The sequence below is a fragment of the Callospermophilus lateralis genome, chromosome 13 (assembly GCF_048772815.1).
Source record: "Callospermophilus lateralis isolate mCalLat2 chromosome 13, mCalLat2.hap1, whole genome shotgun sequence".
In the NCBI taxonomy this organism is placed as follows: Eukaryota; Metazoa; Chordata; class Mammalia; order Rodentia; family Sciuridae; genus Callospermophilus; species Callospermophilus lateralis.
This window is the reverse complement of record NC_135317.1, coordinates 41319712-41563504: the sequence shown is the minus strand read 5'-3', so window position 1 is coordinate 41563504 and position 243793 is coordinate 41319712. Positions and strand designations below refer to the sequence as shown.

General features: G+C 38.0%; 1 protein-coding gene and 1 long non-coding RNA gene across 2 annotated transcripts; one reads left to right on the top strand and one right to left on the bottom strand.

Moving 5' to 3' along the window:
* Positions 1-486: 486 nt before the first annotated feature.
* Fzd8 (frizzled class receptor 8) lies at positions 487-4522 on the bottom strand. The gene has a single exon (XM_076831459.1). It carries the CDS (start codon positions 3660-3662, stop codon positions 1572-1574), a length of 2091 nt encoding a protein of 696 aa, XP_076687574.1. The 5' UTR covers positions 3663-4522; the 3' UTR covers positions 487-1571.
* Positions 4523-4805: 283 nt separating this feature from the next.
* Positions 4806-230498, top strand: LOC143379602 (uncharacterized). The gene is made up of 3 exons (XR_013088488.1): positions 4806-4943; positions 222598-222712; positions 229810-230498. It is a non-coding gene; the product is annotated as an uncharacterized LOC143379602 (long non-coding RNA).
* Positions 230499-243793: the final 13295 nt, after the last annotated feature.

The window sequence follows — 243793 nt, the reverse complement described above, 5'->3', positions numbered from 1 at the left end:
GAGCCCGGCAGCAGGGAAAGAAACTTCAGACTATACAGCACATTTGGAGAGGAGAAAAGATCAAAGTTTTTCAAACTCAAAAGACCAAGTTCCCTACAGATTAACCCTATTCATTTAGCTCCTCTTAAAGGAATGATGTGCTGAGCCACTGGGCAGACAGGTAAAAAGTTCAACAATTGCCAAAGCATTCTTCTGCTAATTCAACAGCCTTCTGCTCAAATAAATTAGCTTAGTCTTGACAGAGGAACAATAGCTTTTTCTCTAGGAAAAGAAGCACATTTGGTATACACAAGCATGGAAGGTTATTAAGATGTTAACCCGTTAGTTTAATCCATTAAAGAGTGCCTGCTCCAGCACCAGATTGTCAAGTGACTTATGCTGAAATGAGTGATCTATGGTTTAAAATATTAACCTCCACACTTCAGCAGTATGTTCAAACCCTGGAAAACCAGGTGTTTTCAAAATCATCGACGCGAGATAAGGATGTGAAGTTTTGAAACCTTTAGTGATATTATACAAGATAAATAACAAGGCCTAAGTGGAAGTACTGCCTTTGCAAAAGTTCCATTTACATACACTAAGGTGAGTTGTAATCCATTGATCAGAAAAGAGGTACCAATGAAAACACTATCTTTGGGGAAGGTGCAAAAACTCACTTTTGATTTCAGTTCAACAATGATATTTACTTTGCTCACAGTTTAAGAACTAAAGGTTAACAGGTAATTTTCTCCATGCCTAAAGTCAGTGTACAGAATGGCAACCAGAAAATGTCCATTTTTCCCACGCGTCCTTAGTAAGCACTGTAAAGGTAACAGCTTAGAAGAGGCAGGGGGAGAGGGCAATGTTTAAATCATTTATCAAAAGTCATTTTATTGACAAAATAGAATACTTATATTTGTTCTTACAAGGGGTAGCCTCTAAACTTTTTACAAAAAATGTACACACTGTATATCTTTGGATATATACATATTTTACACATTTTTACAATTTAACAAATAATTATATAAATACATCCTCTAATGTAAGAAACCCGTATTTACTTGGGGTGTATAATTAAGACATTTCTTGTTTATTTAAGGCATTTGCCTGGTCATTAAGAATACCCAAACCGTGCAATCCCATTAGGTCGCAGTCATCCCTTCTCTAGGATATGTTAGGAGTAAGTTTATGTAGGCAAGTGGAGGGAGAAAAAGAGGTCCCTCAGGTGAAATGTGTAGATCTGACTTCAAGCTCAGCAAAGGGCAATCCACAGGGCTCCTATCTCAGGTTCTGGAAGTACTACAGAGTCCACCCTGCTCTGCCAAAGGAAATTAACGCCTGGCGGGAGGAGCTCCTGGAATATCAATGGAGGGAAGGGGGGTTGGGTCTGGGAGGCTTCAATGCCAGGTACTTTGTTCTAAGCGAGTCATTTAAGTCCCAGCTAATGGATACCATTAAGAGTTCATTATCATGCTAATAGCAATCAACACTGTGAAGGGGTGGGAACCTCAGCCCGTTAAGTGTCCCTTCACCACACTGGGTCTCCTTCCCCTCCCCCTTTCCGCCCCTTCTGGGCGCCCCCTCCCCTCTGCTCAGACCTGGGACAATGGCATCTGCTTTGGATAAGACACGGAGCTGGCCGTGCCAGACCGCCACGTCAGGCCGGTGCTGACGTCGCTGTAGAGGGAGCCCCCGCCGCCACCCGGCCCCCCGCCCCCGCCGGGTCCAGCGCTGCCACCGCCCCCTGGCCCGCTGCCGCCCCCTGCGGCCCCTGCGGCTGGACCCCCACCCACCGCGGCGCCCTTGCTGGCCCAGCAGCAACGGGTGCACAGGGCGCGCCAAGACTCCAGCGTCTTGCCTGACCAGACCCACACGCCAGAGGTAATGCCCACCACCAGGCACATGAAGTACTTGAGCATGAAGACTGCGTAGTCGGGCCTGCGCGCCTGGTCGGGCTGCAGGTCCCGCAAGCACGGGCAGTTGTGTGTGGCCTCCCAACGAGGGCGGTTGTGCTGCTCGTAGAAGAGGCAGGCGACCACGACGGCGGCGGGCACAGTGTAAAGCACGGTGAAGAGGCCCAGGCGGATCATGAGCTTCTCTAGCTTGTGCGTTTTGGTGGGGCCACCCTGCTGCTTGATGACCGAGCGGATGCGGAAAAGCGACACGAAGCCGGCCAGCAGAAACATAGTGCCAATAAAGAGGTAGATGACAAGAGGGGCCAGCACGAAGCCACGCAGATTATCGAGGCTCTGGTTGCCCACGTAGCAGATGCCTGCCACTGGGTCACCGTCCACCGAGCTGAGCGCCAGAACTGCAATGGACTTGACGCTGGGCACAAGCCAAGCGGCCAGGTGGAAGTACTGCGAGTAGCCGGCAATGGCTTCGTTGCCCCACTTCATGCCTGCCGCCAGGAACCACGTGAGCGACAGGATAACCCACCAGATGGAGCTGGCCATGCCGAAGAAGTAAACTAGCAGGAAGACTACGGTGCACAGCGCGGGGCCGGTAGTCTCATAACGCACGTGCTGCTCCACAGCGCCCAGCTCCTCGTACTCGCCGCGCCCGCCCGCGCCGCTCGCGCCCGCGCCTGCCGCGCCCGCGCTTGCTGCAGCCGCCGCGCCGCCAGCGCCCCCAGCGCCGCCAGCTCCAGGCGCGCCGCCGCTGCAAGCCACTTTCTCGTGACCCGCTACCAGGCGCACCAGGTAGCCTACCGACACGAAGAGGTAGCAGGCAGACAGGAAGATGATGGGCCGCTCTGGATACTTGAAGCGCTCCATGTCGATGAGGAAGGTGGAGACGGTAGCGAAAGTGGACACGAAGCAGAGCACTGACCACAGGCCGATCCAGAAGACGGTGAAGGCGCGCTCGTCCTGACTGAAGAAGGGATTGTGGCAGGGTAGCGCGCAGTTGGCGATCTGGCCTGTCTTGACGCGGTTGTACAGCGGGTGCCGCTCGCTGGACACGCTGACCATGGGCGCGCGGCACTGGCACCCGGGCTCGCAGGGAGCCGCGCCGCCACCAGGGGGCCGTGCCTTCCCGCCACCGCCTCCTCGGGCTGGGGGCGCCGCTGCGTCCCCTCCGCCACCGCCCCTGCCGCCGCCGCCGCGGTGCGGGGGCCTGGCCCCCGGCGGGCGGCCGTGGCCGCTGCCGGAGGGTGGCTGCTCTCCAGGAGGCGGCGGCGGCAGGCGGCGCGGCGGGTTGGGCGCGGCCGTGGTCAGGTCTGTGCGGTTATAGTCCATGCACAGCGTGTCGGGGTTGCCTTGCTCCGGCAGCCGGTCGCAGCGCATGCGGTCCGGCCAAGCGAAGCCGTACTGGCGCATGAGCGGCGCGCAGCCGGCCTTGGCGCGCTCGCAAACCGAGCGGCAGGGTGGCAGCGGCTTCTTGTAGTCCTCCAGGCAGATGGGCGTGTACATGCTGCACAGAAAGAACTTGAGGTCGGGGGAGCACTGGATCTCCACTAGCGGCCAGAACTGATGCACCTCAAGGCCCGCCTCGTCCTGCGTGTCGTGGTTGAACTGGTTGGGCATGTAGGTGTAGTTGTAGCCAATGCCTTTACACAACGGCACGGTGATCTCTTGGCACGCCAGCTCTTTGGCCGAGGCGGCTGCTGCGCCGCTTGAGCGCTGCAGCAGCGCCAAGGCGGCCAGCAGAGAGGTCACTTCCAACAGGTAACCCCACTCCATGCTGCGCGCCTCGGCCCTTTCCCTAGTCCTCCAGGCAGTGCGCGGAGGGTCCCAGGGGGATCCAAGCAATTGAGCCTGGTAAGGGGAGAGCGGGTGACCTGCGGGTCTTTTGCCTCTCCTTGGGGAGAAGAGGGGATTTGCCAATAATCTAGCTCCTGTCGGGGGCACCTCTGCAACGAAGCACTCGAAAGCCTGGGCAGAGGTCGTCCGCACCTCCTTTCCTCCACTCCAGGAGAGAAGGTGGCTGCAGTCGCGCGCCACAGTCCCAGAGGGTCTGTCCCTCTTACTCTGGGTCTCACTCAGCCCTCGCGGAGCAGGGTGGCGGGCCCTTGGTCCATCGTCCAGTACACTCTCGTTTCCTCTCCCGCTGGCCACTTCTCTGCTTGGCGCCTAGCAGCGGTGACTTTGTCGGGCACCTAGGGCGGCGGCGCAGCAAGTTTCCTTTCGGGCCGCGGTGCGCAGTCAAGATGGCTGGGCCAAGCTGCTCTCTGTGCCGGGTCAGCCCTCGCGGCCCCCTTTCGGCCCGCGAGGGCTCATGCCCGCCCCAAAGGCCGAGCCACCACTGTTGGAGTTCAGGACCCCGCACGCCCGAGGCCTTTGCGATCTTTCTCTGGCGTGAGTCCGTCAATCTGTACGCCGGGGACAGAAGGATCCGTCTCCAGGAAAAGTCCGCGTCGCTCTCTGGCCGCAGTCGGGTGAGATACAGGCAGTCTCCTTCTTGCTAGACACACAGAAGCAAATCCAGACTAGACGGAACCGACACCTGAGCGCCTCGGCCCGCGCCCAGCCGCCGCCTCCTCCGCAGGAGCAGCGCCCTTAGCCCAACTTCCCGGCTCCAGCCCCGCTAGCGCCGCGCGGCCGGCTCATGAATATTTATACAGCCTGGACTTGGTCTCCGCCCACCTCTAGGCTCACCAATCACCGGACGACAGGGCGGAGTCTACTCGCTCCCAAGGCTCAACCTTCCTTAAGGACGTCCGTAGTGTCCTGATGGCCATGTGGGCTTTCTGCAGATGTAGAGTTTTGATAACCTTGGGATTGACCGCAGAGAGGGAGCGTTTGTTACGAATGTCCCCATGGACCTCTGTGAGTCTGAGATCTTGGCCCTATTTCCCCGAGTTTGTGCTTGGGGACGGAGTTTTATTGTAGTGTGCGCCTCCCAGTGCTCTTTCAAATCGGTCAAGCCCCTGCCTGCTAAGTCTCCACGAATGGGGTGACCTGCTGGAGATGGGGCCCTGAGGCTCCCTTGAGAGCCATGGCAACTTCGAAATCGCGCAACAAGTGAGTGAGCAAGGATCTACCCAGACCTGGACCCTTAGGGAACCCTGGAAGGACGTAGTTCTTGGGGGTTCTCAGAGTGATGGGTTTTGAGCCTTGGAGATGTGGCAGGAGTGGAATGACCTCAGTTCATTCTAGATGGGGGGCTGAATTTGGGACAGCCTAGTGAGGTGCTCTGGAGTCGGGCTGCAAGCGCACAAGGGTCTCGCTGCACAGGTGCCCGTTTGGGACTCCCCTGTGGCTCAGCTGTTTCACTTCGGGAACCTCAGTTTCATTACATTAAAAGTGGGGTGACTATAGCATCTATCTCATAGGGTTTTTTGATAATTGGATGAGATAAAATACATAAACCATCTGGACGCAGTGTTTCCTTTACAAAAAGTAATTCCATTTCCTCTTTTAAAAATAAAATTACAACAAAAACTTATAAATAGAATAGACTGGAAACTGCTACCGGAATCTCTATTCTCTTCCTACTGTAGGACATATATTCATCTATCCGAAGTTCACGTGTTTTTGCCAGAACCTCCTTTTCTATTGCGGGAGGCGGGGCTGCGCCCTGGCGCGGAGGCGCGGACACGTATCGGTGATCTGCACCCAGCCCAGGCTGCTTTTAGCAGGCACTTGGGATGCGGCCAACCAGCGCTGGCCCAGCCAGCTCTCCACCTTAAGAAGGACGGGGAGAGGGGACGTGGGGGGGTGGGGGGAGCGGTGGCGAGGGGCTGGCGGCCTGGCAGGTTCATTTACGCTTGTTAGGACGTCCCAGGGGGTTGTCTTTCTCCTAGAATGGAGTGTTTATTTTTTAATTGATGTGCTGTTTCATTTAGCGCTTGTATGGAACTCATGCTGGGGCTGTAATTACTGTAATCTCGGGAACAAGCATTCAGTTAGCCAGGAGGGTGGCAAAATAGTTTCTCTCTCTTCCTCCCTCCCCTCCTCTCCTTCTCTCTCCTTATCCTCCTTTCTTCCTCCTCTCCTGTTCTCCTCCTTTCTTTCCTTTTTGTTTCAGGATTTTTGCTCTTTGTCAGATTTCATACCAAGAATAAGAAGAACTAGAGAACAAAAGTCGCCGAGGGCGTGGAGAAAGAGAAAAAAAATTAAAAGTACATTTGAGGACAGTAAAAAAACAATTAAAGGTACATTTGAGATTAGTTTAGGGATTTTTTTTGGGTGGTGGTTGTGGGGGGTTTGGAGTTGGCGGTCATCTGTTTACAAACAAGTTTTGTGCCCAAATAAAATTAAGTAGGAGCATTTGTATATCGCTTGAGCTAATGGAATCTAAGTCTTCCTCTTTCAGTTTTCTATGGCTTAGTTTAGCAACCTATTATGAACCACACTGTAAGTAGACCAGTGGAAGCACCTCCCCCGCCCCTTTCTGGCAAGTTCTGTGTTTTTTCCCTTCTAGGCAGATCCACCAGGTTATAGTTACACCCCACCTTCTTTTTCTTTTACTTAAAAAAAAAAAAAAAAAAAAAAAAAAAAAAAAACCTCTTTATACTAAAAGCAACACTTCTCACTTTAGTTTTGGTAAAACTACTCTATAGGAATCCGAAATTCAAAGCTTCAGAAATATTAGCTGATTCAGCAGAAAATGGATCACTAGAAAATGCGGACTCGACCTTTACTTTTTTTTTTTTTTTTAAACATCGATTCTTTACCTCCCTCTCCACACAGGAATTCCCATTTATGGTATGTTAAATGGAGAAAGTCACCTATAGCTTTAGTTTGTACCTTGTTCCCAGAGGGCCAATTTCCAGAACATTCATCTAGAGGTAATTCCTAGAGTTTAAGAGTTCCGATCTGATCTTAGTGGTGGAGGCAGAGGCCCTTATCCACGATCTTAGGCAGCTACATTGCTTGGACTGGGGGACCACAGAAGGGAGGAGCTAGTTTTCAAAAGCAACACAGATGGGGAAAACTTCCTTCAGCTTTTCTTCATCAGGGAAATGTCAAATATTGAAGTTTAGAATTACACTACATAAATTTACTAGAATTAGGTAAAAACAAACTGGCATTTGAAAATTGAAGCTGAAGATCGTTGATTTTGGCTCTTAATTGGCATTTGAATATTTTTCTTTTGAGACAAGATGAAAATTTTGATGATGTGGAATGTGGAAATTTTTGGTAAGTATTAGGCTTGAATAAAAAAAGCAGACAAAATTTTGGACTTTCAAAATTATAGGCTATTTGGAGGATACAACTGATTTGTGATATTAAAATCACTTATATAAGGTCACAAAATTACTTTTAATTGAAAAAATATAACATCTTAAATTTACTGTTGAATTAAACAGATACTTGACAGTCTTTCAGAGAGAAGACAGAGACTTATAAAGCCAGTTAGTTCATGAAAGGCAATGCTAGGTCAGATAAAAGAAACTAGGACCATTTATCTATGTTGCCAGCTAAATAATAGTATTTGTGAGTGTGTGTGTGTGTGTGTGTGTGTGTGTATAAAGCAGCTACATTTTAGGGAAGGGTAAATAGTTTTAGTAGTACATAAATAAATTAGTAAAGTTAAAGGAATTTCTGAACAGATGTATTGTTATTGAATACATAGTTTGGGTTAATCAGCTTTCCATTACTATAACAACTACCTGAGATAATAAACTTATAAAGAAAGTTTATTTTGATTCAAGTTTATTTTTAGTTTTTGAGGTTTCAGTCAATGGGCAATTGGCTCCATTGCTTTTAGGCCTGTGGTGAGGCAGCATGTCCTGGAAGTGCATGCTTGAGCAAAGTTAGTTACCTCACAACTGTAATGCAAATAGAGAAAAGACCTGGGTCCCCAAATCCCCTTTGAGGAGCCCCCTTCCCCAATGACCTGAAGAACTCCCTCTTAACTGTTCCACTACCTCCCAATAGCACCACATGCTGGGAACCAAGGTTTTAACACACTTTTAGGGACATTCTAGTTACAAACTACAACACAGTCAATGGCATGCATATCAATCAAAAGAAAGAAGGTTTTACCAAAAAATCAAGGGTCAAGTTAATAGAAGACTAATAAAATAGTATCTGTATGAAATGAAATTTCAGAAACTTTGGAGAAATTATGTTTCAGTGCATTATATTTAAAAATCCAACATGAGAGTTTTGATACTAGAGAGGGCCTAACTGCTGGGAGCCACAGCCAATTAATATGATGCATGGCATTTTTGATTGAAAGGTGATGCCAGCTAGCCATTGAGATGATATGATTATGTTAAAAATTACATTCATATGGATACCGGACTCCTGCTGCGGGACTCCTGGAGAGTTCCCATTGGTTGGGAAAGTGCAGTAGGAGGGAATTCCGGGGGAGGCGCTTGCGCTGGAGTTCCGGGAAGGAACCGGCAGAACGCCGCGTGGGTGGATCGGGAAGCTTCCCGGGCACGGACGTGGTGTTGGCGGTTTTTTCAAATAAAGTTTGTTCCTGTTTGAGTGGCTCGTGATCTTGTGCCCAGCCAGACAGCGGCACCTAACATATATTAATAAAATGGTTTGTGAAAGATTACACGAAGAACTATTTTGTAACTAATGAAATTTCTTAGGTGTTATATCAAACACCATTTTTTTTTTTTCCTTCTAAAAGCTCATTTTCTTTCAGGAAAATAATCAAGTATTATTATTGTTAGAGAATATACAACTCTATCAGGTAATATTGAGATATCTTGCCATTTAAAAAAAAAAATCTGTCTTTCAAAGGATTGTGTCTTCAGTTATCTAGTCCATAAACAGAAGTAAAGTTAGGAATGAATTGGTCTTATTTAAATCTCTACTAGAATTAACACAGTTGCTATAGTTTGGATCTAGAATATCCCTGAAAGGTCCATGTATTAAGGTTTGGTTCCCAGCCCCTGGAGGTAACAGAACCTTTAGGAGGTGGGGCTTAGTGGGAGTGAGTTAGGTCATTGGCTATGTCCCTTGGAAGGGAATATTGGGACCCTGTCCTCTCCTTTTCCTTTGCTTTCAAGCTGCTATGAGGTGAGTGGCTTTCCTCCACCGTGTACTCCCCACCACAATGTGCTGCCCCATAGTTTCTTTTCCACCAGGAAAAGGATCTCATCAAAAGGAAGTTCTCTTTGCTGTGTCTGAAAAACAGAGCAATGTTCAAATGGGTGGAGATAACTGAGGCAAACATGTGCCACAGGCTTGGAATCAGATGCCCACTTTGTGTGGCTGCCGTTTTGGAAAATGGAGACTTTACTCACTTTGTAATTTTATAATTATTCTAAAATGTGTTTTAAAACAAATACTGATTTTTTTCCCCCTCATTTACACTGGAATATTGGCCAGATGGTGAAATTCTTATGGGATGTATCATGCATTAGTTGGGAGCTTTTGAGAACAATAAAGACCTCCTAAATAAAACTAGTTAAGAAGGACATCTCACATTTCAATACATCTAATTGCAGGATTTTCACCACAGGTTCCTCAACAGTGTTATATTTCTAGGTTGGCTTACAGGCCCTTAGGTTCCCCTTTGGTTAATGGAACCAGTGCAGGAGGAATGATAGGACCTCAGCCTGTGAAACTCCCCTATTAGAAAAGGGGAGCCCGGAAGGCTTTCAACTAACTTCCTGATATAGCACAGTGTCTTATCTGTCTTATGGCTACACTTAGCTGCAAGAGAGGCTGTAAAATTGAAGATCTGGTGAGTGGCAAGTGATTTCGCGGGGGGGGGGGGCGGGGGTTCTGATAGCAAGAAAAGGAAAGAAAGAGGGGACAACCAACAATGTCAGCTGCACATTGCTATACGAAAGAAATTAGCTTTCAAGCATATGTCAGTTAGCATGCTTAGTCTTCCAGGATATTTTGTTCAGTATGATCTAGATTGAAGAAAACCTTGATATCTATATGTTTTTTCCTTTTGGAGTTTATACGGTACAGTTCACTGCATAGTTGGTGGGAAAGAAATTTTGCTGTTAACTATGAGTTTTACTTATAAGGTGTGAATACTTGGTAGTCTAGCTCCTGAGTTCCCTTTTGTTAAACTGTCCCCCTACCCTTCTATTAGAGACTTCACTAAACATCGACAATCCTAGAATTTTAGTTTATTTTTTCTTTCCAGTCCCATACCATGTAAAATTTTTGTTTTTGTTATTTTAACAATTAAATATAATGCAGGAGAAACTGTATTAAATCCTCTATCTGAAGTGCTTATGGCTATAAAGGAATCTTTATATAAAAGTAAATATTGATTCAGATAAGAGTTTACATCTGATATAAACAGATGTAAACAATGATCCGTTTTAAATGGTGGTCTGAACAATAATAATATTTTACTTCAGTAATACAAATAATAATTATTAGGGCACCAGGGACATAGAGGTGGCAAGGATGACAATGGAATTTCTTTCTGTTGTATGTTTATCTTTGACTAGATTCAGGTAAACAGGGGTAAATTTTTTTTTCTCCTAGAAGTGGCTACACTTGATTAATTTTTCCAATATTGCATGAGTCTTGCATATTTTTAGAAGCAAATTTACCTCATAGGGATAACCTTGTAGTTTAGTGTATAGAAGTATAACTTGTATCATAAAAACAATTTCTAAAGATAAAGTAAGAAAATTGATGCATTGAGGTGTTGAGTTTATTTAAATAATAATACAACATAATTATGAACTTATTCCACACTTTCTTACAACCCTGCTCAGTAGGATGTGCTTTGGAAAACACTAGTCTGGACTAACTTCAAAATATACTTTTAAGTGAAAAGAAAAAAATCAGGCTATAGAACTATTGAACTACATGGTATGGGTCCAATTACATTTATAAATATTCATAGAAAAAGACTAGAAAGAAATCCATCAAAATGGTACCCAATGATGTATTTGAGTGGATTAACTAGGAGTAAGTTTTCTTTTTAAAAATAATGATCTAGATTTTATACTAGGGAAAAATGATCTTGAAACAATCCTGGACTTAGTGAACTTCATGCCTATTATATGTTATTTTGTGTTTTTTTTCTCATTATATAGATAAAAATTATCAAAGGGCAAGAATCTGTCTTAGCTATCTCTTTCCATATAGATTGTCTATCATGTATGATCATGTGCTGTTTAGCTATCTGTGTCAACTGATTCAGGGATTGAATTATTATCTTTCCTTTTGGTTGGATTCTCTAATTCTAGTTCCCCTGAGTTGTTCTTCTGATTGAGAATCTGTGATTTTGAATGGGATGAGGAGATGGAAAAGAGGAAAAAAATTTTGCTTCTATAGTTGGGAGACTACAGGATTGTTGTGAGAAGTAGAACTCTTAGTAGTACCAGCCTTGAATACCCTTGGCACCTTGTCTGGTTTTGCCCTGGGCTGATTGGCCTATTGCCAATTACTTTGTCTCCATGGTATTTCATATTGACACACTAAACTATCACTTGAGAATTTTTTTTTTATTGGTTATGAGCAAAGTAAAAGTAACTGAAGAAGACTTGTGGTGGTATAGAGAAGATAGGCTTTGCATGGGGCACTCCTGTGGGAATGCAGCTCAGGTATTTGCTACTTAGATGGGCAGGTAACCTGCAACCTCTTGGATCTTTACTTACTCATACTTAAAGTGTGGAATGACAAATGGAAGAGTCCTTCATGGGTTGTGAGTTAGATGACATCAAAGTACAGTGCCTGGATTTTGACAGATGAATTTTACCCTTAATGTATACAGTGATAAGAATTGTATCTGTGGTTGCAAAAATTATGACTGGATGAAATCATCTTAATCTTTCCTCTCTTAATGGTAGGAAGTTCTCTTTTTACATCTCACTCATAAATTCACTATTTAATACAAACTTCTGATTATTATTGTTGCATAACAGAGGTTCCAAGACCTTTTTATTTGGCTTATACTTTGAGGGTCACGAGTTTAGGAAGGGCTTGGCTAGGCAGATCTTACTTGGTACTTCTTCTGCAGTTGTAATCAGCTGTCTACAGGACTGCAATCATTTGAAAGTTTGTTGGATGGAGCTGAACAACCAAGCTGGTATGCTCCTGTGGCTCTCCATTGATGCTGACTATCTACTCCAGTGCCTCCATGTAGCCTTTCTTAGCTTGGTTGCTTTAGAGTGGTTGGATTCCTGCATGGTGGGGCATCTCCCAGAGCCAGCCAGATGAAAACTGCATGATACTCAGATTCACACAACAGAAGTGTTTCAGCTGTACTCCGTCAGTTGAAGCCATCCAGATGTACTCTGATTCAAAGACAGGGGTATGGACCTACCTCAAAGTAAAAAGAATGGGGCTGTATTTTAAAATCACCATAGTGTTAGATGGATAACATGTAGCCCCTTTTACATGGAACATGGCCACAGATAGTCAGTTAGAATGCTACTGAAAAATATTAGGAAACAAGTAAGTGTTCTTTAAAGAGCTGGGAGCTGGGTGCAGTGGTGTACGCCTGTAATCCCAGAGGCTTGGGAGGCTGAGGCAGGAGGATTGCAAGTTCAAAGCCAGCCTCAGCAAAAGAGAGGCATTAAACAACTCAGCGAGACCCTGTCTCTAAATAAAATACAAAATAGGGCTGGGGATGTGGCTCAGTGTTTGAGTGCTCCTGGATTCAATCCCTGGAACACCCCCCACCAAAAAAAAAAAAAAAAAAAAAAGAGAGCTGGGAAAGGACTACACAGAGGGGTTGAAGACTGATCAGGAATGTGTGCTTGAGGAGAGAGGAGAAGTTTCAGGTACATGGACAGAGCAGTTAAAGATGAAATTCTTTTTGCATTTTCTATTCCTGAAACAGCAAGAATTTTCCTTGAACAGAAAGATTTGTATTTGTATCAAATTAGTTGATACAATTTGTAACTTTGAATAGTTACATTTTGAAATCTACAGAGTCCAATAAATGGTACAATGCTTTCTGCCTACAGTGATAGGAATCCAACTAAAGTGACATAGAGGATACTGACCTCACATTACCTGAGACCTGGAGGAGGGACGGCTGCCAAGCTGTTGATTCTGTGACTCCATGCAGTTTCAGGATCCAAGGTCTTTCCATCTTTTTCTCTGTCTTGTTGTGTTTGGTCAGTTTCCTTCATGGTTCCTAAGTGGTTACCGATTTGGGTTCATGGCTTCACCATGCCAATACCCAGAGGCAGAAAGAGGGATGTTCTTTTCCTTTGTGCCTCTGCCTCCCCCCGCACCCCCCTATACTATTAGCTGTATATAGACACAATACCTTTATTTATATTTATGTGATGCTGAAGATTGAACCCAATGCCCTCTACCACTGAACTACAACCCCAACCCTCCTTTTTGTCTCTTTTTAAGTGCCAGGAAGGCTTTCCTGGAACTGACTTGCCCTCATGTTTCATGGGTCAGAACTGGGTGACAAGCCCTGTTACTGAGCCCTGGCCCTGGGGGGAAGGAATCACTTAAGTAAAGTGGGGTTTACCATCAGGAAGAAGGTCAGTACACTGACCTTGAGCAGATAACCAAGGGTGTCTGCTCAAACCTCAAGGTTTGCTAAATCTTATGGCAGGAGAGAGTCCTTTTGGATCTAACTTCTGCTATTGAGGGTTAGGCTAGTAGTCTTGGAAAATTCTTGCACTCTTTTGTATGCTAATTATCAACAAAACTGAAATCCTTTCTCCTCCTCCTTTCCCTATAACTTCATGCAGGTGAGATCTATTAATAAGGCTCCAGCTGTTTATTTCACCAGAACAACATGTTTTGCTTAAGAGTATATTTCTGCTTTAGAAATTCAACTGTCTATAGGGCCTCCAGGCCAGGCCAGGCCAGGTTAGATGAAGACTGTGGATCAGAACAAGCTGGGTGGTTAGTGGTGTTTGTTCATGTTCCTGTCTCACCACAAACTCCCTACAGGGTAATTACCTTCCTAAACAGTCAGGAAGCAGAGCTATGAAGAATTGCCAGAGATGGAAATTTATTTCTCACCTGTGTGCTTTCTAGAACCTAATAGGACTGAGAAATAAAGAGCTTCCAGCCACCTGCAGAGAACATAGAGTCCAGGGGAACCATATGGGTGTTTGTCTGTGGATGGATCAAATTCCCTGCTGCTGTTGTTGCCCAAACCAACCAATTTCTAAAGAACTATGCCCATGTGAAAATGCTAAGGTTTATTTGCTCTTTATCTTTGCTGTAGCACTTTGTCTCTTTAGCCTATTTTACTTTCTGTATGTTATTCCTAGTTTTGGATTATTCTCTGTTTTCAGAAGGACATTGGTGGTACAATGGTTGAACATTCTGTTTCAAATTTGGTAGTTGCTTTTCTTCTGTAGATCCTTGTTTGGGAGACTTCTTTCTAATCAAGTTTTCCCTAAAAGGGGGTAGGAAAATGTGATTGCTGGACTTGTTCACCTGTTATATGAACCATGTAAGCTTTATGTAGGTCGCCTTTTACAATTAGGTATTTGCTGACATCCTTATTTGAGAGTTTTTGCCTCTGTGAACAACTGCCACTTGTGTGGACAATCTTTTCCTCAGATATGTTGGCTTTAGGATGTTCTGTTATTTTGGTACGAAAAGGAAAGGACTCATATTTTTACTTGTTACTCTGTCATTCCATTGACTATTAGTCATTTTGTTTTCTACTGGGATTCACATGGTCTTTGGATTCCTATTTCAAAAAACGTGTGTATCTCTATATTTACTGTGACATTATCTCTTCACTTTGTGATCTCTTTGGTCTTGTCCTCTAGTCTTACATAGAACGGAATGATTTGCCTTGTGTTTTGTCTGTCAAAAATCTAAAAAGATTCATTTTCCATTAGGATTCCATTAGAGTTTGGTTGCCTGGTGGTAATAAAATACCAAGGTTTCTGCTGGAAGGTAATCTATTGAAATGATATATCATGATTTTTTTTATTAGAGTAAAAAATGTAAGTTTAACTAAATCGAGTGAATCCTAACATATAATTCATAATTGCAGAATGATAAATGTGAGCCTTGTTCCTCAATCCCCCAAGTGAGCAATAAAAACTGTACTTAGAAAAATGTTCTAAGTTTGGATTCTATGCTAATAATTACTATAGGGAATAGACACTTTGCTTAAGAATAAGAGTGACCAGAATAAGGATGGAAAGTGGTTTGATCTGTGTTACATTGTTAATGTATTGGAGGATAGTGAGAGAGAGGATGGATAGGCAAGGTTGGAGTAGAATAATAATATTAGCTGCCATTTATAGCATGTGTTATTATTTGCCAAGCTCTGGGCTTGACACTGCCCCCCCCCTTTAAATATTATTTTGGATGATTCAACAACTAGTAAGAGTTAACCCAACACAAATTGGTTCATGCAAAATGAAAATTCTTATCTCACATAGCAAGAATTATAGAGGTAATGTAGATTCCTAGCTTAGTTGATAAAGATTTTCAAAAATATCCTGGAGGATTTAGATGCTGTCTGTTTCTCTGGCTTGCTACCCTCAGAGGTGTTGGTGGTAGTGATCTCAGGATTACAAGATGGCTATAGCATTCCAGGCATCTTCCCAGAAGTCTTCTGGAAGATTTCACTGGCTAAATTAGGCTGAATAGCCATCCCTAAGCCTTTCATTGGCAAGACAAGTGGGATTAGCAGAATAGGTTTAAAGACAACATGCATCTGGCTATAATATCTATGGAGGTGGAAAAGAGTTCATCTTTCTCAGAAGTACCTGGCCATGTGGAGGAGGGTGAATCCCTGAATGAAGTTTATGTTTATAAGAAAGGAAGAAAGGAAATGGAGATGGATGATAAATAGGCAACTGACGTTCTGCTACATGTCTACAAACACCTCTATCTCCAGCTCCATCTCTGTAATTTATACTGTTTAGGCCTCTTAGCAAATGTGTAAAATAAGTATAAAAATAGTGGTTTACAGATGAGGCTCATGTTACTATCATGTATTGTTTTTAAACAGTGCAACTCTTTCTTCCAAACAAAATCTTGCATGAAACTGTGATATACAAACACAAAATATCTATGTTTAAGTTCAGATTATTAAATGGACATTCAAATTATGAAATTAATTTTAGAAAACACAATGAAGCTATTTTGATGACCATAAAAATTTGAAAATATTAATTAGGGATGACTTTATGTCATCTTATGTACACCTGAATTTAGGAAAAAAAATCTATGCTGACCTATACCTTTCCTAACCACTGTTTCATAAGAAGTTTAGATAGGTGCACAGAAATGAAACAAGATGCTTTATGTGGGGGCTACACATAAATGCTGATCTGAAGGAATAATTGACGGTGTTTAGGGTTTTGAGGTGTTAGAATGGTGTACATAATTCAGGGGAGTGTCTCTTCTATATCTTTTATGGGAAGTATCCTTACTGGCATAGTACCCCTGGCTACTCCCCACCCCACCTCCGGATGCTCACTCAATCCTCCTACACCTTGTCTGTGAGTTTTGAAGGAGACTTTGAGGATGCCTCAGTCAGCCACTCTTGTTCCCTCTTTGACAGGCCCACCTCTCTCTAGCATTGCCAATGACCAAGGACAAGTCTGCTCAGTGCTAGCAGTCAGTATGAGGAAACACACTAGCCCATTAAAGAAGCCAAATTTTCTAATATTAGCTTTGCTGCTTCTAAAGATTTTTAAAACTTCTCTATCATCTATCTTATATTTTATTTTTCAACCATTTGTGATTTAGGGTATAATAAACTTTCTGTTTATTTATCCCTACCCTGCCACAGAGTATATATTTTTTTTATAAAAACAAAATTCTCCTTTCTCTAATAGACTTTGATGGGAAAGAAAAGGGGATCACGAGCTGGAATAAATTTCCACATATGCATGAGTTTGTCAGGATGAACCAACTACTATGTTTATAAAGCTCTAATAATAATGATTTTCAAATAAATATACTGTTAGCCGGGCGCCATGGCACATGCCTATAATCTCAGTGGTTAGAGACAGAAGGATCGATGAGTTCAAAGCCAGCCTCAGCAACGTAGCAAGATACTAAGTAACTCAGTGAGACCCTGTTTCTAAATAAAATACAAAATAGGGCTGGAGATGTGGCTCAGTGGTCAAGTGCCCCTGAGTTCAATCCCCAGTACCAAAAAAAACCTCCCCCCAAACTAAAACAAACCCAACAAAAAAGATATTGTTAAGAAAATTAAAATGTATACTACATATTTTGAGGAAATGTTTTTAAAATTACATAGCAAAATATGTGGAGTATAAAAAGAGTGCTCAATACTTAAAAGGAATAAAATAATGCAATTAAAAATTATATCCTAAAAGATTTTAAACAGAAAATAAATCAAATACATAAGTCATATTTAATGAATTAATATTTTGATATATTTGTCTCAAATCTGTCTTCTTTTAAATAAGTAAAACTTAACAAATATGAATTAAAATCTCATACCCCATCCCATTTTCTCTACAGAAGTATGTACTAATCTAAAGGTGGTGTGAATTGAACCCTTGGATCTTTTTGTACTTTTTATGCTTACATATATGCATATCTGTTTACATAACGTCTGCCTAGCAAGTGCGAGGCCCTGGGTTCGATCTTCAGCACAACATGAAAATAAATAAATAAAGGTATTATGTCCAACTATAACTAAAAAATAAATATTAAAAAAGGAGTTTGATTTTTTAAGGTGAAAGTTTAAAAAAAGAACAAAACTAAATGACATTATTTTGAATGGATTTTTAAGTATCTTATGATTGGTACAATAAATTCCCTTTTATAAATAACTTTATAAACTCAACATTTTATTTAATATTGTTCTGGTTAAAGATTTTATTTTATTTTAGTTTTATTGATTTTATTTTTTTAAATACACCACAGCGGAATGCATTACAATATTTATTATACATATAGAGTACAGTTTTTCATATCTTTGTATATAGAGTATCTTCATGCCAATTCATGCCTTTATACATGTACTTTGTTGTTTTTTTCTTCCCATTACAATTCTTATTACACATATAAGAGCACTCCACTGTATGAATTAGCCACACCTCGATTCGACCCTATGACTGAGTGGTAGTTTGGTGGATCCTCTGTTGTCACTGATACTGCTTGGTGATGCTGTGAAATCTTTGTGTATATCCCATTGAACGCGTGCTTGGGAGTTTCTCTAAAGTAGACATCCAGAGATGGAATGGATGATGTGTAGAGTATAGACAGACCATCAAATTCACCATCTATTGCTAAGTTACTCTTCATAGTGGCTGAACCAAGTTACATACCCTCTGAAGCCTACAGGACTTTCCGATTTCCTATCACCTCACCAGCCCTGGGGAGACTTGACCCTACTCGTCTAAAGAGTAAATGGAGGACTCTCGTTGTTTTAATCTGCAGTTCTGATGGCTAATGACAGTAAGCACATTTTACATGGTCTTGTACCTGTTGACTTACTTTCCCCTCAACTTTATTCTTCTTATTCTTTGTCCATTTTTTTTTTCCTCCTGTGTTTTACCTTTTTTTGTTTTGATTTTGGGACTTTCTGAGAATATCTTAAATGTTCATTCTTTTGCTTAGAAAATGTTTTCTGAGTCTATGGCTTTTAATTTTATTGTATCTTTGGTAAAAATAACTTTAGATTTTTAATCTACTCAAATTTATTAATCTTTTCCTTTAAATTTTTTGTCCTATTTAAGAAATTCTCCCTTAATATGTGGTGCAGTTATTCTGCTCTATTATTTCTAAAAGTTTTGAACTTTTCTGGTCATATTTAAGTTTTAATATGGAATTTATTTCGTGATTTGTGTGAAGTAGGTGTCTAATTTTATTTCTTCTCATGTGTGTCAGCAATTAGGGTACCCTGGGTATTGGATATTCCTTTTCTTCTCATGTGTAATGGAACCTTTACTACATACCCAAATTTTATAGGTACTTAAGTTTATTCCTAGGTTCTATTCATTTTCATTGGTTTATTTATAATTTCTGCCCTTATAACGCATATTTTGAATGCTAAGGTTTTGTAAGTCTTAGTTGCTCATGAAGGAACCTTGATCTTCCTCTTCAAAATTATGTTAGTTATTTTTATCCATTTCCTCCCAAGAATTTCAGGACCACTTTGTCACAAGATCTGTGCAAATTCTGTTGTATACATGGTTTGATTTCTCCATTATTTGTCTACTTTAATATTCTTTCTAAGAGATCTGCTTTTGGTTTTGTTGAATCTTTCTAATTTTATTATAGTTTTTTTTGAATCATGAATTATATGTTTTTAAATTCTAATTTTTATTGCACTTTGGTCAGAGAGCAGATTTTTTTTTTTTTTTATGCTGAAGATGCTTTTTGAGATTTAGCAGTTCAGTCCATTGAAAATTTTTGTAAATGTTTCACATGTGGCTGAAAGAATATGTTTCTCTGTATGTGCAGGCTCTATATAATAATAAAGTTATTATTATTATTGTTAAGAAGTGTAAATTAAAATCCCCAGATAAAATTGTAAGTTTCTAGGTTCTTTCCAGTAAATCTATTTTTGTTTCTTTATTTTGTTTGTTTTGAGATTATGTTACTATGTACATAAAGGTTCAAACTGCTGATTGTTGAATTGTTCCTCTCATCAGTAGGCAATGACTCTTTAACTCTCATAATTTCTCCCATCTCTTAATTTTGCTGATGGTTACATGTGGTTTTGTGATGTTATTGTTAGTACTTTCATATATTCCTCTATTCTTTTACTTTCAATTTTTCTATGTTTAAGGTGAGTCTCTGATTAATGAAATACAACTAGATTTTCAAAATAAAGTCTGAAAGTCTTTGTATTTCATTTAGATATTCTAGTTTCTTTATATTTACTATGATTAGCTTTATACTCTATGTCATCAAATCTAAAATACCATTGGCTGTATATACACCATCATTTTAAATAATATTAAATAAGAAAAAAATACCATCAAATAGTAATATAATGCTTTTCTGAACTCATTAAAAGGGACTTTTATAATTAAAAAAATCATATGTTGGTCCTATGCACATGTATAAGTGAAAAAAAAATCAACAGCTATTTTTAAAAATCATCACATTCACAAATCTTACTAAATTGCTTTTTGACTCTTGGTTTGTGCTTTTCCAGGCACCATCATTCTCCATATGTGCTAGAGCATTGATAATACAGAATTTCTCAGAAAAACAAAAGCCATTAGAATTTGCTCATAAGCTGACTTTGAAATTATGTGGAACAAACCTCTCTTTGAGTCCAGCTTTTGGGAATATGGTTCAACCTGTTTGATTCATGACCTTCCTGCTTCTCTCCACAACTGTTTGGTTCTTAGGAGTTAAAGTACTGTTCTATTTTAGAATTTATTTTTTTTTTCTGAGATGCCAACACCCATTATGCAAGTTCCGACTCTGGCACTTTTGATGTTCATGCCTGAATAGTTACTCACTGACATCTATGTCACAATTGCTGCATGGCTGCCAGAAAAATCGATCTATTATCAAAAAATATGAATTCTGATTTCAGAGATGTTAAAATGTGAACAAATGCGCACCTTAGAATTGATGACATATTTTCACACATATAAAAATATAAAGTTATTTTTATGTTTTCCCTTTGACATGTCCTTTTTTTCTGGGCTCTTTTCCCCCTTTTTTTCCTGTCCTTTATTAGATTGGTCAGTGTTTTTAGTCTCCTTTGTTGAACTGGCAGTTACACCCTATGATTTTGTTCTTTTTTTGGTAGAATTTAACATCCAGTATCTTGACAAAGTCTAGTCAATCTTAGGTACTTGTTTTTAATAACCCAAGTTATTGTTATTTTATGATCAATTCTTACTCTGATTTATTCATACCTCTAATAATATGTTTCCTTATATTTCACTTCTTCCTTCTGGATTCAGTTTTCTTCTTCCTGAGATGTACCATTTGTCATGAAAATGTCTGCTTTATGCCCTTACTTTTAATTGATAGCTAAAATGAATATAGACTTCTTGCCCTGAGGACAGGGGAAGAGGAAGACTACAGTTCTTGATAATGGGTGGGTAGTATAAGTTGAGTTCTAAACCTGCCCCTACCCTCAACTTTAAAAATAAGCTCATTATTACTGATTCTGTTCAGGTTAGGCCGGGATTTTCCTATTCCCCTTGCAATAGAGCCTTTCCTTGGCTCTGGTTTAGTCCCATGTCAGTCGCCCTTGAAATGTGCAGTGGGCCACTTTCTTCTCTCTACCCCTACTCACCCCTCTAACTTTCAGGCTCCTCCTTTATTGGCTGGCTGTTGGGAATTTATCTTCTGAGTTAAAATCTGCATAAAATTTTTATCTTGCATTTTTAGATCTTTAATGGATTCTAGAAATGCTTTTTTATTGGCCCATTCTGCCTCTCTATGGACTTTCTGAGAACACTGCATTTTTTCTTTCACAATGTATTTTGTAAATATTTAAAATAATTAAGTTTATATTAATATTCAAAACAGTTAAGACTATATTAAAAGTGAGATTCTAGTGTCTTTTTTTCCCCCCAACTTCTGGTTCATTGAAACCTTGGACATTGTAAAATATATTTTTTAAAGCGATATATTTACTCACCCAGAGTGAGTAAATCAGACTGAAGTCAGAGACCTCCTCTGAAGATTTGTCAGCTGTTCTCAGCTATACATCTGAGGTATCAAAAGTCCCTCCCCCTGGAGACTTTGGTTGTCACCTCCCCAAATAGCAGATATACTTGCCAGTGTTGTTTTTCTTCTTCCTCCTCCATCACCACCACCACCACTACTACTACTACTACTACTACTACTACTACTACTACTTACTACTACTACTGCTTCTTCCCATCTGCCTCCCCCTTTTTGGTACTAGGGATTGAACCCAGGGGTACTATACCATTGAGCCACATTCCCAGCTCCTTTTTATATTTTATTTAGAGACAGGGTCTCACTGAGTTGCTTAGTGCCTCACTAAGTTGCTGAGGCTGGCTTTGAACTCAAAACCCTCCAGTCTCAGCCTCTGGAGCCACTGGGATTACAGGTGTGTGCCGCTGCACCCAGCTGCCAATGTACTTCTTCAAGTTGCTGATTTGTAACTTCAGATTGGTTAGACAAAAAAAGAAACAAAAGTGGGTGGGGTAGGGATAAAAATGGTGGTCAGAGAAGTGCAGAGTAGCTAATCATCTAAAAAGAAGAGAGAACACCTTCTTGTATGTCTGTTGTCTGGTGGCATTTCTTTTTCTTCCACTTGAAAGGTAATTAATTACCTGATAATTTTTCTATACCACAATATTGAGGAGGTGAAAACTCTCATTGCCTGTTGGTATGACTATAAAAGGGTATAGCCAATTTGACTCTTTCTCTTAATTCATTAGCTTTTGCCATCTAATTAACCATTGTAAAACTGAGCATTTTAGAAATAGTAAACACTTATTACTTCTTACAGTTTTGTGAGTTGGCTGGGCACTTCTCTCTGGGCCTGCTCTGAGCTGGTTGGTCTAGGATGGCTTCACTCACTTGTCTGGGTATCTGGAAGGCTGCTTCATTTGGAAGGGGTTTCAGCTGCAATAACATTTTCCTCTGCTCCAAAGGAGCTCTTATGCTCCAGCAGGCTAGTCTGTTCTTCTTCACAGTGAAGAGCAGCAAGAGAAGGTAAACAATGCAGAAACACTCTACAAGTCTCTACTTGTGGTATGTTTCTTAATGTCCCATGGGCCAAAGAGGGCCAAAAATTTGCATTTCTTGGTGGAAGGAGAAGAAAGTCACATTATTAAGATTGTGCATGTAGGAATGGTGATAAATTCTTGGGCCATTATTGTGATCTACCATAACATAAAATAAAAACATTCTTTTTTATGTCAATGATAGTTGGTGACTTGCACATGTGACATATCATATATTAGATATATACAAGGCTTTTTATGTCAATCTCTTTTTACAATGGAAAACATTGGAAACCATTGTAATATTCACTAATGGAGGAATGGTAATGACAACAACAACAACAAAAATTCAGTGGTATTGAATACCAAAAAGCAAAGAGAATGCTATAGATTCATGTATGTGCCCCTAAAAAGACATTTTTAATATGAAAAAAGCCAGTAGCTGAACTATACAAGAGTCCCAATTCATACAAAAAGCTAAATTGCTATAAGTACATATACATTTTATCATATGCATATGAATAATAAAATGTTCAGAAGCATAAATACTATATTAATAGCAGTAACTACTTCTGGGGGGGGATTGAGTAATAGTCAATAGGAAACTTTGTTTAATTTTTTTTCTTTTACAAAAATGAATGCATTCATGTATTTATTTAAACATAAGTAACATTTTTAAAATGAAAAACTTTACGTGATTTTCATATATTGTGTATCAGTCTTATCATTCAAGTTACTTTTGTGCCACTTGGTTGGAGTTTCAAATTTAACAAACTAGATCCAAATAAGGGTAAACTTATAGCATTTATCTTAGTGATATGGTGCCCAAAGGGCCAATAGGCATAATTCCACAGTGTAGTATATAAAGTCGATCCACTGTCTGTAGGGACTGACTGGCCATTTAATTATTATTTGTCTGTCTATACTAACATCTTGTGGTTCTGTGGGAAAGGAATAATGCCAGACAAAATACCAAAGTTATCTCCTCAGCATGCCCATATAAGTTACAGAAAGAAGGGCAGCTTTGTTTCATTTTATTGAGCAATTAGAATAGAAACAGAAATGAAGAATGAAAACACAAAATTTCTAACTATACACTTAAGAAACCACTGAATACTAGTGATAATTATATGATATTATTTTCTCTTATTGATTACTTATACACGTGCCCAAATAGTATGTTTACATAATGTATTGATTTGTCATTTCAAAGGTAAAATTTACAACTGCTAAATACAAAGTTTCATGTAAAAACTTTGGCAATATGAAAATGTATTATTTCATGTATTGGCTTGCAGGCTTTAAAAATGTTTGTGTTCTCTCCTATTGTGTTTTAAAATGTATACACACACACATTTTTCTTATAACACATACGTACACACACACACACACACACACACACACACACACACACACGCACCATTATTCATTAGCTCTCTAAGGAGGACCAATTACCCAGGGATGAAGCAGGTGCGCATTGCTACTCTTTTACAATATGCCTCATGTCATCATTTCCATATATTTGGACAGACTGCCTCTCTCTGAGGAAAACTCTTAGTTTTTCAGTTTGATGTCATAAAACCAATGGTAGTAATGGGATACTGGCATACCTATAAATTATGAGATCTCTAAGTCTTTCTGTAGGATTCCATGAAATATGAATGGGAATGTGGGTGATTTCCATAAGCTTCTGGATTCAAGGGAGTTTATGTGGGATCCTGTTTAGGTTTTAGAGTATTGTGTGTCCTTTACAAGTGCCACCATACTAATTGGGTGAAATTGTGTTGCAACTGATGCATGTGTAAAAATCTTTGCTGTTAATATTTAAACTTTTTTTTTTTTCAAATTGGTATACAATGCAGTTCACCAGTTAAAATAGTTGGTTGAAAGTCAGAAAACTAGTAAATTATTTCACGAATTGTAAGATGACGATTACTTAGGGACAGCAGCAGAAAGCAAAGCATTTGGTCTGACAAAGAACATTATGGATGAGTGAAGTCAAGGAAGAATTTGTTAAAAATGTTTCCCACATGTCAGTGAAATATTAAAACATATAGCACTTTCTTTTTTAATAAACTCTTTTATTATTAAATATTTGGATGTGATAATGAGACTTTTATAAATGTTTATCTTTGAGTTCATTCAGTTTTCTTAAAAGTGAATGAGATTTATTATGTAGCCACATTGTTAGTGCAAATAAATGAACATAGTTTAATGTTTAAGTCCACTCTACCACTAAAAGTTTCAATTAATAGTGACATGTTAGTTTCTGAGAGGGTATTCATGCTAAAGGGGTGCAAATTTTCGTTCAGCAAAGATGATTTATCTGTTTGATTTTGGTAGACAATGGCCTCATATTTAGAAGCCTATTTCATCTGGTAATATGCTAAAAGAGCATAGATATACATGTGGGAAATATTGATTCTGACATCTCTGAACTCTTCATTATCTTATATACTGTATTATTGACACACAGCTATTTATGTGTGATAACTTGCAGCTCTAATTCTCCTCACTTCTATTTACCTCCTCCTGGGTTTATTTACATGCAGCATTGCTGCTAATTAGCTTGGGGAAGGGGGTGGAGATTTCCACACATGCTCTTGGTTGTGGCCCCATGAGGAGATGGTCCCATACCTGGGCAGAGCTTCGTCTTTCTCTCATTACCTGCAGCAAACAGAGCCAGCCCCATCAGTGACCAACTGCTGTGCTCACAGCTTCTAGTAAGGAATTGAGCAATTTGCCAAATTAATTTTCTCCCCTTCAAGGTAGTTCTCTGTAGGTAATGCCTATGTATGCACACTCTTCACTGGATGACTTCTTTAAAACATGCTTTCCAAGATGGAAAATTTGAAGATGAAAAAGGGCCATCTTTCCTGCCCCTCGTGACTGATTTTAATAGTTTATTAAAAACTGTGTTCCTGTGGTGACATCATCATGAAGATGCTTTTAAAGATCTTTGGCTAATTTTGAATTCATCAAAAAACTAGACACATTGATTTGTTTAACCTTGAAAGTTTTCATCTGGTTATCTAATTGTCACAAGAAAGACGGTAGGCTCTGAAAATGTCTTATTTATAGGTTTTTCCAGAAGAATCAGCCTGAGTGGCTGCCATATTCTCCTTTACCCTTGGAGTTCCTTGATGACTAGAGAGAGTCCCCATGGTTATAATATGGAAGCATTCCTCCTTAGTGTGTTCCCCTGGGACCCAACAGAAGTCATGGTGATGTTGTCTAGAAGTCAGTATGGAGAAGGTGAGACTCTGTGTCTCTGGAAACTCCCTGGGAAGGTTAATGCACTCTTGTTCTTGAGATCTTTCTAGGGCAGGCACAAACAATTTTGACTCAGACTTCCTTCCACATACAACATCAATAAATATGGAAATGAAGCCTTCAAATCTCACTTCTGATGAAACAATGTGCTGTCTAAATTCAGTTAATTGTAAGGTACTTAGTGTTGAAAGACAAAGATATGCTAATCTTATTAAAATATGCCTGGCTAAATTTAGCTATAAATTCCATTCAAGGACTCTTGCTTTATACATTGTTCCAAGTCAGAATGTCTGGAAAGAAAGCCACCCACTGTGCAGGATACAGACTTAGTAATTTGAAAAGGTGAAAAGTTTAATTATGAGTCTATCTTCTGGGGAAAAAGTAAAGGAAGGCTGAATTCTTAATTTTTTTGTTTGTTTAGATTAAACCAACTGAAGGGCTCTTTTACATTGTGTACATTTATATTACTCTGTCAGTAAGAAAAGCTTTTAAACATCTTCTCTTTTTCATTTGAATCAAAATTGTTTTTAATATATACAAGTGGGGAAAGAGCTTTAACTAAAGGTAGAGTTCAACACTGTTTAGACAGAATCAACCAATTTTTGATTTTCAGATAATTAAAGAGTGTAGCATTTTCAATATGTGGCTAATGGCCCAAGTGGAATTTAGACAGTAAGGGTTTTAATCCTGACTTTTTTTGCTTACAGTGTTATGTAATTTTGTATTCATTATGGAGCCTCTCAATACCTCATTTTCTTTTTATGTAATCTGGGGTAAAACAATGATGTATTTTAAAAAGAGCTTAAATTTTAATTCTTAAAAAATAAAATATCTGTTCTTTGTATAATATCTATAAAATTTATATGTAACATAAAAGTTAGATAAAATATAAATATATGTGTATTAATTTATATACACATGTACACACATATACACAACATCATATATAATCTAAACTCTAAGAGATAAACTCTATTCCATTTTGGTTAGATTTCAGATGCCCCTTAGCTACCTGTCTGTGCATATGTGCATATCTATGATCAAATACTAGCTTATAGAATACCTACTTTTTATGCAATCATAAAATTATACTGTATCCTCACATTATTAGATATTCTTCCATATCACAGTAACAATTTTATTTTTTGAAAATAAAAAGTCAACTTAGTGAGCCAGGAACACGTTGTTAGGCATTTGGTTTATTCCTTTTTTTGTTAATTATTGCAAACAATGCTACATTGAAAGTCTCTATGCATTCTATCCATAGTTTGACTTAAGTTGATTCTGATAATGTGTTTTAAAGAAATATGTGTATATCTAATTATGGATTAATGTTTATAGCATTATAATAGTATTTTCAATAAAACTTTGATTTGTGACAGTTTTTATTTTAAAATTATGTTAGTTTTAGATCTATTTAAAAGTATAATTCATCTACTTACATTGGTGGCTGTCCCTGTTGGGACCCCATTGATTTATGAATTAGTTGCAGAACTGGAAGTTAGAAGTCCTTGATAATGTCACATGTAGAAGTGGCTTCAGTTCTTACTGTTTTTCTAAATCTCTGTTATGGAAGAAAAAATTTTGCAATTAGACATATTGACTATTATTATGCCTGCCTCACTACTAACTAGTTGTGTGAGCTTAGACATTATTTATTTTCTTTAAATTTCAAGAGCTCATGAGAAAAATGGGCCTATAGTGTCCAACTGGAAAGAATGGAGACTCTAGTGAGCCCTTATTTGTAGAAGGGACAGAGGTGATAGTTCCTGTGCCTTGGCCAGTGCTTTGACATGCATCTGGTCTCCCAAAGTTCTTCATTCTCACTTATCTTTCCTGATCCAGTTCTCAGGCAATCCCTGATGATTCCACTTCTTTTTTTTTTTTTTAATTAATTTTTATTATAGGTTGTTCAAAACATTACATAGTTCTTGATATATCATATTTCACACTTTGATTCAAGTGGGATATGCGCTCCCATTTTTACCCCATATACAGATTGCAGAATCACATCATTTGCACAACAATTGATTTACATATTGCCATTCTGGTGTCTGTTGTATTCTGCTGCCTTTCCTATCCTCTACTATCCCCCCTCCCCCCTCCCCTCCCCTCTTCTCTCTCTACCCCCTCTACTGTAATTCATTTCTCCCCCTTATATTTTTCCTCCTTTCCCCTCACTTCCTCTTGTATGTAATTTTGTATACCCCTGAGGGTCTCCTTCCATTTACATGCAATTTCCCTTCTCTCTCCCTTTCCCTCCCACCTCTCATCCCTGTTTAATGTTAATCTTCTTCTCATGCTCTTTGTCCCTACTCTGTTCTTAGCTACTCTCCTTATATCAAAGAAGACATTTGGCATTTGTTTTTAAGGGATTGGCTGGCTTCACTTAGCATAATCTGCTCTAATGCCATCCATTTCCCTCCAAATTCTATGATTTTGTCATTTCTTAATGCAGAGTAATACTCCATTGTGTATAAATGCCACATTTTTTTTATCCATTCATCTATTGAAGGGCATCTAGGTTGGTTCCACAGTCTTGCTATTGTGAATTGTGCTGCTATGAACATGGATGTAGCAGTGTCCCTATAGTGTGCTCTTTTTAGGTCTTTAGGGAATAGACCGAGTAGGGGAATAGCTGGATCAAATGGTGGTTCCATTCCGAGCTTTCCAAGAAATCTCCATACTGCTTTCCAAATTGGCCGCACCAATTTGCAGTCCCACCAGCAATGTACAAGAGTACCCTTTTCCCCACATCCTCGCCAGCACTTGTTGCTGTTTGACTTCCTAATGGCTGCCAATCTTACTGGAGTGAGATGGTATCTTAGGGTGGTTTTGATTTGCATTTCTCTGACTGCTAGAGATGGTGAGCATTTTTTCATATACTTGTTGATTGATTGTATGTCCTCCTCTGAGAAATTTCTGTTCAGGTCCTTGGCCCATTTGTTGATTGGGTTATTCGTTATCTCATTGTCTAATTTTTTTAGTTCTTTGTATATTCTGGATATTAGGGCTCTGTCTGAAGTGTGAGGAGTAAAGATTTGTTCCCAGGATGTAGGCTCCCTATTTACCTCTCTTATTGTTTCTTTTGCTGAGAAAAAACTTTTTAGTTTGAGTAAGTCCCATTTGTTGATTCTAGTTATTAACTGTTGTGCTATGGGTGTCCTATTGAGGAATTTGGAGCCCGACCCCACAGTATGTAGATCATAGCCAACTTTTTCTTCTATCAGACGCCATGTCTCTGATTTGATATCAAGTTCCTTGATCCACTTTGAGTTAGCTTTTGTGCATGGCGAGAGAAAGGGATTCAGTTTCATTTTGTTGCAAATGGATTTCCAGTTTTCCCAACACCATTTGTTGAAGATGCTATCCTTCTTCCATTGCATGCTTTTAGCCCCTTTATCGAATATAAGATAGTTGTAGTTTTGTGGATTGATTTCTGTGTCCTCTATTCTGTACCATTGGTCCACCCGCCTGTTTTGGTACCAGTACCATGCTGTTTTTGTTACTATTGCTCTGTAGTATAGTTTGAAGTCTGGTATAGCTATACCGCCTGATTCACACTTCCTGCTTAGCATTGTTTTTGCTATTCTGGGTCTTTTATTTTTCCATATGAATTTCATGATTGCTTTCTCTATTTCTACAAGAAATGCCGTTGGGATTTTGATTGGCATTGCATTAAACCTATAGAGAACTTTTGGTAATATCGCCATTTTGATGATGTTACTTCTACCTATCCATGAACAGGGTATATTTTTCCATCTTCTAAGATCTTCTTCTATTTCTCTCTTTAGGGTTCTGTAGTTTTCATTGTATAAGTCTTTCACCTCTTTTGTTAGGTTGATTCCCAAGTATTTTATTTTTTTTGAGGATATTGTGAATGGGGTGGTTGTCCTCATTTCCATTTCAGAGGATTTGTCGCTGATATACAGGAATGCCTTTGATTTATGCGTGTTGATTTTATAGCCTGCCACTTTGCTGAATTCATTTATTAGCTCTAATAGTTTCTTTGTAGACCCTTTTGGGTCTGCTAGGTATAGAATCATGTCATCTGCAAATAGTGATAATTTGAGTTCTTCTTTTCCTATTTTTATGCCTTTAATTTCTTTCGTCTGTCTAATTGCTCTGGCCAGTGATTCGAGAACTATGTTGAACAGAAGTGGTGAGAGAGGGCATCCCTGTCTTGTTCCAGATTTTAGAGGGAATGCCTTCAGTTTTTCTCCATTCAGAATGATGCTAGCCTGAGGCTTGGCATAGATTGCTTTTACAATATTGAGGTATGTTCCTGTTATCCCTATTTTTTCTAGAGTTTTGAACATAAAGGGATGTTGTACTTTGTCGAATGCTTTTTCCGCATCTATCGAGATGATCATATGGTTCTTATTTTTAAGCCTATTGATGTGGTGAATAACATTTATTGATTTCCGTATATTGAACCAGCCTTGCATCCCAGGGATAAATCCTACCTGATCATGGTGCACAATTTTTTTGATATGTTTTTGTATCCGGTTCGCCAGAAGTTTATTGAGGATTTTTGCATCTAGGTTCATTAGAGATATTGGTCTGTAGTTTTCTTTCTTTGAAGTGTCTTTGTCTGGTTTAGGAATCAGGGTGATGTTGGCCTCATAGAATGAATTTGGTAGTTCTCCCTCTTTTTCTATTTCCTGAAATAGCTTGAAAAGTATTGGTATTAGTTCCTCTTTAAAGGTTTTGTAAAACTCTGCTGTATACCCATCCGGTCCTGGGCTTTTCTTAGTTGGTAGTCTTTTGATGGTATCTTCTATTTCCTCAATTGATATTGGTCTGTTTAGGTTGTCAATATCCTCCTGACTCAATCTGGGCAAATCATATGACTTAAGAAATTTATCGATGCCTTCACTATCTTCTATTTTATTGGAGTATAAGGATTCAAAATAGTTTCTGATAATCTTCTGTATTTCTGAAGTGTCTGTTGTGATATTGCCTTTTTCATCCCGTATGCTGGTAATTTGAGTTCTCTCTCTTCTTCTCTTCGTTAGCGTGGCTAAGGGTCTGTCGATTTTATTTATTTTTTCAAAGAACCAACTTTTAGTTTTGTCAATTTTTTCAATTGTTTCTTTCGTTTCGATTTCATTAATTTCAGCTCTGATTTTAATTATTTCTTGTCTTCTACTTCTTTTGCTGTTGTTTTGCTCTTCTTTTTCTAGGATTTTGAGTTGAAGTATTAGATCATTTATTTGTTGGTTTTTTCTTTTTCTAAGGAATGAACTCCAAGCAATAAATTTTCCCCTTATAACTGCTTTCAATGTGTCCCATAGATTCCGATATGTTGTGTCTGTGTTTTCATTTATCTCTAAGAATTTTTTAATTTCCTCCTTAATGTCTTCTATAACCCATTGATCATTCAGTAACCTATTGTTCATTCTCCAAGTGATGCATGATTTTTCCTTACTTCTTTTATCGTTAATTTTCAATTTCATTCCATTATGGTCAGATAAGATGCATGGTATTATCTCTACTCCTTTATATTGTCTAGGGGTTGCCCTGTGACATAATATATGATCTATTTTTGAGAAGGATCCATGTGCTGCTGAGAAAAAAGTGTAACTGCTTGATGTTGGGTGGTATATTCTATATATGTCAATTAAGTCTAGGTTATTAATTGTGTTATTGAGCTCTACAGTTTCCTTATTCAACTTTTGTTTGGAAGATCTGTCCAGTGGTGAGAGAGGTGTGTTGAAGTCTCCCATGATTATTGTATGGTGGTCTATTAGACTCTTGAACTTGAGAAGAGTTTGTTTGATGAACATAGCTGCACCATTGTTTGGGGCATATATATTTATGATTGTTATGTCTTGTTGGTGTATGGTTCCCTTAAGAAGTATGTAGTGTCCCTCTTCATCCCTTTTGATTAACTTTGGCTTGAAATCTATTTTATTTGATATGAGTATGGACACTCCTGCTTGTTTCCGAAGTCCATATGAGTGATATGATTTTTCCCAACCTTTCACCTTCAGTCTATGTATGTCTTTTCCTATCAAATGCGTCTCCTGAAGGCAGCATATTGTTGGGTCTTGTTTTGTGATCCATTCTACTAGCCTGTGTCTCTTAATTGGTGAGTTTAAGCCATTAACATTTAGGGTTATTATTGAGATATGGGTTGTTCTTCCAGCCATATTTGTTTATTTATGTTACTAAACATGGTTTGTTTTCCTCTTTGATTATTCCCCCCCCCTTTACTGTACTACCTCCCGCTGTTGGTTTTCATTGATATTATCCATTTCCTCTTCCTGTAATATTTTGCCAAGGATGTTTTGAAGAGATGGTTTTCTAGCTGCAAATTCTTTTAACTTTTGTTTATCATGGAAGGTTTTAATTTCATCTTCCATCCTGAAGCTTAATTTCGCGGGATACACAATTCTTGGTTGGAACCCCTTTTCTTTCAGTGTTTGAAATATGTTATTCCAGGATCTTCTAGCTTTGAGAGTCTGTGTTGAAAGATCAGCTGTTATCCTGATTGGTTTACCCCTAAATGTAATCTGCTTCCTTTCTCTTGTAGCTTTTAAAATTCTCTCCTTATTCTGTATGTTGGGCATCTTCATTATAATGTGTCTAGGTGTGGATCTCTTATGATTTTGCACATTCGGCGTCCTGTAGGCTTCTAGGATTTGGGATTCTGTCTCATTCTTCAAGTCTGGGAAGTTTTCTCGTATTATTTCGTTGAATAGATTGCTCATTCCTTTGGTATGGACCTCAGTACCTTCCTGTATCCCAATGACTCTTAAGTTTGGTCTCTTTATGTTATCCCATATTTCTTGAATGTTCTGCTCATGGTTTCTTAACAGCTTTGCTGAGCTGTCTATGTTCTTCTCCAGTTGAAATACTTTGTCTTCATTGTCTGATGTTCTATCTTCTAAGTGTTCTACTCTGCTGGTAGTATTCTCAATTGAGTTTTTAAGTTGGTTTATTGTTTCCTGCATTTCCAGGATTTCTGTTTGTTTGTTTTTTATAACCTCTATCTCCCTGTATAATTGATCTTTTGCTTCTTGGATTTGTTTATGTAATTGATTGTCAAAGTGGTCGAAGTGGTCTTTCATTGACTGATTTTGCTGTCTAATGTCTTCCTTGAGACTCCAGATCATCTGAAGCATGTATATCCTGAATTCTTTATCTGACATTCCATCTGCTGCAGAAATTACCTCTTCTAAAGTTGAGTTGACCTGCATTGCTTGTGGTCCTTTCTTTCCTTGTCTTTTCATATTGATCGCGTTTCTTTCTGCTTGGTGAAACTGTTGTGTTATTGATTTTTCCCCCTATATATTTATATTGCTCTTGTATAGCTGCAAAGTCTCCCTCGCAGGCTTTGGCGGTGGTTCTTCCCCTCCTCCAATTGAGGCAATGTGCCTACCACGCCGGGAGGCCGCTGTGCCTGTACTTTCGATGGGCCTGTTCTTTCGGTGGTCACAGGTCCGCCTACCTTGCAGGCGTGAGCAGTGGCTTTGCCCCTCCGCTGGCCACTAGGCCTGTTCTGTCTGTTGGTTGCAGGTCTGTCTACCTAAAAGGCGCTGGTGGCGGCTCTGCCCCTCCCCCAACTGGGGCGATGTATCTGGCGGGCCACTGGGCCTGTTTTGTCAGTGGTCACGGTTCCGCCTACCTTGCACGTGCGTGGAGCAGCTGTGTCCCTCCGAGAGTTGCTGGGCCTAACCTGCCAATGGGTGTCAAGTGCGCCTACCTTGCAGGCCCGGGGGTAGCTCTGCCGCTCCGCGGGTTGCTGGGCCTGATATGCTGGTGAGACGCAGGTTTGCCTACTTTGCAGGCGCCTTGCGGCTCTGCCCCTCCCCCAACCGGGGCGGGGCGATGTGTCTGGCCGTCCTCTGAGCCTGTTCTGTTGGTGGTCAGGGTACTGCCTACCTAGCAGGCTCATGGGGCAGCTGTGCCCCTCCGCAGTTTGTTGGGCCTGACCTGCTGGTGTGTGGCAAGTGCGCCTTCCTTGCAGGCCTGGGGGTGGCTCTGCCGCTCCGCGGTTGCTGGGCCTGATCTGTTGGTGAGTCGCAGGTCTGTGTAACTTGCAGGCGCCCGGCGGCTCTGCCCCTCCCCCAACTGGGGCAGGGCGATGTGTCTGGCCGGCCTCTGGGCCTGTTCTATCGGTAGTCAGGGTTCTGCCTACCTAGCAGGCTCGTGGGGCAGCTGTGCCCCTCCGCAGTTTGTTGGGTCTGACCTGCCGGTGGGTGGCAAGTGCCCCTACCTTGCAGGCCCGGGGGTGGCTCTGCCGCTCCGCGGTTGCTGGGTCTGATCAGCTGGTGATTCGCAGGTCTGCGTAACTTGCAGGCGCCCGGCGGCTCTGCCCCTCCCCCAACCTGAGCGATGTGTCTGGCAGTCCACTGGGCCTGTTTTGTCGGTGGTCACAGTTCTGCCTACCTTGCACACGCGTGGAGCAGCTGTTTCATTAGTGCCTGGGCACACTCTCCTTGTTTGCCTCCCTCAGGCCCTTAGTTTGTAGAGCTTGGGGCTGAGCACCCCCAGCAAACTTGCTTACCTTCTGGTAGCCACGCCCCCGTATCTGATGCAAGAGACCTCAGTTGTCAGCACCGGTGGGAGCTGTAGCCGTGAGTCCCATGCCAAGGCGAGTCGGTGCAAGAGACCTCAGTTGTCAGCACTGGTGGGAGCGGTAGCTGGGAGTCCCGCGTTGCGCGGTTCCCGCCGGCTCCTGTGCCAGCACCACCGCGGCTCCCACCGGCTCCCGCGCCGCTGCTGCGGCTCCCGCCGGTTCCGGCCGGCTCCCGTGCCGCTGCCCCGGCTGCCGCCGGCTCCCTCGCCAAAGCCGCGGCTCCCCGATTCCACTTCTTAAACCTCTCAGATCTCCATTCCTGTCAAAGTCCATTCCCACTGCCTTGCCCCATTTGTCACTTGACTGAGGACATTGTCACCATCTTAGCTTGTGACCAACTGAAGACAGCTCTGGAGATGTGGGCTTCACTGGTCCTCCTTCCTTGGAGTCTTGGGATTTTCTAGGCTCATGCACTTTGTGGGGCCTTTGTACTGCTTATCTCTGCCTGGAAGGTCCCCCTGTCCCCAAGTGACCCCTCCCTAATGAGCCTGAATTTTTTGTATTGGGCATTTTCTTGTCATTCAGCTTTTAGCTAGACATTACTTTCTTATAAAGACCTCCCTATAACTTGGGTGTCAGTTTTCCACATGTAAAATGGAATATAACTAATAGGATAGTTGGGAGCATCAAATGAGTCAAATATATGTCAAATATTTAGGAATTTCCTGGTAGAGAGAAAATTAAATTTAGGTATAATTACCACTTTCATTAACATCACATGCATGAACACCATTTTTGTCATCCTCAACACCATCATCACTCTATGATTATCACTACCATCATGATGATGATGTGATGGCACTGCTACCACTCTAACCACTACCAATAACAATCACACCATGACTATCATAGCCACTGCAAATGTCATACCCATCACCACCATCCATCACTATCCTAACCCTCCCTTTTATTAATATGTCCCTAGTTCCCACAATACCTGCCACATACAAGATACAACAAATATGTGTCAAATGTATAGACTTAATTGATTATAACTGCCACCTAACTGATATTCTCCATTCTCTCTTATCTCTCATCATACTTCATAGGACTACAAATCTGATCATGATTCTACTTCTTTTACAATTCAGTCCATTTGCCCCCCCACCACAAGTCAAGTCATGGTGTGATACACACAGCCCCTCATAATCTTCCTCCATATTCATTTTTCATTTTCCTTTTTCAAGTTTTTCTCTTTGTTTTTCTATTTGTAACAGAGAGCACACTTACTTACTTTGATGCAAAGTAAGCATTGATTGAATGAATAAAACATTCCATTACATTTCTTATGTGAGTTAAATACCATTAAACTAATGAGAGAGAAGCTTCTATGTCCCCAGGCTGCAGCTACATTCCCACTTACAGTTTATTATGGTTTGGATATGAGTTGTCCCCAAAAGCTCATATGTGAGATAATGCAAAACTGTTCAGAGGTGAAAATATCAGATTATGAGGGCTATAACTTAATCAGTGGATTAATCCATTTGAATGGATTACCTGGGTGGTAATTATAGGCAGGTAAGGTGTGGCTGGAGGAAGGAGGTCACTGGGGCCATGCCTTTGGGGTTCATACTTTATTTCTGGCATCCCTCTCTACTTCTCTCTCTCTCTCCTTCCTGACTGTCTTGAGTTGAGCACCTTTTCTCCACCATGCCCTTCTACCAGTGATGTTTCACCTCAACTCAAACCCAGAGCTAAGGAGTTGTCTGACCATGGACTGAACCTTTGAATTTGTGAGACAAAATAAACTTTTCCTTTTTCAAGTTTTTCTCTTTGTAACAGAGAACACACTAAGAGGCACATACTTTGATGCAGAATAAGCATTGATTGAATGAATAAAACATTCCATTACATTTCTTGTGTGATTTAGACACCATTAAACTAACGAGAGAGAAGAATATCTTTGGGAAAGAAACTGAAATAACAGTAGGTCTCTTAGTAAAAATTTGTTAAATAAAAAAGCATTATAATGTAGTATATGAGCCTGTACATAAAACATCTGTTAAAAACTAGTGATGGGGTGGGAACATAGTTCCTAAGTCCACTGGGTACAGCTCATGCACCATCAACTCAGTCCTGTCTCTTTCCAGCTGCTTCTGCACTGACCAGTTTTGTGCAGGCATACTCTGAGAGTGTAATCCCTCAGCATGTGACAAGTTCCTGTATCTACTTGTCTTGGAGCTTCTTTGGGTAGGATACTCAGCCGTGGAACTGACTCAACAATCAGGCATAAGCAATCAGGAAGTGTGTGTGTGTGTGTGTGTGTGTGTGTGTGTGTGTAGGGAGAGTTAATGTGGAAGTTGCTTTAGGGGCCACCCTTGACCAAAGGGGCAAAAAGCCAATGAATACATGTTTTTCTTCTTCCTCCCCCAGGCAGACAGTTCTGACGTGCATCTCAATGAGGCTCCTCAGAAGGTCCTGGCAGGATCTAGCACCAGTTGCCTGTAGCAGTGGCCAATTCAATTACACATCCCCACAGCGGCTGTCCCTTTGGCCTTGTTTCATCCTCCCTAATCCTTCCCTTCTGCACCCTGGGATCACTTCCCAATTAAACTACCTGCACACCAGCCTTTATCAAGGGCTCTGCTTTCAGGGACATCCAGGCTGACAAGGGCTGCTACAGTTTCAGGATTGAAACTATCAGGAGGTCTCACACATATTCTAGAAAGATACAGTTTTCAACAAGAATGAGATTCTTAAAGCTATGTAAAAATATTTTTTTTTTGGTCATAATGTGTTTATTTCTCTCCTTTTAAAGATCTGGAATAGATTTTTAAATAATGCCTATGGAAAATAGAATTATTTTCCTAGCTTTTGAGAGTACACTTAAATGCTTTATGGATCTGGTTAACTGCAGAGATCTGTTGTTGATATCTTTGTTTGGTTTTGCTAAATAATCATGCATCGATGCTCTTATTCTTGGGGTGACATTCTTTGGTTGTTTATTTAAGGAAAGTCTATGTTGACTCAAGTAATTGATTCTATTGTAAATCTTATGATTAAAGAGTTAATATTAATTCATTTATTCAATTTTCAATATGGTTGCATGTCCAGGCACCGCTTCAGTCCTATGAATTCATCCAAACCTTCAGTCCAGTTGATTCTTAGATGAAAGGCCCTGTCCCAGATGCTCAGGTTACAGTAGCTGTCAGGCATGACTTCTGCTCTTGGGGCACAGCCATGTAGAACCTCCATGTAATAAACAAGTGCCAGGAGGAGGAGGGTGGTTGACAAGGAGTGGCTGATTTTCCCGAGTAGAGAATGGGAGAGGAAGAAATTCTAAGAGGTTTCCCAGGGAAGGTAGCAGTCAGATATTTTCTTAAAAGATCAGTTGCTGTTTCTTCTCAGCAAAAGAAACAATTAATAATGTGAAGCAAGAGCCTACAGATTGGGAGAAAATCTTTACCACATGCACCCCTGATAAAACATTTATCTCTAGGATATATAAAGAACTCAAAAAACTTAACACCAAACACAAAACAAAACAAACAAACCCAAATAACCCTAATAGTAAATGGGCTAAGGAACTATACAGAAACTTCACAGAAGAAGAAATGCAATTGATCAACAAATATATGAAAAATTGTTCAACATCTCTAGCAATTAGAGAAATGCAAATCAAAACTACTCTAAGATTTCATCTCACCCCTGTCAGAATGGCAATCATCAAGAATACAGGCAACAATAAATGTTGGCAAGCATGTGGTGAAACGGTACACTCATACATTGCCGGTGGAACTGCAAATTGGTGCAACCACTATGGAAATCAGTATGGAGATTCCTCAGCAAATTGGGAATGGAACCACCATTTGACCCAGCTATCCCACTCCTTGGTTTATAACCAAAGGACTTAAAATCAGCATTCTATATTGATGCAGCCACATCAATGTTTATAGCAGCTCAATTCACAATAGTTAGACTACAGAACCAACCTAGGTGTCCCTCAATAGATGAATGAATAAAGAAAATGTGGTATATATACTCAATGGAATATTTCTCAGCTTTAAAGAGGAGTGAAATTATGGCATTTGCCAGTAAATGGTTGGAGTTGGAGAATATCTTGCTAGGCAAAATAAGCCAATCCCACAAAACCAAAGGCCGAATATTTTCGCTAATATGTGGATATTAATTCACAATAAGGCAGGGGCACTAGAGAAGAATAGCATTACCTTAGATTAGGTAGAGGGAAGTGATGGGAAGGGAGGAGAGGGGATGTGGGCATAGCAAAGAGAGTAGAATGAAACAGACATTATTACTGTATGTATATATGTGACTGCATGACCAATATGATTCTGCAACATGGACACTCAGAAAAATAAAATTATATCCCATCTATGTATGATATATCAAAGTGCATAAATGCATCTACTGTCATGTATAACCAATTTTAAAAATTTTTTAAAAATTTAAAAAAGATCAATAACTGTTGGTAGGGATGGTGAGTAGGGAGGTGCAGTCAAGAGACTGAAAGTAAAGCTCAGAAGCAGGAAGTCCTTGGTGCCAGGCTCAATGTCATAGCAGGAGGTAGATGTTGATGTGACTTGGATTTTATCCCACAAAATGGGTCCACTGAAGATGGCTCTGCAAGAAGGGGACTAGATAACAATGTGACTTATTGTGTCTGAGAACATAGTCAGGAGCCCAAAATGAGAGACTCTGATACCTCTAGTCAAGATTTTCTTTGGAGAGCATGCAGAAGAGACATTGCAAAGGAGGAGAGTTATCAGGGCCTTCCAGTTGGTCAAGAGCAATGAATCAGTCTGGTTTCTCAGTCTTGGGAAACACCTTGGTGTAACAATGCCTTACTGGGTATTGGCCCCTGGATGTAGGTGAGGAGAAGCTCCAACCTCATATATAAAATCTTTTACCAATTTTTATATCAGTTATGTCCTTGTTCATGTTCGATTGCCTGTTTCTAGGTTAACACCCTCCTCCTCCCTTCACACAACATGTGATGGTGTATAAGGACAAGAAGCGAGGGAAGGAAGTGACCTTATGGCTGTGACTTTTGCATGCATTTCAGGATTTCAGAGATGTTTTTCTTAAAGATCTCATTCAGTCATCCTGTTCTTTCTGTAACTTTAGCACAGAAAATTGCTAGGCCTAAGTGATTCTAACATCATGTTCTAATGTCTTTTTCTTGAGTTTTCTTAATGTCTAATTTTATGACAACAAGACAGCAACATACTTCTAGACACCATAGTATCAAATAAAGACTAGATAAAGGCAAATTATTATAAGTCAAAAAGAGAAGTAATATGTTTATTTCTACATATTCCTATACAGTTTCAGGAGATTCATACTGATCTTTTTTTGAAAACACTGTGTATGCATTTCTGAATACACTTTGAATTCTCTTTGGAAAAATATATTTTATCATAGGTTCATTGTAAGTGATCTTAAAGTGATTATACAGGGAAAATATTATAGTAATATGATATGTCAGAATCCAATAGTAATTTATAATTTTTTAATATTCATTAATATTCTACCAGTCCTGTGAAAAAGTAGAAATTTATGTAGTTAATATATACAGGTGTGTATGTGTCTGTGAGCTATATATGCAACACACATATACATACTGTTATGGTCTGCATATGAAGTATTGATAGAAAAGCTCATGTTATAAGGCAATTCAGAAAAGTTTAAAGGTGAAATGATTAGGTTATGAGAGCAGTAACCTCATCAGTGGATTAGTCCAGCAAATGAATTTATTAATGAATTAATCCATTAATGAATTATTCCATTTGCTGGATTAATAATTTGAACAGAGACCTGGGGAGGTGGCTAAGTAGTAGAGCACTTACCTAGCATGCTCAACCCTGGGTTCAATCCCCAGTACTATAAAATATGGAAAAAAAAGTTGAATGAATTAATGTGTAGTAACAGCAGGCAGATAGGGCATGGCTGAAGGAAGTAGGTCATGGGTTTGTGCCCTTGGACTATGTCTTGTCCCTGACTCCTTTCTTTTAATACTTCTATTTCCTGGCTGCCATGAGCTGAGTAGTTTCCTCTACCACACCCTCTACCATGATAGGCCTTACCTCAAGCCCAGAGCAATGGAGTCAGCCAACCATGAACTTTGTCTTCTGAAACGGAGTCCCAAATACATTTTTTTTCTCTAAGTTGTTCTGGTCAGATATTTGGTCACAGCAATTATGGGCAGACTAACACACATACCTGGATATATTTATATATATCTACTTTTATCTGTAGGTGTGTATATTTGTGTTTGTATAGAAAACAATATAACTAAACAAATGTACTGGTAACTTATTCAGTGGTTATCTGTAACTGTAAAGCAAGTAATAGTATAAAATAAGTTTGGATACTGTGATAAACCAACTGTCTAAATGATCCCAACTCTTTGCTCTTCCTTAAATTCACACCTTTGGCACTATGAATACGGCAGAAGTGACGTCATGACCCACTCCTAAACTGATGACTTGAAAAACTTTGTTCACTTCTTCTAGGTCTCCCAGTGCCCTGTCACTGCTGAGAGAACTAGCCAGGGCTAGTCTTTTGCAAGATGGGAAACCACAAGCAGGAGAACTGAACTTTCCCTGCTGACACCACCCTAGACAAATCAGTCACCAGTGGATCAACTCTCAGACTCACATGACCCAGCTGAGATCAGTCAAACCCAACAGAGTCACCTCGACAACTGATAGACTTGTGATCAGAAGACACATGCTTATGGTTGTAGGCCACTTATGTTCTGTAGTTGTTTACTATGCAGCATTATTGTGGTAATTGATAACTGAAAACATACACACACACATGTATTCAGATTTAACATTCTCATAAAACCAGGAGCAAAACACAGTAAATTGGAATGAATTTATTTATATGTAGCTACAGAATACAGAAGCCAATATTTTAATATGTTGGTCCAAGTAAACAACAACAAACAAAATTTGAAAAAGTTCCATTGTCATTTTCATGGATATCCTAAAACACAATTCATTGAATAATAATATCTAGCTTATAGGACAAAAATATTATTTAATTTAAATAGAAATTAGAATTTTTGTGACTATTGTAGCTATTTGAAAGAATAAAAATGTAAAAATATATAATGAAGGTTTTCTTCCTCCTCAAAATTTAAGGACTCATCATTTTCAAAGTGGTTTAATTCATTATCCTATGTGACTTTCTGAATCACTGGGATTCAGTATATTGGAAACAGGCATTCCAAACAGGCATTTAAAAGCCACTAGTATTTTAAAACACTCACGTATAGAGAAATGATGTATAATCTTCTATTACCAATACTGTAAAAATATTAGAATTCTGGTGCAGGTAGCATACATACAGGCAAGTAGCCCCACAACAGTTAAGGCAGGAAAAAAGTAATATAATAAAGAAAAGTAATACATTGTACAGGAAACTGAAAAAGAGTCATCAGAAATGCCGGAGGAGAGCCAGAAGAGACAGCCAAAGGAGGAGAAAATTCCTTGAAAAGAGTGGTTAATGGGGTTAAATGCTGTTAAAGGTTAGGATGATACTGGAAAATGTCAATTTGATTTGACAATATGCCATTGGTGATCTTTGCCAGAGTAGTTTAAATGGTGTTTGGTGGGGAAGATGTCAAGTTGCAGGAGATAAATGCAGTACATGTAGCATCTCTTTGAAGTTCTTGGCCATAAAAAAATGTTAAGAAATTGTCACACCTAGAAGGAGAATACAGGACCAACTATGTTTTACAAAATATTTTTTAAGATGAAAATATCTGGAGAATATTTAAAATTGACAGTGAAGGAATTGGGGGGAGGAGAGAGAGAGAGAGAGAGAGAGAGAGAGAAAGAGAGAGAGAGAGAGAGAATGTAGTAAAAATAAGGAGATGAGTGTATTCAAAGAAAAAGCATCTGTAGTTGTAAAGAGTGATTTACTTAGAAATGATTTGGTTATGAATTCAGTGTCGTCAGAGGAAGAGATTGTTGACAGATTTAGGAACTTTCATGGGTGTTGCCTGGGTTTTCCACATGGATATAAATATTTCACACACCACTGGATATAGAATTATATTTGGCAATATTTTTCTTTAAGAACACTTAAGATGTCATTCCATTGTCAAATAATATTTTTTTTCTTTGATATTCAGCAATTTGACTAGGAGGTGCATAGGTGCTTGTCTTTTTTTTTTTCTTTTGTTTAAATCTTGTTTGGGATTTCCTACTCTTTTTGAGGAGGGTTATCCATGAGTTTTGAAAGAATTCTGCCCAATATTTCTTCTATTCATTCTCTCTATCCTCTTCTTTTGTGACTCTAATTACATTTCTTAAAATATTATCCCAGAGTTATCTATGTTCTGTTCAGTTTTTTTTTCACTCTTTTTATCTATATTTCAATTTGGGTATTTTCAGTTGATTTGAATTTGAGTTCATGGATCATTTTTTCTACCTTGTCATTCTGACCACTAAATTCTTCATCTCCTGTGTTATAATTTTCAGTACAGGATTTTTATTTGCTTTTTTTTAGAGTTTACAATTATATGATGAAAATCTCTATCCATTCAGTTATTTGATCCATACTTTTTCTCCAAATTCTCTAATCTACTTCTAGTAACTATTTTCTAAAGCCTTTGTCTACTAATTCCAACATCAGGATCATTTGTGGATATACCTTTATTATTTGCTTTTTTTTCTTCTTTTGCTTATTGATCACTTTCCTTCTTTCCCCCACAACTTTTATGTTAAAATGTATGCATGACTTTTCTTTTTTTAATAAAAGAACAGTGGAGACTGAGCTAGACAATAGTTTTTGTTTTGCTTTGCTTTTCCTAGACACAGTATTCCATTTCCTCTGGAAGGCAACTGGGGTGAGGAAATAACCATTCAGATCCCACCTTAGGTCAAACTGAGTAGGAGACTGGTTGCAGCTTAAATCAGTTTTGTTAACCTGTGGTTTCATGTAAGATTATAGAGATCTCTCTTTACCCTTTAGCTTAACTCAAAATGTTCTGGCTGCCATACAGAACCTCATCCATTTGATATTTAAAGGACTTGACTGACAAGAAATAGGATTTCATCTTTAGTTAGTTTCCATTTTGCCTATAAATCAGTGGCATCAAGGACCTAGAACCTAATCACTGAGCAAAACTATGAAATCTCAGTACTATCCAGTTTTACCCCATGGCTACTTACTCAGCAATATTTCTGCAGGGTAGACTTGTTAGGCTAATGGACTTAAAGTTAAAGCCATACAGCAATATTTTTAGTCCATTGATAAACCTCAAATACAAAGAATGATCCCATAAGATTATGATGAAGCCAAATAATCCTATTACCTCATGATGTCATAGCCATCTTTTCATTTTATTTATTTGTTTTTATGGTACAGGGGATTGAACTCATTAGTACTTAGCCGCTGAGTCACATCCCCAGCCTCCCCCCGTTTTAATTTTGAATTTTGAGACAGGGTCTCGTTAAGTTGCTTAGGGCCTCACTAACTTGATAAAACTGGCTTCAAACTTATGAAATCTCTGACCTCAGCCTCCCGAATTGCTGGGATTACAGGGGTGCATACCTAGCTTGTTATAACCATCTTAAGATCCCAGCACAATGCATTACTTGTGTGTTTGTAGTGATGTTAGTGTATTGATGCACTTGTAGTATCATAAAAGTATAGCATATACCATTATGTACAGCACATAACATTTGATAATGACAACAAATGGCTGTTACTGGTTTAATGGTTATTATATTTTAAATTATTATTTTAGAGAATACTCCTTTTACTTATTAAAAACATTTACTATGAAACTGTATGCTGTGTTATACTGGCAGCAACCTCATACATCTTGTGTTTACTCTTCTTTTGGTGGCATCAAGAGGCCACACTGAGTGATTGTCCTAAACCTTCTAGATTTATATAAGAACATTATGGATGTACATACATCCACATAGTGAAATCACCTAAAGATGCATTTTTGAGAACATATGTCTGTCATGAAGCAACACATAGCTGTTTTGTTTTTGGTACTTGTGATAGTTAATTTTATTGTCAACTTGACTGGGCCATGGGGTGCCCATGTATTTGGTTAAATGTTATTTCTTATTGTGTCTGTGATAGTGTTTCTATATAAGATTAACATCTGAATTGATAGACTGAGTAAAGCATATTGTCCTGCCCAATTTGGGTGGTACTCATCTAATCCACTGAAGGGTAGAAGAGAACAGATAGGCTAAGAAAGAACTTTTCTCTGCCCGACTAGGACATTGGTCTTCTTCTGCCTTTGGATTTGGACTCAAACTGGACCTCATATCATTGGCTCTTGGTTCTCAATTGTTTGGTCTCAGACTGGAACTGTACTGTTGGCTGACCTGGGTATTCAACTGGTCATTTTGGGACTTCTTCATAGTTATATAAGCCAATTCCTAATAACAAATTATCTATGTATCTCTTTATCTCCTAATTAGTGACCATCATCTTCATGATCATCATTATCATCTATTTGCTCTTATTTTCTGGAAAACACTTATTTATAGAGGACTCTTGCAGAATTCAGTCTGTTATGCCAGCTCAACTGTTAGGTTTGACTTGCTTCCCCATACCACAGCAGTCTTTCTACTTATGGTAGTCCCTAATTTCTGTCTACTCACACCCAGTTGGTATGCAGTTGGCTTCAAATATGGAAGCAGCTGTTGAGCTTTGCTTATCTGTGAAGGTCTTGCTTCTTTTGAAATTTAGTTTATTTGCCTCCTTTGGAGCTGATCATTAAAAATGTGATTTTGGTTTACCTTTTTACTATAACAGGAGTGAAGGTATCCTTTGACCCCATACATCCTTCCTGAAAATAGAACTCCTCTGCATGGATATTGATGCTGTGGAGCCCCAGTGTAGAAGTTGGGATGGAAACAAAAACTTGAACCACTGCAAAGTCCCTAATAAATTAATGAGTATTTATCATATATGTGTTTGGGGTGGGGTGGTGCATGAAGTCTGCAATGGCTTTGGTCCTTAGATAGCAGATGGTTGTAAAGAAAAGAAATGGTGTGGTATAGCCAGGATCCATACACTCAAATGAGGAATGGACTGAGATACAGAAGATTGAGGATATAAGATAATTCATTTAAAATAAAATGAAGGGCCCTATTTATGCTGTGGCAACAGCTGGAAGGAAGGTCAGCAGAATTTGGAATGGGAGATAAGCTCAGAGCTACAGAGGAGAGTGGCAAGGCCAAGATTTGCTTGGAGAAAATATCTGACAGAAAGCTAAAATTATTTTCTGAGATTCTTGCAAATGATAGGTTATCAAAATTTATGGATTCGTGCTAGGGCTAGATGTACAAGGGCACTATCTTTAACCTCACCATTTGCATTGCTTTAATAGAGTCTCTTAAGCTTTTATGGAAAAGTTGTACTGAATTTTGTTACTTTATTAGTAATTGCAGGTTTCCCATGGTTTGTAAATAAAAGTAAGTTAAGATGTAAAGCAATAATATGTGTATTTCAGGCATAAAGATCTCATATTTTAATAGAAATATATGAATAATTGATAGAATAGGTTGATCACTAGATTTTGGCCACAAATCCCAGCTCCAGCATTTCCTGTATGACCTAGGGCTTATTCAGGACTTTCTGCTTCAATGTAAAAAAAATAAAAATAAAAATAAAATCCCTGTAAAATGGAACCACTATTCATATAGATTTGCAAAATGTATTAAATATTTGCAGATGTATGCCTGCTAAATAAAATAATACAAAACTATTTCTTCCTTCTTTCGTCTTTCTTGGCATAATTAATTTCTCTTAAATATAATCTTCCTCTTATACTTACAAAGAGATAGTGCTCAGAAAATACTTTTAGTTTGAACACAGATTACCTTAAAATGTAATTATTTACATTATAAAAAATTTATAATTATCATTCTTTTGCCTTAAACATTTTTTTCCCCCAGTGGATGTAATTACAGAGATGTAATTATATAGGTTGGAGGTGTAGCTCAGTGGTAAAGTGTGTGCTTGGAATGCACAAGGTCCTGAGTTCTATCCTCAGTACACACTCACACACACACACACACACAAAAAAAAAAAAATAACATACATTTTATGATGTATAAGAGCCATAAAGAGTGAACTGACATGAGAGAAAATTTGTCTTTAATAGTCTTTTATTTGGCTTAATGTACAGGGGAAAGATTTCCACATCATAAGTCAAACTTCTTGAAAACTTTGTAAGTTGGGAGAAAAGTTGCTACTCTTGAGGTTCCTAAAACACCAGCCATTTAAAAAAAAAGTAGCAGCTGCATTAAAAGTACAGCTGGAACAGGTATGGCCAAAGTAGGAGCTCATTGCCAATGTCAAAGAACTTGCAGCCACTTTATTAATAGTTTGTCCATGAAGGTGTCTCCATTTGTTTGAAGAGATGCAGAATTCAGCAGTTCTTAATTTTTTACCAAAATCACTTACTGGAAAAATTTAGACATCGTATTCCAGTGAATAATTGATGTAGGTAAGAGAAAAGTCTTTTGGGTAAGAAGAACTATTGGTGAAGAAAAATGAATAAATCAAAAAATTTTGTGTTGATTATCATTTTCCCAGGATGTCAGGTTTGGGAAATAAACATTCAAATTGTGAACTCCATGAAGATAGTGATATTTATTTTTCCCATTGCTTAACATAGCACGTGGCATATTGTCAGGATTCAACGAAAGCATTCAATAGAAACTGAATGCATTTTTTCAATCCTACACATTATGATAGATGCTTAAAGTAGATCTATACTTTCAAGTAAATCTTGCAATTATGTGCATATTACTTTTAATTTAGAAAGTAAATACAAAAAATTTTCCTTAATTTAAGACTTAGAACATATTTCTTTTCCCTAAAAATGGAATTGATGAATTTTATCAGTAAAATTAAATAGTCACAGTCATTTTTCAAACTAGATGACAAAATTAGAATAGATGAAAAATTGTAATAAGATTTAAATTTGATCTCATGAGTGTATCATCAAGTTTTGGCACTTGTTATTGCTTATAGATCATGTTGTATAGTATAGATTAAATTCAAATTGTTTAGCCTTGGTCTATAGTGTTAAATAAATACTTCATTTTGAACTTTGTAAATATTGCCACTGGAAAAAATAGCACTATTTACTTAACTATGACAAAAAAGTGGAGCTGCATATACTAAGTCTTTGCTTGTACAAACATAAACTGATGTGAATGATCAGGCAATGAACCCAATAAATTAGACCAAAACCACTTTGCACCTTTAATAAAGGATGGATTTAATTATGTGATAAAGGTAATAGTTCATTCTATGTCTTTGCATGTATAGACATAGTTAGATTGTGACAGAAGCAGGCTGAAAGCCACACTTAACCTATGCCTACAACCAGCTGTGGTACAAACCAGAGCATGCCTCTGGCTTACATGTTAATTCCAAAATTGTGCCTTTTCAGCCTTGATACCAACAATAATGACAACAGCTGGGTTTTTAAGAGCAAATTTGTGGTGTGAAGAATAAAGCTGACAGGTATCTTTGTTAAAAATAGTTCTATTCCAGCTTTGAAATAGGTGACAACATCTTGTTTAATCTTACACATTATTACAGAGTTCCTGGGTCTCCTCGGTTCCTAGATCCTTGCAAAGATAAGGTCTTAAGAGAAAGGATGACTGCACATTCTGATTCATGGTATACATCTAGAAGTTAATGTATCTTAAAATAATTTGAATGTACATTATAAATTGAGACAGATTCCAATTATAAAAATCATTATGATTGATGGTTCATTTTGATCATGACACAGTGAGGAATTTCTAGAATGTTGACTGTGATTTAATTCTCTTTTTAAACTAATGAACTTCATTTTTAGGGGCAGTTTGAGATTTATAGTGTAATTGAGTGGTAAATGCAGGGTTTTCACACACACACACACACACACACACACACACACACACACACATACTCTATCCTACCATATGCACAGCCTCTCCCACTTCTGGCATCTTGCAGCAGAGTAGTGTATTTGGCAAACCTGCATTGGCACATCATTATCATCCAAAATTTATAGTATACATTAAGGCTGATACTTGATGTTTTACATTCTACAGATCAAGACAGAAGTATTTTATATGATATATTTTATAGGAATAAGATACGTATTCACCATTATAATTTTGTAAACAGAGTAGTTTCACTGCCCTAAAACTCTGCTCTATCTATTCATCCTTTCTTCCCTCTATCCATGGTGGTCACTAACCCCCTTACTGTCTACATAGGGTTGCCTTTTCTAGAATGTCATATAATTGAAATCTTACAGTATTTGGCTTGTACAGATTGATTTCTTTCACTTACTTGGTAGTACATTTAAGTTTCCTCCACATTTTTTCAGAAATTACTTGCTCATTTCTTTTTTTTTTATTTTTTAGTTATCTTTTATTTTTATGTGGTGCTGAGTATTGAACCCAGTGCCTCAAGCGTGGTAGGTGAGCGTTCTACCTCTGAGCCGCAACCCCAGCCCGCTCATTTCTTTTTAGCAATGAATATATTTCATTGTCTGAATGAACCAGTTTATCTGTCCATTTGCCTACTGAAGTACAAACTTGTTGTTTCTGGTTTCAGCATGATTAAAAAAAAAAAAAAAAAGGTGCTATAAACATCTGTGGTCTGGTTTTTGTGTGGAATTAAGTTTCCAGTTCATGTGGGTAAATACCATGGAGTGTGATTGCTGGATTGCATAGTAAAAGTTTGTTTAGTTTTGTAAGGAACTGCCAAAATATCTTCCAAAGTGGCTGTACCATTTTAAATTCCCACCAGCAATGAATGAGAGTTCCTGTTGCTCCACATTCTCTTCAGCATTTGGTCTTGCCAGTGCTTTGTAGTTGACCATTCTAACAAGTGTTTAGTGGTAGCTCATTGTTTTGATTTGCAATTTCTAATGATGTAGGAAGGCTGAATATCTTTTTATATGTTTATTTGCTATGTGCATGTTTTCTTTGGTGAGGTGTCTTATTAGGTCTTTTACTCCTTTTTTATGACTGTTGAGTTTTAAGGGTTCTTTGTATATTTTGGATAACAGTACTTTATCAGATGTATCTTTTGCAAATATTTTCTCTCAGTTTTTGGCTTGGCTTCTTGTTCTCTTGAGATTATCCTTCACAGAGCAAAAGTTTTTAATTTTAATGAAGTCCAGCTTATCACTTTCTTCTTTGATGGGTTTGCCTTTTTTATTGTACTTAAAAAGTCTTCTTCATAATCACAAATCCTAAAATTATTTCCATCTTCTTTTCATATGGTTACAGATACATTTTGGAACATTTAAAAAAATATGAAGTATGATGGAATTGACTAATGATAGATGTGGAAATTAACTAATAAACTGAGGAGTCTGAGAAAGTGCCTGGTTAGTTTATGAGCATGTGTTGTAATGCTATCTGGTATGTTGTTCAGGAGGAACAAATTTTGTATGTTCCCTAGTAGTAGAATTGCTGACCTTGACTGGGAAGGAACTTCAAAAGAGTTAGTGTTTGCTCTTTATTTTTTAATTCCCCCCCCCTAATCTCACAAAAAATATGCCTGTTATCAAAAAGCTCTATGAAGCACAGAAATTAATAGGTTATTGTAGTTTGTTGCCATTTCTTCATGATAGCTGCTGTCAAATTGTATAAATTCCTTCAGATATTTTCTTATATGTTCTAATAATTATAACCGATTATTATTGATACATATTACATTATAAATATTTTTCTGGTACTAACTTTTTCCCCGATGATATCTCATATACAGTTTTGGTTAGTTTATGTAATTTCATTAAAATGTTTCATGGTTTACAAACTAAACAGTTTACTTGATCAATTGCTACTTGAATATCTGTGTTGTTTCTGACTTTTTTACTTTTAGAAAAAATGCTGAAAAGATCTTTGTGTTTCCAGAGAATTTCCTTAGTAAAATTTCTGTAAGTAGAATTGCTGATAAGGGGGAGGGCAGGCTAGGGAAAAATAGAGGTACTTTGGATTATGTAGAGGAGAGTGAAGAGAGGAGTGAAGAGGTAGGAAGGATAGTAGAATGAATTGGACATTATTACCCTATGTACATATATGATTACAGGACTGATGTGATTCTATATCATGTACAACCAGAAGAACAAGAAGTTATACTCCATTTATGTATGATGTATCAAAATGCATTCTACTGCCATGTATAACAATTCGAACAAATTAAGAAAAATCTGAAAAACAAAATTGTGCTACCTAATATAGTGGCTACCAGCCCCATGTGGCTGTGCAAATCAAACCTAAATTAGGTAAAACTGAATAATATATAAAAAAGAATAGGCATGTTTTCAATTTAATAGCTAGTGACAAATTACCTTCCCAAAAGCTACCAATTTGGCCAACCTTTTATCCTTTATCTTCTTAAATCAACTTGATGGGTAAAAATGCTTATTTATAAGCTTGATATACACATGAAATATAATATTAGTGAGATTGAGCATTTCTGATTTGCTTTAGTTAATTAGAACACAATATTTTAAGGATGCAATTTCTAGTTAAGTACTTTACTGTCTTGCTAGTTCAAACATGATTTTAGAGTTAACCTGTTTTTTTCTTTAATAAAAATTTAAAGAAGTCAGGTCAATTGACTCTTTAAAGTAACTAGATAAAGTGATGTATTTGGTTTTGTTCTGGATTTTAGCTGACACTGTTCTGTAAATGCCAGTAGCTAATGAGTGTAGCTGAAAATGTAACTTGATGAAACTTAGCTTATATAACACCTGACACAACATCTTGAAAGTTACAAAATTGATCATTCTGATGGTCTTGACAATATACTTCACATCTGGATAAAAAGTGAAAATTTATTTTGAAAATCTATAGACTACCAACTCCCCCCCCAGGGGAAAAAAAAAGATACTCAGATGTTTGTCTTCACAGTGTTTCATCATTCTCTTCAAAATTTATTTTCTTCTTTCAGTATCTCTGTGCCCCTAATTGCAGCACTTTCTATGTGCTTGATAGGAATATATATTGTTTTCTGTTCTCCTTGTTGAAAATCCTTTAAATATTCAGGTTAAGTTTAAGGTTACTTAAGATTATTACTTCCTATCCAAACTGAATAACTATTTACATAGAAAAGTTTGAGAGAAAATTGAGAAACTGTATTCTCTTAGCTAGCTTTTTTTTTTTTTTTTTTTTTTTTTTTTTTTTTTTTTTTTACCTTATTACATAGTTCTGGTATTGATAACATTGGCTGTTATTGTTTGAAAACTAATTGAATCTGGTAAAAGTCCCAGGGTATATAGGGCTCTAGATAAAAAGTGCTCTAGAGAGAGAAGAGAGCTTGTTCTTTCTCCCCTTTTGTGCTGTTATTCCAGTCCATTCACAACTGTGTCTTCCTTTCCTCTCTATATTTACAGTGTCATCTTCCTTCATGCCAGGTATATTTTTGGAGCAAGGAAACTGAAGTTGTCTATCAGTGGCCATGGGAGATTGACTCTAGGACTCTCAGCAGATACAAAAACCCATGGATGCTCAAATCTCTTATATAAAATGGCATGTTAAATACTATGTACATACATAGTAAATACTGTGTATAACCTATACATAACCTTTCATGTACTTTAAATCATCTCTGTCTAGATTACTCATGATACCTAGTACAAAGAAAATGTTACATAATTTGTTGGTACAGTAAATTGCTTGGAGACTAGAGGAAAAATACCTGTATATGATCAGTATAGTTACACTGTTAGTATCTATACTGAAATATGTATATTCAGAAAATATGGCTCTTTTCAGTCCACAGTTGGATGAACCAGAAAACATTGACCACAGAGGTACAGGAGCTGAGTGTATGAACTTTGGGCCACTTTCCTGTCTCCATGTCATTGCCTCCACCAACCACATCTATTCATTTAGGTACTAAAATAAACATTTTCCCACTCCTGGTATTTCCATAACAATGCCCAAACTCTTGGCTCTAAAGGCCTTCTCATCTCTTCTCATTGCCCAGTTAACCCATAGGCTTGGTTGGTCTTCCTTGTAAGGGGTCTTTGTTCCTCTACAACTCCAGAGGAAGTTCTCTCGCCCCTTAAACTCCTTTATAAGCTCGCCTACCACTGAAGCGTACCCTAATCAAGGGGACAGAGGAAGCTATAGGGTCCTGTCTTTTGTGTAAACGCTAACTCTGGGCCAAACCTCCCCTTATTGGTACTGAAACAACTTAGGATATTTGATTATTACCATTTCTTACCTATGTTTTTCACTTTAATGGCCTGTTTCTGTACTGATTCATCTGTTCCTAGCTTCATTTATCCTTAAGGTATTTATTAATCATCCACAAGGTATGTGAGACCCTGCTAAATGCCCTGGGGGTAGTGGGCCTTAGTGGAGGGGGGGGCAATATCTCATCTTTCCTCAGGAATTTGTAGTTTAAATGGATATTGAGGCTTATATTCACAGAAAAGTTGATAGTGCATGTGATTAAGTGACAAATGTTTGGTACAAGTTGGTACAAGCAATATGTGCCTTGAGATGTCAGAAGAAAGACAAATTTTCCTTGACAGGAGGATGGGTTGGGAGGTAGGTGTGTAAAGGAGCTGGCCTTGAAGTGTGGATAAGATTTGAGAGGCAGTGGAGGGTGAGAGAATTCCACAAGGGAAAGGAGATATGGTCAGTAAAAAACAGCCTTGAAGGGAACGGATGAGATGTGTGGAGGTACCCTCCTCTGAGAGCCCCAGCGATCAGTTGTTTAAGAAGTACCTGAATATCATTTGTAGCCCTCCTTTCTTTTTCTACAATAAGATTTTTTTTTTTTTTCAATGCTGGTGCTGGAACCTAAGGCCTCCAGGATGCCAATCAAGCACTCTGCCACCAATGGCAGGATTTTTAATGGAAGCACAGAGACAGAGATATTTTCTCTAGCCTTCTGATAAATGCTAAGAAATTGAACATGTATGCATATATGTACCTGAGCTTTCCTGTGGGCCTGCGGAGTTGTTTCAACCTCTGCCAATGCTATGCCTCTTCATGGGGGCCTGTCTGCTTTGTAAAGCATCCTGCCTACTCTCTTATAGTTGGAAGGCTTTCATTTATATGGATATGATATCTTCAGACATGAACCTGAAAAGGTGATATTCTTTCCACCCCTACCTCCATGCTAAATTAATATCCAAAGTACAGATCTGGTATTGAGGTTTGAAAAGGAGTCAGTCAGTTCACTTGGGATGTTGATCCTAATTTCTATTTATCTGTCTGTGTAACTAGCTATCTTCGCTATTTCTCTCTCAGTTTCTCTCTAACTCTCATCAATCTGCCACCTTTCTTTTCTTGCTCTGCCATCTTATCTCTCTATCCTCTGTCTATGCATATATGTATACATAAATTTGTTCTTATTTTTAGAAAAAAATTGGATTAAAATAGTATTTTTTTCAGATAGTTAAATAAAATTAATCTTAACAGAACAAGTCACCATCTACAAAAAAACCAAGATCAGCAAAAGAGTTTTGGAATAATTGCTATTTAAAGGGTCTTGGAGTTATATCCACACATTTTTTTTTTTTAAATTCTGTTTTTCAATGTGAAAAGTTTGGTACATGAAAAATTATTTCTTTTATCTTACTCATCAAAGAGTTAACCACTCTTTGGCCACTTGCAATTCTTCTGCAAATCTTGGTAAATAAGCCCTGAGTTCTAATGAACATCAAATTCCATAAGCTGAGGAACAGCAAGCAATATAAATAGAAGTTTTTCTTAAATTCGGCAAAATACCATATCTGTGGGAGGATACAATTAAAGGCATATTCCTGTAGTGATTTTCCACGGCAATACATGCTCCATTCAAGCCAAGGATTTGTTACTGGTTTTATATGTTATTTGCAACATTGAATTTGTTCATTCTGTTTCCTAAGTTTTTCGTACAACTACATAATACATGTTTTCTTGCATCCATCATCATTTCTCAGTGTAAGCCGAGTTCCCAAGTCCTTTGTCCATTCTTTCTCTTTTCCCCCTTACCTTCACCCCCAGGGCCTAATTATGAAACAACTTCAAATAAATACAAATTTTTTTTAAACAAAAAGCATTCTGCTTCCTGTGAACAATTGACTAGTTTTTCCCCCCTCTTTTCTCTTTGAGAGTTTTAATTCACTTGGAGTGCTGTGCAGTTGGCTAGGCCTGAGATTTCTGGGAGCTGTAATTGTGTCTCATTAATTCTTACAGTAATGTAGGGTAACTATAAGGAACATGCAATTAGTGGTTTGGTCAATGAACAGAGCAGTTAATCAGCAGACAAAGGACGGGGCTCAGGACCCATTAGGCTGAAAGGAAGTGTCAGGGCCATCCCAGGCGCCAGGAATGCACTTGGACATGCCTGCCTGCTGGACAGGCTCAGAAGACTGTGTTTGTCTTTTTGCTAAACCAGCTCTTTTTTTTCCCTTCCTTTTCTTTCTTTCTTTCTTTCTTTCTTTTTTTTTTAAATTGGTGTGGTATGTGTTTATTCAAACACTTGAGAGATTCCTGAGTATCCCGCAATAGTACACCATGCATTTTTCTCACCTCACATTGGCTGGCAGAGGCTTTTTCCCCCTACTGTGCAAATAAACCCCAAATACACAACAAGAAAGCAAAAACAAGCCAAAAACCAACCGACCGACCCTCAACAATAAAAAAAGAAGAAGAAAAGGACAATGCTGATTTACTGAAGTGAATTTGAGATAAAGGTCGTTGGGTGACCCTTCTGTCATCAGAAAATAAATGAATGTGAAGACAAATAACATTTAAATAGGCCTTTGTGTTGTCACTCAGTCATACCCTCCATATTCATCTCTATAAAGTGGACCTTTCTATTTCTGAATGGAGAAGTTTTAAGTGCATGCAAATGTATGCAGATAAGCATATGAGTTTTAAAATGTTGCAGGCCTTATAGCTACAAGTAACCTCAATTGTGTGATTTCTGTGAGAAAGTCTTACCAAATTACCTTGGAAATTCAAATGCAAAAGTTAACCCATAGAAACAAGGTTGCTTTCTCTGGACAATATGGATTGCAGTGCCCTTGCCTAGGAAAACCACATGAAGGTTATAGATGGAATCCTGTGAAATGTTGTAAAATGTGAAGTGGTGATTATACAAGAAAATGGACTTATCAATAATACATTGCCCTGGGGTAATTCTGAGCTCAAGCAAACAGTCCTTCAAATAGAATGACATCTCTACTCCTAAGTAAAGCATACATTTGGAACAAAGAAAGAATGATTACATTTACTTTTTAAAAATGAATCAGGCTTAATAATTAACTTATTTCCTGAGTCAAGTGCAGGCCTGAAAATAAAGGTAAAGGCTTTTTTTTTTTTTTTTTTTTTTCTTTCTCCAAATCTGTCTGCCGTCTTATCTTCTTGGAATTCACACTGGAAACAAAGAAATACTCAAAAAATGAATACTCTTAGGCATTATATTAGAGGTTCAGCTATTTTTGAATAATTAGCTTCATTTGTTAAATATTTGAAACATTTTCTACTCTGAGGTAAAGAAAAGCAGATGGAATATGAGAGCTACAAATGATAAGCATCTTTCAGAAGAATCCTTCTTATCAATTAATAAGGAGAAAGCCCACTCTATCTCCTTTTTCACTTAGATTTTCTTTTCCAAAGTTTTTTTTTTATTTTTTATTTTACTCAAAACATCAGAAAGTTTCCTATTTCCTTGAGTGATGGTGCTTTGTATTGTTTCAGAAATTGGAAGGCTCCTGTGACAGGAAGGCTGGCAGGGAGTTTTAACTAGTTGTGTACTGACTAACTAGTTGTGCATAACCAAGGAGAAAAACGTTAAGCCTTGGTTTCCTCATCTGTAAGATGAACAATTTTAGTGTAGGTGATTTTCAAATTTCCTTTGAACTGTGCTCTTCGGTGACTCTTTTGGACCAATAGTGAAACCCATTTCAACATTATTTAAATGTAGGATTTACAAGCTCTCACTGCTAACCTTGATTTGGGTTTGCTGCTGCTGTTGTGGGCTGACATCATTAGGGGCTGGCATGAGCATCAGATTTGCTGTGAGAGGGCTTTGTCTCTGATCATTTTGTCCTCATTGTCCTGATTTGTCTGATTGCCCAAAATCTACCTGTTTCTTAGAAAATAAGACTACTTAATCTTTCTGGAGATTGTTTTAATCCTTATTTTTTCTGATAGCTTATTGTCCTTCCAATTCCATCTCTGAGTGGTCTCTGCTATAATTTCAATTGTAAGGGTCCCCCAAAGGCTGACATGTTAAAAAGTCTTAGTCCCTGGCCCAAGGTGCTATTGGAGATGGTAGAAAGTTTAAAGGGTGGGACTTATGGGAGGTCCTTAGGTCACTGATAGCATGCCCTCAAATGGGATTGTGGGATCACAGTCATTTTCTGTTCCTTTCTCTTTTGCACCCAGCCATGAGGTGAATGGGCTGCTTCCTCTGCCATGTGTTCCTGCTATGATGTGCCCACATGCAATGGGGTCAACCATTCATGAATTAAAACCTCCAAAACTGTGAGCCAAAATAAACCTTTTCCCTTATTAGTTGATTACCTCAGGTATTTATTAAAGTAACAGAAAACTGACACATACAGTATCATAATCAACAAATTAACTTCAAAATCTTTTATAAAACTGATTCAAGTTTTTAGGCGCACATTGGTTTATTCAGCACTCCTCCTGTGGAATACATCTCAGAAAACATAAATATGTTAAATTTCCTTCTTTCTGTTTTTCTGGTACTAGAGCTTGAACTCAGGAACACTTGGCTACTAAGCCACATCCCCAGCCCAACTTTGTATTTTATTTAGAGACAAAGTCTCACTGAGTTGTTTAGCACCTGGTTTTTGCTGAGGCTGGCTTTGAAACTTGCAATCCTCCTATCTCAGCTTCCAGAGCCACTGGGATTATAATTAACATATTGACACTGTGCCTGGCAATATGTTAAATTTCATCAGGAATGGTTTGGTTTCATCTCATTGCCTTACTCTATACAAGAAAAGAGTTGTTCATATACATTTTGATCATATGCAAGTTACTCTCCTACCTTTCCTGGCTGGAATTCCGAGGCCTGATCCTGCTCAGCCCTTCTGGGGTTAATTATTTAGAAATCATTTCTTTTCACTAGATTGAAACTAAAAGTCTTTCCATTTTTTTTTTTTCCTGCCAAGATTGTCTTTAAGATCATGGTGACCTTTAAAAAAGACAACAGAAAAAGAAATCAGTAAATGATTAATATATTCGTTACTTCTTTACAGTGCAAGGTCAGAAACTCTCATGCCAACATGGACCAAGCAGATAATTTAGGAGTCAAGTGGGCCAGACTGAAAACTATGGAAAGTGGGACAGTGGAGTCCCCAAGAGAGTGCTAAAGAGAGTGGCTGTACTCAGGCTAGCTGGTATGGAATCTGGAATGTGGATTTACAAGTTATCATTGCTATCATCAACATTTCAGATTTTATAACGAAGCTGGAAATGTAGGTTTTATGTGAACTTTCCCAATTTTTAATTATCAGCTCATAAAAATCTATATACTGTCCTGGTCATGTCAACTATTTCTCATTGGGCTCCCAGGTGTTACCTTGACACCATGCAATAGCAGGAGCTGGAGCATTTCCTTTCATTAAGCAGTAGATGGGAAAACTGAACTGTCTAGAACCCCCATCCCCATTCTTTAAAATTCAGATGCCTAACACACATTTGAATCTGTCTTACTAACTAAATTACTTAATTTTATTGAACTCATGAGAAGTCCAAGCACTCCATAAAAATGCTTTCTCATATTTCAATGGGGTCTCCACTTTGCTGTGACTCCTATTGTGGTCACTTGAACTCGTAGCATGACCATACTAGATGACAGCAGGTTTGATTTTAGACTCCTAATTGATGACTATAAGCTCCATTCTCTTAGAACTTATTGCCTATTATATGCTAAGCACTGTCTAGAATATGGAAGAGTTATTTGATTCTTAGATGTCTCTTTTGAAATGAATCTGAGTGGCTTTTTTTTCCCCTTCCAGGGATGTATTATCTTAATATAGGTGCAGTGATTCAAATCTTCTGTTGTATTGTAAGTTCTAAAGAAAATGGTGTATGCAGATATCACTTCTTTTTGGTAATAAAACTTAAAGGAACACTGATTATATTATCTTTCTGCTGTGAGATTTTAGCTGGGGAAAGGAGGCAGAAATCTCTTTCTGACTTTCTCAGAAGATCATTCATTAGGTGTGTTCTTTCTATGATATTTTCAATCAACTGACATGAAAGTTACTAAATGAAAAAGAAGTGTATTTCTTAAAGATGATGCCTTTGATACTAATATAATAATATGTTTCTGGTTTGTGAAAAGAAGCATGTGTAGAATATGCTGGAGGTATCCGGAGAAGAGTTGTAGATCAGAGCACTCATTCTGGCTTAGTAGTTCATACCAGAGGTATGCCAAAAGTTCCCCATGCTGGAGTGGAGTCTGACATTTCAGTGGTCCTTCCTGAAAGACTTGGGGAATATATGACAAGCTCCCTAGGTGATTCTGAAACTGATGATAATAACAAACCCTGTACAAACTGTATTTCTTTTTTCCAATCAATACATCTTATAATAAAGTTTAAATTATAAATTAGGCACAGTTAAGAGATCAACATAATACTAATGAAATAATAGAACAAATATAACAATATACTGTAATAAAATTGCCTGCACCATTACTTTTATGCTTAGGGGCCATTAAATAAAATATTATTGAACACAAGCACTGTAATAACCTGGGAGTCAATCTGATAGCCAAGATGCCTACTAAGTTACTTATGGACAAGTGATACACATAGTGTAGATACACTAGATAAATGGGTGATTTATGTCTCCAGTGGAACAGAGTGGACAGCTCTAGATTTCATTATGCTACTCTGAATGGCATGCAATTTTAAACTTACAAATTATCTATTTCTGGAATTTTTCATTTAATATTTTTGGACCATGATTGTTTATATTATGGAAAGTGAAACCACGGCTAAGCCTGGGCTGGATTACTGTATCTGCAAAAATTGATAAAAAAGAATATTGTTGAAGAATACATTGTATAATTTTAACTTATTTTTTGAGGAAGACTTTTGGGATCTGCCACTCTGAAATAGGCTGGGAGACGCATAACTTCAGTGTTAGCTTGCTCCAGAAGAAGAAAGGAATTGATGGGTTTTGGAAGCTCAGATTTACAAGTGAAATTCAATCCTAGAACAGAGATATGCCAAGCCTTCCCCTGACTTTCCCTCTTATCTGCTGCCAATAGCATGGGTGTGTTTCAGGCTGGACTGTAAGTGGTGGAGGGTTACATACTCACATACTGTGTGGGGAGCTCAAGAGCTGAATCCTTATCTTTGGAGTACAGAGAAAGCTGCTACAATTTGTGTCCATCATCCTCCAAAGTGGCCTGAAGCCTGTCCCCTTCTCTCTTCTGCCCCACTGTGCCTCTTTTCCACTCCTTCCACTTGTCCTAAGATTCTTTGTAGGCCCCAGGTCTTCATCATGATGGTATGATTAATACTAGAAATTCATGAAACTTCTTTTTTAGTTCCTTGTGCAAGAATTTTTTTTTTTTTTTTTTTGGGAAAGGGCAAGCTAAATGAAAAAAAAAAGATCTTCAGTTTTAAAAATTGCTCAAATTGATTTTCTTATTTCTTTAATTCAGAGAGTTGGGTGGGTTAATGATATGCACTGCCCATAAAACATGCAAAGATAATGAGGATGTTTTAAAATTACATCTGAAATTATTAGGCCAATAAAGTGGTTAAATATCAGGTATTTTTTTTCCCTTTAATCCTCACACTGCCCTGTGATGTTCTCATCATTTGACTCACACAGAAAGCAAGATTTATGTTTGGCAAGTGGAAGAGCCTGGTACAAGTTCAAGGTCTCCTAGACTCCAAATCATATGCTTTTAACCTTCCCTGACAAAAGGCCTTACCCATGATCCTGACCATTCTCCAGTCTGCTGGATGATTCTCCTCAAGATAACACAGGAGTTATCTTCTATTGTAAAAGAACTACACTTTTATGAAATTGAAAATAAGTTAGATATTTGATTGTATGACTTCAAAGTAAGGGTAGAGATTTCCTTCCCAGTATGTCTAAGGGAGATCATTTCCCCTGAGGGCCTCAAAGGACTTACTGCTTTAGTTGACCAAGTGGTCACGCACTCGTCATGATCTAAAGTGGGTTGCCACTGGTCTCCTCCTGCTCCCCAAATAATTCCATCACCATGATCCTATATCATTAGCCATTTCTATCATAAGAAATTCATCCTTCTTGGATTAAAAATGGTCTCTAGATATCCCTTGATAATCTACAAGTGGTAGGAAAGTGATTGAAATAACACATTAAAATTTTAACCTGAATGATTTGATCATATTAGCAAAACTTTGAAATAATAGAAAATATGACAGTTATATTATAACTATATAAAAGTGTGTAACTGTGCCTAGAATATAGTAAACAATCACTGTTAGATCAGTGAAAACCAGGGGTGGGGGAAGGAAAGGTGGGAGGAATAGGAGGAGGGAGTTGACTTGGTGGTGGCTAGAGAGGAAACAGGACATCATAAAGGGACAGAGACGTGAAGAAAGGGAAGGTGAGACAGATCTGACCTGCCACGGAGGTGAATTCAGCCCTGTCTCCTAGTGTATGGGCCTCTTCTCTTTCATCATAGTGAAACCAGGCACAAATACTCCATTATTTGACTGCGGTAGGCACTTTCTGGTTCCATGGACTTAGAACACACAGTGATTTTCTTTAGTCATTTAAACTTACCCTTTTAAGTCAAGATGATTAAAATTCAAGGAAACTAAAGAAAGAAATACATGTGATTTACTAAAAACAAACAACTTGAAACTCCTTCCTGTGCAACACATGAAAGCCATAACCTAAATTCTGGAAAAAAAGCAACTACAATGGTCTATTCAGATGCTGTGATATTTATGTGCACCTCAAGAGGAGGATTATTTAGCTTCCTATATTTCCTGTTTCTAAATATTGTTCTATATTGAAAAACATGGTTGGAACAGGTAAGTTAAATGACACTGAAAACTTCCTTCCTATTTTACTATGATTAAGAACTACCATTCGCATCTGTGTTGTGGAGCTGCTATATAAATAGATCAAATATAGACAGACAAAGGCTCAATTTATACCCAAAAGACTTAAAATCAGCATATTACAGTGATGCAGCCACATCAATGTCTATAACAGTTAATTCACAATAGCTAAACTATGGAACCAACCTAAATGCCCTTCAACCGATGAATGGATAAAGAAAAGTGTGGTACATATCCACAAGGCAATATTAGTCAGCCTTAAAGAAGAATGAAATTAGGGAATTTGCAGGTAAATGGATAGAACTAGAGAATATCATGCTAATTGAAATAAGTCAATCCCAAAAAACCAAAGGCCAAATGTTTTCTCGGAAAAGCAGATGCTGATCCATATGGGGGGTGGGGTGGGTAGTGAAGAAGGAAGGAATTTTGGATTGGGCAGAGGGGAGTCAGTGGAGGGGTAGGGGGGTGGGGATGGGAAGGATGGTGGAATGAGACAGACATGATTACCCTATATATGTATGATTACACTACTGGAGTGATTCTGCACCATGTACAGCCAGAGGAATGAGAAGTTGTGCTCCATTTGTGTACAGTGTGTCAAAATACATTCTACTGTCATGTTTAATTAATTAGAACAATTTTAAAAATGTAAAATAAACTAATAATATTCACTAAATAAACAAAAAATAAAAAAATGTGCACCTGGAAAAGAGCCACAGCAAATATGAAGGGACCAAGAAGGAAGAATAGTTAGAAAAAACAAGGGTTCCAGACACATGGGACCTATGTACCTGGTTCTTTGCAAAATGAACTATGACAGTGTTAGACAAACAGTAGGTCAATGAACAGACTGATTTAAATAGAGCCAGTTTTTCCTATGCAGGATGAAGGCTCTGGTCCTGTTTGAACCCATTAAGTGTTCAAAGAGACCCTGGCTTTCCAGGGAGTCATGCACCTATTTGGAATCTTTGATGGGCTCCTGGGGACCTTGAAATGTTAGTACCATAGCCTTCTCCAATTCCCCTTTCAGGTGCAATGCTTTCTATTTGAAGTCTTCCTGGAAGTGAAGGGTGGGGAGACAAAGGAGTAAGGGCCGAACCTAACTTATTGATTCATCATGTAAGTTGGAATGGGTCTGAAGCCCTGCAGATTCATCTTCTTATTCCAGAAGGCTTTTAGTTGATTGCCACAAGAGGAACAAATATAAGATGGAAAGAAAGTGAAAGAGGAAGATGGGTCCCTTTCCAGTTAAGGAGCACACAGCCAGAGGATAAGACCAGGCAATTTAGGATCAAGGCAAAATTATATATGTCCATATCTTTACAATGCAATTCACATTTAGAATAAACATACATGCATCTATACTAAGGTGATAGGACTATGGGAGTAAGTTGGGAACAATTCAGGATTTGTTTCGGGATTCACAAAATTGCAAACTGGGAGTGAAACTCCCAATTTGGACCGATTACTAAATATTACTGAGAACTTTTGAAAGACAAGATGAAGGGTGCAGGCACATTTGTGGATAGGTGAAGGTTATTTTGCCATCTCAGGTACTGAGACAGTTTGCCTTCTCTGTGGTTCAGTTAGTGGCTAGAGTATTACGCATACCCAATACCTAATGAAACTTAGCATTATGGGTTTTACAAGTCTTCAGGATTCCTAAATCCGTGCTGGAATTGGGGACTTTCAAGAACCACTGTCCTAATAGAACAGGGAAAGAAAACTGATACAGCTCTGCATGCCTACTTTTCATTTTAATGAGTGGCTCTGAGAGACAAGAGAGCTGCTAAACAATTTATTTTTCAGATAATACCAGGAACTGACTGGAAATACATTCAGAAGGAAAACACAGTAATTAATTTGTCACTGAAACCTGAGGGGTCCAGCTCCACTTATAGGTGATAATGAATGTTTTGCATGTAATTAGCAAGAATAATTAGCACATTCCTGGTAACAAATAGACGGACTGGTCCTCTGCAAACAAAATTAATTGTTGTGCTAACAGAGGCAATTGTGTCTCTTTATTGTCTGATGATGTCCCTTATTTGCACTAATACCTACTTTAGACCTCTTTGGCTTTGTGCAGATAGGAAGGGGAATCTATAAAATTGTACCTCTTCCATCTGCTTCTCAGAAATTTCCAGACCACTGGGGGAATTGTTTGTCAAAACTTGTTAAACAATTTGTAATCTTTAACATGTGTTTTACTGTATTAGCAGATGAACAGTTCAAATCAACTTACTGGTTAAGCCAGGAAAGCTACCCTAATCAATCAAATGCTGACGTTTTCAACTCTGGGACTCTTCTTTTTGTAACCTTCCTTGGAAACGGAATATATAAAAACTAGAAAAGCAGAAGTGAGAAGGGAAAACTTCCTAAGTCATACTGATGCAAATTGAGTTTGTTTCTGGGGTCCTGGCCTTATAAAGTGAGTGTGGAAGCCTATTTGTGTTTGCAGTTTGCACTTTGTGCTGCCAGGAAGAAACATGGTAGCATTAATTTTATAGTCTTTTAAACTGTTTAAAACAGCACGCGAAATTTATACACATGCAGTTAGCTTCTTTCTCCCCCTTTTAAAATATGTTTTTAAAAAGATGTTTTTAGTTTTATGTTACGGAGTAGTTGCACATATTTATAGGGTACAGAGTGACATTTCAATATATAATGTGTAATGATCTGATGAAGGAAATTGGTGAATGGATCACATTAGACATATATCCTTTCTTTGTGTTTAGAACATTAAAATCCTCTCTATCAAAATATATTCTTTCGACTTCTTAGGCTTACAATATAGGAAAATAATTTCAATAAACCTGAACACTGTTGAAATCCTAAGGCTATTCGGAGAAGCTGATAATGCTGTATTTTAAAAAGGGCTCTCTACCACAGCCACATTCCTAAGGGTACTCACTAAATGATTATATGAGATGATCAGAATTTGATCATAGATGAAAATTTTCACATGCTAACCTGGCTTACTGTGAATGGGGTGATTGTTAAACCTCACTGTTGGCTTCCTATGGATGCTTCTTGCTTTTCCTTCTGGAAGCTCTCTGCTCTGGGGTTTCTCTGGCCCCATTTTCTCCTGGCTCTCCTCTCGTCTCTTTAAGCCCTTCTCATCTTGTGTCCCAGTGTCTTACGCCTTTCCCTTTGAGGCCCTTAGAGCCTGGGACCCTCAGAGGTTACATTTTTGGGTTCCTAGGTTGAACGGTGTCATAACTTGACTTCCCTTTCTGTTTCGGGTTTCTGACTCTTGGTTGGCTACTTCAATCCAGAAACATCACTTTCTTCTCAAGTACCTACACGTTTATCTAAATCAAAAGTGATTTTTCTGCCTCCAAGTTCCTATTTTTGTTCATGAAACCACCATTTTATCAGCTGTGGTGTTTGGAAATCTATGGGGTATCTTTCCTCTGATTCCAACCAATTTCTAAGTCACACCCTGTATTTTCTGCACAACTTGTCTTTGTTTCATTTCATCCTGTCTTTGGCTAGCCTACTTAAGCTCTCACTGGATAATCTCATGAGCCGCCTCCAAGATTTTTCTGTTGTTAGAAAATAAGTTGCTTATTGCTTCATGTGTTCATTTTGAATACCATAACTATATTTATCCTTCTAATGAACTATTTTGTATCATCGTCATTCACAGGCTCAGAAATATCCAGTGGACCCCTAAACTCCTTTGCTTATGTCCAGAATTCTCCACACATTTGGTCCTTGTATCTCCTGTGTGTAAATATGCTATAGTTAGACACACTGCTGAGACAGATTTTGCACATTTATGGATGAAGTCCCCAGGCTGCCACACCTTGCCTTCTTCCTTCCCTGTCTTGTCTGTCCACACTCCCACAGCTATGCCCAGTTTCCCTTCCTTGCAGAAGCTTCCCTGACCACTGCAGTAAAATTCTTATCTGAATGCTCCATTGTCTGGGTCTGATCACTCAGCCAGGAGTCAACATTGATTGCCCATTTTTGACTCTACCCTTTTTACATATTTCTTGTCTATTCAATTAAATTTCTCCAGGCAGGGGACTGTTCATGTTTTAAAGTTGCTGATAATAGTTTTGTATTCATCATGTCTTCCTTTCTTTCAAAACTAATTTTAACATTAACATTTTTCTTTAAGATTATTTTCTCTTTTAGGGGCTTAATCTTTTTTATATTTGCATCTTATTTTTATTTTTTGGGGGGGGGGTCTTGATCTTAGGCTCTGGGTCTTTTTTTTTTTTTTTTCTTTAGCTTTTCTGGATGTTGGGAGCTCTAGAACAAGAATTTGAACTTATGCAAGGGAATGAGCACTACTCCAAAGCTGTTGCTCCTTGGTTTCCAACAAGGCAGGAATCCTGCAGTAGAGAATAAATGACAGTTGCTTGTTTGCTGGAACATTTCATGGGATTGTGTCTGTGAAGAGTGAGGAGATGAAAAAGTGACCACAAATTAGAGAACACTCTAGTCTTTCCCTTCAGTTCACTAGCTGTGTGATTTGGGGAAAATGGCCTTGTCTCTCTGAGACTCGCTTTCTCACCTGTAAAATCCATTCATTCATTTATTCATCAAACAAGTATGCATTGAATTTCCCCTGGGTAATGCTCTGACCACCTAAATGTTTTCCCGTTGATGCTAAAATAATATTTTCATACTAATTTATATCATATTGTTCTAAAATTAGTTCTTTATCTATCTTACTTCTTGGATAGTAAATTCCTTAATGGAAAAGGCCACATCCAGTTACCCTAGTTTTTCTAGCACTTAGCAAAGTGCCTTTGAGTTGTGTTTTTTTGAATGAATGATCATGCAGAAAGGTTTAGGGATGGTTGTTTTCAAGTGATTAAGTATAGCCATAAAAGAACAATTATTTTCCTTTGACTCTCCATTTAGGAACATGAATTTTTGAACTCTTACTCTTGGGAAGTGAAATAAATATTTAGAGAATTTTTCTGCTTTGGTAAGTTGACCACTGACTTTAAACAGAATAGTAGTTGCCAATTTTCTGACTTTTCTTTTATGTAAAATTGTTCTATGAATATTACAATTAGGTTTGATTGATGTTGACTACTTCTTACGTATATGGCATTTGTATCCCTAGGATTCCTGTTAATCTAGTTGAAATGATCACACTCAGTTTTGGTGAAAATAGATTGAAATGAACTTTCTGTTCTTTAGCAATTGCTCAGGAGGAGAAAGACATTCTAAAAGGCAGAAAGTTGTGTAAACCATATTTTAACAAGGAGAAAGATTATCCTATCTACTTTTCATTGTAGACAAAACTGGTTTTAGTTGTCAATTGGGTCATTTGGGAATGAAAGTGACTTGCTTTCTAACACAGCTACAATTTACATTTTCTATCTCCTCACTTTTTTCAGGAGATATTGGGGAGCAAACCCAGGATGTGTCAGACAAGTGCTCCACCACTGAGCTGCATCCTCAGCACTATTGAAATTTTATTTTGAGACAAGGTTTCACTAAACTTGATGAGACTGTCCTTGGATTTAATAATCCTCCTGCCTTAGCCTCCTGAGTAGCTGGGCTTACAGGATTACTGCACCAGGCTTCCTCACATCCTTAATAACTGGGAGTGTGACATTGAAAAATTAATATGGAGACTTTGAGTCAAAAAATTCTTTTGAATTGTTTCCCTTTGGTGTTTAGTAAGAGTGAATAAATCAACATAATTTTCATCTTTTTTCCTAGAGAATAAGATGGGCTTCAAGTCAGTTTCCCACTGGACATTCAGGAAAATAAAATGAAATGTATGTGTGTGTGTGTGTGTGTGTGTGTGTGTGTGTGTGTGTGTAAGTGATAGGAATCATAAGTATTTTGAATACATACAACATACCAGAATTCAGCATTTTTATTGTCTTAGGTAGATCATAAGTTTAGGAATGCTTCTAGTTTGCCTTTTCAGTTACTATTTCTGAGTTACTTTCCCTCTTTATTTCCTACTTCCCCTTCTGATAAGTTGCATGTGTGTGTTATGGCACACCAAGAAAGTAGGTGTTAGTCATCTGGGGTGACAGGATGGTTCCTGGCTGCTGTGGGTTGGTAGAGAAAGCTAAGAGGCTGTTTTCTAACTAAGATTGTAAGCAAGTATAGTAGGAATCCGTTCCCCGTGTCCAGTAGAAATGGAAAATTGTATTTATGAACACTAACACACTATGGAATTTGGTCAGTTGAGAAGAGTGTATTAAGGGGTGTGTGAATTTTGCTTGTCAGAATTCTGAAACATTTTTAAATTGAAGGGTTTCTGAAAGTTATGAAATTAATTGGATTATTCTTAATCTGAGTATTATTTTGCTTTGTCACTTATATTTAGACATTGACTAAAAGAATATGGTGGCTGAATAGTAGATGGGGATTGGGTATAGTGTGTAAAGAATTCAGGAGGAGAATATACTTTAAGGATATCTGTGCTGTTCTTGGTGTTTGTTGATGCTTGTGAATGCTCCTTTAGATCTAAACAATTAGGTCTAAGATATCAGAAACACTAGTTAACTTAAATTTGAATCAGAGAAGCTGCTATCTTAATATTAAAATTCCTGTCCCAATAGAAAACTCTTCACAGCAAATTTTAGGTGTTTTTATTTTTGGTAAAAATATTTTAACTGCTGGTACCTCTGATTTCTCTAATGCACAGGTAATCTTTCATTCTTCCCTTCCAAGATATACACTAACATGTCTTCTCAGTATATGAACTCTTGGCTATCGTGAAAGGGGGCAAGTAAGCCAGGGGTGTTAAGTACACGGTCATGACTCATCCACCTTTGCCTCCCGTGACCCTCAGTATCTCCTCTTCCTCCAGCCCAAACAGTGTCTTGAACTCAACTTAGTAGTTTGACTTTCCCTGAACCAGAGCCATAAACTCATAGAGAGATTTTAAGGTTGAGTAATTATGTCTCCAGGTGTTTGACATTTAAACCTTGAAGCTGAAACAGGAGTCTGGTCTCTGTATCCATTTATGATAAATGTCCTTGAAATATTTCACTTAAATACTCAGCTGTAGTCAGTTTGCACTTCAACTGTGGACATCATTAGGAAATGGAAAAAAGGAGTCTTTCTTCATTAATAATTGGGAAGGCAGCCAGCCCCTGGAAGCAGAAAACCTTTCTTGTGAGCCAGAGTGGTCTGATTTCTTCCCCCGTTTCACTCTTCCCAGGTCAGTCAGAAACTGGGGAAACCTAGCAGTGGTTCCTTTCTTTGTTTAAGTTGTCCATGACGCTGATGGATGTTTGGCAACCCACTGTTTTAAAACATTTATATGCTGTCACAGTAGATAAGTTTTCAGGAGTAAATCTAGGTGAGGCTTAATATTCCAAAGGGGTACATTAAATCTCTTCAATCTTTGGATATAAGCATCTTCACAATAAACGAATGGATAATTCTATCAATTGCAGTGATTGACCTGAATAATTTGCAAGCAAGATTGAAATAAATACAGCAGCAGCAAAGTTGTTTGTATAGGCTGCTCATTTCCTTTGCTTTTGAAAACCTCAAGGGAAGGATTTACTCTTTGTTCCATCTGGAGAGTCTCCCTGGTTATTTAATTTCAAGTTTCCCAATAAACTGTAAAGTTCCTTTCTTTTTGACATACTAATATATGTTCTTTTGAGGGAGAAACATTTTACTACTTCAAAATGTCTTTTCCTACCTCAAAATTTATTCTCTATGTGTTTGGGACATGTGTGAACCACTGCTACATTTCTATGTGTCAAAAATGAGGCCTTGAGTGAGGGTGAATATGCACTCAGTTTAACCTGGCTGGCTACTTATGGGGACAAAACTGGAAGGAATACTGAATTTACACCAAAACAAGTTTAGATGAGAAATAGTAGGTCAGATACCGCAGAAGTCTAAAGCATTAACACTAAACTTTAAATTTCCTAGAGGTTGTAAGAATCCTGTGTACCCCTAAGGAAGTCTTTCTGATCTCATTGGTTCTGCATGTGAATTTGAATTCAATGACTAAACATTTAGACTGCTTATAATAGGTGGATACCATTTTGGACTTTAAAACAGTTTTAAAAGTCTCTGCTTATCACTTTGTAATGCATCCCAGAAGTTTTAATATGCACATCAGCAACTAACCTAGCACAGTGCCTTAGAGCTTAAGAGAACACTGTAACACCTAGTGCCAACATCTGTCTGAGAGCTCTGCACACTGGCTCATGATGACTCTTCCCACTGAGGTTCCTCCCTCTGGAGTAGTCCCAGGCTGTGACCCAGTTATTGACACCAGGTAAATGACAAACATATTTTCATTTGATTCATACAACAGTCCTGAGATAAATGGGGCAGAGACGAGGAAACCAGGCCCATTGTTCATTGCATGTGTAGCATGTGATGGACGAGAACTTGAATCCAGGTCTTCTGACTTCCAATGCAGGGTTCACTTCATGCCATCAGAACTGATGAGGAACTGTCCTCATTCATAGTTTAAATAGTTGGTTAAAAAAGCATCCAGCATGTTCCTTGAAAACCCCTGAGATTCAGTTAGCTATTTTGTTAACCATTCCCAGTTGACTATGTAGTTAAATCGCATAGACTACCTGACAGATGGAGGGCTGACCATGGGCCATATTCCAGGTGAATGTTTTCTATACTGGACTTGTTTGTTTTCCTAGGAAGTACATGTGATCATTGTCCTCATGTTGTAGATAAGGAAATGGAGAAACAGAAGGCTGAAATTACTTGACCAAATTTCCTGTTAGTAAGTGGCAGAGATTATGACTCAACCTGATCCTGGGCCTTCTGTTTCTGAATCGTAGGAGGCTTCATGCTTTCATCGACTATAGTGCAATGTGGTGCTGATTTCTACACTTTAATGCCTCACGAAATATATTCTTACCAGAAAATGAACAAATGAGTTTAATACTTTCTGAGGGGATCTGGACCTGCGTTGGAAGTTCTCCTTTAGGATGGCCCCAAACAAATAGCCAATACCTCCACCATCGATGCACAAATCTGGTCCCCAATCCCTCCTCCTTAAAGAAGATACACAGTGTAATTGTCTCCTCTAGACCTGAGGACAGCAACCAGTTTCTTTTCTGCTATCCACATCTGGTTGAAATAATGCCTTCTCGTGTTTCCTCTGTCGGCCCCGTCTTCACGCCCCTGGTCAGCTTGTTAGTCTTCTCTATATCTTCATTGATGACTTCCTACTCCTCTTAAAATTCAGAGACCAAAATTGGAGCAAATCATGTTCAGTGAGAGAACATGGTAACTCCCTGGGTCTTACTGGTGAAATAGGGGTGGTAGTCATGAAAGATTCTGTTTTTAACCACAAAATAGGATGACTTACATTAAATTCTGATTTCATTCTGTTTTTGTTGAGCCATTTTTCTTTTCATATAACAATTAAAGCTTATCAATTCTATACAAATTTCTTCTTCATTTTTTTTTTTTTTTTTTTTTTTTTTTTACAAAAGATGCAATCTCATATGCACATATGCTATTACTTAGTATGGAAATGTTAACATGAATTGCTTTCTTGAGTTAGCTGATTTCATAGGACTATACATTTGTCATCACACAAATGCACATGCACAACTCCAATACACTTATGTATGCACTCACAGACACATATACACAAAAACATACATGCACAACACAGATATGCACCCATATACAAACACACTCACACACATACACACCAATACACACACCAACACACAGATCCCCCATGTATGGTCACATGCGACTCTCATGTACCCCTCAACACATACACATGCACACACACACACACATACACAATTTGAAAAGTTTTCCCCCCTAAAGGTCCAGGGTAAATTATAGTAGAATTTGTAAGTAGCTTTGTTTTCTACTATGCCACAAAAGAAGTTGTGAAAAGTTGAACTATTTTAGATTAATAACCGAATTGGGAAAATAAAAGAAAAGACAAGGAATTGCTGCATATTGGCATAAAGCAGATAATTCAGAACATTGTACTGTCTTCTACAAGTGTTAGATGATTTTTGTGCCAAAGATTTTCTTCTCAAATTTAATAGTATTTGATGGCCTACATAGAAATATGTTTTTTATTATATAGCTATAGTTTAACCATGAACATAATACAATAATGCAATAGAACATTTTACTGTTGGTTTAGAGAGAGAATTTTATAGTTATTAAATTACAATCACTCTATTCTCAAGGTACATAAATGAATTCATTACTCAGGACAGATTCAAACATAGAATACTATTTGAATAATGTAAGCCCTTAAGAATATATTTAATTATTCCTAAAATGAATTTAACATTGATAGGGCTTGTTTTCATGATTCAAAAATTGGGAAGAGTGCAAGGAATATAAATATAGAATTGAAATGAAGCTAGATATTAAGTTATTTCTATGTGCAAATAATTATTTTTCTAGTAGGTAATTTTTTTGTATGTGTAGTCTTTGTGTACATATGGTGTGTGTATGCATGTATGTGGCACATGCTGTTCATGCTGTGCATGCATGCATGATGCCTGTGTATGCATGTATGGGTGCATGAATATGCTTGTGTGTCCTGTTTATGCATATGTGGGTGCGTGCATTGTGCCTGTGCATGCATGTGTGGGTGCATGCTTATGTTTGTGGGTGTGTGCATGTGCATGTGGGTTGTGAATCTAGCAACAATGAGAGTTTAGACATTTGCCTAGCAATGGGCTCTGTCTCTCTAGATCTTGTGGAATTTTGACACCATCTGAAACAGAAGCTTCATTGCCTGAGGGTTACTAATTGCACAGAACGTATTTTTTCTCTCTGGATTTCTCATGACATTGCTGGTGACACACATTATTATTGTCCAAACTCTGAAAAAGTGTTTTTAATGAGATGAATGCACATACAGCTGTTTTCAGATACAGATGTTTTCTCCTGGTAACTGTTGACTTCCAGTAAGACATCCTGGAGGGACAATAGAGGTGAAGAGGAAATGGGATACTAAGGAAGCAAGAGGCAGTCCCCAGCCAGCCCGCCTGAGTTCCACCCTAAAGTTAACTTCTCATCTTCATAGTGTGGTCTCTTAGGATTTGTGCATATTTTTCTATTTTCTGTTCTTTTTACTATTCTACTTTCCTCATTCTACCCCCAACTCTTCAATGGTTTCTGCAGGATAAAACCTGTTCAGGTCCCCAAGGCCACACTAATACTAGTTGCTCTGTGTCCATCTGCAAACCAAGCACTAAGGACTGTACATGTATTTTCTCATGCGATCCTCAAAATAATTCTGAGAAGTAGATACTATTATTATCTCAATTTTGTTGATGCGGAAAATAAAATTCTGGTGAAATATTTGCCCTATCTCACCTGGTTGTGTCTGCTGTCACTGTCACCTTTCCCTCTGCCTTGTCCTCTGCCCAGTTTTAGCAACTGTGTTAGTGATGCATATTTTAATTTCTAGTAAGGCAGGTTGAGTGCTCTTAATCCACACATCTGAAATACTCCAAAATTTAAACGTGTTGAAGTGCTGGCACAGTGCTACAAATGGAAAATTTTACACCTGATTTTATGTGATGAGTCAGAAAAATATTGTATAATATTACCTTCAGGTTATGTGTACAAGGTATATATGGAAAAAATGAGCTTTATGTTTAGATTTGGGTCTCATTTCCAAGATACCTAATGTGTATATGCATACATTCAAAAATTGGAAAACACTAAAATCTGAATTGTTTTTGGTCCCCAAAGTATTTCAAACTAGGGATATTCCACCTTCAGTCTATTGTTTTCCTCTGGATCTGGCTCCTCTGGCCATGATTAAATCTCATTTGTACAAAGAGATTGTGATCATCCCATGTCTCTTAACCAGTGAGTTTTATTTACCTTTGGATTTTTCTTATGACGTTTTATTTTGTTACTGCTTGTCCTGCTTTTATTCTGCTTCATACCCCCCCTGCTTATTTCTGTCCTTTGTATCCACAAAGGACAGTTTCATCTCTTACTATCATTTCATCTCTTACTATATGGAAATTCAATTTTATTTAAATTCTTGTTGGTTTCTTTTAAAATTATACTTATTTAATTAAAAAAAATCAATAACTTTCATACTTCTGGAAAAAATACAAATGCTTCTAACTGAACTCCCATCACGTCCTTCATGCTATTGCTGCCTGGTCTTTCAAATTCATCTTCTATTCTGCAAACCTCACACAGCAGATGCTATTTTTTTTTAATTGTTTGTATTTTGAATGGCTGTCGATTTTATTGCTCACATTTTTTCTTATAAACTAGACTTTCCTTCTGGAATCATTTTCTTTCTTCTTAAAGTTCTTCCACTACAGTTTTCAGGTGTTTTAAAATCTGAAAATGTTGGGCTGGGGCTCCAGTTCAGTGGCAGAGCACTTGCTTAGCATGTATGAGGCATTGGGTTCCATCCTTAGCATCACATAAAAATGAAGTAAATAAAATAAAGGCATGCTGTCCACATCTACAACTACAATTTTTTAAATCTAAAAATGTTTTGATTATCATTTTTATTCTTGAGTTTTGCTCAATTCCTAATTTTTCATTGACATGAAGCATCTCATCTTTTTGAAGATCTTCAACTCTTGCTTGTTTTCTATGACTGCTACTGAGAAATCTGCTGTCTCCGTGCTCTTTGGATGGTAATCTAGGTTTTCTCTTTGGGTGCTTCTAAGATCTTTCTCTCTTTTATTACTATCTCTCAAAATTGTTCCTCAACTTCATTATGAAAAATTATTATATTCTTTTTGTTTACCTGTGTTTCCTTTATTTGTAGATTCATGACTCTGATTCTGAAAAAATTTCAGCCATTACCACCTTAAATATTTTCTATACTCTATGAATTTACTCTCTTGCTAAGGTTCCAATGAGATGCATGTTAGTTTCTCATTCTTTCCTCCGTCTTTCATAATATCTCTTATTTTTCTTTTTCTCCTCTGTACTCTGAAGAATTTATTCAGATTTATTTTCCAGCTTTGCGAAGGCATCGACTTAACTTTCCAGGATGATTTTTCTCAGTTCTGTTTTCTCATTATCCTATTTGTGATTTCTATCTTGCATTTTAACCTCTGAGCTTCACTGGCATGTATGTATGTGTGAGGTTGAGAATGTTGAAATAAATGCAGCTGTTCTTACTTCAATATCCAGGCATGTGAATACTGGCCCAGATTTTCATCCTATGTAACTCTTTGGGAACTCTCCCAGGACATGATTCAGATGACTGACCTTAAACAACACCTCCCTGTTCATCCATCAATCATTCACAAATCCATCTGTTTCCGAGTGGGTTACTGCAATTGCACCAAAATACCTAGTATCCACGGTCTCAGGGGAAATGTGTTGCAATCCTCATCAGTGGCAATTTTTTTTAAGGAAATTTTAGGACAGAAAACAAGCCTTTCATAATAAGTTGTAAGTATTACTTCCATTATACCTCCTCATTATACCTCCATTATACCTCCTCAGCAAAGCCAGTGACAATGATTAAGACAATTTGGATTGCACGCTGTGGAAGAAGTCGTTTACCCAACAAGGAATTTTTTTTTTTAATGCAAAAGAAAAGGCTCTGAATTTCCCTTCTACTCATGTCTTGACCAGAAATGTGCTTTCTATAATTTTTCTTTGCCAAGTTGTTCTGCTTGCCTCAGGTTGCTGAGTTGTCAGATTGTTTCCTTCAGTTAGATTTGTGTATCTTCATTCAGCAGATAGATGCCTTTGGTTGGAGGTGTTGGACATGTGTGTGTGTAAGTTTGTGTGTGTGTTAGTGTGTTTGTGTGTGTATCAGTGTGTTTGTATTTTTAGGGACACCAAAGACACAGGACTCAATACTGAAAAAGATGTATCTTTTGTCTTCATCTTCACTTTTTGTAATTATGCCACTCCTGATTAGGATTACATTTTGAAAATTAAATACAGTCCTAATCATAGCATCAACAGCTCTCCTCAGGAGCACAAGAAATCACCATTTCTACAGGTCAGGGGAATCATTACTGACCTCTTTTTCTTCTTTCTCTTTAATTATGGGGAATTTCATCAATCTGGGTATTAGTTGGCAGTACCTCCTATAAGTCACTTTGTTGAAATCATTCACTTTTTGGGTTTTCTTTTTCTTTTCTTTTCGCAGTGCTGGGAATGGAGCCGAGGACCTTACCTATGTGGGGCAGAGACTTTACCTCTGAGCTACACCACAGTCTCCCCTAGTTTGTAATAACACTATCTCAACTGTTGATTTTCAAGTGTGCCTGAACCTAGGTGCTGCATTTCGCATTCTGTGTTGGCCTTCTTCGCTTGGATTTTTATTAGTCATTTCAAGTTCCACAAGTCCAAAGTAAAAATCATTATCTTCCTCTTCAAATGAATTTCTCTTCTTAATTTCTTCACTGCTTTCAGAAGTGCTGTCTTCCTTCTAGGTTCTCTTGTCAAGAGCTTTTCAGTCATTTAAAACCCTTATCTTCCTCCTATCCCCTCAGCTAGGAATGATTTATCCATCAAGTGCCAAGTTCAATGCCTAGGGCCTATGATAATTCTAGGAGCCTATGAATGCTTTAATTTCTTTTAAATAAGAAGAAAATTTCAGGTAAAAAATTCTCTTATAATATGAATATACTTATCTTTATACCAGTGCAGTAATAAAATGGACATATATTTTAAAATTTCTTTCTGCCCCTATGGAGGAAGGGGTCCATGACAGCAAAAGTGCCTGATTTTCTGTGACTAATCAGTCTTTGGGCCTTTTTGACTCTTCTGCTGAATGCACCCCTTTCCTCTTTATCTGTCTTCCTTGTGATCAGCCTTATCCAGTCTCTCATTGCATCACTTCTGAATACTTGCCAAGTGCTATGGGAGCTCTGTGCAATATAGGTGAGCAGGTCAGAGAGGGGAGAGGTCCTCTCTAAAAGCAAAAGGAATCCGACTCAAGATCTCACAGACAAGTAGGGAGACATTGCACTTGAGATGAGGAAAACTAGTGGTGGTTGTAATTGATAAACATGAGTCTTGATTTTGTTAACTTGTAACCATTTTAATATTTGCTGTATCTTCCTTGCAGTATGGTTGTGAGGAGAACAATGAGATAATGAAAAATTAATCATGTCCAGTCTTAAGTGCTGTAAAATGATAACAAGTTCTGCCTTCTTGGTGTTGAGTCTTGGGTCAAGAACACATCTACAGATTCCTTATCACTTCGTCAGATTCAAGCCCTGACTGGGACCAGACTTCCCTCATCTACTCAGTTTCTCACCATGTGCAGACCCCTCTGGCCTCAGGCCTCCTCCTTCACACCTCTGCTCACAGTATCCCTCGGTGCTTTTAATGACTGCTCCTCATTCCAAAATATATCGCTAACTAATTCTGTGTATATTTTCCAAATGACTCTTAAGGACACATTTTATGCTGCTTATTCCATAGACCCTGGAGCAGCACCTTGCATCTATTTTATATAATTGCTGGATTCCCATCTTTCCTATATTCTGTTTATCCAGCCACCGTACCTTCTCTTTCCCTTGGCCCTCTCCATTGCCCACTGATCTTTCACAGTTTCACTCAAGGCCTGAATTCTTCATAAAGCATTTCCACTGCAGGCCCCTGGGACTTCTTCCTTTGCTGAACTTCTGTTGCACTTCCTGAATAGTTTAGCACCTGGTCATACAGCCTGTGCCTTTCTAGAAGTGAAAGAAGAGATTGTGCTTAAACAAAAGCATTGTCCACATTGTAAAGGGATTAAAGACATTTTGGAGTGGGATATTTTGAGTCTAGTGTATATTTTGCATAACTGAAAATGACCACTGGGAGGTTATTTTCATTAAGATATGCAACGTAGAGAAAACCTAGGTATCCCCAAAGCAAATTAAAATAGCATTTTTGTTGTTGTTGTTGTTGTTGTTGCTGTTGTTTCGTGATCAGCAGTTCCAGATTTGAGAACTGTGAGGAAATTAAAATGGAAAAATTCAAGGTTCCAATCCAACCTCCACTAAATTAACTTCAGCACTATCTGGGGTGATATATGTGTGGTAACCCAACTCGGCTGCAGGAACTGGGACCCTGACACCTCCCTTTCCTGACTAATTTCTGTGATTAATTTTTGCATTTGTAACACAATACTTGGCTCTGTGCTATATAACAGGGACCCAAAGGTCTCAAAGCAGTTCAATTTCTGAAAAACTGAAGTAATGCATGAGTGACCTGTAGGTGCTGAATGGCTGTATGGGTTGAACGTGAGATGTTTCTGGATTCCTGAAAGTACAGGTCTGCTGTGTGAATTCATTTTGTGGTATAAGGGAAATATCTAATGACAGCAAATTGCTTATTTTGGAAGAATTTTGAACCTGGTTTTAACATTATGGGTAAAAACACATCACATCTGCTAAGTAAGAGCCAGACAAGGTATTGCTTTGCAGTCTGGGTCCCAGTGAGTTCCTGTGGCCCACCTCGAGCGGGAACTGAGGGCTGACTGGCAAGCCACACAGGATGAGCTTTCCTTGGAGCAGAATCCCGTGTGTTTCACAGTTAGCACTGGGACTGGAGACTTCAAAACAAGGAGGGGGTGTGAAAGAAAAAGAACCTCCTCGGGGAGGGGTGATGTGAAGGAGGTGCAATTGAAATAGAGTAATGTCTGACCACTGGGAGATTCTTTTCATTAAGATATGCAATGTAGAGAAAATGACATACTGCAATTTGGGGACACTTGAACATTTTCTGAAGCAAGGCAGGATGTTTATGTGTCAGTCTAGGGACACAGATATAACTCCTCTATCTATAAATACCTTTTAAAACAACCAATTTTCTTCTTTTCTAACCTTCTCTCTCTTTTTTCAGTCTCTCTGATCCATGCACATACCAGAAATCTAGAGAAATTTCTGCTAAATATTTGCCAATGGGCTTAGAATGAAACAGAACAAAACCTCTAGCAAAATCATGACACTTGTCCTGAGAGGACTGTGTGTAGCTGTGAGGATGCCCACCATAGCTGGCTGGTAGCTCCTGCTACTGAAAAGTTAATCTTGACATTCAGGGCCCAGGTGGTAATGGAAATGGGTGGATTGGACTTCAGATCATCTGATTCTTTGGCTTTTCCTGAAGTTTGTGAGCCACTAGTGTAGGTTCTCAACTGTTTTTAAGGTCCTCTTGCTTGATTCCAATGTAGCTGCCACATAAAACAGACCTGAACCTGGGGCCAGCCTTTGGGGATTCATCTATTTTTTGGCAGAGGGAGGATTCCAGCCGTGAATGCACCGTACTTAGCTCTGTAAGGTGACTCTTCTGCCAGGATTCACAGTAGAAGAGCTATCTTCTAAACCCTAGCAGAAGAAAAGAAAGAAAGTAAAACAAAGCTTGCTCTCCCTTGAGCAAAAACAATTTGTACTGACTCAAATTTCTTTTTTCTTCTTTGAAATCTGAGGCACAACCAAACTGTACTTATATTGAATAATACTCAAGGATGAGCATCTCCCTATCAATGGAAGTAATAAAAAAAATTAAAAAGTAATTTTTGAGCTGGGCGTGTTGACATGCACTGGTAATCCCAGGGACTCGGGAGGCTGAGGCAGGAAGATGGCAAGTTCAAAGCCACCTTCACTAGGTGAGTTCCTCACCAACTTTAGTGAAACCCTGTCTCAAAATTTAAAGGTCTGGGAATGTGGCTCAGTGATTTTTGCACCTGGATTCAAAAAAGAAAAAGGAAAGAAAATTAATTTTTGAGATAGATGCAATGATCTGAAAAAGAATTATTATAAGAAAAAAGAAATTCAACAGAGGTAGTAAAGTTGCTAGCTGAAGAGAATCAAAGCAGCTAGACAGAAAGCACACTTGAATTTTTGGAGAACAAAGAGGAAAAAGATAAAAGGATGAAAATATAAAAAAGAGGGTAATATTTAGGGATAGCATTTATCTGGCATGTAGTTTGTGTAAGAATAATAGTAATTCATTAATAGAACAGAAAGAACAGATTAACATAAATAAGAAAATATCAAACAAAATATTCTTTAAAATGTTTCATTATTTTATTTTATTTTTAAATTGACACATAAGATTGTACATATTGATTGGGTGCCATGTGATGTTTGGAACATATATACGTTGCATCCGTTCAAATCAGGATAAACTTGTCTATCTCTTCTAACATTTATCATTTCTTTCTAGTGGACACATTCCAAATCCTTTAAAAGAAAATATTCTTGACCTAAAGGAAGACTTCAATAAAAATGTTTAGGTTGGTGGTGTAGACTGTGTGCACAGCATAGGCAAGGCCCTGAATTCAATCCCCATTACCAAAGAATAAAAATTAAAATCTCTACCACCTGCACCTCAAATAGAGCATTAGTCTCCAAGATATATAAAGAACTCAAAAACGTAAAATCTAAGAAACCAAATAACCCAATCAACAATGGGCTGAAAAAGCACTTCACAGAAAAAGAAATATGATTTCTCAAAAAATATATGAAAAAATGTTCAACATCTCTGGCAATTAAAGAAATGCAAATTAAAGCTACACTGAGTGAGATTCCATGTCACTCCAGTCAGAATGGCAATTACTAAGAATACAAGGGGCTGGGGATGTGGCTCAAGTGGTTTCGTGCTCACCTGGCATGTGTGCAGCCCGGGTTCGATCCTCAGCACCACATACAAACAAAGGTGTTGTGTCCGCTGAAAACTGAAAAATAAATATTAAATTTTTTTTTTCTCTCTCTCTCTCAAAAAAAAAAAAAAAATCCCCCTGTTCCTCTGGACGGGCAGAATCACACATCTGGGATGGGAGTCCCCTATGTTTCTCCTTTGCTAGCAAAGCAATAAAACTTCTTAAAAAAAAAATACAAGTAACAATAAACGTTGACGAGGATGTGGGGGAAAAGGTATACTCACACATAGCTGGTGAAACTGCAAATCGGTGCAACCCTTATGGAAAGTGTTATGGAGATTCCCCAGAAAACTTAGAATGAAACCACCATTTGTCCCAGTTATCCCACTCCTTGGCTTATACCCAAAGACTTAAAATCAGCATACTGCAGTATTGCAGCCACATCAATATTTATAGCAGCTCAATTCACAATAGTTAAGCTATGGAATCAACCTAGGTACCCTTCAACCAATGAATGGATAAAGAAAATGTGGTATATATACCCAATGGAATATCACTCAGCCATAAAAAGAATGACTTTATGACTGTTGCTGGTAAATAGATGGTTCTGGAGAATATCATTCTAAATGAAATAAGCCAATCCCAGAAAACCAAAGGTTGAATGTTGAATCTCTGCTGTGTGGATGCTAACCCATAACAAGGGAGGGTAAGGAGGAGAAGTATAAGTTCATTGGATTAGACAAAGGGGAATGAAGGAAAGGGTGGGGGAATGGGAATAGGAAAGACAGTAGAATGAATCAGACGTAACTTTCCTATGTACAGATATGAATACGTGACCAGTGTAGCTTCACAGCATATTCAACCACAAGAATGGGATCAAAATTGTAATGGGTTTTAGTCCATGTTTAATATGTCAAAATACACCCTACTGTCATGTATATCTAAAAACAACAAATAGACCTTGAGAGCTTGTTTGGAGGTTCTAGCTCACTTGAATCTAATGTATGAAATATGATATGTCAAGAGCTTTGTAATGTTTTGAACAACCAATAAAAAAAATAAAAAAAAACTAATTTAAGTAAAATTAATGAAAAGAGGTCAGTTGCTAGAGATTCCACTGAAAACATTAAAGAAAAAGAAAAAAAAATGTGTACATGTTTAGGAAAGAAAGTCTTCAGAATAATCATACATGCTCCTTTAAAAATAGTAACCTTCAGTAGAGAACCTTGAAGGAAATGTAGAACCTGGGGGACAGAGACTACAGATTGTCTCTCAGGGTTTTGAAGTAATCCCCAGAGAGATGGAGGAAAGGATGAGTGTGTGTATGCAATAAACTTGATCAATTTAAAAATTACATACGAAGAGCAGTAAATATAAGAAGCTGGAGAATCTTGAGATAGGGTTTATTAATCTTCACTATAAAAATCATTTTGTGTAGAGTTGGTACCAAAGCACCCTTCAAGGAACAATATCCTCAAGGGCCAGGCTGACTAATTGTTTTGGATATAATTTCTATATTTATGAAGGGAGGGTATGACTTAAGTTGTTGGTGAGAGAGGTAAAAATTCTTGATGTTGATTTGCTTGAGAACTTTCTTAATAATTTTTTTTCATTTAATGTTGCCAAGTGAAACTGAATATTCCTTATGGATTCATAAGTACACAAGCCCAGGGCTCTTTTTAGCTCAGTAGATATTTCTTTAGGGCCAATCTACATGGTCAATCCAATCACCTATTAATTCATCAGTTACAAAATATCATTTTAGAATAACTAAGTGGGGCACAATGACTTATTCATTGTTGTGTTAATTGAGCGACTTAAACTGAAGGTGGAAGTGTATTATACAGAGTTTGTACTTCAGGGGTTTCCCTTCTTCCATGTTTTCTTGCCTTTCTCATTCTCAGTTTCCATTAATTTCTTCAACTCCATTTAATACTATTATTAATACTATTTTGATAGATGCAGAAAAAAAAACCAATCAGTAAACAGTAAATTTAGGGAGATGGCAATATATTTTTGATGGGAATTTGAAAAGGAATTCTAGTTATTCTAGTAAAAAACTGAAGTCTCCACATAATTACTGGTCTATTTATTAGTCCAGCATATTTTTTCGGGATTAGAGAAAGAAAGAAGGTTCATATTGCTCTTAATATTTAGTTTTTGTAAGTCTTGCATTTGTCAGCCTGTGATCTTATTTTTTTATTAGTTGTTCAAAACATTACAAAGCTCTTGACATATCATATTTTATACATTTGATTCAAGTGGGTTATGAACTCCCATTTTTACCCTGTATGATCTTAATGTAGATTTTTTTTCCCATTGGTTTTGAGTAATTGCTAAAGCAATTTAATATTGGACTAATTTTGCCAGAGTTTCTTTGCCTTGTTTTACATTTTCATAATTAAAAATGCAGAAAATGCCTAGACTTTACAGTGTTTATTGAAACAGGGACTATTTTTATTTTAATTCACAAAATAAAAATCCAACATTAACCTGATTTTGATTTATGTACATTCAGATGCTTTTTAAGTGAGAGATAAAGTGGAAAACGAAAGTAATGCTAAACTTATTAAGACATTGGAAGAAAATGTTAAAGAGGAAGCAGGAAGTTTGAAAAGGTCTTGATTGCGTTTCCATAAATATTTGTTCAGAAGATGCAGCAAATTCCAATATGCAAAAGCCATTACAGTAAACCTTTCCCTCTTTTTTCCTTTCCTAGGAGTTTTGCAGAATTTCTAACCACACTTTTCCCTTCTCCATTTACTATTACAAATTTGCATGTTGTGAGGCTACATGTTTAATAATTACATGGAAGTAGGAGAAAAAAAGCATTTATGCCATGGACTAGAGGTTTTGTGAAATTGTCAATGGAATTAGAAACACAATGGAATTAGTGTGTGAGTCCCATTACTACACCCCATAATTTCTAGAGGAAGTGGGCCAGACTTTGTGAATTCTTGTGTAAGCTGAGAATATGCTTCAGTTCATAAAATAAAAATGAAACTTGGTGCATATTTGCACTTATTTTGCTTGAAAGATCTGTACTGTTTTTTCAAAGGTAGATTTACTAAGTAAATTCCTGACAAGTGGACCAATAGTAAAACTTTACCTAGAGAGAGTAAACATCTTTTGAATAACTTCTCCAACTAGCCATGACCTATCTTATTCTTTTCTTCATTTAAAATCCACTGCTTTAATAAATATCCTAGAGAAGGCAACTGGGCATTTTCTCTGCCTGAGGAACATGTTCCCACAGTAAGTTTACTGCAGTGGGAAGACCTTTAGTCATAATTCTTATTTTTTTAAACATATTTTCTTTTCTTTTAAAATTTTTTTTAGTTGTAGTTGGACACAATACCTTTATTTATTTTTATGTAGTGCTGAGGATTGAACCCAGTGCCTCACACATGTGAGGCAGGCGCTCTACCAATGAGCTACAGCCCCAGCCCCTTAGTCATAATTCTTGCTCAGGCAATTCAGAATTCCTGGTTGAATTTTAAGAAAGTCACTGACTGTCTCTGGACCTTTGGTTCCTTATTTGAAAAATAGGACGTTGGAATGGAAATCTTGCATGGTCCTTTCTGGCATGCCATGATGACATATAATTTGAGTCTTTAAGTGAGATGATTATGGCGAATTTGGGGAGTTTCCATTATGGGGGTGAGTTGTTATATATAATTGCTTTTGCTCTTCTGGGGGACTTTTTCCTACAAATTAATTTCTTCATCTGCCAGTGTTCTTTAAAACAAAGCAAAAAAAAATTCTCTGCTTTCCCCTCAATAAATCTCTCTTGTCCTTAAAATTCTCAGAAATTAATACAACTATCACATTTTGAGTCAACCTTAGGAGAAATGTGTAAAATAGCTGAATAATGGCTAGTTTGTAAAAACATCTGTGCCTTGTTGATTTATTTTGTTGCTGAAGAGACAGTTTGTAGCAAAAAGTGGTAAGAGTCAGGATTTTGGCATAAGACCCATTTTGTAGACTCAGAAAAAAAGGTGTTTATGTCCAGTTCTGAATCTAACCTTCTGACTGAATGGATGAGAGAAAATGAAATTGACTTCAATTTATAAATTGTTTCATCTTTGAGGTTTGCCTGGGTCAGGACATCTTACTCTTGAGTAACTGCCTTCAACCTTGGTGTGCTCAATTTTTTCTCTTATGTCATTACCTAAACCCTGAAAACTCCACTTATTTCATAAAACGTTTTCCAACCAGCTGGAATAAAATTGGTACATTCTAATAGTCTCTCCCTTTCGACTCCCCTTCAACCTTCAGTTTTGATACAGGAATAGAATAAAAGAAGGAATAATATACTCATTTTGCTTTGAAGAAATTTCATTCATCCCAATCCTTCTGAAAGGTCAAAAACCATTCTTGTGCCTATTCGTTTTCAGAACATGGTCTCGCCAAAACTGAGGAAAATATTCTCCAGTTTTAATTTGATTTGCTTTTTAATTTTTTTTTTTTGGTTACTGTAGATGGACAGAATGCCTTTATTTTATTTGTTAATTTTTATGTGGTGTCAAGGATCAAACCCATTGCCTCATGTATGCTAGGTAAGCACTTTGCCACTGAACTACAGCCCCAGCCCTTAATTTGATCTTCAAAACATGTGTTCTCCAGAATGAGTTACCCAAATTCCACATTTTAGAATTATTTAATTTGAGTCAACATACATCCTAGAACATGAAGAAAAGATTTATTTATTTATTTATTTATTGGTTCTGGGGATTGAACTCAGGGACACTCAACCACTGAACCATGTTCTCATACCTATTTTGTATTTTTAATTTAGAGACAGGGTCTCACTGAGTTGCTTAGAGCGTTGCTTTTGCTGAGGCTGGCTTTGAACTTATGATCCTTCTGCCTCATCCTCCTGAGCTGCTGGGATTACAGGCGTGTGCCATCGTGCCCAGCGAAAGATTTATTTTGTTCATGCAATCATAGACTAGAAAATGCTGGGCAGGGTGTGAATAAATAACCATCTCAGATGATTGCTGTGTGGATGTGTTAAATGGGCCAGTGCTGCAAAAACTGGAGAACCAGCTTAAGTTTCCACCTTTGAGGAGGAAGCAAGTCTTCTCTATAAAATGATGTTAGCCATCCCATCCTGCTGGTCCCTACCAACTTTGCTCATTTCTTTGTCTCCTGCCTTACCACAGGGCAAAATCTGATTCTAAAAAGAACACAGACACATCAGAATTACATTTTCCTGTTCCAGAGACATCAGCTGCAGCAATATAGCCTTGTGATTAGAATTCTGCAAGTGTATTGGAGGAGAGCAGAGATTTGTGTAGAAATCCACACACAAAATGCAGCACATATGAGCATGCATGGGCGCATACACAGCCCAAAGTTGAGTAACAGGCTCCTTGAATCAAAAAGCAAATATTCCACAGAGACCATACGACATGAATCAGTCCTTGACTCCCCAAGAGAGATTTCACAGGCTCTTTTCTAAGGAAAGCTGGAGTCAGACGTCAAGACTCACTTTAAATTCTGGAAGGTACACTGGCTTTAATTGACATAGAATATACTACATGCTATCCAGATTTCTGAATATGAGTTAGTTATTCTCAACAAATTTTATTGTTCTCTCAAAAGTCCTTCTTAAATACCCGAGTATTAACTGCTGCCACAAATAACAAATAACAAGATTTAATAGTTTAACACACTACACATTTTTTTTTTATTCACCTAATGGTCCAGTGTAAGTGTTTGTGGTCAGCAGGGACATTCACACTACATGGTTATTTAGGGACCCAGCTCCTTCCATATGTCCATCTGTCCTGTGCTAAATTCTTTGCATTGACATACCAGATGGGAAAGCAATGTTATACTTGTGGTGTTCATTGTGGTTGCTCATCACCAAAGAGCCTCAGAAAAGAAATCTGAGCTAATCTGATTTGTTTTTGTAGTTGCCTGGTTTATAGAGGGCTTGTGAACCAATATGAAAAATGACACCTGATGGTAAGTCTGTTAGGGCATCTTTGGGAGGAAAGTTTTTGTAAGAGAGTTGCTCTTTCTTATTTTCTCTCACTGGACTATTGTGGCTGAATGGGGTGCCAGGAACTACTACAGTTAAAACTAATACTGAGCATAGAAAAATGGAGAAATGTAAAACAACCAGATTCTGGATGTTATTGTCAGGCTGCTAACTCTACCTGGAAGTTTCCTTACATTTGAATATCTTCTTCGAGAGTTAGCAAAAAATCTTTTTTTGTTCTAGCCATTTTGTGTCAGTTACTATTACTTACCATCAAAAGAATCCATACCAATAGGAACTTCTTTTTCATGATGATTCACAAAAAGTAAAATTTAATTGAATACTTGTTGTTTGCAATCACCAGATAAGCCTGGTATCATATAGTGGTGCAATTGTGAGGAAGGCAACATTTTTTCTTCTTAATGAATTTCGAGCACATTTTTGACAAGCAATATGTAATAAAAAGTTGCTGTAAATATTCATATTTTCAATATCTTTGGCACTATTTCCCATGAGCAACTATTTTATACATTCTAATCTCTGTATTCAGGCTTATCCTTTCCGTTTATTTTTGAGATTTTTTCCCCTATTTTGAATTATAAGAAAATACACACTAGAAATGGAGTGGAGATGAGTCAAGGCTTTTGCCAATTTTCACAATGTCATTTATCTGGAATAATTTGATATTTGCTCTTTATATGTAAAAAAAAAAAACACCCCCAAACCACAAAATGCTTGAGATTTACAACTCAAACAGATTGCATGTCCACTATGCATGAGAAATTGTTTCATTGTCTATTGAAGTAGCTGCTTAAACTGAAATGGTTTGTTTTTTTATTCACTTTTTTGCTGTGAAGGGGGTAAATTTGATATAATTCCATTTGTTCTCCTTCCTTACTTTGCTGGGAGACAATCAGAGACAGATTGGCAGTTTTTGAAAATGAACATATCTTGGAAATAGACATTTATTTGCCTCTGGAATTCCAATGCACATTGAAGTGACCCTAATAGGTAGCCTTCTTGGTTTAACTATTGGAGAACTAGGACAGTAGAACACCCCATTGCTCTTGTTATTTTTCTTTAGAAAACAATGTAAGGTGAGAAATGATTGTGTGGTTCTCTTAGATCTCAGTGAAAGGTCAGTTTTCAGAATGAATTTAGTTTTGACCTATTGCTATATGACCCACATTAGTCAATTTAATGATGATGGGGATATACATTGAGTTCATTAATCACTATTTGGAAAATTTCCAGGGTAAAAAATATAGTACTTATTATTAACCTATAAATTACCCTTTTATCATTTAGAGATCATTCAGAACATTATGACAAAGTTTACTCCATGATCATGATCTGCAGTAGGAATTTCCTTGCAGAACTCCAACCACCTGGTTGTTTGCAGGAGTTTCAGTAGTAGTTAGGGCACTTTGTTAGAGAAATGGTCAATTAATCTCAGTTGCAACAGTTTAGGTTAACCCATCACTGCAAACCACAATACAAGCTTTAACATGATGCAGATGTTACTGTGATTCTGGAAATGCACACATTCTTTTTTCTTTTCTTTTTTTTTTAATTTTTAAAAAATTTTTATTGTTGGTTGTTCAAAACATTACATAGTTCTTGACATATCATATTTCACACTTTGATTCAAGTGGGTTATGAACTCCCATTTTTACCCTGTATACAGATTGCAGCATTACATCGATTACACATCCACTGTTTTACATATTGCCATACTAGTGTCTGTTGTATTCTGCTGCCTTTCCTATCTTCTACTATCCCCCCTCCCCTCCCCTCCCCTCCCATCTTCTCTCTCTACCCCATCTACTGTAATTCATTTCTCCCCCTTGTTTTTTTTCCCCTTTCCCCTCACTTCCTCTTGTATGTAATTTTGTATAACCATGAGGGTCTCCTTCCATTTCCATGCAATTTCCCTTCTCTCTCCCTTTCCCTCCCACCTCTCGTCCCTGTTTAATGTTAATCTTCTTCTCATGCTCTTCCTCCCAACTCTGTTCTTAGTTACTCTCCTTATATCAAAGAAAACATTTGGCATTTGTTTTTTAGGGATTGGCTAGCTTCACTTAGCATAATCTGCTCTAATGCCATCCATTTCCCTGCAAATTCTATGATTTTGTCATTTTTTAATGCCGAGTAATATTCCATTGTGTGTAAATGCCACATTTTTTTTTTATCCATTCGTCTATTGAAGGGCATCTAGGTTGGTTCCACAGTCTTGCTATTGTGAATTGTGCTGCTATGAACATCGATGTAGCAGTGTCCCTGTAGCATGCTCTTTTTAGGTCTTTAGGGAATAGACCGAGAAGGGGAATAGCTGGGTCAAATGGTGGTTCCATTCCCAGCTTTCCAAGAAATCTCCATACTGCTTTCCAAATTGGCTGCACCAATTTGCAGTCCCACCAGCAATGTACAAGTGTACCCTTTTCCCCACATCCTCGCCAGCACTTGTTGCTGTTTGACTTCCTAATGGCTGCCAATCTTACTGGAGTGAGATGGTATCTTAGGGTGGTTTTGATTTGCATTTCTCTGACTGCTAGAGATGGTGAGCATTTTTTCATGTACTTGTTGATTGATTGATTGTCCTCCTCTGAGAAGTGTCTGTTCAAGTCCTTGGCCCATTTGTTGATTGGGTTATTTGTTTTCTTATTGTTTAACTTTTTGAGTTCTTTGTATACTCTGGATATTAGGGCTCAATCTGAAGTGTGAGGAGTAAAGATTTGTTCCCAGGATGTAGGCTCCCTATTTACCTTTCTTATTGTTTCTTTTGCTGAGAAAAAACTTTTTAGTTTGAGTAAGTCCCATTTGTTGATTCTAGTTATTAACTCTTGTGCTATGGGTAATGCACACATTCTTTATCCTGTGGTATTCCAGTTCATGGGTATAATTTCTGAATTTGGCAAAATATTAAAATGCTCATAGAATTTATTTTTAAAGAAATTCCCCCCCTTCTTCTATGTGTGTAAATAAATAATTGCCTCTTATTTCTGACTTTACCATTGATGCTTTTCTGGAGCCAAATATAAGTATAGTTCTTAAATTTTATCTGCTTTTTTTCACAGAATACTTATTAAACCCATCGGATTTCTTGAAGAGTAAAACTGGGCTATGCAGGATAGGGCCTATTTACTCATTCACTAAATAAATATTTATTGAGAACCCATTATGTTTCAGACACTCTGCTAAGTTCCACAAGTAGCAAAAGAAGGACACAAGTAGCAAAAGCAAGCATGGTCTGGGCCCATGGAACAGAGAGTTAGTTGGTGCTTAACAGGAAAAAAAAAGTGTTTTTGAAGAATATGAACCTAATTAACCATGATTTCCAGGAAAGCAGAATAAATAAATTTTTCTAATAGAAATTCAGTTAAGAGTAGAATAGATAGGCTGGTATCAGCTAGACCATCTCTGATTCATCTGTTCTTATCATATTATTTGGAAAAAGAAAACCCAAAAAACTATTGAGCAAATGTCATGTTATCTTCTGGGGATACAGGGGTGCACAAGACACAATCTTTGCATCTAGGATGATCACAGTTTAGATAGGACACAGATGAGTAGATTAGCCACTAAGATACTTTATGTTGAGAGCCGCAGTCAATGGCAGTAGCACAGGTGCAAGAGATTTGGAAAGGTGGGCAGCCTTGGTGGGGTCTTGTAAGAAGACATTTTGGAGAAAAGAATATTAACATTCAGAATGAGTTAGGGGAAACACCTTCTAGGCAGAGGAAATATCATGAGAAAGGCACAGAAAGGCATATGAATATTCTATGTTCGGTGAGTTTTAGAATTTTGCTAGAAGGGTGTCAGTAAAGGAAGGTCTGTATTCAGAAATTGTGAAATTTGAGGTTGAGAATGTAGCCTGATTGGAAATGAAGCCAGAACACAAAAGAACTTACATTCAATAATAGGAACTACTAATGGTTCCCCCAAATGAGGTCAGCAGTCATAAAAAGGTTTTTACACAGCAAAGCCATCCAAACATTTTTGGAAAGACACATATCTGAGATGCAGATCAGATTGAAGGATGGGATTGGAGGCAGGGAAACAAGAAAGAAGTTACCAGGAGAGAGATGTTCAGGTGTCAAAAGTGGAAGTGGGGTTGTTGTTGGTGCTACCGGCATCTGGTAAGTATAGGCAGGTTGCTATAACACACAGGGGAGCCTCCAACACCAAAGAATTCTGTGAGCCAGAATTTCAATAGTGATGGGGTTGAGAAACACTGTGTAATGTTCTGATAAATATACCCGAGGTTGGTCAGTTGACTGACTTGTACTTTGTCTTGAATACTTGGATATTATACAAACATAGAACTGACAAGTGGAGATGCTTTTGCTCTGTAGTGGAATTATACAGAACCCAAGGGACAGAGTGAATTTCAAGATCATTTAGTGGAATATTTATTTTTCAAATTCTCTCATCAAAAATGAATTCTTACATTCTCATGCAGAAGATGAAAGAATAAAGAAGGAGAGGTTACTGTTGCTGTTCCCAGCAGTTCCTGGGCCATCTTTTTGAAATCCTAAGATTGTGCTCAATATAGTTCAGAAAATACTCACCTAGGTTAACAGTTCCTTAGCCAACCTATAAGAAAAATGGAAACTTAGATTAGGTGATTTTTCTAGGATCATAGAGCTGTGAGGAGACAGAATCAAGGTCTTCCAGTTTAACTCTTTTCCAAAAGTGGGTAGAAAAATGATTAAACCACCTATTATTGGTTTATTTCTCATTTTACCAAACTATATCTAAAAGTTCTATTCATATACATCATAAAATTGTATATATATAAGTGTGTGTATATATATATATATATATATATATATACACACACACATACATATAGATAAGCAAACTCATACACTTATATATGTGTGTATATATATTAGCAAACTCATGTATATATGTACATGTATATATGTAATCACATATAGACATATATATGAATTTGCTAATATATACATAAATTATTAATTTGCTAATGTGCATATTATATATAATTTAAATGTATATAACTATATTATCTATATAGAATATTTTATACATAATGCATATCCACTTAATTTATATATTATATAATAACCATATATATGTTATATATAATAACCATGTATATTATGTACATATAATATATATGTTTTCTAGAGTTGACATGATAAAGTCAAGTCACCAAAGATTGGGTGGCTTAAATAAGAGAATTTTATTTTCTCACAGTTCTGGGGCTAGAACTGTGAGATTAAGTTGTCAGCAAGGCTGATTTCTTCTGAAGCTCTCTCTTTGACTTCTGTCAGCCAATTTCTCCTTGTTTTGTCACATGATCTTTCTCCACTGTATGGGCTCAATTTTTCTCTTATAAGGATGCCAGTCATATTAAATCAGGTCCTATGGGCTCATTTTAACTTAAAACTTCTTTTAAAACCTATCTCCAAATACAGTCACATTGTGAGGTACTGGGGATTAGGATATCAACATAATATTTTGGGGGACATAATTCAGCCCACAACAATATATGTCTATACATTTTGTGTTTATTGAAGAGTAGCCATTACTCCCCAAATCATGAGAAGCATGCTGCTGAAATGCTTCATTACATGAGACTTACTTTTACTTGTAAAATGGAAATACCATTCCAGACTCTTTTTATCTGGTTATTGTGAGACTATTGCACTGGAAAAAATTGTAAAATACCTAATATGGGGAAGTGCTCAAAGATACTCAATATGTTGTGAAATTCTTTGACAAAATTTTTTAAATAAATTTTGCACACTGGCAAGTCTGAATTATAATTATATGGCTTTACTGTTCCCACTAGGAGCACATTTGTGACAAAGTTGGGAGCTCCCCAAGTACTTTCTGCATGCTAGGAATATCGAAAGCTGACCCGAGGAAACAGAGGAAAGGGATTCAACGCTCATTAGTTTTTTGAATTTATCAGAAGTGTGAGCTTTGAGATTTTATGCCTGCCGCTTTCTGCCTTTAGAAACCTAGAGGAGCTTATGTTCAAACTCAATTTTTGAACTTTGGAGAATGGGTTTCTAGTCTTGTACTTGAATTGTGCAGTTGAGGACTTTCATGTAAAATATCTGTATTCCATTGTACAGTGTGGGGTCTTGTTCAAAGCAAGGGATGCCTCCTAACTTTGAGATGACGTGCACCTCTAGGTTGGGAAAATTCTCTACCCAGGAGAAAGAAAATTTGGTGGTATAACTTTATTTATGTCTTACAAGAAAGAAAGACTCTGTCAAGTTAAGACTTTGATCTAAACTGACAAAAATGACTTTTTATGAAACAATGACTTAAAGAGGAGGTTCTATCTCTAGAACTTTCTGTGTCTGTCTTCCCTGTCCTGTCTCTTGTTGGTGCACCCTCTTGTCTGGATTACTGTGAAAGCTCTCATCTCCCACTCATACAGCCAGCAGGGAGGTCTACCTAAATCATCCTCTCATCTTACTGCTCCTACTACTCCTCTTGGAAAACTTTGAATGACTTCCCATTCCGTACTCACCAAAGTTCATCTTTTCTGCTTGGTGTTCAAGTTTCTCTACTTGCTTTCTTGTTCAGTTTCTTACCTTCCTCACTCCTGAACCCTGAGTCTAACCCTGTTTCTTCTACACTTTTTCTACCTCCTTTTCTCTAATCCTCTGCTTAAGTCATCTTCTGTTGGTTGAATATCCTTGTTTCTGCCCTATAACTGTCAGATCCATTTCTTCAATTCTAATTCTTTTCTACCTCCACTGGAATCCTCCCCAGGTCACTTGAACATGGTGCAATTTTGTTATTTGCCATACATCTCACCGTTTGCCTCATATCTGAGCCTTCACTTATGTGCCAGTTTTTATCATTAGACCTAAAAGGGTGAACATGTGTCTCATTCATGGTTCAGAGTTTATTAACTCAACAAATATTAACCCAATTGAATATGTGGAACCTTCTTCACAAGGGATGAAAACTTATGCTATTTGTAAAGATAATTTATACTATGCTGTAAATGCCATTTCAGTTTGAACTTATACCTTTCCACCAGACCAGATGACTGGGATGGGAGTGAGCCATGGAGGTGTTAAAAGACAGTATTTCTTCTCAGGGGTGAGTATATTCCAGTTGAAGCTACCAAGTTTGTTACATATGATGGTAATGAATTGATAATATGACTTACTTCTAGTACTTGGTAGATTTTGATAGATGTTTGTTTAGGTTTGCAATCATAACAAACTAGAATTGGTGCGCTTTCAAACACAAGAGCTTATTTGGAAAAATCTTGAGCCAGTTGGAGATGCAGTGTTGTACTCCTACATCCACACTACCTGATGTGCCATGAATTCAGTGTAATTTCTACACACTGTTTCAGTATGAGTTGTTCTCATTGAATATCACTCTTCTTCATTATAATGTTTTTATGTGGAATTTGCCACATAAGAATTTCTCAGGATTTCAGGTTTGGCTTATTCATAGTGGGTGTGTGTGTGTGGGGGGGTAGAGTGTACGTAGACCACAGATACTATGTTTACCATGTCTTAGGATTTATTTCAGCTTTTGTCTTTTTTTCTAATGACTTTAATTTGATACCTTCAAAGAATACAATTTCTTACATATGTTTGGTGTTATTTCTCACTAAACTTCCTAGAATAGTCAAATTGATTTACTTTCTCTACTGCAAACATCCTAGTAAATTTTTCTTGTACCCTTCCCTCACCTATATGTCTCCATCCTCCTTTTATCTAAGTCTATTGTGCCTGTGTTATTTTCTTATCCCAATTTTGTTTAATCTTGTATTTTCTCTTTTTTGGTTTTTTCACTTCTGCAGTGGCTTATCCATCTTCAGTGTTTCTCCCTGAGAATCAACTTTTGCTTGTGTTGTTTCTCTTTATTTACTTCATCTTATTTTTAATTTATTTCCATATCTGTCTTTATTATTTTTCTCCATTTTATTCCTTCAGATTTGTCTGTGGTCTTTTTCAAGTTACATTTTTCCATAAATTTTTATGACTTTATTGTGTATACCATAAAATTCAGATTATATACACTGAAATGTATAATTAAGATTTCTTTGTTAAATTTATAGAGCTGTACAATCATCATTAAAATGTAGCTTTAGAACTTTTTCATTGCTCCCTCAATTTCCCTTGAGCCTGTTTCAGTTAGTTTTTGCTCCCATTCTACCTCCTACAAACATAGGGTAATGATTGATCTACTTTCTGTGTCTAGTAGATTTGCCTTTCTGAACATTGCTGATATATGAATCATATATGATTTTTTTAGTCTGTCTTCTTTCATTAAGCATGATGTTTTTGAGGTTTATCTATGCTGTCCCATGTATTTGTATTTTGTTCTTTTTGTTTGTTTGTTTTTTGGTACCAGGATTGAACTCAGGTGCACTTGACTACTGAGCCATATCGCCAGCCCCATTTTAAATTTTATTTAGAGACAGGTCTCAGTGAGTTGCTTAATACCTCACTTTTGCTGAGGCTGCCTTTGAACTTGTGATCCTCCTGCCTCAGCCTCCCAAACCTCTGGGATTATAGGTGTACACTAGTGTGCCTGGCTTGTTCTTTTTTTTTTTTTTTAATGCTGAGTGGTATTCCATTGTGTGAATAAAATAATATATTTTGTTTATTCATTAACTGGTTGATGGTCATTTGAATTGTCGTTAGCCTTTTAGATGTTAGGATTAATGCTACATTATCAATGTTGGTATATAAGTATTTCTGTAGACATGTTTTCCTGCCATACAGTTTTCCAAAGTGTCTATGCTATTGTGAATTCTCATCAGCAGTGGCTGAGTATTTCATTCTGTCTACTTCATCACCAACCCTTGATATCTTCTTTTTGAACAGTGTCATTCCATGGATGTGTTGTGGTACTCCCATTGTGGTCTTAATATGCATTTCCCTATTATTTAATGTTGTGGAACATCTTTTTATATGCTTATTAGTCATTTAACTTTTCTTTTTATATATTCAGTAGAAAGAATACTATATATATTCTAGATAAAAGTTTTTAAATCAGACACATTATTTGCAAATATTTTCCCCAGACTGTGGCATGTCTTTTCAATTACTTGTGTCTTTAGAAGCAAAACATTTTTAATTTTAATAAAGCCTAATTTAATTTTTTATTACTTGTGATTTTAGTGTTATATTTAAGAACTCTTTGCCTAACCCAGATTCACAAAGATTTCTCCTATATTTTCTTTAGATGGTTTCAATTGTTTAAACTCTTAATTTAGGTCTGGTATCAATTTGAGTTATTTTGTAATGGTGTCAAGTTCCTTTTTTCTTGTTTTACATAGATATTCAGTTGTCTTGGTACTGTCTGTTGAAAAGACTACAATTTCTTGATTGAATTATCCTGGAAACTTTGTCAAAAACCAATTGAACATAAATACAAAGGTTTATTTCTGAATTCTTAATTCTGTTCTATTGATCTTAACCTACTCTTAGTCTAACTTTAAACAGATCTAATGATCATAGTTTTATAGTAAATTTGGAAATTGGGTAGTATATATCCTTTAATTTGTTCATCTTCAAAACTATTCTGGCTCAAACTGTGGTATATATACACAATGTAACATTACTCAGCAATACAAGAGAATAGAATTATGGCATTTGCAGGTAAATGGATGGAGTTAGAGAATATCATGCTAAGTGAAGTAAGCCAATCCCAAAAAACCAAAGGCCAAATGTTGGATGCTAATCCATAATGGAGGAGGGGCATGGGATGAGTGGAGAAACTTTGGATGGGACAAAGGGGAGTGGGGAAGGCGTATGAGGATAGGAAACATGGTGGAATGAGGGAGACATCATTACCCTAGGTACCTAGGTATGATTGCATGAATCATGTGACCAGAGAAGTAAAAAGTTGTGCTCTATTTGGATACAATAAATCAAAGAACATTCTGCTGCCATGTGTAACTGTTTAGAACAAATAAATAAATAAAAATAAAAATAAATATTCTGGCTCTGTACATCCTGTGCATACCCCTCTACAATTAGAATCTGCATGTCAAAGTCTACAAAAAACACTACTGGACCTTTAACAGGGATTCCATTGACTCGATAGGTCAATTGCCCCTTATTTCTTCTTTTCTTCTAGAATTACTATAATAAATGTACTTGTACACCTAACTCCTATTGTTCTTTTATAATTTGATGACTTTTTTCCAGTTTTTTTCCATTGTTTATCAAATTGGATAATTTTTGTTGACCACAGTTATTTCATCTGAATCTCAAGTCTGCCACTGAATTCCTCAAATGAATATTTTATTTTCAGTTAATGTAGTTTTCAACTTTAGAATGTCCATTTGGTTCTTCTCAAAAATAATTTTTTGGTCTTTATTCAGGTAATTTATTTATTGAGTCCTTGTTGTCATACTTCCCTTTAATCTTTAAGCATGATTTCCTTTTAATTCTTTGAATTTATTTATAACAGGTGACTGTTACATCTTTGTCTACTAAATCCAACATCCAGGGATACTCAGTTTCTACTGACTATTTCTTTTCTTGAGAAACATTTCCTTATTTCTTTGTACTAACTTTTGTTTTTGTTGAATTCTGAACATTTAGATAATATATTGCTGAAACCCTAGACTTTGATTTTTTCTCTCCAAGGATTGTCTGCTTGTTATTAATTAATCTTTCCTGATTAAATCTGAGATTCTGTCTCCCCACAATGTGTGACTGATGGTGTCTCTGCTCAGTATTTTTTAAATTCTTATTTTTAAGCCTTGTTTCCTAGGGTTTATCCCATTGTCTGCCTATCTTAGAATTCAGTCAGAGATTAGTCAGAGGTTGTACTCAAATAAATAAGCCAGTAAGGCTTCTCTACTCTCTGCTTTATATGGGTCAGGGAAAATGTCAGACAGCCCATTTCAAGTCCATCCAGTGATTATTTCATTCCATTTTTCTTGCATCCTCTGCCCGTGCATGGGCTTTGTCAGTTAGGAATGAAAGTTGACCTGGAGCTCCTCTGGCCTCTGCTGCTCATGCACTAAGCCTTGGGGACAACTTGGGCTATGTGGAAGACTTTATGAAGTTCCTTATGGCTCTCACCTCCTAAACTTCCCTTTAAATTCCTGAATATTCTTCTGGTTTATTGCTTGCCTCCACCATGACTCTATCCTCAGGTTAACAGAACCACTGGGCCTCTCTATTTTCAAGGTTATATAATTTGCAGATCCTAGTACAAAATGAAATTAATAAAAATTATTATTTCTTTCATGTTGACTGATTTAGAAGCTATACTTTATATTATATTTTAATTTACCTTAAAAATATATCCTAACTCATACTTTTTCTAATGTGAATTTAAGTCATTCAGTATTTTTCTCCTGTTCCTGAACATGTGACTCTTAGCGTACTGTTCCATTAATACCACTCTATAACTCCTTTATGATTATTATCTACAATTTTGTTTTAATGAGTTTTTTTAATACAAAGAATTAAATCATTTTTTTGATTAAATTAACAAATATGCTGCTATTATTTGTTGTGCTTAACATAATTTCTTGTACCAATTCAATGTTTATTACATTAGTATTTAGAGATAAACTTTTTAAATGTTTGAAAATACCTCAATTTTTTTGTCCTTTCTTATGAGGGGTTGCTTGTTAATATCAATATCTAGTTATATCTCTTATAACTATAAATTCATATAATTCTAGATTGAGAAGTTCTTTATCTAGTTTCACTTACATCACTGTCTTTTGAAATCTATTGTTGATGTCTTATTACTTTTTCTCCACAAGTGATTTGCCCTTTCTCTCTAGGGTTTTTTTAGATTTCTTGTTAGTGATAATGTTTAACAAAATGTGTCTGTGTGTAGGTTTTGCTTACTTTATCTGTTGAGTACTTGGAATGAATTTTTGTAATTTGAGCACTCATTTCTGAAAAGTTGTGTTCTATCTCTCCTACATTACTGTTTTCCATTCCTTCCATTGTCTTTTCTGTCTTTTTTCTTATTACATTTTAGACATGTATTAGAACCACGGTTTTTGCCTGCTAGGAGATATTTCGCTAAGTCTGGAAACATTTTCGGTTCTGATAACTGGTGGACGCTACTGACTTTTGGAGTAAGAGGCCAGAGATGCTGACAAACATCCTATAGAACCTAAGACAGTCCTTTAACCAAAGGATTCTTTTGCCCAAAATGTCAACAGTGCCTGATTGATAAAATCGACTAAAAACACTTGCAAGCCTGAAGCTGATTTTCCATGTGCTTAAAAACTCTCTTTGTCCTGTGTTTCAGATGTGTTCCTCACACTGTGCTTTCCAGTTCTCTTGTTTAGTGTCTTGTTTTAGTTTTTACATTTATCCAGGTAAGGTTTCTTGATGAAGTTTACTTGATTAAATTTACTTCTAAAATTTTTGAAGGATTCTTTGTAAGTTATGATAATTGCCTCAGAACCCCATCTCCAAATTTCACCACGTTGAGGGTTAGGATTTTAATATATAAATTTCAGGGAAACACAAACATTTAGTTCATACCACCTCCATTAAAAAAATGTTTTATGACTATTTTATTTATTTATTTATTGCTTCTTAGTACTGGGATTGAAGCCACTGAGCTACATACATCCCCATTCCTTTTTATTTTTCATTTTGAGACAGGGTCTTACTAAGTTGGGGAGGATCAAAATTGCCCAGTTTGGCCTTAAACTTGGGATCTTCTTCTTCAGTTTCCTGAGTTGCTGGGATTACTGGAGTGTGCCATTGTTCCCAGCGTTATCTTGTTTGTATTGATTTTCCTATAATTTTCCAAATTCAGACTTTAAGGTTAATTTTAAATTTTAAAATTCAGGTTTAAATTTTTTTGTTACTCCTTTTTTTTTTTTAAAATCATTTTTGTTTTTGTTTTTGAAGTTTTCTTCCCTTGGGACCTCTGGGCTGCAGTCCAACTAGATTTTATAATGTTGTTTTGGGATTTCCCCTCCCAAATCACACTAATGATGATATTGGGTATGTTGTCCCTGGGCTAGAAGGTGGCTTGTTTAATTTTTTGGTCATTAGGTTCTGTAAACTTTCCTCCTTTTCTAAGCCTGCAGCTTATTAAACTCTATTTCTTTAGGGGATGTGTTCAGTACAGTTTTTTTTTTTTCTTTTTTCTTCCAGCACTGAGAACCACCCCATTTCTGGCTTCAAACCTAGTTCTGTTCAACCATGTGACGTACAGAATGTCTGGTTTTGTCTAACCCACAGGAACCAACCTCTGGCTACCATCTCTAGGCAGGCTTGTGGTTTTACTTAGACTTGCTGTTTTGTTTCCTTCTGTGAATATCTTTCTCCTGATTTTGAAACTGATTGCATCTCTTTCTTTTTACTTTCTGTCATGGTTTGGATGTGGTTTGTCTCTCCAAAGGTTCATGTGCTGGGATCTTGGTCCTCAGTGTGGAGATGTTGAGAGGTGGTGGAGTCTTCAGGAGGCAGAACTTAGTGGAAAGTAATTAGATCACTGGGGTTACTGCCCTTGGAAGGAGGACGATGGTTAGTTCCTATGAAAACAGTTGTTACCAGAACAGCAAGCTTGGCCCCTAAATCTCCTGGCTTCCTTTATCACCAAATAATCTCTTTTGTATATACTCCCACCATTGTGATGCCATCTACCATGAATCCTCACTGATGGGACCACCTGATCTTAGACTTTAACCCTTGTCTCTCTCTCTCTCTCTCTTTTTTTTTAATGAAGTACCCAGTTTCGGATATTTTGTTACAGCAATAGAAAATGGTTTAATACAATTTGATACAATTTGTTTGTGTTTGAAAGAGAGGATATTTCTAAGTGTGAATTCACCACATTGTTTTGGCCAGTGAACTTAAATTCAACTTCTAATTTCTGTTATTTCTTCCATTGATTGGAAATCAGTATTCGCAGAAGTACCAAGTGGCTTCTCATTATATCTCATTGGCTAGAACTGGTCACAGTGGATCTGGGGAAATAGGGAGTTTTAACTGGACACATTACTACTCTAATAAAAGTTATGAGTTTTATTAGTAAAGATGAAGGGAAAATAGATAATGGGTAGATAAATTGTGTGCCCAACTTCTAACACTTATTTTGTAGACAAGGACCCCTATGGAGGGATTTAAAAGGGTGTTTCCAGCTGAAAAGCATAAGAGGGACAGACTGTAGATAGGTGACACTGGGCAAGTCGACCAGTTAATGTTCTGATGCAGGAAACCAGGGAAAAGTGGTTCTGCACTAAGGCCACCGGCAATTAAGGCTAAGAGGTAAAGGTAATCATAAACTAGGAATAATTTCAATTTTATTTTACAATAATATTTTGATTAGTTTTTAAAAAATAAAAATCCCTTATCTTTTATCACTGGAGAAGAATTTGCAGTTAAATATTTTAAATCACAGTAGAAGGAATAGGTACAAGCCAGTGTCAGGTGTTAATATGACAAAAAGTTGTCTAGAGTTTTTCAATAGGATATGCTATATAAAGACTTAAGATACCTTGCAAATTGAGCTGATAATATTCCTTTTTGTAGGAATTTGCACTTCAAGTAACACCTATCAACTAATGTTTTTAAAAGAACCTTAGTGCTGTTCTAAAACTCACAATGAATGTCATGTAATAAAAGTGTTCTTATTTGGAGCAGTTAATTCTTCTTCAGATTCATATTATGAATAATGACAGATATGTTCTCTATATATGGCAGTTAAAAACACCATCACCCCAGCCCCAGAGTATGGATTTATGATATCCTTTTGACTAGATAAAGCTCAAATGTCTAGTTTGGGAGAGACTTCCAGAGGGTTATTGCTTCTGAGCTATCATTTGCAATTTCTTTCAGCTGTAGGTCAATGAAGAGTCATTTTTCTATTGACCACAAAACAAAGGAGTCAGATATTAACATGCTTGAGAACAATTGTAAGAAAAGCTAAATACTACCAATATTTCAAGAAGATAAATAATCACAGTCCTAGGATGTGAATAACACTTCCCAAGAACTTTTTTATTTGAGACATGAATATGTCTGCTTTGTTAGAATTTGTGAATTTTTTAATTTAAGACCATTAAGTTGTAGGCTCTACAAAATAGAAATACAGAGTCAAATTTAAAATTAAAGTATTACATTATAAGATTATAACTGGTACGAATAACTGAACCTCAGTAGAGTTGAACACAAAGGAGTTCATAGGCCAAAGAAAGAAAGCAAGTTTCATTGAATTTATGCTTTGGCTACATGGTCCTGAAATTCTCAGAGTTTCCCCTAGAGTCATTAGTGTTTTTAAAAAAAACAGATCATCTGGATGCCTGGCTGATATTTTTTACATCTTACTCATCTATTACTGTGTGTTCTTATTGGATTTATTTAACATAAACTGTGATTTTTAAGCAATGATGAAAGTTGTTTTAAATGTTATAATGAAAGTTTTGAGGCAAAATGCGAGCTTTATAATTTGTTCTTCAAACATTTTTTAGTTAATGGTAAGCATTTTCCCATTTGTATTATCATATAGAAAAAAGATCAATTGACCTGCTTAATTTTTTATAAGCAGAGTTTAAATGATATAGGTCAAAATCAGCAAAGATGTGACTTTCCTTAATACACTTCACTCTACCTTCATTTAACCTTATTTCTGTACTGAATGCCCTTTATCTCATAACATGAATATGTCTGCTTTGTTAGAATTTGTGTAGCTGCAGATTGAAAATGCAGTTTTCAGTGAGAAAGTTTTGGAATATACTATGGCACATGTAATTATTTTTCTTCCCAGAAAATAACAATCCAAAAAGGATGGTTTCACTTGATGAAGGGTTCTACAAAACAAAACTGCCATGCTGTCAAATTCAAGTAATTTTTTAAGAAACATAGGTTTCAAAATTTCAAAGTCAAATTGTGAGTACAGCTGCTGTGTATGATCCTTGATAGATAAAGCCTGTACAATAAGCAACTGCAGTGTTTCTCTTACAAAGTTATTGTGTTAACTTGTGGTTCAGATTATTGAAAGCATTAAAGTATTTGCATAATTCTGTGATCTAGCAGATGGGGAAGAATGTAGTTTTGATTGCCAGTATGCTGTAATTCCTTGAGTTCATATTTTTCTTATGGAGAAAGATGTATGAATTATGCATTTTTTTCCTTAAGAAAAGGAGGTTCTTGATGTCTATTTAGGCCAGTTTACTCACTTGAAACTGAGGCTCAGAGATAGCATTTGATTTATCCATAGTCACCAACCTGCTAGAATATCCTTTTAACTTGCCTGACCTACTAGATTCTGCAAAGGATAAAGTATTGTATGCAAAAAATACTGCAGTTGGGAATGTCTTCTAAATGTGTTCTGATGTTTATTGACAGGATTCTTATTAGATGTTATTTTTTCTGTTCACCATCCCCTTTCCCTCTCTTAACCTAAGTAATGTGGATTCAAGTTTTGGTGACCTTGCTATAGATGGCCTGAACACATTGGTTTGGCCAATTGGAATTTCATACTCATCTGAACACATGAGTGGTTTAGGAATAGGTAGTAACCTAGACTGGTCATTTAGAGCCTTCCCCAGACCTGTTGTTAGAACTACATAAAAACGCTAGTTTCTGTACTCTATCATTGCTAGCTATAAGTCAAAGACTTTTGATGACTATCTTAAGAGATTGATGTCAATACAGAAGAAACCAAAGCAAATTGAAAGACCATATCTTTACGACACTGTTTGAGCATCCAAACCGATTCTTCTGTTCCTGAAGCACAGTGTACCCCCTGGATGCTCCCCCAATTATATGAGCCAGTAAATTTTCTTTGTGCTGAAGCTAGTTGGAGTTAGTCTCTACTACTTATAGCATGAAGCATTCTAAGTTATATAGCATCCAGGAACACAAGAGTCTCAAACACATTTTGTTCGTGTATAATATTCAAGTGAATAACACTTACTGATTCTCAAAGAAAGAGTAAAGAAGGAGGCCTAAGGAATTTGGGTGGCTATCTTATATCACTTCAGAGGATGCTGTTTGTATGGAAGACAAGGCACCCCTGAATTTGTAAAGTGTCACAACTGGGAATTATTAGGGTAGGAGTGGGTACTTGTTAGGGTAGGAAGTGCTATTTTCTTTCCATCAGGAAATTTTGATAAGTTCCATCAATCCTGGGTTGAACTAGTATACCAGAAGTCATATGAGCACCAGGACAGGAGCCCTTTGAGTCTGGATGCTGGTGGAGAACAGGTGGCATGCTGCAGAGGTGAGGAGCAGGGCTGACCTTCTGGCCAGTGGCTCCTCACACTCCAGCTGTGTGAATGTGGACAAAGCCTTCATAGCTGGTGCCTGGTCACACCTTCTGTGAAATAGAGGTGATTAGGGAAATAGATGGTTCTATCTATTGTTAGAGCCACTGAGAATGAAATAAGATGATGCCTGGGAGGACTTAGAGGCAAGCATATGGTGAGTGTGCAGTAAATGAGCTGTTTTAGGACTTTTTTTTTTTTTTTTAACAGAAAGATTGAGGGCTATTTCTGTTTTTTATTAACCAAGTGTCCCAAGAATGTTGGCTAGAACAAAGAATTAGGCAGGGGACATTTAGAAAGCTCTGAATTTACAATTGTTATTTTTCAGAAGCAATTTTTAAAAAAAAAATAATTTTTAGATACCTTTGGACCCAGGTACTCTTGCAAGTTGCACAGAATCCCATTTGTGATGAATTATCAAGGGGAAGGTAGAGCCTAACCATTGAAAGAGAGAGTCTAATTTCTTAGAACCAAATTCGAAGGAACAACTGCTATAAACAGACCTACTTATTTAATACCTGCTTTCTGGCAGTCATCAGGTAAGAAGCCAAGCAGTAAAATTCAGGAATAGCTACGTGATACTACAGTGTTTCCTAATGGAGTAAGGAGGTCAAAGGAGAGCACAGACATGGTGCTGAAAGTCATTAGCAAGAAGCTGAGCTGCGCAGTGAATTCCGGCCCTTTGGGTGGGGGTGGGATTGGAGTTGAGAGAGCTGCGAGCTCATGCTCAGATGGGGAGGCCTGGAAGGCTGGAAGGAATCAGTTAGTCACTTTACGTCTCTTGCAAACATTTAAGAGCCTAGGCAAGTGCAAGAACTATTTATCATTCAAATTGAAGGAGATATTCCAGAGGGGTTACACTACTTTAGCTAGTCAATAAAAGAAGCAAAAATCTTTAAAAATATGGCCTCTGTTTTGTGAGGTCTGCAATCTGTCTCAGACTCTTAGTCTGGGTCTGGCATTTCCTCCTAGAATGGTCTCTTCTTTGGTGGAAATGATGGAAATTTTTCCAACAGATCCTTTGCCCAAAAAGAAATTTCTGCGGAGAGAGCACATAAGAATAACTTGATAGCTTACTGCTCCTGAATTATTAACTGGTACCTGGGTTTCCAAGTTGTCAGTGCACTGATTATTCTCCTTGAGGGGAGTTTTGGCTTTCCATATAGCTAGCAATTGTTACCCAGGGCAGGGAGACCGGAAATGGAAAGAACTAGAATGTATTCCTTTTGAAAAGAACCTTTTCTGGTATCTTGACAATTAAAAAATAAGCATCTGTTAAGAGGTAGTGATAGTCTGCCTGTGTTTTGCTCATTAATTAGTTTTCTTGCTGAAGGAAAGTGATTTATTATATATGTAATTAGGGATTTGATTTCACAGTATCCATAGTTGAAGTCTGAAGTTATTCATTTCAAATATTTGCATCTCCCTACACCCCAGACTGGTTAAAAACTAGTAGATTTATGTTTTTTCATTGGCTCAAAATGCTAATTGACTCACAAAAGGTATAGGCTTAAGCTGTTTGCAATGAGATATTCTGGATGCTGGTTTCTAATAAAAAGGAAGCCTATAGCTTTACATGTCTCTTCAAGCCCTGCATCAGACTGGCCTACTAGTTTTGATATGAGTATATTTGATTTTATACATCTTAGATCCTTTGAAGTCTAAAACAGGAAAACAGAGGCTGAGTCAGCTGAAACTTTTTCTACTCTGAACCAGGACTTCCTCAGGACCACCAGAATTTACAGAGCATTAAGATGGCTCCATCAATTAAGCAACATATTTTCACAGAAAGTATCAGGTCTGACCTAAGCACTATGAATATTACCAAAGAGTGTAGGAAAATAGTCCTGTTCTCTATAAAGTTATGATTTGGAAAAAGACCTATGAGCTTAGTGAGCTATGAGCACACCAAGGCAAGTTATGATAAGCATGGAGTCATTTTCTTATTTGTTGAGCAACTACTATGGGCAGTCCTCACAGCAAGCACAAAGGAGGTAACCCTCATCCTCAAAGTGTTTTGAATTTGGGTATACTTATATTAAAATATGGGTCTAGGCAGAATATCACAATATAAATTATAACATGGGGTGCCATATGCTTCATCCCTACTGAGCAGGACAGACTCAAAGCTACCAGAATTCCAGGCAGGAGACATTACTCTGAGCTAATGCTATTGGTGAAGATTTTCACTGGAAAGGCGGCAGTTGATATTGATTCTTTGAGTAATGCTGTAATGATGCAGAGAATATAGGCTCTGGAGAATCACGGGAGGGAAGACTTGAGGGTGAATAAGAACTCAGGAGTGCTAGCTTCAACCCCTTTACCTGCCTCTTTCTAGCATGATGTGATACAGACTAATAAGGCTGATATTCTTGGTGAGGCTGATGGAAAGCTGATGGATTCCAGATAATACCAGAGGGCAGGTGTTGTATGATTTAACAGGCCTCCGTTAGCCTATGACTGATTCAGTCATGTTTGGTCTATTGCGTAAAATGAGGATTAAGCTATTTAAAAATGTCTTAGCAAAAGAAGAGTTAGACAGGCAAATGTCTGACACAGTTGGTGGAAAATTTTATACTTGAAGTCATGTAAAAGGGACTTGTGTGGAGCAGCGACTGTGTTTTTCAAGTAATCAACAGGGGCCAATTATTGGTCTGTTTGGAAAGAGTTACCCAATGAGAATAGGAACCTTACCTAGGATGCACTGTCTGCCAACAGCAAAAGGAAAAATGACTGAGAGGAAGAAGGAATGGATTCCAGTGAAATAATATTGCTCTAGCAGGAAATCCATGTATTTTAAGTCAGATGATGCTGCCACAGCCTTGTGGCCTGTAACCTGGTGAGTAGGCAAACCCAGATTTTGAGACCTTAGTGATGGGAAATGTGTCCCTCAGCAATTAGGCAAGACCCCTGGAATCTGCATAACTCTGAAGATCCCAATGAGAGCTTCTTGTCCAGTCTATCAAAACACTGGCTTTCCCCAGGGCCTCAAACAAGCAAAAGAAAACTAATGTCCAGGGCTGGGGACATAGCTCAGTGGTAGAGGGCTTAACAAGGATGAGGTCCTGAATTCCATTCCTGACATCAAAACAAATAAGCAAACACAACAAAAAACCAACCGACCAAGCAAACAAACAGCCTCCCCCTCAAGTCCACCGAAATCCTTTCTTTTAGATTTAAACCTATTTTCCACCAGATGTGGTAATGCTCTTTGGAATGACTTTCTAGAAAGTTGTTTGCTCAAATAGGATCCATTTCCCTGTATGTGAGATAGTAACAGGAAAATGGAACCTCAAAACGTGGAATGGAATTGAATAATTGTCATCATCAAAAAGGATATTTATTGTATTGAGGTTTGACTTCTTTTGTTAATTAAAAGATTACATTTGTTGACAAGTTTTCTCTGCATGTAAAAAGACTAAAAAGTCAAAAGGAGAAAACAAAAACACGAGTGTCAGTTTGGATCAAACGTGTCCTCTGTCCCTCCCTGGTAATTCTTCCCCTGGAAGTTGGATGCAGAGACATAGAGGGAGAGAATTTAAAAACATCAGAATGTAAACTTTATTATAACTTGAACAATAAAAAGATTTCTCTAACAAAAAGAAGAACAAAAATCCAACAGCAACAACTCTCTCTCTCTCTCTCTCTCTCTCTCTCTCACACACACACACACACACACACACACACCCTTGAAGTATTGTCTCATGATCTGCCTTTTCTGTGATTCAGTAAGATCTGTCACCTCCATTTATTCTGACTCTGTTTTATTTTGTTACCCTGCTTCTGTCCTTCTGGTCTCTTGAATGACCTTTGCCGGGGAGGGGGCTCCTTTTTTGCCATTTCTTAGCCACCTCCTTCTTAATGTTGGTAGCATCTCACCAGCACCTCCTTCCTGAAGCGGTCTCCTCCTCACCAGGGGGCCACTCCACCGTCTTTCTATCCTTATGAATGATTCCATCATCCTTTTCTTTGTTTTTGCTAGTCTTCTCCCTTCTGCAGTCTTCCAATTTGTGAAAATCAAATGAGGCAATGTTTGTGACAGTGCAAAGATTAAACGGTTAACAAAATGAAAACTGTTACTAATGATTACAGAATTATTCAAATGAAAAGTATGTTGATAATATTCAAATATGTGTTTTGGGTCTTCTCAACAAAAAGTCAGTCTATATTTCAATGAACTACTCTCATCTGGTATCTTGCTTTTCCTTAGAGGAATCTCACGCCACACTGAACTGACCACATTCTTTTCAACTTAGTCTCTCATTTTGTCATATAAGTGGTCCCAAGATGACAGTGGAGTTGAGCTGAAGGTCACAATGGGTCTGAGTCAGTTGACAATCTTCAAAAGACCCTCACTGCCAACTAACATGGATAGCCTTTGTCTCTGTCATACCTACAGTCTTCCTAAAATTTTCATTTTCTGGGTTAATTTACTTGTTATTTTCTATTTTTGCAACCCTTGCATTAATTTTTATAATCAGATCACTATATTAGCTCTCTTTGTTCAAAATATCTAGTGTTTCCTATTTTCTAGATCGCTGACTAGGATTCCCTGCCTCTCCAGTCTCCTCAGGATGCTCTGAAATCTCTCCCTACAGATGGTCATTTGTCACCATCAGATTCCATAATTTCATCTACCAAATTCAACCATAGTTAGAAATGTTTCTCTGAAGTACAGATGGAAATTTGATATGGATCAAGATGACATTTCAGATTAATGGGGTAGAAATGGTATTAATAACTTTCTTAAGAAAGTTGACTCTCTACTTGGGGAAGAAAATTAGACCCCCCCCTTAATTCTCATTATCCACAAAGATATGTTTCAAGGAATCAAATAGTAGCACATATCTGTGTATTTTAAATGACACATAATAACTACATATTTATGAGCTACAGTGTGATAATTCAGTGTGTTTGTGCAATGTGTAATGATCAGATCAGGGTAACTAGCTTCTCCATAACCTCAAATGTTTGTTATTTCTTTGTGTTGGAAATCTTTAAATCCTCCTTTCTCATTATTTTGATATACATAATAAATGAAGCAAACTGTAGTCACTCTGCTGTGTTACAGAACTGAAATTTATTTATCCCAACAGGATTTTAGTACTCATCATCCAACCTCTCTCCATTCTTTCCCTGCTCCCCTTTCTAATCTTTTGTGACTATTATTCTACTCTCTAATTTTATGATTTCAACTCTTTTTTTTTTTAGCTTTCACATATAAGTGAGAATATATAGCATTTGAATTTATGTGACTGGGCTGTCTTTCTTAATGTGATGTCCTCCACTTCCATCCATAGTATTGCAAGTGATAAAAGAATTGAATTTTTTTTTTAATGGATGAACAATACTCCGTTGTGTATCTGTGCTCATTTTCTTTTCTTTTAACAGTTTTATTGGCATACATGATAGTGGGATTCATTATGCCATATTTGTACAGGCATATGACATGATTTGATCAATTTCATTATATACCACATTTTCCACCCATTTATCAATTGATGAACACCTAGATTAACTATGTCATCTATTGTAAATAGTGCTACAATAAACATGACAGTACTAATATTTCTTCCACATAATTTATTTTGGATATGTACCCAGTACTGGGATTATTGAATCATACGGTATTTCTATTTTTAGTTTTTTGAGAAACCTCCATACTTTTGCAAAATGGTGATGCTAATTTGTGCTCCTAAAACTGTGTGCCCTTATTCTCTTTTCTTTACATTCTTGGAAGCACATGTTATACTTGCTATTATTATTATTTGTTGTCCTTTTGATTACAGCCTTTCTGGAATGAGATGAGATCTCCTTGTGGTTTTGATTTGCATTTTCCTAATGATTGGTTATTTTGAGCATTTTTTCACATACCTATTGGTCATTTGTACATCTTCTGAAAAATGTATATTCAGATCATTTGCTCACATTGAAACTGGATTGTTTTGGGGCTGGGGTTGTGGCTCAGTGGTAGAGCACTTGTCTAGCACATGTGAGGCCCTGGATTTGATCCTCAGCACCACATAAAAATCAATAAATAAAATAAAGTTTAAAAAATGGATTTTTTGTTTCTGATATTCAGTTATTTGAATTCCTTGTGATTTGACTCTTAATTCCTGGCAGATGAATAATTTGCAAATATTTCCCTACATTCTTCTGGCTATCTCTTTATCCTACTGATTGTTTCCTTTGTTGTATGGAAGTTTCTTAGTTTAACACAACCCATTTGTCTATTTTTGCTCTTATTGCTTGGGCACAGTCTTTTCCAGAAAATCTTTGTTAATATTGATGTCGTGAAGGGTTTACCTTCAAGTGATTTCACAGTTTCAGTTCTTACATTTGGGTCTTTGGTCCATTTTGAGTAGATTATTTTTATGATGAAATAGGAGCATAGTTTTACCTTTGTGCGTGTAGTTTGACAGTGGTTTACTCTAGGGTTTGTGTGTCTGTGTGTGTGTGGAGGGGAGTGATGCTTGTGTGTAATATTTTTCATTTTAGAACTTTGTTAGCCTTTTTGAAAATTAAAGAGCTATAAGTGATCTTTTCTACTTTAAGTCTAATTCGATTTGGGGTTAAGTCAGGAGAGAGAGGCACACATGGAGGTTTAACATAAAATTTTAATAAAACAATGTCAAGAAATAAATAATGCCTGGTACAGTTGCTCCATACTCTAGCATTTCCTGACTCCCAGGAGCCCCAGTTAGCAGGTTAGGAGGGGTGTGCAGATAGAAGACCACTGGGCTAGCCAGGAGAGTTGGAGCTCTGCACTTTCACCTGTTGCAGGGCTACGTTCATCTCTACCATTAATTTTGCAAACATAATGCTTCCGTATTTTGTAGACTTATTGTAATCATAACTGGAATTAAAAATTTATTTAAATTACTTCATTCAAAATGATTTGGAGATGAAGGGGCTTCTCAGCAATGTTGTAGGGGTGGGCACATGTCGTGTGGTTCCACTTTAGAAACCAAGGAAGCCAAACTCTGATTTATAGGCACTAACATGTATTCCCAGGAAACATTCCTGGCCGATTCCTCTAATTGTTCAGCAACTCCTGAGGGACATCTGTCTGATTGTTCTTTGGCAGAGTCTGAATCTGCGCTTCAGTGCTTAAGATGCATGGAATCTAATTTTAATTGAGGATGATTCTATTCCCCCACCTTGATTTCAGCTCTTCCCACCTCTTCATGAACAACTGAGTACATTGAAATAAATGTTTACGCAATCAAGTTTGCCCCAATTGTTGTATGATTGTAAAACTGAGTTCCAGCTTTGTTGGCCCCCAGGTCTAATTGGACAAAATCATGTCATGGTTTGTTTCTCTTGACATTTCAGTCACTGATAAATGAACAATAGACTCTATTTAATATTAAGCTGGGATGTTTTAAAGATGTACACTTAATCTATGGGCAATGTTTCTGTGACAATGAAAATGACCAAGGCATGTATGTGACTAAAGGGAAACTCTATGAAATAAAACTACTTTAAGAAAGAAACAGTTCCAAACCTAGCACATGTTGAATGATATCACTAAAGTCAGGTCCTCAGCATAATGCCCATCTTATAATACTTACTCAATTAATGTGAGGGTCTGATATAGCAGTCTTACCAGTGAGGAGAAATGAACATGGAAAAATGGGTAATCAGTGTTAATCAGTCATCCCAAGAGATAAAATATAAAAAGGCATTTCTAATGAAATAAGTTTTACATTGTTTCCACATTTCTTCTAAGAATTTTACTCAACATCCTGGACAAGACTCAGCAGAGTTCTAGGTAGCATAGCATACAGCTAACACATGAGCTTTGGTTATTTTTTTGAACCTAAAATGCAAAGGTCATATCTATATGAGTACAAATTGTCAACAATTGTGCCAATGAACCCAATAAATGTGGACAGGTCATATGGCCATGCTGGTATCTGACAAGCTGCTGGATTTGGACTTGAATATACAGGAAAGACAGCTCAGAAATGTGAGGACCTGTTTCATGCCTGTTCAGTCATGGCTGGCTATAATTGAAACAAATAACTAAATGTTTGAAGAATATATTTTGCAAATCTATTGCTTTTAGTTCCTATGGCTTGTAGACCTATTGTTCTTTTAATTTCAAGATAGCAGTATATAAAATTATGCCAATAAAAGTTGGGACCTTAATCAAAACTAGAATTGCCTTTTTTTTCCTGCAGAATTTTATCATAAGGCAGAATATTTGCTTAATTTTCAAGAATTATTCCTAAATTTCAACCCACCTAGCAAATAGAAATAAACATTAGATTAAAAAATTTGCTTAGACTTAGAGAATCAAAGTTAGAATAAAAGCCAATGTTACCTTTCTTAATTAAAAATAATTTTTTTTTTTTTTTGCTAGTTTGGAAAGCTTTCTTGTCCAATGTGTCTATAGAGTATTAAGAATAATCTGAAACTTTTGCAGGTATTTCTTTCTTCCTGAGAGTGATGGTAGAAATTTAAGAACAGTTCTCGACCTAATTTAAGGTTGGAATGTATAAGGTGCCTTCTGTAATTGAGTGTCACTTAACAGAGTTATACATATCCCTCTTTAATTACCAGGACCAAAAGCCAAATGACTTAGCCCAGAATTCAGCTTGTAAAAAGCAGAAATGAGAAGTCATCTACCTAAGTCCTCATATTTAATAGGTAACATAGAAATACCATAGTCAGATACTTTAAAAGTCATCACTGACAATCAGGCGATTGGTATGAGATTGTAAGTTCACGTCTATGAAAAAAATATTTTTGTGATAGCTGACATAGGAATTTTTTATAATTTCATACATAGTCATATTTCACCAAATGGAAATCATAGGTGAAAATTCTGGTCCCTTTTAAAAGTCAAGAAAACTCCTGTAATTCCTAGTCTCACTGGTGGGCTGGAGAGGGAAAATACATAAACTGAAAAGTGCAAGATACAGACTTTTTAGTATTGAGGAAATAAGAATTAATAGGTATCCTATATTCTGTTTGGGATAGGGATATTTTCATTATATGGCCAAAACTTTGATTGATGAGCTTGTTAGGTAGGAAAAGAATTCTATGGAATATTAACGTTTCATTCGGAAAGTCTGTTTTCTGCCCCTCCATGCCCCCTACAATTTTGTGGCTAAGAAGAAAAGATAAATGCATGCAGAAGCAAGCATCACACATTACTCAGGTGATGTAGTAATATGAGTTACTGGAGGCATGCCTTTGAGGTATATATTTTGTCCTGTTGAGTGGCCTTCTCTCTCTCTGCCTCCTGGTGCCATGTCCTGATCCACTCTTGTCTGCCACACACTTCTGTCATGATGTTCTGCCTTATCACAGGCTCTAAGGAATGGACTTGCCTGTCTATGGACAACTGTGACCTCTGAAACTATGAGCCCCATAATAAACTCTTCCTCTTTAAAATCGTCCTTATCAGTTCTTTTGGTCATAGCAAACAAACAAACAAACAAACAAAAAACTCCCCAAAACAACAAAACAAAACAAACAACAACAACAACAACAAAAAAAAACAAAACAAAAAAGACACCTGACAGAAACAAGCTTTTTAAATTTTTTTTGGATTGGTGCAATACAATTAGACACAATAGTGGGATTTATTGTGACATATTTGACATGCATGTGCAATTTGATCAGCTCTTTCATTTCCCAGCACCTCCCTTCCTCCCTACCCCAGCTCTTCTTCCTTGACTTTACTGGTTGACCTTGCCTTCTATTTTCATGAGATTCTTCCCTTTTTATAAAAAGGAAAAACTTTAAATGAAATAATTCTCCTGTCACTCCTCACTTCATTTTCTAGTTCTTTTTGATAAAACTAGAATTCTAGATCCAGGTGATTTTTATTTAATTACATTTACTTCATATATATGGAGTGTCCATGTCACCTCATGGACGAGCCCCTCCCAAGGTCTCTATTAGCATGTTGGGGGTAGTGAAGCTGTGATTCTTCCATCTTAAGACATGGAGCCTTTTGGTCTGTGATTGATGTTCAGTAGCACACATTTCCCTTTCCTAAAGACAGATAATAATTTATAGAGATAGGATCTTTGAAAATATCTTAAAATTAGCTCAGAGAATTGTTTTCCGAAAGGCACCATATACAGGGCTTTCCTGCTAGTGGTAATGATGGTGTTTCATCGATCATCTAAAGCTGCTGTATGAGTCCCTTCTCATCCTCCTGTGCATATGTCACCACCGTCTGCTCTGGGCATGACGACTACATACCCAAAGAATGGGCAGATCCACTTCCATTTTTCATCAGTTCAGTTCAAATTGTGGGCGTGGTTCCCTCTTTCTCAAGCCACTTCTCCAAGTGTAGCAGGAACAATTCTTTCACTCCTTGTGCAGAGCAAGAACCAGAGGCACCAAGAACATTTTTTTTTCCAGAACATAGCTGGGTGTCACACTCTTTTCATTAATGCTTCCTGCTGTTTGTGAACTATGGCTGTGCAGGAGGAGCTCTTTCTTCAGCCTAGGAATATTTTCTTCTTAACTCTGGGTATTTCTTCTTTCTGTATTGATTGTTTATCTGGGAGTCCTTCCCTCTCCTAGCTGAGGAATGTGAGCCCTTCCTCTGGAATTTAAATTCTGAGCAGAGTGATAAAGAGTCTGACCAAGGCTGGAGTTCATTTTCTTCTGTGATTATGTCAGGGTGAGACTCTCCCACAATCCCCACTCCCCTGACCCCGGCAAGCATTCTGCTTCTGTCTCAGCCTCCATCTCTAGCCTTGCTTGGGCAACACAGTGTGCTCTGTGGATCCTGCCAACAGCTTTCCTTTGGGCTTAAGTTAACCAGAGCTGGTTCCAGGAAATGGAAGTACCAAAGAAACACAGCAGATGCACTTAAGCATAGGCAGACTCTCAGATCTGTCCTTCCTGTTTATTATTTTCACCTTTTCATTGTGTTTGTCTTGCACTTCAGTTTTTTTTAGTAGCTTCCTAAACTTGTGAATGTTAATGTCATACACTCATTATAATTGGTCCTGACATTTCTTATTAGTTCTACCTTCAGTCTTCTCTGCTCTGCCCGACTCCACATAGCAGCCACAGCAATTGGACTTCTTTCTGACCTTGTCATTCTCACGCCAACCTTCCTCCCAGGACCCATGGGCTATTTTCTCATCTTAAACTATTCTCTCCTTGCTTTTCGCTCTAGCACACTTTTGCTTCAACAGAATTTTGCCCAAACACCATCTCCCTTCAGAAGCCTGTCCTGGTACTTAGAGGAGAAAAACACTGTTATTTTTTTATTCTCCTTGTATTGAATCTTTTAGCCCTTGCTCTGTTTTTACTTGTAACTTGAATTAGAGTTCATTTCAGAATGTGTCTTTTCCAATGGACTGGGAGTTTCTTGAAGACTCACTCTGTGCTTTACTTATTTTGCATAACACTTATGAGTGTTTACTGGATGGATGGATGAATGAATGGATAGATAGACACCTTTCTCTGGAGTAGAGATAGACTTACTAAGCCTACTGCTGGATCCTGGCACATACTGAGTGCACTTAATTTATTTGTGTGACTCTTCTTTGCAGGAATTAGACAATGAGAATGATATGTTACCTTGTGGATGATTGTTGGCCCTAGACATCCTATTTCTGGCACCAAAATATTTGTTTTTCTTCTGATCTTGCCAAATACAAAAAAGCATTGATTCACTTCCTTATCCAAGCAATATTTGTGGAGATTAAATGTGCACAGCTTAGTGCTGGTCACTGTGTAAGACACAAAGATGAATTCGACACAGATAGGGTCCTGAAGGGGGACTAAGTAGAGTATATTGTAAACATCTACAAACTGGGTAAAAGTGCCACAAGAGAAATATATCTGAGACATATGAATTGATTGTTGGAATATAGTCTGTGTTTCAGTGCAAAGAGATGAGAAGGAGACAGTTTTGAAGTAATCATTTACATGAAATAAGTTTTAATTATTTTTTAAATGGTGAAGTCAATATTTCTGGACTTATAAGGGACCTGTTGGAGACTCTTTAATTCATGGTTTGAATTGATTTTGAGTTTCTCATGGAGGTCATTTACCTTGGAAGTTTGCATAAAGTCTGTAAGGTTCTCTTTGGATATGAAACCACTCCTATGAGGATCCAAGGAGATTTGATTTTGTTGACATTTTTGCCAAGTTTTCATGTTGAAAGGAGAACATTTTATTAAAACACTCTGAATTTTTATGTTCAGGCTTCCTCTCATGATTTTCACACAGAGGAAAGTTCTGATCCATGGAGAGGTGGTAGACACGTTGAAGATCCCAGGCCCAGACCATTTTTCATGCGAAGTACCTAGGACTCAATCAGCTGCAATCAGCTTTGAGTAGTATATATAGAATCTTCTGCAGTTGGTAGTGTTTAAGGACTCAGTACATACCAGTCGTCTCTGAGTAAATGCATAAGCAAACATTAACTGTTTTGAGGGTTCTTTTAGGAAACAAATTCCCTAGAACAATAGTTATGGCATAGAGCTGTGTGGAACCTTCAGAATATTCAGATGGGCAGAATGATGTCCTTCCTTGCTGGGTAGAATTACCAGCCAATTTGTAATCAGAAGGAACAGAACTTCTATCACCTAACTAGTGTGTTATATGCCATTATGTAAACATATGCTTCATAAATTGTCAGGATTCTCTTCATGGATCAAGTGTTCAGTAATTCTTAACAAGTTCTTTCATCATTCTGATAATATTCTGAGTTAAAGAATCCCTCACTCCATATATATATTTTCATTTATTCCTATCTATCATCTATCTATATATCTATCTATCTATCTATCATCTATCATTCTATTCTTCTATCATCTATCTATCTCTACAACTTTATCTGATCATTGCAATTGGTGTTGATGTGGGCAAAAGTAGATAAGTGGAATTCTGTTTGTATATGCTGTAGATTATTACATTGCTTTAGAATTCATAGACCTAAACTTAATAATTTATGTATAGACGTGTAATTTGTTTACTTATCCTCCATCCATTCACCTTACAAATTAGATAACTAGTACTTAGTGGGTATCTGCTGTAAGTAAAGAATTGTACTAAATAATTTTCTAGAAAGTAGAGAATTACATCAAAAAGAGCTCTCCCTATAAGAGTATTCTAATCTAATTGAGATATTAGGGTATAAATACAGAAAAATGTCAAACAAAAACACAAGAGGTACAAATAGCTGGAAGTGACAGTGAAAGATTTTCTCATTGTGTTATAGACATAGTGTTAAAGGAATCATGTCAAAGGGCCTTGGGGAAGGTCTTCTCTACACACCATTGGGACCAGCACAGGGTTAGGGAGGTGGGAATTGAATTAGCACGTGGAAGGGTTAGCAGGGTTTTCTATACCTCTATAGGAGGAGGGAAAGTCTCAAGGGAGGATTCATAGCTTGAGTCAAAGCCCAAAGACCCCAGAAAGTTTCCAGAGTCAAACTATCTGGGGTGATGCATAAGCCAGCTGGGCTGCTAGCTAGGGTTTGTAGAGTGGAGAGCTAGGAGGTGAGAATGGAGGATACTTTGGGTCCAGACTGGAGAAATATGATTAGATTACATCTCTTAAAGGCATATAGATAAAAAAAAATTACAATGAAAATTTTTCTTTAAACTGTATAATTATTAGTTTTAATTTTAACTCAGCAGGTTATCTTAGAATAATGGAAAAAACTAGTAAACCAGAAATTAGAGGTCTTGGAGTTCATTGCTATCAGTGTACCCATGGTAAGCCTCTACCCCCAGGCCTCAAATAAAATGCACATGTTGGAGTGGGTGGTCTCTGAGGTCCCATCCAGTCTTGAGGGCTTATTGCCTCTTTGTTTACTGCCAAAAAAATCCTGGGTGATATGGCTTCTTATCCCAGAAGTGAGTAATTTTTGGAAAGCAAATGATTAATAATTTGGAGAAATCAAAGTTACTGCTTCCTGCTTATTTTGATGTACAAAAAACAAGAAAGAGAAAGAAAGGATAAGAGAGAAATAAAGAAAAATAGGAAATAGGCAAGTGAGCCGAGAGAAGATAAAAACACATTTAAAAAGCATTCTACCAGTTACTAGTAAATTCTAACAAAAAGTACTCCTCAGGCTCCAATTTCCAATATCTGGCAAATATCAATCAAAGAAAGCATGTTGTTGAACATGTTTCCTGCCTTGAAGCAGAGTTGGTTGGGTGGTGATGAGGTCCCTCCACAGCAGCGAAGGAAACTTCGCGGAAGGAGGAATTAGGCAAGGCTCTGGTGAACTCTATGTTCCATGTTCTTTCCAGGACACGAACAAAAGAATCCAAGAATGAACATAATGAGTAGCTTACACTTTTCTTGAGTGGACAAGTCATTACTTTTTCCTAAGAAACAAAACAGAATTAAAGATATTTTAAGAAGAAAGGCTAAGCTATCTCAAACATGAAAAGGAGACCTGTTGGAAAGACAAAAGACCAGCCTTTTAATGGCTTAGTGAATGAGTAAATCACTGGAAGGTGTTATCAAATGGAATGTTCCAATACACATTTATAGTTGGAATATAGCATATCCAAACAGGTAATTTAAAAAAAATGTGTCTGAAGTCTGATGACCATGCAAGCTTGTCCATTTTCTGTGGAAGAATGTGAAGAATTGAGTGGTTTTCCCCATTATCTGTGAGATTTACAGCTATTTTCTTTCTTTTTGTATGGATAGAATTAATTTCTACCGTATATACCCTAGTTGGGCTCTATGGGATTTTGTGACTTCTACTTCTGGATTGTTTCCAAATGGCTTTATGGGATTAAGTGTTTGGATTTTTTTTTTTTTTATAATGAGCAGAATTCTGGCATTCTCATTTAAATAAAAATCTATGATTATCATTAATAGTAGTTTTTGTTTTGTTTTGCAGTTTTGTCCAAACAATAATAGCAAAAGCAGTTAGAAATAAAAAAAATCATGGAAACTCTCATACCATTAGGAGGTTATTAAACTTGGCAAGAATTCCTATATTCAAAATCTTGGTCTCGTTCCTTGGTCTTTGGATTACATTTTAGAAGAAGAGTGATTACATAAATTTTAATAAAATAAATGATGTTTGGCTACATCTTAACTTGTATTTCTTTGGGGAAAAGGCAAAACCTTGTGAACTGAAGATGGAGAAGCAAATTTCATTTTTAATTACTATTGTTTTGAATCTAAATTTTATTCACCAGAAAAGAATTCAAGTTTGGGGGAGCCCTGAGGCTTTCACAATTTTGAAAGACCCTCTTTAAAGTGAATATCAAGTTAAATCTGAAATGGAATGTTTATTTAGAATGAAAAAAATCACATCAAACCACACATTTATAAAAGCTTGGCAAATATCACAAACATTATAAATGCAGGAAACAACAATAACCTTTCCAAGGAATCCATGACATGCTGCTAAAGTACTATCTACCTGCATTTCCTTGATTTATAATTTTACACATTAGACGATTTGAAAAATTTTTCACAGACTAGCTTCTGCCTCCATCTGTTTCAAATGCTGTTTCTCTTTTTCTATCATTGAGCACCATGGGACTCATTATTCTAATAGTGAAACTTCTGACCCTTATATCATGATGCTAAATGAGTTGGCAGGGTGGATAGTAGGGTTATTCTGGAAGCCATTTCTACTGTGTGATGACTACCAATTACTGTATATAGAAGTGACTACAAACTGTATAAATATGTATATAAATATAAATATGTATAAATATGAAATGTACTCTCATCTCATCTCTGTAACCAGATTGCAAAAAAAGTCCAGGGCACTTGCAACTCTGTCCAATACTAAGTAGTGTGACAGAGCAGAAATTAGAGTGGAAAGATTGCAGTGGAAACTGATTGCAGTGAGCTGCACGAAAGCATGTGCCCTTACAAATGTACTGCTAGACCTTCTCTAGGAGCCTTAGAAGTGGCGGATTCAAATGATGTCAAGTCACTTCTGCTAACAGTGTTTGCTTTTCCTAATTACATTTTTTTTTTTTTTTGCATAAGTAATGTCAGTCTTCTTTTGGAAGGTCGTCTCTGTCTTCCTCTGTGTTGCCTCCCTCTCATCACTCATCAGCTACCTCAAGTGTTGGCTTTGTAGCTCACAGTATTTTTTTCTGTTTCCTTGCCTCCTTCAGATCCCAGCTCAATCCCGGGGACTTCTAGGGTGGCTCCTCCCTCACTTGAGTACAACCTCATGCACTCAGCATATTTGCTGCATGTTTTCTTAAACCTGAACAATCTCTGGAACTGCTCTTCTGATTTCTGTTATCTGACCATTTTCTTCCTTACCACTTTTACCCTTATAGTCTAGAACATTCCACGATCTTGAGCCCTTCCATGGCCTCAATCATTTCCACTGCAAACACTTTTAGGACCTTATTTCTCCTATTTAGCCTCTAGGTTGAATTCTCCTTCACAAGGTCAGGGATCAATCATTGCTTCACATTCTTCGCTGTTCCTTGCCAACTCCAGTTCCTTCATGCCCCTTTGGTCTATAAACAAGTTCGCATGTTGTCTACATTAATTAAAAACTCTTAAGTCTGACTCTCTCTCTAGACTTGGAAACAAAGACTTTCCTCTTACCACTCTAAACTGTATTTTGACTAAAATCTGAAATGGCCTCTTAATTGACAAATACCGTATTCACTGGATTTTTAAAATTATTAAATATAGAAGCTTTTTAAAAAATACAGATAATAATAGGATATACTTTCATGTGTTCAGTTACAAGATTAAAAAAAAATCTTTGTAATTTCCTGGAGATATTGAAAGTTTTTTGGTTGTTTATTTAGCAATAAAATATAAAGTTTATTTATTTAGCTATTATGAAGTTGACATTTATTTAATAGGCAGTGTTATTTTTTTGCATTTAAAAATTCACACAAATGGTAATAGATTGCATACCAAAAGAAAGTTCCATAATGAAGTATACAGTAAATTAATCTATAATTTGCTTTTCTTATTCAAATTAATGTTCCAAATGTTCATCTATATTTATACAACTTTATCTTGTTTTTTTAAAAAAAATTTCTCTAAAGTGATCTATTTTTTTGAAATACTATGATTTTATTCATCTTTTCTTCTAATGGCAGGTTGTTTCCAGTTGTCAGCATTTCAAGAAATGCTACATTCTAGTACATGCCTTTTCTGTGGAGATGGTAAAGTTGTGCTTTGTAACAGTTTTCACAAGTCATAGAATTTACCTAAAATGCCTTTTATTAGACATCATCAAATTGTCTCCAAAGTAATATATTGATTTATGCGACCACCAATAACATGACATTTCCATTTCCTCAAATGCTTGCCCAAACTTGGAATTTTAATACTTTTATTTTCTCAATATTATGGGTATGACTTGGTACCTTATTTCAGTTTGCAATTACCATGTTATTAGAGAGTTTGGCTCCTTTTTGCAAATTTGCTGTTTGCATTTTCAGATACTTTGTTATATGTAGGTTCTTTGTATTGATCTTTTATGCTTTAAGAATATGTCTTTCCACTTTTCTTTTTTAAAAAATTTGTATCGGCGATTGTCATTTGCATACATATGGAGCAAAGGGAGTTTTTCAAATCATGGGTTTATAAATCTGTCTTGGCTAGAAGTTCTGAATTGGTCTTCTATTTTTAATGGCTTTCAGCATAATACTTATTCACTATACAAAGTTTGGTAGTTTGAGAAAAGTGTCAAGAAAAATTGGCCATTGCTGGGGCAATCACTGGTAATGTTTTGACATATTTTCTACATGCCAATTTTAATTTTTAGTATATTTTTTCTCTATTTATCATGCATTTTTGCATTCTGTACTTTGGCTTAACCTAATGGACATGATTTTTCTTTCTGCTTTAATAAACATCTATTTTCATGAATTTTATCAGGGAGAGAAACTTTTTAAACATTTAAAAAATATTGTTAGATTTATTAAAATTTTGAAGGAAGGCATGTAGGAGGGTATGGTTCATTTTTATTAGCTCATTTTTTTTCTGTATGGGATAGTTCTACAAGTTTAAATGACCAGGCAGTCTAAGCTTCTCAATGTTTGGCTGTGTAACATTCTAAAAATCAAGAATGTTGTTTCAGAATGTGTTGTAGAGTGTGACTGTCACTTGCCCTCTTCCTGTAATTCACTTACTAAGAAAATTTGGCCGAATGTTAATTCCTTCCTTGAAAGACTCATACTAGCATCTGGGACACGGAGGTTATATTTAAAGCACTATATTGCCATTCAGAGTTTGAAACATATACTTTTAGAGTAAAAATATGCAAAGATATAAATCAAGAAAAATTTTAATTTGTATCTTTTGTTTTCCCAAACATGAAAACATCTCCACCTTTCCCTTCTCAAATCAAGCATTCTCAAACTTGTTAAGTTAAACTAGAATTGTTTTTTTTTTTTTTTTGAGTAAATGATTCAAACCATCTAAAATGCCAGCCTCTCTTTCAATAAGGAATGTCAGATATTATTCCATTTGAAAGATCGTCTTCAAGCTCTGAATGAATGGTCAGAGAATGTACCAGTAACAAAATCTTCTTTCAGCTGTTGGTCTCTTCTGTCAAGACATTTCATTAACTTGTCCCTGTGAGAAATTAGTTCACAAGTTTTTTTTTTTTTTTTTTTTTTCTGTTGACACATTCTTCTCTTGCCCTGAGAATGTGGATTTCAGCAATATGCTGAGCTTATTTTAGAGAGGTTTAAAAGTTTTCAGCAACTCCGTGCTTTTGGGACAAGTTTTATTGTTTGTTTTTAATTATAACCAAAATGAAGAAACTTAAGCAATTAATTGAAAACAGAAATATGATTTGAAGTCTATATTGCAGCTGTCCTGGTTAATCTTATCTGTAAATTCTTTGTTAATACCCTTTTCTTTTTTTTTTTTTAATTGGTTGTTCAAAACATTACAAAGCTCATGACGTTAATACCCTTTTCTATTATGACTTGAACTTTAGGGTTATTGCATAACTCTTCATTGGTTGGTTGGTTCTGCCGATCTAAGATGGAAAATCTTGGAAATAACATTAATGTATGGAATTATTCTCTCCATACCTGATCTTAGCTGCTGACAAACACCCTCACTGTGTGTCACTTAAATTTTAAGTGGAAATCAATAATCATGTTTCTGAAAAACTGCTCATTTTGACTCTTGGATGCATTTATGGAATTTCTAGGCTAAGTCTTATTTGGAACTCACTTTTCAGTGCAAATCTGTGATCACACATACACAAGACCTTTTGTAACTCTTTTAAAGAGTTCCTCTTCCTGCCTTCTAAATCCCTGTTGGATTTTTTGTTAATATGTGCTACTCATTTTCCCCAGGAAAACTCAGCCTTGGCGCTTGGTGACAGATCTGATTCTACATAATTGATGATGAGTATAAATTTCAGTTGCTTCTGTTCTTTGTAGTGAGAGCAGGGATGTAAGGTCAGATTGGTAGGGCCCAGACTCTAAGACTAAGAGCCTTTTGTGTTTTCTTAAGGTCTCAGGAAGTTTGAACAGTTTATTTAGTGTAGCATAGTTAAGACAAAATTAGATTGGTTTCTCTAAAACTAACGCATTCATGTCTAACACATTCTACCTTTTATAAAGCCATTCAACTGTCCCTGCTTCTGATAATGTTTTAAGGTTCTACAAAGAGAGGAATAGCTATATCTTTAAGTTTAAGACATTTTAACTAGCCATGGCCTTATTAACCTCTGACCTTTCTCAAGTTCATCAGGAAATAGAGTTTAGTACTCATTGCCTAATAGTAGGTTTGTGGTTATAATTACACATTACCAAAATTAAGTCTAGTAACAGGAAATGTGTGAGAACTAATCCGTAGATAAAAAAACAAACCTTTGACTTACCTACAATTTTATTGAAATTTCCCTCTTGACTCCATTTCCCTTTCAGTTAATTAAAAACTAGGGCTGCTCGTTAAGCTTCTGGGAGGCTGTGTTGGCAGCCACTTTGTGTATCCTCTATTCCATTTCTTCAGGGGACTGTCCCAAGTCTATGTGATCATGGGATGACTTTCTCAGGAATGCTTAGGGTAACCATGACTCATGCAGTTTACCCTAATTAGAACTTTCTAATTTAGTGATTTTTATCTAAATCATATTTGAAAGCACCACGTTGAGTCCATGAATGGAATTTGCAAAGGATTGAATCTGGGGGGCCTCTACCAATGAGCTACAGCCTCAGCTCTCTTTTTGCTTCTTATTTTGAGACAGGATCTTGCTCAGTTGCCTGGGGTGTCCTCAAATTTGCAATCCTCCTGCTTTAGCCTCCTCTGTAGCTCGAATTACAAGGATGTGCCACTGTGCCTAGCCAGGCTGCAAGTCAAGTCTTGATATAGCAGTTTACCTTGATGGTAGATAAGAGATAATAGAGCAAATGCTAAAATAAAAGCAAACTAATAAAAATGTGACTTACATTATTGAGGGATGAAAAAGAAAGATTTTTTTTTTCCTTACAAGAAATCTTACATAAGTCCTACAAGACATCCTTCTGCCCATGCTCTGCAATTTACAGAAGACTCAGGGCCATTAACTTTATGTCCTTGGTTTTTAACTTCTAGAATAGCAATATTAGAGCACTATGTAATGTTTTTCAGAATGTTTTGAGAGTAAGTCAAATAATAGTTTTTAAAAGCATTTCATGAATATAATAAAGTAAAGGAAATGGGTTTTTAAAATTCTAGGCTCTGGAATTATACTGATTTCATTTAAATCCTGTTTAGCAGAATATCTCCTGTTTATTAAATGTGAGCTCTTGGGTTACTTGCTTTAGTTTCCTTAACTCAGTTCTACTCTATAGAAATTGGTGGATCATATAACTGGTCCCCCCGCCCACACACACACACACATACAGCTGTGTTAAGGATTAAATTAGAGAATAAACTCAAAGCATTCAGAATGGAGTGTGAGAAGCAGCATCAGTCATACATCTGGTAGCTAGTTACGTTGATGATATGAATTACTGCATTGTCAATATGGATGGAGGCGTTGATATAAATAGTCTGAGAATCATGAGGAGCCATTTGTCAAGTGACAGCAGCAGGATTTGTATCACCTCTTTTGGCTACACAGTTCCCTTCTTCAACCAGGTCTGACCCTGACTGAGTGGAGAATTAGGGAAGGGCTGGATGCCACCCTCCTTTCAATTCCTTAACTCTATAGGCTCAGGTCTTTCTCACCAGGAAGCTCAATAACACTGAGCAAAACCTGCCTAATGGCAAGGCTGGCTGTGTCTTACCCCAGGCTGTCACTAGGCTGTCCCTGTGCTCCCTCATACTTCTTTCTCCCTCCTGACAATCTCTTTCCCCTCCCCAGGCCCAGCACCTATGCAGGTCACATTCCTGGCCAGCTCTCAGTCTCAGCTGGTTGTCAACCAAGGTGTTGGTTGATAACAAAGCTATGAACTGATAAGGCTTAATACCTTCAAGTGGTATTTTAAAAGACCAGGAAGCCTTCAAGAGCAAAAGAAATAGTAAAGTAACAACAGGCGTTAACTGTGTGTGTGTGTGTGTGTGTGTGTGTTGGGGAGATATTGCTAATTTGGGACTGGGAGACTTTGACCATCATGTCATTAGCATACCCCTACAGAGGCTAACTGTGTTACCAAGGTCACAGTGCAATAGTTTCTTACATCCAAATCTGAAACCGATGTCATTGAGAAACTAATTGAAGTTATGGTTTCTCCATTTTAGATTTAATACATTTTATTCTTAGCCTACAATGCCTCAGGACAAACATAATGAAAATACAATTAACTAAAATGTTAAAATATTGATGTGCCACATTCCCTGTGGCTGAATTAAAAAACTTCTCATTCTGTCCTCAGGAATATGATAGTCACAAAGAATAAAAAAGAAAAAATAACCTTTAAGAATAAACTGCTTGCCAAGTATTTCAAGGTGAGGATGCCCACGTTGGTAAATACAAGGAGGCACAGAGTTCACAGTACTTCCTGATCTGGAATTTCATTTTTTCTCTCTTACCATACATAAGACAAATTGGGCCAGAAAGGAAACTGCTGCCTGCTACAAGCTAAACCATGCTCAGGAGATTTGAAATCCAATAGTATTTCTGTACAAGTTAGTGGAAAATAAAACCCTCCAGGGAACTCTCTTACAAAGGACCTGTAAAGATTCGACTAATTTTGAATCAGGACAGTTGTTATTGAGTGCTGGGGAAAGTTTTGTTGGTTGCAGTGTGGCTGCAGGTAACTCTGAATAGAGTCTCATAAGTATGTGCTATATTGTCTTTCAAATATTTATAATTATGGTGATCTAAAGGTTGCAACTAACTCATAGTATTTTTAGGACTTTAATTTTAATTAATTTAATTAAAGAAAATTTAGATTCATAGCAGAATTTAGAGGAAGGTATAGAAATTTTCCATATACCCCTGCCTCTACACATGCATATCCCTCATCCCTTTTTAGAATAATATTTTTATTATGATTGATGAAACTAGATTGGCACACTATAATCACTCAACATCTATAGTTCATATGAGAGTTTATGTACTTATTTTCATAGTCTACAGAATATTTTCACAGCCCTAAAATTTTCCTGGGCTCTGCCTGTTTATCCATCCTACTCCTCAAACTCTGGAAGCCACTAACCTTTTGACTCTCTTTTTAGTTTTGCATTTCCAGAATCATACAGTGGTCAGCTTTTTCAGATGGGCTTCTTTTACTTATCAACAAGCATGTAAGTTTCATGCATATCTTTTCATGGATTGATAACTCATTTCTTTTTAGTTCAGAATAAATTATATTCTGTTGTCTGGGTACCTGCCATAGTTTGAAACTTCAGTGTCCCCCAAAGGCACATGTTTTAAAGACCTGTCCTCCAGAGCAGAGCTATTAAGAGATGGTAGAAGCTTTAAGAGCCTAGTGGGAGGTTTTAGGTAATCGAAGGTGTGCCATTCAAGGGGAGAGAGGGATCCCAGCACTTTCCTCTTTCTTATTTTGAATGCCTGCCATGAGGTAAACAGCTTTGCTCTGCCATATGCTCCCTGCCATGATATGCTGCCTTACCACAGGCCTCCCCCCCCCCACAAAAAAAAAACCAAAAAAAAAAAAAAAAAACCAAAACAAAACAAAAAATGGAACCAATTAAACATGGACTGAAACTGCTAAAAGTATGAGCCACACTAAACTTTTCTTTATAAGTCAATTATCTCAGGTATTTTGATATAGTAATGGAAAGGTGACTAACACAGCACCACAGTTTATTCACCAACTGAAGGACATATTAATTGCTCCTAAGTTTGGCAATTATGAAAAAAGCTGCTATAAACATTCATACATTCATATGCAGGCTTTATGAGAACATATTTTTCTAATTTAAGTAAGTACCAAGGAGTGAGATTGCTAGATGGCATGTTAAGGGTATGTTAGGTTTCCTAGGAAACTCTTCCAGAGTGGCTGTACCATTTTGCATTTCTGCCAGCAATAAACAAGAATTCCTATTGCCCCAAATCCTTGCCAGCATTTGCAGTTGTCAGTGTTCAGAATTTTGTCCATTCTAGCAAGTGAGAAGTGCTATCTCATTGTTTTAATTTGCATTCCCCAACTAATAGTATTATGAGGCATATTTTGAATAATGAAAGAAAAGTGACTCCCAAATCCTCTGCTACAATAGAAGGTCACTTTCTGTATTTACAAGAACTTTGTGAAGGTTTTCCCAAGCCCAATGGGAGCAGCAGAAGTAGTTTTGGGAGGATGTTTCCCAATCCAAAAGTAAAAGGGAGACTAAATAACTTTATTTAACATTCAATGTTCCTAAATAGTTGAATTAACATTTTTTGAAAGATATCTACTTTTAAAAACTGAAATACACAAAACACAGAAAGTATGTTATGAGTTGACAGGTGAACTGTGCATAGCTCTGCAAGTGAATTAAAAGGATGTTGTGCTACAAATAATTATTTATGATGGAAATAGAAAAGTAGAGATATGCATTTGCTATACCTCCCTAGAAACTTTAGAATGATTCTGTTGGTAGAAAAGCAACTTCTAGAAATGAATAGAATCTTCTCCAATGGCTCACACTTTACCTAGTCTGCAGCCAAATATAAAATGCTGGAGAGGTGTCCAAAGTCAGAGAAGGTGACATGCAGCAGGCCATTGATCAATGATCTTACCCAGTTTGCTAAAGAGGATGCTTCTGAAGGAGCAAGTGTTGACTAGAAAGTCAGCAGAACACAAATGGACTGCTGACATTTTCCCACCAATTTCCTTTACTAAGGTCAGTATAGAAACTGGGCCGCTAGTACCTGCTTTCTCACTGGATCTGGCCTGATCAGGAGCCCAAGCAACCCACTTCTCAAGCCTCCTGGGCATCCAGGAAGTTCTGGGAAATAATCATTTTGCAAATAAGCCACTTTAATAAAATGAAAATGCTTTCCATGAAATTTATTTAAGCATTTCAATATAACAACTTGATATATTGTTAGAGATAATTGGACTAAGAATCTGTCCTTTGCTACTCTTGGAACAATGTCAGTTTTGGTTATTGTAAAACAATACCATATATAATAAAATTATAAAGAGGAGAGGTTTATTTTGGCCCACAGTTTGGGAGTTGTCAGTCCTCAATTGGTTGACTCTTGCTTTTGGGCCTGTGGTAGGGCAGCACATCATGGTAGGGAATATGCAGTGGAGCAAAACTGCTCATTTCTTGGCTGGGATGGGAAAAAGAGAAAGGAAGAGGTTGGGGTTCCACACCCACAGTGATGTAAGGCCTGCTATGATTTAGATATGTGTGTCCCCCAAAAGCTCATGTGTGAGAGAATGCAAGAATTTTCAGAGATGAAATGATTAGATTATAAGAATCGTAACCTAATCAGTGGCTTAATCCACTGATCTGGATTAACTGGGTAGTAACTGTAGGCAAGTAGGGTGTAGCTGGAAGAGGTAGGTCAGTGGGGTGTGCCTCTGGAGTTTATAAGTGAACAGAGCCCTCTACGTCCTTGCTGCATGATTATAGTCACAAAATAAGGTCCTGAGCTGCTATCCTTAGCCACATCCTTCTGCTTCACACCAGCCCAGAGCTATGGAGTAGGCTGACCATGGACTGAACCTCGGACACTGTGAGCCAAAATAAACTTTTCCTCACTTAAAGGTTTTCTTGTCAGGTTTTTTGATCACAGTGATGCAAAAACGACAACTCAATCTCCCATCAGGCTCCTTTCAAAGGTTCTACCACCTCCCAATAGTGCCGTGGGCCGGGTACCAAGCTTCTAATACATAGGCTTTTGGTGGACACTCCAGATCCAAATTAGAAGGGACTCATATCCTCCTCTGTCTACACAGCTGTTATGTGGATGGAAGGAACGCCTACTACCCTGTCTAATGTTGCTCTTCCATCTTGGCTCTCATGGGATATTGAACATTGGTCTCAAGTTTATTCTTATTGTGAAATTTCCAATTCTTTTCAACTGAAGGCCAATTATAATATGCTTAATGTAAAAATTAGATGTCATATTGCAGTATGCCAGGTGTGGTCAGCATTCTTAGATTCAGCAGCTTCTTGATTTCAATAACTTTCTTTCTTTCAATGATTTTTTATTTAGCAGTGTTGTTGGAAAAATGTATGGCATACCTAAGGGAAGTTATATGATGACAAGAAATGTGCTCTTAAAAAAAGTGATTTTTATACCCAAGGAGATTTTCCACAGGGAGGAAATTTGTGGTATACTTTATTTAGTTCTGAGAGATTGATATTTCTGAAAGGTTCCCGATAAATGTTACCCTTCAGTCCTGCTGAGGATCAAGAGAATGTGAAAATTCAAACTAGGAGGGACCGACGGAGGCCAAAATATCAACTTAAAAACTATAAGTTTGGAAGATGTGGTTTGAGGTCTGACACCAAGAGGGCTTTTAGGTACTGAATCCAGATGCAGGGTGACATACCTCCTCACCCTGGACAGCATTGGCCAGGGCAGTTCTTCCTGGAGGGTGAGTGTATTAGCTTGCCAGGACTGCCATTGTAAAGAGCCACAAATTGGATGGTTTAATACAACAGAAATTTATTGTCTCAGTTCTGGAGGCTAAAAGCACAAGATCAATCTGCTGGCAAGGTCTTCTTTGCTCATTTTTTTCCCATTCAAAAAGAAAAGTAATGAATACCCAGTCATTTACCTCTAAAGTTAATCATCAATTAAATAGGAAAAAAAAAAAAAAAAAAACGAGCAAAGACTCAGAGAATGGAGTTCTGCCTTGCTGTACTTTGGATTTGAGATGATGCCCATGGGTTAAAGCTTTGGTCCACAGCCTGTGGCACTATTGCAGGTGGAGGAACCTTTAAGAGGTGGAGCCTACTGGGAGGAAGTTAGGTAATTGGGCACATGCCCTGGAAGGGGATGTTGGGACCACACCTCTTTTGGTCTCTTTGCTTCCTGGTCACCATGAAGTGCATAGATCTTCTCTGCCACATGCTCCTATCACGACATATGGTGTTGCAACAGGCCAGTGCATTGAAACCTCTGATATCATGAACAAAAACAAAGCTTTCCTTCTCTTAAGTCAATTGCCTCAGGTAGTTTGTTACAGTGACAGAAAGCTAATACACACCTCCTGAAAGAAAAATCAGGAGGGAGTAAGAATCATACCTCCTATAATGATCTGAATATTTTTATTCTCCCAACCAATTCATATATTGAAACCTAATCTCCAATGCAATAGTATTAAAAGATGGGATCTTTGGGAGGTGATTAAGTCAGGAGGACCCTGTCTTCAGGAATGGAATTGATGTTCTTATAAAAGAGGCTTGAGGGAGACTGCTGGCCCCTTCCACCATGTGAGGACACAGCACTACGGTGCTACCTATAAGGCACAAAGCCCTCACCAGATACCAAATATGCTAATGCCTTGAGCTTCTAGCTCCTAGAACTATGAACTAAAAAATTCTGTTGTTTATAAATTACCCAGTCCAAGGTAGTAGCCATCAGAATAGACTAAGACTAAATAAATTACCTCTCCTCATATCCATTTTAGTATTTGCTGAAACTTTCAACTTAACAAATATTAACAAAACCCATTTTCAAGCCATTGCCTTTGCTATGCACTTAAGAAGTATGTTTTCTTTCACGTGAAGATGCTTTGCATTTTGCGTTCCACTTGTATTCCTCAAGAAACAAGAGTGCGATTTCCCTGATCATCCCAGTATACATCTAGCAGAGGCTTCCAGTGGGCATTGCTTAGGTGGTCACAGCCCCATCACTGGGTCCATCACTGTATTGTGGGGAGTGGGATACTCTGGTCAGGCCTGGGTCATATGCTCACCAGAAAATGCAGAATCCGAGGGCTTGCACTTAGACAAAAGCTGCCCAAGGAATAGAATTGGGACCACAGAGAAACTTGCCACAGGTTTGTACAGTCTTATTTGGGAATTGTAGCATTTTCATTTGGAATTGTAGTGGTTTTAATTGGGGTAGGAAGCATTGTGGAAAAGTGTGGGGATATTTTTGCTTGTCTGTAAATGGGAGGCATAACAATCTTGTAGTGAGTAGGAGCCAGAGAATCTAGACATTGTGGAACATATGGAATAGTCCCACATGGCTAAAAGTTCTGTGTATTTGCATGATTTCAAGAGTTCCTTTTGATATTCTTATAGATGAAAACCCTTCTTCACCCTTCTGTAGGTCTCAATTTTATACATGAATGCAAATTCCATTTTGCACCATTTAATATGTATTGATTTTTCTAGAATTGCAACTTCTATGTAAATCCAAAAGGATTTTGTTGTTTTGAAGTGAGCTGAGAGTTGTTCATCATCTATGAAAATCAATTACCAATAGCAATGCCTGAATGGTGTTTGAGTTACCATCTTGGTATCCTGATATCAATCTGACTCAGAGGCGATCACTTTTCATGGTGATTTTATGATGGCTTGATTAAATGTGCAATATATTTGCATATTGAAACACATTTTGATAAGTGATTTTTTTAGTTTTCTTCTTTACCACAGTTAGGGAATCATATTGACTACATATATGTATAAAAGGTTATATTACCAATTAATTTTATTTCAGGATAATAAGGAGTATGTTATAAAGTATGTGTAACAAAAAGGAAGGGATTTGGTCTAAAATGAGAATCATTGATTTGTATTTCTCAGCTTAAATACACTACTTCCTCTAGAGAGTCTTCATTAATATCTCCCATTATGACCCCACCGGCCCACCATCTCTGTTAAAGGATATTATTGTTTTGTGTTTCCATGAGAGGTCCTATATATCTCCTTTGAGGTTCTTGCTTATTTTATGACCTATTTTCCTCAATAGAGTATGTGCTTCATGAGAGTAGAGACAATGGGTATCTTGTTCACCATTACAATACATGGTTTTAAAGCAATTTTGGATGAATAATAATAATAATAATAATAATAATAATAATAATAATGCCAGGTGCATGCTTATAATACCAGCAACTGGGGAGGTTGAGACAGGAGGAAATTTAAGGCCAGTCTCAACAACTTAATGAGCAATTTAGCATCTTAGTGAGACCCTGTATCAAAATAAAAATAAAAGGGCTGGGGATGTAGCTTAGGGGTAAAGCACCCTGGGTTCATCTCCAGAATCCACCCCAGCCAAAAAAAAAAAAAAAAAGAATGTTGAGTACATGACTTATTGAAAACCACCATGAATAAGCTTTTCTATTGTTTGTTTTGGGTTTCATCTTATCTTCACTCTAAGTCTAAATTCCCATTGACTAGTCCTTTGGGGCTTTACCTGGTTTCAACTCAGTCTCGTCTAGTGTCAGAAGTCATCCAAGAAGAGCCTTATGTTTCATCTCATTCTGACTCCCCTCTGCCATTTGGTCCTCCAATATCATATTTCTTCCTCTTAGAACCATCTTAATCAGGTCCCTAATGTACCTCTACTTAATAGTTTTTCATTCAGTTTTCTCTTATAAACATTTTAAAACATCATATCTCTCTTGAATTGTTCTGACCTCTAACCCTCTATCTTATGCTCCATCCTAATATTAGACATGAGAATCTGTTTGGAGGAGAGAGGTCTTGGGGTGGCAGTTTCCCACAGAATTTACCTTCATTATTTTGAGCTAAAGTCATATGTCTGATTAAAAAAAAAAGACTACATAATTTTTTTTATCACAGTTTAGTGATTTTCAGTGAAAGCAAGAGTCATGAAATCAATTGCATATGACCCATAAAATGTGCCTAGCAGCTTCAATTCTTCTTCAGAGCTCACAAGAAATGTTCTCCTGGGTTACTGAAGGAAGAATATTCATCTGTCCTGGGAACAGAAAGAGAGAAGACATTAATGTGAGGGGGATTTGAGTTTCCAATCTTTGACTTAAAGTCAAATTAAATGCAAATGTATTACTGAGAAGGGGCAATACTATGGAAATTATTATCTATTAATATTGAGGCATGGGTTTGTTTCCAAAATGAGATTTTTAGGCTTTAGGGCAGGAAGAATGAGACAAAGAAATTTTATATATATATATATATATATTTTTTTTTTTTTTTTTGTACAGGGGAATTGAATCTAAGTGCAGTTAACCACTGAGCCACATCCCTAGCCCTTTTTTTTTTTTTATTGTTGTTTGTTTTTGAGACAGAGTAAGTTGTTAACAGTTAATAGCTAAGCTATGTAGGGCCTCACTAAGTTGTTGAGGCTGGCTTTGAACTCACAATCTTCCTGCCTCAGCCTCCCAAGTCATGAGAACTGGTACATTTTGATGACCCAATATGATCTTGCCAGGGAGGGATGGAGCGGACAGGTGTCGTATCCTGGTAGGTTGGTAGGGGGCATCAAGAGAGCTGTGAGTAATACTCCATTGTGTATAAATGCCACATTTTTTTTTATCCATTCGTCTATTGAAGGGCATCTAGGTTGGTTCCACAGTCTTGTTATTGTGAATTGTGCTGCTATGAACATCGATGTAGCAGTGTCCCTGTAGCATGCTCTTTTTAGGTCTTTAGGGAATAGACCGAGAAGGGGAATAGCTGGGTCAAATGGTGGTTCCATTCCCAGCTTTCCAAGAAATCTCCATACTGCTTTCCAGATTGGCTGCACCAATTTGCAGTCCTACTAACAATGAACAAGTGTACCCTTTTCCCCACATCCTCGCCAGCACTTGTTGTTGTTTGACTTCCTAATGGCTGCCAATCTTACTGGAGTGAGATGGTATCTTAGGGTGGTTTTGATTTGCATTTCTCTGACTGCTAGAGATGGTGAGCATTTTTTCATGTACTTGTTGATTGATTGATTGTCCTCCTCTGAGAAGTGTCTGTTCAGGTCCTTGGCTCATTTGTTGATTGGGTTATTTGTTATCTTGTTGTCTAATTTTTTGAGTTCTTTGTATACTCTGGATATTAGGGCTCAATCTGAAGTGTGAGGAGTAAAGATTTGTTCCCAGGATGTAGGCTCCCTATTTACCTCTCTTATTGTTTCTTTTGCTGGGAAAAAACTTTTTAGTTTGAGTAAGTCCCATTTGTTGATTCTAGTTATTAACTCTTGTGCTATGGGAGTCCTATTGAGGAATTTGGAGCCCGACTAGTATGGCAATATATAAATCAATGGAAGTGTAACTGATTTGATTCTGCAATCTGTATACGGGGTAAAAATGGGAGTTCATAACCCACTTGAATCAAAGTGTGAAATATGATATATCAAGAACTATGTAATGTTTTGAACAACCAACAATAAAAAATAAATAAATAAATAAATAAATTCTTGAAAGTAAAAAAAAAAGAGAGCTGTGAGATGGAATCTTAAAGTAGTTTTGATTTGCATTTCTCTAATTGCTAGAGATGTTGAACACTTTTTCATATATTTGTTAACCAATTGTATTTCTTCTTCAGTGAAGTGTCTATTAGCCCATTTACTGATTGGGTTATTTTTTTGTTGTTGTTGTTTTGGTGTTAAGTTTTTTGAATTATTTATATATCCTAGGTATTAATGCTTTATCAGAAGTGCATGTGGTAAAGATTTTCTCCCAATCTGTAGGCACTCTCCTCATGTTATTAATTGTTTCCTTTGCTGAAAAGAAGCTTTTTAATTTGATTCCATCCCATTTATTGATTCTTGATTTTACTTCTCCTGTCAGAATAGCAATCATCAAGAATACAGGCAACAATAAATATTGGCAAGGGTATGGTGAAAAAGGTACACTAATATATTGCTGGTGAGACTGCAAATTGGTGCAACCACTATGGAAAGCAATATGAAGATTCCTAAGAAAACTGGGAATGGAACCACCATTTGACCCATCTATCCCACTCCTTGGTTTATACCCAAAGGACTTAAACTCAACACACTACAATGATACAGCCACATCAATGTTTATAGCAGCTCGATTCACAATAGCTAGACTATGGAACCAACCTAGGTGTCCTTCAATAGATGAATGGATAAAGAAAATGTGGTATATATACTAAGTGGAATATCACTCAGCTTTAAAGAAGAGTGAAATTATGGCATTTGCCAATAAATGGTTGGAGTTGGAGAATGTCAAGCTAAGTGAAGTAAGCCAGTCCCACAAAAAAACAAATGCCAATATGTGGATGCTAATTCACAATAAGGTAGAGGACACTAGGGAAGAATAGTGTTACCTTGGATTAGGTAGAGGGAAGTGATGGGGGGGAGGGGATGTGGGCATAGGAAAGAGAGTAGAATAAAACAGACATTATTACTGTATGTATATATGTGACTGCATGACCAATATGATTTGGCAACATGTACACTCCGAAAAATGAGAAATTATATCCTATCTATGTATGATATATCAAAGTGCGTAAATGCATTCTACTGTCATATATAACTAATTAAAACAAATTAAAAATTTTAAAAAAGAGCTGTGAGAACTGAAGATGAAGTGGCAAAAGGAAGGAAAGCAAGAGGAGAGAGGAGGAAAGGATTCCTAAATCAAATGTATCCTCTTTTAAAATCTATGACTGAAGAAACCCTGCTTGAAAAGATTATACGGTATTAACTGGGCATTTGTATGAATGAAGAATTCTTATGTGTTTGCAGAAAGAAGAGACAAGGATATGCAGTCTTTGTTTTAACTTACTTTTCCTGATCCTGATGGTTCGAGGTGGGACTGATCCTAATGCACTGGGATGCTTCATTTTGCAAAATAGTCAATAAAACCTTCTCAATAAAAGTTAATTTTTAAATTGCTTTCGGAGATATTGCTATTTAAGGAAATGTGGGAGTGAGTTGGATTTTGATAAAGTACATATTCTTCGGCTGTTTTATTGTTAAGTGAATAATCTTTTCACTGCTTCTGCTTTGTAAGTCTTAATTACCTTGCATCTGCTTTGCTCAGCGAACCTGCATCAGCTCCTATGGAGCACTGTGAACGTGCTGCGCGCAGTTAGCCCAAGTTCTAGTTGAGCAGGTCAGAGTCATCTGAATAGCTCTCGAATTTCTCCCACAATCTGAGGAAATTACTGCCTGGCCAAACAGGCAAGTGCAGTTGGCAGAATAAATAATTCCCCTTCTAAATCTGTCTGAATAAACATTTGTACAATGGCTGATCAAGGCCCTGTGTGTTAACTACCACGTCCAGCACTGACAATTTATATAACCTCTTCAGGAGGATTCTCCTGGCGAGTCTTTCATTTTCTTTGCAGTTCATGCTATGACATTTCCAGGAAGTGGTGTGTGTGTTTGTGAAGTTGAGCTGCATGCTTGCATCCAATCATGTTTATTTATGTGGATGCTCTCAGCACCAGGGTAACAGCAGGTCTGGCAGAAGGAGAGGAACTTTTCTGTTGAAGACACACCGCAGATGCTGTGACTTGAAAGAACCCCTTTGATTCTTTCTTTGTCTCAACATAGCCCAGAAAGAAGGTTTTTGGGAAAACAATAACTTGAAGAACACGGATAAAGTTAATCCTTAACTTGAGACCATTAAAGCCAGGAAATGGAGGTGAATTTTAAAGTCTTGTTGGCAGTTACTCTGTATTCATACTTGTAATTACTTTCCTTCCTCTCCTTCCTCTCCTTTCTTCCCACAAAGATGGTGCCAGTGGGGGAAGAGTTGAGAACAAGATTTAATATTGTGAGTTGAAATTTTTCTCTTTAAGGTAACCTTGCCACCAGGTTTCTTTGGGCATTGAATTCAAATCACTTTTGTTTGAAAAGTTCGGTTTTCTTTTTTGCAAGTTTTTTCCCCCCTGCATTGCTCCTTAACCCTTCCAGGTGTATTTAAATCTGGAAATCTCTTTCTCAAAGGAAGCTGACATGAATAGTGGGAAGGCTTCCACACAGAGAAAACCCTCAGCTCTAGCAAACCACTAATCACCATTCCCAGGCGAATGAACGGTGATTCAGTGTTCATTACAAAATGACTCATAAGCAATCATGACCATTTGGAGGGAAAAAGACAATTATCAATTTCACAGACCTGTATGTAATCGTGACTACCGTCAGGGACTCAGCAATTATCAATTACCCATTCCCTGATTAATTAAGGGCTTAGTCTTCCCACCCATATAATGTGAACAATAGGACAGTGTTCCAAGCTGCTTATTATGTTTCTTCGGGACAAAGACTAGAGTGAGCGGTAATGGAAACCCCAGGTCTATCGATCTAGATTTCTTGCGTCTCCAGCCAAACACAGTAGGCACAGTTCAGTATTAATAGATTCTCACATTTACTATAAACTGGGATAATGCACTTCTCCACAAAGCCAACATTTAACATAATTTGTCTTTTTGCCTCAAAATCATTGCCCTTTTAAAATATTTTTGCAAATAGTGAAAAAGGCAGTCTGCTGAGAGGGAGGGAATGCTTCCCCTAGTACCAAATCTCTTGGTACATAGGTTAACACCTTCATTTCCCTGCACCCTTCTCAAAAAGAAGCATTTCCTAGTGTTGAGGCTCTGGGTGGAGTAGGCGACACCTTGTAACTTTTTGCTTTGCCATTTCCAGACTCTCCATTCTCTCTTTTCCTCTCTTCTAGAACTCCTGGGTCAAACAACCATGCACAGCCTGTTCACTCTTGCAGTCATTCACCACCCCAGAGGTATTTCCCTGGCTCATGATGATCTGTCCAAACCAATGACTGCCCTGTTTCTTGGTGATTAAAATGTCTGTTCACATGAACTGTTTCTCAATTCTTTGACCTCTTGTCCAGAGATCTCATTCTGGACACCTCTTCCACCCTCATCTCTTAGCAATCCCCTGTACTATCTAGAGATTCTATACTGTCCATTTCAAACATCCCAGCCTCCTGCTACAGCTTTCTTTCTTTGTGGCTCACTTCCTTTACTACCCCTTCCTCAGCATTACTGTGGCTCAATAGCTTGCATACCCTATTGCCTTTCCACTCTCCCTCACCCCCTTATGTCCTTCTTCCCCTCCACATCCAGATGGGATTGGATTGGATTTCAGCTTCATTCTGTAACCAGTCTCCTCAATCACTCTTCATTGCTTTCCCCTTCTCTCCTCGTCCAACTTACCTTGAAAAATCTGAACACTGGTTAAATCATTTCCACTTAATTTGTACCTGCGTCACATAGCTAAAAGCGGCCAGAGAAAACCAGACGCCCAGGCCCATGACCTATCTAATAAACGACCATGAGTCTCCAGTAGGCCTTGAATGCATATGGTAATCAGACTACATTTCTCTCTTTAAATATTTTTTCAATTTTTTTCTTGACATACTAATTGTACATATATATGGATTATAGTGTAGAATTTCATTACATGCCTACAGTGTGTAATTGGATCATATTTCTCTGGTTCATTCGTCCTCTGAGCCCTTGTCTGTGACTCCTTTCCCTCTCTTCTTGCTTGTACCTTCTTCATTCACATTCTTCATTCTTGCTTCCTATTTAACTGAGAAAGCAAAGGTAACCACACACTTTCCTTACCTTGTCTGCTACCTCCTTGCATATGTCCCCCTACACTGTCCTTCCTCCTGTTGTGATTGTCTAAACCCCAGAGGAAGGAGGCAACAAGATACCTCAAAAATGCTAGACGGGACCAGGGAATGACACCTGATGAGCAGTACCCCAGCAAGGACAGTGAGATGGCCAGAACATGTGGATCTTAATGCCTCCATCTCCTGCTAAGAGGGAATACCTCTCATCCACTCAGACCCTACCCTGGAGAGTTAAGAGACTGAACATTGACCCAACGAGCTGGAGTTGTCTAAAGAGAAAACCCACAGCAGTGCTGAGAAGGAGTTGAATCTTGCATGGCTTAAAGACAAAATTTAGATGATATGAGATTGTATTTTTTTTTTTTTTTGGTATTGGGGATTGATATCAGGGGCACCCAACTACTGAGCCACATTCCCAGTCCTATTTTGTATTTTATTTAGAGACAGGGTCTCACTGAGTTGCTTAGCACCTTGTGTTTATTGAGGCTGGCTTTGGACTTGTGATCTTCCTGTTTTAGCCTCCCAAGTGACTGCGATTACAGGCATTGCTGCCGGCTCCAGGCAGATTGTATTATTTTTAATTAGAAAGTCCGTTTCCTCACCTGAGCAGGTGGAACTCATATGTTACAGAAAAAATGAGGGAGCTACACTTTCGTGCCCCATAATGAGTCACTTGGATCCACTCCTTACATCTCCTTTGGCACTACCTTGGATTAAACCCTTCTCAGCTCCTACTTAGGTCTCTGTGATGATGGCTACCTGTCCCCCTCTCTGGCCTCACCTACTCTAGATCACCTTGCATGGTGCTGTCAACCCTCTCCTGTGGAGAATGCAAATGTGAGTTTGCTACTTGCCTTAGACTCTTTATATCAGAAACCTGGTAGCTTATCATGATCAGAAACATATTTCTTACAGTTCTGGAGTCAGGGAAGTCCAAGATCAAGGTACTGGTAGAATCAGAGACTAGTGAATGTCTGCTTCCTCATAGATGGTGCCTTCACCGGGTCCTCCGTGGTGGAAGGGGCTATCTGGCATCTCTTATAAGGGTACAAATCCCATTTGTGTAGTCTCTGCCATAATGATTGAATGCTCTCTGAAGGCCCCACTCCTAATGCCTTCATGTGAGTGAAAAGGTTTCAACCTGTGAATCTGGGAGATCAAAGCATTCAGACTATAGCACCATTCCTTTGCTGACAATCCTGCAAAGTCTTCCCTTCATGTTTAGGATTAAGGGCCAAATCTCTCCAACAGCCTGCTTGGTTGGCCCTGCCTTACTCACTGTATTGCAGGGCATGTGTCACTTCAGGGGCACATACCTGTCAGTGCTTAAGCACATGTTCCAGCCCTTTGTTCCTGTCCCCATGGGGCTCCCTTCTTTGGAGCGACTCACCTCACTTGTTGGCCAGGTGAGCTCCTACTCACACGCAGGGTTGCCTCCAGGGGAAAGTCCTCATTAATAGCCTTGATGGAACTTATGTTTTCATTTTTAGACTATTGTACACTGCCTTTATGACATAGTGTACAGTGGTTTATTTGAGCCCTTATTTATATATCTTACATCCATGTCCCCCAAGGGCAGGGATCAGTCCTGACTCATTATGAACCCTCAGTGTCTAGCCTATAGTAAATGCTCAATGCATCTTTGTTGAAGGGAAAAAGAAAACAAATGAATCAATGATCTTTTGCTAGGTCTTAATTAGAGAGATATTAAGTGTAGCATTTTTTTTTTTTAAAAAAGTGCTCTTGGTAAACAAAAATGAAATGACAGCAATTGAAATGACATTATTAAATGAGTTATACCAAATTTACCCTCCCTTAATTATTAGCACTATATGCATAAGTCATCATTTCCCCCTCTAATTTTCAAGGTAGAACTTCCATACCAAAGGATTCTTATCCTTCTTAAAAAGTTGTTTTAAGAAATAGTAGAACATATAGACTACTTAATCAGGAATGTTGAAAACAATGCCAAAGATTTGAATAAAATGTTTTGCAGCACATTAATAAATTAACAAAAAGCAAGAAATCATCATTTAGACATTGGAATGTGCAGATCACCTTGGTTAAAAGAATAGTTTTCATTATTTTAGGCAGTGAGCTGTGACCCAGGAGTGTATTACCCATCCTGCTGTATTTAAAATTCTGTACTTTGCTCTGCTGTATGTTTCTCTTTTGCCTCTAGAAGCTTCCTCTGTTTTATGCTGTGTGGTGGTTGTACTGGGAAGATGAGTGTTCAGAGACACAGGCACTCGTAGCAGACAGTGGACTTTATTTATAGAAGGAGAATGCTTTTCCTCTCTAAACTGTAATAAAGTCCCTCTCCAATATATTCATCCCGATGTTATCTTATTTGCTTCATTGACTATAGAATACTTATACATATGCTCAAGTCTTATAAAAATTGAATTTAGCAGCAGCTATAAATAATTAAACTTATCTGAGCTGGGACTTGCCAGTATAAAGATGTTACAAATTCAAAGCCATAACAGGTATGGTGGAAGAAATGATTTATCATTGATAAGTTTAACAGCTACCCGCTTCAGGGTCTGCATTTCTACTTGTCTGGCTTGTTGCTGATTCCTGGAATCATTTGTGGCCACAGAGTCCCCATGGTATGGAACAGAGAGACAGAAGCCAGAGAAACAATTGCCGTGGTTTCTCATAACCTGATCTATGCATGTTCAGGTCATAGTGAGACTTTTCATCATTAACTCCAATTTATATTCTGGTAAGGTCCTACACCTGAGGAAATGCATCAATTCAGCATTAGTATTAGACAATGCCACGTTTATACCTGCAGGGAAAAGTGGGCCTCTCTTAGGAGTGTGGTTCCTGCTTGTAGCAGCAGGTGCACCTCTTATCTTTCCCACTTTAAACATGTAACCATTCATCATGAGATAAATTCACTTCAAAATGGGAACACGGTGGTTACCAGATCAGTCTCAAACTATTCACTTCTGTGACAGTGCTTAATTAGGACCTCAGCTCAGGATAAAAGCTCCTGATGATGTCTTTGTATATTCTCTGATAAATTTGATTACTGATTCTGCATGAGAATTCAAGTAAGGTACTATTCATAAAAGTAAAGATTAAATGGATAACAATGGGCTTGAAAATGAGATAAAATTATTACCAGAGAGAGGACGAGAGTGCTTTCTTCTCTTTCCTAGAGTGAGAAGGGTACTTGGATCCATCATGTGTGAGGCATGGAGCTGGTACAGCTGTCATCACAGTGAAGCCAACTTGAACATAACTAAAAGCATCAAGGGAATTGTGCTGATTAAGAATCTCAAGTCACAGATAAGATTAGTATTAAGGGAAGATGTCATGGGTGACCACAAGGCCAGTGGGCCTCTGCAAGGTAGATACTGTGGCAAATTACATAGCTTGTAAGTATGTAAACCGAGCAAAAAACTGCTTGCGAAGCATAATTTGATCAAAGGAAAGAATGAGGAGAGAGGAGAATGAGACAAGGAGGGTATAAGAACAGGCTTGTGAGGGAAGGGAAGGCTGACAATTTAAGCAAATCTGAAATACTACATCTCAATTTTATCTGGAGTCAGCTTATATAATGGCAACCAGGCATTGTCTGTGTGTTTCAGCGTGAAATTCCAGCTGAAAAATTCCACTTTTGCAAGAAGCTCTTCAAATGAGAGGCTTGTTCCATCAGGCCTGGAATACCAACGCTGAATGATGAATGATGACTCTCGAAGGGGCCTCTTATCAGAAGCCCTGTGGACACCCAGGCCTGCTTGATGACTAATCCATCCAGAACAGCTGGTATCCCCATTCTCTTTTTCAAAAATCTCCTGAGATGAAGGATCCAAAATATCATATCTCTTTTTACTGGTTGAACTCTCAGAGAGTAAGTTTTTTCCTACTTCAATTGACAGTTGTTCCTACTTTCTTATTCCTCTGTGAGCGAGGGGGCTATTCATCAGCACTGTCTTAAGAAAAACACTCTTATATTTGACATTATTAAAAAATTGTTGTGTAATTATATCTGAGCAATTCAATTCCTTTCACACGTTTCCTTTGAATTAAGAAAATTTATATTAAATGGAATGCAGAGTGTGTGGTAGTTGGATAACATTTAAACACATTCGTGCTCCTGTTCATCAAGTTAAAAGTGCCTACTATGTACAATTATAGCTGTTAATGGAAACACACCTTTTCGGAATCAGTCACTGGATAGTAGTGTGCTTTTGCACAAATTTCTCAATGGCTTTGGAATTTTCCATGCTATAAAATGGCAATGGCAATATTAAAATTATTGTGAGAATCAATGTGTTTAAACATGTAGAATGTCAACCACATATTAGATACTTAATAAATTTTAAATTTTAATTCAAGGAATATGCCAGATATAAAAGTTCGGAGACAAATGTGATTTGGACCCTGTCCTCCAGGAACACCCAAAGTTCAGGGCCTGGGAAACATGACAAGAATGTGAGACAGCTTTGAGGGAGAATAGACCAGGGGTTGGACTTGTCTGGGGTTGTTCAGGAAAAGCTCCCCTGTGAGATACCTCTCTGGTAAAGTGAAAGCCTTAAAGGTTGAGAGTAGCCACAGCACCAAAGGGTGGCCTTCAGAGGTCCCATCTGCGAAGGGGCTTGACAGCTGGCTATTGCAATCAAATGTCCCCCTGTTGCCAGAAAATTCCCTCTTGGCTCATGAGTGCAGACAGCACAGTCCGCCTCCCAGCACCTCTCCTCAGCTTGGCTAGCCACAGCAGAGGGCAGCAGGCAGCAGTCAGGGCTGGGGGCTGCCAGGCCAGGGTGTGGGGCTCCCCGGCCTCTGGAACATGCCCCTGCAGGGCTGTGCTTGGGGACTCTGTGGAGGTCGTGGGAAGGATTATTTGGAAATGAACTGCTGGTTGGCTGAATGGCCACTGTTCTTCATTTCTTGGAGGTTGGACAGAGGCCCATCTCAGTGGAGGGAGCTGAGCTCAGTTCTCAGGCAGTTTCCAGCCTCATATTTTGCTATCCAAACCCCAGCCCCGTTTGGCAGTTTTTCAGGGTGGCCTGTCAGTTAGTCAGTCAGTGCATCAACTCTGATCTAAGGCAAGTTTCACACGTCAGCAGAGAAGAAACCCACGAGAGACCAAAATGAGGTAGAGTGGGAGCAAGCCTTAGAGCTGCAGGCCCTGGCTTGATAGAAAATAAGGGATCCCTCAGAGAGTAACACCCCTGGCCACGTTCCCCGTCCAAAGGCCGCACGACAGGTCAATCAAGTAAACAAGGACAAGGCTGGGCAGCTCCCTGTGCTTGGCCAGCGCATCGGGGGCAGGCCAGCTTGTGCGTGACATTCAGCACGAACGGTCAACTTGAATGGGTCCATGTCACTCTGGCTCCTAATCTCCTTTGGAGAAGGAAATGTAGTTGACATAATTTCTGTCCTATGCTATTTTCTCTCTGTTCTCATGTTACCATGATACACCTCATAGGGAACTGATATGCATTTGTGGGTTGTGCAGGATGAGGACAGAATAACACTATGGATGGTAAGCGGGACAGAGTTTGCCAGACACACAGATCTTGGCAGAGTTTTAGTCTGACAGATGCCAGGTGAGATCCTTCAAATCTGAAGGGTTTGGTAACATCACTTCCTCCAAGGAAAGTGCCACCAACTCATGAAGCCTTTACACTCCTCTGGTGATGTAACAATAAAATAATAACCACTGCTCTTTGTTGAGGATGAACTTGAAGCCCTGAACGTGCATTTTCTTCAGTGCCCATCAGACCTGAAAAGTAGGGGTTATGATCATGGTTTGTACACAAAGGAACCGAGGCTCAGAAAGTTTAAAAGACATGTTTGGGTTTGCAAAAGTTTGGAGGAAAAATTTGAGCACAGGCCTGATTTAGTGTCCAATGCTCATATTATTTTTACCATGGTATGCTTCATGTTGTTTTAAAAGTTTGAACTCTGTGTATATGTTACAACCTTTGTGTTCTTAGAACTGAAGTTCTCAAGGGGTATTCGGGTTGCATGTACGACAGGTGCCAAGCCATCTCCAAATGCCCGCCTCACCCAAACCTAAAATTTCTCTCTTACTATTCAGTCATATGTCCTGACATCTAATCTAAGATGAAATCTTTCCTACCCTATTTCCATACTCTTTAACTGCACATCTCCCTGAGGTAGTCCCAGATTCTGCTCTCCGTTTTTCTTATTGATTGTGCAGACTTTGGATGAAGCGACTCTTTTCTACATATTCACCCTCCCCAGAGTTTGCTGCTGAAGTAAAATTTAAAAATAATCCTCCAACATTATTGTGGCCTGAAGGAGCAGAAAAGTGGTGGGAACGATTTAATTCCTAATAAAGTCAGTACCTGTAAGTTATTGCAGGCATTGCGCGAAAATGCAGAGAAGTTGCTAGAACTCCTCCACTCCTACAGAGCTTGCTGCTGTTCTGGGCCTGTGTGACAATGTTTGTTCACTCTGCTGTCATGTTGTGCTTCCCTGAGTCTCTCTGGATGGCACGTCATGATTTCTCCCTGCAGCAATGATGGAAATATGTCATAGATGTCAAAGGTAATGGCTGTGACAACAGAAGGTAACTGGGAATAAAGTGGGTCAAGCAAAACTTGGTGATGCCCACCATCCCTTCTTTGCCATCAGATGATTTGGCTGGACAGTATTTAGGGCAAAATAATTAGTTTCTTTTTCTTCTTCAATTTTTTTTTTAATCAGGTAACTATTTCTAAGAGAAGCTTGATGCTTTAAATCTGCTAAGCTATAATCCTTTTGGAGAAAATATTATTCTCTATTGGTGCAATATTTATATAGAAAGGCCATTTCCCCCTCTTACCCAGACTAACCTCTCCAAATCCATATTGCACAAATAAACTTGTGAAATGCAAAATTCCTCCAAATTAATATGATAGATTAAATAGTTTGAATAACCTTACCAAAGGTAGGAATTAATATGCATATACTTTTGTGAATTTCTGACTTTGCATGAAATGTATAGTGCTTCTTCTAAACTTTGTGAGCAGCTTTTGTGGCTTTTGGGTGACTTAAGGTTAGAGTCAGAATCTTAATGTTGTTATTGATATTGATATTAGTTTCACATTACCACTGTTTTCCACCACTTGGTTTTCTTATTTCTAAAATAGAAAAGAAAGAAAAGAAATGGAATTAAAATTATTCACACAAAATTACCCTGGGTAGATTTTGAGTATTTTTAAGTTTATATGAGTAAATGATGGGAGAGGCTCTTCTACTCCCGGTAGCCAACAGTGTTCACTTTAAAAGTCAGTTTACATTTATAAAAGTTAAAATGCACAAATAAACGATTTATCACACTTTCAGCTGAAAGTCTTGGATTTTCCAAACCTAGTAAATTTGTGAGGATGAAAGTGATCTTAGGCTTTGCAAGACCTCGTTGCAGATGAGCAAAGGAAAGCTCAAGTGGACTAGTTTGCCTGCTATTAACTAGCTAAAAGGTAGATGAGCCAGAACTGGAACAGAGATCTCTGCTCATAAATACACAAACTGCTAAATATATTTAGGCTTGTGATGGTTTGGGGTGGATTAATACTTGCTTTATTGTATTAAAGTCTACTTATATTGTTATCACGTTTAAATTCAAGAATATCTCAAATTGTTAGCCCATCAATCTTCTGCATTGGTGGGTACATTGACCAGTACTGGGTCCCATGTGAACTAGAAGAATTATGCAGATCTTTTTGCAGATCTTTCAAGCTCTATGTAGCACTGGGAGACTGGGAAAGATAGTGGCCATCTTCCAACCAGTTTCAGTGAGATATACAACTCCTTCCTCCCAAGACTAGACTGACATAGTATCCTGCTACTGCAGCAGGATATACTAAGTCCTTGACACTAAGGAAAATATAGGATCAGGAAGGCCATGGAAGAATCCAGAAATTCAAACAAATCCAAGAAACAGCTGTTCTTTTAGCTCTCAAGAAGTTTGTGATGTCTTTTATTTATTTATTTATTTAAAAAATTTTTTTATTGGTTATTCAAAATATTACAAAGATTGCAGAATCACATCGGTTACACCTCCACATTTTTACATACTGTGATGTCTTTTTAAAAAATTATTCACACACATAACATATATTTTGTGGTAATTTAAAGTTGCATGAGGAAGAGGAAAGTTTTGAGTCTCTTCCTCTGTCCTGATTCTCTTTCCTGGGTTTAGAGGTTACTCGTTCATTGGTCACACACCAAGACCCTGTTGGCTACTTTACTGGTAGTCAATGTCACAATACTTTAAAAGATAGGGTCCCATGTTCTGCCTGCCCATTGTGGGAGGTCACTAGTCTCCCATCTCCTCTCACTTCCTCGGTGTGGACTTGGGTGTTTGGGAATGCTGCATGTAGCTGTGGTCAGTCACTTTCAAGATTGGAATTTAGGGGGCTGTGGATATAGCTCAGTTGACAGAGTGCTTGCCTACCATGCACAAGGCCCTGGGTTCAATCCCCAGCACCACAAAGATTGGCATTTAAAAGAGAAAGGGAAGACCCTGCTTGGAGCCTGAGCCCAAGCTAAGTGCTCCAGCCAGGGTGAGCAGAGAGGCTCAGCCTTGGATGTAGATTTGGAGCTCAGAAGGCAATAAAGGAGCACTCAGTCTTTACATTTGGCTAGAGAGTACTTACTTGGAAATTTTATCATTGAAATTGACTGGACATGGACTGGGGTTGTGGCTCAGTGACAGAGTGCTTGCCTCTGGTTTCAATCCTCAGTACCATGTAAAAAAATAGAGTGTGTCCATGCATAACTAAAGAGAGAGAGAGAGAGAGAGAGAGAGAGAGAGAGAGAGAGAGAGAGAGAGAGAAGAAATTGACTGACTGGACAGAATCCCGGAATGTCTTACTCTTGGCTCTAACATCCATCTCTACCATCATCCCCAGTGCCAGGTATCACTAAGAAAGTGGTGATAGTGTTGAAAGAACCAAAAGGCTATTAGTTTGAGAAGCATTACCCATTACAAGTAACAGATGCAATTCTAGAAAATTGTGTTTACAGCATTAATGGTATACACAAGGAAAAACAGCATAAAAACACCAAGGAGTTGTCCAATATTTTATTTTCTGTTCTTCAATGTGGATAATAAAAACTAACTCATGCAAATGTTTTGAAGAATAATTGATAAATGGTACCCAAATATAAGTACAAAGAGGTATCTTTAAGTCAAGGTAATATTAATGAAAAAAAGTATATTAGTTAATAGAGATATGAAAAGAATAAGGTTAGAAGTTGTACTTTTAAGTTCTTTACATGTATAAATATTTTTGGCAACCGAATTTTTAGTGTCTAAATGGAAAATGATTTGGATAAACTATATGGGGATTTTGTAGGTAATTTTGAGATGGAAGAGAATTTTTTTTTTTAATTTAAAGGTTTATAATAAATTTCTCTAAGATTCTAACCCTCTTGGCTTCTCAAACTCTGTTTAAATACCATAGGTATTAACGTAGTTTAAAATCTAATCAATTTTTGATCAGATAATGCAACTGCATGGTAAAACACTCAGTGAAACTCAATCTTCTACTCCAGTGTGCAGTCCCTAGTTCCTCTCCTCAGAGAAAACTATCATTCCTTGCATTTTTTTCAGAGATACTCTGTGTTAATGTAAAAAGATATCTTAAATAATCAAGTTAAAAGGAGGAGGAGGTTATTTTTTGGTTCCTGGTTTCAGAGGTTTCAGCATCCAGTCACCTGGCCCTGTTGCTGTGGGCCTGGTGGTACAGGTTATCATGGTAGGAGTGCATGGCAGAGAGGCCTGCTTACGTCCTGGTGGCTGGAAAGTAAAGAAAAGAAGGGGCCACAATCCCACAATTCCTTTCAAGGGACACCCTCAATGACCTAATTTCTTCCAACTAGGCCCTGCCTCTAAAGACCTCATTACCTCCCCACAGTGCCATAGCCTGACCATCAGTACATGGGCCTTTGGGAAACATTTATGCAAACTGTAGCACTCTATACATAGACATATTTCTTAAAATGCCTATCACTTTTATAACATAAATATTGGCACACTGAAAATATTGGCATCCTGGAAACAGGTTCTACACCTTGATTTTTTCCCATCTATTAATATATCTGAAGATTCTTCCATACATATGCTTATCTACCTCGTTCTCTTTAACGCTGCAGGGTCTGTGTTGCAGATGGAACATTGTCAGTCACCTAATTTCTCAGCTTAGCATTTTCAAGGCACTGAACCACCCACACAGTACTGAACCAATAATCTTCATCTTGTTAAATCCAGTGGACACTTTTCCATCATCTTATGTGATCACTGAGTAGCATTTTCTATTTACGATTTACAGCAAATCACTTTCTCTTCTTGTAAGCCTCTTGGCTGAGCTCTTCTGATGCCATCTCATCCCTCTTTTCTCCCTACCATCTTCACTCCTTTTTTCTTTCTCTGACTGCGGCTCTTCTTAGTTTCTCTTTCCAGTAATTTTTTCTCTGTCTTGCCTTTAAACATGTTGGTCAAGTTCTTTTTTTTTCACACTTGAGTCAGTGCCTCTGGGTGACTTCATCTAAACCAGGGTAGGACAACCTTTTCTATAAAAGACCTGATAGTAAATATTTAAGCTGTGTGGGTTTTATGGTCTCTTTCCACTACTTAGCTCTGCCACTGCAGCAGGAAAGCAACTGTAGATGATAGGTATATGAATGATCTTGGCTGTGTTCCAGTAAGATGTATTTGCAAAAACCAGTGATAGGCTGGACTCGGTTTGTGGGCCATAGTTTTGTGGCTTCTAACCTAAACCCATGGCTTTAGTTACCAATTATATATGGACAGTTCTGTTTCCAGTGGAAAATTTCCTTTTGTACTCCAGACTGATATGTACAGCTGCTCTAGAACATCTCACAGGACTGCATCTTTAATATCCCCAAAGACACACTCATTCCTGTCACACCCAGGTCCTTCATACCTGGTCGCCATACAGGGTTCCTTTCTTAGTGATGAACATTAGGAATAGAAAGTTGAGAGTCATTATTATTATAAGGGGCTTGATAGTGCTGAAGTTCTGTCCTCAAGTTCTGTTCTGGAGCTAGGTTGCATGGATTCAAATCTCAGCTCCACCATCTATTACATCCGGGACTTGGGCAAGTATCAGTGCCTTCATCTGTAAGATGGAAGAATAATAACTGAATAATGCATATAAATGTTTTTAACTGACTCAGTATGTGGTGTCTTATTATTGTGTACTTTACTATGGTTAATATTATTATTTCTTTAATTCTCTCTAATAACCAGTCAGTCCAGGAATCTTACAACTGTATTCTTTAAATACAGTTGTAAGCTCTTGAGTCTGAACGTGTATTTCTGTTTTCTTTGCTAACCACTGGTTGAATTAAGACCACCCATCGCCCAATTTACTATAAGAGGCTCCTAGTGGTTCTCTTTGTTTACTCTTGCTTTCCTCCAGTCCACTCTCCACAAGGGCTCCAAGAGAAATCTTCCAAAAACACAAATCTATTTATATCCTCACATTCTTAGGACTATATAGTGATCTTCCAATGATATTGGGCTAAAGCCACTATCTTAAAGGCTCTGCTGATCTGGTCCTTGCCTCTCTCTCCAAACTTCTCTCTCCCCTGCCTCTCCTTCGTTCCCTCCATGTTGACACCACTCTCGCTCCACTACCCCTGACTTTTGCTTTCAAGCTGTCTAGTCTTTGATTACTTCAAGTGCCCATGCTCCTTCATACCTCAGGGTATTTATACTGGTTTTTCTGTTTGTCCAGTCAGGCTTCACTTAGTTAGTTCCTTCTCCTGTACTCATCCATGTGTTGCGAGTTATTCCCGTCATGTCACAATATTATCTAATTTACTATGTTTATTGCTTAAAACGATTGTTTATTATCTCTAGAAGTAGAATGACAAAAGACTCTTTGAGTCTAGAACTGTGTGTGTGTTATTCATTGTTGTGTCCATGTCATCTAACTCAGAAAAACTTTGTTGAATAAATGCGCTCAATAGTTTATTCAAATAATTTGTGTAAAAATCTCAGTGATTCATCTACGCACAGACCTAGATATTTTGCGTTTATACAAGGTTTTATATTTTTAAAAATACTTTCATATACATTTATTTACATCCACCTAGGGAAGTAGATGTGACAACTCTTAATTATTTTGACTTTTTCATTGAGGAAATCCAGGTAATTAATAAGAAAGGGAACATGGCTCTTGTGATGCCCACTTCCCTGGTTTTCTGCTTACCATTCTGGCATTTTCTTGTATATAAGGAAAAAGTATCACTGAGAACATTTCTGACTGCTATGAAAGAGAAGCTGCTGTTGGATTGAGACCAGCTGAGATTCAGCTTTGTGGTCTGAGAAATGAGACTAATTAGAAGAAGTTTCTCCAGTTTCCACAGGAGCCAGGGGATTAGGGTGAGCTGAAGCCTGAGCTGAGAAGAAAGGGATGTGCTGGTGCCCTGAGACCTAAGTGAGAGAACTAAGTTAAGAAGCAGTGTCCACTAGTGACCAAGCACCATTTATGTGTGGTGTTCTGCATTTGGTACCATGAGATTCAAAGTCCATGTGACCTGGTCTCTGCCTTCAAGAAACTTGAAAAATATAATGCAAAGCACATAAGAATTTGTGCAACAATACAACTTGTACTATAGTTGTATGCCAAATGTTATGTAGTATTGCATGTTTTTTTTTTGCAAAAAGTATACCTTAGCAAAACTTGAATAATATAAAAGAGTTGGACAGGTGGGAGAGACATATTTGTTTATTAAAGCATTTCTTGGACACATACCACATTTCAAGACTTTGTCTAGGCCCTTGGGTTGCAGCTGTGAACAAAACAGGTACTGTTTTTTGCTTTTATGGAAACATAAAGACAGAGATCAGATTATGAGAGCCGTAACCTTGAGACCTTTGCCTAGAACTGTGCTATCCAATCTAGTAGCATTTAGCCAGATATGGTTATTTAAAATTTCAATACATTAAAATAGAATAAGATAAAGCAGTAATGAAAAATAATTCAGTTCCCCAGTCTTATTAGCCACATTTCACATGCTCATTAGCCATATATGACTACTGGCTACATACTGGACAACACTGTTGTAGAACATTTTCATTATCAGTAGAACATTTTCATTACCTGTAGAACATTTTCATTATCGGTTTCCAACACTGTTCTGTTGGGTAGGGCTGGTCTGTAATATAATATGTAGATTGAAAGCTCTCTTTAAGATGAGTAACCCAGTATTGGCCAATAGTCTGGATTTGGGGGAAGAGGTAAATGGCTTGTTGAAGGGTCACAGTAGTGGCTGTGGGAATGAAGATGGTTTTACTGTAGACAGAGTGGACAGAATCACATGTGAGAACAGCATTCAGTAGTAACTCTGAGCTCTATTCTGAGGGATTAGAGGATGAAATCACCTATGTTAGTCGGTTTTTCATCACTGTAGCCAAATACCTGACAAGAACAACTTAAAGCAGAGAAAAGTTTATTTTGGTTCATGATTTCAGAGTTTCAGTCCATGGCTGACTGACTCTATTGCTCTGAACCCAAGTGATGCCAAACAACATGGCAGAAGGGCATGTTGTAGGATAGCTGCTTTGCTCATTGTGGCCAGGAAGCAGAGAAAGAAAGGGGATGGAGCTGCAGGGCAAAATAATGAACCCTTCCAGGGCATGCCCCCTGTGACACCTACTTGGTCCACTCAAACTAGGACAGACTGATTAGGTCACACTCTCCTAATCTAATCATTTCACCTCTGATTATTCCTACATGAACACAGGAAATTTTGGGGAACACCTCACATACAAACCATCAAATCATCTTAAACAGGCCCTGGGGTTAAGAGGAGGAGCAATTTTAGAGGCCATATGATAAGAACAGTTTAAGAACTGGCTCTATTTGTAAACAATGGGAAAAATAAGCATGAATGTGGAGCAGACAGTAGAAGACAAGGTTCTAATGAGAGAAGGAGAGCAGTGGGGAGAGAAACTATTGAACTATTTTGTCTGGGATAATTGGCTCCTTATGTGACTTAGTCTAAATGTTAAGATTGCCCATGTCATCTTAAGTCTAACTTGTCCAATTTTCTAGCTCAATTTTTAAAATGTAGGATTTGATCTGGATTTAAAAAAGAAAAAAAAAGAGCTTTAGTGTTCAAACATAATAATAAGAATTAAAGTGATTTTTTTTTTGAGTTCTTATGAAGATTAAATGTGGAAATAATTCTTAGCATTGTCCCCTGCCCTGAGTAGGCAAACCATATCTGGTAGTGCTCTCCTTCTTTAGAGTGAGTGCAGATAACACCAAATCCCTGAGGAATACCTAATAATTCCATTGGATTCTGCAGTTCCACGTACCTGGTGTAGCTGTAGCCAGCTGCATGATGCTGTATTTTCATTCCTGTTGGAGTGACTGACAGCAGCTCCTTGCCAACCAGAGGAACAGAGGCAGAGGACCAGCTCTCGGGTGGCTGGGGTCAGTGACCCTGGCTTGTGTGTCCTTTGTGGTGTGGACTGGCCCACTTGTTTATCCCACAGTCCCAGACACAGAAGGCTGAACTTGCTGACTTCTAAGGCCCTTTTCAATCAGGATTCTGTGATCTCAGAACACAGATCCAGGAAAGCTCTCATGTTTACTTTCAGATGATCAGCAATCAGAAAGCCACCTATCAGATTTGCATCTGAGTTGGAGAAAGCAGCTCTGCCTAGGCAAGTCCAAATGTGTCTAATAAAAAAAAAAAATCACATCTTCATGAAGGCACACTATTCAGTAGATGTTTAATAGTTGCAGACTCGGTACCCAATAAGAATTGGCTGGCTTGACCTCGTGAAACAGTGGCAGAGGCATATGTTCATGGGACTCGAATTTAGTTACTGGCAACTTCTTTTTGAAAACAGAAGAGTCAGGGCCTTTGAGGCAACCATTGACTTAATTGGCCTGGTTGGCAACATGGTGACAGGCATGGGTCCTAGAAGTGGAAGGATGGAGGGTGGGGGGTGGAAAAGGCACTGATAAAGGACCATAAAGGGAAGTGAAGCTTGGGATGCCACCCCCCCACTGAGGGTCTGGGTAGTTTATCCTGAAACCTAGGAATCCAAATTATGATTGGGGATATGGTGAGAAAAAAGTACATTTCAATGAAAATCCAATTAAAGGAACAATTAATTGGGCACTTACTACTCACAAAGCACTCTGCTTGATGATTTTAAGGAGACAAGGATGAATCAAATAAGCTCTGTGCCCTGAAGGTATTTGTAATATAAGGTGGGTGTGGGCGTGGGTGGGATAGACAGGAAGTAAACAACAAAGGGATGAGTTGAGGCTTAGAAAACATGAGATGGAGATGAATGCAGATAACCAGGAGGTAAGCGCTGAGTTACCTGTGACTGACTATTCCCAAAGGAACCCCAAGAGGCCAACCCTTAATGACATCTCCACCTCTCCCCAGTTCCTAGCCCCACCAATACTCTCTGCTGCTGGAAAAGAAATTGAAAAACTTTGGTACGTGGTGACTTTCCTTAGTAAATCATATTTAAATGAGACAGCTGTATTTTTGTGCTTTATGCTTAGCCAAATCCTATTTAATTAACCTACTTAGACTTGTTGATTGAGGTTAATTAGACCCTGGGATTGATGTTAATTGCCATTGTAAACTGCCAATGTTATAGGCAGTGCATTTTGGATTTGGCCAAAAAAATTTTTTTGAGGTGGAGACCTGTTTTTCTTAGCTTGCTTACTTTGTTTTATGCTTCCCCTCCCTCCTTAGATTAAAAAAAAAAAAAATTCCTCCATCCCTAATTGTATTTGACTTTGTTTTTGTTGTGGACAGTGCGTGGATGGGTTATTTAGTCAGAAATTCCTTAGGTGTATAGGAAGTCTCTTTTTTTCTTGGTCTCTCTTATATTCTCTCCCTTCTGGTTATGTGCCCTCCCCATGCCCACATGTGCACGCAGGCACAAACATGCATACACACAATGTACACACCAACACACATGTGCATACTTACATACATGGCATACATGCACACACAGCATATACATGCACAGACACATGCACACATAGGCATACATGTGCATGCATGTGTGCTATGTGTGTGGGAGGGCAAGCCCGTGCACACACACAAACACACACACACAAACACACACGCAAGCACACACACATACACATTATGAATTATTTTTTTTTTCTGGTTTAATTTTCCAAAGCTGCATGGATTTTCTCAGAGGCTGTATGCTGTTTATAGGACATTCAGTGTACTAACAAAGAAAATAAGTAGCTTACTTTTTGGTAAAGTGAGTGTGTGTGGCGGTGGTAGCGTATGAGGAGGGCATAAAGGAAGAGAAATAGAGTAAGAGAGAAAAAGAGAAATGCCCCACTTCCAGAGCCAGAATGTATTAAGGCATATGACATTTCTCCTATTTTATTTCAGGGGTAAGTGTTTAAATTCAGAAGGAGAAATTCCTGTGTCAAGAACAGTGCCAACTCTTCCTACCACCTCTTCCTTGTGCTTCTAGGTCTTTTATATGAACTCAGTTTAGTTAAAGCAATCTGTCACATTAAAGGTTCTCTCTTTTTGCACATCCACGTAGACATGTCTACATGTAAGAAAAGCTGAGCACATTTATACAAAACATTGTTGTATCTCAGCTGTCTGCAATGGGTTTCTCTGAGGACTTTCAAAATGCCAACTCTGAGCTCTGTGGTCACAAGCTTCCTTTTACGACCTCCCCTTTTTTCTTAATAAGGGACAGTTGGCTCCTGAGCACTATGTCTCCCTACCTTCAACAAATTTCAGACAGGCCAGCTTCTAGTCCCATCTAATCTCTCACTGAAGTTACTCCATCTGATGGACCCATTGATGATAACATAGTGACTAAGATGGCAGAAAAATAAACTCTTATCATGTGGATCTAAACTTTTCCAGGAACATTGTAGTTGTGAGGTCTTTAAAAAGGACAACAGGAGAGCTTTCCTAAATGGGGCGATGGAAAGAGGTACAAGGGAGCATGCTTTTTTTTGTAAGTATATTTGTGTGTTTCTTGTACATCTGTTGTATATCTATTGAAATTCTTAATATCCAATCTCAAAAGCTTGAGATAAATAGAATATATAGAAACTTAGCTTCTAATTTTACTGACCAGATGGTCAGATCTTATTCTGTTTTCTTTTGCCATAACAGCATACCTGAGACCTGGCAATTTCCAAACAACAGGAACTTATCCAACTCACAGTTCTGGGTCTGGGAAATAAAGCCAACGCTTCAGAATGTTTGATGTCTGGGGAGGCCATTCAGACCTTCCAACATGGCACCTGGTGTATTGTGTCCTCATCCGCTCGGGTTGGGGGGACGGAGAAAGCCTTGATCTTCACATGGCAGAAGACAGAAGGGCCAAGAAGAAAAGGGGGCTTAACTTTCCTTTTTATAAAGGCATTAATCCAATCCAGGAGGCAGGAGTCTTCCTTGCGCTATCACTCCTACAGGTCCCATCTCCTAATACTACCACAGTGACAGCTAAATTTCAACACAAGTTTTGGTGGGAACACATAAGAGTGCTAATTCTATTCTCATTTGCTTCTCGTGTGTACTTTCTTTTTTTTTTTAATGTTTTTAGTTGTTGATGGACCTTTATTATTATTATTATTATTATATTTATTTACATGCAGTGCTGAGAATCAAACCCAGTGTCTTAATATGCTATGCAAGAGCTCTACCACTGAGTCACAACCCCAGCCCCTCGTGTGTGCTTTTCAATGATTGAAAATTCTTGTGATTTTCTGGTTAATATTAAGATCACTCAGATTTCCAGTTCTCCCAGCACCATTTGTTTAAGAGGCTATCTTTTCTCTAGGGTATGTTCTTGGAGCCTTTGTCTAGTGTGAGATAACTGTATTTATGTGGGTTTGTCTCTGTGTCTTCTATTCTGTACCATTGGTCTACATGTCTATTTTGGTGCCAATACCATGCCATTTTTGTTACTGTAGCTCTGTAGTATAGTTTAAGGTCTGGTGTTGTGCTGCCTCCTGCTTCACTCTTCTTGTTAAGGATTGCTTTGGCCATTCTGGGTCTCTTATTTTTCCAGATGAATTTCATGATTGCTTTTTCTATTTCTATAAGAAATGACAATGGGATTTTAATTGGAATTACATTGGAATCTGTGTAGTGCTTTGGGTAGTATGGCCATTTTGACAATATTAATTTTGCCTATCCAAGAGCATGGGAGATCTTTCCATTTTCTAAGGTCTTATTTAATTTCTTTCTTTAGTGTTTCATTGTAGAGGTCTTTCACTTCTTTTGTTGATTCTTAAGTATTTTATTTTATTTTTTTTTTTTGAGGCTATTATGAATGGGGTAGTTTTCCTAATTTCTCTTTCAGAGGATTCATCACTGATGTAGAGAAATGCATTTGACTTCTGGGTATTGATTTTATATCCTGATAATTTTCTGAATTCATTTATTAGTTCTAGAAGTTTTCTGGTGGAGTTTTTTTGGATCCTGTAAGTATAGAATCATGTTGTCAGCAAATAATGATAGGGTGAGTTCTTTTCCTATTTGTATCCCTTTATATTCTTTCATTGTCTAATTGCTCTGGCTAGAGTTTCAAGGACTATGTTGAATACAAGTGGTGAAAAAGGGCATCCCTGTCTTGTTTCAAATTTTAGAGGGAATGCTTCCAATTTTTCTCCATTTAGAATGATGTTGGCCTCAGATTTAGCATAGATAGCTTTTACAATGTTGAGGTATATTCCTACTGTCCCTATTTTTTTCTCGTGTTTTGAAAATGAAAGGGTGTTGTATTTTGTCAAATGCTTTCTCTGATATGAATCATATGATATAGTCATATGAATCATATGATATAATCATATTCTTATCTTATACACAGATACAATTCTGTGTATAAATTTAGACTTAATTTGACCATATGTTGAAACAACCTTGCATCCCTGGAATGAACTCTTCTTGATCATCATGCACTATTTTTTAAATATGTTTTTGTATGTTATTTGCCAGAATTTTATTGAGAATTTTTTCATCAATGTTCATCATGATTATTGGTCTGGAAATCCATATACAGCAAAATGAAAATAAACCCCTATCTATCTCACTTTTCACAAAACTCAACTCAAAGTGAATCAAGGATCTAGGATTTAGACCAGAGACCCGTGCCTAAGGGTAGGCTCTCAAATCTTCATCATGTTGGATTAGGCCCCAATTTCCTTAACAAGACTCCTAAAGTACAAGAAAAAAATCAAGAATTAATAAATGGTATGGACTCAAACTAAAAAGCTTCTTCTCAGCAAAAGAAACAATGAGGTGAAGAGAGAACCAACATTTGGGTAGCAAATTTTTGCCACATGCAGTTAGATAGAGCACTAATTTCCAGGATATATAAAGAACTCAAAAATCTTAACACCTAAAAACAAACAATCCAATCAATAAATGGGTTAAGAAGCTGAACAGACACTTCTCAGAAAAAGACATACATTCGATCAACAAATATATTTTAAAAATGTTCAACATCTCTAGTAATTAGAGAAATGCAAATCAAAACTAAGATTTTATCTCATGCCAGTCAGAATGACAGTTATCAAGAATACAGACAACAATAAATGTTGGTGAGGATATGGGGGAAAGGCACACTCATACATTGCTGGTGGGATTGCAAATTGGTGCAACCACTTTGGAAATCATTATGGATATTTCTCAGAAAACTTGGAATGGAACCACCATTTGACCCAGCTATCTCACTCTTCAGTCTATACCCAAAGGACTTAAAATCAGCATACTATAGTAACACAGCCACTTCAATGTTTACAGCAGCTCATTTCACAATAGCTAAACTGTGGAAGCAAACTACATGCCCTTCAGTAGATGAATGGGTAAAGAAAATGTGGTATATATACACAATGGACTCAGCATTAAAAGAAAGTAAAATCATGGCATTTGCAAGTATATGGATGGAGTTGGAGAATATCATGCTAAGTAAGCCAATCCCCCCAAAACAAAGGCTGAATGTTCTCTGTGATAAGTGGATGCTGATCCATAATGGGGGCGGGGCTTGGGAAAAGTGGAAGAACTTTGATGGGGCAAAGGGGAGGGAGGGTTAAGGAGAGGGTATGGGGGTAGGAAAGATGGTGGAATGAAATGGACATCATTACCCTATGAACATGTATGACTGCACATATGGTATGATGCTACATTGTGTACAGCCATAGAAATGTAAAGTTGTGTCGCAATTGTGTACAATGAATCAAAATGCATTCTGCTGTCATATATACCTAACTAAAATAAAATCTCACTGAGGCAATTCTGTGTATAAATTTAGACTTCATTTGACCAACATTAGGTATTTTAAAATTGTCTTGAAGAATCTATCATGAACATTTTCACTTGTTTCCTGCAAAAGCTTATTTTTCATTGTTTTTTTCTAAATTAAATTTTTCTTAAAAGTGTATTTTGTCTACTTAGAGACCTCTTACCCCACGTCTTTTACTAATGCAAGATGGGCACATTGATATTTGTCAGTTTAAAGATATTTTAAGGGTGTACTACTTAATATTCATGCCAATTCGCCTTTGACAAAAGAACAAAATTGATGTTGGAACATTCTATAAAAGGGTTTGCTTAGTTCAGTGTATGTGAATTTAATGACTTAAGTTTTAAAACCAGATGTTTAGTGTCTGATCTACTCTTTGCAAAGTAGCTGCTTCTTATTAAGAGAAGTAGTATACAAATTTTAATATTATTCACCTTTTTAATATTTATTTTTTAGTTGTTGGACACAATACATTTATTTTATTTATTTATTTTTAATGTGGTGCTGAGGATCGAACCTAGGGCCTCACAAATGCTAGGCAAGCACTCTACCAGTAAGCCACAACCCCAGCTCTTTTATATACCTTTTAATGTCTTTAATCTATGCAAGACCTTGTACTGGGTGCTTGAGTCTTAAAGATAAGAATGGTTCACCATCTCAGGAAGCACACAAGTTATAGCAGAGTGTGCTCGGGGTTATGATATGCACCATTGACTATAGGGCAGGGGGACAAACAGAAGCTGGAATTCTGGGGAGTTGAAAAGCTTCTTGGAAATGAAGAGACCAGAGATTTTTTTGAGTAATGAACACAAATTAATCAGCTTAGTATTAAGCGTTTGCTTTATGGTGACATTCATGTTATTTTAAATCCAATAATCTATACTTTGTTTTGTGTTTTCAGGCCTTGCTATCTTCTGTTTGTTAAAGGCCTGAAATTGGAAAAATACACTTTTTTTTGTAATTTGTATTTTACTTATTTCTAAAAGTTACTTGACTTGATGAGGCTGATGACAATGTGTCTTCGTTGTGTGTACATTTACATCCACTGAGAAAATTTAAAGAGAGAGAAAAGGAGGAACAGGATTAAAATTGTAGGTTAACTGAGCTTTTATATTTTGATAATAAATTTACCTCTAAATAGCCAATGCAGAGATATGTTTTATACTTTCATTTTTTTTCTGATAAAATAAAAGAAGGAAATTCATCAGGAGAAACAGACTTTTTCTTGGTACTAAATTCTAAAAGGAATGTATCATGTGGATCGTTACTTAAGGGACTTGGAACACTCCCTCTCTGAATTATGGTTGTTTCCATGGGCTTTTAGCAACATCAAGAGCTGAGATTTCAAGCCTGGCAGGGTTTCTTTGGCAAGTGCCTAAAGGGCAGAGTCTCTGGGGCTGATTGAAGGGACTTCCTAATTAATCAGACACCCGACACACAGGTAGCAAAACTGACACTTCTTCATGAAGGTAACGGGACCCTTGCAGAATACCTCCTTGCTAGGAAAGCCCTGCTCATCCCAGTGAGGATTTGAGCTGGGGGATGTTGTCTTTGGATTTGCTGCTATAGTTAAAACCCACTGTTCCATGCCATAGATCAAGGAATCGGTGACTCGCCTGGAAAATGTTGAGGCAAGGTACTGCCAGTTGGCCAGTTTGACCATGAAAGAACCTTGCCATGATTCCTGTGGAACATTTGTTCTTGAGTGCTTCTGTCTCTCTACACTGGGAATTAGCTACATAACGTGCCACCACATAACCAGACTAGCCAGTAGGGAGAGATGGTATGGCCAAGATGATGACTGTTTTTGTTGAGTGGTTCTTTTTCATGGTTATTAAATGTCAGGTCCAGTCTTTTTTTTTTTTTTTTTCCTTGAGACCTTTTTATGTTCACTGTAGTAAAATTATGTCTCTAATTCATCAAAAAGATGATGACTAAATTAGACATGTAGCAAGAAGAGGACTAGAAAACAGCCTGGTCCCACACCATTGGGAATTAAATTTGGATCTGTGAGAAAATCATTGCCGCCCACTCAGATTGCTAGTAACGTATTATAAACAGGCTTTGAAGGGCAGCAATAGCTGACAATCCACACCAGTACCCACAAATTGACCCATGGACAATTCTTATCTATGAAATCAGAAGCTTATAGTAGATCAGTTAACATGACCACTTAGCTTGTTTAAGCCAGGGTGGAGGTAGAAGTTTAGAAGACATCTTGGCTGTTAGTGGAAGTATTGTTCCTGGATATTTTATGTGCAAGATAAAAGCATTTACAAATCTCACTTTTTGTGAGTCTTCTATTTACCAGGGACTTTCACATACATACATCAGTGATTTAGTTTTTCACAGTACCTGTGAAGTGCAGAGGGCAATAGGATTATCTTTGCTTTACATCGATGAAACTGAGTCGAAACTTGAGAACTTAAGTGATGTATTCATGATCACATGGAAAATAAGCAGGAAATTTGAGATTTGGACTTAGATTTTCTGACTCTAAATCTAATATTCTTCTACTACATCCAAAGTCAATTCATTTCAAAGAAAGCTGATGTAGAGTCTGGATGAATTTAAAAGTAGATTAACAAAATAAAGTTACCTAAATGTTAAGTTATGAATCATCATTAAGTATTCACAAATTCTAGAATTAGCCCAAGTTCAAATGGAACAAAAATGAGGAATATAATAGTTTCAGTGTCTTACAGTATGAAATTAATGTAATTAGATATTGGTCTATCCTGTGATGGGAAAAAGTATTTGTTGAGATGTTCTGAAGGATTTTTGAATGTTCCCAACACAAAGAAATGACCACTGTCTGAGGAGACAGATGCCAGTCACCTTTATCTGATCATTACACATTGTATACATGTATTGAAATGTCACAATATGCCCTGTGAAGATGTGCCATTATCATGTGTCAATTAAAATAAAATAATAGAAATCAGATTGTTATATTTAAGGTTAAAAAACTTGTTTAAGTGCTTGGCAATAATCAAGAGCTTCAAAGACTAGTTCAAGACTGCTGCCCAATTATAATACATCCTGGTCAGTTCTTTCTGCTCCAGCATCTATGACACCCAATGGTTTGCTCTCAAGCAATGTTTGCACAGGGATTTGGTAGTTATGAAAGACATGGAAATACGTCTCTTTGGTGGCCTATTCATAGTTTAGATTCTCTGTGCCCTCCATTCCAGCAACTCTGGGAATGTTTAATGATATCATTGAAGTTCAACAACCAGAAAAGCTGTGCCCCAGAGGGACAAAGTGTGCTCTGTTCCTGAAGACACGTCACCACATGCCCATACAGATGTGTGATGAGCTGACAGCACAAAACCTCCGCCCTCTTACCAGAGTCCCCCCCTCCCTGCTTCAGACTTCGCTTGTGTATCATCTGTGTTCTCGACTGGTGTCAAAAGACCCAGGAGCCTTTTATTTGTCTGTCTGGATTGTTGATTCACTCTCAGCATCACGGAAGGACTTTCTGCCTTGCTCTTCTCTGCTTGTTCCACCCCCCACCCCGCAAGACAAGCTGTTACAATTTCAGGAACTACAAGCAACAGATCGTTTTATACTTTAATCCATAAATAAACATTTCTTCCTTTGAACTTCATTAAATTTGGATGTGTTTTCATTTTGAAACAATCTGGCATCCCTATCATTTAGACATATAAAACTATAAAACTAGCAATTAATTTTGGTCTTTAGGAGTACTGGTGGTCTAAAAGCAGTGAGTTTATGCCAACAAAAGCAAATGAAAACCTCAAACATGTAGACATAACACTTAAATAAGAAAATTACAAAGCGCTCTGCTCAGTAGCTAAAGGAGATTATCTTCAACTTGCTCCTGATGGTGTCCATCAAAATTTCCAGCTTGTTTAAAGAATTTCGAAGAAAAGGGATTCTATTTCCTCAAACATTATTTATGTGAATATAATAATTCTTTGACGAAAACCTAAAAAATTAAGTCTTAAGTTGGCTCATTATGAAAATGTTGAACAATATTTACCAGGAATTAATTCTATTAATTGCAAATACATTGAAGATCTGAGTGCTTATTTACACAAAGCACTGTGCTAAATATTGAAAGGAGGGTGAGAGGGTTTCTTCTTTCAAAGAGCTTATAAACTAGTAAAAAAGACTCTTAATCAAAAGCAATTATCTGTTGACTGTAAAAGCCAGACTCCTAGTCACTGTTTGACTCCCAAAGCTGGGTCATAAAAGACATTGCAGCTTCTGTAAGAGTTCTTTCATATTCTTCTTTTGGAAGGGAGAAAGCCCATCTTCTGCTAGGAGAACATTCTAGCAGCCCTCTGGGGAGGCCAATGTGGGAAGCACTGAGACCCTGCCAACAGCCAGCACTAACTTGCCAGCGTGGTGTGTGAGCTACCTCGGAAGCAGATCCTCCAGCCCTAGTGGCGTCTTCAGATCCCTACGGCCCCAGCCCACATCTGCAGCAACCTCAAGGGAGACTCAGAGCCAGAACCACCAGACAAGCTGCTCCTGAATTCCTGACCCACAGACACTGTAAGTGGCAATTAGTGATTATTTTTGTTTTCAGTTGCCAAGTTTGGGGATCATTTGTTATGCAACAATAGATAACTAATATGCCAGGTGCTATTTTGGTGGTCAAAATGGAGAGTAAGCCTGGCCATGCCTGCAAACTTCCAGAGTTTATGATCTGTTAAGGAGACAATCAGTTAAAAAATAAATATGATGGTCAATGCTTATAGCATCTCAACTCACAATAGCTAAACTATGGAACCAATCTAAGTGCCCCTCAACAGATGAATGAATAAAGAAACTTGGTATATATACACAATGAAATATTACTCAGCCTTAAAGAAGAATGAAATCATGGCATTTGTTGGTAAATGGATGGAGCTGGAGAATATTATGAAAAGCAAAACAAGGCAATCCCCTCAAACCAAAGGCTGAATGTTTCCTCTGATATGTGGATGCTAATTCACAATGCAGCGGATAGGTGCTAGGGAAGAACAGAGGTACTTTGGGTTAGACAGAGGAGAGTGAAGGGAGAGGAGGGGGGTACTGGGGTAAGAAGGATAGTAGAATGCATCGGACTTTATTACCCCATATGCATATATTATTACATGACTGGTGTGATTCGACATCATGAGTGTCACGAGAAGTTATGCTCCATTCATGTATGATGTGTCAAAACACAATCTACTGTCCTATATAACTCATAAGAGCAAATAACAAAATAAATATGATGGGAGACTGAATGTAAGACCTCTCATGTGAGCTGTGGCTGTCTGCTCTATGAGTCAAGAGAAGATGAAGATACTGTTTGACAGGAGGAGATGGAGAACAACTCCTGACAGGGGCTGGGTGGACTCTGAATGGGGTATATGATTCAGATAGGCAAAGCACAGGGAAGAGCCCCTGAGGAAGAGGAAGAAAAGCAAGCAGTGACAGTGGGGAAGGAATCTTTGCCATCCTGGGTTGGGGTGTGGTGAGTGGATCAGCCAAGACAAGAGCAGGGTGGGGTGAGGAGAAGCCTTGGGTCATCTAAGAGAGACTCAGCTCCCTGGCTCAGGTCAGACTTGATCTGTAGCTGACAGAAATCATTGGAGACTTTTGAATTGGTATGTGGCAACACAAGAGTTTAAAATTGGCTTATCATTTCCACTTGTATTTATTAATCACCGACTGTGTGCCTACCACTCTTCTGGATATTGTGAGGGACCAAATGAATAACAAAATACCTCTGCCCTCAGGGAATGGAATCTCGCTGTACCACACAATATGCGCTCAGGACAGTAGAGCTCAGTACCTCTACATGGCATGAAGTGGAAGGCAGCAAAGAGTCATCTGGAGATCCAGGGAGTCAATAATAATAGAAAAAGCTTATCTCGTGCTTGCCATGTGCCGAGGACTATTCTAAAACCATTAATGCATCATCTACCTGAGATAGTTAATAGTAGTATGACCGTTTTGCCGATGAGGAACCAGAGACAGGGAGAGTTTAAGTAATGGCCCTACATCCCCAAACAGAGAGTAGAGAAAGGATTAAACCCCGACAGTCTGACTCTAGAGGCTGTGACCAGCCACTGTGCTATACCACCTGCTAAACAACAGTGTATCCTGTTAGGATACAAGTGTAACTATCAGATTTTCAACAAAGGTAAAGTATAACTAATATATTATTTTTATTTTTCTTGATTGTATCTCTCGAAAATTCTCCGAGTAAGATCAAAATATCCAGGCTGCACTGAGAAAGTTCTGGAATACCACAGTAGGGCTTGTCTAGTGTTTTCTTTCCACCACCTTGTTTTGAAAGCAGAAGTACTGGAAATATTGCATAAAACCCCAGGCTGGCCAGATTTCAAGGCTTATTTCTAGACCAGAGTGGTTTGGATCAGGTTGAATAAGATTCTGAACATTTGGATGTGGAGACAAAACTGAACCTCAGTAAACTGAGAAATGACAAACAAACCAAAGATTTTCAAATTATGGGATGGTTTAGGGGGTATGGGCAAATGTCCATTAGCAACTAGGATGCAATTATCAAGCTTGTTTTTAGCCTAGGTCCAAAGGGTCAGTTTTTGTTTTCAGTTGCTCTCCTCTGAAGTGCAATTCCTGCTTGCCTAGGACCTGGCAGCAACAGTAATGAGAAGAACCACTTATTTTTGTCAGTTTCCTGTTAAAATTTTGCCCCCAAATGATTATATTGGCACTGACTAACTTGTGCTCTGTTCATAATTTTCATATCTTCAAATTTTATAATGATGAAGGGATTAGTAATGAATAATTATCATAAAACAATGATTTTATGAATTAATGAATAATTAGAATAATTAAAATTACCTGTGGTTATAATTACCTCTTAAAAGTTCAATTGAATACCTGTCACAAGCCAGACGCAGTTGAGCACTGAGGACGAAGGTGCTAAGGTGTAGGCCCTGGCCTCGTAAGCTTACCTTGCAGTAGAGAAGACAAATTGGTGGTCTGTGGTAGTCTCAGATGGGACTGAGTACTCTCCCCCACAGTGGGGATACCAGAGGCCATTTATTTAGCATCTGTGAAGTGGCAGATGCTGTTTAATATGTCTTCTCTCTGCCATTCCTAATCCTTACACTTTAACCTTGTATTTACAGATGAGGAAACTGAGGCTCAGAAAAGCAAATGGCAAAACCGAGATGTGAATTCTCGTCTGTCTCGAGCTTTTCCTACTTTCCATGTTTCAAATGTGTGCCTGTGAACCCAAGTCTTCCTTTTAATCTGGAACCACAAAAAAGGTAGTCTACTCACTTGCAAGACCCCACTTGGATCTTAGAAAGAGGTGTTGATTCTTTTTGCATAAAATGATGCACTGGGGAAAGCAGGAGTATAAAGAAAGGTGGGGAAGGTTTCCATTTCTCCCTTGCAGGACAAGCCCTGATTTCTGAAGCTGCTGGTAGGTGTCAGCAGGCCAGTTTGTGCATCAGTGGCCACCTCTGTCCTGCACCGAGAGCTTACAGGAGAGTAACATGTTACACGGTGCCATGAATTTTTAATGAGTTGAACTTGAAAAAGTCCTTTCAGGAGGTGAGTAAAATATGGAGTTAATTGAGCACCGCTGCTCCTTCTCCATCTCCCACTGTAGTCTTTAAGTGAAATATGGCTGAAATATCAGCTGTCAGATAATGAATATTTTAAAGAGAATTCTATTATGCACCCAAGGTTCATTCAGCTCAGTAATGAGAGTAATGAGGATGGTTACCTTTAGGGAAAGGAAGTGAGATCACTCTTGCCACTTACTGGGGGCTGGTGTGACAGGCATCTGCTCTGAACATGGGGCTATGTCTGGGGAAATCACAGCTGCTTGTCTTAACCTTACCCAGTAGGAAAAAGTCTACCTTACAATGGTTTGGAGCTCTATCAGTGGCAGAGAGCTGGCTGCAAACTATTTTTATTCCCTTGGCTGATTTTTGAGGTAGAATCCATCACCTGATGAATATTCAGCGGGTGAGGTTTTTTTTTTTTTAAAAAAAAAGAACATGATTCCATCTCTCCTTTCCTGCAAAGCCCTCTGTGGCCCAAACAGAAAGAAACCACAAAGGCAAGAGAGGAAAGTCAGACATATCCCCTTCCGCACAGATGCTCTGCACAGACGCTGGGAAAGGTCTGACCCTGGGAAGGGCAAAAGGAAAGGGAATCGGTTTTCAAATTGTTTGAGAGAAGTCGCCAGAGAGAAAAGAAGGTCACCTTGAAATTGGGAGGATGTAAAAAAGTGGGCAAGGTTGGTGACTGTTCTTGACGTTACCTCTGGTTGAATATGGGCTGTTGGGCTTTTCCCTTGAGTTTGGAATGGAGTTTGGGGGCACCAAAGAAGAAACAGAACATAATCATGGTGCTCCAGGGGAAGGTAGCCCTGACAGGGCCTGTCAGAGATCAGCAACCGTGGTGGCATGGTCTGGAGTTGGAAAATAGCATGCACACAGGCACATTTTTACAAAGGAAAAAGACAGAGAATAGTTATAACTCTATGTGTCGTGTTATAAAGTCAGTTTTGTGATTATCTCTTGTCAGGCTAAAATGGAAATATTTGTAATTTTTCTTCATGCTGTTCTAGTAGGATCTGATGAGCAGCATAACTGAACCAATCCCGGACAAAAGGCAGCCTTCCTTGCTCTCATCCCTGCCTGTGTTCCTGTGTCTTTAGGTCAGTTGTCTAGTCCCGTGCCATGCAGGTGGTGCAGAGACTCCTGTGCCGCAGTCCGGCTGCAGCAAAATAACCCGGGGGGTGACAAGCAACTTGTGTAGATTGATACAGCAGGAGTGGGAGCCGTTTATTGTAGGACCGGAGGGGTATATATACATTCCACACAGCTTATCTTAATTAACATAAACTAGATACAGCAGTCAACCAATAAGGAATCTCCACACTTAATAGCTCACTGGCGTTACTTCACAAACCACTCCCTCTGGCAAAATGCCAGGCGCCATCTTGACTTGTTTATAGACCTTAACACTCCTGGTTGTCCTGGCAGGGTCTCGTGCTTCTGGGTTTTGATGGTGTTTTTTTTTTTTTTTTTTTTTTTTTTGGTAGAAGTCCCTTGTGGAAGAGTATGGACTATTCTTGATAATAAAAACCATCACAGATATTATGCTCTGTAGGTACCTGATGTCTATCAGGCATATCACAGACTATTTAGTTTCTCATTGGGACCCAATATTATGTTATTATTATTTTTTTAATTTTACAAATAAAGTAAATAAGGTTCAGAGAGGGTAAGTAGTTTGATCCAGAACACACAGCTTTAAAATAAGCAGCTGAGGCTTGAATCCTGATCAGTGATTCTAAGATGCATCCTCTGCTTTTCTCCTTCTGGGAATCCATGGAGGTAGAAGAAGGTAATACAGTCTTGGCGCTAGAGAGTGGGTATTTTGCTGGGTCTTCTCTCTGCTTTCCTAGGGCTGTTGGGGAGGTTGGAAGAAGCCCTTTGTCTTCTGTCTTTGGCTTGTTGCTTCTTGGTCTTGGGTGGTCATAACCTGGTTCCTGGCAGCTATTTATGGAATTTCAGCTGGCCAAATACACACAAGGGACAGGAAAAGGGTAGTGAATGAGGAATTTCTACAATAAAATCTACACCCACCCAGAAACAGGGTTGCAAGTGGGGATGGCCAGTACACTTTTGCAGGTCCTGGCGTGCAAAAGCTGGAATGGAGACACTGGCTGGTGGAAAAAAGACACACATTTGGTTCTAAAATCCAAACCTGGCAATTTAATAATAGAAGCACAGAGGTTCTGTTTTCACCTAAAAATACTTAATGCAGTTTCTCTGGCCTCATAAAAATTTCTGGGTTTGTGATACAATGAAATAGTGCCTATTGGAGGGGATTGAGTAACAACTGCAGAGAACAAAACGGTCTTTTCTGCCAACGTGGCCCTACCCTGACCAGTCTCTGCTGGTGCAGCTTCTGGGAGCAAAGTGGGGGAGGCCGTCTGAATGATAATTACTGATACTTAAGAAGCAGATACTAAGTGTAGGCTCTTCACAGGTATTCTTTCATTCCAGACTTTAAGCAATCCTACAAAGTAACCATTTTTTTTCTTGCTTACAGAAGAGGGAACTACTGATTTAGGGACTTCCATACCTCAAGATGGTCTTCTCCTTTGGGTCCTTCCAACATGTTCCCTGTCTTTGTACCAGAAGGCTTTTGTCCCCATGGAGACTCCAAGTGTGCCCTCTGTGTGGCCCTTTCCCCTCCTCTTCTCTTTCCCAGCCACATCTTATCTAGATGGACCCTGGAGGGTACATCTCGTTTAACAAACACTATGCAGAGAGTCTTGCTTGAAACTTAGGCTGCATTTTCCCCTAATCCTCTCCTGGATCAGGGAAGGAAAAATGGTCCTTGTGGCCCAGAGAAGAAAGGCAGGGGTGGGAGCAGGGTACCCTGGAGAACAACCAGATTCTTACTTCCAGATAACAGGTGTGAGAACTGACTTAGTCATTCCCAAATCCAGGGTCTAGCCATGGACTGTGGGACCTGAAAACGCATTTAATTTGGGGAACCTTTTAGAGGAACAAACCTGCAACACTTCCTAGAGAATTAGAGATAGAGTTTGAGAAGAGGTCCTCACATAAGTGGGGCTTTGCTATGGAAACAGCAGCAGCCTCATGGCATAGTTTTTAGCTGAAGTTTTGAAAAGATGTTCAAGGTGGTGAGGGCTGGGCAAGCCCTCATACCCTGTTATACCCTGTTATAGTAAACAGACATTGTAACCCAGGCATTGACTAGACAAATATTCATCATAAGCAGACACCCAGTATCTACACAATTAGTTCTGCAACTCAGTGAACTCCTAGACCCTGGTCTTTTCCGTGTTCTCACCATGGAGGTTCTAAAGTAGCACCTTGCAGTAGGATTCTGGGCTTTATGAGCATCAGGCAGACTGGCTATACTCTGTCCTGACTGCAGCACAGACTTCAAGTGCTATCCTTTGGGTCCTCAGTCCTGGCCAAACGCTCTTCTATGCCCAGTTCATGCAAGGCCGAGGAGTATTTCTAAACAATTTTCGTGAATCTTTGTGCTCTAAATGCTTTTAATTTCAACCATGAAAGACAACTAATATTAATCATGCTACTTAAAATTCACTAGTTTCAGCAATGAAAATCCGTTTTTGACATGTAGTATACTTATTTGCAAAATGTTAGCTTTTCTTTTTTTTTATAAAATTGTGGTAAAGTTCATATGATACAAAATTTATCATTTTAACGATTCTTAGTGTGTAGTTCATGACATGAAGTACACTCACATTATTGTACAGCCATCACCACCATCCATGTCCAGAATTCTTTTCATCTTGCAAAATGGAAACTTTATATGGATTAAACACTCCCCATTATCTCTTCCTCTGAGCTGCTGAAACCATCCTTCCACTTCTTGTCTTTATAACTATTTCAGTACCTCGTTAGGTGGAACCACATAGTACTTGTTATCTTGTGACCTATTTCACTTGGTGCCATGTCCTCAAGGTATATTCATATTGTGGCATATATCAGAATTTTCTACCTTGCTCAAGTGAAGGTAGAAAATTCCATCACCTCTATACACCTATCTTGTTCATCCATTCATACTTGGATGGACACTTGGATTTCTGCCCATTTGCTACCTTGAATAATAATGTTATAAACATGGGTGTCCAAATACCTTCAATACCCAGCTTTAAATTATTTGGGGTAACATGGCCAGAAGTGAGTTTGCTGGATCATGTGGTAATTTTATTTTTAATTTTTTGAGGAACCACCATATTGTTAAGCAAAATGTGGTTTTGGTCACAATAATAACAGGAGATCTTACACTTGCTATTTCAGCATGTGGCCCATTATGATAAAGTACTCTCACCCAACTCTGGACTGGGCATTCTAGAGAGCTCTTAGGAGCTGACCATACCCAGAATGAGCATGTAAACTCATTGCCCCTTCCCTAACATGGGAGTATTTATGCTAAGATATCATACCTTATAACTCAACAGCTGTATGACATCCTATATTCCAAAAATGAACAGGAAGTTCTTGGATGATTGAGATGGATGAATCTAGCATTTCTTCATTTTCCTTAACTCTGTGATAGTTACTCATTTAAGAAAGTTAGAGAGGTAAGAAAACACTGATTGAAAGATGGAAAACCCAAATTCTGGTATGATGTCTTCTCTTTATCCTACAGGGCAATCTTGGGCAAACCTACCATTTTCTTCTTAAAACTGCAAAGGTCTCTTACTGACCTCGTGAGGATTTATGTGGTTTAAATGGAATAATATGGCTGAAAGCACACGTTTATCTGTAGTACTCTGGTACTGTCATTTATGACAGGTGGTTTTCTGAGGAAGGAGAAGATAGAACAATTTGATCCTGTGAATTGCCTTCAGATAATACTGTCCCCCGTGCACCTGGGACCTATTCCTTCTTATAGTGGAAAGCAAGCGGAACTCAGGCTCCTTTCCAGGACTGAGAGAGAAGCCCTGACTCCACCCCCTTTTGTTCTTCCTTTCTCTAGTCTGATCCTAAGATGTGATTAGAGGTGGGGGAGGGCAGAGAGCAGAGGAATCAGGAGGTAGGTGGAACCATCTTTTTAGATTTTGAAACTGCCCGGTTCTGCCTGTCTCAACTGTGTGGCTTCTTCTTACCCTCCAATTAATACTGCCTCTAATCAGTGAATCAAGCTTGTGTCAGATCAAATAACAGAAACCTGAACACTGGGCCCTGCTTGGCAGGCTGCAGGCTCACACTGAGGTTGGTTTGCAGGGAGTTTGACTAGGGTTTTCTGGAGAGAGAGGAAAAAAAAGATATCTTGTCTTTGTTTTTAATTAATGCACTTACCAGTTTTTCATTACAAAGCATCACATGAAGAAAATCAAAGAAGTCTGTGCATTAATAATAATAATAGTAATAGTAATAATGATAATAAAAGGTTCTATTAGTAATAGAAAACATTTTCTAGAGACACTTGACAGAGTTCTGATAGACTTCACTTCCTTCAGGTGAAATCACAGCATAAATTTTAGATTTGTTCAAGTATTTTCATGATAAGTTAGTGAGAATCTTATTTTATTAGTATCTAAAGTCAAAAGAAAAATATATATATATATATGAGTCTTATCTAGATTATAACATGACTCTTATAATTCAAACAAAATGAGAAAAATTTTTAGCTCTTTTAAAAATTGGCTTTTGTTTTAGTTTAGTTACAGTCTTGAGAAGGATTTGGTGAAAGATTATTCTAGGGATTTGTTTTTGTTCTCTCACCAGTTTCTCTGGAAAACTTGATCAGGGAGGTGTAAAGGATGATTTTGTTTCATTTGACCTGTCAGATCTGAATCCTCAGCTAGAGATGGGCTGGAGTTGCTGAATATCCTCCAGCAGTTTGCCATATTAACTGTCAGTCACCGGAATATAGAGCTATGAGCTATGTTCCCTGTGGGGCTGGTTTGTTTCCTTTGGGTTTGTTGTGTTAAACCTACTGAAATATGCTGGCTGGAGCATACCATCTTTAACTGCTCTTTTCACTGTGAAGTATATCTCTAGGACTTGCCAAGGGAACAAAAACTGATATTTGCTTCAAAATGGAAATGTTGCCTGGTGTAATAGTCAGCTTTTCATCACTATGACAAAATATCTGAACTAATCACTTAAAAAGAGGAAAGGTTTATTTTGGCTCATGTTTTCAGAGGTTTCAGTCAATGGTTACTTGGCCCCATTGCTTTGGGCCTGTGGGGCATAGTACATTGTGGTGGGACTATGTGGCAGAGGAGGCCTGTTCATGTCATGGTGGCAGAGAAGCATAGAAAGGGTAAGAGGGAGGGGTAGGGTCCTAAAGGTCCCTACAAGAGCACACTTGCAATGAGTTAACCTCCTTCCACTAGGCCCCACCTCTTAAGTGTTCTTCTACTGCCCAATAGCACCATAGGTTGGGAGCCAGGACTTTAACACCCATGTAGAGGACAGGCCATATCCACCTGGGCAGTAGTTGTTATTTACCTTTTCGTTCTTTCAAAACAGGTTTCTCCATGTTACCACCTCCCTTGTTGGGCCCTGCCAAACTATGACCTCATTGAGTTCCCCACCTGCAACTCCTCCCTTGCTTCAGCAGATTGAAGAGCAGATGGAGAGTGTCAGGTGCTCAAGGCATGAGCCTAGGGGAATGATGTTCTTTCTGCAGAGTGTTATGTGTTGGCATGATACCTTGTTATCTCATTATAGCTACCATAGGAGTTGGTAGAAAGGGTGTGTGTGTTGCACTCTTCCTATTTTACAGATGAAGAAGTTGCAAGACCAGCAGGTGAACATTAAGCCAAAGTTTGAGGAGAAATTTTCTGTTTCTGGTGTGGGGTTGCTTCAGGGTGTGACGCTACCTCTTGGAAACTGGTGTTCGAAGATATGGGGGCAGACATTGGTTGGTATGAAATCAAAAGGTCCAGGTTGGAGTGTGGGTCTGGTCACTTACTACTTGTGCAACTGAGCATTGAAACCCTCTGAGTTCATGTTCCATTTCCTGTCACGTGATTCCTACTTCATAGAATTCCTGGAGGAATTGAATTTAAAAAATGCATAGTGACACCTTATAAAGATCTCCCTACCCACCAAATAACGGTAAGGCTACTAAAATTTTTGAAGTTGGCTGCATTTTACAGTTGACAAGTTCATTAATTAGGTACTCCTATGCAAGGGGGTGAGTTAGAAAGGTGGAAGGAAGAAACCTGGGTCAAGAGCTCTGAGAATACTGCTGCCTTGGTCTTGATCATTGTAGTAGTGGCAAGAGAGCTGTAGAAGACTATTGGTGATATCAGTTCCTTTATGTATAAAGGAAGGGCTCGAATAATTAAAGAAAAAGGACAACTGCTCTCTTAGAATGTGCGTTCACTGATTTACCAACAAATACTGATTGATTATGCAATATTTACCAGACATTATTCCAGGGGCAAGTTGTAGGCAGGACAGATAAATTTCCTTTCTGATATGGATATTACGGTTGAGTGAAGAAACAGAGATAATAAAGAAATAATGCACTAGTACACAAGAGATCACTGGTTTTATGATGAAAACAAAATAGGGTGATGCTCACTAGAGTGGCTGGGAGGCTTCTTTGGATAGGAATGTGAGAGAAGCTGTCTGGGGGACGTGACATTTGACTGAATGATAAGGAACCAGTCATGCAAAGTATGGGGAAGGGCACAGCAGCCCAAGGGCTCAGAAAGCCTATTGGTGGTCTGTACCAATGGAGAGAGGCACTGAAATGAGCATTCTGAAGTGGTGGCTAATCCAAATGTGATTAATGTTTGCCCTTGAATCTATTGCTCATGATACAGTTTAGAAGGGAGGGACATTCCCACTCAAAGCCACACTGACATCTTAGCTCAGATTTGTTCCACAGCTCTAGGTCCATCCTTAGAAGGAAAAAAGAGATGGGAGAAGTGTGCAAATTGTTACATAGCAGGTGCAACCATCATCTCCAACATGTAGAGAATTATGTGCTGTGACTAGGTGGGCTAGGCTTCCTGAAGGGAGAATTATTCTCTGGGTTTAGAAAGTGAAGGGCAGAGAGAAGTTGAGAAAGTGTCTCGGGTCCATTGATGACCCAGATCTGGCTGTAGTAAGAGACTAACAAAGTTTGGGAGCCCAACTGACTGAAACAGAGGGTTTTGGAGGCACTAAAGAGAGATGGCCATAGTGAAGAGGGAAAGGGTTTGTGGAAGCCATTCAGAGGGTGGGCTGAGGTTCTTGGATTTTGTTGGACAGTTAGGGAAGAGGGTTGGCAGCACTCAGAGGTGGATTTCATGTAGGGAGAAAATCTCTGGAGGGGGATACTCTGCATACTTGTTCCCTCTCTCCCTAGTTGTTACTGCCCCACCCCACCTCCCACCACCAACCAGCCTATCTGTCTGAAAGGCTGGACCTGTGCAGTCAAATATGCTCCTCCTTTGAGTTGTAACCAACCCTCTCCCTGAGTGCCCAGGTTTATAATATGAGGTTACCATGACAACAACAGAGCAGAAATATCCCACAGAATTTAAACCCAGCCATGTTGGAAAAACCTGTAGTTTAGAATGTCCATAAATTAGCGGAAACTAGGGACAAACCTCATGCTTTGGAGCGTCTTGGAAGGTAATCAGGAGTGCTCATCTGACAGAATACACACACACACACACACACACACACACACACACACACACGGACCAGAAACCAGCAACCAGCAACCAGTTAGCCCTCTGCATTTGGTGGACATTGGTTAGGAATCTGGTTTCCATGTTTAGTTGGCCTCAAAAGTAAATGTTGCTCTTCCCTTTTCCTCATAAACTTCTCTCTGCTTTCTTATTTGTATACTACCTTCCACTTGCCCACTTTTTTTCTCTTTCTCAATCTCTTACCCTGAGATTTTTTCCTGGGATGAACTCAGTCTTGCTAAATTTCTAAAGTCCCTCCCAACTTCAGCAGAGGTCAGGAGGGGTCACTGAGCTTTCTTCCTCTGGAGGAGGACACTCTTGAGTGCTTGTTCCCTCTCTCCCTAGTTGTTACTCCTTCCTCCCCACAATCCGTCTGTCTGTCTGGAAGGCTGGACCTGTGCAGTTAAATACTACCCTTTTATCTGATTTTTCTCTTTGCATTTAAGCCTCAGTATTGAAATTTGGAATGGAAAAAAATAATGAACTATAATTACCACTTCCCAACCACTTGGAAAATCCTGTTTCTCTCCTCTGCCATTCATTCACAAAAATTAGTGGATTGTTTTTAAAATTCTTTTGTCCTGGTGGCTTTTCAGGAATTTGGGGAAAGATTCTTCAAGAAGAGAGAAACAGCACATCTGCATTCTATTTTGCCATGCTAGCTGTGCAACTGTGTTAACCCTGTGATTCTTTAGTAAAGAGGAAGATGCAGTATATGAAGGCTGCTGCAGTCTTCTTAGTCGCTAATAAGAGGAGAAATGCATGCCACAGGTCTTGGCTGCAACATGGGTATACCTATGTGATTGTATTAAGGCAGCTCCTACTAGGCTAAATGATAACTGAAAGGAACATATACTTGATTTCTGGGAAGAGTAACCTCAAGTGAATTGCATTCTATCTGACCAGTATCTAATGGTTCCATGTAAACATTTTGGTCTCAATCCCCTGATAAGGCAAAATTTCAAAGTAGGCTAGTCATGTACCCCTCACTTCTCCTTTGGTGTACTTTTCTGTGCCAGGTGCAACAATTTTGGCTAAATACATCTGGACAGAGAAATAAATGACTCATTGATTATTTGACAAGTAATAGAACGCATTTTCCGAGTCAGGTAATCCGACCAGCCAATTCACTTAGAACTGAAATCAATAACATCTCCCAAGGACTGCCTGTATCCTATAAGTAGTGCAACAAAAATAATAACAAAAAAAGAAAACAGGAAGGAGGAAGGAAAAAATGCATATATTCATAAGTGTAAACATTTGAGCATTATTTGCTCATATCAGAAACAAATCAAATATCCACTGACATAGGTGGGACTAGTTGAAAATTACGATGCATCCACATAATAAAGTACTATATAGCTATGAAAAGAAATAAAAGTAATTTATATACTGTTATGAATGATTCTTCAGGATATTTTATAAAGTAAACACAATAAAGTTTAAAAAAACCAAAACTCCACAACTGTGTATAGTATGGTACCTTAAAATCCAAAGAAGAATAAGAATACTACATATGCTAAAATATATCTGTATATATTATGTATATTTATGCATGCTAACATACATACCACTTATACTGGTATATAATATTATATGTAAGAATAATTATATATACACATTGCACAATATAATATGATGCATATTTATATAATTAACAAAAATCCAACAAAAATTCACTGACGAGGGTAAGAAGGGAAGAATAAAGAGGATAGAGAGAGAAGCTGGGCTTCCCTGAATATATTTTTTTTGTAGCTGCAATTTTGAAATCAGATATTTTATCAAATTATGAAACAAAATTAAATTTAGCAAGCAATTCCTAAAAGAAAATGAAAAAAGAAAAGTAAAATGAACAAGTGAAACTGGATGTATTTCAAATTGGTGGCATAATCACACAGAGAGGAATTATTGCAAATGGCTTTTTAAACACAGTCATTTATCTACACATCCCTTGAAAAGTATAGCCCCCAAAGAAAACAACAATAACAACAAAAAACCCAAATTAGGAAAACACCTAATTTTGTTTTTAGCACCCATTTTGTTAGTAAAATAACATTGATGTTAATAGTCTAAAGTTGTTAAAGATGTTATCAGATAAAGCAATTACATAATTTTGATAATTCCATTAGGAATTCTGTAAGAAAAAAGGTGTGCAGAAGAGGAGGGAGATGGAAGCTAAGAGCCTTCAGCAGTCACCTCCCCACAGACACACCAATCCAGGCAGCTGTTCACACACCAGACTAACTTCACAGCAGCTAAAGCAGCCAGGCGAGAGACTACATTGCCTGGTTTTAGTATAATAAAAATAAAAGCATTAAAGAAGGCAGGAAGAAGAGTTGTCTGTATCATCCCCCAGCCCCCAACACACAGCTCCTAGGGGTATAGGGCGGAGAGAGAAGCCTCCCATCTGGGGAAGGGAGAGGGAGTTAAGTCAGAGCTTTACACTTGACAACTAGTACTAGGCCCCTTATATCATAGAGGTTAAGGAAAGACCCTCATAATATCAAGCTTGGTAGGAACTTATGAAGTATTTTCTCTTTGAGAAAATGTAAACCTTGGTTGTATGTTAGGCCTGGGAACAATGATCAACTGATTATCAATGAGTGCCTCTAGTGGACAGATCGTGGTTTCTAATATCACCTCTCACCTAGAGAACTAGCATTTCTTAGATAAAGGGCTGATTAAAGGTCTGGCTCAAGAAATATAAAGCAAGTAAATAACACATCTAAAATTGCATAAAAAGAAAAAACCGAGGCAACTGGAGGAGGCTACCATTGGTTAAAAAAAAAAAAAAGACAATCTCAGTATTGATAAGAATAGCAATTGCAATGAATTCAAATCTATCAAGTAAGCATAAATCAATGGGATCACAGTAATATTAATAGAATATTTTAAGGATGCTGGTGAAACAACTAATTATTATGAAAGCTAGAAAATAAAGGAAAAGAATCAAGAATATTTGGTTTTTCCAGAGGCACATTTATTCTGTTCTTCTGGATGATGAATTTGATAAGGGGAAGTTTCTCTATACAGAGAAAAATTGATACATATAAGAGAAATAATGGAATTAACATATAATTTGCAACCTCAAATGAAGTAATGAATAAAGACAATAATCATCAATGACTGCTAATGGTAAAATGTGAGAAACAAATGTCGCTAATTTTTAGTGGAAGCATACACACCACCTAGGAAATATTTTTGCAAAAAAAAAAAAAAAAAGAAAAGAAACTTGAACTTGCTCAACTATCTAGGTCTCATTGCTAGTTTATAGGAAATACAGGGAACAGAGGAATGTAGTAAATAATAAAAGCTTTGGGATACAATCAGCAAAATTCAGAATGTGAGGCATTTTACATGACACAAGATCCAGCTTTTCCAATAAATCATTACAAAAATTAATAAAGAGGGAAAAGGAAAGCATACAGATCTAAAAAATGACTGAAGAGACATATCAACCATTTGTCATGCATGATTCTTATTTAAATCATGATTTCAAAAAATGTATAAAATAATTTGAGATAATAAGGAAAACTTGAACACTAAGTCTTTGATGATATTGAAGAATTGTTCAATTTTTTAAATAAATAAACTTCAGTTTTTTTAGAGCAGTTTTAGGTTCACAGCAAAATTGGCAGAAAGTACAGAGGGTTCCCCTATATCTGTGTCCCCACACATTTATAACCTCCTCTTCTTCTGACATCAGACCCCAGAGTGGTATATTTGTTCCAATACATGAACCAACATTGACATATCATTATCACTTAACAACAATAATTTACATTAGGGTTCACTCTTGGTGTTGCATATTCTATAGGTTTTGACAAGTATTAAATGACAGGTATCTGCCATTATAGTATTATATAGAATAGTTGGCCATAAAAAACCTTTGTTTTGGGCTGGGGATGTGGCTCAAGCGGTAACGTGCTCGCCTGGCATGCGCGGGGTGCTGGGTTCGATCCTCAGCACCACATAAAAATAAAATAAAGATGTTGTGTCCACCAAAAATTAAACAATAAATATTAAACATTCTCTCTCTCTCTCTTTTTTTAAAAAAATCCTTTGTTCCTAAGTATTTCTCTTTGCCCTTTAACATTTATCACCCATTGATATTTTTACTATGTTGATAGTTTTGCCTTTTCTATAATATCATATAGCTGGAATTTTATGGAGGGTAATCTTTCAAAATTGATTTCTTTTACTTAAGTAATATGCACTTAAATGTCCTTAAATATCCTCCATGTCTTTTTTTATTCACATTTAAAAAAATGTTGATAGATCTTTATTATTTATTTATATGTGGTGCTGAGAATTGAACCCAGTGCCTCACACATGCTAGACAAGTGCGCTACCACTGAGCCCCAGCCCCAGCACCCCTCCGTGTCTTTTAATTTGTTTTTTAGAGCTAAATAATATTTTATAGCCTGGGTCTATCACCGTTTGTTTAAAACTCTACTCACCTACTAAAGGATATCTTGATTGTTCTAAGTTATGGCAATTATGGAAAAGAAACTCTTAGAAACACTTCTGTGTTATATTTTGTGTAAACATGTTTTCAGTTCATTTGGATAAATAGAAAGTAGAATGATTGCTGAAATGTATGGTAAGGCTATGCTTAATTTTGTAAAAAACTATCAAATTGTCTTCCAAAGTGGTTATGCATTTTGTGTTCTCACCAGCAATGAATTAGAGTTGTATTACTCCCACAACATTGTCAGGATCTGGTGTTTTGGCAAGTTTGATTTGGGTTTTGGCAAGTTTGGTAAGTGTGTAATGGTATCACATGATGGTTTTAATTTCTTAATAACATATGATGCTGAATATCTTTTCATAGGCTTATTGCCATCTGAATATCTTCTTTGGTTATATGAAAAGTCTGCTCAGGTTTTTTGACTGTTTTTTGATTGGTTTTCTTGCTTTTTTGTTGAGTTTTAATAGTTCTTTGTGTATTTTGAAAACAGTCCTTTATCAGATGTGTCTTTTGTAAACATTTTCTCCAAGACTGTTGCATATCTTTGCATCTTTTTGATAATATCTTTTGTAGAAAAGTTTATCGTTTTAATGATACCAGTTTATAGATTATTTCCTTCAAGGATTATGCCCTTGATATTATATCTAAAAGGTCTTCATTATCTCCAAGATACCCTGGGCTTTTCTTCTATGTTATCTTCTTCTTCTAGGAGTTCTATAGTTTTGTATTTTACATTTATGTTTGTGATGCACTTGGAGTCAATTTTTGTGAATGGTGTAAGGTATTTGTCTGGATTTATTTTGTGTGTGTGAATGCCCACTTGTCCCAGCACCATTTATTAAAATTACTCTTTTTTTGCTCTTTTTGATTACATTTGCTTGTTTGTCAAAGACCAGTTGGTATACTTAGTAGATCTAGTTCCAAACCCTCAATTCTGTTTTTTTAAAAAATATTTTTTTAGTTGTTGGTGGAAACAATATCTTTCTTTATTTTTATGTGGTGCTGAGGATCGAACCCAGTGCCTCACACATGCAAGGCAAACACTTTATCACTGAGCTACAACCCCAGGCCTCTATTCTGTTTAATTGCTCTGTTTGTCTATTCTTTTGGCTACATCAATCTGTCTTGATTATTATAGTTTTATAATAGTCTTGATGTTGAATAATGTCAGCCCTCCAACTCTGTTCTTTCCCATTAATATTGGGTTGGATATTCTGTTGTCTTTTGCCTCTCCATATGTGTCCGTCAGCCTTTTGTCACTGTGACCAAAATACTCAACAAGAACAACTTAGAGTAGGAAAAGTTTATTTTGGCTCATGATTTTAGAGATTTAGAGGTTTAGTACATGGTTGGCTGAGTCCATTGCTTTGGGTCCAAGGTAAGGCAATATGTGGTGGAAAGGCATGGCAGTTGGGAAGTAGAGAGAGAAAGGGGAAGGGGCCATAGGAAAGATGAACTCTTCCAGGGCCACACCCCCAGTAACCTCCTCTTCCAGCCATGCCCTATCTGCCTACAGTTACTATCCAGTTACTCCTTCAAACTGGAATAGACTGATCAGCTTACAGTTCTCATAGTCCAATCATTTTACCTCTAAATATTCCTGCATTAACACAAGAGCTTTTGGGAGACACCTCATATACAAACTATAAGACCATATAAAATTAGAATGGGGGAGGGGCGCTGGAGTTGTGGCTCAGTAGTAGAGTGCTTGCCAATTTGGTAGAGTGCTCTACCAAATTCTTTTCAATTTCATGTGCAAGGCCCTGGGTTCGATCCTCAGCACCACATACAAATAAATAAATAAAATAAAGGTATTGTGTCCAACTACAACTAAAAAATAAAAAAATATATAAAATAAAATAAAATTAGAATCGGGTTTCAAATCCATAAAATCCTGTACTTTTGATTGGGTTCGTATTGAATCTATAACTCAAGTTGGGAAGCACTGATATCTTTTTTTTATTATTATTTTTTCTGGGCCTCACATGTGCTTGGAGAGTGCTCTACCATTGAGCCATAACCCCAGCCAAAGAACTGATATCTTAACATTATTGAGTCTTCTTATCTGTGAACGTGGAATAACTTCATTTCCCTATTTCTTTGATATATTTCATCAGAGTTTTGTAGCTTCCCTCATTTATATCTTATACATATTTTACACCTAAGTATTTCATTTTTTAGTATACTAATGACAACACTATTATATTTTAAATATCAAATGCCACTGATTCATTGCTGATATATAGGAAAGGGACTGACTTTCGTGTTTTAACCTTGTACCTTATAGTAATCTGTCTATAATCACTTATTAGTTTCAAAGTTTCTTTATTTTTTTTTCAGATTTTCTATACAGATGATCATGTCATCTGCAAAGAGATTTTATTTCTTTCCTCACAATGTGTATAACTTCTATTTCCTTTCCTTGACTTATTGCATTGCTAGGATCTCAAGTCAGATACCAAAAAAATAATAGTAAGAGGGAACATTCATGTCATCCCTGATCTTACCAGGAATGCTTTTAGTTTTTCATTGTTATGTATTGGTGTTAGCTGTACTTTTGTTTGTTGTTGTTGTTAGATATTCTTTTCTACAAAGACAAAGTTTCTCTTTATTTCTAGTATGTTGTTTTTTATTTTTAAATCATGAATGGATGTTGGATTTTGTCAAATGTTTTTTCTGCATTGATATTATCATGTGACTTTAGCCATTGTCATCATGGAATGATTAATGAGATTTCACGTGTGAATCAATCTTGTATCCCCTGGGATAAATACTACTTATTCATGGCGTGAAATTATTTTTAGACCTTATCATATTTGGTTTAGTAATATTAGTTGAGAATTTTTTCACCTCTGCTCATGAGGCATATTGTTGGTAATTTTATTTTCTTATGTCTTTTATTTTGGTGTTAGGATAATGCTGACCTCATAGAATAAATTAGGATTTATTTTCCCCACTTCTGGAAGAGATTGTGGAAGATTGGTGTAAGTTCCTCCTTCAGTGTTTGGATGGATTCACCAGTGAATTCACATGGGTCTGGTGCTTTTTGTTTTAAAAGGGTATTAATTTATTGAATTGCTTTATATATACCTATTCAGCTTGTAGTTTGTCTATTTCTCTTTTTGTGTGAATTTTGGCAGATCGAGTCTTTCAAGGAATTGACCCATTTTATCTAGGTTATCAAATTTGTGGACATAGAGCTGTTCATGGCTTTTTTTTTTAAAATCCATAGGCTTTGTAGTGGTATTCCTTCTTTCATTCTCGGTAATAGTAATTTGGATTCTCTATTTTTTTCTTAGTCTGGATAGAGCTTATTGATTTTGTTGATTTTTTTCCCCCCCAAAGAACCAGATTTTGGTTTTCTTTTTCTTCTTTTCAATTTCATTGATTTTTGCTCTAATTTTTATTATTTCTTTTCTTGTTGTTTCTATATTCTGTCTATTTATATTAAACATGTATTGTTTATAGTAGAACAATCAGTCATTATCATGGGGCTAGGAAATAGATAAGGATGACCATGTGAACCTTTGTTGCAAGATAGTTCTGCTGGCAACAAATTCCTTCAATTTTTATTTATCTGAGGAAGTGTTTATTTATCCTTCACTTTTAATGGGGAATTTTATGTAGAAAATAATTTTGTATTGATAGTTTTCCCCCTAGTTTCAATACATCTTACTCCATTCTCTTCTAACTTTGTTTTCTTGGGAAAAGTCAGGTATCATTTTATTCCTCAGGAGAGAAGACATTTTTCCCTTCTGGATTTTTTTTTTAAATTTTTGGTTTTATAAGTTTGAATATGATATGCCCAAGTGTAGTTATTTTTGGCACTTATTCTACTTAATATCCTCTGAGCTTCTTGGATTTGTGATTGGTTTTTGAGATTAATTAGGGGAAATTCTTAGTGCTTTTAATATTTCTTCTGTTCCTCTCTCTCTTTCCTTCCATTATAATGGTATTTCTCTTATGGGTGTGTAACACATTTGGTAGCTGCGACACAGTTCTTGTGTATTCTATTCTGTCATTTTTCAGTATTTCTTCTCTTTGCTTTTAAGTTATACATTTTCAGTTGTCAAATCCTCAGGCTCAGGGATTCTTTCTTTAGGCAAGTCCAGTGGTCCATTTGTGAGTCATTGTTGAACAATGATTCTATTGTTCTATTTATTTTTGGTGTGTTAATAATAGGGTATGTTTTAACGATGAGTTCTTTTAGGGATTCTAGCTGAAGTATTTAAAAATTAAATCATGTTATTATGCCTCGGATTTGCTCCATACTAACCCAGTAGAGTATGTGGAGTTGGGGGAGGGGCAGAGAATAGTTAGAGGCAGAGATGAACAAGTTTGATCATAATTTAATAAATGTTGAAGTTGGGTGATCCGTTTATCACACTGTTCTGTCTGGTATTTGTATATATTTGAAAATTTCCCTTAATAAAACAGATTAAAAAGAGGTTAACAGAGAGAGGGGAACAGTTTAATTCAGAAAATAAAGTGGTAGTTTCAGATCTCTCAGTACCTGGGAGGAATGTTTCCTGAGCCCTTCAAATTATACATAAATGACCAAAGTTGCCAGCATACCTGCTCAGGAGCTGTATGCCTCCTGCAGATTGTTTTTATGGTACACTTCAGTGCTATGCTTCTGATTCTGTAAAAAACGGGTATCTGCTGCAGCCTGCACAGCCCAGGGCAAATTCCACGTGTGCTGTTAATCAAGTTTGCTCAACTGCCACCAAGTCTAGGGGTCATTGATCCCCCCGGACTCTGCTCAGTGCTATTGATTCCTTCCTGCTGCCCTGTGGTCTTGTGACCTCTCTAAACGCCCCATGGCCTGTGTTTCCTGTCCCTCAAGGAGCATGTTTGCCTGTTCCATAGCTTCCCTTGCTGCAGGGAATACAGTGTGATGCCTAATAAAATCTACTGAGCAACAATAAAGTTCAAGGTTGGCTCTTCCTGCAGAGGAGTTTGGCCTTATCTGCTTTCAGCACCACTCTCCCTGTGGTACTTAGACTTGTTGAAGATTTTCAGAGCAATTGGTTTTCAAGCTGTCACTGCTAACCCTGACTTGAGCCTTGGAGATGACCTTTCTCCAGGCTGGATTATTTATGTCTATCCTGCAGCCTCACTAGGGAAGTGTGTTTTGGCCCCCAAACAAAGATGACTGTCTCCTACGTGACCTCCAAATAGTTCCCGCACATGACCCTCCACTGGGATAATTTGTTGAAGTTTGCTGACTTATTTTAGTTGTTTAATTTTTGAGGTACCTGAGGCATCTCTTTGGGGATCTATTGTACCCATTTCAAATAGATTCAAAATATATCCCACAGACCGTGGGTATAATTTTCAGAAAGTTCCTGAAGACTTTGGGACAATGAATTATAGTGCTGACCAAGATGAAAAATACAAAATAAATTTTAGGTTTTGAAAGTAGCATGGCCTAGTGGTTAAGATCATGGCCATTATCAGGCTGATGTGAGTTATTAGATCTATCATAGCTGTGTGATTTTTAAATTAAATTAAATTTTTAATTAATAAATAATAATTGTATATATTTATGGGGGAACGATGTGAAGTTTTGAGGTAGGCTGCATTATGGAATGATTAAATCAAACTAATTAACATATCTATTATCTTACATGCTTGTCATACTTGGTGGTGGGAACATTTAAAATTTAAAACCTTTCTTTGTTTCTTTCTTTTTTTTTTGGTCCTGGAGGTTGAATCCAGGAACACTTAAACACTGAGCTATATCCCCAGTCCCTTTTTATTTTTTGTTTTGAGATAGGGACTTGCTAAGTTGCTGAGGCTGACTTTGAACTTGTGATCCTCCTGCTTCAGCCTCCAATTGTAGGTATGTGTCACCACACCCAACTTTAAAACTTATTTTCTTAGGAGTTTCAAAATATACAGTATATTTGTATTGTTAATTATCGCACTAGTTGTGCAGTAGATCTCAAAAACTTATTCCTCCTATCTAACTGAAACTTTGTACCTCTGACCACAAAATCTCCTCATTTCCTTCCCTTAGCCTCTGGTAACAAATTGCTGTGTGATTTTGAAAAAAATCAGCTAATATCCCGAACCTCTGTGCTATAGTTTGGATTTTGAATGTCTCCAAAAGATCTATGGATTAAAAGGCTTCATTTCCAGGGTTGTGTTATTTGAAGGTGGTGAAACATTTAGGAAGTGAAGCCTGTGGGAGGTCCTTAGGCTACTGGCAAATGCCTTTGAAGGGAATTGTGGGATCCCAGTCTCTTCCCCCTTCCTACTTGTGTTCCTGCCTCATGATGTAAATGGCTTTGTTTCACTATACATTCCGATCACAATGTGCTGCCCTCACCAGATGTGCAAAGAATTGGGGCTACTCAATCTTGGATTGGAACTTCCAGAACTGTGAACCACATAAACCTTTTCTCTTTATAAGTTAATTGCTTCAGGCATTTCATTATGGTTGTGGAAAGCAACTACTATTGTACATCTCATCACAGGGTGGTGCTGTAAAGAGTGAAAGAGTGTGAGTATGCTTGCCACATAAGGATTGTTCATTAAATGCTATCACATATTATCTATAAAATTAATCACAAAATGTAGTCATCATTCTTACAATGACAGGTTTCAAAACTCACAGCTCTTCACACACGCATCTCTTACAACACTGCATATCTTTAACTATAATTATTTCTCTAAAACTGTTTACTACCTAACCCAAATGACAGAAGCTCCCCCATGTTAACTTTCTTCTTCTTAATATTTAGCAGTACTGTAGCATTCAATTATTTTTGCTCAAAATTTTTCACTTATTATCAGCAACAAATTAAACTACCATTTTTTTAAAGCCATAAAATAGCGTGCATATATAAACTCATGTGCCTCCATATCTATGATCAAAATATGGACATTTGCGACATTGGGTTCGTTATCTACTTCTCACAGAAGTGGCTATTGAAGGCCATTTCAGAAGAAGGTTGTTGAAGGCTCCTCCTTCATCACACTAAAAGGGCTAGAGTCTGGAGTAAGGTCATTGCCCAGTGGGAAGGGGGAGGATGTGCAACTGTTTTGTAGATGCTCATAGATGAAGGCTGTTAGCCTGTGGTAGGCATTCCTTTTGTGGTCTTTCCTGTAGGTAGTATGCAGTTTTCCAAACAATTCTATTGACTAGTTCTTCCCTGGATTTTTCTCTGGTGGTTCTGAGTTCTGTGTTTAGTTCTTCAGGGGTGTAAGAAATGGAGCACAATATGTTAGAGGAATGCTAGTTGCAGCATAAGGTACAGAAGTAGGGAATTTTACATCTGGTTTAGGTAACTGAGATGCCTGACAGATAAAGATGCTTTAAGTTTTTTTTCTGCCCGAGTATAACTGTGAAAACAGTATAACAATCAATCCTTAGTTAACTACAGTTACATAGTCATTCGCTTACATTGATGAGACTATTGGAAGCAAGTTTTAGAGAAATCTACGTTTGTCAAACTACAAGTTTGTAAAGGCCTACTCACTGTATTTCCAGACCTCTTTGATTTGGTTATAAGACCTTTGTTATCCAAGTTCCCTGATTTGACCTTGATTACCATTCACGGAACAGCCTTGACTGCACATGAGAGAAGTTCTTGGAGATGGGTTTGGGTCAAATATATCTGTCTACTTGTTATAAAAATGAAAACAACATGGTGAAAATATTAAAACATAAAAAAATACCTTCATAACTTTATGTTCCGGGTGCATGAGAAATTCTAAAGACTTATTGCCTCAACCTGTTCCTCTGCTTGCAGTCATCTCCTTTAAATAATTTATCTTTCTGGAGGAAACTCGGTTTTCCTCTGCAAATTCTTTCAGTACATCTACATCTTTTAATACGCACATGTGTCCCACAACAATAACATACTGTCTCAATCTTTTTTGGAATTTCAAAAATCCCTTAGTGTCCACATTGCTCTTTCAAGGTAGGAAGCATCACAGAGGGATACAGAAACTGCTCCAGGATGAAACCCAGTTCCTGCTGATACAAATCAGCAACTTATTGGATAGAGACAGATTTTCCTAAAATCCAGGAAGTTAGTTTCAATAGGTTCTTCGCTCTTTTCTTCTGAAGATATTAACCTTATCAATGTGTCAATTCTGTAGTTTCCCACATAAACATTCCTGGTGTATGTTAAATATATGATTTTAAAAGTCATCAAGTTTAAAAAATGCCGCAGTCTGGCTGGGCACAAAATCACGAGCCACTCAAGCAGGCGGCAAAAAAAAAAAGTAATAGTAAGAGAATAGAACATATGCCTGTAAACCTATGATTTAGGTATAACCTTTATTCAATAACCCAAGTGACTACTTCAAGACATTGGAAGAGAACATCCTGATTAAACGTACTCAAGTTAGAGTTCTCATAAACTTTATTGAATATATGTTTGTAGTATGATTTTCTCCTTTAATACAACTGAGAATAAATTACTTGCGCTGTGTCTCATCCAACCTTGAAATGGAATTCCCTTAGTAGAGGGAATACCAGAGGCAGGGCTGCCTTGACCCCATAGAACTGTGAAGAAGTTTATTTTTGCGGCCATCTTACCTTCCCTCTCCCACTATCCTGATTTCCTATAGTTCTTCCTCAGGCTCTATCCTGTGTCCAATTCCTCAGGGCTTCCTAGCTGTCAGTTAATAATAGCTTTCAATGCTGTTATTCTCAGAGTTTTTGCATTTTAATAGGACCCCCAGGGACTAAAATGCTTCCAGAACCAAAAGAGTGAATCTCTAATGGTGAAATTCTAGGTACTGGTGACAGGTGTTGTGGGAGGTTTTATGGGGGGCATCTCTCAGAAAACAAACCTCCCAACAGCCTTCAACTGGACTGACTCGGTATAGGGGGACCTTCCAAGGAACACAGAAATGTGAATTAATCAGCAAGGAAATACTGAACTTTGTTGGAAAACAATATCTTAACCGTCTCAGAATAAAACTTGATGTTTTAATTGGTTTTCCAGTTAACAAATATGTGGGAATATTGGAGGTATTTCCTGACTGGGAAATTTATGCAATATCATAGGGAATATCCTCTGGAGTGGTAACGCAATACAGGTTGTTGAGATGGAAATGTTTTGTAATCTGTGTTCCAGGTCTTATCCCCTTTCTGAGGGAAGCAATCCCATTGTTATAGAGGGAAAATGCTGGATTAACTCTTAGGTACAGGCATGCCATGATAATACGCCTCGTACTGAACGGTTGTTTCCACATACATTTTGTACATGGACAAAAAAAGAAAAGAAGCCAGGATATTCTTCTCACCATTGTTCAGCATGAGAGGATGTCAGATTCCTGCACTTTATCTGGACCTCTCTATCGCTCTTTTTTTTTTTTTTTCCTCCCCCTGCTAAGTAAACAGTGGAGCTTCATCCATTATTCAGCTATCAGAGACTGTCAGGATTTTCTGGCTGTGGAACTTGGGAGTTCTTACATTTCTTTAAAACTGTGGAAAAATGTATTTGCAAAACTGCTGGAAAGGGAAATGAAGAAAGATATCAACTCCTACAATATAATTAATCCTTGTGAGCATCTCCCCCAGAGGGCTAACTCGAGTTTTTCTTTAGTAACGGGAATTAAGTTTTATTTCTGTTTTTGGTTGTCATTATTCACACTTAACTACCTGTGGCAAGTACTGTGGAGGAGAAAGAGACTGTTGTAAACAGGTTTGGGGCACACAGGAAGGAAGGGGCTTTGAAGCTGTGCCCCATGAGAAAATGCACAGAGCCGCTGTGCAAGGCTCCGCTGTAGAGCCAGTATACACACAGCCCTGCCCGCCAACCAACTGCTACAAATTCTACTTTAATAGCTCTTGGAAGGCTTTCTGCTATCTTTTGCATGTTGAAGGCTGCAGTTAAAAGTTGTCTTTTGGAGAGATTTTTCCATTTCAAAGTTTCAGGTATAAGAATTTTGAAAGGCGTGTAAACACTTGTGTATGTGTATATATTTTTTATAGCTTTCATCTTTTGAATCAAGGATGGTGACCTCCGTACTTGGAAGTAGAGAGCAAACAGTACAAGGAGGAAACAGATGGAAAGGCAAGGGGTTGATTGCAGGCTGCCTAAACACTTAACATGGATCCATTTCCACTTCCAGATGATGGCTTCTGTAGGCTTCTAAACAGAAGGGGACTGCACTGTCTTGTTTCTAGGTGATATTAAGTGCAGTAGAGAGTGCTCAGAAAAGATATGACCGATCCTTATGGGCCTATATTAGTGCATAATAAGAGGGTGGAAACTCAACTACTCTTTCTTTCATAACGTGATTACTGTTGGAGTAGTCAGTTGCTATAACATTTATGTAACTGTGATTTAAAAAATCATTTGAAAAGTTCTTTCATGGTAGAATGTAGGTGCTCAGGTAGAAGAAATGATAACAATGACAGCTGACATTCAGGAAGTACTTCTTATCTGTAGGAAGAAACGTTGAAAGAAGTGATCTAGTTAGAGAGATCCAGAGCTTTTGGACAACTGTATATCAAAAGTCACCAATAGTATTCCAAAAAAAGAGAGTCTCAGGAGGAAGTTATAAAGCCTCATATGTTCCAAAACATTATCAATGTCTGCACGGAGACAAAGAACATATCTGCATAAATCCAGGCAGAAGAGCTAATGAGAATGAGGACTCTATGAAGATTTAAAACAGAATATCAGGCTAGGGATGTAGCTCATTGGTAGAGTGCTTGCCTAGCATGCCCAAGGCCCTGAGTTCCATCCTCAGTAACACACACACACACACACACACACACACACACACACACACAGATTTAACACAGAATCCAATGAAATCAAATAAACATTCACAATTCAGATAATGGGGAGGGCATATAAAGATAACATTTTTTTGGATTCTCAGAATTTAACTGGGAGAAAAATAAACACATAAAATAAGTTGCAATATAAAAGATATGCACTAAAGCCCCAAATTGAATCCCTGTTTTGACACAAATTTGTGCAGTTTTGAGAAAGTTAATAATCTCTAAAAATGTTGACACTATCTATAAAAAATTGGATACAAAATAGTACCCCTGTAATAGGGCTTCATTGGATAGTGCATGACAAATACCTACCATGTAGCATCCAATGCATTTTAGTCATTGTTATTATTACTGTCTTCATAGTTATTACTTATTATAATAAATCTATGGTAGAGATATCTGGTCAGTAGATGATTACAAATTTAGTGAAGACAGTGATGAATTTTAACACTTAAATAAATAATAAATTGTGCAAGTAAGGATTGGGTAAGTTTTGTTTAGCAAATGTTTGTATGAAATGGAGTTGAGGGTGTTTATTAACAATAAAAATAAAAACTTTTATTTTAAGCAGTAGTTTAAATTGACTATTGAAAAAGAGAGTGACTTAACTGATTAAAACATATTGCCCAGGTCCAAGAAGTTAGAAGTCCCTTGGCTTTCTAAAATAGACTCATTATGAAGGACTGCACACAGTTCGGAACAGCTGATTCTGAGATGATGGGCCAGAGACGCCATGAAAGTCTGCAGGGAGGTGTCAAAGAAGCTGTCAATGAAAGGATGTCAATGAAGGGTACAGAGCAAAGGTTTGGAAGGCACAGGATAACTGCTTTAAGTGGATGGTCAAAAGGTTGCACATATCAGTTTTAATTTATAGAGCTGGCAGAGTGATGAGATGGAAAGGCTCATGTCATTGAAAGAAGATTTTCATTAGTTATACTTCCAGAGAGGAAGGACAAGTCATGGAACACAGGGCCATATGAGGGAACACCAGTGCTGGTCAAGAGACGAAGATCAGGCCACACTGTGATCATATTTTCCATGGGATAGATAAGGCACACCAAGGAAAACTGTTTAGGATTGGCAAGTTTAATAATTCCAGCACGTTTTGTGGGCTGTTCTTAGTTGTCTGATACCTAATCCTGGGTTGATTTATGGCAGGAGAAAAATTTGGCATGGTGTTTAAGAGATGAAAGAGGTGATTGGAGTATGGTCTCAGGATTCATTTGGTTTATATACAAAAGGCATGTGTGCAGGCAAGTCGTTCGTTATCTTATGAATTAGCTGCCCCTGGGAGGGGCAATCTCTTCCCATCCAGCTAGGTTCCCCACGATGCCAAAATATCATAAAATATAGAGAATAAAAATATGATTAATACATTAAGGTACAAGCTGTAGCTTCAGGGGAAGAGCTAAGAACCATGGGGAGAAATTTTAGAAAGGCAAATTTTAGGGGGAACATTTTTTTTTTCTATGAAATAGAGCTATCTTAAAGTGGAATGGATGCCTTTGTCACTCTGAGGGTGCCAGAACTCATATGTACTCTGGGACGTGATAATCAAGTCATTAATGTTTTAGGTGGGATTCCTTCAATGACTAGGAGTTTAGAATAGGGTATAAGTCATAGATTCCATTATTCTCCAGCTAATGGCATGCCTTGTGTGGGAAGGAAATCAAATGACAGTTATCTCTGTCTTCATTCTCTACTTTTTAACTTCTTAGGAGAAGAACCAACTAAAAAGAAAATTCAGCACTGGGAATAAGTGAATTTTTTTTTTTTTTTTTACATAGTTGTAATAACTGGGGGCTCTGACAGGGAGAATTGGAACCAAGCCACCGGAAAAAGAACCCCTGTATTTTAGTGTGAGTTAAGTATAAGCCAAGTGGCCAGATGCCTAAGTTAAAAACAATGGGCTGACCTTGAGTTCTCTTGAGAAACTAGGGACTTCTTGGTTTGTATTGGCAAAGTCTTTCTATGAAGTCATTCTTCCACCAGAAATACATTAAGCTCTAGCTTTCCCCTGTCCACTGGGAACTTTACTGTGTCCTAGGACCACCTTTTATAATGAGCTCATTTGTTGGTTATCATTTTGAGTCTGTGTTCCCATTAAGTATGGAAAGACCTTACTACTGGGATGTTCCGTTTCCTATTTCTTAAAACGAAGGAGCTATACCAGGATGATCGAAAGGTATTCTTCTGCTCTTAAAACTCTTAGGTTCTTTGATGGTATTCTCTATGGGATTCTAAAAACTTCTGGGATTGACTCAAGTCCCATGAGCCACACTTTTTTTGTGGGCAATGTGCTGTATGTCGGTCCAGTGTTATTTTGAATGCCTTCAACTGTTATCAGTTAGATGTACTCCCCCATTTTGAAACCAAAGAAACTTCAGACAGATTAATAATTTGTCCAAGATCATGCAGCTAATGAGATGAGTAGAAAAACACAGTCTGCGTATGTGATTCTTCCTGTCTTATCGATGAGTTCTGTATTATAAATGCTGAGCCTCATCAATCAGAGAATTCATAACATGTTGGTGGGAATACCAGTCTTTGTTTCCCAGTAAAGTCATCGCCTTCTGGCTTGGAAATACTTATTGTTGTATCTGAAATCTGGGATTTGAAGATGATAACTATGGTCCCTTTGCCTCCATCTTCAAACAAGAGTTTAGTTTCTGGTGGTATATAAGGGAAGAAAAGCAAAAAGAATAAAAAATCTACTTGAAAAATCATGGAAATATTTTAATTTGTCTTTCATTGAATTAAACTACATTTTTTCTTTACAGATTTTGTGTCAGTTTTGTTGGCCCCAATACTTCTTAAGGAAAGAAGAAAATTCATTTTCATTTATAAAATTCTCTTTGGATATGCTAGGACAGGCACCTGCTTTGCTTATAAAATCAGTCTGACTCAGGGTGTCTTTCAAAGTGGTGCATTTTATGGCTTTGAAGATTGAGAATCCTGAATATAAAGGACTCAATGAGGGCACTTGAACTCTCATCCAATGCTAGAAAATAAACTATTTACATCTGAATGCTTTTTCTCCCCCTTGCTGAATTTGAGATCCTCCTGTCTCAGCCTCCTGAGTGGCTGGGATTAACAGGTGAGCACTATTTACTGTTCCTAGCTGAATGGCTTATCAAAGATCATAGAAAACACAAAATTATCCTTCCTTCTCAGATATGGGTTGTTGCATCTCCATTTATTTTTATCAACCATATTTTTATCACCTTTTCATTGTAACTGAAACGGTGTCAATTAATGTGTTATCACCATGAAAAACATCAATTGTATTTATTTTAAAACAAACCAACCAACTTTGTGGGCTATGGTACAAAAAGTCGGGAGTGGGAAGCTCTGTCAATGTTATAAATTCATTATGTTTAAGGCTCAAACATCTGTTGGGATTTTGTCATCTGGATAAGGGATGCTAACCAACTGGGCTAAACAGTTGTGTGACCATCTGCTCAGAATGAAAATATAGAGAGGGGAATTAGATTTATCATTTTGCGACTTGGTAAATTTAGTATGTATACCTGCTTTTACTGCATATGTCTCTGTTTTCAATCATTTGAATGAAAGTTTTTCATATCTAGTTTCCACTATATATCTGTGAAAATAAACTTTAAGGGGTATGTGGTATGTGGCATATGTCTGACACAATTTGGAAAGGGGCTGGGAATGGCAAGTGAAACTGTTGGCAAAGTGATAAAACATTTAGGCTCTATCATTAGGTAACTTTTGTGAGGAAATACCTCAGTTTCCTCACCTGTAAAATGGAGTAATAAAATTCCTTATTCAAAAGGCTTTATAGGGATTACACAAGATAATTAATGCATGTTAAACACTTTAGTATAATATCTGGCACATAGTAAATACCCTCTTAGTATCAGTCACTCTTCATCAGTAGTCATCATTATCATCATTGAGATCGTAATCATCATTCAAATCTTATTTTGGAATACAAAATAGACTTAAAAACCTTAAGGAGCTTTCTTTCTTAGATTTATTTTCTAATACATATTCACTGCACCAAAAACAAATTAATTGGTGTGTATATGTAAGCGTGAGCATGAATGTTGGTGGTGTGTGTGTGTGTGTGTGTGTGTGTGCGTGCATTCCACTTTTTGAAAACTCTGTTTGATCCACTTTAATTAATTGCTTCATTCACTGAACTAATGCCTGGCATTAACAGAATAATTTCTTTTCCCCCTTTTATGTATATGGATTCACTATTGAGGATGCTGTTACAGTGAATGTTAAAATAATGACTAATACACAAGGGGCCAATTTAGCAGGAACCTGTAATCATGGCTTCCTGCAACCAGGCCCCTGATGGAAATATATAATTACAGATCAGTAATTGTAGATAACAGTACCCTGGGAGATTGAGCACAGTCCAATAGAAACCAGCCCCCAAAGCTCTTTTCAATATAGGTTTTAAGAAATTAAAGTTATCTTGGATACAATCTTGTTTTTTCTTTGTCTCTCCTCCTCTACCTCTCTTGGTCTCCCTCTTCAACCTCACCATCCCCAACCACTAATTCCTAATGGTTAGAATTGTCCTCCTCTCCCTCACATGCCCTGCCTTGCTCCCACAATCCCAAACCCTTCCTTGTTTCTTCCCTCCTCTCTCTCTTCCCTCCATTGTCTTCTTCCAGTACATCAATGGGGTATACACTATGCTTCAGGCCTTGTGTTAGATTAAGTGGTAAATAGAACCAGTAGGTATTTTCTTTGCTTCTGTGGAATTTACAGATCAGGGTGTTAAAAAATACAGGAGTGATTAATTTTAACATTTATAAGGACAATGGAAGAGATGTTCATGAGATATGAGAGTTTGTAACGTGGATAGGCAAGAAAAAGGTTTCTGTGGTATGACATCTGAGCTTGACAACGAAAGAGGAGTCAGTTAAATGAAGGGGGTGGGGGTGGGGGGAAAGGCAAGCATTCTTATTAAAGAGAAGCCCAGATTTTATAACGACCCCGAGGCAGACAAAGTGAAGGGCAGGAGGGTACTAAGAGTCTGGAAAGAAAGGAGCTGGGAAGAGAGTGGCTGATGCAGGAGGAGCCTGGGATTTTTATTTACATGCTAAGAACAGTGAACAGCAATGGAATGATCTTCCATGTGACTGTGTTGAAATACAGTATTTAGAAATACTGAAAGTTATAGAATAGAATAAACAAAGATCTCTGAATTTCCCACCCAGCTTTATTAGGTTTAAAATTGTTCCATAATTTCCTTCTTTTTTAAAAAAGTTATGTAACATTGTAGATTTTCTTGAAGTCTTTGTGAATAATCTTTGTAACTTCTTCCTCTTTTCAAAGATAACCATTCTAAACTGGGGATATAGCTCAGTTGGTAGAGTGCTTGCCTCCCATGCACAAACCCCTGGGTTCAATCCCTAGCACCACAAAAACAAACTTAAAAATATGAAAAAAGATAACCATTCTATAGAATTTACATTCGTCATCCACATTCAGGTTTTTATACCCCCACTAAAGTTCTATGAAGCCATAAACAACATAAAATATTGCTTTCCAAGGTTTAAAATTTTCTATAATTAATATTATATACTATAAATTAATTATTCTATAATTAATTAAATTCTCTGTGATCTTGTAACTTGCTCTTTTTATAAAACTGTTTTTGTGGTTTACACATTTTGGTGTAGCAGGTTATTTTTAACTGCAGCATAATATGCAAATGTGTGAATATAAAATTAACATAAAAATTTGTGTATACATTTTCCGTTTAAAAGCACATAATGGCTTGGTACATACTAAGTATGCACTCTACCACCAATCTATACCCCTACTCTGCTAAGAGTCTTCTTGTACAAGGCCCATTGGAAAAATAAGCAGAAGTTGTTCTTGGAAATATTCCCAGAATTAGAATTACCGTATTAAATGAGATGCACAACTTCTAACAAATTACTTTCCACTGTCTGTTCGTCAATCTTATTGCTATGCAATACATACCATAATCTAATAAATAGTTCTTGATATCTTACATGGCTACTCTTCTACTGTTCTTGAAATTTGCCTTCTGTAGGAATTGAAGGTGAGCTTCTCAAGGATTTGATTTTTCCTCTCCTTTGCCCTTGTTTCTTACTGTGTTTTGTATGTATCCCTTTCCTTTCTTATTGAATTTTAGGAAATTTCTACATACACCAATTGTAATATTTGTAGATTGTATGCACAATAAGTGCTTTCTCCAGGCCCATGATTTATCTTGTTCGCTGATTTGTTTACACAAGTGAACACAACAAACACAAAAGTTTTCTGACATAAAGTAAGTTTTGTTTGTCTTGGTGGTACATGCCTGTATCCCAGCGACTAGGGAGGCTGAGGCAGAAGGATCCCAAGTTCAAAGCCAGCCTCAGCAATTTAGCAAGTCCCTAAGCAACTTAGTGAGACTCTGTCTGAAAATATAAAACGAAGAGGACTGGGGATGTGGCTTAGTGGTAAAGCGCTCCTGGGTTCAATCTTTGGTACAAAAAAAAAAAAAAAAGTAAGTTTTAATATTCAATTTAGTTTTAAAATTTTGAAAATAATATTTAAGCTTATGGTTTGTAATTTTCACTGTTTAGTTTAAGGAATCATTACCCAAGATTTTTTAAAATTATTTCCCTGCATTACGCTCTAAGTTTTTAAAAGTCTGACATTTTAAGGTTTGTAGTCCAGCTAGAATTTATTTTGGGGTAAATAATAATTTGTTTTACAATCTCTTTTTATCCATTTTTTTCCTTAACATGTTTATTTTTGCCTGGCTTTAAATTACTATGATAAATTTGTTTTTTAAAGTTATTTGCTTGATCCATTATTCTCCTTAATTTGTAATATTGTAGTATCTTTCGTTGCACATGTTCTCTTACAAGTAGCATACAGGAATTATTTTTTAAATCATGAGATAATTTCTACCTTTAAAAAGATGGGAAAATCATTTTACATTTATTATAATTATTGATATGTTTTTACCACCCTATTTTGAATTTTATTCAGACCATCCCCTTTTATCTGATTTTTTTCTTCTTTTTCCTACTCTCCTATGGGTTGGTAGTTTTCTAAATTTTTCCTTTTTCATCTTTTCTGATTTGTAAGCTACAAATTGTAGTTTCATTTTTCAATCAGTTGTTCTTAATTTTTAAACCAAATTACTAGTTATAAATTTCTCTGTGTATGTGACATCGCACATAAGTGACATGGGCACATAATCAACCATCAATAGAACATGTTCCATCTTATTTTTGAAACTAGTTTTCTCTTTAAAAAAAGTATTTGGCGGGGGGGCTGGGGTTGTGGCTCAGTGGTAGAGCGCTCACCTAGCACGTGTGAGGCCCTGGGTTCGCGATACTCAGCACCACATAAAAACAAATAAACAAAATAAAGGTATTGTGTACAATTAAAAAATAAATATAAAAAGTATTTTTTTATGTAATAAATATGCTTGCTAGAACATTTTATTGTTTTTTCTACTCATTTTTATTTTTTGAAACCTGTATCTATTCTCTGAGTTTGTTTTTTTTTCTCTGAAATAATCCTTTAATTTTTTAAGTGAGGACCTATAGATATTGAAATTCTCTTAAATTTTCAAGGTCTAAACATATTTTTCCCTATAAACTCTCTAAAGTTGAGAGTTATTATTTTTTCTCATCAAGTTGAAGATATTATTCTGTTGTTTTATGTTATTTGTTGTTGCTGGTGAGTTCCTCTGCCATTCTAAATAGTTCCTTTGTAGACAATGTCTTTTCTCTCTGGGAGCTATTTTTCATGTTCTGTAGTTTTAGTATGATAATTTGGGAAATGGCTTTAATATTTTAATCCTGAATTCTACTTAGAGGGTACATTCCATCTGAGGATTCATGTCTTCAAATCTGGGAAAGTTTGAATTCTGAGTAATATTCTTTCCCCATTTTGTCTGTTTCCTTCTTTGAGACGTCCTGTTGGGCATTTGCATCTTTCAGTCATTCTCTGTGTATCTGAATTGCCTACAGTCCTGCTGGGCTATAGTGGAGGGGATTCCTTGCAATTCTTCTCCCTGTGTCAAGTTTGGGCACATATCATCTATTAAGGCTTTTTTTTTTTTTTTTTTTTTTTTTTTAACTCAGTGTCTTTATTTTTTTCGTTTGTTGTCATTTTAAAATTTCTCACACTTTAAAAATGGAAGTTATCCATTTATCTCATTGGGCAATGAAACACCTATTTTTAAAAAGTTTTGCCAGATGGTTCCAAAAGCTTAGCTTCCTCTGGGGCATATTCGTGTTTTGAATGTTGATTTTATTGGCCTTCTTTCTCAGTATTAGATTTCCTCCTCTGTTTTGGAATTTTGCTTTGCAGGCTTATTTTGAGTGGGAGCCTTTTGTGTTTGTTTTTCTTCTTTCTGTGTTCAGCCCTCCTGGGCCAGTGGTTTTGTGGTCACCTTTGTCCAGCTGCTCAGGGCTCCCTGCCCTAAACCTGTAAGGTTACAGGGCTCCTGTTCCTAAGTGGTCTTGGGGATATTGTGATTTGTTCTCTGCCTTGACTGAGGATTAACTATCTTTCCATCTTTTTCCTTTCTGGCTTATAGCTTATTAGAAAACCTAGCCATTGTGGGGATAGTTAGCCACAGTTTTCTTCTTTTAGGGATTGGTGTTGGATGGAGGATAGGAGTTCTTGAGTGAAGTTAGTGAAGTTGCAACTTTGCAGTGGAGTAATTTTGTCCTTTTTGCCTCACTGGAACCAAACTGTGACCTGCCACATCCTCTTCCAGGATGGGCATCCAGGAGGCCCCTGGCTCCAGCACAGCCCACTGACTTGTGCTTCTTTTCTATTTCTGATTTGTGGGGGGACTATTAGGGCTGTTTTTTTTTCCCCCATTATATCTTTAATTTTATGTTTTCTCTATTTTATCTGGTTTTGCTCTCCATTGGATTGAGGATGGCACATTCTATCAACGGGGGTCTTCATTAGGAAGTGACACTGTTAGAATTATATATTTAGAAGAGCTGTTTGTGTAAGGCAGTTTGAGGGTAGTCAGGGAGGCAGGTGATTAGGCTATTTCACAGTCCAGGTGAGTTGACCTTGACCTGAACTTGGGGATTGGAAGTGGAAATCACAGAAGCTTGCTCATACAACTTGCATTTAGTTGCTGGGGACTATGTGATTTTTCTCATGGAAGGAGGTGGGGAGTGTCTGCCTCTAGATTATCTCTCCATTGGCATTGCGAAGTCCCACTTGAGTTTTCTCAGGGTGTCCTCCTATCATTTGCTTCTTTCATATGTGACTTTTTATTTTAAAATATCCCTTCAATATTTTTCCTCTTTGCTAATGTTCTCCCACTCTATCTTACTCCCCATCATTCACAGGACTGTTGAATTCCTGTGTTTAGAAATAAGACCTGGAAGAGAGCATTCTGGGGCAGGGCCCAGGGTGGCCTCTGGGTCTACTTTTCTGGTGTTAGGAGGGCCATGAGAGTCTTTCCCACCTCTCACCCTCTTCTCTCCCTGTCCTCCAAACCTCCTCTGCTATCTAAGGCCAAATGGGTTTGTGAATTGCTGATGAAAGATAGGGGTGTCCTGCAGGCGGACAGATGGAAACTTCCTAGGGCCTTCTCACATTCTCAGTCTTAGTAAAGCCAGATGGGCTTCTATTTGGGAAATTAGTAGTGGATGATATCTTTCAATTTCAACCCAATATGTGACCTCCTATCCAAATGTCCTTTCCAGAGAATATATGGAGTGTGATATCTGGCCTTTCAAAGGCTTCAAAGCAGCTACAACTGCTGCATTTGGGGAACAGGAAAATGCAGAGGCGTTTGACTCTATTATGAGATTACGAGTGGCAGTGAAGGACCCCAAGTCACTTGCACCTGCCTTTAGATGCTGAGAAAGAATGAACTAAGTTTTGAGAAAAATATTAGCACAAAAAGGTGGCATTACAGTGTTCCCTCTGACTCACTGTAAAATCCCAAATCTTTACCAGTTGTAAATGGACTAAGAAACAACAGTACTTCTTTCTTACATCATAGTTTACAGAGTCCCTTAGCATACCATTTTCTAGAACTCCCAGAGGATCCCCAGGGAGAAACAAGGGCACATGCTGTTATCTCACTTTTGAAAAGTGAGAAAACTTGGTTTAGTGAAATGTTCAAGGTCATAGAAGTAGACTCTGGAGTGTGTCTGGAGTGTGTCTTCACTCAAGTCTCTCAGATCTTTTGTGCTTGTTTTGGAGAGGTTTAGGTGAGTGAGATTTGGAACCTGTGATGGGCGGATCCAATTCTTTTTTCCATGAAATCTGGGTAACTGGTTGAGTAGCAAATGAATAAATGAAGGAAGGAAGGACTGCAGAGAATTGGACCATTGTCTGTCTCTGGATCTTTGTGTTCAGTGTGTAGTAGGGTCTAGTCTGGTGTACTTCACACCTTGGTAGGTCAGGTCAGGGGCTGCCTGCCATGGGGAAGAATCATGAGTCAGTATCTCTGTGAGTGAGGATGGCTCCTAAACTACTCATGGCTGTTGTGGCCAACAGGAGGTTTTGTGAGATCTCACAGGCTTTCTGCTCCATCCTCAACATTTTCATCCAGGAAAAAACAGAGTGCAGGTGGGGAATGAAGGAAAAGTGGAATCATGAAGGGCAAAGAGAAGCTTAAGGGACAGGGGAACACAGCTAATGGGTCCCTAGATCTGCTTGTTTATCTAAAAGACATCCATGAAATGCATCCTAAGTATCAGAGTCCAAAGGTGATCAAGAAAGAGGCTCTCTGGTTCTCAGAGTCCATAAGTCCTGGGGACAGACACACAGGTAGACATAGCCAGGACAAGGTATTACCAGCAGCAGCTGAGCAGCGCTTGCCCTCTCATGGCAGGGGGCCTCTGTGCCTTAGGAGAGTACTGTTTCCAGGACCAGCTGGCTGGGAACACTGGTCTCTTCCCAGCTGTCTCCCTCAGCAGGAGATTCAGGCTGGAGGCAAATTTTGGTTCTGAGCCAAAAGTGGAGAGCAAGCTTTCTCAGAATTATGCTTCAGCTTTTGGCAGTACATCCCTGTGGCAACCGAATCAGACCCTCTGGAGGTATTTCTTTCCTGCTTTTCTCTGTAACAGGTAGAAGAACAATAAGGGAAGGGGAGGGAAGCTGAGAGACACTGAGCCCCAGGAGAGGCTGGTCTCCAAATTCAGACACTAATGACATTTACTCAGCCCCAAGCAAGTGCATAGACTGTTCCTGATGTTCACATAGACCACAGGCCTTTTCCAGAATTTAACACTAACTGGGGCTAAGAACACTGACAAAGATTATCTATCTGTATAGATAGATAGATAGATATGGACACACACACACACATATGCACACGCACAAATATTTTATATATTATAACATATATATACTATATATGTAATATTTTATATATATATACTATATAATATATATGCGACATTATATATCCATATCTGTATCTCTCTCTCTCTATATATATATGGAGCATGGTAGCAAAATTGATCCTTACAAAAACATTGAAAGACTGAGAGTAATTTCAGGAATGGCATTGTAGGAATAAATTTATTGTATCTAGGCTCCTCTCCCTAAGAAAGAAAAAAAGAAAAAGAAAAAGAAAAAATATCACCCCAGTGGCTATGAATATCTTTGCAACTTTTAATTTTGATACAAGTATTTTCTAGACTGAGTAGGTTATATGGATCCTTCAAATCCAAGTTAGTTTTGACACTGCTAAACATGGTTACTGTCAGTGTGGGTTAGGTTTCCAGTGAGGAAATTAAATAATGTCATTTAGCTGTTAATAATATCAAGCCTATAATGAGAACGAGTTTTATGAGGCGAGGAAGGCCCTGCTCTCTTGGCTCAGTGAGAAGTACTGCTGAGCTGCAGCCTCCTGGGCTGATGGATGGAAAAGGTCTTTCTGCCCCTGGGCATCTTAAGGACACTTGTGCCCACCCCATGTGCAGCCTGGACTGTCCCACCTGCTTATCATTTCTGGGTGCTTGTTGGCTTTCTCTTCTACAGTATGCACTGCAAAGTTAATTACTGAGGTGAGGGTAAAATGCCCCCTTCCATGGAAATTATGGAAATACTATCAGAAGTTAAGGATTAATGAGTATGAACAGGTGTGAGATTAGATGCAGCTGAGAATAACAAGGCATGGCTTCTTGGTGCTTGTTAAGAGTCATCATTAAAGCTGCTAAAACAAACCAAGAAATTTTATTTCTCAGGTGATTTTCTAATTTTTTTTTTGGTCTTTCCTAAGCATTTGCATTTCTTGTCCTTGTAGCAAACAATCTCATTCATCAGTGACTTCATACATCAGGATCAGCTTCGTAGAGGGTTAAATTGCTCACATACAGCTCTCTGAAATGTCAATCCAGAGACTATGTTAATTGGCATCATTAAAAACTGCAGCACCAGCTTGAAGTAATTTATAATCTCATGTTTCCAATCAGCAATTTATTTATTTATAAATAAAAACTCACAGAAGTGGTGAAAATCTTGTCCTTTTCCACAAAACACATGTAACACTTTCAGAACTTTATTGTGTGCTCTTTTTTTTTGTTTGTTGTTGGCATTTGAATTCCCTCTGATCAGCCATAGAGTGACATTGTCAAAGCTGAAGAATCAGTCACCATAAGACTGATCACCTCAAAGGGTCATCCTCAAATAGATGATGGAAGGTAGAGGGTAGAGAAACCCTAGCTTTGTACTGAGGTTTATTTGACTAATTGTATGAGAAAAATCCATGTTGTGGGCTGGGGATGTGGCTCAAGTGGTAGTGCGCTCGCCTGGCATGCGTGCGACCCGGGTTCGATCCTCAGCACCACATACCAACAAAGATGTTGTGTCCGCCGATAACTAAAAAATAAATATTAAAAAATTCTCTCTCTCTTTCTCTCTCTCTCTCTTAAAAAAAAAAGAAAAAAAGAAAAATCCATGTTGTGCACAGGATGCTATGGACTTCTGGGGCACATGATTTATAGGAAAGTCCTTCTTCCCTGAAGGAGTTTGTGTTTGGAGTGGGGAGACAGTGTAATAATACTAAACTTATTTCATCATCTTACTGTTGTCATAAGAACTCTGGGGCAGAGTGAGATCTCATTGCTGACATTTCCAGAGCTCCATCTGGGCTAGCCCTGAGAAATTAAGGAAGTTAAGGGGCTCACTTGGTAGTTCCTCCCATGCGAAGTGGAAGCTTTTGGGTCTACAGTTAAGCTACCCAAGTTTATAACAAAATGGAGATGGATACATTTCATGCCGAGTTTTTTTTTTTTTTTTTTTAAATACTGAGAAACCTAACTGCAAAGAGTATTGAGATGTCATTTAAAACAGCTTCCTATATAGACAGTCCCGTGGGAGGGCTCTTCCTGGGAAAAGAATGCATGCCTTTTTATTTTATATGTTTTTTAAAGAAACAGAGTCTTGCTATATTGCCTAGCTCCAAACTCATAGGCTCCAGCCATTCTCTCATGTCAGCCTCCTATACAGGCTGCATCACCTCTTAGGCACAATATATGTCTCCTATGCCACATATCTCAAAAGGGAACATATCTCCTTAGGGTGCTGAGGATACTTCTGGGCCACTGAGAATTGAAACCTGCATTCAGTTGATTCCTGATGGGAGGGAAGAGGTTGGGAGGGTCTCTCCGGGGCTGAATGTCAGAATCTGGAAAATATCCTTGACGTTTGACATGGAGGATGCTTTCCACAGCTGTGGCTGAGCAGGCTCTTCACGCATCCATCTCTGGAAGGTGGGAGGAGGAAGTTTTGGAAGCTCACTCAATTCAGCTTAACTGCCCACATTTCTCCCAGTCTATCTATTTTGTGAGATTTGAAACTTCTCCGCAAATTAGAAGCTCGAATATGCAAATACTGGTGAAGGCGACACACTGATATTTATGTCCAGTGAATTAAAATCATGCTCTTGGTAAGGATAAATGAGTAAGAGCAGACTTACTTAATAAACTTCAATAGAGGGAGGGTTGAGGGAGGGAGTTCGGGTCTGGGAATCTGAACACAGGTGATCTACCTGGAGGGGAAGCGCAGAGAAACCCCATCTTACGTGATGGTAGGACAGAAATGCTTATTGGGTGATTAGTGCCAGGCACAGTCTCAGTACTTAATTTCACTTTGTCCTCCCGACACCACTATGAAGTAGGGATTATGCACACCCACTTTATAGATGAGGAAACGGAAGATTCAGGGGCTACACAGTAAATTCCCTAGACTTCCAGGAGGTTCCATATAGCATTTGTCACACCAGCTGCAGGCCTTTGTAGAGAAGCTTCAATAATTTATCATTTTTGTCTTATCATTCATGTACTTTGATACAGAGCATTAGCCCCAAGCATTAATAACTGACATTTTTTCCCTTTGTACTCAAGAAGCCATGTGTTCATGGCAGTGAGCGCTAAATGCCCAAACAGAGGTGCTGATGATACATTCCTTACAGGGATGCAGGAGCCAGAGGGGTCAGCTCAGGCCACCTGGCTTAGAAGACTCCTGGAAGCAGACAGAAGTGAGTCAGGTCTCGGGAGAGAGGGCAGGATGGGAACACCTGTAATCCAGTAATTGGGTAGGCTGAGGAAGGAGAATTGCAATTTGGAGGCCAGAGTGACACCCTGCCTCAAAGTGAAATAATAAAGGCTGAGGATGTAGCTCAGTGGTAGGAGCACATCTTCATTCAATCCCCAGTACCACAAAGGAGAAAGAAAAGGAATAAATCAAAGAAATGAGTGGCTATTCTGTGCTGGTGGGGTTTGGGGTGAAGGAAAAGAGAGTCTAGTATGACTAGAGAAAGCTGTCATGGCCTCCTTTTCCTGATGGGAGTCAGATTTAAGCTTCAAATCTGCCCTTTAATTGTGAGGTCACCACCACCCGGCCTTAGGCACTCCTTCTCCATTGCTTGCTTTACTTTCTGTTCAGTATCGTCATACAACATGATACACTTATTTGGTTTGTTAACTGCCTTTCTCCCACAAAGTTGTAAGGTCGAGACAGGGATAGTTGTCATTTGGGTCCTTGCTGTATCTTCTTCTCATATGGGTATATACACACACAAAGAGCATATTTAGTTCTGCTCTTACAATATATAAGTGTATAAAATACATAGAAGTATAAAATATAAGACTCAGTGTTCTCTCATCTTTAGCTCTGTTTTATATTTTATGATTTTTTTTTTCTAAAGAAATGGGGAATTTTCACACACATTGTAACTGGATGATTTATTGTAATAATTACCAATATTTCCAAGACAATATCTGGAAAATGGGGAATAAGGGGGAAATAAAAAGACTTAGGGCCTGGAGAATAGCAAGGCCCAACAAGTTTTCAGAAGTCCTCTGGAAGATCCTGGGAAGCAAGAGTCTGGTGATTATGTGAAGGTTCTGGTTTAGAAGCCTGGACCTGAGAACCCCAAGGAGCCAGGTGGAAAGCTACTGAGCTGGTGCTGAAACCAGCAGCTGGTGCCTGTGGCTACATGGGAGTGGGGTGCTAAAATCAGTCACATCACCCAGCCTTGATAGAATGATGGAAAATAAACACTCTCAGGAGCATGACTCTGCCAGTCTACAGAAAAACACAAATTAAGATTTGGATAAAGAGAAACTGGGGAGATGGTATGTCTCCTTAAATCTTCCTGCATTGAATTAAAGCTACAGAGAAAAGCTTTCAGTGCAAATAAGCTCTACACTTAGGTTGTTTGTTTTTGATCTCTCTTGTTTTCTGAGGACTGCATTTGGGATTTTAAACTTCCGTTTGGGTATTACATTTATCACATGCATGTTGACAAAGTATTTTTATCATTGTTCATTTTTAAATATTTAGAAATTTCCTTATGATTTCTTCTTCAAATAAGATGTAATTTGTTTGTTTCCAGACATATGGACTTTCTTTTAGCATTTTTAGCACTTTTAGCATTTTTGATAATAGTTTTTACTTCTACTTCATTTTGATAAATGAATATCGTCCATATGATGTTATTTTTTTCCCTATAATTTATTGAGGACTACTATGTGGTCTGTACCTAGTCAGGTTTTATAAATACTGCAGGTGTGCTTGAAAAGAACTTGTATTTTTGTTTGGTGAGTGTAAAATTTTATATTTATGTTATGTCTTGAGACTATTAGTCATGTGATTTAGATCTATGTATGCTAATTTTTGACAGCTTGATCTATCTTTTCTGAGAGGAGTATATCAAATCTAAATATATGGGAGATTTATATCAAATGCATCTACATTCATGATTATTAAGCATTTTTATCTAAATTTTCCTTTATAAGAGTATATGTCGTTCTATGTATATTTTGGTTTTCCTTCATTATAGTTTTCATCTTGAATTGTTTTTGTCCAATATTAAAAGTTATTCAATCATTTTCTACATGTTAACTTGACTCTTCTTTTTCCTCTCTCTGTTTTCAACCTTTATGTTTTGAAATTTTAAGTAGAGAACATGAGTATTTTGTCTCTCTAATCCAATTTGAATAACATGTTCTTTCAATTGGTGAGTTGAGCAAATTTAAGTATTAATTACAATATTGAAAATTTTTATAGTGCTTCCTGCATGACAGGCATGGGTCAGAGGATTTTGCATAAATATAGATATTTAACTGTCATTTGAATCTTTGAGAAAAATGTCATCTTCTTGTTACAAACCAAGAAACTGAGGCACAAATAGGCCAAGGAACTTGCACAAGGTTACACAAGTAAATGGTAGAATCAGGAGACAAGACCCAAGCACAGGCAACAAGGTTTTGTACTCCCAGGTAACAATGTGCTGTGACACCCCAGGGTTGTAAATTGAGGTTTGACTGGGATTTTGGTCTTATTCATGTTTTTTTACTCGCCATCTATGTTTTCTTCTTTTTCATGCTTTCCTGTCTCAGGCCAATTTTGTTTTCTAGTTTGATGGTCATATCCACATTGGCTTTGGGGTAAGAGCCAGTGGCCCATGTTAATTTCTGTTGGTTAAGGATCCTTAACTTCTCTTTCCATCTTAATACTATCACTATTCAATCAATATGAACCTCTGCTCTAGTCTCTTTGACTACCCTATTTCCCATGTCTTTTTCTTTTTCTTTTTTTGTCTCTTGTCACCTAGAATTTCCTCTTCTCTCTTTTTGTCAATTATTGAAATTCTGCCCAACTTTCAAACGCACAGTCCAAATTCCTTCTCTTTTTATAAAGTCTTTTTGACTTCATGTGTCAGGTTTCTTGGATGGATTCCCTCTGGTTCACTTAAGCAGAAAGAGATATATTAATGAGTATTAAATAACTCACATAATTCCCCGAAGGTTAGGAAAACAGGTCTGGATGTCTCACAGTTAGTAATCCCAGGAGATGTAGGGATAAAGTGAAAAGCCATTGCTGTAGTCATCGTCCATTGTGACCCACTGTCACTTGGCACTTATGACACTGGGGGATAGACATAATAGCTTCCCCCAGTGTTTTCCCAGAAGTTCACATCTATGCCACTATGTTAGCAAGAACAGCTCAACTGCACATGTAATTGCTTCTTCACGGGGAAGATTTCTCATGTTGGTATAATTTGGTAAAACCTGCCCCATATCCAGAACCCATAGCTGCAAAGAAGTCTGATAAATGCAGATTGTACCTTTAATATTGATGTTCTAGAAGGCATTTGCAAAGAGAGTTGGGCAAGTCTTCCCTATCTAGAATTAATCTAATCCTCCCATGTTCTCCCTCCCTACCCCACTATGAGTCACCCCTCTTTATCAGAGAAAATATTTGGCATTTGTTTTTTTGGGTGATTGGCTAACTTCACTTAGCATTATCTTCTCCAAAGCCATCCATTTACCTGCAAATGCCATGATTTTGTTCTTTTTAGTGCTGAGTAATATTCCATTGGGTATAAATGCCACTTTTTTTTTTTTTTATCCATTCATCCACTGAATGACATCTAGGTTGGCTCCACAGTTTAGCTATTGTGAATTGTGCTGCTATAAACATTGATGTGACTATGTCCCTGTAGTATGCCATTTTTAAGTCCTTTGGGTATAGTCCGAGAAGAGAAATAGCTGGGTCAAATGGTGGTTCCATTCCTAGATTTCCAAGGAATCTCCATACTGCTTTCCAAATTGCCTGTATCAATTTGCAGTCCCACCAGCAATGTATGAGTATACATTTTCCCCACATCCTCACCAACACTTGTTGTTGTTTGTCTTCATGATGGCTGCCATTCTGACTGGAGTGAGATGATATCTTAAAATAGTTTTGATTTGCATTTCTCTGGAATGCTAGAGATGATGAGGATTTTTTCATATATTTGTTGATTGATTGTATATCCTCTTCTGAGTTGTCTATTTTAAAAGTATATTTGTTATTCTTTCAGCTGGACTGTTGAATTATTTGAGGATATTTTGACCTTACAATATTTGAAAAAAACATCTTAAAATATCGCTTAAATAATAAATATTTGTTGACTACATAATGCAATTACAAGAGATTGGATTTACAAAGGTATGTCCTATTTTTTTAAATTTGTAGGTAAGACTAGAAATTTATAAATCCAAATACACATCTCAAGAATGTTATTATTTGCTTATAATTCTTACCCATCAAAGAAATCGGAAAAGAAGGTGTAATACAAGTTCCACTGAAACAAATATGCTCTGATAAGACCTAAAATGTAAAATATGGCTTTCATTTATAGAAAAATCACATCACATATGACACATAAGAAATGCATTTTACATAAAGCACAATGTGCCATTATAATATTTAGCAATAGAGTAATTAGAACTGAGAAGTCCCTAAGTCTGCCAAGTTCTGATAATAATACATCTCACAAAATGAAAAGAGCATTTTAGAATGACCTGAAATCATAAAACCATATGAAAGATGGGTGCTCATATTATTTACGGCATGTTCACTTCTGATCTCGGAAACAACTTTCAACATGGGCACTTAGACACTGTGATATTTCTACTTGTTGTTCTGGTCTCCGTGTGGATTGGTGGTGGAGCGGTCTGTACTCACTTTTCATGCAATATGTGGAAATTGTGTCTATTGTGCATCTTGGCTCTTTCCCTTCTCCCCCATCATCATTGCCATTGCCTTAGTACAGTTTCTCTTTTCATTTTTTTTTTTTTTTTTTTTTGTCTTTTTATGGCTTGGACAAACATTGCTTATCTTCTTTTCCCCTTAGTTGTGTTGGGGAATTCTTTTTGGCTATGAGTGATAGAAACATTTAACTTAAGTGACTTAAACAATAAAAATTTACGATTTCAAATAACTGAGGGTTCAAAGGTCGAGTTGCCTGAAAGTAGCTGAGGAATGACGTGAAGAACCCAAGCTTGCTTTGTCCTTCCACTCTTCTCTTCAGGATCAGCTTTATTAAGGTATTGCCTGGGGCAGCTCATAGCAATGAACTGCTTGTTTGGTAAAAAGAAAGTGGGGGGGCGGAGGGATGGAGGGAGGAAGAGAGAGAGAGAGAGAGAGAGGGAGAGAGAGAGAGAGAGAGAGAGAGAGAGAGAGGGAGGGAGGGAGGAGGGGGGAGGAAATGAAACTCAGAGAGATGTCCCTTAAGAATGCAACATGCATCATTTCCTTTAGGCTGATCAGCCCAAACTAAGGCTCTCATCAGTCCCTGAATCAAGAGCCTTTGCCAAAGGATCCTTTATGTTGGTTGGCTTAGGTGAACCAGGATCGCCCTTTGGAACTAGGGATGGGGTAGCAAGACAGAGTCTCTATAGGAATCTCTATTCCAAAAGAATTAAATGAAGGGACCAATTACTGAGCATAGTAAGGTTTCAGGGAACTTTAAAAAAAAAATGGTGACACTCCTTGGGATTAGTAATTATGGAAAGCTACAGCTATCCCTGAACCTAAGAAGCATGAGAAGAGAATGATGTTACTGAAGCCATGAGGGTGGTAGCCATGGCAGATGCCAGCAGACAGATGTGTGGTCAGAGAGGGACGCAAATCTATGTCAGCAGGGAGGCGGGTAGGAAGAAGTACTATAAGATGTCTCTTCTCCCCCGTCATTGTCTCCCAAGGCAGAAGGTAGGTGTCATGAAGGTCAGATGGTGTGAAGAGCAGGGCAAGAAAGTGAAGAGGCTAGTTCTGGAGGGACAAATGCAGACTAATCCGCACAAACACCAAATAACCTGTTAGGAATGAAAAAGGAGGAAATGGGAGAGAGAGGGCAACCTGCATCCAACACATGCCTGAATCTATTTTCTACCCTGGAGGCTGAGGGATCATTCTAAAATACAAGTGTGAGCATGTAAATTCCCTGCTTTTTAGAATTTTTGTTTTTTTTAAAGTATGGATACCTAGTATTTATATATATTTTTTGTGGCACAGTACAATTTAATTAGGTGTAGGTATGCAAGTGTGTCATGCTCAAATCAGTCTAATCAGCATTTCCGTCTCCTTTAACAAATATCCTTTCTGTATGCTGGGAACAGGTGAACCCTTTTCTAGAAAATTTTCTTGTTTTAAAGCTTTCAAAGAGTTTTCTGTACCTTTAAGATAAAGTCATTAGTGTGCACACAAGGATCTGCACCATGTGACTCTGCTTCTCTTCCAACCTCATTCCTTATCCTTTTTCTTCAGGTACCCTGAGGTCCAGTAATATCCGATTCTTTTAAGTTCAGCTTGCTTGATACCTTTTGCAAGTTGTACCCTCTGTCTTCCTACCATGTAATTGGACAGAACACTGTTCCCTTAGGATGGGTTGAACTTTACCCTACTCTGGAATTCTCACCTGCCCCTGACTCCAGGTTGGGAGGTCCTCCTCCCCTGCATCCCCAAGGTCCTGAGATTTACCTTGGTCTCAGGTGACCACACCAGGGGTGACATTTCACTCCTTTTCAGTTTACAAGATAGGAGCCCCTCTTCAGAGTAGACCTTTAGTTTTTTGTCCCCCATATCAGTGAGGATCTCTTGAATATATGATTTCATTTAAATGTATATTGATTTAAATGCATATAGATTTTATTTTATCCAACAGCTTTTATCAAAGTCTAAAAGAGCACATAATTTAGGGTTGGGATCATGTCCTGGTTTTACCTTACAGTTTCTGCATGACTGTGAGCAAATCCATCACCTTTTTGAGCTCATATTGTCATTAGAGATTAGAGATGAAAAAACACCATGCAGGAATATTTTCAGACATAAATGCAGTAATGAAAACCTTCTCATACTCACAGTCTTGTTCTTAATTCTCTCCACCATCCAGTTCCCCAATTATCCCAATCCCTCCTCACTAGACACACACCTTGACCAAGGTCCCAGCTCCCCCCCCCCCCCCCCCCCCCGTTCTGTTCCCTCTGGATAGCCCTCCCTCCATCAGACTTCCTGGTAGATTTTCCCTCCTTTCTTTGTACTGTACTCAGTCTTGGAATTCAGGGACTAAATCAGAAAATCTGTTGAAAACATGTATATAAAACAACGGGGGTTCTTTTCACCATAGGTGAATTGTTATTTCATTTAACATCAGTTCTAGTTCTGATACTTCTGGAAAAAAAAATGAGGCTAAGTCAAGATTTTTTCTTTGAAGAACCAGTAACTTATTACAAAGTGATTGCCAAGATCATTTTTATTATTGTCTATGTTAACTTCAATTTGACATTTTACCACAGTCACTTGAGAGTGAGTTAGTCAGCTTATTATGACAAAATACCTGAGATATATAATTTATAAGAAGGAAAGATTTATTTTGGTATATGGTGTCTGGAGTAGTTGGCTCCATGATTTTAGGCCTGCATTGAGCAACATATCGTGGTGGGAACATAAGGTGGAAGAAATATCTCACTTCATGGCAGTGGGGAGGGAAAGAGAAACCGAGAGGAGGGTCCTGGGCTCTGATATCCCATTCAAGGGCACACCCCCAATGACCTAACTTCCTTCTACTAGACCCCACCTCCTGAAGCTTTTACAACTTTCCAGTAGTTTTATAAGCTGGCACACAAGCCTTCAGCACATATGCCTTTGGAGAGCTAAACTTATGCAAATATATCAAAGAGTAACAAATCATTAAGTTATTAATCTTCACAGTGGCCAAGAGCCAGCTGGTCTGATTGCCCATGACCATGTGCTATGGCCCACTGGTACCCCATCCTTCCTACAGTTGTGTACCTCCTCTCCCTTTCCCAGTATTGTCGAATCCTTCACTTGCCTTTTCTCATCTTGCTTGTCACATTGAAGCAACTCTAGTTAGGGATCATCATTCTGTACAAAATTTATTGTAAAACTGGATGATAGTAAGGAAGTCCCATTCCACTCAGTCTATGTTTCAGAAAACGGAGCAGAAAAGATCCCAAATTATGAAATACTTAAAATGAATAAAGCCCCCTGCTCCCCACCCCAATTCTCCAATTAAACACATAAATAATCCAAGTGAGTATTATCAGGCAGTTTTAGTATCTGTTCTCTCACAGCAGTACTGAATCTAGGGAGAGCTGCATAATGCATTTACATAATTGCACAAATTAGAAATACCTTAAAATGCAAGGGTTCCTGCTGATTTTTCTCTGCCCTTTCATTTGCTGGTTACAAAACTATAAGCCCTCTCACACAGCTGGGGAAGAGCCTCCTCTCCCTGGGCCTTGTCCAGTGAACAAGAGCCCTCCTCCTGTCTGGAAATAGCTATCAGGAGGCACCTGAACTGAAGGCCTTTCCAGGGAAAACAAGAGACCCCAGGAGAGGCCCTCAACTAGACCTGCGGTTCCGTGCACTCCCCCAGCCCAGGTGGCTTCAAGGGAGTAGACACGGGTGGTCCCCGCTTGCTCTGTGTATCTCTCCACACCTCCACCCTCAACTCCAGAGCCTGTAAAGTGAAGGCCAGAGATTAGGTGGAATCTTGGGCAATGTATTTATATTAGGTATCTTATCTTTCCCTAACTTTGTTTTAAATTGTCCTTTAAAAAGTTCTGAAAGGTTAACTGCTGTTGAAATGATTTGCAGAAAGTACCTTCTGCACTTTGAAAACAGTTAATTTTTGAAAGCTTTCCTTCAGGGTTAACTAATTGAAATTCTTTGTTTTAGTTTAAGGAAGAGTTTGTTTCTTCTTTTAGAAGCATCCGCTGGTTTAGTGAAAAGACAACTAGAATAAGAGCCTGCAGACTTGGTGTTAGTTGCTGCCCTCCCGCTGACCCATCGTGTCTTCCTTCAAGTCTTGGCTCCCTAACTTGTTTTCCTATTTGTCAAATTGTAAAAATATAGTGTCTGCCCCAAAGCCATTATTAATGTTATTTTAATATTTCAGGTAATTGCTGTTATAATCAAATAAGACAACTTTTATTAATTATAAAAGAACTTTCTACTAATACAAAGATAGAAAGTATTCGTAGTTAAATTTAGCTGGCACTGAATTTAAGTGGTTGAATGCAGGTCAGTTCATCAGTATAATACAATTTTTATTTTAATTTTTAAAATGAAGGTATCAATAATATTTGCCTCGCCATCCTCAGGTTGATGTTGTCAAGATCAGTTGGGACAGCTTAAGTACAAGTTCTTTGTGAAACTGCAGTGGTAGCAAATCACATACAAATCCTCACTAGGAGGCTGGAATTCTCCGAAGTGAACAATGTGTTCTTCAATGGCCTCATCCCATTTTCCAGTGAGCCTCAATTGAGGCTCAGAGAAGTGAAGCCACTCACTGATCAGTGGAGTCAACATTTGATCACTATCTACAGAGCCATAGGCTGCTTGCTGTTTGATGCTATTTTCTCAGAGATGGGGGTTCTTCTGGTGGACCTGTAATATTTCATTTAGCAAGAGATATTAAATAATTCCTCAAAAGGTCGTGAGAAGAAGGGAGAGGGATTCCTTAAGTTTGATTCTGCCTCCTTGCAAATTAGATTCATTGCTTAAGTAGAATTGCTGATTAATTCTTATCAGATATGAGAATATGGTTCTGAATAAATTCTAATTTGAGATATTTGGGAAATGAGTTCATCATTTTCACCATTCCTACATTAGGGTAGTAAAGGATATCTGCTTTCTGTGTCTTTTGGTCAGTTGTAAAAAGAGGAGGAGAGCAAAGGGAAACAAATATATTATGCGAAGAGCTCTGGTAAAAGTTTTTGTCAAAGATGGCTGAATTTCCAAGTTGAACGTAGGCTTTTATTATTTTTGTTTGTATTTACTCATTTATTTATTCTTTTTGGTTTTAACCTGTTCTCTTTCCTGTTATTACATGATAACTTTTAGAAGAGAAATTGGCCACTCCTCCTCCTATTCTCATTGCACTTCCTCTGTCTGATAGCTTTTGTGGACAAACAGTGGGTGGTTTTCTATTCAGAACAGACCTGATGGTTCAACATAGAGAAGAATAAAGACCAGAAACTGGTAAGTTGGTGGTAAGAATGAAAATGATTTAAGAAAGAAGAGCAATGGTTCAATCCGTGGGTTCAATCCCCTGTACCCAAATAACAACAACAACAGAAAGGAAGAAGAGTTTTTATTCAGTAGAATTATATCTGGGGGTTGATCAGCCAACCAACCATTTATTGAATACTATCAGCAAAAAGTTCTTGGTTAGAGTTTCCTTCCTAGTGTAAAAATTATCTTGGATTGTGAGCAGGAAAAGGCTGAAGTGATATAAATTACTCCTTGGGGTCAGATAAAGACAAATGACAGTTAGGGGAGAAGAGTGGAAACCTCTTGTACCAAAGAGATGTTTAGTTAAATTGTTTCAGACACTAGAAAATGGTGGTGGCCAGAGATAGGAAATCAGTAAGATATCTTCCTACGGATGATAACTAACATCCTGTATTTATTATATGGGCTTAAGATTAATCTAACTTGAAGGTAGTTAATATCCTGACTTACAGTCACATCCTGTTATGCTTTAGATCTAACATGTCCCCAAAGGCTCATGTGTTGAATGAAGACTTAGTCTCTAATGCAGAAATGTTCAGAGGTGGGGCTTTTGGAAAGGGATTGGATTGTGATGACTCTGCTCTCATCATTGGATAAATCAATTGATAATTTCAGAGCTGAATGGGCCCAGATGGAGGAAGTAAGTTACTGGGGCATGCCTTTGAAGGTTGTATCTTGTCCCTGGCCCCTTTCTCTCTTAGCTCCATGCCCTTCTGCCATGATGCTCTGCCTCACCACAGACCCAAAGTGATGGAGGCAGTCAACCATGGACCGAAACCATGTGCCCAAATTAAATCTTTCCTTCTCTAAGTTGATTTTCTCAGGCATTTTGTCAGAATGATGGAAAACTGACTAATGCAATGCTTTAATGAAGAAAGTTGGATCAGAATAGATCACAGCTGTTATGGAACTTCTTTGAAAAAACCATACTTAGGGTGGGGTTTGGGCAAATGGGATAGTGGTTACAGGTGTGACAGCCACACAGTGGTGCTACAAATATACTATTGAAGGCAGAGAGCTCTGTTGCTTCCAGCCTTGGACCAATGAATGGGCCTTCTTTCAGCAGGTGTGCCTCTGACTTCCAAGAAGTGTTCTTACCTCACAATTAATATTAAACAATAGCTCTGTTCTGTTGTTCCTTGATAAGTCTGATTTTGGGAGAAAAGTGAAGAAATGCCAAACAATCTTCGGATTTGATATCTTCCTTCTAATATTCTGCAGCTGTCTCTCAAGAATTGGGTTGTTTAGCAGAGAAAATACACCATCAGCTTGGATGCCAGACAGGTAGTTTCCCTTAGTCTTGGTTTTGGTTTGGTAGTTGGTTATGGCTTCATCCCATCTCAATTTATCAAGACAGTAAGGATTTTTCTCACAGCAAATGAAGGAAGTAGAATTTTCAGATTTAGCATTATTTATTAACGTATTTATTTATTTTTTTACAGATATTTCTAGCTAGCAGTTTTCTTCTCACTTGATTTAACTTCAACCTTGGGTGGGCATGATGACTGCTTTCTGAAGTTATGATCAGTCCCTCCTTAGGGTCCCAAGATGAGGTATCTCCTGTGATCCCATGATGATATGTTCCCTATAGTCTCATGAGCAGATTTCATCTGAGCTCCCCTTCTATAGCCCCTGACCCCCCCTCTTTAGCCCATCATCTGGCAATCTCAAAAGCTTCCTCAAGTACTGTATTCAAGCACTTCTTCCCAGCAAGCATCAGAATTACAGGGGAACTGAAAGTGGGCTTTTTTGGGGGGATGTGTTATAATATATTCATATGTGCACACAATAAAACAGTATAATTTGAACAATTTTATTCCCCAGTGCCTTCCCTTTCCCTCCCCTCCCACCCTGATCCCTTTCTTCTATTCTACTTGTCTCCCTTCTAATTTTTTATTAATTTGTTCTAATTAGTTATAGATGACAGTAGAATGCATTTTGACACATTGTACATAAATGGAGCACAACTTCTCATTCCTCTGCCTGTACATGCTGTAGAGTCACACCAGTGGTATAATCATACATATATATAGGGTAATAATGTGTCTCATTCTACTGTCCTTCACTTCCCTCTGCACAATCCAAAGTTCCTTCCCTCCCCACCTGTCCCACTATGGATCAGCATCCACTTATCAGAGAAAACTTTTGGTTTCTTGGGATTGGCTTATTTCACTTAGTATGATATTCTCTAATTCCATCCATTTACCTGCAAATGCCATGATTTCATTTTCCTTTAAGGCCAAGTAATATTCCATTGTGTATATGTATCACATTTTCTTTACCCACTCATCTGTTGAAGGACATCTAGGTTGGTTCCATAGTTTAGCTATTGTGAGTTGGTCTGCTATAAACATTGATGTGGTTGTATCACTGTAGTATGCTGATTTTAAGTCCTTTGGGTATAAACTGAGAAGTGGGATAGCTGGGTCAAATGGTGGTTCTATTCCAGGTTTTCTGAGAAATATCCATACTGCTTTCCAAAGTGATTACACTAGTTTGCAGTCCAACCCCAGAAATGTATGCATATACCTTTTTTCCCCACATTCTTAACACTTATTATTGCTTGTATTCCTGATAATTGCCATTCTGACTGGAGTGAGATGAAATCTTAGAGTAGTTTTGATTTGCCTTTCTCTAATTGTTAGAGATGATGAACATTTTTTCATATGTTTGTTAATTGATTATATTTCTTCTTCTGTGAGTGTTTGTTCAATTCATTAGCCCATTTATTAATTGGGTTTTTTTTGGTGTTGTTTTTTGAATTCTTTATATATCCTAGAGGTTAGTGCTCTATCTGAGGTGTGTGTGATAAAGATTTTTTTCCCATTCTGTAGGCTCTCTCTTCATGTTATTGATTGTTTCCTTTGCTGAGAAGAAACTTTTCAGTTTGAATCCATCCCATTTATTGATTCTTGATTTTACTTCTTGTGCTTTAGGAGTCTTGTTAAGGAAGCCAGGTCCTAAACTGACATGATGAAGATTTGGGCCTACTTTTTCTTCTATTAGGCACAGGTTCTCTGTTCTAGTGTCTAAGTCTTTGATTCACTTTGCATTGATTTTTATGCAGGGTGAGAAATGGAGGTTTGATTTCATTTTGCTACATATGGATTTCCAGTTTTTCTACCACCATTTGTTGAAGAGGCTATCTTTTCTCCAGTGTATTTTCTTGGTACCTTTATCCAGCATAAGTGTATTTGTGAAGGTTTGTCTCTGTGTCTTCTATTCTGTGACATTGGTCTACATGTCTATTTTGGTGCCAATACCATGCCATTTTTGTTACTATTGCTCTATAATATATTTTAAGGTCTGGTATTGTGATGCCTCCTGCTTTACTAATCTTACTAAGGGTTGCTTTGGCTATTCTTTGTCTCTTATTTTTCAAAATGAATTTCATGATTGCTTTTTTTTATTTCTATGAAGAATGACATTAGGATTTTAATAGGAATTGCATTAAATCTGTATAATAGTTTTGGTATTGTGGCCATTTTGACAATATTAAATCTGTTTACCCAAGAGCATGTGAGATTTTTCCATCTTCTAAGGTCTTCTTCAATTTCTTTCTTTAGTGTTCTGTATTTTTTATTGTAGAAATTTTTCATCTCTTTTGTTAGATTGATTCCCAAGTATTTTTTTTTGAAGCTATTGTAAATGGGGTAGTTTTCCCAATTGCTTTTGCAGTGGATTCATCACTTATGTATTGAAATGCATTTGATTTATGGATATTGATTTTATATATCCTGCTAGTTTGCTGAATTAATTTATTAGTTATAGAAGTTTTTTGGTAGAGTTTTTTTTTTTTTGAATCTTCTAAGTAAGAATCATATTGTAGGCAAATAGTGATAGTTTGAGTTCTTGTTTTCCTATTTGTATCCCTTTAATTTTTTTCATCTGTCTGATTGCTCTGGCTAGAGTTTCAAGGACTATGTTAAATAGAAGTGGTGAGAAAGGGCATCCCTGTCTTGTTCCAATTTTTAGAGGGAATGCTTTCAATTTTTCTCCATTTAAAATGATATTGGCCTTGGACTTAGCATAGAAGCTTTTACAATGTTGAGATGTATTCCTACTATCCCTAGTTTTTCTAGTGATTTGAACATGAAGGGGTGTTGTATTTTGTATTCTTATCTTTAAGACTATTGATGTGTTGAATTTTTCCATAGATGTTGAATAAAAGCAGTGAAAGAGGGCATCCTTGTCTTGTTCCAGTTTATGGAGGGAAGGCTTTCAATTTTTCTCTATTTAGATTGATGTTGACCTTGGGTTTAGCATAGATAGCTTTTACAATGTTGAAGTAGGTTCCTAGTATCCCTAGTTTTTCTAGTGTTTTGAACATGAAGAGGTGTGTATTTTGTCAAATGCTTTTTCTACAGCTATCAAAATAATCATATAATTCTTGACTTTAAGTCTGTTGATGTGATGTATTACGTTTATTGATTTACGTATGTTGAACCAAACTTGCATCCATGTGAAAGTAGTTTTTCATCAGAATAAAAGTTGCTTTAACTGAAGAGAAGAAGCCAAAAAGGGACTAAAGCTCTTTGAAGGGCTCTTGGATTTCACAGCTCTAGGATAGATTACTTGGAGAAATAAATGCTGAGAGCCACTGTCTCCATTTAAATATTGATTCAGAAAAGCAACCAATTTCAATTCTCACCCTTTCCATCCCTTCTTCTTTCTTCTTCTTCCCTCCACCTCTTTTTACCTATTCCATTTATTAAATGCATTTGATGCTCTCAGGGTGTCAGAGATGAGTACAATCATTTTTCTAATTTGTTCTCTGAAAAGCAGAGAACGTGCATTGTCATCAGCACTTTTCTTTGCAAAACAAAAACTAATCACATATAATCCTGACGTGTGTATGTGTGTGTATTCATTTGTGTATTTCATTTTTTGAGCACACACAGTCATCACTCCATATCTATATTGGCTTTCTGTGGTTTCAGTTACCTGCATCAACCACAGTCTAAAAATATGTATTATGATGGAGATGAAAGAGAGAGAGAGCCAGAGAGTGTAAGAGAGAGCACATGCATTCACTTAATTTTGATCACAGTATATTATTATAATTGTTCTATTTTGTTATCATTTATCATTGTTGACTTTTTACTATACCTAATTTATACAATAGAACTTTATCATAGGCATGTAGGAAAACAGTGTATGTAAGGTTTAGGTCAATACTGGGCTTCTTGGAATGTATCTCCCCTTATCCATGGGGTGCATATACTTTGTTCCAATTCTAGAGTTTCCATTTCAAAAGAATGAAAGAAATTTTAACTAACAGTTATGGAATATTTCTATCAGTAGGCCTTATACTAGGGTTTAATATGCGAAATGTATTCACTAAATCGAAGTGATTTGATGATAGACTCCAGCCCTGCTCTGTGCTTACTCTTTGTAGTAGTGGTTTGCAAACATTAGCCACATCAAAATTTCCTGGAGAGCATTTTAAAACATCCATTTTTAGGTCCAACTTCTCTTATGCATAAGCCTAAGAATTTGCATTTCGAACACCTTCTTGGATGATGATAATTCGCCCCACTTTGAGAACCACTGCTCTGGGCTACCCTGTCTTTCTAGCAGCTCTTCCCTCGGGTCTGCTTGCATTAGGAAAGGTGAAATGTACTTTGCATGGGGCTCAAATTCATGCTGCCTGTGAGTGAAAGAGCCGGCTTTCCCAGGTGGGTCTTTGCAGGGCAGCCTTCTCCCATGTTGCATTGCTATTCCTTCCTTGCTTCCCAAGAAAACAGTCTGGGAAGAAAACTCTTTTCAAATCGAGGTGCTGGTTGTATTTAGTGACTGTCTGAAGAAGATAAAAAATGTGTCCCAGTGTGCTGGTAATGGAAGTATTGCAAACAATGTAGACAGCTCAATAATCCCCAAATTCACTTCTGCCCAACCTATGAGGGTAGAGTTATTTGTTCTAGAACACCATCCTGAAGCTTGAAAACAGATAGCAAAAACAGCAGCTGTCCAGAGACTGTTTATTTATTTAATCCCTCATGTAAACACAGTGAGGATGATGAGAGATTGTCACTTGGCCTGTCAACATGACTGTGCTCAGCAGGGGCCTTGTCCTCATCTGAGCCCTCTGGCCTGTTTCCCATGTCTGCAAACAGTGGCAGAGCGGAAACAGAAGGGAAACAGGGGTGAGGAAATGGTGTTGAGTTGCAAAACATGGACAGAACAATTGGCATTTCAATTCCCAGGACAAGCAGGATCCACCAGATTGTGGAGGTACAAACTCTGGAGGGGGTGGTTCTGTTCTCTGGCACCAAAGGTATGCACTTTTTGCAGCCTTGGATTCGTCCTGCCTCTGAGGAAGCTATTTACAGTTTTGCACAGTGGGATAGTTTTATGAGCCAACCCTCTCATTTTTATGAGGGTTCCCGGGGTAAAGCAGTTATACAATCTTACACCAGCACACCGACTTCAGTGAAGTACAAACAATATAAAGTAGGCCATCCAGACCCATAAAGCAGGCAATGCCAAGCAGTCGTGATTTAAGTTCAGTTCAGGGGTGACCTGGCTTATTACGATAAGATAGAGGAATGAATACAGCCTACGCAGGGAGAGTGAGCGAGTGGGAAATAAATAATTCATTGGGCTCTTTCCAGAAGCTGTAAGTTGAAGGAACAGAAATCTTGTTATCAGAAAAGGGACCAAAAATTCAATTGCTAAGATGTTCTCTCAAATTACTCCTCAGATTTGTTGGTTGAAGGAAATGACACCACCTTCAGCCAAATATTTGGTCAGCAATCCATCATCAATACAACAAGGCTTTCAGATCTTAACATGGCTTTCTGTGACAAACCGACTTTTCCCCAGTGAACCTGTTGAGAACAAGGTCTCTGGGTGTGCTTGTATTTACAAATGAGTTTACTAAACTTGGGCTTCCTAAGAAGACAGGGTTAATTATGAACTAAACTACAGATCTCAAATTTATCAGCAGGCTAAGTAGCTGGTGACTGCCCCAATCTGAGTCAGCTTCAAGGAAATGAAAACGGGACTTATTTACATTTAGAGTGATGCCCTGCTTCTTAATCACCTCAAAGCATTTAAAAATTAACTTCACTCCCAGCAGTTCAAGAGGCATAATGAACCCAGGGATGGCATTTTCTACTCTTTTTTTTTTTTTTTTCCTTCTTCTTGAGCTGCCTAGTCATTATTTCAGCCTGTGTTCTTTGCCTGTGCCTTTTTTGCTAAATCTTGGAAAGTTTCTTCTTGATTCAGTTCTGCTAAATAATCTGCAGTTTATTTAGAAAGCTTCCTGGTAAAGCACTTAGAATGGCTAATGGTCACCAAGATAGCTTAGTATGTATGCATGATAGGACACTGAAATAATTTTGGCAAACTTTCTTTGATATGAAGGCTTTGGGTAAAGTGATTTGTTAACAAAGGGTTATTCTGGGTTGTTGTAGTTGGGATCATCAACATTCCCAAAGGTCTAATGTTTTGAAGGTTTAATCTCTTGCCTTTGACACTATTGGGAGGTGATGAAACCTTTAGGAGGTGGGGCCTAATGGGAGGAAGTTAGGTCGCAGGGGCTGTGCCCCTGCAGGGGATAGCGGGACCCTGGCCCCTTCCTCTTTCTCTCTTTCTTGGCTTTCCAGCTGCCATGAAGTGAACAGGCCTCCTCTACTACATGCTTCTGTTGTACTGTGCTGCCACAGGCCCAAAGCATCAGTGACCATGGGCTGAAAACTCTAAAACCATGAGCCAAAATAAACCTGTTTCCTTATTAAGTTAATTATCTCAGATATTTTATTGCAGTGATAGAAAGCTGACTTACACATGAGTGTAAGCTGACTTACACATGAGTTACACATGTTGGACAAGAGGGGTGGCCCTAGACCTCAGGTCTAGACCTAGACTTCTTACATAACTATGGAATCACCTTAAGGTGAATACTAGTAATGATTAGATTAGGTTTATACTAGAAATTTCTGGGCAGCCAATAAAAATGATGCATGTATGGCACTTTCAGTTACATTTCAGTTTGGCAGAGTCTGCAATTTTGTTAAAATTCTTATTATTTGGATCTGTGCTGTCTAATCATTTCAGAGTTTTTAAATTAGCAGAGGATAGTCAAATTTGTTGGCTGGATATGAATGATAGTAATATCTTCTTTGCCTCACTCAAAAGTATTGTTGTAAAGATTTATACTATTTTTGGTCAACTTAAAGGAGCTATACCAACATAAGATTTCTGGACTTTTAGTTATTGAAGATTTTAATAACAAAAATTTTAATATGCATCATTTTAGTTTTAAATTCAAAGTATGTTAAATACCATAACTTTAAAATCATTATTTTTTCTCTTTATACAAAAAGCTACCATGTAAATATTTTATTTCAAAGAAAATTGTTTTCTTTAGAAAGGATTAATGAAAATAATGGGCCTAGTTAAGGAATTATCAAGACTAATTTTTTGGCTATAGAGGGATGAATGAAATATTTGCAATTAAAAGATTTGAGAGGTTTGTATTTAGAAATCCGTTATGGTATGATAGTACCATATGAATTTTGGGTAGAAGGGAGTCCTGCCTCCTTGCTAAATCATAGTATCTGAAAGGCTAATGGGTTGGTTCTCAGGGTTTCAACTTTGTAGAAGCATGTTTACCTGCTATGGCAAAAGGTGTGACTCTTGGGTTCTAAGAACTCATTCTTGAAACATGGGCAGAAACCAGTGACTGGCTCTTTATTTTTATTGCAGAAAGAACATGCTGTGCTTTACAATTCATTTTGTGCCGAGTCTGCTGGAGGAAGATTGGCGGCTACACCTCTTGGGCTTTCCCATAACAAGACGTTCATCTCTTGAGGCTATCCTGGTGAGCCAAGCCGCACATAAATCCATTCTAATTAAATATGCTACTCTCTAGGGGGACATGCCTTCATTATAGGGACTTATTTCAGGGAAATATAGATATGTGCATATCTATATTTTAGTGATAGACACTAGTACCCTGTTTGCAAGCAAGTGCATATACCATCCCCCTTCACCACTCTCATCTTACAACTTGCTATCTAGAGACTCATACAAAACAAATCCCTTGGGATTGAACGTACTTTCAAATATGTGAAGCTAAACCATTCGTAGACACAGGCATCTTTCCATTATAAGTACAGTAAGAAGCTTTCCACAATTTGAAATTTCAGGGTGCCATTTCTAATCCAAGCACCTGGCTCAGTTAGGATTTAATGAGTGCTTTCTGATGATGAAGTTAATGAGTACTTATACCACAACCAAAATGCTTTACATATTTTTTAAAAAATATAGGCCAGAGAGGAAAAGCACATATAAGTGGTCAAAAATTATCTTCCTCATGCTTGTTCTTAAAATGAAAATTTATGATTATCTGAACTTGGGTGTCAAATCTTACCAAAAACTTAGGCTCAAACTCCAAATTGATTCATTAATCAGAGTATGCTAATGAAATAGAGGAACTATTTCTAGAAGATCCTAGAAACACATTTTCATTGCCTATTCCTCCTGTCTTTCTGTAGGAAGCTTCATCATGTGCAACAAATGGCAAGAATATTCAGGTCAGGGTTGTTTCCTTTTCACTTCCACTACACCATAAGTAAAAAAGAGCAAAATGTTGTTACTATACTTTTGGAAACCAATGTCACCCTCTAATTCAAGGATTTTGTTGGGATACATTCTAGCTATCTAGTAAGACAGAGATAGGAATCAAGTGGTACACATTTTTAAAAACTCAACATCATACTCGTAAGACTTTTGATATTGAGAACAATTTACTTTAAAATTTGTCTTTTTAAGTCTTTATGCTTTTAAATAAATATGAATTATATTGGAAGAATTTATACTCCGCTGAGAAAAATTGATTATATCTACAGTGGCTGATTTTAACTAGTTGTCCACCTAAGAGAATATGAACCTGCAGTTATAGTATTTTTCTGTTTTTTGTGAAAGTTATAGTTGATTTATTTGCCTTGCCCTGATGATTTTCCTGCTCTTATATATTCAGATGATGTGTAAATTCTCTGATTTTTTTTTTTTGGAGATGGTACCTGGAAACTGAGGTTAAGTTGGACTCTACTCAGTGTTCTCATGTTGAAGTTTGCTTGGGTTCACTCATTAAGGGAATTTCCTTTTGATCAATTTGACAGATACTTCTGGGTCCTTGACAATAAAGATGCACAAAGACTACTTGAAATTGGGCCAATGATCTTTTCGTTTCACATGTACCTTTACTTTGCTTCTCTTTTTTAAAAAAACTTGTTCTTTGGAAGTAATATGATTCTCCCTCAATTAAAACAGTATCTTACAATAATTTCTTTTTCTAAGTAAGTAAGAAATGTCAAGACTCAAATAATCAGTGTGAAATGAGTTGGTGAATTAAGGGAATGAAGCTTTTTACCAATTCCTCATGGGAGTGTTAAATTTCTTTTAATTTGTTGATGGTGTGTTAAAAACATTATACTATACCCTAACATTATAGTGGCTTTCTGCTCTGTTTTTTTTATGATATATAGTGTATTAAAGTCTGTCTTCAAAATCCACATTTGGGGCTGAGGATGTAGCTTCATGTTAGAGCACTTGCCTAGCATGCATAAGACCCTCAGCAACACAGACACACACACATGCACACAAAAACACACCTCACATTTTTAATTTTTAGAGGGCATTTTTATGCCTTCGCTAAAATACTTGACCTAACACATTTACGTTGCATATTCTAAGATAAAGACTGCCATATTGTTAATGGCCAGGCATGGGTATGAGCATAATTGTGTTTTTTAAAACAATGATGATAATACTGAATATCATGAAGATTTGGTGAGAGGAAACATGGGAACAAGTTAACGATGGAGTCTTGTCCACAGCACACATATCCTTTATTGATCAGAGCAGGGAGAGTGCAGGGCTCTGGTACTGATTCTAGGTTCAGGGGCCTCCTTGGTCCCCCTTTGACTAAGGGATGAAGTCTCTCCCTGAGCATAAGTGTAGAAGCATCGTTAGTTACTCTTTGGTTTCAGAAGGGACACATTTGTGTTGAAGCTTCAGCTGGATTTTTGGAAATGTTATAAAAAAAAATTATTAAACAAAATTCCAGCCCACAAACTGCAAGCCATACCCTGCCAGGTTAGGCAGATTAGGAACACTTTTTAATTCAGTTGGAGGTTGAAAATTACCTTAGTGAAGCTAAGCAAAGAAGAAAATAATTTAAAACAGAAAAATGGTCCTTACCTTTGAGAATCCTTGGAGTCTAATGAGGATGTGTCTAATGAGAAGGTGAAACAGCTTTGATTGAAGAGCATGGCCACATGATGTCAGTAAATAAAAATATATTTAATGAGAACCAAATAATTATAATGATTTTTTTTTTCATGTAAAAAAAAAAAAAAAAAAAAAAGACTGACTTCCCATTTTAGCAGAGGAAGTTTGTGTTCTACAATCACTGTGGTTCTAAAAGGTAGTTAGTTGAGTTTGGATCTGGGAGCCAGGCAGACTGGATACTAAACTGATCCTCACTTCTTGCTAGCTGAGTATATTTTGGGAAATTTCTAGACTTTCTAAATCTTAGGAGTTAAAAAATATCTGTTAAACAGTAGCCTAAAAACAAGACTCTTTTTCATAGGTTGTTGTACCTATTACAAACTAAAGCTGAGCACAGAGGATGCACACATTTGCTACCTCTCTGAGATTAACTGGAGGTACTCTGAGATTAACTGGAGGTACCAGTTCTAGGCAGAGACCATCAGAGCCTCAAAGAGAATCAAGCTAATCTGTCTGGCAATGAGATTAGAAGCAACTGCCTCTCCTTGCAGGGACTCTATGCAGAGCATTTCCAGTCTCAGCTCAGCTGAGTGCACAGAAGAGGGGTTGTCAAAGCAAAAAAAAAAAAAAAAAAAAAAAAAAAATGCTGCCAGGCCCCAGAACCAAAGGTGAGATACCAAAGAGAAGCTGCTGACCCTAGGCCCATTGTGCCTCTCTCCTCCTGAATCCTCACTCCCCCTGTTGTACTAAGATGTTTGACCATGAGGGTAGAGAATATCACTGAGTTCTAGGATGGAACAACTTGAGAATCCTGAGTCAATGGTCTGCGGGTGGGACAAACCTAGGACTTAGGACAGAATTCCCACAAGCTTTTGCCATGGGCTAACCTCAGTGTGTACACGAATCCTTTCCTGAGCTCATGTTGTGACTTTGGTGTGGGCACGACCCTTGCAGGGAAAGGCTTCAGGCAACCTTCATCCCTGTGGTGTGGGTCATGGGCACCTGCCAGCTCCTCCCAATCCTTGACTTGATTTTGTATCCCCCTGTCCTACACTGATCTTGAAACTCTGCTTATCTAAAACTTTTGTCTTATGAGATCTTACCTGACATATACTCTTCTGACTGTCTCCTAATCCCTTGATTTTAGATTTATTTAATAATTGTAAACAATACTTAGTTTAAAAAGCAGCATAGCTGAAAGTACTAATGTCACCCAATTGCCAGTAAAGGAGAAAAATGATAGAAAGCAGCATTGGCTCACTTTTGAATGTAGGGACGCAGACATACAAAAAGCCTGCTCTAACAAAAATGACGTGATCAAGATTTCCCTCCGGGGTGTAGAGTGCTCTCAAACCTGCCCTGGTCCCTGATTAAATAATAGAATGGGGGTAACAGATTGAAGGGAAACAGAGGCTGTGAGTTAGAATTGTGGATGACAAGCAAGGCTGCCTGAAGCAGGACCAGGATTCTGTTTCAGGGGGATGTTACAAATAGAGTGATAGCCTTATTTCAGGGAAAAAAAATCCTTAAAGCTCACCCCAGAATAGTCTCCCTCCAAGAAGCAGCTGTCTGTGGGAGGCATCAGGATGCTGCACAGCGAAGACATCTGGCCCAGTTTTGCCATGGTCTAACCTCAGTGTGAGTCGTGCATCTTCTCCTACTGTTTGTTTCTTCTCTTGCTCACTCTGCTTAAATGATAAATCAACTTGGCAGGAACATTATGTTTCTATTCATTTGCTAGAGCGCCTGGCTCAACAGAGCATAGTTGATACATGCTAAACGATAACACTTGTGACAATAAGGCAAAGACTGGGAACCAGGGGTGGCATTTGGAAAACCAGTGGGAAGTAGGAATCTGAAAATATATACAAGCTTGGGCAAATCACTCACCTTTGCCATTAAGTGGTTCCCAAAATATACTGTATCCCATGACATATTTGAATGGGGGCATTATTCATAAGTCGTAAAGTATGTGCAAATTGTAGCGAAATCAAGCTGTGAGGACAGGAAATAGCATTCAGAGAAGCCTGGCAGTGTGGCAGCCAATGAGCAGCCTGATAGTGTGACAGATCCCAGAGGCAGCTCTGAAGCTGCCAGCATAATTATCCCTGGACCTCATCACCTTCATCAGCTTGGCATCTGGGCCATGACTGCAGGTGGAGGATGGAAAGGGATCATACTGGATATTATCATTTCAGAACTACCTCTTGTCCTTTGTTTATTCTTTTCCTGGGATAAGGGATGGTGGGTTTTGTCAACCAAATCACAAGACAGGAAAATGTTGATTTTTAAAAGGGATCATTTTGATTATACTGTGAAAGCTGATTGACGGCCATTAAAAAAATAATCAGTAATTTAAAAATGCTTTCTTGTATCTTCTAACAATACCATTTGAGTCCTTTGCCCCTGGGAATTTAAAAGCAACACATGGAGAACAACTGGTCCCTAACAAGTTGTAGTGAATGTCTCTAAAGGCCTGGTATGCATTCTCTTCAGGCTTCTCAGGAGAGCACTCACCAGAAATGGCCCACAGTGCTTTAGAAACTTCCGGATTGCTTGGCCATAAAACAGGAAAAAACAGGAGGGCTAACAAAGTGCCTGTGGTAGAGCCAAACCCCTGGAATCCTACATATGTTGCAAAGATCCCCCTTTCATCTTGCCTTCCTCAGAGAACTCCAGATTCCACAGTTTAGAGGGCCCCTTGTCAGGTACACAGACTTGGAGGAATTTTGAGGAACTGAATGGTAACTACAGTGACTGGTAGGTGAAAGTCTTTCTGACTTATGGGGTAGATGAAGGTTTGCCTCCTCATGACCTGCTGGGAGGGCTGCATGGTGGGGGTCCCAGAAGGATTGAAACATAGGGTCTTCCCTGGGGTGGGATGCCCTACCTGGTACCTGACTTCAGACCCTATGAACTCAGCTCTGACCTGGTTTCTTGGGCTGCGAATCATACCCATGAACAGAGGAACCACCGAATCACAAGTGACCTTCCAAAACCTGTGGAACTTGGGTTCTTTGACCTCTTACTCATAGCTGCCACATTTTAGCTCAGCTTGCAGTAGATAATAATAGTCCCTTACATTTGAAGAGAGAGCATTTTAGAATTTTCAAAATCCCCTTACACAGGTTTTTTGATCTTTATGGCCAACTTGTATGGTAGCTATTATGTCTGTTTTAAAGATAAAGATACCAAGATAGGGAGAAGAGAGAGAACTTTGCGCATTTGATGTGGGCCAGTTGTGACTTGAAACTAGCCTGGCAACTGGCAGCCAGGATTGCTGCCTGAAAGGCCCTGGAAGCTGAGAGGCCTGTGTAATGCCCCTTGATGGCCAGGGCTTGGCTTTGCACTCAGGCTGTTCTGTGAGAGTCTCAACTCCACTGCCGAGTACCTGTTTGACTAGAACCAGTGTGTTCAGCCCTGTGCCTCATCCTCTTTATCTATAAAATGGGTCTAGTGTTCATTAACTGGTGATCACCTAACACATGCTGGTTAGTGCAAGTCAGTGTTTATAATAATAGACACTGCATTTTGGTGCTTATTGTGTAACTGGCACTGTGCTATGCACTTAATGGGCTTTAATTCATTTAATCATCACAGTAACCCTGAGAGGGGGTATGCTTATTCCCATTTTAGAGAGAAGAAGCGAAGGCACAGAGATAAAATAATTTATTAGAAGTAGAAAGTCTAGAGGTCATCCTGTCAGCCACGTATCAGACTTCCTTTCAAAACAGAGCTTGGGTCCTTGTAAGTAGTCAAAAATGTTGGCTGCCACTGAGGATGTTACAAGCATGGGTGGTACGATGTCAGGGCCCCACCATTCAGATACCTCCCCTGAGAATTCCCTGTTGTTGGAAGACCATGGTCAGGACTTCAATTTGAATGAAGAGTACTTTCAGCCCCTATTAAAAGGCAAAGACCCCCTCTGATTTTATCAAAACTTCATTTGATTCTAAATCATTATGTTAGTGATTTTGGGGTCTATTTCTAAGGTAAGTTTGCTACAGGAGAGAGATCTTGAGGCTGCAGCTTGGGGAATTAATGAGGGACATTGCTTCTGTGTAGATGTGGCAGAAAGAGGTAGAAAGTATGTAAAATAGGAATATGAGGACACATCTCTCTTACAAATTTTCCCAGTTGCTAACATTTTGATATCCCAGGACCTTAGTAGAGTTCATTTTCTGAGCACCCTTTTCATGAATTATTTTAGTCTTGCTATGTGTTGGGAATTGCAAACTGATAGAGCTCCTTTGACAGATAAAGAATTCAAAATATGGAGAGGTCACAGGACTTGACAGGACTGATCTAACACTAGCACCCTAGAATCCTGCCTCCCTGTATGAATACAATTTATTTTCCTCTTCTCTGATAAAATTTAAGAGGAGATATTAGACATGACCTTTGCAATGTACTTTAAGATCTCACTGTTGATTTTCTCCCTTGACCTTGGCTTAGGAGTGAGGGTCAGGAGTTCTTCTTTCCTAGTTTTGGCACCAACATGGAGCCTTTCCCGTGGAGGGCTTGTCATTCAACTTGTAGTTTCCAATCTCTTCTCCTGCAACCCAGGTTTAATGATGCTTCCCCGCCTTCTAGGTATGTAGTGAGGGTTAATTAGATAATGTTTGTGCAGGGCTTTGAAGATGAAAGCACCAAATAATTGTTATTACATATCATCTCTTCCAGAAACCAGGAATGCTTCTACTTCAGGGAACACTTGAACATGTCTGCACTTGTATCGTTCACTTCAGTATAGAACCTGTCAGGCATCGGTGAACTAGTGCTACTCTGTAGAGCCCTGAGGATCAAATAGTCAAAATAAACAGCAAGCATGAAGAATTTCTTGGATCAGCAGAAAGCAACTGTCAGTGGGCCTGGTGATGGAAGGAGTCGACTTATTCCTTGAATTGAGAACAGCCAGGAAATCCTCCCAATAACTGAATCCCCAGCACAAGACAACGTGGGTCATTAAGAGAATGTCATGGCACCACAGACTAGAAAGGGCTGCAACAGATGAGAGCGGCAAAAAAGGATATTTTGGAAGAACTGAGGTGAGGGGCATGCCATAGTGGAAGAGGGAAGTTGAGTGAAAGACCTAACTATGACAGTTATTTTTAAGGGTCTTCTGATGGGCCTCTCTTCCTCTGGCGCGATTCCAGTACATTGATCAGTGTTTCTCCCACTGTACTTTTCATAATGGCAAATCTGTGGCTTGTAAACCTTTAGGACCCTCCTCTTGCCTAGAAAACGAAGTCTAGCTTTTTAAAAACCTTACGATGCCCTTGAAGACCCTCAATTGTCTGCCTCTTGTTGATTTTTCTACTCTTTTTCTTCACATTTTTTTCCTGCATGGGAACTCTCCCCCAAAGGGACTCATATAACCCCATCCCACTTAGACTAAAGAGATCCTCCCTCTCCAGCACATTTTACTCACACCAATCTTTGGCAGTTAGCCCAGTTTCTGTGTTTGTTTGTTTGTTTTTTTTCCTGATTCAGGTCCTAAGAAATTCCTTCCTTTAAATCACTTCTGTTGGCTATTCATTTACTTTTAGAACTTATCTGATTTTTTTTTTATATTAGCATGTGTCGTTTAAATGAATATTTGCTATTTGGACAGCACAATCATGGAGACCAGGGCATTGCTGCCTACATTATCATAGAGCACTGGGTCAGCAAGTTTAATCTCCACAGGGGAAGGGTGTCTCTAATACCCATCCCAGCACCTGACATCTATGAGGCACTCATTCCAGTTGTCTGTTACTGTGTGACAAATCACACCAACTCAATGATGTACAGTAACAACAATTATTTATTATTATTGTTATTGCAATTATTGTCTCACTTGGTTCTGGGGATTGACTTAGCTCAGCTAGGTGGCTCATGGTTGACATCTCTCGTGATTACAGTCACATGGTATCCAAGCTGCATTCATTTCAAACCTCTTCATTCACATGTCTTTGGCCTCCCTGGGAAGACTCAAACATTTGTAATGGTAGAGATTCCTTATGTATGTCTCTTTATCTCTTTTTGGTTTCTCTATGTGGTCTCTCCAAAATGTCAGTTTCTGAGTAGGTGAACTTCTTAGATGGTGCCTCAAGGCTTCAAAGTGATATATCCCAAGAGAACTCTGCAAAACAGTATACCTTCTCTAATGCTTCCTGAGTGTTGGGTATCCTCATTTCTACTGTATTGAGTTCATTCACAATATTATATGCCAGGCCCCGTTTAAAGGGATGGAAACTAACCTATGTGATGTGGAAAGTGTCAATGAATTAGTGGACAATGTTGAAACCACCACAGAACTCCGTATATGCTGGTTGGCTGATTGATTGAATGGATAGATGAGTGAACAGTCATTCTTTACTATTTTCAGTGTGAGAGAAATACAATAAACAGAAAACAGTGGACTGAAACTTTCTTACTTCAGCATTCCAAAGCTACTTGTTTGTTTTTGAACATGTTCACAACTTCCCCATACTGGGGACACATGTATTTCTTTTGTCCTCATAAAACCAATTGTTATTGACTTGAATTAATGGATGTGGACTTCATTTCTTGAGATCTTAATTTCCTTCTGTGGTTGCTCCAGACATCTAATTGCATGAGCTTTGGTGTGCTTTTACTGCCAACTGAAAAAGAAAGTATAATGGTCTAGTGTCCCTGGTACCTCTGATTTCTTATTCATCTCATTTTCATGTACCACTTTGCTGGGGCAGGCTAAACAAAGTTCAGAAACTTTATTAACATTTCTAAATTGCTCTGAGATCCCTTTAAAGGTAAATAAGTCAATAAAAGAATGACAACTTTGATCTTGAGATGATACAAAGTCCTCTCCCATTGCATATCACCTTCAATCTTCCATGTCTCTTGCTTATACTGGTGTCCTTAACAAATCTCTTGGCTTCAGACATTGTCCTTGATTGACCCAGTAAAAGCTTCCTGAGCTTTCTAGAACCTTAAAACTCTGAATTTTCTGTTTTGACAGCTAAGGTAGGAGTCAGTAGAACATGAGAATTTCCACTGATTCTTCCTGTCTCCAAACTCAAGCTAGCCTTCCGGCTGTGTGATGGAAGGAACAGAGGGTAGCTCTCTGGCATTCTTCATTGATCCAGTAGTATTTCTTATTTACCTATTCTGTGCCAGGAGATATCATACCTGGGAGTTTTCATATAGAATAAAACACTGCTTACAGTCAATTTTTGTGGAAGGGGAGGTGGTTTTTAGCCCCCAAAGTGGTAGAGATTGATGGTTGGAATGCATTACTCTAGGAGGAGGGAATGCCATGGCTGAATTTATCAGAATGTGATAGGACCTGAATTCATGTGAAGAGTGGTGCCTGAGAAAAGGAGCAAAGGGTATTGTTAATTTTTGTGTCTAGAATGTTCCCCAAAGGCTCAAGACTTGGTCCCCAGCTAGCGGTGGTGTTGTGAGGTGATAGAAACTTCAGGAGTTTGGGCCTAGTAGGATGAAGTAGATCATTGGGGGTGTGCCTTGGAAGGGTTTATGGAGACAAATCACTCCTGTAAACTTTCTTTCATGTAAAGTGTTTAAAATGACCATCTACCAAAGGGTTGTTATAGGTTGCTGTAGTTTAGAGCTTGAATTGGATCTTTGAGGAAAAAAGCCCATGTAATGAAGGCGTGGTCTCCAGTCTGTGGTAGTGAAAACTTTAGGAAGTGGGTCCTCCTGGGAAGAAGTTAGGTCATTGAAGGGGTATCCTCATAGGGGACATTGGGGCCCTGGATCCTTTCAATCTCTCTTATTTGCTTCCTGGCTGCCACAATATGAGCAGCCTTGTTCTACTAAGCTCTCTTTGCAACGATGTTCAACCTCGCCACAGGCCCAAATTTGACCATGGACTGAAACCTCTGAAACTGTGAGCTCAAATATATCTTTTCTCCATTTAAATTGCTTATCTCAGGCATTTTTTTCACAGTGATGGAAAAGTGATTAACAGGAATGGAGAGATAAAGACAGTAAGTGAGACCAAGAAAGAGGCTGTAATCAGCCTCTGCAAGGTCTTTGATACACACTCAAGGTTTTCTTCTCTGTTCCTTAGGAAACAGGAAACCATGTCAGATGGGAGGAATTTTAACAGGGAAATGATATAGATCACATTTGGGATTGAGAATTGTAACAGCAGCATGGAAGGATGGGAGACTATCTGAAAGAGAAAACAGTGAAAGGTGCTGTCAGATCAGGCGAGGCAGGCAGCGACCAAAGGAGGCAGATTTAAAAGGGCCGCTGAATGAGGCTTTATTGAGATATCACTCCCGGTTGGAACTCGATCAGACCCACAGAGGGGACAGGGGAAGGGTCTGAGGAGAAACCACACGGAAGCTTGACCGGACTGGACTTTTATGGGCTTACAGCAGGAGGGGAAGAGCTTGGGACAGGAAAAGGTGTTTCTAGGGTCCTTTGCCCCCTTGGAGTTGGTCAGGGGAGTTGGCTGAACTCCAGGATTGGCCAGGGGGTCCTGCTGACTGACAGGCGTTAGTCAGGAGATCTGGCTGATTGACAGGCATTTCCGCCGGCATCTGATTGATGTTCTTTTCCGGCGCGGGCTGCTTTGTTCTAAGTAGCCACCAAGTTGCCACCACCGACCTAACATTCCAGCCTTTTTGGTGATATAGGTCTAGCTACTTCCTTCTTGTTTAGGGGCATTATGTGTGTGTGGGGGGGGAGTAGCTCGGGTGTAGGTTCGGTGGGGAGGCGCCTGTAGAGGTGTAGGAGCATCTGGTTGTAGGTCATTCTGGCAATTTCACTCCGAACCTGAGGAGGCAAGGAGCAATCAGGTACCATTCAGAGAGCAGGCTAGTGATCCACTAAAGACAGCAAGGCCTGAGTCATGGCTGTAGCACTGAGAGACAGAAAACAGAAGAGATTGGGAAGGCTGCCTTGATGGCCCTGGGTGTCTGGTGTGGAGATGGGAAGGAGAAGGTGGAGTTGAGAATAAATTTGCAGGATTTGGGTGGCTGCTCATGTCACTGGCATATCTAAACACCTGGGGAAAGGAGCAGGATTGAGGGGGAAAATGAAGAGCTCAGGCTGCAGTAGATGAGTTCTCAGCACCTCCAGGACACACATCTTGCTGAGGTGGACTGTGCACTTATTTACTTCCTGGTTTTCCCATCAATTAGTCCCAGTAAAGGAGTTTTGCTGCCTATTATCCCCTTCTGCTTGCTTCACCTGTTTTTAGCCTTGGCTGCTCAACTTTGAGACCAGACTATCTTTGAGGCCCACACTTGTGAGGTGATACAGTGCAGGCTCTACCCCTCCTCAGATCTGCAGAGTCAGAATCTGCATTTTAATTAACTCCAGGGTGATTTGAGTTCACTTTAAAGATTGAGAAACACCTCCTCAGAACTCTCTGGTCTCTTTCCTCCTCCACTTCCTTCGTTGCCCACATTTTAGTAGCTTGATTGAAATTTTGAGTGCAAAATAATATTCTGACACTCAGTTGAAGGTGCTCAGTCCCAACAAAGCATTCTGAGTGGATATATGAATGCACTATTAAAATGGACCTGAGTTACCTGGGGCCAACCCATCTACCATGGTCCTGGATGCTTCAGGGAGGGGGAAGGTCTATGAAGGCAGTATGCTTAACAATCATTTCTTCTGATAAATGACACCCAAGGAGCAAGCCCTGGGGGCAGGAGACACTGCTCATTCTTAAGGAATCTTTTGCCCAGTAGACATATTTACTCCTAAGTGAATTTCTGTCTGTTCATCCAGATATAACTGGGGCAAAAGCTGCTACAAAGAATGCCCATCATTTATTGAATACCTTGTGGCTTACAGAATGCCTTGCCTTTATTTTCTATCTTCAACAGTGTGGGCTGAAACCTGCTAGGTTTGGTTTCTAGACAATATTATTCTTTATTCAGTTTGTTTTTTTGAGATTCTCTGCTCTTCTTGTCTTATATAAATGAATGTGTTGCTTTTTACTAAGGAGTTACTTCTTTTCACAGCATTGACCTGCAGACCAATGAGGTAAGAACAATTATTGTGACTTGTTAGGTAGGGGATCACTGGCTGCACTATGTTAGGTGGAGTTAAGACTATTAAATGTCATCCCTGAGGGCTACCTGGGAATGAATGCATTATAAGGTCTCCCTTCCTCCAGTACAGCTGAGAGGCAAACTGTTTGTTCTCATTCCAAATACCCACAAATATCTGGCTCTGAGATTCTTTATATGCCAGTCACATTTTGGCTTGATTATTTTTATTCTGTAACATAGCTAGGAAGAAACTTTTAACTGGAATCCTAGCCACTTTTTTTTACACATAAAGTCAGTGATTATGGCAATTTCTCCCTTGGTTAAAAGGTTTGGGTATAATAAATGATTTTACTGGTCTTCTTTCATCTTAACAAATATTTTATCCTGTATCCTTGCAAGGAGCAAAAATTTGGAGTTTGTGTTATTTTTGGAAAAATTTAAAAATATATAATGACAAATTTTGGGTGCAAGTTATGTTATGCTTCTTAATAACATACTTTTCTTTGGAAGAAGTTGGGTTGCCTAAAAAATTAAACAACATAATTCTAATTTGCTCAGTATAACTCAATTCAAATGTATTTCAAACCACTTCTCCTTTTATGATATATCTAGCTATTAGAATTTCATGATTGCTTCTTAAAGCAATGGCTTAGGATCATTAGGTGAACAATATTAAAAAATAGTTTAAAACTTGAAAAAGACTAAAAAAATTTAACTGATCATTGCCACACCACAGAAAAATGCACACACTCACACACCTACACACACATACACACACAGGCACAAGCACTGTGACTCTCACTCCCACTATCATGCACAAAGTTTAATTTCATGACTGGCAAATGAGCTGTGTAGTGATTTAGCATACAGTCCTACTTCTTACATCTGTTTGGACCTAGCTCATTTCCCTGGTGCTTAAGCTGTTAGCTTGCATGCAAATGCCTCCTTCTCCAGGCACGGAGGCCTGTGCTGCTTTGGGCCTAAATTGATTGCTGAAGTTACAGGACTGAAATGCCTCAGGTAAAAAATTCAGTCAAAAGAAAAACATTAAGTCGACAGCTATGTAAAGCATGCTGCCTGACAGCCAGGGATGCTCGGGGGATGGAGGAGCTACTGCAAATAAGGTCAGTGGAATTAACACTCAATTACCCCTTGACTATGAAAGGGCTATCAGAGGGGCTTGCCACTTATCCAAATACATTTCTGACTTCAGTGAATTTTAGGTTAACCCCTTTCTTTACTTCCACTGTCTATAAATTAAAAATAGTTGATTTACTTTTTCTATCCTCACTCCAACTCAGAAATGTTCTCTTTATTATTTATAACTGCTTTGGCATTTTAAGTGTAGAAAATTGTATTAATATGACCAATGCTCCTCCTTGGTTCGTGCCACATTAAAGGAATAATTCTAGTCTCAGATCCTTTTATTTCCCTTCCCCTTGTCTTCCAACCTCATTACCAATAATCTGGCTCCCCATAGGGTGCTTATTCCCATCTGCTTGGTGAGCATCTACCTCCTACATATGAATGTCTATGAAAAATAGACAATGTTGTTTTTCTATATGTTCTGAACTTGATCTCAACATTATTGTTAACTATACAAGGTTCAACTGCTTATTTATGTTTTCCTCAACAATTGTTTTTCATTGTCCTTGGTAATTTATCATCTTTTGACGCTTGTATAATGAACTATTATATGCATAAATCACACTTAAAATATTTTCCTCTTTGCTATTATAACATCTTTATATATGTTTGTATTTATTCAGAAACTCCTGTTATAGATCATGTACTTAAATGATTATATTGTATATTGCTGGATTGCTCAGTAATGTGGCTGTACAAATCTTTGCAAAGTCACCTGCACTTGTGAGAATTTGTGTTTCCCCACATGCTTGCCAATCGTGGCTAGTATTTTAATTCATATCTTTTTATTTTTATCAGTGTAGCTATAAATTAATGTCTCTAATTTGGAAGCCTCTGCTTACCCATCAATGAGGACACACATCTGTCCACATCAGCTACTCAGATTCTACTTCAGCTATTGAAACATTCATACCCTTTGTCCAGTTTTTTATTGGGTTGCCTCTCTCTCATTTGTACTGATCTGTAAGAGTTTAAAATTATTATGGGTATTAAATCTTCCTTGGTTATATACATTGGAACTATCTTCTCTCCATCTGTCACTTGTCTTTTAGCATTGTCTGCAGTATGTTTGGTGGAGCAGGAATCTTTGATGTTAGTGTAATCAGACCCTTCCTTTTCTCCCTTTACTGGTATTGTTTTTTTCTGACATATTTAAAAAATCCTACCTGACCCAGAGTCATCAAGCAACTCTCCCCGTTCCCCAGCCAACCCCAATATCATATTTTACACTTATTTTAAATTTATTTTGATTTATTTTTGTTTATAGGGTGAGGTAGGGATATAACTAGAACTTCTCATTATGTTGAGCAAATTTTCCCAACACCATTAATTAAGTGATCCATTTATTTTTCTCTGCTTATGTGTGATGTTGCTTCTATTACACTTCACTTTTGGTGTGAATTTGGGTTTGCTATTAGACTCTCCATTGTGTTTCATTGCTCATTAGTCTGTAACTGGACCAGAAATGTGATATTTTAACCAGTATGACATTAGCCATATCTTAATATGTGACTCTTGTTTTTCACAATCTATCTGGGATTTTAACTGGAACTATAATGGTTTAATATAATCCTCGATAGCTTTTTGGCTTCTCTTCACATGGAGAATTCTGTCTTCAAATGGCATTTAAACTTAGCAAATTTAATTTTTAAAAAATTTCTAAAAAAGGAATGAATTTTTGTGCTAGATCAAGTTTTCAAATTCTTTAGTTGTATACTTTGGATGAAGGTTTTGAACAGCTTCCTTCTTGAGTCCTCATTCATTCATATATGAACTCTCCTACTGAAAAAGCAACAATTGAGCATCTGTTGTATATAAAATGTAATACTAAGTGCTGTCAATAAACATTTTCAAGTTTTAGATGAACCATCACTCACATGTTTTAGATGAAGCATCTACACCCCTTTGTCCTTTGTAGACTTTATTGCTTGAAAAATGAGGCCTTGAGGAATCCATACTTTATATTAAAAAGGTCCTTTGTGTTGTTCAGGAAAGAATGCTAACACGGTGTAACAGTTGTTACTGTTGCTGTGACCGAGATACCTGTCAAGAACAACCTAGAAGAGGAAAAGTGTTATTATTTTGGCTTACTGTTTCAGAGGTCTTAGCTCATGATCAGCTGACTCCATTGCTCTAGGCCTGAGGTAAGGCCAAACATCAGGGAGGAAGGCGTGGCAGAGGAAAGCTGCTTAGCTCATTCATGGAAGCAGGAAGCAGGAAGCAGGAAGAGCAAGCAGCCAGGGGGACCAGATAGAATTCTGAAGCACATGCCCTCAGCTACCTACTTCCTCTAGCTACATCCTACCCACCTACAGTTACCACTTGGTATTCCATTCAAGTTATTAACCTATCAGATAGATTATCCACTGATTAAATATTACCCTGTAATCATTTGACTTCTTGCATTAACCCAGGAGCTTTTGGGACATACGTCGTGTCCAAACCATAACACACTATCACAGGTTAATGTCAGATTTGGATAATGCTGGAAACATTTTCTGGACACCTGGTCTTTAGTCTCCATTCTGCCACCAAACAGTGGGTCAGTTAAATGCTCTGAACCTCCATCCTTCACTTATAAAATACAGACATTAGGGATAGGTGGTTTCCATAGTCCCTTTCAGCTCTGAAATGATGTTATGGTTCTTGACCAGGTATGGTGTGAAAGATCTTTGATTGTACATGCAAGGGCCCTGTGGGTTTTGATAGCAAAGTGACTGACCAGCATTGAATAAGTTAACTTCCTGAGGGAGGGAGATACCTAGCAGAACTTTAAAGGAGAGGAGGAATGTGGGTTATTGAAGGAATATAAGGCAGGGGTTCGGCTGAAAATGGGTAAGAGTTCAGAGTGTGGTTGTTGGTAAATCTTAAAAGAATTAATAACACCACTATTATTAATAATATCATTAAAAATTGCAATAGCAATGATATTAATACCAAGTACTATTTGCCTACTTATACAATATAAAGCACATCATATATTATCCATTTGATATTAAGAATCCCATCCTTACACATATTAAGTATTTTTAGTTTTATTTTGCACATGAGGAAACTGAGGCACAGAAATTCAAATAGCCTACTAACTTGTCATTGTGGGGCCACATGTCTTCTGACTCCAAAAGATTGATTGGTAGTTTTCACCTCACCACAGTGCATAGAACAGAGTGTTGATTTGATGAGCTAAGCATAACTGAAAGGGCCTATGGCTATTTCTATATCCAGGGACTGAGAATGAACCATCTTAAACCTTGTGGGTTTCTTTGGCTTTCTTAAGAAACCAGTGCTCTGACAGAAGCCCCATTGATTAAGTAGGAATTACCCCTGCCCTTGATTTAAAAAAAAAAAAAAAAAATCCAATTTGATACCTGTTTTTCAGAGAGATCCTGCCATCCCCAGGGCTTTTCAGACTCCTGTCTGACCTCTCCAGATCAGATAGTTAGTGTGAAGTGCAGCAGAGGGAAAACAAGCCCTGGATTCTTTTCTTCATATTTGTGTTCCTGAACTTCGAAGCTTCCTGATTTCATAGCATAGAAGAGTTCAATTAGTCAGCGTATAATTGACACATTTTAGAGTTGAATGGCCAACGATGGGCTCCTATTCTTAAAATAGCATTTAAAAAATAGACAGGGATGACCTCTGATCCTACAAAGTCTATCTCAGCGTCTGGAAAGCCCTCATTGTTAGGCAGGGCCTCTCTGGGAGCTGGAGGTCACACACCTTGTAGCCTTTATGCTGGGGCTTAGGGCTTGTCTCCTGATGTACTGAGGATGATTTTGATAGCGCTTTCCTAGACCTAGCAGGGATTCTGTCTGTATTCATCAGAACTTGAGATGCCTTGAGTATAGTTTTGATTTTTTTTAAAGATTTCATTTTCTCTTCTCTTAATTCAAGCTCTTTTCTTTTTTTTAACCACATTTTCAATATCTTAACAAATAATTTCCCAAGGAAGGGAAAGTAAAAAATAAGAAAGTTTCCATAATTTTCAGCTTTAAATTCCCTAAATTTGTTAAATTGATTATAATCACTATTTTACTTATTTTTATGATGTCAGAATCCCACAGATATCTAAAGAGAGAGAAAATTGTGTGACTTTTGATTTCTGTTATGATTTATTATATAGCAAAAGTGCAATTATGTGATTTGGTTACATGAAAAACTAGACTTTTTTGTAATATCATAGGGTTTTGAAGTTATTGATGCCCATCAGCAGAAATTTTGATATATTGTTATTGGAATACATTAGGTGATTTAAATAAATGACCAGGATTGAGAGCCATTGATGCCTGGACCATTCCCGACTTAAAGATGCTCATTTTTTTTTTTTTTTTTTTTTTTAGGAGCCAGTTTTGAGATGTAGCCAGGTTTAAGCAGGGCATTTTTGATTATTAACAAATTAATATGACTCCAGTTGATTTCAGTGACAAAGGATTCCCAGCAACTTTAGAGACTGAGACAGAAAAATCACTTGAACCCAAGACCTCATGGCCAATATAGTCTGACCCTGTCTCAAAAACAACAACAATAACAATAACCTCCCCCCAAGCCCCCAAATATATTTGACTTATAAAATATGACTCATATTTTATGTTTTAATTAGTGGAACAGGTTTAGATTTACAGAAAAATTGAGCAGCTAGTATACAGAATTCTCACATAACCAGCTCTGCATAGTCTCTTTTATTAACATTTTATAGTAATATGATAGATTCATTAGAATTAATGAACCAATATTGATACATTACTATTAACTAAAAATCATAGTTTACTCAGATTTCCTGAGTTTTCTGTTTCAGAATCCCATCCAGGATACCATGTTACCTTTAGGCATCACCTCTCACTCCACTCCTCTTGGCTGTGACAGTTATTCAGATTTCCCTTGTGTTTGATAATCTTGAAATTTTGAGGAATGCTGGCCAGGTACATTGCAGGATGCCCCCTATTGGGTTTTGTCTGATGTTTTGTCTTATGGTTAGACTGGGAATAGGGAGTTGGCGAAAGAAGAACAGAGGTTAACTCTCATTTTAACCACACGATATCAAGAGGATATGATATCAATTGTAGGTATTGACCTTGATCCCTTGGTGGAAGTAGCCTTCCTCAGTTTCTCCCGTTAGAGTTATTCTGCCCCTTTCCCCTTTCTGACCTATATTCTGTGGAAGGAGGTCATGAGGGAAGATTGAAGAAGTGGAGAGTTAAGTTCCTCCATCTTTAGGAAAAAGTATTTATTTAGGAATTTTATACATATAAGACTTGTCTTTATTTCTCTATTAAAATATTGCTATTTATTTATATTAACATTGACTTAAAGATATTAATTTTATACTTTGAATTATAACTCAATGCTACTTTATTTATTTTGTTGTTCAGATTTTTTTATCTCTGACCATAGGAAATTCTCTGAGTTGGCTTCCATCCCTTTAATATACCCCTATTATTATGGAATTTTTTTTCTAAAAAATATTGAAATTATGTCTAAACTTAGGCTGGCCTGCTAACACATTGTTTGGGATAACTGAAAATTTTTATTAACTTGGATTAACACATTCTCATCACATTTTAGAGAAGAAGTATCTTAAATTTATTGAAATATGAATTCTAATACTTGTTTGTGAATGACATGACCTCAAACATGTTCAACAGTGAAAATAAGTTTAGCTGAGGTCAGTTTTATGAAAGACTCACTATATTATTTATTTTCAGCTTCTTCATCTATACAAATAATGTACATTATTGTCCTACCTTTCTCCCTCCCCCCACTATGACAATTTAACCATGATACCAAATAAAAGGGAATGACATGAAATTATGAGATGTTTGTGCTAAAAAGCCCACAATTTGTGGTACTATTTTTGACATTCAACCCTATACTTTAATAAAAAGAGAAATCATGTTAGTGTAACATGTTAGTGCTCAATGTTTGATCATAGCTCTGAAATTTATGCTGAGAACTTGAAGAAAACATACAAACAAGCTAAGAGGGTGAATTGGTTTCCAAGGATATATAAAAGAGAATTTTCTTCTTTCCATTTTTATTATTTTTCAAATTTAAAAAGAAATGAGACTAAAATAATAAAATATCCTCTTTTACTTTTAAAAATGTACATGGGAGTAATGTTGGCCCTCCTGATGTCCCGGCAACTCCCATCTCACTCTGCCTTCAGTAACCACTTAGAACTCCACAGGGCTGGGGAACTGATGATTAACTTCAATTTTTTCAGTATAATTTTGCATTTTCAAGTGGAATATTTCAAATGAATTATTGATTAACTGGTAGAATGTAGAAAGAAAACTCATGTTTTAGCTGGGAATCCATGCCCTTTGCTATTCCCAGACCCATATCTAGAGTTTATGCCAGATGCTGTCATTGACCCCCTTTGACCTTGAACAAATAATTTAATGTCTGAGCCTTTGTTTCCACACTTTGAAAAATTAAAAGGTTGAACTTAATAGGTCTTGAAAATCATTCCCATATTTAACATGATGTAGAATTTTTTTAACATCATTACTAAATTTCATGACTATTATAAGACAATTTGGGGTGAATACTTTTTTTCCTTTATCTTTGACATCCTTTCTTGTGTGTGTGTGTGTGTGTGTGTGTGTGTGTGTGTGTGTGAGAGAGAGAGAGAGAGAGAGAGAGAGAGAGAGAGAGAGAGAGAGATTGGGGATTGAACCCGGGGCCTCAAACATGCTAGGCAAGTGTTCAACCACTGAGTTACATACCTAGTCCCCTTTTTCTAAATTTTTTATGAAATATTTCTCATGATTAATTTGTCCCTCACCAAACAATATATAATTTTAGGCTTTGATTAAAGGTAAAACCACATATTTACTTTTACTTTTTTACATTATGGACTTGATCACTTGTCCATTTTTAGAGAATAAATGCCTCTTGTTAAGACAAAGAAATGGCCTTTTGTCTTCCTTAGATAGAAGTTTTAAAAAGATTTTTGCTTTGAGGACCTACTATTGCCATTAAAGACTCAAGAGAGGCAACTCATGAGATATATGTGATTCAGAAAATGACAAGCTTCTGGTGAATTGAAGTGAGATGATACTACTTGATAAGCTATTACTTTATACCAAGAAAACCTGACAGACTTTATCATTTAGCAATTAATAATAACAAATGACTTGACAGATGAGAACTTAAAGCTATTATCTAATCTTCTTGTGATGAGGAAATTGAAGATGCAATTTTCTCATATATAACATTGTAGAATTGTTGTAAGATCATAGAGTTGGTTAATAGTGGAATTCCTGCAATCTAGCTACTTCTAGTGGAAATTATACCACAAAATCTAATAGCCAGTTTATAATGGACCCTGAGTAGGGGATACATGTCATTGTTATCACTATGTCCCCATTGCTTAGGATATTGTTTAGCCATGCTATAAAGATATCAAGTAAGAATTTGTTAGATGATTGGCCCTGAACAATGACCCATGGATCATTCTGAATGTCTAGGATTTAGCAAATTCATCTTCGTAACATAGCATCCAATGTTCATTCTGTTAGTAT

Excerpts from the sequence above, each read along its gene's own strand:
- Fzd8 (XM_076831459.1), bottom strand. The coding sequence starts at position 3,662 with ATGGAGTGGGGTTACCTGTTGGAAGTGACCTCTCTGCTGGCCGCCTTG.